This window comes from Mobula birostris, chromosome 1 (assembly GCF_030028105.1).
Source record: "Mobula birostris isolate sMobBir1 chromosome 1, sMobBir1.hap1, whole genome shotgun sequence".
Lineage (NCBI taxonomy): Eukaryota > Metazoa > Chordata > Chondrichthyes > Myliobatiformes > Myliobatidae > Mobula > Mobula birostris.
The window spans coordinates 56,207,398-56,495,755 of record NC_092370.1 but is presented as its reverse complement, the minus strand read 5'-3'; the positions used below and the strand labels follow the sequence as shown (position 1 = coordinate 56,495,755).

The 288,358-nt window shown below is 41.8% G+C and overlaps 1 protein-coding gene and 1 long non-coding RNA gene across 10 annotated transcripts; one reads left to right on the top strand and one right to left on the bottom strand.

Moving 5' to 3' along the window:
• Window positions 1-84,507: 84,507 nt before the first annotated feature.
• On the bottom strand, window positions 84,508-101,460 carry LOC140196396 (uncharacterized). 2 transcript variants are annotated; one of them, XR_011885696.1, is made up of 5 exons: window positions 101,430-101,460; window positions 99,486-99,724; window positions 93,523-93,720; window positions 89,480-89,822; window positions 84,508-87,866 (listed from the first exon to the last, which is right to left on the bottom strand). It is a non-coding gene; the product is annotated as an uncharacterized lncRNA (long non-coding RNA). The 2 variants fall into 2 exon arrangements; XR_011885697.1 differs by lacking the exon at window positions 93,523-93,720.
• A 976-nt stretch (window positions 101,461-102,436) lies between these two features.
• Window positions 102,437-272,783, top strand: LOC140196367 (protein EFR3 homolog A-like). 8 transcript variants are annotated; one of them, XM_072255473.1, is made up of 26 exons: window positions 102,437-102,807; window positions 103,469-103,550; window positions 112,367-112,675; window positions 128,379-128,516; window positions 137,609-137,685; window positions 147,181-147,308; window positions 161,869-162,019; window positions 175,064-175,185; window positions 185,984-186,133; window positions 190,748-190,885; window positions 203,796-203,874; window positions 205,125-205,260; window positions 210,688-210,837; window positions 227,801-227,909; window positions 232,244-232,295; window positions 235,457-235,629; window positions 236,491-236,566; window positions 238,810-238,971; window positions 241,013-241,144; window positions 242,585-242,646; window positions 254,778-254,905; window positions 264,421-264,509; window positions 267,622-267,670; window positions 268,733-268,836; window positions 269,384-269,433; window positions 269,916-272,783. In XM_072255473.1, exons 4-26 carry the CDS (start codon window positions 128,426-128,428, stop codon window positions 270,022-270,024), a joined length of 2,517 nt encoding a protein of 838 aa, XP_072111574.1. In that variant the 5' UTR covers window positions 102,437-102,807; window positions 103,469-103,550; window positions 112,367-112,675; window positions 128,379-128,425; the 3' UTR covers window positions 270,025-272,783. The 8 variants fall into 8 exon arrangements, 7 of the variants coding, with proteins under 7 accessions (XP_072111574.1, XP_072111563.1, XP_072111553.1 ...); XM_072255462.1 differs by lacking the exon at window positions 112,367-112,675 and having other exon boundaries at window positions 102,437-102,752; XM_072255452.1 differs by lacking the exon at window positions 112,367-112,675.
• Window positions 272,784-288,358: the final 15,575 nt, after the last annotated feature.

The window sequence follows — 288,358 nt, the reverse complement described above, 5'->3', positions numbered from 1 at the left end:
GTAACAAACTTCTATGAGGTGCAAAATATATTGACTGGTGCATCACAGGCTGAGAAGGAAACACCAATGCCTTTGAATGGAAAATCCTACAAAAAGTAATGGATAGGGCCCACTCCATCATGGGTAAAGCCCTCCACACCATTGAGCACATCAACGCGACATGTTGTTGCAGGAAAGCAGCATCCATCTTCAGGGACCCCCACCATCCAGAACATGCTCTCATCTTTCTGCTGTCATTAGGAAGAAGGTACAGAAGCCTCAGGACCACATCACCAGGTTCAGGAACAACAATTACCCTCAACCATCAGGCTCTTGAACCAAAGGGTATAACAGCACTCAACTTAACATGCTCCATTATTGAAAAGTTCCCATAACCTATGGATTCATGTTATTGATATTTCTTGCATATTTATTATTATTTATTATTATTTCTTCTTTATGTATTTGCTCAGTTTGTTGACTTTTGCACACTGGCTAAATGCTCAAGTTGGTGCGGTCATTCAATCATTCTCCTCTATTTATTATTCTATGGATTTATTGAGTATGCCTGCAAGAAAATGAATCTCAGGAGTGTATCTGGTGGCATGTGTACTTTGATAATAAATTTACTTTCAATTTTCACCTTTGAATGGAGGTAGACAAAAGAAAGTGAATTATAGGCTAGTTAGCCTGATCTCAGTAGTCAGAGGAGATTGGAGTCAATTGTTAAGGATGTGGTTTCAGGGTATATGGAAGCACATGGCAAAATAGTCCGATCTAAGCATGGTTTCCTTAAGAGAAAATCTTGCTTGACAAATCTGTTGAAATTCTTTGAAGCAGGATAGACTGAATAGAATTGGTGGATGTTGTGTACTTGAATTTTCAGACGGCCTTTGACAAGGTGCCACACATGAGGCTGCTTAACAACAGAAATTTTACGAGCATAGATACAGAATGAGCTGATTGGCAGCAGGAATAAATGAAGCCTTTTCTGATTGACTGCTGGTGTTCCACAGGGGTCAATATTACGACATCTTTTTACATCATACGTGAATGATTTGGAAGATGGAATTGATGGTTTTGTGGCCAAGTTTGCAGATGATATGAAGATAGGTAGAGGGGCTAGTAATTTTGAGGCAACAGGGTGGCTGCAGAAGGACTTAGACAGATTAGAAGAGTGGACAAAGAAATGGAAGATGGAATACAGTGTTGAGAACTGCATGGTCATGCACTTCGGAAGAAGGAACAAAAGCATAGATTATTTTCTAAATGGAGGTGAAATTCAAAAATCCAAGGTGCAAAACGACTTGGGAATTCTTGTGCAGGATTCCTTAAAGAATAACTTGCAGGTTGCGTCAGTGGTGAGGAAGGAAAATGCAATGTTAGCATTCATCTCGAAAGGACTAGAATATAAAAACAAGGATGTAATACTGAAGCTTTATAAGGCATTTGTGAGGCCTCACTTGGATTATTGTGAGCATTTCTGTGCCCTTTATCAAAGAAAGGTTGTGCTGATATTGGAGAGAGTTCAAAGGAGATTCACCGAAATGATTCCCAGAATAGAAAGCTTATCATATGAGGAGAGTTTGATGGCTCTGGGCCTGTACGCACTGGAATGAGGGACGATCTCATTGAAACCTATTGAATATTGAAAGGCCTAGATATAGTGGCTGTGGAGATGATGTTTTCAATAGTGGGAGAGTCTAGGACTAGAGGGCACAACCTCAGAATAGAGGGATGTCCATTTAGACATGAGATGTAGAGCAATTTCTTTAGCCAGGAGGTGGTGAACCTTGGGAATTCATTGCCATATGCAGCTGTGGAGGCCAGGTCACTGTGTATATTTAAGGCAGAGGTTGACAGATTCTTAATAAGTCAGAGCATGAAAGTTTATGGGGAGAAGGCAGAAGAATGGTGTTGACGGGGAAGTGGATTTGCTGGAGCAGACTCAATGAGCTGAATGGCAGAATTCTGCTCCTATGTCTAATGGTCTTATGGTCTGAATATGTGGTTACTGATGGCCCAACCAACCGGAAACCACTTTACATGCAACTGAAAACCATGAATGTGATCTTTCTGGTCTGTAGAATCAGATAGTGAGTGTTGAAAGATAAACAGAAGAGTACACTATGTTGTCCTATGACTGGAAGCTTTCAGAAGCTGCCCTACAGGTGACCTCTGCCCATTTTTGATCCTATGAAGTAGAACGTAATTCACTATATTAATCTCTCCAATTTTAAATACAGTCCAAAATGACAACACTATTGAAGTGCAAATTCCAATACAGTTAAGTTTCAAATCATTAGCATAGAGAGTTTTAATCCATGATTAACACACAATAGCACATTATTGAAACCACTAACATAATTACAGCACAATGATTTGAGTGAAATCTTTCTGAAGGAATTAAATCAAACAAAATACTTGAGAATATAATGTCCTTATGCCTGTACATCCAAACTACCACAATAAAAGGGATTTAAAGCTTTCTAAACTTTCAATGCACTTACGCAAGAAATTTAATATTGAAGAGGCAAAGGTAAAAACTTAAAATAATAAGCTAAATGAATAAAAATAAATGTAACTCTCACTTCCTTGCCAAATTAATTAGATAATTAAATCAACTGTCTACTCCATTATGGCTATTAATATTTTACTGACCAGATATTTGGGGAAAAACACAATATGATGTTATAGATCTGTTGTCACTGCAAACCACACTACAAAACCAGCATAATCCTATGTATGCCATGCTTTGAGGATATAGGACATTGTACATGGAATGTAAATTGGAATTCTGTTTGGATCAATAGGTTAAGTTAATCTGATTTTCATTACCTTACACCTCCTTTGGTAGAGACGTATCTCCCCCTGCCACCCCAATCTGGTGTAGAGATGGTAAATCTGTCTGGTCTAACTGTCTAAATCCATGTAAGGCAAAAATAGGTGAAGTTATTCAAAGTTCAAAGTACATTCGATATCAAAATATGTATACTTTATATATTCTTACAGGCAGCACAAATCACAGAAACCAAATAGAACTCATTAAAACAAAAAAAGATTGTAGAACACCCAATGTACAAGCAGAAAAGAAAATCATGCAAAGTAAACAAATAGCTTTCGGAGCTGAATTCCAAGAAGATTAATTGGTAATCACTGCAGCCGATTCAGAAGCCCATTATTTGCTGGTCACAGTGCAGACAAGAAAACCTTGCAGAGCAGTGAGTTGAAATTCAGTGCAGACATGAGTAAACCTTGCGGAGCAGCGAGCTAAACTGGCCCATCCCTCACATTTGACCCCAACATCCCTGGCATTTTCAATCTGGCCCAGTGCTTAAATCGTCCAAACCTTGGGTGGTTCCTTGATCTCAGACTGGGACCTTGGTCGTGTTGCTTTGATACAGTCTCGGACCCAAGTCCCACCTTTCCAATTCGGCTCAACACTTAAACCGATCCAACTTTGGTTCTCTTGTCACTTTTGAGCCCAAGCTCTGCCGTAACTCTGCCTCACCTTGAGTCTGATACATCAAATTGCTTCCAAGTCCACTCCAGCAGTGACTATATATTTGCTCCTCCCCTGCCCTCCAGCCTAGACACTGCCGCCTTCGAGTCTTCAGTTCACACCGCAAGAATGCCAGATCATACAGGTGGTTGAAAAGGTCAACTCATACAAGAAAATTACAGGCTATTGCTTGCAGTGATTGTTTACCAGAAAAAATATGAGTAATAAAATATTTAGTTGTTTTCTTTGTTTTATTTGTTACCAGCAAGTAGACCCTAACCTTCACTATTGCCAAATTAAATCTCATGTCACCTCTGTAAGTTACTGGCTGAAGGATAAATGTTAAGTTGGATAAGAGTTTCTTAGAAAATAAACAATCATTAAGCTCATTCTTATAACCTATTGAATGTCTTTCTTCTTTATGTGTTACAAGAAAAAATAGATTCGCTAATAATAATTTTACAATACACCCATTGAAGATATTTGGGAACTGAGGAGTAGGGGACAAGAAATCATAATATGATAGTGTTGGCCATGGTGGATTAAAATATTGAAGAAAATGTCAAACTTGAATGAGTCAACAGTGGAAGTAGGCGGATCAATTGTCTTTGTTCCTGTTACGTGCTTGGAGATGGAGACTACCATTTTCTGGAACTGTTTTACATCCTCTATTTTGTGTGTTAGTTGCTTGGCTTGATCAGTGCTTTAAAGAAGACACAATGATGCTTCAGGTAATCTGCTGGACTAGAAATCATTTTTGAATAAGAAGTTATTTGTAAGATGTTCTTTGGTGGGGTCGAGACAGAAACGTTCACGCTGTGACCCTGTTAATCCGAAAGGAGACCAATCCTGACATTACGCGCCAGACCAAGTGATCCAGTGGGTGGTAAAAGGATAAACCCTCGGCCCACTGGAAATCATGAAAATCGTTAGCCACAACATCGGAGGCTTCAGCCACTGTAAAGCAGAAATCCTGGCAAATTTGAAACTGGACATCTTGTGCATACAAGAAACTCATGGGCTGAACAACCAACCCTATGTGCTAGGAATGCACTTGGCTATTGACACCCTTAGCCAAACTTATGGAAGTGCAATCTTTATTAAAGCTAAGTCTATAGCAATGAGCACAGCAAACATCCAAGCTGGCTCAATGGAACTTCTGAAAGTTAAAACAAAACACATAAATATCATCTCGGTCTACAAAACCCCTAATGAACCATTCATGTGGCCACCTAACCTAGATCTCCAGGACAAAATGTATCTCATTATTGGTGACTTTAATAGCCATAGCACCAACTGGGGATATTGGAGATTACAATGCAAATGGGGAAGAAGTTGTATCATGGGCTCTAAACAACAGCCTTGAGCTAGTATATGAGTCAAAGAACACCCCTACCTTCACAAGTGTCAGATGGAGAAGAGGATACAACCCAGACCTTGCCTTTGTTACCTCGGCAAGCTCCAACCTCTTCACATGAACAGTCCTCCAACATATACCCAAATCCCAACACTGTCCAGCCCAAGTAGAATTCCTTCCAGTTCTGAGACCTGTACCTTCAAAGTACCTACCAAGATTTAACCTGAGAAAAGTGAATTGGACATCCTTCGCAGAATCCCTTGATCAACTTATCGATACCATACCACCAGAACCTGATCGTTATGATGAATTTGTCCAACTAATCTGGAAAGTAGTGCAGCAGAACATACCTAGAGGCTGCAGAACCAAATCTATTCAGGGATTGACTACTGATATCAAGCAAAGTTATGATGAGTATGTCAACTTATACGACCAAGACACATTTGGTCAAGACACAATTGAAATGGGAGAGTCAGTTCTGTCCCTACTAAGCCAAGAGAGATAACAGTGTTGGCAGGAACTTATAGAAAACACAGACGTGACCAAGAGCAATAAGAAGGCATGGGCAACTGTTCGGAAACTCAACTCAGACAATAGACCACCACAGAGAATTGCTGCCATAACACCCAGTCAGGTTGCCCACCAACTAACACTAAATGGTCAACCAAATAACAAGGAATGGAGGCAAAAGAAAAATCAACATCAGGAGATGGAGTCAGCTCTCTCAAACAAGAATAACAACTTCCCACGTCTCACCCTAGAAGAATTAAAGGATGAAGTATCACAGCTAAAATCCAATAAACCTGCTGGCATAGATGGGATTCTTAATGAATTCCTAAACAACGTGGACCTAAAGCACTCCACTGACTTCTGTCCCTTTTTAACTTTTGCCTAAGATCATTAAAAATACTTAAAAAGTGGACAAGAGCCAAAGTTGTTGCTCTCCTAAAACCCAGTAAAGACCCCCAACATTCCTAAGAATTACAGACTGATTTCCTTGCTCTGCACCCACTATAAACTCTACGAGAGACTCATACTGGAAAGAATATCCCCCATAGTCAAAGATCTTCCAACAACAGACCAAGCCGGGTTCAGGCCAGGCCGCTCTTGCTGTGGTCAAGTCCTGAACTTAACCCAGTATATTGAGGATGGCTTTGAAATGCAACAAATTACAGGGGAAGTATTCATTGACTTAACAGCAGCATATGACACTGTGAATCACAGAGGCCTTCTTCTGAAATTATCTAAAATGTTAAAGAATGAAACCACAGTCAATGTAATAAGAAGCTTCCTAGAAAATCACAGATTTTATGTGGAAATGAATGGAGTTAAGAGTAGGTGGCGTCCACAAAAGAACGGACTTCCACAGGGATCAGTCCTGGCACCTCTGCTATTTAATGTTTACGCAAATGACCAACCAACCTTCCCTAACACAAGCAGGTTTATCTATGCAGATGACCTATGCATAACAACACAAGCTAACTCCTTACAAGAAGTTGAAGTACGACTTACAGCAGTCCTTGAAACAATGAAGCAGTATTATGAAAAATGATCTCTGAACCCAAATCCATCAAAAACTCAAGTGTGTGCATTCCACCTGAGGAATCGAGAAGCAGCTTGGAAACTCAAGATCTTCTGGTGTGGGAAGGAGCTCGAACACAATCCAACTCCAATTTACCTTGGCATGACACTGGATAGGATGTTCTCATTTGCCACCCACATCCAAAAATTCAGAGGGAAAGTTGGCTCTCGCAATTCTCTCGACAAAATTGGCAGGCATGAAATGGGGAGCTAATGCTCACACACTTAGATCAACTGCCCTAGCACTCTGCTATGCACCTGCAGAATACTGTGCACCTGTGTGGGGCAGATCAGCCCATGCGAAGAAAATAGACTCGTTGCTCAACGAAGCCTGCCGAATAATCACGGGCACACCTCTGGGAACAAACAGAAGCCAGAACCCCATCAAACAATACAGTGCAAGACCCCACAGAAATGTTACCAGACGGGGCACTGCTTGACAGACGGAAGTGGTGCACTCTCAACAGAGTGAGAGCGGGAGTTTGTAGGACGGGAGACAATATGGTGAAGTGGGGTTTAAAGACCAGCGAATCCTGTGAGTGTGGCGAAAGGATGCAGAACGTGAAGACATTCTGCGCAACTGCCCACTCTCACCTGATTTAGCTGACACTGACCTGCTCAACATCAACCAAACAACACTAGAGTGGCTGGCTGTCTGGTGTGACGAGCTATGATGATGATGTTCTTTGGTTGGATATAACTTGCAGGTTTTTGACTGTTGGAGTCAATATCTGCTTTGCATGAATCAAACTCATTGCTGATTGAGAATAAAGAGCCATGAATTACCCATTGTCACTTGCTGGGAAGAGGGCATTAATGGATGCTGGCCTGGAGCAGAGCCAGTAAAAAGGTGTTAAAGGTTCAGATACATGACATGGACTGCATTTGAATTAATAAGCAATGAATATAAAAGTAGGCACTTCGATTGTGCTCTCAGTAATAATTCCGGAGAATCACCATCGCGAAGCAGGGCCCCCCAGGCCAGGGGCTGGGAGAAGAAAGAGATCCCCTATTTTGGTGTTATGAATTGGACAAGTTGTCTGAGGGAGTATTGGTACGGAGTAAACACTATAATTCATGGTTTAATTTGTTGGCCCGGGGTCAACATAGTTCCATTGTTGTTTGTGCAGAGACAATAATGTGTGAGCTTCAATAAATTACTAGTTGCCTAGTGAATTTCCCAACCTAGTTCCATTGATGAATGGTCAACAGTAGAATTCATCCTGCAATTTGAGAAGGAGAAGCTAAAGTCAATTGTAACAGTATTACAGTGGATTAAAGGGAATTATATAGGCGTGAGAGAGGAGCAGGGCAAAATTGATTAGAAAAGAACACCTGCAAGGATGACGGCAGGGCAGCAAATGGCTAGAATTTCTGGGAGCAATTTGGAAGGTGCAGAATATATACATCCCAGACAGGAAGAAATATTGTAAAGGCAGGATGATGCAACTGTGACTGACAAGAGAAATCAAAGCCAACATCAGACCCAAAGAGAGAGCATATAATAGAGCAAAAGGTAAAGAATTGAGAAGCTTCTAAAAACCAACAGGAGGCAACTAGAAAAGTCATAAAGAAGGAAAAGATAAAATGCAAAGGTAAGATAGCCAATAATACTAAAGTGGATACCAAAAGTTTCTTCAGATACATAAATTACAAAAGAGAGGCGAGAGTAGATATCAGACCATTGAAAAATGATGCTGGAGAGGTAGTAATGGGGGACAAAGAAATGGCAGATGAACTCAGGGGGCAGAAATGTGTAAAGTTGTAATTACAAGTGTAACGCTCAGCTATATTTGTTCGTATTTATCTCAGGGAAACCCCGTCCGCTGCCCACATTGTCTCCTGGTTATGTCGGTTGCTGTACAACTGCCACCTGATTCAGCTTCAAATATCAATCATCAGCCAGCACACAATGTACGTTTTACCAATTACACTTTATAGATATTACTGCATCTATGAGATTAATAGAAATTCAATACAAAAAGGAATGGAAAAGGCGCCAGACTTATCAAAATTCAATTTCTTTGTGCATATGTTGGAGCTCGGGGACCTCTTCGGGACCACTCTGACCCCGTCAACTCGCAGCTCGCGACCACCCAGAATGATCAACCTGAGCTTTCCCGCACATCCGCCATTCTCACCGTCTCTCCTCCGACTCCCCGCCAAAAGCCCCTGGTTCCCAGCCATATGAGACAGCATATCACCCCAAGAAAGAATAACATGGACACCCATTGGTTCATAATACTCTGCTATCTGTTATAACCCAAGCAAAGTGCTAGCTAGAGACTTTATCAGCATTTAACATAACAAAGAAGCCATTTTAATTACCATACACAATAACATAAAAGAATAAACCCCTTACAAGGGAGAAGGTGCTTGGTAAACTGAAAGGTCTGAAGGTAGATAAGTCACCTGGACCAGATAGAATACTGCCCAGGGTCTGAAAGAGGTGGCTAAAGATATTATGCAGGCATTAGTAATGATTTTTCTAGAATCCACTAGATTCTGGTATGGTTCAGGAGGAATGGAAAATAGGCACTACACACTTCAAGAAGGGAGAGAGGCAGAAGAAAGGAAATTACAGGCCAGTTAGTATGACTCAGTGATTGGGAAGATGTTGGAGTTGATTGTTAAGAATGTGGTTTTAGGGTACTTGATAGAATAGGCCATAGTCGGACTGGTTTTATTAAGGAAAAATCATGCCTGGCAAATTTGTTGGAATTCTTTGAAGAAATAACAAACAGGATAGACAAAAGAGAATCGGTAAATGTAATGTACTTGGATTTTCAGAAGACCTTTGACAAGGAGCCACACGAGGCTGCTTAATAAGTTAGGGGCTCATGATATTACAGGTAAGATACCACCACAGATAAAGCAGTGGCTGATTGGCTTGTGGCAGAGTGGGAATAAAGGGAGCCTTTTCTGGTTGGCTGCCGGTGACTAGTGATGTTGAGACTACTTCCTTTTACATTATATGTCAATTACTTGGATGGTGGGATTAATGACTTCGTCGCCAAGTTTGCAGACAATATGAAGATAGGTAGAGGGGCTGATAGTGTTGAGGAAGCAGGATGTGTGCAGAAGGATTTAGACAGATTAGGAGAATGGGCAAAGGAATGGCAAAGAATTGGAATATAGTGTCTGGACTGTTGCCCCCGTGACTTAACCACAATGCCACCAGAAAGAGGTCAAAAGATTTGAAGTCATAAATGTATTTTAAAACCCAGATTAGAACTTATCATAGAAGTCAGTCAAGTTCAGTGAGTGTGCAGATATGGGGATCCAAGATTTGAATGTGCACAAGTCTATAGTGATAAATAAAATTTGCATGCAGGATAAAAAAAAAGTTGAATTAAGTAATAAAGAAAACAAAGTAAAGTTTCTCGGCAATAGATGTAGTGAGGTAGTGGACTATGTCAAGCAATATAACAGAATGAAAGAATGTATATGCAGTGCAAATTTCAACCAGGAGTTGAACATTAAATTGTAATGCTGAGCAGTCGTGTTCAGCCAAACAAGGATGATAATGGCAAGTGTTAATGAGGTTGCCAGAGAAGATCTGTGCTTGTGAGAGCTTTATATAATGATTTCAGTTCTGATATTTAGGAAAGGATTGCTCTTCATCTGATACAGAATGTCCAACAACTAATCCGATAATTTATAGAAAGTAAAGTACTGCTCACTTCAGTACATCTGTACAAACAGATGATGTCAGACGTCAGACTCAAATCTACTGAAGCTAATAAATTATTTGGATAACAGTTTAAGGTGAGAACACTTTGTCCCTGCATTCCCCTATGAATGTTTAAACTGTTCACTGGAATATTTAAAATTCTGTGCTTGTCTTCTGTTTCAAATTTGCAGCATCTATGATTTTCATCTCTTCACTGATCAAATGCTCCTCAAGTCAATGAAGGTAATTCTGTACGTACACTCAGTGGCCACTTTATTAGGTACAGAAGTGGAAGCCAGTGTAGTCTTCTATTGCTGTAGCCCATCCACTTCAAGGTTTAACATGTTTGCATTAGCGGATTGACAAGAAGCTGAGAGACCTCGGACTTGACCCTGCCTTGTGCAGCTGGATCCTGGACTTCCTGTCAGATCACCGGCAGGTGGTAAGAGTGGGCTCCCTCACTTCCACCCCTCTGACTCTCAACGCAGGAGCCTCTCAGGGCTGTGTACTGAGTCCCCTCCTTTACTCCCTGTATATCCATGTCTGTGTTGCCACCCACAGCTCTAATCTGCTAATTAAATTTGCCGATGACACTACATTGATTGGCCTTATCTAAAACAATAACAAGGTGGCCTTCAGGGAAGAAGTCATCTCTGTGACACAGTGGTGTCAAGAAAACAACCTCTCCCTCAATGTTGCAAAAACAAAGGAGCTGTTTGTGGAATATAGGAGGAATGGAGATGGGCTAACTCCTATTGACATCAATGGAGCTGGGGTTGAGAGAGTAAAGAGCTTCAATTTCATCAGCATTCACATCATCAAGGACCTCACGTGGTCTATACACACAGCTGAGTGGTGAAAAAGGCACAACAGCGCCTCTTTCACCTCAGACGGTTGAGGAAGTTTAGTATAGGCCCCCAAATCCTAAGAACTTTCTACAGGGGCACAATTAAGAGCATCCTGACTGGCTGCATCACTGTCTGGTTCCTCTCTCAATCGCAGGACTCTGCAGAGAATGGTGCAGACAACCCACTGCATCTGTAGTTGTGAACTTCCCATGATTCGGGTGTGATGGGATCCTGAATTATCCTTATGAACTGTGCTTTTAAGAGAGAGGGAGAGTTGTTCAACACAAGCACCTTGTTATTAAGAGAGAGAGAGAGAGAGAGGCGAAGACTGCTCACAGTTTGTTTGAAATTCCTGCAAGGACACTGGCAGCTTCTGAGTTCCTACAGAAAGAGAAGGGAGGAGCTACTTGATGGACAACTGGTGTTCAGCACAACAGTATTTAAACCAGCGTAATTGCTTGTTTCACAGGACACGCAGATGCACAAGGGTGTGGTGAAGTCACTACTATCCTGTTCAGGTGCCCACGAGTGTGGGACTGTGGATCGATTATGAGGTACCAATCTGTGACTATTAGTGCGTGAAAGAGCAACCTTGTGGAGTCTACTAGTGTATCTAACCCTCACCTGGGTTGGTAGACTATCACTCAAAGATGGTGCTCTTAAATTGGTCAAGTTTAGCTAACTTGGAAGTTTCAGAGGACAATGGGAAGATCAATGGCCTCAGCTCACCTGAAGAGCTAAACACCTCTCTCTCTCCATCACTGTTCAACTCAATACCACGAACTGAGTTGAAATTTACCCATCATCGTAAGACTGTATCCATTTACCCCTAGGCTTGAAGAAGCTTGGTTTATTTTCTATTTGTATATATTTATATAAAATCGTTGCTAACCTGTTTGATTTATCTGATTTTATGTTACTGTATTGCTCAGTTACTAATGAATAATATTAGTTAATAGCAATACCAGACTCCAAAGTGTTTTCCATGTCTGCTGGTTCTTTGTTCTTTAACCTGTCACAGGGTACGTGACACAGGACATTTACAAAGGTGTGTAAAAAGGGCCCACAGGATCATTGGGGACCTAAGTCACCCAACCACAATCTATTCCAGCTGCTGCCATCCGGGAAAGGGTACTGCAGCATAAAAGCTAGGACCAACAGGCTACAGGACATCTTCTTCCACCAGGCCATCAGACTGATTAACTCATGCTGATTTGAGTGTATTTCTATGTTATATTGACTGCTCTATTTATTATGAATGATTATAAATTACTATGATTGCACATTGCACATTTAGACAGAGATGTAAAATAAAGATTTTTACTCCTCATGTATGTGAAGGATGTAAAAAATAAAGCCAATTCAATTCAGTTCTGCACAGCTCTGTTGTAATGCTTGGTTATCTCAGTTATTTTCAACTTCCTGTCTCGTTGAACCAGTCTGGCCATTCTCCTCTCATTATCAAGTTGTTTTTGCCCACCGAACAGCCACTCACTGGATGCTTTCTACCTCTCTGTAAACTTTAGAGACTGTAACGTGTGAAAGTCCCAGGAGATCAGCAGTTTCTGAAATGCTCAAACCACCCCAATTGGCACCAACAGTTATTCCATGGTTGCTGTCACATGATTGGCTGATAAGATGTTTGTATTAATGAGCGAATAGATAGGTGTTCCTATTCAAGTGGTATTTTAAACTGAATGCAATGGACAAGATTTATGTGGATTTATATGACTGTTTGCTTAATAATACATTTTTTTTCAAAATAATTACAACCTTGTAATTTTAATGTCTGTTCCTGCTTCAAAAGGCCTTTGTTTTCAAAAAGGAATTTAAAATTAATAAGTCAGTACCTCCACAATTTTTATTCAAGATTCAACGATTGCAAGGGGACACCAGCGGGGATGGTGGCAGAACAGCAAAGGCTAGAGTTCCTGTGAGCAATTTGGAAGGTGTAGGATAGATAGATCTCAAACATGAATTAGGATTCTAAAAGGAGGATGAAGCAACCTTGGGTGACAAGGGAAATCAAAGACAGCATAAAAGTAAAATGAGAGCATAAAATATTACAAAAATTAATGGAAAGCTAGAGGATTGGGAAGCTTTTAAAAACTAAGGTATCTAAAAAAGTAACAAGGAGAGAAAATATGAATAATATATTTAGATAATATAATGTTATACAGTATATAATTTTATATAATATATTATATGAATTGATATAATATACAAATATATATATAATATAAAGCAGAATACCAGAAGTTTTTTTCAGATATATAAAGAGTAAACAAAAAGTGAGAGGCGATATTGGACTACTGAGAAATGATGCTGGAGAGGTAGTAATGGGGCATAAAGAAATGAAGGACAAACTTAATATGTGTTTTGCTCCAGTCTTTAAGACACCAGCAGTGTGCCAAAAATTTAAGAGTGTCAGGGAGCAGAAGTGAGTATAATTGCTATTACTCAGGAGAAGGTGCTTGGGAAACTGAAAAGTCTGTAGGTAGATAAGTCACCTGGACCAGATGAGCTACACCTCGGGGTTCTGAAAGAGGTAGCCGAAGAGAATGTGGAGGCTTTAGTAATGAGCTTTCAAGAATCACTGGATTCTGGATTGGTTCCAGAGGACTGGAAAATTGCAAATGTCTCTCTACTCTTTAAGAAAGTAGGGAGGCAAGACATATGAAATTATAGGCCAGTTGGCATGACTTAAGTGGCTGGTAAGATGTTGGAATCTGTTATTAAGGGTGAAATTTCAAGGTACAAAATAAAATAGACCAAAGTCAGCAGGGTTTCCTCAAGGTAAAATTTTGTTCGTCATACACCCCTACTACCACCAGTTTGGTATTCTACAATATTCCTACATCATCCACTACAAAACTCCTACCTTCATTTGCATTTTGTGTGCCACAGTACCCTAGGAAACATTGAGGTGAGGTGAGGGCCTTCATCGGTCAGCGTTGACCATGGATATTGTGTCCTAGCTGTCTAGATACGCAAGCCTGGGCAGAACGTTAGGGCGAGCAAGCTGCTTCCCGTGTAGCAAGCCTCCCCACCACCCCACCACCCACGCATCTGGTGTACCCAAAGGAATGGCAGAGACTGATACAGTTTGGTACAAACAGCATCACATGAGTTGCCAGTCAACATTGAACTGAATACAGGACTGTCTTAGGGACTCCAGCTCCTGATTTTTCCCTCAGGGTTTACTCCTGAAGCCTTCCCCATGAGTGGGTATAGCTGCAAGGCAGTGGAGGTTTGAGATCAGTGTTTTTCTTCTCTTAGGTGAGCTGCCAACCACAGCTGATAAGCCCCGAAGCGACTGGTTTTAATGTGCCAGTAACCAGCCTTTGCCTGCCAGTAGAAATGGTTCTGTTGGGCTTAGTAGCTAAGCCTCACGTGAAGGCGGGGAGTTGGAATTGGTTGTCGGAGGCTGTTTGAGGCGCGTGACATTGAGGGCATTGAATGGGTAGTGGGAACTTAACCCCATTACAACCTTAAGGAACCAAGGAGACATTGGATTGCACATAATCAGGCACTTGAAGGATCCAATAAAAAGAAGGTAGGTTTAAGCGGAGCAGCTCTTTGGGGAGTGACCATTGTGTGCATGGGCCAATATTTGAGTGGAGAGTTTAGGCTTTGGCTCATTGAGACTTCAACGAGGAGTGGCATAGACTGTGGGTAGATATTTTTCATTATATATTATTTATTTATTTCTTATTGACCATTTAGAGCAGTGGGATGACAGGCAGGATTGTGGAATGCTCCATTTGCGGGATGTGGGAATGCAGGGAGACTTACTGTGTTCTTGATGATTATACCTGCAAGAAATGCATCCAACAGAACTTCTAACAGAGTGTGTTAAGAAACTGGATGAACTCCTGATAATTCAAGTGGGCTGAGATGGGCAGGATGTATAGGGGGTTAGTTACATGCAAGGTACAGGTCACAGGTAACTGAGTCACCATCAGAAGCAGGAACGGTGGTAGGCAGTCAGTGCAGAGTACCCCTGTGCCTGTTCCCTCAACAACAAGTATACTGGCTTGGATACTGCTGGAGGGATATTACTTAGCAGAGAAAAGTCACAGCAGGTCAGCTCTCTGGCACTGAAGCTGGCTCTGTGACTCAGTCACTGGAAAGGAGTGAAAAGAGGTGAACTGTAGTGACAGGGGATTTGTTGGTTAGGTGAACAGAAAGGAGATTCTGTGGATGAGAATGAGAATCGTGGATCATATGCTGCTTCCTGGCTGCTTGGGTCAGGGACATCTTAGATTGAGTCCACAGAATTCTTAAGTGGGGGATGAGCAGCCAGAAGACATGGCCCATGTTGGTACCAATGACATGGGTAGCAGGGGTGATGAGGTCCTGCAAAGTGAGTTCAAGGAGTTTCGTGCTAAACTAAAGGATAGGACCTCCAGGTTTATAATCTCAGGATTGCTACCCATGCCACGTGCTAGTGAGGCCAGAAATCAGAAGATCATACAGTTTAACACATGCAAAGAAGGTGGTGCAGGAGTGATGGATTCAAATGTTTGGATTACTAGGCTCTCTTCCAACAAAGGTGGGACCTGTACACAAGGGTCTGTTTGCACCTGAACTGGAAGGGGACTAATACCCTACCGGGAAGTTTTACTAGTGTTGTCAAGGGGGTTTAAGTGAGAGTTGCAACCTCTTCATCACGAAGGATGATTGCGTTTCTTACTTTAATAGCTAGAAGGTCCATTTTGTTGAATTGGAAAGAGATCAACCCTCCTACAGTATTTCATTGGTTTTCACAAACTATGGTGTGTCTGAATCTGGAGAAAATTAGAAGTACAGTTTATGACCCTTCTATTAAGTTTGAAAAAATTTGGAGGCCATTTATTCAGCATTTTCATTTGATGTAATTTGATCATTTCCAAACTTGTTTTATTTCTCTGTACTGTTGTTGGAGGGGAATGGAATTGTCGACGCTGAGGTTTTCTTCTTTTCCATTTTTAAGTTGTTAGTTTTGCCCAAGTCTTTTAGTTTAGTTTAGTTGTTTTTTTTTTCTTTTGGGATGAGTTTTTTTTTCTCTTTTTCTTTCTTTTTTCTTTTTTTTTTGCTTTATATTATCTGTGATCAGTTCTACATGTATGGGAGTTTTGGTAATTTTCACTATTTGGTTTTGCAATTACTCTTTTTAAATGTAACAATACATCTCATGTTATCTGTATTATTGCTATGTTTTGTTTCTATATTTTGAAATTAATAAAAAGATTGAAAAAGAAAGTGAGAGTTGCAGGGTGATGGGAACCAGAGCTCTGGAACAGATAGTGGAGTAAGAGTGGAGAAAGATGTTGTTAAGCCTACATACAAAATGAGGAATCATTAGGTCGAGCATGCTGGGAACTAATGTTCTGATCTGCATATATTTCAAAGCAAGGAGTATTGTAGGAAAGGCACATGAGCTTATGGCATGGATCAGCATGTGGAATTATGTGGAAGGAAGTCTGAGAATCGGAGCGGGAGTGCGGAGGAAGCCATTTTTGAATTTTTCAGTTTTTTTCCCATCAGTGTTCAGAAGGGCGGGACTGTGCAGGCGCGTGACATCGGGCAGTGAAGCGCGGAAGATTTAAAAGGACAGAAATCCTGCTTCGGGTTTAATTCAAAGAAGGAAGTCTGAGAATCGGAGCGGGAGTGCTGAGGAAGCCATTTTTGAATTTTTCAGTTTTTTTTTCCCATCGGCGTGCAGAGAGGCGGGCCTGCACAGGCGTGTGACATCGGGCAGTGAGGCGCGGAAGATTTAAAAGGAACAGAGCCTTATACAGCGGGCAGCGTAGTTCGCGGGCGGCGGAGTGAGCCGGGAGCAGAGTGAAGGCTTAAGGGCTTCGGCTCAACAGGCTTAGGCGGAAACGGGCGAGGCGAGAAAGGTTTGGTATTCATTTTTTGTTGTTATTTGAGGAGAAAGGTAGTATGAGTGTGAGGGAAGTTTGTTGTTCGCAGTGCCGGATGTGGGAGGTCCTGGAGTCTCCAAGCCTCCCGGACGTCCACATCTCCGCCAGGTGCGCCGAGATGCAGCTCCTAAGGGATCGCGTTAGGGAACTGGAGCTGCAGCTCGATGACCTTCGTCTGGTCAGGGAGAGTGAGGAGTTGATAGAGAGGAGTTACAGGCAGGTGGTCACACCAGGGCCACGGGAGGCAGACAAGTGAGTCATGGTTAGGAGGGGGAAGGGGAAGAGTCAGGTAATAGAGAGTACCCCGGTGGCTGTGCCCATTGACAATAGGTACTCCTGCTTAAGTACTGTTGGGGGGGACAGCTTACCCGGGGGAAGCGACAGTGGCCATGCCTCTGGCACAGAGTCCGGCCCTGTAGCTCAGAAGGGTAGGGAAAGGAAGCGGAGGGCAGTTGTAATAGGGGACTCGATAGTAAGGGGGTCAGATAGGCGATTCTGTGGACGCAGTCCAGAGACCCAAATGGTAGTTTGCCTCCCTGGTGCCAGGGTCCGGGATGTTTCTGATTGTGCCCAAGATATCCTGAAGTGGGAGGGTGAGGTGCCAGAGGTCGTGGTACATATAGGTACCAATGACATAGGGAAGAGGTCCTGAAAGGAGAATATAGGGAGTTAGGAAGGGAGTTTAGAAAAAGGACCGCAAAGGTAGTAATCTCGGGATTACTGCCTGTGCCACACGACAGTGAGAGTAGGAATGAAATGAGGTGGAGGATAAATGCATGGCTGAAGGATTGGAGCAGGGGCAGGAATTCAAGTTTTTGGATCATTGGGACCTCTTTTGGCGCAGGTGTGACCTCTACAAAAAGGACGGGTTACATTTGAATCCTAGGGGGACCAATATCCTGGCGGGGAGATTTGTGAGGGCTACTGAGGTGATTTTAAACTAGAATGGTTGGGGGGTGGGAATCAAATCAAAGAGACTAGGAGAGAGGAGGTTAGTTCACAACAGGGGGATGGGAACAAGTGCAGAGAGACAGAGGGGTGTAAAATGAGGGTAGAAGCAAAAAGTAGTAAGGTGAAGTGTAAAAATGGCAGGCCGGCAAATCCAGGGCAAAAATCAAAAAGGGCCACTTTTCAACATAATTGTATAAGGGCTAAGAGTGTTGTAAAAGCGAGCCTAAAGGCTTTGTGTGTCAATGCAAAGAGCATTCGTAACAAGGTGGATGAATTAAAAGTGCAGATTGTTATTAATGAATATAATATAGTTGGGATCACAGAGACATAGCTCCAGGGTGACCAGGGACGGGAGCTCAACATTCAGGGATATTCAATATTCAGGAGGGATAGACATGAAAGAAAAGGAGGTGGGGTAGCATTGCTGGTTAGAGAGGAGATTAACGCAATAGAAAGGAAGGACATTAGCTGGGAGGATGTGGAATCGATATGGGTAGAGCTGCATAACACTAAGGGGCAGAAAACGCTGGTGGGAGTTGCGTACAGGCCACCTAACAGTAGTAGTGAGGTTGGGAATGGTATTAAGCAGGAAATTAGAAATGTGCGCAATAAAGGAACAGCAGTTATAATGGGTGACTTCAATCTGCATATAGATTGGGTGAACCAAATTGGTAAGGGTGCTGAGGAAGAGGATTAGTTGGAATGTATGCGGGATGGTTTTTTGAACCAACATGTCGAGGAACCAACTAGAGAGCAGGCTATTCTAGACTGGGTTTTGAGCAATGAGGAAGGGTTAATTAGCAATCTTGTCGTGAGAGGCCCCTTGGGTAAGAGTGACCATAATATCATGGAATTCTTCATTAAGATGGAGAGTGACATAGTTAATTCAGAAACAAAGGTTCTGAACTTAAAGAAGGGTAACTTTGAAGGTATGAGATGTGAATTAGCTAAGATAGACTGGCAAATGACACTTAAAGGGTTGACGGTGGATATGCAATGGCAAGCATTTAAAGATCGCATGGATGAACTACAACAAACGTTCACCCAGTTTGGCAAAAGAATAAATCAAGGAAAGTAGTGCACCTGTGGCTGACAAGGGAAATTAGGGATAGTATCAATTCCAAAGAAGAAGCATACAAATTAGCCAGAAAAAGTGGCTCACCTGAGGACTGGGAGAAATTCAGAGTGCTGCAAAGGAGGACAAAGTGCTTAATTAGGAAGGGGAAAAAAGATTATGAGAGAAAACTGGCAGGGAACATAAAAACTGACTGTAAAAGCTTTTACAGATATGTGAAAAGAAAAAGATTGGTTAAGACAAATGTAGGTCCCCTACAGACAGAAACAGGTGAATTGATTATGGGGAGCAAGGACATGGCAGACCAATTGAATAACTACTTTGGTTCTGTCTTCACTAGGGAGGACATAAATAATCTTCCAGAAATAGTAGGGGACAGAGGGTCCAGTGAGATGGAGGAACTGAGGGAAATACATGTTAGTAGGGAAGTGGTGTTAGGTAAATTGAAGGGATTAAAGGCAGATAAATCCCCAGGGCCAGATGGTCTGCATCCCAGAGTGCTTAAGGAAGTAGCCCAAGAAATAGTGGATGCATTAGTGATAATTTTTCAAAACTCTTTAGATTCTGGATTAGTTCCTGAGGATTGGAGGGAGGCTAATGTAACCCAACTTTTTAAAAAAGGAGGAAGAGAGAAACCGGGGAATTATAGACCGGTTAGCCTAACGTTGGTGTTGGGGAAACTGCTAGAGTCGGTTATCAAAGATGTGATAACAGCACATTTGGAAAGCGGTGAAATCATCGGACAAAGTCAGCATGGATTTGTGAAAGGAAAATCATGTCTGACGAATCTCATAGAATTTTTTGAGGATGTAACTAGTTGAGTGGATAGGGGAGAAACAGTGGATGTGGTATATTTGGATTTTCAAAAGGCTTTTGACAAGGTCCCACACAGGAGGTTAGTGTGCAAACTTAAAGCACACGGTATTGGAGGTAAGGTATTGATGTGGATAGAGAATTGGTTGGCAGACAGGAAGCAAAGAGTGGGAATAAATGGGACCTTTTCAGAATGGCAGGCAGTGACTAGTGGGGTACCGCAAGGCTCAGTGCTGGGACCACAGTTGTTTACAATATATGTTAGTAACTTAGATGAGGGAATTAAATGCAGCATCTCCAAGTTTGCGGATAACACGAAGCTGGGCGGCAGTGTTAGTTGTGAGGAGGATGTTAAGAGGATGCAGGGTGACTTGGATAGGTTAGATGAGTGGGCAAATTCATGGCAGATGCAATTTAATGTGGATAAATGTGAAGTTATCCACTTTGGTGGCAGAAATAGGAAAACAGATTATTATCTGAATGGTGGCTGATTAGGAAAAGGGGAGGTGCAACGAGACCTGGGTGTCATTATACACCAGTCATTGAAAGTGTGCATGCAGGTACAGCAGGCGGTGAAAAAGGCGAATGGTATGCTGGCATTCATAGCAAGAGGATTCAAGTACAGGAGCAGGGAGGTACTACTGCAGTTGTACAAGGCCTTGGTGAGACCACACCTGGAGTATTGTGTACAGTTTTGGTCCCCTAATCTGAGGAAAGACATTCTTGCCATAGAGGGAGTACAACGAATGTTCACCAGATTGATTCCTGGGATGGCAGGACTTTCATATGATGAAAGACTGGATTGACTAGGCTTATACTTGTTGGAATTTAGAAGATTGAGGGGGGATCTTATTGAAACATATAAAATCCTAAAGGGATTGGACAGGCTAAATGCAGGAAGATTGTTCCTGATGACGCGAATATCCAGAACGAGGGGTCACAGTTTGAGGATAAAGGGGAAGCCTTTTAGGACCGAGATTAGGAAAAACTTTTTCACACAGAGAGTGGTGAATCTGTGGAATTCTCTGCCACAGGAAACAGTTGAGGCCAGTTCATTGGCTATATTTAAGAGGGAGTTAGATATGGCCCTTGTGGCTAAAGGGATCAGGGGGTATGGGGGGAAGGCTGGTACAGGGTTCTGAGTTGGATGATCAGCCATGATCATACTGAATGGTGGTGCAGGCTCGAAGGGCCGAATGGCCTACTCCTGCACCTATCTTCTATGTTTCTATGACACTGTAGCTATTACAAAGAATTGATTGCAGGAGGGGCAGGACTGGCCTCTCAATGATTCAAAGTTTCATTATTTTAGATGTGATAGAGCAGGAGGGATTAAACGGGAGGTGTGGCATTAACTTTAAAGTGATATTCACTTTCCACATATTGACTTGGACTCAATTATTGTAAAAACATCTAGATGGAAAGTGTTTGTCAAATATGTTCGGAAAGTTTCCTTGATTAGTAAATAGAAGTCCCTCCTAGACAGAGAACAAAACCAGATCTCTTACTAGGGAATGAGGCAGGACAGATGACGGAATTTTGTGCAGGGAAACAGCTTGCATCTGGTGATCATAACGCCATTATAGTTTCAAGGTAAATATGGAAAAAGATAGGTCTGGTCCTTGGGTTGAGTTTCTAAATTGGAGAAAGGCCAATTTTTATGGCTCCAGGAAGGATCTGACAAGTGTGGATTACAAAATGTTGTTTTTTGGCAAAGGTGTATGTTGTAAATGAGAGGCCTTCAGAAGTGAAATTTTGAGTGTACAAAGTTTGTATGTTCCCGTCAGAATAAAAGGCAAGGATAACAGGTTAAGGGAACTTTGGTCTAAATGTAAAAAAGGGGGTGCATAGCAGGTTTAGGCAGCTAGGAACAAATGAGGTACTTGAGGAGTATAAGAAATGCAAGAGAATACTTAAGAAGGAAATGAAGAGGGCTAATAGAAGGCATAAAGTTCCTCTAGCAGACAAGATCAAGGAGAATCATTAAGGGCCTCTATGACAATTTAAGCACTGGGCCAGATTGAAAAGGTCAGGATTTCAGGGCCTGAGGTGAGGGACGGGCCAGTTTAGCTGCTCTGCTCTGCGTTGAACTAAGGGTCTACGGCCAGACTTTGTTTGTAGACTTCAGTTCTGAATGTTATTTGCTTACTTTTATTGGTTGCATAATTTGTTTTTTTTTTCCTTCTGCATATTGGCTGTTCGAGGATCTTCTTATTTTTTTTAAAATGTGTTCTTTTGGGTTTCTTTATTTGATGGCAGTCAGGAACCGAATCTTAAGGTTGTATAATGTATTTTGAACTTTGAACTTTGAGATACAGTTTATTAAGAGCAAAAAAATAGCAAGGGACAAAATTGGCCTTCTGGAGGATCAGAGTGATAATCTATGCTGGGACCCTAAAAAGAATGGGGATACCTAACTGGATTTTTTAGATTCTTATTTACACAGTAGATGGACACAGAGTTTATAAGTGTGAAGCAATGCATCAGTGAGGTCATGGATCCTATACAGTTTACAGCAGAGGAGGTGTTTGCTACCTTGAGGCAAATTAAGGCAAGGACAAAGTGTTCCTTTGGACCCTGTGGGAGGCAAGTGCAGAAATATCAGGAGTCCTAGCAGAGATATTTAAAACCTCCTTAGCCAGGGGGGAGGTGCCAGAACATTGAAGGACAGCTAATGTTGTTCCATTGTTCAAGAAAGGCTCTATAAATAAGCCAGTATATTATAAGTCGGTGAGTTTGACATCAGTAGTGGGAACGTTATTAGGAAGTGTTCTAAGGGACCAAATATACAAGTATTTGAATAGACAGGCACTGATTAGTAATAATCAACATGGCTTCATGCATGGTAGGTCATGCCTAACCAATCTTCTAGAGGTTTTCGAGGAGGTTACCAAGAAGGTTGATGAATGCAAGGCACTGGATATTGTCTATATGGACTTCAGCAAGGCTTTTGACAAGGTCCTATATGGGAGGTTGGCAAAGAATGTTCAGTCACTTGGCTTTGTGGGAGAAGCCAGAGAATGGTTGCCTCTCTTACAGGAGGACTGTGACTAGTGGAGTGCTGCAGGGATTGGTGCTCGATCGATTTATGTTTATTATCTTTACAATGATTTGGATGATATTGTGATAAACTGGATCAGCAAACTTGTGGGTGACACCAAGATTGAGGGTGTAGTGGTGAGCAAGGAAAACTATCAAAGCCTACAGCGGGATCTGGACTAGCTGGAAAAGTGTCAGATGGAATTTAATGCAGACAAGTGTGAGGTGTTGTACATTGGGAGGACCCAGCAAAGTAGGTCTTACACGGTCAGTGGGAGGGCTCTTAGAAGTGTGGTAGAGCAAAGGGATCTGGGAATGCAGATCCATAATTCCTTGAAAATGATCATAAAGAAAGCTTTTGGCACATTGGCTTTCATAAATCTAAGTACTGAGTACAGGAGTTGGGATGTTATGTTGAAATTTTATAAGATGTTGGTGAGGCCTAATTTGGAGTATTGTGTCCGGTTATGGTCACCTAACTGTAGGAAAGATGTAAATAAGATTGAATGAGTGCAGAGAAAATTTACAAGAATGCAAATGGACAGGGATTGATTAGGGATAGTCAGCAGGGCTTTATGTGTGGAAGGTTGAGTCTTAGAGTTTTTCAAAGATGTTTCCAGGAAAGAATGAAAGGCAGGCAGTGATGTTGTCTACACGGACTTCAGCAAAGCATTTGACAAGTTTGCAAATGGGAGGCTGGTCAGAAAGGTTCAGTCGCTTAGCATTCAAGATTATTTGGATTAGATATTGGCTTTGTGGGAGAAGACAGAGAGTGACAGTAGATGGTTGCCTCTCTGACTGGAGACCTGTCAGCAAGTTTGCAGATGACGTCAAGATTGGGAATGTAGTGGACAGTGAGGAAGTCTATTGAAGCTTGCAGTGGGATCTGGACTAGCTGGAAAAATGGGCTGAAAAATGTCAACTGGAATTTAAAGCAGACAAGTGTGAGGTGTTGTACATTGGGAGGATCAACCAGAGTAGGTCTTACATGGTGGAGCAGTAGGGCACTCAGGTGTGTGGTAGAACAGAAGGTTCTGCGAATACATAACCATAATTTTATTGAAAGTCGTGCCACAGGTAGATAGGATCGTAACGAAAACTTTTGGCACACTGGCCTTAATAAATCAATGTATTGAGTACAAGGGTTGAGGGGTTATGTTGAAATTGTATAAGACATTGGTGAGTTACTAATTTGGAGTATTGTGTCCAGTTTTGGTCACCTAACTACAGGAAAGATGCAAATAAGATTGAAAGAGTACAAGGAAAGTTCACAAATATGTCACTGAGACTAGGACCTGAGTTATAGGGAAAGGTTGAATAGATTAGGACTTTGTTCTGTAGAGCTTAGAAGACTGAGGGGAGATTTGATGGAGGTATACCAAATTGTGAGGGGTATAGATAGATTAAGTGCAAGCAGGCTTTTTTCCACTGAGGTTGGGTGAAAATACAACTAGATGCCATGGGTTAGGGATGAATGGTGAAATGTTTAAAGGGAACTTGAGGGGGATCTTTACACAGAGGAAGATCAGAGTGTGGAATGAACTGCCAGCACAAGTGGTGGATGCGGGTTTGATTTCAACTTTTAAGAGAAATTTGAATAGGTACTGTGCCTGAATGGGAGCAGTATGGAGGGCTGTGGTCTGGGTGCAGGTCAAAGGATCTAGGCAGATTAATGGTTTGGCATGGACTAGATGGGCCAACTGGCCTATTCCTGTGATGTAGTGTCTATGACTCTATGAGTGTTTCTCTCAGTGCATCCATGAACTACCAACCACTTTTGAAAAGTTCCCCTAATTAAGGCACAAAAAAATTGCTAAAATCTATTGCCAGGTGCGACAAAGACCTATAAAGAAAACACAATGCATATGTTTAAATGTATGGTGAATATCTTGGAGGGCTTGCAAGTGCAAGGAGCTGTGACCACTCATCCTGCCCCACTTATATTCCTCCCAGCACTTTACCCTGCAAAGTGCTACACCTGCCCATTCACTTCCTCCCTCACCTCCATTCATGGCCCCAAACTGTCCTTCCAGATGAGGCTTCACTTCACCACCTATGATGTACTGTCCGGTATTTTGCGTTGTGGGTTTGTAACTGGGGGTACATTACACAGCATCCACACAAATGTGATTACCCAGTTTGGCAGGGCCGCAGGCTGACTCCCCTAGACGAACGCGAGCTGGGCGAGCCTGAGGGTTACAATGGTGGGGGCTACATCCGGGATTGATTCCGTTGGATGCTGTGTGATTGCTCTGTTTAAATCAGTGCTGGTATGGATGCTGCTGGGGTACAGCAGTGGTGTGCCTCTGTGGGGTTGCCGGTAATTAATACATGCGTGTTGAGTGGGGTGGATATTCGTTCCCCGGAAAAATTGTTTATTCGATTTTTGAGTATGGTTAAAGCTGTTGGCAAAGTTGAAATCGTAATGCGAAAATGGCAGGCTCAGACCTTGTTTTAGCTCAGACTAGTGCTGACGTAACGGTGGTGGGACTGCCAGTGTCTAGCGGTGCCCCAGGTGAGGCGGGGCCGTGGCCTGTCCATACTGTCAGGGAGAGGGAGAATGGAGCCCAGCAGTTAAGAATGCACCAGATGGCCAAGGGCGCCCAGCCCCAAGACATGATTGCTTGGGGTTTCCTGCAGTCCAGTAAAATGCCCCCCCTACCCATTTGTTCAGCTGATCAGAGAGGTGCGGAAGGAGGAGAACATGTTGGGGCCGCGAGAGGGCTCTGTCGGCAGGGTACAGTCCTCAGTAGCAGCCCCTTGTGGTGAATGACCAGGGCCAGCCCAACCTAGGAAATGGCAAAGGAGATGGTGGCAGAGCTGAGAACTGAGATGTTCCGGGTATTAACAGAGGGTGTGGACCCTCCGTATGATAGGACTGGTAGAGAGGGGCGCCGCCCCCTAAGGGGATGGACCACGCAGAGGGCTGCGGGTGGCTGGGGTTCCGCGAGAAGAGGGGCGGCCGGTAGCGTCTTCTATAACTGTGGGAAAGAGGGACACTTCCGGCAGGAATGTGAGAGACAGGAAGCCCCTCGGAGAGAGAGCCCATGGGTATCTAAGCAGGGAAAAGTGTTGGGAAAGTTAGAGGAGACCCAGTGAGAAAACGGCCTGGTGTCTCTGGTGGGAACATGTTCCCAGCAATGTACCAAGGAGCTCACCAAAGCAAAAGACACTATTCCTGAAGGCTTAGTGGGACCACGCTCCAGTGTGTTGCTACGGATAGAGGGAATATACGCTAAAGCCATACTCAACACTGAGTCGCACGTCACGTTACTGTACCATTCGTTTTACAACCGGTATCAAGCATTTACCCTTGACTCCATTCAGTGCACTGGAGATCAGGATGGAGTGGACTGGGATCTGAGGGTCCAAAGGTCGGTAACGTTCAGAGGAGACCGATGGTGAATGACTACTGAGTGAGCTCCAACATGACTTTGACTTGACTTTGGGCTCTTTTTTTGTTTATTTTCATTACTAATGTGGAGGCATTAGCAATGATCTTTCAAAAGTTGATAGATTCTGGCATGGTTCCGGAGTACTGGAAGATTGCAAGTGTCACTCCGCTATTTAAGAAGGGGGCAAGGAAGCAAAAAGGAAATTATAGACCGGTTAGCTTGACATCGGTGGTTGGGAAGTTGTTGGAGTCGATTGTCAAGGATGAGGTTACAGAGTACCTGGAGGCATATGACAAGATAGGCAGAACTCCCCATGGATTCCTTAAAGGAAAATCCTGCCTGACAAACCTATTACAATTTTTTGAGGAAACAGTAGGCTAGACAAGGGAGATGCAGTGGATGTTGTATATTTGGATTTTCAGAAGGCCTTTGACAAGGTGCCACACATGAGGCTACTTAACCAGATAAGAGCCCATGGAATTACGGAAAAGTTACATATGTGGATACAGCGTTGACTGATTGGCAGGAAAAAGAGAGTGGGAATAAAGGGATCCTATTCTGGTTGGCTGCCGGTTACCAGTGGTTTTCCACAGGGGTCCGTGTTGGGGCCACTTCTTTTTATATTGTACATCAACGATTTGGATTATGGAATAGATGGCTTTGTGGCTAAGTTTGCTGATGATACAAAGATAGGTGGAGAGGTCGGTAGTGCTGAGGAAACAGAGAGTCTGCAGAGAGACTTGAATAGATTGGAAGAATGGGCAAAGAAGTGGCAAATGAAATACAATGTTGGAAAGTGTATGGTTATGCACTTTGGCAGACTATTAGTTAAATGGGGAAAGAATTCAAAGTTCTGAGATGCAACGGGACTTGGGAGTCCTCATACAGGATACCCTTAAGGTTAACCTCCAGGTTGAGTCATTGGTGAAGAAGGCGAATGCAATGTTGGCATTCATTTTTAGAGGAATAGAGTATAGGAGCAGGGATGTGATGTTGAGGCTCTATAAGGCGCTGGTGAGACCTCACTTGGAGTACTGTGGACAGTTTTGGTCTCCTTACTTAAGAAAGGATGTGCTGACGTTGGAAAGGGTACAGAGAAGATTCACTAGAATGATTCCGGGAATGAGAGGGTTAACATATGAGGAACATTTGCCCACTCTTGGACTGTATTCCTTGGAGTTTAGAAGAATGAGGGGAGACCTCATAGAAACATTTTGAATGTTGAAAGGCATGGACAGAGTGGATGTGGCAAAGTTGTTTCCCATGATGGGGGAGTCTAGTACGAGAGGGCATGACTTAAGGATTGAAGGGTGCCCATTCAGAAAAGAAATGCAAAGAAATTTTTTTAGTCAGAGGGTGGTGAATCTATGGAATTTGTTGCCACGAGCAGCAGTGGAGGCCAAGTCATTGAGTGTATTTAAGGCAGAGATTGATAGGTATCTGAGTAGCCAGGGCATCAAAGGTTATGGTGAGAAGGCAGGGGAGTGGGACTAAATGGGAGAATGGATCAGCTCATGATAAAATGGCAAAGCAGACTCGATGGGCTGAATGGCCTACTTCTGCTCCTTTGTCTTATGGTCTAATCCTATATTCAGATTAAGATTCATAAAGTCTATCATTTAATTGCATATGGTGTACTGTCTGATATTTTGCATTGTGGGTTTGTAACTGGGGGTACATTACACAGCATCCACACAAACGTGATTACCCAGTCTGGCGGGGCCGCAAGCTGAATCCCCTAGACAAACGTGAGCTGGGTGAGCCTGAGGATCACATATTTATTTCGGAAAGGAAACAGGGACATGACTAGCAATTGCTGGTCAGCTCAACTGCAGATATAAAGATTTCATTTGCAATAACCATGAACAAGTGAACGAGCATTTGGAAACATGCACACTAATATAAAAGAGAAAGCACAGCTTTATTACAAGGAGATTATATTTGTAAACTCCGTTACACAAACTTAATTGAATACTTTAGAGGTTACAGACATTTGACAAAGTCCTATTTAATTGCCTATAGCAAACCCATGCTTCCTCTTAGAGATATTCATTATGTTTGAAATTATTGGCAATGATATTGAAATATTTCTGGTTCTGTACCTATCACCTTTTTTCATGCTAATAGTTGCAAGCTGAAATCTGTGAAACATTATGTAGTGAAGAGGATGGTGTAGACCAGGAAAAGCAATTAACCCTGAATCACGGTGAGTCATTCACTGGAGAATACTTGAGACTCAAGTACAAGTCAGGAGCTTATAGAATGCCAGGATATGTGCAACTTTAACATTATTCAACAAGCTTAAATCATTTTGTACCAAGCAACCCAATTAATAAGCAGTCAATCTTGAACATTCACTTTCTCTAACACTGGGATATCACTATGCCTGTGCCCTCTACAAGATCCATTGCATCAGTATGCAAAGGCCTCTGTAACTACATATTCCAAACTCCTGATGTGCACTGCTTGGGTGTAGGGAAGCAAACGTATGGGAACTCCAGTTCCCAAGAACACCTCCAATGCATACACCATCCTAGGTTATGTATATTAATATTAGCATAAGACCATAAGACATAGGAGCAGAATGAGGGCATTCAGCTCATTGAGTCTGCGCGCCATTTCATCATGGCAGATTTCTTATCCCTCTCAATCCCATTCTGCTGCCTTCTCCCATAACCTTTGTTGCCCTAACTAACTAAGAACCTATCAAACTCCACTGTAATATATGCAATCACTTGTCCTTCACAGCTGTGGCAATAAATTCTACAGATTTTCCACCCTTAACTAAAGTTCCTCTTCATCTCCGTTCTAAAAGAATTTCCCTCTATTCTGAGGCTGTGCTCGCTGGTCATGCACTCCCCCACTATAGGCAATATCCTCTTCACATCCACATGATTTAGGCATTTCAGTAGTCGACAGGTTTTGTGCAATTCCAACCCCCACCCACCACCCAGCACCATTCTTCAAAATTCCAATGTGTACAGGCCCAGAGCCCTCAAACACTTCTCATATGTTAACATTCTCTAGACACTAGAACCAGACACTAGAATACTACAGCACAGTACAGACTGTTCAGCCCTTGATGTTGTGCTGACCCATATATTTCTTAAAAAAGTGTACTAAACCCACACTATCCCATAACCCTCTATTTTTCTTTCATCCGTGTGCCTGTCCAAGGGACTCTTAAATACCACTAATGTTTTAGCCTCCACCACCATCCCTGGCAAGTCATCTCAGGCACCCACAAGCCTCTGTGTAAAAAACTTACCCCTGATGTCTCCCCTAACCTTCCCTCCCTTAACTTTGTACAATGCCATCTGGTGTTTGCTATTCATGCCCTAGGAAACAGGTAGTGGCTATCCACCCTATCTATGCCTCTCAAAATCTTGTAGACCTCTATCAAGTCCCTTCTCATCCTTCTACGCTCCAAAAAGAAAAGTCCCAACTCAGCTAACCTTGCCTCATAAGACTTGTTTTCCAATCCAGGCAACATCCTGGTAAATCTCCTCTGCATCCTCTCCATAGCTTCCACATCATTCCTATAATGAGGTGACCAGTACTGAACACAATATTCTAAGTGTGGTCTCACCAGAGATTTGTTGATTGTCATTCCCATAATCATTCTCATGAACCTCATCTGAACCCTTCAAATGCCAGCATATATTTTTGTAGATAAGGGGCCCAAAACAGCTCACAATACTCAGAGTGTTGTCTGACCAATGCCTTATAAAGCCTCAGCATTACATCCATGCTTGTATATTCTAATCCTCTTGAAATAAATGGTAGCTATACATTAGCCTTCCTTAACACACTGAACTTAACCTTCAGGGAATCCTGCATGAGGACTCAAACATTCCTTGGCACCAGTGTTAATTAAATTCTGTACAGTAATGGATGAATGTCTAAACAGCTCAAAATGACAATTTATCTCTTTCTGAGCTTGCACCATATCTGTACAAGGTAAATACTACAGGCCAGGGGTCCCCAACCTTTTTTGCACTGCGGAACGGTTTCATATTGACAACATTCTTGCGGAGCAGCTGACCCGCGGGGTGGGGGGGGGGTTGGGTTGCCAACGGACAAGAGAAGCAGTCAAATACGTTGTGTTTACCCCAAGAAAGACTACATGAAGCCTTGCGCGGGCACCAGTGCGCATGCGTTTACCTGTTGATTTTTTTCTACAAACCGTTTTTGGCGATTCTGTTCAGGGGGGAGGGGGGAGGGGGGTTAATCACGACCAGAATATAGGTGATAAGTGGCTAATACAGTCAATTTTGTTTCTAAAAGGGTTTATCTAACGAATTTAATATTAAACACACAGCGCATATTTTCCTTGCATGAATATAGTGATAAGTCAATTTTCAGGGGAGGACAGGGGAGCTTGAAGTAAGTATTGAACGAACTTCCAGTAGAAGTGTTAGAGGCAGGTTCGTTATTATCATTTAAAGAAAAATTGGATAGGTATATGGACAGGAAAGGAATGGAGGGTTATGGCTGAGTGCAGGTCGGTGGGACTAGGTGAGAGTAGCGTTCGGCATGGACTAGAAGGGCAGAGGTCGCCTGTTTCCGTGCTGTAATTGTTATATGGTTATATAAGTCAATAGCATCATAACATTTTAAGTAACGTTTGGATATTAAACACACAGCACATATTTTCCCCGTATGAACATATAAGATCATTGTAACGCACCAATATCACAGAATCATTGGGAGCCCTGGGATGAATACTTGTTTTCCTGCAACAAGACGGTCCTATTGAGGGGTGGTGGGAGACAGCGGTACTCGAAGGGGGTTCCTTATGTCCAGTCTATTCCGCAATTTAGTTTTCGTTGCATTCATTGCAGAGATATGTTGGAAATGGAAGCAATGTTTTCAGTGCTTTCATGGCTATCTCAGGATATTTAGCCTTGACTTTGATCCAGAATGCTGGCAGAGATGTTATGTCAAACATACTTTTCAGCCTGCCGTCATTTGCAAGCTCGAGGAGTTGATCTCCTTCCCGCGCTGACACGGATGATGCGCGGGAATGACCTCGCATGAGTTCAAGCTCAACAGTGCATGACAGGAAATGAGGAAAGGTGCAGCTGACTCATATCGCCAAATCATATCATTTTCTCGTGGCCCAGTAGCACATGCTTTGCGGCCCGGTGGTTGGGGACTGCTGCTATAGGCCTGTTAATGTTTAATGTTTGTTGGTAGCAACTGGATTCTTTCTTAGTCTCATGCACCATTAGCATAAAAATATCTGTTAACGTCTAAATATCTGTTGGTCAAGTTGAAAACTAGGTTGATGGATTATTTCTTAGTGCCTGTCAAATTAGCTTGAAGGATTCTTTTTAGGATTTGGGCTTATCACCTATATGTAATATTAATGTTCTTTTATCACTAAAGGAATGTTAAGTCCAAAACATTGGTGGACTAATGGATAAGAAGTGACTATTAAAGTCTCTAATTGATTTATATGGGTATGCTAAACATCGTGTTAATAAATACATGTGTTGTTTGAATTTAAAAAATCAGGTTGAGTTAATGACATGAGAACAACTGATCAAAGAGTTTGCCTGCCCCTGTATGTCTCTCTATGCTTGTGGAACTCTTATTTACTGTGGTACCTTCCCTGGGCTCTTTGGACTTTAGTCATGGACCAGCTATTGTGATCGGTGCCTGGGACTGAGGGGCAGTTTCGTGAAAGAGTCAGAATTCAGAAATCCCCCAACAACAGTGACAATCAAGTGCTGACAAAGAATCCTGAGCACAGAGATCTTTGTAACGTCCTCCGAGACGGAGGGAGAATGATGGACCCAATCAAATAGATGCAGTTAATTATAGGGAATGACTACGACCAAGAGCTAGGATAAAAGGCTCTTAATGTCCAATGTGTTGGTGCGGGAGAGCGTTTTCCAGCATTAAAAGTTTATGAATCCACCAAGCAGAGTTGAAGTGCTATTCCATCCTAGTGGATGAAGATGAGATTACTTCACCAAGCACAGATGATGTGGTCTTTTCAACCACTGAGTCACAAGCCACAGCGATTCGCTCTGGAGAGAGTCATCATACTCCAGGTCAGACAAGAGATAACCCAGGTCAGGTTTCAGACCACAGTACCCAGGTAGATCCATCGCATAATGGCGGCGGTGAGGAGGTAGAGAAGAAGAGGAAGGTCAAGTGGCCAGCAATGGCAGATGAGAAGGCTTGGAGTGGGTTTGATGAGGATATTAGTATGATGTTGGAGAACACTCTCATGGGAAAGAGAAAGTTGGAGGTGATGGGCGATATGATTTACGATGTTGGAAAGTACCAGTTTGGCTTGGCTGAGTTGAAGAAAACAAAGCCTACACAGACACCAAGCAGGCGCCAGAAGGAGATTAGTAGGTAGAGGAGAGAGCTTAGATCGTTGAGACAGAGATGGAAGGAAGCAAGTGTGGGTGACAAGCCAGGGCTTGCTGATCTCCAGGAGCATTTTCAATTAAAGTTAGCATCACTCCGTTGTGCAGAGTCACAACGTAAAAAGGGAAAGAAGAGAGAGAGAAGGCAAGATAGTCGTTCTTTGGGAATCCTCACCAGTTCACAAAGAAACTGTTTGAACAAAGTAAGAGCAGGCAGCTTAGCATCTTTCAACAAGAACTTGAGGATCACCTGGCAAGCACTTACACTGACGAACAGTGGGAAGCTCCTTTGATTGACATTTCAGGGCTTGTGAAGCCTACCGAGCCAGGAGTGAAGTTCGATCTGTCAGAACCCAAGCTGGCAGAAGTCGAACGGTTAATCAGAAAGGCAAGATCAGGCTCAGTGCCAGGACCTAATGGAGTGCCGTATAAGGTGTCCAATAAGTGTGAAGAGCTGAGGAAATACTTGTGGAGATTGTTAAAGGTGGTGTGGAGACAAGGTGTTGTTCCTTTGTCATGGAGTGAGGCTGAAGGAGTATACACCCCGAAGGAAGAGAATTCTACTACATTGAATTGGTAAAACAACATTGTGTGCTGGCTGATGATTGATGTTTGAAGCCGAATCAGGTGGCTTTGGTAAAGCAACCGACGTAACCAGGAGACAAGGTGGGCAGCGGACGGGGTTTCCCCTGGATAAATACAAGCCAATATAGCTGAGCATTACATATCATTTGTGAAAGAAGGCTCCAAGTCAAGGGTGTACAGCGCAGGCCCACGATCAAGCATACTTTCTTCAGCCAGTGATTGGTGCATCAAGGCCGACCAGGATGGGAAAGGCAGTTTCCCGGAGCAAGTAGCTTTTACAACATTGCATCCAGATATAATCGTATGGTCTGACACCAGTAGAGAAGCGGTTATTGGTGAACTCACAGTCCCCTGGGAAGACAACATCGATGAAGCCCATGAGCGCAAGTTAACCAAGTATGCAGAGTTGAGATCAGAGTGCAGAGACAGAGGGTGGAAGGTCTCATGCTATCCATTCAAAGTAGGCTGCCGTGGGTTTATTGCGTTCACTTTCCAGAAGTGGCTGCGTGACCTTGGCTTCACTAGAAGAGAGATCAAGTCAACCAGCAGGGCTGCAGCTGAGGCAGCAGAGAAAGGATCAGCATGGGTGTGGACCAAGTACATCCAGAGGGGCAGATAGTCAGACAGTCATCTCTTGCAAACCCTTCAGTAGTTGCATAGACACTTGAAGAGCAGACTATCTGTTGGATGGAAGCGATAGAGGCAGATGCCAAGTTTTTAAGCTCACCAGTGGGAGGTGGTGCTTTAGCACTGCTGGCCCACCACCTCGAGGGAGTCTTGATCATAAGCGGGCTGAAACTCCTGAAGACAGGTGGCAGACCAATTGATGATCCCACTGGTGATAGCACAGGACAGTTAACATCTTAGTCCACATGTATTTTCAATTTTTGTATGCTTTATTTGTGCTTTCTATTGTTATGATAATAAATTAGGATTAAGTTACTTCGTTATGTGCGTAATTTTATTACCGGGGCACTTGAATTGAATTGACTTTATTTTTTACATCCTTCACATTCATGAGGAGTAAAAATCTTTATGTTACGTCTCCGTCTAAATATGCAATGTGCAAAGTAATTGATAATAATTAATAATAAATAGAACAGTCAATATAATATAGAGTACACTCAGATTAGTGTGAGTTAATCAGTCTGATGGCCTGGTGGAAGAAGCTATCCCGGAGCCTGTTGTTCCTGGCTTTCATACTGTGGTACCGTTTCTCAGATGGTAGCAGCTAGAATAGATTGTGGTTGGGGTGACTCGGGTCCCCAATAATCCTACGGGCTCTTTTTACACACCTGTCCTTGTAAATGTCCTGAATCATGGGAAGTTCACAACTACAGATGTGCTGGGCTGTCCGCACCACTCTCTGCAGAGTCCTGCGATTAAGGGAGGTACAGTTCTCGGAGCAGGCAGTGATACAGCCAGTCAAGATGCTCTCAATTATGCCCCTGTAGAAAGTTCTTAGGATTTGGGGGCCCATACCAAACTTCCTCAACTGTCTGAGGTGAAAGAGGCGCTGTTGTGCCTTTTTCACCACGCAGCTGGTGTGTACAGACCAGGTGAGGCCCTCGGTGATGTGAATGCTGCAGAACTTAAAGCTGTTTACCCTCTCAATTCCAGATCCATCAATGTCAATAGTTGGGTCTGATCGACCCAGCCCATCATAGCATTTCTCATGTGTGAATTTTCTCCAAGATTTAGATAATTGCTTACACTTTTACTCTTTCTACCAAAGTACAGGACTGTAAAATTCCCTGCTCTATGTTCCACCTGCTGTTTCTTTGCCCATTCTCCTAATCAGTCTAACTCCTTCTGCAGACTCCCTGTTTCCTCAACATTACCTTTCACCTATCTAATAACTTTCACAAACTTGGGCACAATTCTGTCATCCATATAACATGAGAAGAAGCGGTCCCAATACCGACCCCTGCAACACCTCACTCATCACCGCCAGCCAAGTGGAAAAGGCCACCTTTATTTCCACACTTTGCCTCCTGCCAGTCACCCAATCTCCTATCCATATTAGTATCTATCCTGTAAAACAATGTGTTGTTTAGCAGCCTTATGTGTGGCACCATGTCAAAGGCCTTTTGAAAATCCAAGTAAACAACATCAACTGACTCTTCTTTGTCTATCCTGTCAGTTATTTCCTGAAAGAATTCCAAGATCTTTTTCAGGCAAGCACTCCCTTAATGAAACACAACACCCAGTCCAGAATTGCTGTTTCCCCAGCGGGCTCAACCACAAACTGCCGAAAAAAACATCTCATGCGTTTTCTATATTTTGCCATTTCAGTTTCTTAAGATGGATAGATAGATATACTTTATTGATCCCGAGGGAAATTGGGTTTCGTTACAGCCGCACCAACCAAGAATAGAGCATAAATATAGTAATACAAAAACCACAAACAATCAAACAACAAAATGCAAACTATGCAGATGGAAATAAGTCCAGGACCAGCCTATTGGCTCAGGGTGTCTGACCCTCCACAAGAGGAACTGCAAAGATTCCACATCTTCTGATAATATCTCACCTCATTTTAAGGAATTTTACCAACAGAACCACACCACCCACTGTACCCACATGTCTGAACTTTAAATACAATAAATATTCTTGGATATTAAGCTCCTAAGTATGACTTTTTTCGGCCATGACTCAGTGATGCCCATTACATCATACCTACCAATTTCTAGCTGTGCTACAATTTCATCTACCTTATTCCATACTGAGTGCATTCAAATGTAGTCTCACTGCATACTATATCTACTTGTATACCATCCTCAGCCCTGCCAAATTAGTTTAGGACTAACTAATTGAAAGGCTCCCCAAGAGCTCTAGCAATTCTGCCTACAAGGATATTGGTCCCCCTCAGGTTCAGGTGTAACTTGTTCTTTTGTTACATGTCATGCATCCCTCAGAAGAGATCGCAACAATCCAGAAATCTGAAACCCAGCCTCCTCCACTAATTCCTCAGCCGAAATTCATCTGCCACATTATCCTTTTCTTACCCACAGACAACAATCCAGAGATTTCTACTCTTCAGATTCTGTCTTTCAGCTTTGTCCTTAATGCCTTATATTCTCTCTTCAAGACCTCCTCCCTTTTCCTACCCATATCATTGATACCAATATGTACCATGACTTCCAGGTGTTTACCCTCCCCCTTGTAAATGCACTAGACATAGATCAAAACATTTGTGACCCTGGCATCTGGGAGGCAACATACCATCCGGGTGTCTCTTTCACATGCAGAGAATCTGCCGTCTGTCCCTTTAACTCTGGAATCCCCTAACACTGCTTCATCCTTTTCTCACCCCTTCCTTTGATGGAATGAAGGGATAGGTAAATAGGGGGAAAAACAGAGGACAATGATTAACTTATAATCAATCACCTTGTAAGTGCCTTAGCTTACTGCTTTGGACAAGTTTGGACAAGTCAGAAAGAAGCTTTACCGAGCAACCGGTGACGTACTAGTCATTGTTCTCTAAAGATAGGCAAAGGATCAAATAAGGAATTATCTGATCTTGCAGAAGCAGCTCAGGGTATAGCTAAACATGGGAGGGACGAGGTAATGGATAGAATGTTCTGGAGAAAAGGTGAAGGGTCTGAATGAGGAACTGATGGGCTAGCTTTGGCTTAAAATAATTATAACTAACTGACCAATGATTATCTTACATCTAATTGTATCTTAGCATGTAATTGAAATGATTCTAATATTGTCTAAACTTGTAATCGTAAGATTTCCTACTACCTGATCAATGTTATAAATTGTGGAGAACTGTGTAACTCGAGGGCAGTCTCCAGACTAGCTCCTTTGGGAGATCAGTCTGTGACTTCCCCCACAGCATGCTATGAGTAGAGAATAAAGGTTTGAAAAGAATTACGTTTGTCAGTGTATTTGTGGTACAATTGCTATTGTATCGAGCCCGATCGAGTACGACACCTTTCTAAGCCACTGAGCCAAAGTCAGTGCCAGAGACCCATTCACTGTAACTTCCTCTGGTAACCTCTACCCCCTCCCAACAGTACCCGGTGGTATACTTATTGTTGAGGGAAATAGTCACAGGTGTACTCTGCACAGGCTGCCTATTCCCTTTTCCTCTCCTGACAGTCACCCAGATTCATGTTTCCTTCAGCTAAGGAGGTACTACTTCCTCTAATGTGTATTTTCATGATTTTCTGTTTTGACATTGGAAGGCTGACCATTACTTTCTCAAGAGCAATCAGAGACTAGAGTGATTAAAATACCCAGCATGTTTGTACACTTCACCAATGGTAGAGTAAGCCATACCGCATGAATATTTATATACAATTATATTTCAATTATAATTGCTTAGAGGCGAAAGAGTAATAAGATTATTATTAGTCGTATTTTTATTCAGCTAAATTGAACTTACACTAAACACAAACTTTTTTTTTTCCTGAGACAATGTTCTTTGAAGTACATTCCATGAAGGTAGATGTTATGTACCCCTAGGGTTCATATTTTCTGTGGACTGTCAATTTACAACGCCAGAAGAATGAAACTAACTTTTGGACATTGCTTGAGGGGGAGGGGGAGGGGGAAGGTTATTGGTCATTTGATGGACAATCAATGTTATGGTTTCTCTGCAGTTTGCTTCGAATATACAAGGACATGCAGACACACACAGTTAGAGTCAAGATGGATTCGGTCAATGGAAGACACCAGTGAGCTGGTCATTGGTTTAAACTTTCAGTAGCCCAAAAGGGGTGAGTTGAGATAGATCCAGAGTAGTGATAAATGACTCTCACAAGTTTTCTGCAAGTAGAACAAGTTTGTAGGAAGAGAAGAGAGGAGAGATAGGTTTGAAACAGAAGAAACCTAGTAACAAAGAGATCACTGTTTGGACTCTCTCTCTAAGTAGCCTGTGAGAGTGAGTTTGTTTCCATTCGACTACAAAAGTGTGATTGTCGCTTACCACAGGGGTGAGTTCTCTGGTGAAGGGAAAACCTTTGTGAATATGATGTGTGTATTTACCCTTTATCTGGGTGTGGTAGTTCACTGAAGAAAGGTACCCCGTGGCAAATCACTGTTGGAGTTATTTCGTATGTTGTGGAACTGGATAAGTGGCTATCACGTTGTATGTTTGGGGTAACCTTGTGGAACCTACCGGTGTGTCGACCCTTGCCTATGTGGTGGTTCCCTTGAAGAGGGGCCCCTTTGTGATAAGCTACTGTTGGTGATAATCCATACATGGATTCTGTTTGAGTATCTTGTGGCTACCACTTTGAGATGTCCCGTAGCTGAATTCGGGTGTGGTACCACTTGTGTTGAAATGATATTAGTTGAAGATCACTATCGATGATATTTCGTGTGTGGAGTGGAACTACTTCGGAGATAAAACCTGCTACTATTGTTATCCTGTATTGCTGTCATGGAATCTGTGGAATATCGACTTAATTGCCTTCACACAACATTCACCTTTGGATTACAAACATCTCACATTAATTAACCAGTGCATCTGAATTGAACTTTTCTTACCTACCATCGTAAGACTGTATCACTTACCACCCAAGTTTGAAGAAGTTTGGGTTTTACACTTACACACTTAAACTCTGCTAACCTGACTTACCTAGTTTTATATTACTGTATTGCATATTTACTAATAAAGTAGTGTTAGTTAACAGCAAAACAGACTCCAAGTGTGTTCCATTTCTGCTGGTTCTTTAACCCGTTACAGGGTACGTAACATAGACATATAAGCTTAAGTCTGAAGCATATTGCTTATTTCCCATGCAATCAAGAGGAAAATGAAGACTATAAGCTAGTCTCCATACTGTTGGAAGTAATTTCCATTTATGTCCAAACAATTTCTTTATAGCAGCTAGGTGTTTAAACATTCTTAGCATCTTAGTCAACAATGGAAGGGTAAGAAGGATCTACAGTATCTCTCAAGAACTCATGCTTAGCAACTTAATTGATTTACAAATACCCAAAAAAGAAAACTGTTTTTAGATTAGCATTATTATGATGAATTCATGCAAAGTCTTCTATCAGATGGTGTCATGGAAACAAATGATGAGTTGTATAAAACAGTGAGACAAACCTACAAAAAAAGTATTACATTGAATAGGGGGTTATTCACTGCAGCTATATATTTTCAGAATCATACACTCAATAATTCTGTGAATTTTTTTGGTAATTATAGAGACGCAGCTGCCTACAGAAAATTCTGTTACCAATTTATAAGATAAAAGTAATATAGAAATCCTCTATCAGCTACTCCCTCCAACTCCCATCCACCTTATTGTGGAGCCTTTGTCATACTCATAGTCGTAGTCATACTTTATTGATCTCGAGGGAAATTGGGTTTCGTTACAGTTGAACCAACCAAGAATAGAGTAAGATATAGCAATATAAAACCATAAATAATTAAATAATAATATGTAAATTATGCCAGGAAATAAGTCCAGGACCAGCCTATTGGCTCAGGGTGTCTGACCCTCCAAGGGAGGAGTTGTAAAGTTTGATGGCCACAGGCAGGAATGACTTCCTATGACGCTCGGTGTTGCATCTCGGTGGAATGAGTCTCTGGCTGAATGTACTCCTGTGCCCAACCAGTACATTATGTAGTGGATGGGAGACATTGTCCAAGATGGCATGCAACTTGGACAGCATCCTCTTTTCAGACACCACCGTCAAAGAGTCCAGTTCCATTCCCACAACATCACTGGCCTTACGAATGAGTTTGTTGATTCTGTTGGTGTCTGCTACCCTCAGTCTGCTGCCCCAGCACACAACAGCAAACATGATAGCACTGGCCACCACAGACTCGTAGAACATCCTCAGAATTGTTAGACAGATGTTAAAGGACCTCATTCTCCTCAGGAAATAGAGACGGCTCTGACCCTGTCACAATGGGTGCTGGGAACGGACCCAAATGCGAGACACAGACACTGAAGTACAAGGAACAGGACTTGATTAGAGTAGGGACATGACAGGTTTCAGACGAGGAGCAGGAGCAAGAATGCACACTTGGGCTAGGGAAAGCAGGACCAGGACTTGGAACCATGGACTAGGAGACAAGGGTTGGACTCCGAGCCCGAGACTGGACAAGGACCCAGAACCTGGGTCTTGCCTCAGGCTCGGACCCCAAACAAGGCAAGGACATGACATGGTTTCAGGACAGGACATGACCGGGGTCTAGAGGCCTGAGCTTGGCTGGAGGCTAGGGTCTAGAGTCTTGAGACTTGGTTTGAGGCTGGGGTCTAGGGTCTTGAGGCTTGGCTTGAGGCTGGGGTCTAGGGTCTTGAGGCTTGGCTTGAGGCTGGGGTCTAGGGTCTTGAGGCTTGGCTTGAGGCTGGGGTCTAGGGTCTTGAGGCTTGGCTTGAGGCTGGGGTCTAGGGTCTTGAGGCTTGGCTTGAGGCTGGGGTCTAGGGTCTTGAGCTTGACTTGGGATCCTCAAGGCTTGGGGTCTTGGGTCTTCAGCTTGGCTGAGGGATCTTCGAGGCTTGGGGTCTTGGGTCTTGAGCTTGGCTTGGGATCCTCGAGGCTTAGGGTTGGGTCTTGAGCTTGGCTTGGGATCCTCGAGGCTTGGGGTCTTGGGTCTTGAGCTTGGCTTGGGATCCTTGAAGCTTGGGTTCTTGGAGCTTGGCTTGGGATTCTCAAGGCTTCGGTTCTTGGAGCTTGGCTTGGGTCTTGGATCTTGAGCTTGGCTTGGGATCCTCGAGGCTTGGGGTCTTGGGTCTTGAGCTTGGCTGAAGGATCTTCGAGGCTTGGGTTCTTGGAGCTTGGCTGCAGGATCTTCATCTTGAAATGCGGAGGCTGATAACTCAGAGGCTGGAGCTGAGAGACAGACTGGGAACTGAACATCAACATAGAGCCGGGACTTATCCTTTGACAAGCCAGGACTCAACTTCATCTCCACACCAAGGTGGGACAGGTCTCTCCATCAGGTAATGGCAGAACGGCCAGACTTACCCAACAGAGGCAAGGACACGAGAAGACAGGTCTCCTCGCAGGGCAATGGCAAGACGGCCTGACTTACCCCACAGAGGCGAGGACAAGACAAGACAAGACATGACCCCCGGCAGGGCAACGGCAAGACGGCTTGACTTACCCCACGGAGGTGAAGACAAGAGACAAACACCAAAGAACAACAGACAGTTCTATCTCTGCTCCGGGGTAGCTCCAAGTCTGAGTTCAGCCAGCAACCTCGGCTGGTTACAGAAACAGCCGAATCCCTACCTAGCTTGGAGTGGCTGGCAGCCACTAAGCTGGCCCAGGAAACAGCCGAATCCATACCGCAAAGACTACTCCAACAAGTGGCAACAAGGGTCCATGAAGCAGTGGTCCTCCAACCAGACCTAGAGATCACAAATGGTTTCATCAGCAGGTTGCTCCAAGGTGGGACTGACAAGACAAAACCAGCAGCCCACACTCAATCCCAAGGCTACTTATATTGCAAGCCCAAAGATTGGAATCAGGTGCCAATGATTAACTGAAACAAGGGACAGCTGGAAGACCCCAAGTCCTGAGTCCACGGACCAGACCATGAACCAGAATGTGGACTTCACGGACCGGACCATGACAGACCCTTCTTGTAGACAGTCTCAGTGTTCTTTGACCAGTCCAGTTTATTCTCAATTCGTATCCCCAGGTATTTGTAATCCTCCACCATGTCCACAGTGACTCCCTGGATGGAAACAGGGGTCACCGGTACCTTAGCTCTCCTCAGGTCCACCACCAGCTCCTTAGTCTTTTTCACATTAAGCTGCAGATAATTCTGCTCACACTATGTGACGAAGTTTCCTACCGTAGCCCTGTACTCAGCTTCATCTCCCTTGCTGATGCATCCAACTATGGCAGAGTCATCTGAAAACTTCTGAAGATGGCAAGACTCTGTGCAGTAGTTGAAGTCCGAGGTGTAAATGGTTAAGAGAAAGGGAGACAAGACAGTCCCCTGTGGAGCCCCAGTGCCGCTGATCACTCTGTCTGACACACAGTGTTGCAAGCACTGCTCTACATGCTTAGACACTGAAATGGCATTACAATACAGTGGATTCTGATTAATTGGGACACATTGGGACTTATATATTTTGGCCCAATGAAGCAGCTGTCCTATTTGCTAAAATTTCATGCAAATAGTTAAAATTTATATTAAAAAAACTACCATTTAACTAAGTAACAAGTTAAGTATTTAAATGAAATATAGATCAAATTAGAACACTTTTAATACTACTACAGTACTTTAAACTGTATATTAATTCCTAATAGTTATTGACGGAGCAATTCCTCCAGTGTACGCTGTTGTGCACTTTTTATTGACTTTAAATGGGACAATATCAGTGCAGACACTTAATGTAGATAATGGATTGCATTTTTATCTCCAAATCTTCTTTTTCATTGTAACATTCAAGATAATTGTTGATACCTTTGGATTCCTTATAGTTCCTAACTTGCTGAAGGAGTGAAATCATTTCAATTTCACTCCCAGCCATTTCTTGCATCTGTAAACCTGAATGCTTGAAACCACAGTGAACAAAACGGTTCTGAATTGTCTTACTGCTTACTTGCCAACTATCAGTGACCAAATTCCTTGTCTTTGAGCACAAACACATGGAATTGGTGCTATTTAAAATCTGCTCGTTCTAAACACGTGTCTATTGGGACACAAGTGCTTGTGACTGACACTAGTTAGAAACTACTCAGCAACAGACTCCAGGCATAGTGTCCCAAATAAACAAAGGGAATCATGGCTATTTTCTCAATTTGTTTTTTGCTCTCTCAGAGTTGTTCCAAGTAAGTGGCTGCCCAATTAACCGGAATCCATTGCATTTCAAATTGTGTATGTTATGCCAAAATTTGCAAATGAGCCTTTTTTACACACTGATGTAATTATAAGTCTTAAAATCTTTCAATGTATTACCTCGAGATACATCACTTTCCAACATTGGCTTCTCATTATTCATATGCTTGCTTATTCATTAACTATAAAGTCTTTTATTTCAGTAACGCAAAGAATTCAACCCAATGTAAAATACAAAGTTGATTTTCTGGTAAGAAACAAACCCCTATTGCAATAAAATAAAGTGCAGAAAATACACATGCGTAAATATTTTTAAAAATGAGTTAATGGTCCTGAGGTGATGTTCTGCCACAATTGCTTCTGTGAATCTCATTTTTTAATTTTTGTCAGTTTACTGATGATATTTTAGTGACATATAACATAAATATAGTGAACTATAAATGACAGTAGATTTGTGTTAGACAAGCATCTGATAAACGCTAATTTCTTGTAATATGTTTTCATAAACGTATGAAAATTTCAACATAGAAGGCGAGCACTCAGTCAACGTCTCCACCCAGTTATTTTGGTTCTTTCCTATTTCTTATCATTGAATATTTTATTCCATTTAAACTAAAGCCAGAAAAAAAGTATGTGAGGTAGAAAAGAAATAGAGTGTAATACTGACAAAGTGAGATGATATAAGAAGTGAAGATTATCATGTGGAGTTGGACCAAAGCAATAAATTGGTTATATTCAGTATATAAGGTAATGGACATACTACAAAAGGAAAAAAAACAATACCAGATATAATATTATAGTTCCAGAAAGAGTGCTGAGTGCAGGAAGAATTTTAAAATTTTATAAGATATTTGTATAAAAACCATTGTAAGGAATGTAATGATGTTAACAGTTCTAGATAATTTCATCTGTTAGGTGACAATTCAGTATATTTTTGTGTTCAGTATACAAGAGAATTTGATGAACAATTCCCATAAAATATTGAAAAGTGCTTCCACAGCATCACCATCCCAGATGCTCAGAACTTCCAGCACAATCGGAGCCATTTGGTTACTAGGCTGGAGATTTAAAGCATGCTGCTAATCTAGCCTGACAGAAGCAGCATAGGTCTGGATTCATTGCTTGTTTTGCATCACACTTGATGGCACTCAAGTCAAATCTTGAGGAATTTGAAAGGCTATCTGATTTGAACCTGTCAGTTGCCCACTATGTCAGATCAAATAAAATCAAACCTGAACTGGTTTTTGCTGTATGATAACAAGTTCATTTTGCAAGTAGTTGACCCTATTGTGACAGAGTCATGGCTGTAGGCAATTGGACCTAATTGTTCATATTTGAAAAATAATCCCATTGAAGAGTGGGGTAACAAAGGCAAATTGAACCCTTCTAAATTATGGAAGGATTTACAAAAATTTGAAAAAAACTACTAGTCTAATTGCTCTGCCAATTAGTTTTACACTTCATACAAGTTATAAGGATGAAAACAAGAAGTTTTTTTTTCCGTTTACATAACCACTACAGCTGAGTGGAGAACTTGAATCTGTCACAAGAATGAAGAGGTAACTTCTCCCCTCCCCTCAGCACCAGACGTGACATTGTTCATTCCAGACATATAGGTAGCTTTGAAATGCAGAAACGATGTGAAGGTCCTCGCTCTCTCTCACAATTTCATCTCACAACCATCATGTTAACACCATGTGATTTAGAGGACAGTGATGAAGCAGGAGATGTGACAAAATTGGACTGGAGTGTGCTGCAGCCATCTCTATCAAGTTTGCACTTTCCCTTTCTCTTTCCTTCCATCTGGTGTGTCCTCACTTCTTGACAGGCAAAAGACGGTGGGGATGATTCTCATAATGGAACAGTACACCACGAAAGATATTGCAGCCATTCAGCTGGATATTCCAAACTAAACAGTACAATTAACAGTGCTTTATGGTATCAGTGGACTGTTTCTTTTGATTTCTCAAAGCAGCTGAAACTCACTTTATGTCATAGCCACATACAAACTCTTTCATCAGTGGATAGCCTTTCACACTCAATTAAATCCATTACTTTACGGTGTCATTGAATACAACAGGCACACTGGATTCCAGCATTGTGGTTGCTTCCTTAGTGCTAAACACTCTCCTCCATCGGATTCCTTCTTCAGCCCTTAACCTTTTCCATGTATTACCTCCCAGCTTCCTACTTCATCCCCCATCCTCCACTCACCTAGCTTCACTATCACCTTCTAGTTTGTACTCCTTCCCCTTCTCCAACTTCTTAATCTGGCTTCTTCCCCCTTTCCTTCCAATCCCGATTAAGGGACTCGGCCCAAAACGCCAACTGTTTATTAATTGTTGTAGATGCTGCCTGACCTGCAGAGTTTCTCCAGCACTTTGCAACATGTTCCCCTTGATGTAGCAGCTGGATAATTTCACCAGGTTAAGGTAAAGTTGACATCATAATGCTCACACAACACAATCCACATGCCTGCAGCATGAGCAACCCTTTGAATCAGAGAAATACTCCAGTCTTGTTCCAACCACATCTCTCTCAGAGAGAGAAAATGAAAGATTCTCTGCTTTTCAACAAGCTGAGAAACTCCCAAGTTGAAACTGAAGCTACACTTCCCTGAAAGTGACATCATAACATGGCAGAGTGGTGAAGGAAATATTTGACGTGCAGGTCTTCATCAGTCAGAGCATTGAGAATCAATGACTGGATGTCATGTTGCAGTTTCACAAAATGATGCTGAGGCCACATTTGGAATATTGTGTTCAGTTTTTATCACCCTGCTGTAGGATTGATGCCATTAAGATCATAAGACATAGAAACGGAAATAGGCCATTTGGCCTACCAAGTTTGCTCCACCATTTGATCCTGGCTGATCCATTTCCCTCTCAACCCCATTCCCCTACTTTCTCCCTTTAACCTTTCATGCACTGACTTATCAAGAGTCTATCAACCTCTGCCTTAACTATACCCAACGATCTGGCCTCCACAGCCAATTGTGGCAACAAATTCCACAGACTCACCACCCTCTGTCTAAAGAAATTCCTCCTCATCTGTGTTCTAAATGATCATCCCCCTGTTCTGAGTCAGTGTCCTCTGTTCCCAGATTCCCCCACTGTAGCAAACATTCCCTCCACATTCACTCTATCTAGGTCTCTCAACATTCAATAAGTTTCAATGAGATCCCTCCTCATTCTTCTGAATTCTATTGATTATAGGCGCAGAGCCATCAAACACTCCTTGTATGATAAGCCTTCCATTCTTAGAATCATTTTCATGAACCTCCTCAGAACCCAGTCCAATGTACATAAATGCTTTTATGATAAGGGGCCCAAAACTGCTCACAATTCTCCAAGTCCAAAACTGCTCACAATTCTCCAAGTGAGACCTCACTAGTGTCTTATGAAACCTCAACATAACATCCTTGCTCATAGATTTTAGTCCTCGGAAATGAATACAAACATCGCATTTACCTTCCTCACCACTGACTCAACCTGCAAGTTAACCTTTAGGGAACCCAGGTCTCCCAGGTCCCTTTACACCACAGATTTTTGAATTTTCTCCCGATTTAGAAAATAGTCTGTGCTTTTATTCCTTCTACCAAAGTGCATGACTGTACATGTCCCAACGCTGTCTTCCATCTGTCGCTTCTTCGCCCATTCTCCTAATCTGTCTAAGTCCTGCAGCGTCCCCGCTTCCTCAACACCACCTATTTTCCTATTGTCTTCAAACTTGGCAACAAAGCCATCAATTCTGTTATACAAGTCATTAACATACAACGTAAAAAGAAGCAGTCTCAACACCAACCCCTGCAGAATACCACTAGTCACCAGCAGCCAATCATAAGAGACTCCCTTTATTCCCACACTTTGCCTCCTTCCAAACAGCTAATGCTCCATCCATTCTAGTATCTTTCCTGTAATACCATGGGCTCTTATCTTGATAAGCAGCCTCATGTCTGGCACCTTGTCAAAGGCTTTCCAAAAATCCAAGTGCACAATATCCACCAATTCTCCTTTGTCTATCGTGCTTGTTATTTCTTCAAAGAAATCCAACAGATTTGTCAGACAAGATTTTCCCTTAAAAACACCATGCTGACTTTGGCCTATTTTACCACGTGCCTCCAAGTATCTCGAAACCACATCCTTAGCAATTGACTTCAACATCTTCCCAAACACTAAGGTCAGGCTAACAGATCTATAATTTCCTTTTTTCTGCCTCCCTCCCTTCTTGAAGAGTGGAGTGACATTTGCAATTTTGCAGTCCTTTAGAACCCTGCCATTATCTAGTGATTCTTATAAGATCTTAACCAATGCTCACATAATTTTTCAGCTACTTCTTTCAGAACCTTCGGGTACAGTTTATCTGGTTCTGGTGATTTATCTAACTTCAGTCCTTTCAGCTTTTCAGGCATCTTCTCCTTAGTTATTGCACTCACTTCTGCCCTCAACACTTTCGAACTTTTTGCATACTACTAGTGACTTCCACAGTGATGAATAATGCAAGACACATATTCAGTTCATCCACCATTTCCTTGTCCCTCCATTACTCCTTCTCCAGCATCATTTTCCAGTGGTCCCATATCAACTCTCCCCTCTCTTTTATATATCTAAATAAACTTCTGGTATCCTCTTTGACATTATTGGCTATCTTACCTTCATATTTCATCTTTTTCTTCCTTATGACTTTTTTTAGTTGGTTCTGCTGGTTTAGATTAGATAGATTATGAGGACACACAGTCCCCTTTTATTGTCATTTAGTAATGCATGCATTAAGAAATGATACAATGTTCCTCCAGAATGATATCACAGAAACACAAGACAAACCATGACTAAAAAAACTGACAAAAACCACATAATTATAACGTATAGTTTCAACAGTGCAAAGCAATACCGTAATTTGATAAAGAACAGACCATAGGCACAGTAAAAAAAAAGTCTCAAAGTCTCTCAAAAGTCCCATCATCTCACGCAGAAGGTAGAAGGGTGAAACTTTCCCTGCCATGAGCTTCCAGCGCCACAAACTTGCCAATGCAACACCGTGGAAGCACCCGACCACAGCCGATTCTTGAGTCCATCCAAAAACTTTGAGCTTCCGACCAGCCCTCCGACAGTGAGCACCCTCTCTGCCATGCACTTCGACCCCGGCCCCAGCAACAGGCAATAGGCAAAGCTGAGGATTTGGGGCCTTCCCCTCCGGAGATTCTCGATCGCACAGTAGCAGCGGCAGTAAAGCAGGCATTTCAAAAATTTCTCTAGATGTTCCTCCATGCTTCTCACATCTGTCTCCATCAAATCAGGATTGTGCATGGCCCCTACTTAACAAATACGATATCATTTTGGAGCACCCGTGCGTGCTGCGTCGGGCCGCCATCTTCTCCTCCCCTCCACTTAAAGGCTTCCCAATCCTCTATGATCCCACTAACTTTTGCTACATTATATGCCCTCACTTTTGCTTTTATCCTGTCTTTGATTTCCCTTGTCAGCCTCCTTTGTCTCCTCCTCTCTTTAGAATATTTCTACATCTTGGGATATATCTATACTGTACCTTCCAAATTTCTCCCAGAAACACCAGCTGTTCTGCCATTATCCTTGCAAGTGTCCCCTTCCAATCAATTTTAGCCATTTCCCCTTTCATGCCTTTGTAAATCCCTATACTCCATTGAAATATTGATACATCCGATTTTAGTTCTCATTCTGAAATTGCAGGGTGAATTCTATCATATTATGATCACCGACTCCTCAGGGTTCTTTTACCTTAAGCTCCTTAATCAGATCTGGTTCATTACACTACACCCAATCCGGAATAGCTGATCTCTTTGTGAGCTCAACCACAAGCTTCTCTAAAAAGTTATCTTGTAGGCATTCAACAAATTCTCTCTCTCAGGATCCAAAATCAGCACCAACATGATTTTCCCAATATACCTGCACATTGAAATCCCCCATGACCATCACAATATTGCCCATTTGACATGCATTTTCTATTGTAACTTGTAGCCCACACCCTGCCTATCGTTTGGAGACTTAATATATAACTCCCATAAGGGTCTTTTTACCCTTGCAGTAAGAAGGTGAAAAGAATATAGAATAGATTTATGCAGATGTTTCCAAAATTCATGATTTATAGAGAGTAATTGAACATGTTGGGACTTCATTCAGGGAAGCGTAGGAGAATGAGGGGTGATCTTATAAAGGTAAGAAAGTAATGAGGGGCATAGACCGGGTAAATATACTCAGTCTTTTCCCCAGGGTTTGGGAATCAAGAACTAGACGGCATAGGATTAGGGTGAAAAAGAGGTGTCTCCATTTCACAGCAAGAGGGGAGACATAACAAACAACTCTTTGGTTTACGATGTTAAAAGTCCGTTGCATTGCTTTTTCCAAGTTCTGTGCCCAGAGATCTCAGGTCTCTGGTCACACAACCTTAGATCTTCCATCTCCCATGACGCACCAATCTCCTGCCTGGACACTGACCTCCGATACTCCCGTCTCTAGAGCGACAAAATCTTGAACACCTGAAGGCGAGCGAAGCTCTTAGGCTGCACCCTTGGCATGCCAAACAACAGCCAGTCATGAAACTCCGAGAACGGGTCCCATTCCCGCAAAGAACCACAGTCAACATGCAACTCCAGATCAGGGTCTTCAAAAGAACCCTGAAAGGGAAAAAAGAGATATTAAAGATGGAAATAGATCTGTTTCCAAAGATGCAAGCAAAGAAGTTGGCGTTAGGCACCATTGTCTCCTCCTTAGCTCCTTCTCCAAAATGAGGCAACGTATAATTTAAGCTGTGGATTTGCAAACTCCTGCCTTTTACCAAGAAGCAGAAGTTAAAATTACCTTTACCCACTTGTTTTTCATTTGTGGAGTTGCGTCCAGTATTGTGCACTATATGTGTCAGAATTTCATTTGGAACCAGGTCTCATACAGGATAACATTTCTTTGACCAATGACAAGATTGCAGCAGTTGCTGAATTGTTCCTGGTGTCATCCACTCATTGTGCCAAAGTAAAATGGTACCAAAAGTTTGATAAGTTTTAACTGAAGGTGAAAACTTCACTCAACGCATAACCTTCTTTATTTTAGCTTTCTGGTTAAGGTGCTGTAAGATTTTCAGCAGAAAGAGCTAAAGGTAAAGCATTCAGGTGGCACCTAACACAAACTGCACAAACCCACCATTTTGTCAGTTCTATATACAGACTGTCTACTTCACTCCACCTTCTTAGCAGTTTAAGGAGATTTGCTATGTCACCAAAGATGACATAGATGTACAGTGAAGAGCATTCGACAGGTTGCATTGTAGCCTGGTATGGACTGCAATGCACACAATCCTGAGATTTCAGCAGAGGGTTGTCGACTCTACCTGCTCATCATAGGCACAACCTTCCCCAGTATCAAAGGCATCTTCACTAAGGACCTTCACCATCCAGGACATGCCCTCTTCTCATTACTACCATTAAAGAGGAGGTACATAAGTCTGAAGATCCACACTCAACAATTCAGAATCAGTTTCTACCCCTCTACAATTAGGATTCTGAATGGGCTGTGACTCCATGAATACTACCTTATCATTTCATTTTTTAAATTATTTATTTTGTAATATATAGTCATTTTATGTTTTTGCACTGTACAGTCACCACAAAGCAACAAATTTCATGTTATACAAGTTAGTCATAATAAACCTATTTCATGTTCAGAATCTGATAACCATGTACGATGAGAACAACTGCATCTTATCTAAAATCATCAGGAGCAAATCTTCTCCAAAGGATAGCATTTCTTCTGGCAGCTTGAATCCTATATTCATGGTTGCTGAAGATACCACAGTCACAGGCCGAATCAAAGGTGATGACAAATGAGCATACAGGAGGTAGACTGAAATTCGGGCTGAGTGGTGCCACAACAACAACCTCTCACTCGATGTCAACAAGACCAAGCAGCTCAAGAGGAGGAAACTAGAGGTCCTTGAGTCCTTGAGCCAGTCCTCATCAGAGGATCAGAGGTGGAGTGGCTCAGCATCTTTAAATTCCTCAGTGTTATCATTTCAGAGGCCCTATCCTAGGCATAGAACATGTGCAATTACAAAGAAAGCACAGCAGGACCTCTGCTTCCTTAGGAATTTGCAAAGATTCAGCATGACTTCTAAAACTTTGACAATCTTCTACAGATGTAAGGGAAGAGTATATTGACTGGTTGCATCAATGCCCTTGAAAGAAAATATCCTGGATGGTGAAGGTCATTAGCGATAGTTGGGAAAAATCCAATAAGAAGTGACAGAAGTAGCCCAGTCCATCATGGGTAAAACCTTCTCACCATTGAGAACAACTACAGGAAAACAACATTGTTGCAGGAATGCAGCATCCATCATCATAGACCCCCACCAGCCAGGTCATGCTCCCTTCTCACTGCTACAATCAGGAAGAAGGCACAGGAGCATCAGGACTCACACCACCAGTTCAGGAACAGTTAGTACCCCTCAACCATCAGGCTCTTGAACCAAAAGTGATAACTTCACTTGACCATCACTGAAATACCAAACTAACAACCTATGGACTCACTTTCAAGGACACTTCATCTCATGTTCTTAACATTTATTGCTTATTTATTAATTATTACTATTTCTTTTTGTATTTGCACAGTTGATGTCTTTGGCACACTGATTAAACACTCAGTTGGTGTGGTGTTTCATTGATTCTATTATGGTTATTATTCTATTATGGATTTGTTGAGTATGCCCACAAGAAGACGAACCTCAGTGCTGTATATGGTGACATATATGTACTTTGATAATAAATTTACTTTGAACTTTGACCTTTAAAGTTGTGCTCACCACTCCAATCACTGCTTACACTATTTAACCTCTTCATCATTCCTTGTGCAAACTGTGACACAAATATGTGAGGATCTTCCTTCTGTTTTCCATTAATATCAATATTGATAGTTTATAAGGGTGATTTAATGACACACTCGTTGAAGTTTTGTCTTGATCTCAAATATGTCAAATCCTTTCACTCCCAACTAACCTCTAGCATTTAAGTCTTTGGCCCATGTTTCAACCAAGGCTGCAATGAAATCCAGAACCAGGTTGTCTACATAGAAGGATAAGGCACCAAGAACATTCCCATCATTAAGGAAGGGAATATTTTTCCTGGAGGAGGAGGAGTAGTAGTAGTATTCCTCTTTTTCTTCATTTCTCCTTTCCCTTCTCCTTCTTCCCATCACCCCTACTGTGGCATTAGGTGCCAATACATCCTTTGGCTCCCAGGGATGAGGTCATTGGATCATCTGTTGTCATTTTTGTATCTCTGGGTTTAATGAGATGGAGTTGCTAGTCCCAGGGTATCTTCCTTGTAATACATTGTAATTGCCCACCTGATTAGAAGTTGCAAAGCTTCAAGTTGAACCTTATTTTCATGTAAGCCTGCCGTAGACCTCAGATATCTTTCTGCACTCCTCATTGAACGTTGGTTGATTCCTTGGCTTAATGGTAACAACAGAGTGAGGGTAACATCAAACATGAAGTTATAAATTGCAGACAACAGGAATTCTGCAGATGCTGGAAATTCAAGCAACACACATCAAAGTTGCTGGTGAATGCAGCAGGCCAGGCAGCATCTCTAGGAAGAGGTACAGTCGACGTTTCAGGGCGAGACCCTTCGTCAGGACTAACTGAAGGAAGAGTTAGTAAGAGATTTGAAAGTTGGAGGGGGAGGGGGAGGGGGAGATACAAAATGATAGGAGAAGACAGGAGGGGGAGGGATGGAGCCAAGAGCTGGACTGGTGATTGGCAAAGTGGATATGAGAGGATCATGGGACAGGAGGTCCGGGGAGAAAGATGGGGGGGGGGGAACCCAGACGATGGGCAAGGGGTATAGTCAGAGGGACAGAGGGAGAAAAAGGAGAGTGAGAGAAAGAATGTGTGTATAAAAATAAATAACGGATAGGGTACGAGGGGGAGGTGGGGCATTAGCGGAAGTTAGAGAAGTCGATGTTCATGCCATCAGGTTGGAGGCTACCCAGATGGAACATAAGGTGTGGTTCCTCCAACCTGAGTGTGGCTTTATCTTTACAGTAGAGGAGGCCGTGGATAGACATGTCAGAATGGGAATGGAATGTGGAATTAAAATGTGTGGCCACTGGGAGATCCTGCTTTCTGATATGTCTATCCACGGCCTCCTCTACTGTAAAGATGAAGCCACACTCAGGTTGGTGGAACAACACCTTATATTCCGTCTGGGTAGCCTCCAACCTGATGGCATGAACATCGACTTCTCTAACTTCCGCTAATGCCCCACCTCCCCCTTGTATCCCATCCGTTATTTATTTTTATACACACATTCTTTCTCTTACTCTCCTTTTTCACCCTCTGACTATACCCCTTGCCCATCCTCTGGTTTCCCCCCCCACCTTGTCTTTCTCCCTGGACCTCCTGTCCCATGATCCTCTCATATCCCTTTTGCCTATCACCTGTCCAGCTCTTGGCTCCATCCCTCCCCCTCCTGTCTTCTCCTATCATTTTGGATCTCCCCCTCCCCTCCAACTTTCAAATCCCTTACTCACTCTTCCTTCAGTTAGTCCTGACGAAGGGTCTCGGCCTGAAACGTTGACTGTACCTCTTCCTAGAGATGCTGCCTGGCCTGCTGCGTTCACCAGCAACTTTGATGTGTATTGTTATAAGTTGCAGTACTGTGCACTTCTGCTGGTGCTGCTGATCCACAGCACCTCATGGAAGCCCAGTTCTGAGTTGCCACATCAGCTTTGAGTGTGTCCTACTTAACACAATTGTAGTGCTGCACAACCAATGAAGGGTGAGCTTAGTATGTAAATAGGATCTTGTCTCCACAAAGACACTGCTGCTGTGGACGGATGCATCTGGCACAGGTTAGTGAGAATGTGGTCAGGGAGGTTAGCCCTCATGTTGGTAGTCTCTCCCTACTTGCTGCAGATCTAATTATTAATATCTCAGCTAGTTCAGTCATTTAAGATGCAATGGACACTCAAATGAAGCATTTTTTTTTACATTTGATTCTTGCAGTACTTTTTCAAAGTGTTGCACATTGATTTATAAGCTGAAAGAGGACAGTTTTTCTTAAGCTGGAGGATGCTTCTTTATCCATAATTGGTCTCATGATTGGAAATTTCAAGGAGTGAAGCTAAAGTTAAGTATTCTAATGCCTAAAAAGAAAATCCCTCTACCGTATATCCCGCATGACCTCTGAGTTTTGACCTGCAAGCAGATGAAATGGCTGACAGGCCTGCAGCATGATTCAATATAGAATTAAACCTTACTTCAGTTATGAGAATCATTTGGGAATGTCCAAACTAATCACTGCTCGCTGAAAGTTTATTGAAAGTTTTTGAGCTGAAGCATTAACTGCTCTCCTCAACTCTGGTAATATATGACCTGCTTTATTTTCCAGCAGTTTCTGATTTATTTTATTTTATCATTTTTCACCTCTACCTTGGAATGTCATAAAGCAATTGAAAATGTTGGAGCCTGTGGAGGGACCTTTACGTATATTTAAGACACAGGCTGATACATTCTTGGTTGTTCACAGCATGAAGGGATACAGGGAGAAGGCAGTAGACTGGGGCTGAGAGGGGAATTGGATCAGCCATAAAGAAATAGAGGAGCAGACTCAATGAGCCAAATGGCCTAATTCTGCTACTATATCTTATGGTCTTATAATATAAAAGTATGAAAGGCATCGATAGAGTGGATAGATAATCAGAGTTTTTATCTCTGAGTGAAAATATCAAATGCTAGATGGATTGGTTTTAAGGAGAGAGGGATAACGTTTAAAGGTGATGTGCAAGGCAAAAACTTACACAGAAGTGGTAAGTAGTTGCAGCAGGTATAACAGCAATGTTTAAGAGATATTTAGACTGGCATGAGCAGGGAATGGAAGGATGTGGACCACATGCAGATGATGGGATTTGTTTAAATCAGCATCGTGGTCATACAAAAGGTCTGTCCTGGTGCTGCACTGTTCTCTGTTCAATGTTTTAATGTAACACACATGTAATGTCAGAAGTTATCACGTCTGCCAATACTTATGGAAAATTTAGTAAGGAGTTCATTGTTAAGTAAAAATCTTTAACTGCAGAATGCACCCAGGATTACTAGCTATCAATGGAATGCCAGCCATGGTGTTGCTGTGATGGTGTTAGGGAGTATTCTGGAATTATGTCAATAAAGTAGGTATTAATTCAAGCAAGAACCAGTCTTCAGTTCTTAATGCAAATTGTAAATTGAAAGCAGTATATTGAAGTTGAAAGCACAGCTTTGCAAATAATACTGTCTGGAGCATAGGCTGGCTCACTAACTATGAGATATGATTTACAAAAGGGTGGTCATTCACATTCACATATGCATCAGCCAAATGTTAAGACAATGAGGTTATATTAATTGGCATGTATCAATCCAGGCAACTATAGGTTTAAGTAATTTGCAACATTATAAACAATTCAAGGAAGCTTGCAGACCAGCCTGATACTGTCATTTCACACATCAAATAGCTGAGCTATCAGTAATTGAGAGACTTGGGTACTCAAAGAATCATCTATAGATCCTGAGCATCTGGCTCGACCTCAAAAGTTTTTTAGAAAATCTGTGTCAATTAGTTTGTCCTGGCAAAGGTATCTGGACATTTGAAAGGCACTGCAGATATACAATTCAAAGGAAGTATTGTCAACTCAATGTATTGAGGTGAACAACGTCATTGTAGTTATTGAAACTGTATTGAATCACCTACTATTACTTTTGATATACCTTTGAGTTTGCGGGTTCTGCAGAGATAGGCTCCAAGTTTGTTTGTTGTGGTGAATAAAGTCTTTCATATCCACAACTTCTCTAGTTTCTCCAATGACTTCATCACAGTCATAACAGTGGGATAGCTGCCTTTACCAAGTGACAGAAAAGAAGATGTGACAAACAGCAACAAAAAGATAAACACAATGATGGTGTCATAGTGGGGGGGAGGTGGTGCTGGAAATGGACCCAAATGGGAGACACAGACACTGAAGTACAAGGAACAGGACTAGGTTAGTCAAGAAAGCAAGGGAAGTGGGGAAGAAAGGACACTGGACATGACACAGGCCCTGGAAGAGACAAGGATACAGAGCCTGGGCTACGACTTGACTAGGATAGCGGAACCAGGACATGGAACTTGAAGCTAGGAGCCTGGGCTGAGACTCTGAGCCACAGACTGGATAAGGGCCCAGAACCTGGGTCTTGACTTGGGCTCGGACCCCGGAACTAGGCGAGGACATGACACGGCTACAGGACGAGGAGTGGCAACAGGACTGGACGTGAGACTTCTGGACAGGACAAGGGAATCCCAGCACAGGACAAGGGAACCCCAGGACCGGGCTGGGCAGGGTACTCTTTGGCTGGGCGAAGCACATGGACAAGACGAGAACACAAAGCCGTGGCTTGGACAGGACAAGGTTCTTGAACGTGGCTAGGACTGGACGAGACCCCAAAGCCTTGACTTGATCAAGGGAGAGACAGGAACGCACAGCCTCAGTCGGGGGAGAGACAGGAACACAGAGCCTGGATCCCTCCTTGGAAACAGGACGTAGAGCCGGGACTCATTACACAGAATGCAGAATATGTCAAGATGGCTCCCAACACAAGGTAGCGGCAGATGGCCAGACCTACCTAGCGAAGGCATGGATACAGACAGTTCCCAACACTAGGTAGCTGCAAACAGCCAGACCTACCTAGCGAAGGCATGAATACGGACAGTTTTCAACACTAGGTAGCGACAAACAGCCGGACCTACCTAGCGAAGGTGTGGACACAGAGACGTGTCAAAACATCAATAGACAGTTCCTTATCTTGCTCCAGTGATGGAACTTAACAGCGGTGCAGGCAAGAGTTGCAGGCAAGAGTTACAGGCGAGGCGAGGCTTCAGCCAAGGCAACAGAAGGGATTCAGACAGGGGGTATAGACAGGAACAATCCAGCAGCCAGAGGCTGAATCCTGAAGGTATTTTATGAAGCCAGCCCAAACAAGAATCAGCTGCCTCAACAGAAACTGGGGAAAACTGGAAAACCTGGAATAAGGAACTTGGACCGGACCGTGAACCGGAATGTGGATTTCGCGGACCAGACCATGACAGATGGTTGCAATAATTTAACAGTGTACTTAACCTATCCAATATATCAGTGTTTAATTATATAACCGAGCCTCTCCCAAGAAACCAAGCCTGTGTTTTCATAGCATGTCTGTCACTTTATACTCCTTAACATGACATATTTTACAACAGTCCAACCATGGCTGAAAACTAGTTGGACATTTTTTTACAATATGAACACCACACCCATTTAAGCTTTAAATCCATACCTTAAGGGAGTAGGAAACTTCCTGGAGGCTTGTAAGTCTGTAAACAGGGTACAAGCCCGTAATCAACTCCATTGCTTTTGTCTGATTGAGGCGACAGGCAAGGTTGAAGTTGACGAAGATGAGAGGAGGATGTGCAGGTGTTCAGAGCCATATGCCTGTGTTTGATCAGACTTCCTCTCCTTCTCACTAGCTGCTGTTGGAGGAAAGTGCCAGAGTCTTGGGGTCAAGGATTGATTGGTGAGGCTGTGTTCCTGGATCTGAGTTACTCATTTTTATTGCTGTTTTTGAGTGGTTTGATCGTTGTGGACTGGGACACTTCAGTGAAGAATGCCTTGCTCTGCAGCCTGCAGTGGGCTCTCAGTGTGATGCTGATCTGAACTAAATACATCCTGGTTTTGATGTATGATATTCTATGCATTGTCTGCTTGTTTTTAGCCATTTTCACAATTTGTTCTTTTTGGGTGGTTGATGGTCTCTTGAACCGGTTCCATGGTGTTTCTTTGTTTTGTGGTTTTCTGCAGCAGGATGAATATCAGAGTTGTATTCTGTATAAGTACTTTGAATCTCACAAGATACCCGAGGAATGCAAGATTGCTTGAACTGATGAAAACCACTCGCTCTTTGTGGTGCAGTTCTCTGCACCATGTTCATGTTGGCTGCTGAGATCTTGATAAAGAGCATGCACCATGAATTTTATGGACAATCTCCACTGGGTGAAACAGGCATGAAGTAATTGCACATTGTGATCCTGGACTATTTTCTGGTCCTATCCTGTTTAGCTGCTATAGTCTGCAAGATGGGTGGCAGAGTGGAGATACCTTTCTACCAACGGAGGTGTAAGGCGCTCCTTTCTTCCGCTAGCCTGCAGGTCACCCTTAGCCAAGGTGTAGCACCTGCATGGTCCTCTGATCAGGGTCACATGAAGCCACATGAGCAAGTGGTGGATGGTCGTATGAGCAGCTGGTGCATATCACCATTCCCGGTTATGCAACCACTGATGTCAGGCAGACAATCTTTGAAGAGTATTGATAATGGCTGGGGTCATCCGTCTTGTAAGGACATTACCCTGAAGAAGGCGATGGCAAACAATTTCTGTGGAAGTATTTGCCAAGAACAATCATGGTCATAGAACATGGTCACCCACATGGCAAGGTATTGTTGGCTGAGATTCTGGGGTATTCAAGCAAATAAAAGATTTTTAAAAAAATTAAAGCAGTGTACTACAATGAACACTAACAGCAGGTATCCACACTGAGATTCTAAGTATATAACAAAATATATAAACCTATAAATTACAACTGCCAATTGTAACCATATTGGTATTGGAGTGACATTCTTCTATTGGTATTTTTCATCAAAGAGTTAAAGTTGCTTATATTTAATGCTTTGATGGTACCACTAAATCGTCAAAACAAAATTATTTAATGAAATAAACCATTAACACTGAATAGAATATCTGTTATTGGTCAGAAATACATTCAAACAATTTTGTTTAAAATAAAAGCTTTAAGGCATTGAAATTTGGTCAAGTGATGCCAATTCATAAATGTGTTATTTTTCATTTATAATATTACCTCCATATATTTGATCTGGATTTTATCCTCTCACACTTCTGCAATGTCAAACTCTCCAAATGATATTAGCATTAAGGTATTTCCCAGGATCCTTCATTAGCAACATTTTCAATCCTGTTGGCTTGAAAAATGACAGTTGTTGTTCACTCACAGTACAACCAGCTTTTACTAAGGCTGCTTGCAAAGAAAGAGTGCTATTTATAGGACCAATTGCATGCAACCTTCATTCTTCCATTCAGTAATCTGACAGCTAACTCTGAAGGCTGAGTCTTTCTCGCATCTTGAAGTGATTTTCTACAAGAAAAGCAGCTTACATGCAGATCTCTGGACCTCTTGATGGATGACATGACAACTCAAGCATCAAAGATTATTTAGGCTCTTCCTCAGATTCATTTGCAAGGACCATATTGCAGGAGGTAGAGTGGGGCTCATTAGCTTGAACCTTATTCACCCATGAATATAAAACAGTAAAAGCTGGATCTACTCAGCAACACAAGAACAGACTTGCTGACCTTTCATCCTTTCATCAGAACCAGGAAAAGTAAGAGATCAGATGAGTTCAAATAGTAGAGCTAAGGTAGAAGCAGAAAAACCAAGACCATAAGACATAGGAAACATCCTACTCCACATCCAATCTATCTAAACCTTGCAAAATTACAAAGGTTTCAATGAGATTCCCTTTCATTCTTCTAAACTCCAGTGAGCACAATCACAGAGCCATCAAATGCTCCTCATATGTTAACCCATTCATTCCCAGAATCATTCTCATGAATCTCCTATGGACCATCTCCAATAACAACATATCTTTTCTTAGATAAGCGGCCTAAAGTTGCTCACAATATTCCAAGTGAATGCTGACCTATATCTTATAAAGCCTCAGCATCACATCCTTGCTCTTATATTCAAGTCCTCATGAAATGAATGCTAACATTGCATTTGCCTTTCTTACCACAAACTCAACCTACAAGTTAACTTTTAGGGAATCCTCCATAAGGACCTGCACCTCTGATTTTTGAATTTTCTCCCCATTTAAAAATGGTTTATGACTTTATTCCTTCTACGAAAGTGTATGAACATCCGCTTCACTACACTATATTTCATCTGCCACTTCTTTGTCCGTTCTCTCAATCTATCCAAGATCTTCAGTAGACTTCCTGTTTCCACAACAATACATGCCCCACTACCTATCTTTGTATTGTCTGCAAACTTGGCCACAAAACCATCAATTCCTTCTAATATAGAAAGAAGAAGCCCCAATATTGACTCCTGCAGAAAGCCACTAATCATCAGCAACCAACAAGAATGGACTCCCTTTATTCTGACTCTCTGTCTCCTGCCCAGCAGCCAATCTTCTATCCATGCTGGTATCTTTCCTGTAATACCATCGACTCTTATCCTGTTAAGCAGCCTCATGGGTGAGAACTTGTCAAAGGCCCTCTGAAAACCCAAGTAAACAGCAACCACTGGCTCTCCTTTGTCTACCTGCCTGTGGATTTCTCAAAGAATTCCAACAGATTTGTCAGGCAAGATTGCCCCTTAAGGACAATATGCTGGTAATAGCCTACTTTATCATGTGTCACCAAATACCCTAAAACCTCATCCTTAATAATGGACTTCAATATTATTAAGTTAGGCTGACTGGTGTATAATTTCCTTTCTTCTGCCTCCCTCCCTTCTTAAAGAGTGGAGTGACATTTGCAATTTTACAGTCCTCTGGAATCATTCCAGCATTTAGTGATTCATGAAAAATTGTTACTAATGCCTCCATAGTCCCTTCAGGGTTCTTTCAGAACCCTAGAGTGTCATTCATCTGGTCCAGGGACTTATCTACCTTCAAATCTATCAGTTTTCCTAGCACCTTCTCCTTTGTATTAGCAACTGCACTCAATTCTTCCCCTGACACCCTTGGATTTCTGCCATATAGCTAGTGTCTTCCACAGTGAAGACTAATGCAAAATACTTATTAAGTTCTTCTGCCATTTCTTTGTTTCCCATTATCACCTCTCCAGCATTATTTTCCAATGGGTCAATATCCATTCTTGATCCCTTTTATGCTTTATATAGCTGAGCAGTCTTTTGGTACTATTTGTTTCATTGATATTATTGATTCGTATACCTTCATATTTAATCTTTTCTCTCTTTGTGATTTTTTAATTGCTTCTATTGGTTTGAAAAAGCTACCCAACCCTCTAACTTCCCATTATTTCTTGCTATATTATATGTCCTCTCTTTTCCTCTTATGGTGTTTTTGACTTCTTTTGTCAGCCATGGTTGTCTCATCCTCCATTCAGAATACTACTTCAGAATACTTCTTTGGAATGTATCTATCCTTCACCTTCCAAATTGCCCCAGGAATCCCAGCCATTGTTGTTCTGCTGTCATCTAGCTAGTTTCCCCTCCCAATCAACTTTGGCCAGCTCCTCTTTCTTGCACCTCTGATTCTTTTTACTCCACTTTAATACATTTGATACTCCACTTTAATACATTTGACTTCATCTTCTCCCACTCAAACTATAGGGTGAATTCTATCATATTATGATCACTGTCTTTTAAGGGTTCCTTTACCTCAAGCTTCCTAATCAAATTTGGGTCATTACATGACACCCAATCCAGCATTGCCTTTCCCCTAGTGGACTCAACCACAAGCTGCATTAAAAAGCCATCTCGTAAGCATTCTATAAACTCCCTTTTGGGATCCAGCACCAACCTTATTGTCCCAATCTACCTGTATTTTGAAATCCCCCATGACTATTGAAAGTTCACCCTTGTTATTATATAGGCATCAGTTAGTCTCATGAGACCATGGATTTGCACCTTGGAAGATTTCCAGGGTGCAGGCCTGGGCAAGGTTGTATGGAAGACCAGCAGTTGTCCATGCTGCAAGTCTCCCCTCTCCACGCCACCAGTGTTGTCCTAGGGAAGGGCATTAGGACCCATACAGCTTGGCACCGGTGTCGTTGCAGAGCAATGTGTGGTTAAGTGCCTTGCTCAAGGACACAACACGCAGCCTCAGCCAAAGGGCGAACTAGCGACCCTCAGATCACTAGATGAACACCTTAACCACTTGGCCACGTGCCAGCACACCATTATTATCTGCCTTCTTTATGTCCCATTTAAGTCTATACCCCCCAACCTGGCTACTTTTTGGGGTCTCCCATTAGGTCCTTTTTACCCTTGCAATTTCTTAACTCTACCAAGAAGGAGTCTATATCTCCCTATCCTATGTCACCTCTTTCTAGAAATTGATTTAATTTTTTACCAACAGAGCTACCCCACCCCCTTCAGCCTACCTGCCTGTCTTTTCAATGCAAGGTGTATCTTTGGATGTTAAGTTCCCAACTATGACCTTCTTTCAGCCACAATTCAGTGATGCCCAAACATCATATATGCCACACAATCAACAACTCTCTTAGCCTTCCTAATTTTGTTTTTTAAACTCCTCTTACAATTTTTAATATACCTCTTGGCATCATTAGAACATCATAGTAACCTATGCAAGCTCACTTTCAAATTGCTCAAAGACACAGTAAGACAGCAGTATTCAAAATGGGCAATTTCATAACGAAGTATGTATTATACCAGCAATACAAATAAATGCTGGTAGAACGCAGCAGGACAGGCAGCAGGATGTGAGATCAGGCAGGAAGTGGTCAGCCTGTGTAGCAGTTGATGAAGCAGAGTCTAGATTGAAGCACAAGGAGACTGTTGGGGCTATCCAGCTAGGCTGCCAGGGACTTGGATGGACAACTCACAAGTGGTGGTCATCTTCTACAGGTAAGGAGCGCCGTGAGTTTGTAACACAAGAAATACGAGAGGTAGAAAATGAGAAGAGATTAACTAAAACAGCTGGCCTGGCCAAACAAGGGGCTTGGACCCGGTGGGAAAGTGTTGAACAATGACATCTATCTTGGAATGTTCTGTGGCAGATGGAACCGCTCCACATTTCTTTTCTATGCAGAGCAGCGTACGATCTGCTCCCAACACATGCCAACCTCAGCACCTGCTATGAAGATAAGACAGACAGGTGTGCTGCTTGTGGCGAGAAGGGAACACTTCAACATATCTTGAATGCATGCAGAGTCAATCTTTCCAGCGACATGTACACCTGGAGACATAACAACGTTCTCAAAGTTTCTCCAGCCAATGATTGGTGTGTCAAGGCTGACCTGGACGGGAAAGGCAGTTTCCCAGAGCAAATAGCTTTCACAACATTGTGTCCAGATATAATCGTATGGTCTGACACCAGTAGAGAAGTAGTTATTGGTGAACTCACAGTCCCGTGGGCAGACAACATCGATGAAACCCATGGGCACAAGTTAACCAAGTATGCTGAATTAAGATCAGAGTGCAGAGCCAGAGGGTGGAGGGTCTCATGCTATTCATCTGAAGTAGGCTGCCGTGGGTTTATTGCATTCACTCTCCAGAAGTGGCTGCGTGACCTTGGCTTCACTAGAAGAGAGATCAAGTCAATCAGCAGGGCTGTAGCTGAGGCAGCAGAGAAAGGATCAGCATGGGTGTGGACCAAATATGTCCAGAGGGGCAGATAGTCAGACAGTGTATACACATCTTGCAAACCCTTCAGTAGTTGCAAAGACACCTGAAGAGCAGACTATCTGTTGGATGGAAGCGATCAACAACTCTGATAGAGGCAGATGCCAAGTTTTTAAGCTCACCAGTGGAAGGTGGTGCTCTAGTACTGCTGGCCCACCACCTTGAGGGAGTCTTGATCATAAGTGGCCGAAACTCCTGAAGACAGGTGGCAGATCAACTGACGATCTGACTGGTGATAGCACAGGACAGTTAACAAATTAGTCCACGTATATTCTGTAACTCGTAACTCTACCAGCAACACAACAAAGTGCTGGTAGAACGCAGCAGGACAGGCAGCATATATAGGAAGAAGTACAGGCGACGTTTCGGGCGGAAATTCTTCATCAGGACTAACTGAAAGAAGAGATATTAAGAGATTTGAAAGTGGGAGGAGGAGGGGGAGATCCAAAATGATAGGAGAAGACAGGAAGGGCAGGGATGAAGCTAAGAGCTGGAAAGATGATTGGCAAAAGGGATACAAGGCTGGAGAAGGGAGAGGATCATAGGATGGGAGGCTGGGGGAGAAAGAAAGGGAGAGGGGAGCACTAGAGGAAGATGGAGAGAAGGCAAGGAGTTATTGTGAGAGGAACAGAGAGAAAAAAAGGTAAATAAATAGATAGATAAATAAGGGATGGTGTAAGAAGGGGAGGAGGTGCATTAACAGAAGTTAGAGAAGTCAATGTTCATGCCATCAGGTTGGAGGCTACCCAGATGGAATATAAGGTGTTGTTCCTCCAACCTGAGTGTGGCTTCATCTTGACAGCAGAGAAGGCCGTGGATAGACATATCAGAATGGGAATGGGACGTGGAATTAAAATGTTTGGCCACTGGGAGATCCTGCTTTCTCTGGTGGACAGAGCATAGATGTTCAACGAAACGATCTCCCAGTCTGCATCGGGTCTCACCAATATATAAAAGGCCGCACCAGGAGCACCGGACACTGTTGTGTACATAAATCTATTGATGCTTCTGGACACATCTTCAGTGATGTTCCTGGAATCATCGGGTGTTTCGGGTCTTTCAACATCATACAACCTCCTCCAGGTGACCCATCCGGGGCTGATCAGACCCCTGCTTGTGTCCAGATGGCTAACCACTTATGACTCCATGGCTCCCCTCTTTTGAGCCACAACCATCTTGAGGCCCTCTCTGCTGCATCGGTGGTACTGCGGATGGCTCTCCTCTTCCTCTCTCCCTCAATGCTCAAAATGCTGAAGGCCCTAACTAAAGAACGGGCTATGAATCCCCTACGACCAACCTCCACTGGGAGACACCTTACTCTCCATCCAGCCTGCTGACAGTTGCTGACCAGTCCTGCGTACTTGGAGAGCTTCCTTTCAAAGGCCTCCTCCAAGCTATCTTCCCATGGGACTGTCAGCTCCAGCAGTACCACTTGCTTAGTAGACTCAGACACTAGGACAATGTCTGGTCGCAGGGTGGTGGCTGCAATATGGTTGGGGAACTTCAGCTGCCCTTCGAGGTCCACCAATAGCTGCCAGTCCCTTGCAGAGGTCAGAATGCCTGCAGATGTTCTTTTGGCAGGTATTGGCTGCTCCCCAGCTCTGACAAAGGCAATGGTCTGCTGGGAGGGTCGGGACCGCTTCGCCCACTCAACTCCTGCGCTGACGGCTTCAGCGATGGTCTTCAGGACCTGATCATGCCTCCACCTGTACCGTCCCTCACCAAGTGCCCTTGCACAGCCACTGAGGATGTGCTCCAGAGTTCCTCGTTTGGAGCAAAGTGGGCACGCAGATGACTCTGCCTTGCCCCATGTGTGCAGGTTTGATGGGCTTGGAAGCACATTATACACTGCCTGGATGAGAAATTGGATGCGGTGTGGTTCGGCTTTCCAAAGATCAGCCCAGGGCACTTTTCTCTCAACCGCATTCTCCCATCTTGTCCAAGCTCCCTGTTGCTTCATTCCCACCGTCTTGCAGGCTCTCATCTCCTCCATTACTGCTCTCACCTCCTCCTGAACTAGACAACGCCTTTCCTTCCCTCTGGTGTCCATTTGGGGAGTTGGAAAGGATCCTAGCCCAGCTCGGCCTCCTGTGACCACTCCCACCAGCCTCCTGTGATGCAGCCTTGCCTCTGCTTCCTGAACAGCTTCCTCTGCCCTCCACTTCCTGCCAGTACTTACTTGGATCCCTGCTCTAGCCACCTTCGGGTCACTTGAGTCCCTATACTGTAGCACTTCTCTGGCTCTTGTTACCTTGAATTCTTCCTCCAAGGATTTGAAGGGCAGTTGCAGTTTGTTGTGGTGTCCATAGAGTGCGATGCTGCTCAGGCTCTTTGGCAGCCCCAGCCATCTCCTGAGGTGGTTGCTAACCCTCCTCTCTAAGGTTTCGACTGTCAAAATCGGAACTGCATAGACGAGGAGGGGCCACAGGATTCTGGGAAGAATGCCATGCTGATACACCCAGGCTTTAAACTTCCCAGGTAGGCCAGACTTGTCCACAGATTTCAGCCAGCCATCCAACTCCGTGCAGGTTGCCTGAATGGATGTTGTGTCCCTTAAAGAGCTGTCAAAAACTTTGCCTAAGCTCTTTACTGGCTTTTCTGTGATGGTTGGGATGGCTGTGCCTGCGATGCTGAACTGGAGCTTGTTCTCCACCTTCCCTTTCCTCAGCACCATCGATCTTGATTTGGTATATAGGAACTGGATGTCCATAGTGAAAATAAGGCAGTGGGGGCCAGGGAACTTAAAAGCATTGAACAATTCAGAGCGTGAGAAGTGTCATGAACATAGGTGGGAAGGGATTGAACAAGGGGAGATAAAACAGTGTCGAAGTATGCAGAAATGAGTTCGGTGGGACAGAAGCAAGCTGAGACAATGGGTCTACCTGGACAGGCAGGTTTGTGGATCTTGGGTAGGAGGTAGAAATGGAAAGTGTGCAGTGTGGGAACTATGAGGTTGGTGGCAGTGGATGGGAGATCCCCAGAGCTGATAAGGTTGATGATGGTGTGGGAGACAATTTCCAGTACTTAGCTTCATCCCTCCCCCTCCTATCTTCTCGTATCATTTTGGATCTCCCCCTACCCCTCCCACTTTCAAATTTCTTACTATCTCTTCTTTTAGTTAGTCCTAACGAAGAGCCTCAGCCCCAAATGTCGACTGTACCTCTTCCTATAGATGCTGCCTGGCCTGCTGTGTTCTACCAGTATTTTGTGTGTGTTGCTTGAATTTCTAGCAACTGCAGATTTTCTCATGTCTGCATATGTATTATACCACTATGTTTATGAGAGTAGGAGATTTATTAGCTGAAATTAACAATGCACAGTCTACAAAACTCAAAAAGGATCTGTTTATATGTCAGACACAGCTACCCCATCCATTTACTGCATGCTTCAAACTGATTTGGACCATGAATAATCCTCTGACTACTGCAATTATCCTCAAGGCACAGACTGAAGATTATTTTATTTAAAAAGAAACCAGTACATGAGTCTATAATAAATCTTTACGCCTTCATTACTTTAGATGACCTTTTGAAAAGATATCAATAAATTCACAAGTTTTTGAAAATTATTAGCCTTTTCTGTTACCATTTTCAAGACACTCAGAAGTGAAAGAATGGCAAGTTACATACACTGTGCATTAAGACAGTCATTATAAGCAAGAATGACTATCTTTGCTCTGGATTTTGTATGCAAGTCATGAGATCATCAGAGGATTAGAGTATTGTTATGCACAAATTATCAAGGAAGGGGTGTGAGCCTATTACAAACCATGATATGAAAGCAGAAACTAAGGGCATGAAGAAATATTATTGCCCAAAATTGGATCCCATTGTCTGTTGTTTTCTGAGTGCAATGTGATCGGAGATCGATGACACCTGGAGTATGTTGTGCTGACAGTCACCCCCAAGTGAAATTGTGCCAATTATGAAATTGCACCTGACAATTTCTGGTCGGTCCATAATATCATACAATGACATCAATCACAGGTAACATACTTTGAAAATCTCCCAAGATAAATTGGAGCTTTCAGATTCAGAAAAGTTGAAACTAACAAATAAAACAAAAAGTACAACTCAAGAATGTTAATACTTAGACAGAAAAACTTACAGGGCAATGATAAAACTCCAAATAGCACAGTGCAGTTCTTTAAGAACCTAACTATAGAAGAACTCTTTAAGAAATGGCCTTCTGGCCTCATTAGGAGGAAGGCTCACCTCCATACTGTTTAGATTCTGTGCTAAATCTAAGTATCTTGCTTCTTATTCATGGCTGTTCGTGTCTCTAAGGATGAAATAAACCACATTACATACATGGAGATTTCTGGGGGTAATATCCATTGGGGGACAGTTAGACATGAGGTGTATATTGAGTGAGACAGAGAGTGTATGTATCTCAGTCTCTGTCTCTATCTATAATCCTTTGAGATTGGAACCCTCACTGCTAGCATCTGCACACTTTTCAGATCAGAAGCTGGCCAAACCAATGGAGTCTTTTGCACTCACCGAAATGGTGACATTTCAACCACCTCTTACCTTGCAGCACCACTGAGAACAAAGAATCTCCCAGCCATTGCATCAGCAGGCAGTCTCCACCAGCAGAAATCCAAACCCCACCGAGACTTTTAGCTGACTTGAACTGCAAACACTAGAAGGTTCACTGAAATCCCAGGAGGGAATGAGATATCTGACTCAAAGAGGGACTCAGGAGTGGGGTGAACAAGAGCATAACAATACTAGAAGTCTTGATAAAGGAGTGAGCACCAATTCTAGGTGAAGAGGGTATGTATACCAGTAATAGCACAGTTCTGTACCAGAACTCTCAGACTCTGTGCTAGAGTTCATGATCATCATTTGCCCTTCAAAGTTTACCTGTGGGCAGTTATGTGTTGATGGGTTTCAGAACCTTGGCATAATTGAAAAGGTCTTAACAAAAACAGCTGAATTCTATTTAGAGAATAATATGATCAGGTGAAAATATGATATTTTCAAGACCAACACAAATTTACAAATCTTAGAGTGGTTCTGAAGCAATGCTATTCAGACAGAGTTATGCAAGGAAATAAAATGTTGTACAGAATTACAGTATACAAACATACAAAAATACAATTAGGAACATAAGTTGGCCATCAGGCCCCTCAAAAGTCCTCCATTTAATATGATAACTTCAACTCTGCATTCTTATTGGCAGTAATATTACATAGCTCAAAAATATTTAGAAACTACTTTCAATGCCCTTTAGGAAAGAGAGCTCCAAAGATTTAAATTCTTTGAAAGAAAAATCTATTTTGTCATAGATTTAATTGGGAAACCTTTTATTTTTAAACTGTAGCCCTAGTTCGAGATTCTCCCCTTAGGATCTTATACTGTATCTTTCAATCAATTCTGAATGCTTCTATAGATATCCAAAGAGCCACTCAATTAAAATCAAATTAGATACTAAAATAATCACAGAATTATCTACTTACTTATTTATCAAATTAAATGTTGCAGTGAGACAGCATTATACACTCATATCTAGTAAATTAGACACCCAATATGCCACTTAATTGCTTATACAGGACAAATGCAGGACTCAACTTGAGAAAGCTGTTTCCTGGAGGATATGCATTTAAAGCTGGCAACATGAGCCAAGCACACAAATGAGGGCATAGAATAGAATTCATTGCGATTCATTGAAGGCATGGAACAGAATTCATTGGTAGATTGTAAAATTATATTGGGGAAACAATGTTACTTATGCTTTGCCAAGTGGTGCACATTTTGACCGTTACTTTTGAGTCAGAAGCCGGACGAGACACGTAGACTCAGACTTTTTTCTCTGGCGTTGCTCCGTTGTATCCAGGTTCTCCCTTCTGGCATATATTTTCTTCATCTGCACTTCAAAGTCTCCTTTCATGAATCTCAGTGATGAGAACTGCTGCAGTAGCTAACACTGTTGCACACTCGATTAAAGACATTTTTGTGATCTTTTTGCAGGTTCCAATTTGAGGTTGATGCTAACAATGAAGACATTAATTTATTTGAAACTGGAGTGAGAAGCTAAGGAAAGCATCAGACTCAGATATGCATTGCTTAGGAAGGATTCCAGCAGCTAAAGGCAAAAATACTCAGAAACATTTGTTAAAAAATTTAGACATCGGGATCAGAAATGTTAATGCGGTTGTCTATGAGCTGCCGGTGGAAGTTTTGGATTTAGATACAAAGATACAATTATGCTATTTGAAAGGCATATGGACAAGTACTTGGATAGGAAAGGCACAGATGGACATGAGCCTATTGGGGGAAATGAGATTAGCATACATAGGTATCACAGCATAGACAAGATGGGACATAAAGAGCCCGCTTCTCTGTTCATATGATTCTATCCGCATGGTCCCCAGCACATGGATAACATGAGAATAGCTTCTATTGTTAATTCAGTCATGAATTATTTTGAGTCATTAAACTTTTCGTCACAATAAACTAACCTAAGGACAATCAACATTAATCCAGACAATAAAGTCCCTTAAAATCACATGGTATTTATCCATCATAAGGATCATATGAGCTTCACTCCGATGACAGGCTCTGACTTACTTTCCCGCACCTCCTTGCATGTACAACCTGTCAGTTTGCTTCTGTCTGCTTATCCTCCTCAAGTCTGATCCAGTGACGTCTCACGGAGGCTTTTGATTCTGTCTTTCAACTTACTGGAAGCACAGTTTGGACTTCCATTAATCAGAGCCATCAGAAAAAAAGAAGCTGCAGAAAGGTCACATTCACATTCCTTGAAGTATGCAGCGTGTGAAATTTCTTCCCATCAGTCTCAGGGTGTTTCATTTCTGCCAAACTGATCCTGTAAAAGTGGCTCCAAGTGTGACATTTCTACTGCATGTGGTCCTTACCCATTGGCTACAGCTATTGCTGTATGATGTGCCTATGTTTTGGCAGCCTTAGGACATCAAAGACAAGAAACATTCTTTACCTGTCTCCCAGATGGTGCACACAATTGTAATTTACAAAATTCCATTTAAAAATATGAAAATTATAAATTTAATACTGTTTAGTATGATTGAAAATATTCTAAAATGGACTTTAAAACAAGAAGAGAAACTGCTTCACTTTCAGAAAAATCTAAAGCAAATTATCAGCAAACACAATGTGGAATTATGTGTGTGTGTATATATATATATATATATATATATTTAAATGTGATGTAATTTTTAATAAATATTTGAAATCGAGAATGCAATATGATCCATAACTCTCTTCATGTTGGAAGCATGGCTTATTTTAGCATCCAATCATGAATGTGGGATGAAACATTATTAAAATATATTCAATTTATTTGATGCAGTAGATCTTTCTTTATGTTCCTAGTGTCTTACTGAACAATGTCAAACAATTACATTCCTGGGGGTTAACTAAAATTCACAAGTCAGAGGAAACTTTGGACAGTAAATTGTGCTGCTCTTCAGAAACTAACTTGATGCAAGCTCCACTTTTCCCTGCTCCAGTTATCTAAGAATTAGTTTTATCCCAGGACTGTGAGTTTACTGCTCAGCACCTGACCCTTATTGCTTGGAACATGTGCTTGGAGGCAGAGGATTTGGGCAAGGTTCTAACTGAGTACTTTGCATCAGTACTCATCAAGTAGAAGGACATGAAGGAGAGTGAGATCAGTGTCCAGCATGCCATTTGATATAAAGACAGAGGTAATGTTCAGTTTCTTCAAGTGTGAGTTGTTGGACTTTGGGAGATCTTGGGGTAAACAGAACGTATTTGACGGTTATTCTTGTCTGTTGGCAACCATACCCGCACCCCCCCACCACCACCACCGGTCGGCCGGTCCACAAGAATATTGTCAATAATAAACCGGTCCGCGGTGCAAAAAAGGTTGGGTGCCCCTGCATTATAGGAAGCGTGTGCAGGCTTTAACGAGGGTGCAGAAAAGGTTTACCAGGATAATTCTGCATTAGAGGGCCAATGTTATAAGGAAAGCATGGACAAACTTGGGTTGTTTTCTGTGGAGCGGCAAAGGCTGAGAGAAGATCTGATTAAAGTTTATAAAATTATGAAAAGCATAGATATAGCAGTTAACCAATGTCATCTTCCTAGGGTGGAGATAATACCAAAGGATATGCATTAAAGGTGAGAGGAGGTGTGCAGGGCAAGTTTTTTTTTCACATAGAGAGTGTGCTGCCAGGGTAAGTAATGGAAGCAGATATCATAGAGATGCTTAAAAGGCCCTTATAAAGACTCATGAATATGCATCTTACAGGCAAAAGGTTGATCTCTTTTGCTGAGCAGGTATTCAGCTATGTAAGACTAAGAAGACATTTTAGCGGGAATTTTGATTTCTGAAAAAAAACCAGTGCAAGCACTAAATGCACATTGATCCATTAATCCAGCATGCTCAGAAATTTGGTAGCGCTTCACGTATTATTGTTATTGAACATGTTATATCGACTATTACCCCAATGCACTTTAATTCAGTTTTAAACAGAAGTATTTATATTTCCCAGTAAACAGAGAGTACAAAACAAAACCAGATGTGTTTAAAGGGAATGCAGAAACTGAGGCTTCAATGTGTGAAATAGGTGCTGCTTGTCAGTGAGTATGGGGACCAAAGCTCTGGCATGTCAGAGGAAGTGCAGTAAAAATTCTTAGTGAGCTTGATGTCGAATAGTTGGGATTTTGGAATACTGACAGCAGATTAGTGAACTTTCTCCGGAACAGTTTTTTTTTGTAGACTTTCTTTCACAGCAAGTGCACAAGGACTCTCAGCATAATTACCAGTGTGCATTGCTACTTGCATAAGAAATATGCACTGCTTTGCATACCTCATTTTAGAGCTTAAAACACTACAGTGTTGACAAATCAGACACAGGTGATTTAGAATATCTTGCTAATTATATCTTACATTTATTTATACACAGACCACTAAAACTCTGAAACGTATAGACATAGAACATTTATAATACAGTACAGACCCTTTGGCCCACAATGTTGTGCTAACCTTTTAATCTATTTCAAGAGCAAATTAATTACATATAGAATTTGATAGCTCTCCATTTATCAGATTCCTTACAACTATTAATGTGTGTCTGTTTATTTCTGATAAAAGTGGAATGTTTAAAACAATGAGCCCATCTAATTTAATTTTGATCAAAGTTTGAATTCTTCAGCCATTTCTTTTCAAAAATAAATTGTAGCACCAGTGACAGCTTCAAGGGCATAAGGATGATGGAGCATTAATGGTCCCGATTTCTTAAGTAAAAATCATGGTGCCAATACAGAAGTAATTTTCATTTGGTCAGTGCTAAAACTTCACTCACATTTTACAAGATTGAGACTATTCTAAAAATTACAAAATTGGAGCTCTCATGGAGATAAAAGTATCATGAGGGTGCTGTCAAAAATATGACAGACCTATATTGCTTTCTAATCTTTCTAAGTCCGCTGGAGGTAATCAAAATATGGTTACAGTCGAAACGCTGTAAAATACTGATTATAGATAAGTTCACAATAATGAAACAGTCTGTCATGGGTTGCAGCTACAAACCAGACTCATGAATTTGTTGTATTTTTTCATTTGATAAGATACATGCTTTCTGAATTTTAATGTTAAGACTTATATTTTCTAAATATCTGTACTAAAGCCTGATGCAAACATACAATTTATTCCATATGTGGTTGATGATATGACAACACATCTATGTTAACTGGCAAACAAATCAATTAATTCTGTCACCATCTGTGTTATGGATAAACTATAGCGGAAATATACATACTCCCAATACCAATTTTCTTTGTTTCAACAATTACAGCAAAATGGTGCTGCATTAGAAATGAATGTGTATGATCATTTCTATTGTACTTATACGATACAAGCAAGAATCAATAAGATCATTAAAGCTCATGTTTCAGTATTTCTACTGGCAAGGGCATTCTATGAGGAATTATTTCTGATGAGAAAATCAAAATATTATATATCAAAATTCAAAGTAAATTTATAATCAAAGCATATATTTGCTACAGCAAAAAAGAGCTTTGACCAGCAACCAATATGTGTTTGGGATTGATTGACAAAAGCAAATCAAAGGAAGGCAGGGGCAAGCGCAGCAGCCGTTGTTTGAGTGGACATAGTCATATTGGTGATCTTGAGGCTTCAGTCAGAGAAGGCAAAGGAAAGAAAAGCTTAAGGTTATTTTTTTCCCTTCCCTTCTTTATAATAAGACCATAAGTCAAAGGAACAGAAGTGGACCATTCGGCCTATCAAGTCTGCTCCACTATTTTATCATGAGCTGATCCATTTTCCCTTTTAGTCCCACTCCCCCTTCTCACCATAACCTTTGATGCCCTGGTTACTCAGATACCTATCAATCTCTGCCTTAAATACACCCAATGACTTGGCCTCCACTGCTGCCTGTGACAACAACAACAACCATAGATTCATCACCCTCTGGCTAAAAATTTTTTTTCACATCTCTGTTCTGAATGGGCACCCTTCAATCCTTAAGTCATGCCCTCTTGTACTAGACTCCCCCATCATGGGAAACAACTTTGCCACATCCACTCTGTCCATGCCTTTCAATATTTGAAATGTTTCTCTGAGGTCCCCCCTCATTCTTCTAAACTCCAAGGAATACAGACCAAGAGCGGACAAACATTCCTCATATGTTAACCTGCTAGTGTCCCTTTCCAGTCAACTTTGGCCAGTTCCTCTCATGCCAGTATAATTTCCTTTACTCCATTGAAATACGGACACATCAGATTTTGGCTTCTCTTTCTCAAATTTCACAGTGAACTCAATCATGTTATGACCACTGCCTCCTAAGGCTTCCTTCACCTCAATCTCTCTAATCACCTCCAGTTCATTACACAATACCCAATCCAGTACAGCCGATCCCCTAGTGGGCTCAACAACAAGCTGTTCTGAAAAGCCATCTCGTAGATATTCTGCAAATTCTCCCTCTTGAGATCCAGTGCTGACCTGATTTTCCCATCCACTCGCATGTTAAAATCCCCTACAATTATCATAACACTGCCCTTCTGACAAGCCTTTTCTATTTCCTGTCTGTCCGGGCCAATTCTCCAAGGGCAAAAAAGAGTTGGTTCCTCGCTCACACCTCTTCCCGTTACCACCTAAGCCTGTTGAGCCAAAGCCCTACACTGCTACCACTCACTCCGCTGCCCGCTCCAACCGCTGCCCGCTGTACAAGGTGGTCTCCTTTTTAAACTCGCCGCACTGTCCTGTCTACGTCACACACCTGCGCAGTCTCCTCCTTCTTGCACTTGAAGAAGTTTTTTAAAAAACTGCCTTCCTTCAGAATTCAGCTCTCATGCTGCTCTTCTCGTCCCAATCCAAAAACAGCCGTTGGAAATCCCCTTCCTTTTAATCTGCTCAGCTAGGGCAGTAGAGATGCTGGGCAGCATAGCTGAATGCTCTTCTTGCAGGATATGTGAAGACAGGGAGACCTTCAGTGCCCCTGACAACTACAGCTGCAATAAGTGCTCCCAGCTGCAGCTTCTAATAATCTGCATGAAGGAGTTGGAGCTGGAACTGGATGTGCTCTGGATCATTCGGAGGCTGAGGGAGTGATAGAGAGGTAGTCATACCCAAGGAGCAGGACACAGGAAATTGGGTGACATTCAGGAAGGGGAAAGGAGTTAAGAAGCCAGTGCAGAGTACCCCTGTGGCCATCCCCCACAACAACAGCTATATCTCTTTGGATACTGTCAGGTGGGGTGGGGGGGTTGACCTAATGGCCTCTGTGCTCAGAAGGGAAGTGGAGAGAAGAGGCAAGCGGTGGTGATCGGGGATTTGGTGTAGGGGGAAGGGCATCAGATGCTTGGATGATTGGGTTCTCCCAGAGAAGGTGGGACCTGTACAGAAGGGATCGTTTGCACCTGAACTGGAGGGGGACAAATATCTTAACAGAAAGGTTTCTTACTGCTGCATGGTGGGGTTTAAACTAGAGTTGCAGGGGGATGGGAACCAGAGTGCCAGTACAGTTAGTAGAGAGGTTGTGGAGGCAGCAGTTGGTAAGGCCTCAGACAAGGTTAGGAATCAAAAGGTTGAGCATGGTGTGACTAGTGTCCTGAGCTGCGTATAGAAGTATCACAGGAAAGGCGGACGATAATGCTGAAGACAAGGAAGCTGGTTTACAAAAGGAAGCAATGCGTAGTGAGTAGAAACTGTTGATCAGGCAAAATTGCGGTCAACGGGATGAATTGCTACATAAAAGGTGGACAAAATCGAAAAGGGTGATGAATACAGGACTGAAGGTGTTGTATGGAATAAGATAGATGAACTTGCAGCACAGTGGCAGATTGGCACGTATGATGTTGTAGACATCACTGAATCATGGCTAAAAGAAGATTATAGCTGGGAGCTTAATGCCCAAGGATACACGTTGTATCAAAAGGACAGGCAGGAAGGCATAGGGGTTGGTGTTGCTCTGTTAGTAAAAAATGAAATCAGGTCATTAGAAAGAAGTGTCATAGGGTTGGAAGGTGTTGAATCATTGTGGTTACAGCTAAGGAACTACAAGGGTAAAAAAGACACTGATCAGAGTTTGCTTACAGACCCCAAACAGTAGTAAGAATGCGGTCTGCAAATTACAATGGGAGAAAGAAAATGCATGCCGAAAGGGCAATGTTACAATAGTCATGGGGGATTACATGTAGATTGGGAAAATTAGGTTGGTGCTGGATTCCAGGAGAGGGAAATTCTAGAGTGCCTACGAGATGGCTTTTTAGAACAGCTTGGCACTGAGCCCACCAGAGGATCAGCTATTCTGGATTGGGCATTGTGCAGTGAAAGAGAATTGCTTAAAGAGCTTAAGGTAAAAGAACCCTCAGGGGAGAGTGATCATAATATGATTGAATTCGCCCTGAAATTTCAGAAGGAGAAGCCAAAGAGAGATGTATCAGTATTGCAGTGGAGTAAAGAGAATTACCGACACGAGAGAGGAGTTGGCCAGAAGTGATTGGAAGAGAACACTGGCAGGGATGATGGCAGGGCAGCAATGGATGGAATTTCTGGAAGCAAATCAGAAGGCACAGAATCTATACATCCCAAAGAGGAAGTAGTTTTTGAAGGAAATGATGACACAACCATGCTAACAAGAGAAGTCAAAGCCAACATAAGAGCCAAAGAGAGGACATTTAATAGACCAAAAATTAGTGGGCGTTAGAATATTGGAAAGCTTTTAAATACCAACAGAAGGCAACTAAAAAGTCATTAAGATGGTAAAGATGGAATATGAAAGTAAAATAGCCAATAATATTAAAGAGGATACCAAAGGATTCTTCAGATACATAAAGTGTAAAGAATGTAGATTGGACCATTGGAAAACAATACTGGAGAGGTAGTAGTGGGGGACAAGAAAATGGCGGACAAACTGAATAAAAATTTTGCATCAGTCTTCACTATGGAAGACACAAGCAGTATGGTGGAAGGTGTCAGCGGGCAGGAAGTGTGTGAAGTTACCATAACTATGGAGAAGGTTCCTGGGGAACTGAAAGGTCTGAAGGTAGATGTCACCTGGACCAGACGGTGTACACCTCAGAGTTCTGAAAGAAGTGGCTGAAGTGATCAGGAAGGCATTAGTAATGATCTTTCAAGAATCATTAGATTTTGGAATGGTTCTAGAAGACTGGAAAATTGGAAATGTCACTCCATTCTTCAAGAAGGGAGAGAGGCAGAAGAAAGGAAACTATAGGCCAGTGAGTCTGACCTGAGGATGGGAAGATGTTGAAGTCCATTATAAAGCATGAGGTCTTAAGGTACTTGGAGGCACATGACAAAACAGGCCTTTGTCAAGGGAAAATCTTGCCTGACGAATCTGTTGGAATTAGTTGATGTTGCATAATGGATTTTCAGAAGGCCTTTGACAAAGTGCCACACTTGAGGCTGCTTAACAAGCTATGAGCCCATGGTATTACAGGAAAGATTCTAGCATTGATAAAGCAGTGGCAAATTGGCAGGAGGCAAAGATTGAGAATAAAGGAAGCCTTTTCTGATTGGCTGCCAGTGACTTGTGGTGTTCCACAGAGGTCTCTGTTGGGACCAATTCATTTTACACTGTACGTCAATGATTTAGATGATGGAATTGATGGCTTTGTTACAAAGTTTGCAGACGATATGAAGATAGATGGAGGGGCAGGTAGCTTTAAGGAAGTAGAGAAGCTTTATAAAGCATTGGCGAGGCCTCATCTGGAGTATTGTGTGCAGTTTTGGGCCCCTTTTCTTAGAAGGATATGCTGAAGGTGGAGAGGGTTCAAATGAGGTTCATGAAAAATGATTCCAGGATTGAAGGGCTTGTCGTATGAACAGCATTTTGGGGCTATGTGTCTGTATTCACTCAAATTGAGAAGGATTATGGGTGACCTCATCGAAACCTATCGAGTGGTGAAAGGCTTTGATAAAATGGATGTGGAGAGAAAGGTTTCTACGGTGGGAGAGTCTACGACCAGAGGGGACAACCTCAGATTAGAGGGGTGTCCTTATAGAATAGAGATGAGGAGGAATTTCTTCATGCAGAGAGTGGTGAATCTGTGCCACAGGCAGCTGTGGAGGCCAAGTCTATGTTTAAGACAGAGGTTGATTGATTCTTGATTGGTTCAGGGCATGAAAGGATATGGGGAGAAGGCAGGAGATTGGGGCTGAGGGGGAAATTGAATCAGCCATGATGAAATGGTAGAGCAGACTTAATGGGCCAAATGGCCTAAAACTGATCCTATATCTTATGGTCTTATATATGTCACCATATACCATCCTGAGATTCATTTTCTTGCAGACAATCACAGTAACTACAAGAAACTCAATAGAATTGATGGAAGACTGCACCCAGCAGGGTGAGCAAGCAACCAATGTCCTAAAAGTACAACAAATTGTGCAAATACAAAATGAAAGAGAATAATAAATAAATAAATAAGAAAGAAAGAAAAAAATATCGCAAATATGAGATGCGGAATCTTTGAAAGTGATTCCATAGGTTGTGGCAACAGTTCACCGAATGGGCAAGTGGACCTGAGTGAAGTTACCCCTGTTGATTCAATAGCCTGATCACTGAGGGGTAATAACTATTCCTGAACCTGGCAGTACGGGTCTTGAAGCTCCTGTACCTTCTTCCTGTGTATATGTATGCTAACAAAATATCAAATTATGTAGATACCTGCTTTAATTCAAAAAAAGGTCAAGAAAGGAAAATGTGCCTTTTATTAATATTATTTTCGTGAACAAATTTAATAATTTATAGGAATTTACTCATTGGGTATATTTTCTTCAAGTTTTGATAAATTCTTTGTTAATTTTAATGCTTAATAAAACTCTCTACATATTAAATTCTAAACACATTTTTCTATGTACACTCTTTTGTGCTTTACACACTGAAATCCAGAAATCTCCAACAATACACATACTTTATCAAGATGTAGCATACATAATTTTTTTTCATTTCAACATTGATAATGCTTCTCAAGATGAAATGAAAATAATACGCTGTTGCAGTAAATGTCTCGTGCGAGGCAGGGACTGGTCCGTGTAAGGAGTATTGCAGCCCCTTCCACTTGTTCCCATTTAGCTGATGACATCATGGTAGGGTTTATATCTAGCACACGGTAAGCATGTGGTCTTTTCTGCTCTCGGGTCACCATGGACTAGGTAGACAAGGTGCCGTGGATATGGCAGACAGTGGGGTTGTGCTGCAGTGCAAGGGGCCCAGGTGCACACTCTTGGTAAGTATTTGTCCTTGTATGCCTAGTTAATATCTGTTTTTCCCTTCCACTTCAGGCACTCAGTTTAGATAAGTATCTGCAACCAAGTTTGGCTTGAAGGGTTTGCGGAATGTGAAGTGTCTGTTTTGTTTTGTAAATAAACCATTAACTTTACTGGTAGTGAGTGTCTTCTGTTCTCACTCAGCAAACTGGCAAACCTGATTTCCCACAACACATGCACATGAAAATTTCTCTGTAAAAGTAAATACCATTCATGCCTTACCTGTAAAACCAGAAGTCCCCATGTTTCATGAACTGCCACCTGAGTATGGAAACATTCAATCACCTGCTACTCAGCAAGTTGGGTGATTATGTTATATTACTGGATGGTTAAAATTCATGTTCTATGAGGAATCATCAAATTACATCCAGAAAAAAACTTTCTGCATGTAGAGGATGAATATGTTGTATTTAAAACTGGACTTCATGTAGGACTGACCTGCAATAATTTAATGTGATGTATAAATAATACATTCAAACAAAGAAAGCCTCAAACTTTTCAGAGTGTCCAGGGGTTTGGCACAGGGAGAATGGATTACGGAAATGGAAGACAAGAATTTGATCAATATTGGCCCGAGGGCTATATGGAAACAAATACAATAATCAATGGATGAATGACATCAACATTGCTTTCATCCCCTTTGCTTTCTTAGTTTGCAGGATCAAGCATAATGAGTTATAGATTTTAACAAAGCAGACATAATAACTGGAAATTGTCTTTTAGAGTCATAGAAACAGGCCTTTCAGCACATCTAGTCTGTGTCCAAATACTTATCTGCCTAGTGTCATCGATCCGCACCTAGAACCCTCCCTTTCTATCCATGTACCTATCCAAATTTCTCTTAAATTTTGAAATCAAAACCCTCATTCACCACTTGCACTGGTGGCTTGTTCCACAATCTCACTACCCTCCGAGTGAAGTTCCCCCTCATGTTCTCCTTAAACATCTCACCTTTCACCCTTAACCCAAGACCTCTGGTTGTAGCCCCACCCAATCTCAGTAGAAAAAGACTGCTTGCATTTACCCTATCTATACTCCTAACTCTCAATCTTTTATGTTCTAGGGAATAAATTCTTAACCTATTCAACCTTTCCCTATAACTCAGATCCTCAAGTCCTGCCAACATTCTTGTAAATTTTCTCTGCACTCATTCAATCTTATTTACATCTTTCCTACAGGTAGTTGACCATAACTGGACACAATACTCCAAATTAGGCCTTACCAACATCTTATAAAATGTCAACATAATATCCCAACTCCTGTACTCAATACTTAGATTTACGAAGGCCAATATGCCAAGCTTTCTTTATGATCATATCAACCTGTGACGCCATTTTCAAGGAACTATGGATCTGCATTCCCAGATCCCTTTGCTCTACCACACTTCTAAGAGCCCTCCCACTCACCATGTAAGACCTACATTGATGGGTCCTCCCAATGTACAACATCTCACACTTGTCTGCATTAAATTCCGTTGACATTTTTTCAACCTATTTTTCCATCTAGTCCAGATCCCACTGTAGGCTTTGATAGTCTTCCTTGCTCACCACTACACCCTCAATCTTGGTGTCACCCCACAAATTTGCTGATCCAATTTACCACAATATCATCCAAATCATTGATAGTGATGATAAACATTAATGGACCCACCTGCGGCACTCCACTAGTTAGAGGCCTCCAGTCAGAGAGGCAACCATCTACTAACACTCTCTGGCTTCTCTCACAAAGCCTATGTCTAATCCAATTTACTACTTCGTCTTGAATGCCAAGTGACTGAACCATCTTGACCAACATTCCATGAAGGACCTTGTCTAAGGTCATGCTAAAGTCCATGTAGACAACATCCACTGCCCTGCCTTCATCATCTTTCATCTCTCCTTCAAAAAGCTCTGTAAAAAGAGTTAGACATGATTTACCATGCACAAAGCCATGTTGATTGTCCCAAATTATGCATTTTTTTATTAACACACAGCATGGAGTTGGTCCTACCAGCCCTTCAAGCTTCAATCCCCCAATTTAACCCTAGCCTAACCATGAGGGAATTTACAATTTTAGTGACAAAGTAACCTACTAACTGGTGCGTCTTTTGAATGTACGAGGAAACCGGAACACCGGGAGGGAACCCAAGTGGAAACAGTGAGAATGTATAAACTCCTCACAGGCAGTGGCAGGAGACCCTGCCTATCCAAATACTTACATATCCACTCCCTTAGAGTACCTTCCAACAACCTTCCCAGTACTGATTTCAGGCTTACTATCCTATAATTTACAGAGTTATTCTTAGAGCATTTCTGAAACGACAGAACATTAGCTATCCTCTAATACTCTGACAGCTCAAACGCGGCTAAGGATATTTTAAACACCTCTGCAAAGGTCCCTGCAGTTTCTGTACTGGCTTCCCACGGGGTCTGAAGGAACACCTTATCTGGCCCTGAAGAATTATTCACCCTAATTTGCCACAAAGCAGCAAAAACCACCTCCGCCGTAATCTGGATACAGTCCATTACCTCACTGCTGCATTGCCTCACATCCATAGACTCCATATCCATCTTCCAGGTAAACACAGATACAAAAAAATCCATTTAAGATCTCCCATATCTATCTCGGTTCCATATATTGGTTACAGCTCTGGCCTTCCAAAAGATCAATTTTGTCCCTTGTTATCATTTTGTTCTTAATATATCTGTAGAAGCCCTCAGGGTTTTTCTTCACTTTGTCTGCTGGAGCAACCTCATGACTTCTTTTAACCCTCCTAATTTACTGCTGAGTGTTCTCTTGCATTTCTTATACTCCTGAAGTACCTCATTTGTTCTTACCTACCTGTAGCTGCTATGCATCTCCATTTTCTTTACCAGGGCCTCAACCAGTTATTCCTGCTGTTTATTCTGAAGGGAAGATACAGATTCTATAGTCTTAAAATTTCACATTTGAAGGCCTCCCACTTACCAAATACACTTTTGCCAGAAAACATCCAGTTCCAATCCACACTTGCCAGATCCATTCTCACACCATCAAAACTGGCCTTTTTCCAATTTAGAATCGTATCCCAGGGGCCAGACCTATTCTTTCCCATAATTGCCTTGAAACTAATGGCATTACCATCACTAGATGCAAAGTGTTTCCCTAGATAAACCCCTGTCAGCTGGCCTGTCTCATTCCCGAAAGGGAAATCTAGTATCACACTCTCTCTGGTTGGGACTTTTATGTACTGAAACTGTCCAGAGCACAGTTAACAAAATCTTTCCCACCCAGACTTATTACTGTATAAGATCCACAGTCAATACATGGAAAGTTAAAAACATCTACTACTAGAACCTTACGTTTTTTGCAAAAAGGTGCAATCTCTCTGCAGATTTGCTCTTCTAAGTCTGCCGACTGTTGGGTAGTCTATAATGTAACTCCATTAACATGATCATATCTTTCTGATTCCTCAGTTCTAACCATAAAGAAGCACTAGACGAGCTCTCCTGTCTGCCATGACATTTTCCCTGAGTAGTAAGGACATCCCTCCTGCTATGTCATGATAAAAACAATGGACCCCTGAACATTGAGCTGGCAATCCTGCCCCTTCTGCAACTAAGATTTCCTAATGGCTACAACATCATACAACATCATAATTCCAGGTGTTGGTCCATGCCCTTTCCTACAAATACTCCTTGCATTGAAATATACGCAGCTCATCTTTCCTATAAATCCAGTTCAGAGCTTAATTTCCACCATGTTCGACCTTTCCATTCCTGACTTTGTACGTAGGCTTAAGAACAACTTTCTCCACAACCATTCCACTACCTGTTCTGCTTTGGTTCCCATCCCCCTGCAATTTTAGTTTAACCCCCACCCATCCTGTGCAGCACTAGCAAACCCTTCCACTCCAGATCAGGTGCAAACTGTCCCTTCTGTACACATTCCACATTCCCTGGAATAGAGCCCAAAAGTCTAAAAATCTGAAATCTCCCTCCTGCATCATCCCCTTAGCCACATGTTAAACTGCATTGGCTGATCACTCTCCCACTTAAGAATGCTGAGGACTCGATCTGAGATGTCCCTGACCCTGGCCCCTGGGAGGCAATGTACCATCTGGGAGTCTCGTTCTCATCAGGGGCACAGTAGCGTAGTTGTTAGCACAACACTTTACTGTGCAGGCGACCAGGTTCAATTCCCAGCATTGCCTGTAAGGAGTTTGCATATTCTCCCTGTGACTGGTTGGGTTTCCTCCGGGTGCTCCAAAGACGTACCAATTGGTAGGCTAACTGGTTATTGTAAATTGTCTTGTGATTAAGTCGGGGGCCGGAAGGACCTACTACATGCTGAATCCTTTCTTTGGCATCCGTTAGTCTCATGAGACCATGGATTTGCGCCTTGGAAGGTTTCCAGGGCGCAGACCTGGGCAAGGTTGTATGGAAGACCAGCAGTTGCCCATGCTGCAAGTCTCCCCTCTCCACGCCACCGATGCTGTCCAAGGGAAGGGCATTAGGACCCATACAGCTTGGCACCGGTGTCATTGCAGAGCAATGTGTGGTTAAGTGTCTTGCTCAAGGACACACATGCTGCCTCAGCCAAGGCTCGAACTAGCGACCTTCAGTTCACTAGACGAACGCCTTAACCACTTGGCCACGTGCCAACACAACGCGCTGAATCCCAATAAATTTAAAAAACCCTCCTTTCTTTTCCTCTAACCAAAGAATCTCCTATCACTGCAGCCTGCCTCTCCTCCCCACTTCTGAGCCTCAGAGCCAGAGACCTAACCACTGAGACTTTCCTCTGCTTGGTCATCCCTCCAACAATGTCCAAAGCAGTATAATTACTGTTGATGGGAACAACCGCAGGGGTACACTGCACCAGCTGCCTAACCCCTTTCCCCCTTCCTGACGGTCATGCAGTAACCTATGTCCTGCAGTTTGGGTCAACTACCTCCCTGTATGTTCTGTCTATCAACCCCTCAACTTCCCGAATGATCTTGAGTTCATCCAGTTCCTGTTCAAACTCCTTAATATGCTCTGGTAGAAATTGCAGCTGGATGCATTTCTTGCAGGGGTTGTAGTCAGAGGCTAGAGGTCTCCCTACCTTCCCACATCCCACAAGAGGAGCATTCCACTATCCAGCCTGGCATCCCCACTGCTCTAAATGTGCAAAAAGAAAGAAAGAAAGAATAGATAATGATTTTTTTAAATCTACCTATGGCCTACCCATCTCCTAAGCCCCAATGTCCCATAGCCTCAACTCCCCACTGTAACACTGGCTCACTCACACAGTAGCCACTCTCAGAATGTCTGCTTCACTTAAACCTAACTTTTTATCAACCCATGCCAACTGCTTAATTATGCACAATCTAATGTCTCGTTGGGAACTGTGGTGCACTGAATGACCCAACTACGCTACCCCCCCCCCTTTCTTTTAAACGCCCTCTCCCTCTATGCAATCTGATGTCTTCTCAGGAACTGTGGCATGCAAAATATGCCGACAGCCACCATCTGCTTCTTTTAAACTCCCTCTCCCTTGATGAAATCAACGTCTGCATGGGGACTACGGTGCACAAAAAACTTCATAAAACAGCATTAGCTCTCTTCCAATCCTCCATCACCTCACATGTGGCTATGTATGTTTTAAGTATCTCTGTTAGGGCCACTGCAATTTCTGCACTAGGCTTCCACAGGGTCTGAGGGAACACTTCGTCAGGCCCTGGGGAGTTACCACTTTAATTTACCTCAAGGCAGCAAACACTTCTTCCTCTGTAATCCGTATAGGATTCACGACTTCACTGCTGCAATGTTTCACATCTATTGATTCTGCGTCCAGCTCCTGAGTAAATACAGATGCAAAAAGATCTCCCCCATCTCTTTTTGGTTCCATTCATGGATTACCACCCTGATTTTCCAGAGGACCAATGTTGTCCCTTGCTATCCTTTTGTTCTTAATATTTCTGTAGAATCCTTAAGTTACTCCTTCACCTTGTATGCTATAAACAACCACATGTGCAGATTTAGCCACCCAAATTTCCTTCCGAAGTGCTCCCTTCCATTTCTTATACTCCTCAAGTACCTCATTTCTTCCTGCCTGCCTATATCTGCTATACACTTTCTTCTCTTTCTTAAGAAGGGCTTCAATATCTCTCAAAAACCATGGCTTCCTATACCTATGTTTCTTGCATTTTATTCTGACAAGAACATACAAATTCTGTACCTTTGCAAGACGAAAAGTAGGTTTGCATGTCTAAAGTCTTCATCCTGTGCACTAAATGACCTGTATTTTTCCTTCTCATTTAAACCTCTCAGTAAAATGGTATTTTTTAACCAGGTTTTTAGTGACTGATCCTTGTGTTATTTTACATTGATCCCTGTGGCTCTGTGACAAAGCATTTATGCAGGTCTTTGGAAAATTGTTTTCAATAAAATATATTCGTTAATGTCAATTCTTTTGGATGTGTGAGCTAACTGGATAAGCATCTTTCAATGCAATGGTATCAGTAGAAGACTTAGTATTTCTTTTGAACCTACAGAAAGTGATGAGAACTCTGGCTACTCTGCATCTGTGATTGACAGTAATAACCACTTATTTAACAATAATCTGAAAATACTCCTTTACTTAAGGAGAGTAACAGAATCAGAATCACGTTTAATGTCATTGACATATGTAGCTAGGATGCCTAAGACTTTTGCACAGAACGTGGAGCAGAGACCAAGTTTGTAAATCTGGCGGAAGCAAAGGATGTTGGGAATGACAAGGGTGGAGCACTATGGGAGGGGTGTGGAGCAGGTGGCAGAGAAGGAGTGTCAGGGTAGGGGTGTGGCACAGGTGCAGACACACCCAGCCTAGAGACACGAGCAACACACACAAAATGCTGGAGTCTTCAGGCTCCTCTACCTCCTCCTTGATGGTAGCAACGAGAAGAGGGCATGTCCTGAGCGATGAGCGATCCTTACTGACTGAATGCCACCTTTTTGAGGTATCACCATTTGAAGATATCCTTGATGTTGGGGAGGCTGGTGCCCATGAAGGAGCTGGTTGAGGTTGCAGCTCTTGCAGCTTTTTCTGATCCTGTGCAGTGACCCCTCCATACCACAAGGTGATGCAACCAGTTCTGTATGATACATTTGTAGAAATTTGTGAGATTCTTACATACCAAATCTCTTTAATCACAATATAGTCACTGTCATCCCTCCTTTGTAATTGCATCTTCAGAAATGTTCTAAAACTTTAAACTGTTCACTCTTTCCACTGCTGACCCCTTGTTGAGGACTGGTGTGTGTTCCCTCAACTTCCCTTTCCTCGTCCACAATCAATTCCTTTGTCGTAGTGATGCAGAGTGCAAGATTGCTGTTTCAACACCTTCAACCAGATGATCCATCTCTCTCTCTCTCTCTCTACTCATCACCCTCTGAAATTGAGCCAACAACAGTTGTGTCATCAGCAAATTTATAGATGGCATTTGAACTGTGTCTAACCTCAGAGCCATGGATACAGAGAGTAGAGCAGTGGGCTAAACATGCTTTCTTGAGGAGAACTAGTGTTGATTTTTAGTGAGGTGGATATGTTAAGTCTGATCTGTTCAGACTATGGTCTCCCAGTGAGGAAGTTAAAGATCCAGTTGCAGAGGGAGGTAGAGAGGCCCAGGTTTTGGAGCTTGTTGATTCGAACCGAGGGTACGATGGTATTGAACTCTGAGCTGTAATGAATAAACAACAACCTGATGTAGGTATTGCTATTGTTAAGGTGATTCAAGGTTGAGTGAAGAGCCAGTGAGATTGGCCATGGTCAACCTCTCAAAGCGCTTCATCACAGCAGATGTGAGTGCAACTGGGTCATACCCATTGAGGCAGCTCACCCTGATCTTCTTGGGCACTGGTATGATTGTTGCCCTTTTGAAACAGGTGGGAAATTCAGACTGCAGCAGTAAGAAATTGAAGATGGCCTTGCACACTTCTGCTAGTTAGTTGGCACAGATGTTCAGTGCCCTACCAGGTACACCATCAGGGCGTGATGCCTTGCAAGAGTTCACCCTCCTGAAAGAGGTTCTGTTGAAGGCCTCCAAGATAGAGATCACAGGACTACCAATGCTGCAAGGATTCGCACGGGTGTGGTTTTATTCTTCCTTTCAAAGCATGTGTAAAAGGCGTTGAGCTCATCTGGGAGTGAAGCATCACAACCATTCGTGATATCAGGTTTCACCTTATAGGAAGTAATGGCCTGCAAACCCTGTCAGAGGTGACATGCATCTGATTCCATCTCTAAGTTCAATAGGAATTATTTTCTTACTCTTAAAATAGCCTTCTGAATGTCATACCTGGACTTCTTGTATAGCTCTGGATCAGTGTTCTTGAATGCCACAGATCTAGTCCTCAGCAGACTGTGAATCCCTGATTCATCAACGTTTGGGTATGTCCAGTAGGTTCTGAAAGGTACACACTCATCCATGCAGATCTTGATTAAGTCAGTGAACTCTATGGCATACTTATTTGGATTCGAAGATGAATCCCTAAGTATCATCCAGTCCACCAACTCAAAGCTGTCCTCTAAGTGCTCCTCCACCTTGCTTGACCATACTTACTTGGTCCTCACCACTGGTGCTGTGGTCTTTTGTCTCCGCCTGCTCGTCGGGAGTAGAAGTACAGCCAGGAGAATGGAATTTACAAAGTGAGGGAGTGAGAGGGCATGGTAAGTGTCCTTGATGACTGTGTAACAGTGGTCAACTGTGTTTGCTCCTCTGGTTCCAGGGGTGATATGTTAGTGGTAGTTGTTCAGAGACTTCTTCAAGTTGGCCTGGTTGAAATTCCCTGCAATGATAGGAAAGGCATCAGGGTGCGCAGTTTTATAACTGTTGATCACGGTGCTTAGTTCCTCCAGTGCCTGCCTAATGTCGGCCAGAGGTGGAATGTACATTGCTGCAAGGATGAGGGTGAAAACTTCCTCAGCAGGTAAAATAGAGAACACATGACTGCTAGGTGTTCCAGTTTGGCCTCTTGCTATATTATAACAAGGCCCTACTCAGGCTTAAGGAATAGTAGGTTCAATAGCTACATTTAATGTCAGAGAAAGGTATACAACATACATCCTGAAGTTCATTTTCTTCACAGACATTGACAAAAACAGAGGAGTGCCCCAAAGAATGAATGACAGTTAAATGTTAGAACCCCAAAGCCCCTCCAACCTCCCCTCCCACGAACAAGCAGCAGCAATGCAATGAGAAGCCACCCACCCCCACCAGCAAAAAAGCATCAGCACCCTCCACCAAACATTCAAGCGTGCAGCAAAGCATTAACAAAGACACAGACTTGCAGTACCTGAAAAACCACTTGTTCACCCAGTAATTTGACATAACACAGTCTCTTTGTAAATATAGAAAACCCACAGCACAATACAGGCCCTTTGGCCCACAGTGCTGTATTGAACATGTACTTATTTTAGAAATTACCTAGGGTTACCCAAGCTCCATGTACCTATCCAAAAGTCTCTTAAAAGACCCTATCGTATCTGCCTCCACCACCATTGCTGGCAGCCCATTCCAGGCACTCACCGCTCTGCATAAAAAACTTACCCCTGATATCTCCTCTATACCTATTTCCAAACAACTTAAAACTGTGTCCTTTCATGCTAGCCATTTCAGCCCTGGGAAAAATCCTCTGACTATCCACATGATTAATGCCCCTCATCTTATACACTTCTTTCAGGTCACATCTCATCCTCCGTCGCTCCAAGGAGAAAAGGCCAAGTTCACTCAACCTATTATCATCAGGCGTGATCCCCAATCCAGGCAACATCCTTGTAAATCTCCTCTGCACCCTTTCTATAGTTTCCACATCCTTTCTGTAGTGAGGTAACCAGAATTGAGGACAGTACTCCAAGTGGGGTCTGACCAGGGTCCTATATAACTGTAATATTACCTCTCGGCTCTTGAACTCAATTCCACGATTGATGAAGGCCAATGCACCGTATGCCTTCTTAACCACAGAGTCAACCTATGCAGCAGCTTTGAGGGTCCTATGGATTCAGACCCCAAGATTCCTCTGATCCTCCACACTGCCAAGAGTCTTACTGTTAATACTATATTCTGCCATCATATTTGACCTACCAAAATCAACCACCTCACACTTATCTGGGTGGAACTCCAACTGCCACTTCTCAGCCCAGTTTTGCATCCTATCAATGTCTTGCTGTAAACTCTGACAGCCCTCCACACTATCCACAACACCCCCAACCTTTGTGTCATCAGCAAATTTATTAACCCATCCCTCCGCTTCCTCATCCAGGTCATTTATAAAAATCATGAAGAGAAAGGGGTCCCAGCACAGTTCCCTGAGGCACACCACTGGTACTGACCTCCTTGTAGAATAAGGGAAAAAGACATGTCCCTGTTTCGCAGTGAGAGGGGACATAAAAAATAACTCACTGATTTACGAAGTTAAAAGTCTGTTGCATCCCATTTTTATTAGCTCTGTATCCAGAGTCGGCAGCAAAAAGGCACAGGTCTCCGGACACACAACCGCTGGCTGCTAACCCACTGCTCCTGATGTTACATGTTCTCCCGCGACACCTCAGTCAGGGGCATCGGCCTAGAATCAGCATGTCCTCAGAGCCACCAACACCTGGAACCCTGAAGGTACGCTCATCTTCCAGGCTGCGTCCTTGGGATATCAAAAAGCGGCCGGTTGTGAGGCCCTGAGAGCGGGTCCCATTCCCGCAAAGAACCAAAATCAGAGTGTAGCAGTGTCTTCGAAAGAACCCCCCACACCCTGAAAAGGGAAAAAAAAAGAAACGTCAAAGATAGAAATAAAGCTGTTTCCGACAATTCAAGAAAAGGAGTCACCATTTAGCACCATCTTGACTTCATCCCGCCTCCAGCCTTAACTTCTGTCAGGACTTGTTGCAGTTATCCAGTGTTAATATCAAATTTTCCAAATTTAGATAATTCTCTTTCTCAGTCTATATTGAAACTGGAAATTTCTGCTTAAGCTCATCCTTCAGAGACATTGGTTCAGTTTCTCTCTGTCTATTAGTTCTGTCTGACTAGTTGAACATGATCTCCAGTCCTGTTATTAGCAGAAGATAACACTGACAAAAAAGCAAAATCATTCATGCAATATGAGTCCAGCCAGCGCAGATAAAATTCCCATTGTTTCCCACTTTATTAAGCCTCCCTTATATCATAGCCAGCCATATGCTGACTTCACATCAAATTACACTTAACTCATCAAAAGAATTTGGTTCACATATTCATGTTTACACTGAGTTTGCAATGAAATCTGGATGTGAGTGGTCTGGATGGAACCCAAACTGAACATCAGTGAGCCACAGTGTGATTAAGCCACACAGAGCCTATAGCAGGGAGCCAAAAAAGAACTTTATTCAAAACAGCAGATCTTTTAGAGAATCTGTTTCCCCTCTTCTCTGACACTCAAGAGTACATTGATACTTTCTACTTTTAAAGACAAAGACAATAAGCGATTAACTACACCTCAAATGGCTATAATAACCTGCTATAACACCTTGACTGTTTATAGCTAACTTTTGTAGTATTACATATCCACATGGCAGAACCAGACAGTTGGCTGGTCAGAGGAGATCCGAGCACAAAATACCAGATAATGAAAGAGTACCTCTTTTGTCACCGTGTTGAAGGATAACTCTCTGAATATACTAACAACCAGAATATTAAGTCCTGAACTGTGTATTAAATAGAACATTGAACATAGAATAGTACAGCACAGTACAGGGCCTTCAGTCCACAATGTTGTGCCGACCCTCAAAACCTGCCTCTCATATAAGCCCCCACCTTAAATTCCTCCATATACCTGTCTAGTAGTCTCTTAAACTTCACTAGTGTATCTGCCTCCACCACTGACTCAGGCAGTGCATTCCACGCACAAACCGCTCTCTGAGTAAAAAACCTTCCTCTAATATCCCCCTTGAACGTTCCACCCCTTACCTTAAAGCCATGTCCTCTTGTATTGAGCAGTGGTGCCCTGGGGAAGAGGCGTTGGCTATCCACTCTATCTATTCCTCTTATTATCTTGTACACCTCTATCATGTCTCCTCTCATCCTCCTTCTCTCCAAAGAGTAAAGCCCTAGCTCCCTTAATCTCTGATCATAATGCATTCTCTCTAAACCAGGCAGCATCCTGGTAAATCTTCTCTGTACCCTTTCCAATGCTTCCACATCCTTCCTATAGTGAGGCGACCAGAATTGGACACAGTACTCCAAGTGTGGCCTAACCAGATTTTTATAGAGCTGCATCATTACATCACCACTCTTAAACTCTATCCCTCGACTTATGAAAGCTTACACCCTATAAGCTTTCTTAACTACCCTATCCACCTGTGAGGCAACTTTCAGGGATCTGTGGACATGTACCCCCAGATCCCTCTGCTCCTCCACACTACCAAGTATCCTGCCATTTACTTTGTACTCTGCCTTGGAGTTTGTCCTTCCAAAGTGCACCACCTCACACTTCTCCGGGTTGAACTCCATCTTCCACTTCTCAGCCCACTTCTGCATCCTATCAATGTCTCTCTGCAATCTTTGACAATCCTCTACACTATCTACAACACCACCAACCTTTGTGTCGTCTGCAAACTTGCCAACCCACCCTTCTACCCCCACATCCAGGTCGTTAATAAAAATCACGAAAAGTAAAGGTCCCAGAACAGATCTTTGTGGGACACCACTAGTCACAATCCTCCAATCTGAATGTACCCCCTCCACCACCACCCTCTGCCTTCTGCAGGCAAGCCAATTCTGAATCCACCTGGCCAAACTTCCCTGGATCTCATGCCTTTTGAATTTCTGAATAAGCCTACCGTGTGGAGCCTTGTTAAATGCCTTACTAAAATCCATATAGATCACATCCACTGCACTACCCTCATCTACATGCCTGGTCACTTCCTCAAAGAACTCTATCAGGCTTGTTAGACACGATCTGCCCTTCACAAAGCCATGCTGACTGTCCCTGATCAGACCATGATTCTCTAAATGCCCAGAGATCCTCTCTAAGAATCTTTTCCAACAGCTTTCCCACCACAGACGTAAGGCTCACTGGTCTATAATTACCCAGACTATCCCTACTACCTGTTTTGAACAAGGGAACAACATTTGCCTCCCTCCAATCCTCCTTTACCATTCCCGTGGTCAACGAGGACATAAAGATCCTAGCCAGAGGCTCAGCAATCTCTTCCCTCGCCTCATGGAGCAGCCTGGGGAATATTCCATCAGGCCCTGGGGACTTATCCGTCCTAATGTATCTTAACAAGTCCAACACCTCCTCTCCCTTAATATCAACATGCTCCAGAACATCAACCTCACTCATATTGTCCTCACCATCATCAAGTTCCCTCTCATTGGTGAATACCGAAGAGAAGTATTCATTGAGGACCTCGCTTACTTCCACAGCCTCCAGGCACATCCTCCCACCTTTACCTCTAATTGGTCCTACCTTCACTCCTGTCATCCTTTTTTTCTTCACATAATTACATGGCAGGGATATTGGAATTGGAATTAGACCATAAAACAAAGGAGCAGAATTAGTCCATTCGGTCCATTGAGCCTGTTCTATCATGGCTGACTTATTACCCCTCTCAACCTCCATTCTTCTGCCTTCTCCCAATAACCTTTGATGCCTTGACTAATTGAGAACCTATCAAAATCTGCTTCAAATATACTCAATGGCAATGGATTTCAGAGGTCCACCACCCTCTGGCTAAAGAAATGCCAAAGGACTTTCTAAAGGAATTGTTTTACTATTGTTACGTGTACTGAGATACAGTGAAAAGCTTGTCTTGCGTGCTCTTCATTCAGATCAACTCATTACATAATGCTTTGGGGTAGAACGAGGTTAATCAAAAACAGAATGCAGAATAAAGTGTAAGAGCCACACAGAAAGTACAGTGTAAGTCAACAATAAGGTGCAAGATCATAACAAGATAGATTGTGAGGTCATTAATCTATTCTATCATCCTTGGAAGCTACTCAATAGTATTTTAATAGTGACAGAGAAGCTGTCCTGGAGCCTAGTGTCATGTAAATACCAGAGATGGCTATTTAATTCCTTTCTTGATCTTATCAAGAGGGTTAGCAGTGAGAACCAATTAATACAACCATTCATATATTATCTTGCAATAGTTACAATGGTACAAACTCAAAATGCCTCACACCCAACATTGGTTTCAATAGCCATGAAGTATCAATGCAACTTAAATTGCAAACAATTTTTTTGGAACAATGATTTTCATATTAATTCTTGCTTATATGTGCTTCATATAATTTTGTAAGTCCAGAATAATCTTCAACTAGTTACTCCATTTAGTACATGCCACTTCCTAGCAATGTTGAGGACAACATCCACTTCTTGGAGAAGTAAAAGTTGAGCTTTGTGTTTTAATTGGTAAAGGATTCTGAAAACAGGACCATTGCACAGATAGGAATGACGAGCTCCTTACTGAGGTACACTGCCACCTCTTGAGGATCTCCTGATGGTGAGGAAGGTTATGCCTGTGATGGAGCTGGCTGAGTCCATAACTCTCCATTATGTTTCCTTGTTCATCTATAGATATGTGTAAGCATCTTTGGTGACATAATGGATCTCTTCAAATTCCTAACAAAGTAGAGATGTGGTGTGTCCTTTTTCATGATTGCATCTAAAATTCAAAGTTAAAAGTAAATTTGTTAATAAAATACATATATGTCACTGTATACAACCCTGAGATTTATTTTCTTGTGGACATACTCAATAGATCCATAATAGAACGATAATCATAATATAACCAATGAAAGGCTGCATCTGAGCGTTCAACCAGTGGCAAAGCCAAAGACTGTGAAAATACAAATATAAGTAAATAATTATGATAAATAAGCAATAAATATTGAGACCATGAGATGAAGAGTCCTTGAAAGTTAGTCCATTGGTTGAGAGAGCATTTCAGTGATGAGGCAAGTGAAGTTGAGTGAAGTTATCCCCTTCGGTTCAAGAGCCTGATGGTTGAGGGGTAATAACTGTTCCTGAGCCTGGTGGTGTGAATCCTGAGGCTCCTGTACCTTTTTTCTGAGAGCAGCAGTAAGAAGAAAACACGTTCTGGACAGTGGGGAGTCCCTGATGATGGATGCCGTCTTCCTGCGACAATGCTCAATGTAGGTGTGCTCACTGGTGGAGCAGGCTTTACCTTTGATGGACAGGGGCATATCCATTACTTTTTGGAGGATTTTCCTTTCAAGGGCACTGGTGTTTCCATACCAGACTGTGCAGCCAGTCAATATCTATACATCTATACAAGTTCGTCAAAGCTTTAGAAGTCTTGCCGAATCTTCACAAACTCCTCTGGAAATCCACTTAACTACTATGCCGTACTGTGTTACTATTCCTCAGAAATAATAACACCAAGGATTTGAAAGTTACTGACCCTTTCCACCTCTGATCCTCCAATGAGGACTGTCTTATGGACCTCTAGTTTCCTCCTCCTTAAGTCAATAATCAGCTCCTTGGTCTTGCTGACATTGAGTACAAGGTTGTTGTTCCGGCACCACTCATCCAGATTTTCAATCTTCCTCCAATATGCTGATTCATCACCACCTTTGATTAGGTCTACGACATGGGTGTCATCAGCAAACTTGAATATGGCATTAGAGCTGTGCTTAGCCACACTGTCATAAGTGTAAAGCAAGTAGATTAGGGGGCTAAGCACACAGCCTTCTGGTGCATCTGTGCTGATGGAAATCACGGAGGAGGTGTTGTTTCCCATTGGAACTGACTGAGGTCTGCAAGTGAGGAAATCGAAGATCCAATTGCACAAGGAGATATTGAGGCTAAGGTCTTGAAGCTTACTGATTAGTTGTGAGGAGAACGTCTTCAATGTGATAGGCCCAGGATAGAACCTCTGAGATATTGACAGCCAGGAACTTGAAGCTGTTTACCCTTTCCATCACTGATCCCTCAATGAGGACCTGTGTTTATTCACCCAACTTCCCTTTCCTGAAGTCCACAATCAATTCCTTGGTCTTGCTGACATTGAATGCAATATTTTTGATGAGACACCTCTCAACCAGCCAATCTGTCTCACTTCTGTATGACTCCTCATCACTGTCTGAGATTCTACCAACAACAGCAGACTCATCAGTGAACTTATAAATACCATTTGAACTGTGCTTAGCCACACAATCATAAGTGTAGAGATGGTAAAGCAGTGAGTTTGAGGTACGCTTATTTTGCTTGTTAACAAGGAGGAGGATGTTATTGCTGGGCCACTCTGACTGGTCTCCCAAAAACAATCTTGTTGTAGAGAGAGATACAGTGACCAAGGAACTGAGGCTTGGTAATTAGTTCTAAGTGGATGATAGTGTTGAGTGCCAAGCTGTAATCAATGAAGAGCAGTCCAGTGTACATTTTACAGTTGGCTAGGTGCTTCAAGGCAGAGTGGAGAGCTAGCAAGATTGAATCTGCTTGTAACCTTGCTTTGGAGGCAAGCATATTGCAGAGGTCCAAGTCCTTGCTTAGGCAGAAGTTAATTTCAGACATAATCAATGATTTGAAGCAATTTATTATGGTAAACGAGTGCCACCTGGCAATAGTTGTTGAGGTTACTCTCCTGGCTCTTCTTTGGCACTAGTTTTATTGCTTCATTTTGAAGCCAGTAAGAAATCTTAGACTGCAGCAGTGAAGGTTGAAGATGTTATCAAACACTTCCACCAGTTACCAGGACGGGTTTTCAGTATTCATCCGGGCGTGCCGTTAGGATCCAACTCCTTGCAAGAGTTCATTCCCATGAAGGATGTTCTGATATCAGCCTCTAGGACAGAGATCACAGGGTCACCAGATACCGTGGGGATTCACACAGGTATATGTGGAAGTGTGGAAGTGCGGAAGTGGCTGTGAGTGGCAACTCTGCATGCAGCTCCAATGAGAATCTTCAAGTATTCCTGTTTAGGACTACTACAGCTGAAACCCACAGTTACAGCCATGGATAATTCACTAAGCAACATCATTTTAAGGTGATTAAACAATCTATCGATCCTCAAAATCTACAAACCGCAGATGGCAGACTTAGGTCGTGAATGCAGTCTCCCTTTTAAAAAAATGGAAGTGGGGTAGGCACACTGGGGTACAAGTATGATTAAAACACAGAGGCCTTCAAACTCCACTTCCAACCATCCGGCTGATGAATGTAGAGTCTCCGAAAAATAAAACTGAAAACTTCAGAGAAAGTTTACAGTGTAGAGGGACATCAGGGATTGCTGTGTACTTTGCATCATTGAAACATGGTTAATCTTCGTCATTTTGGACATAGTACTGCAGCCTAATGACTTCACCATTCTCTGCAAAGACAGGTCAGTTCAGTCCTCTAAAGACAGAGCAGGGGGAGTATGCTTCATGATTAACTCATCATGGTGAATAGACATATTGGTTTGGTCTCAGTCCTGCTCAGCTGATCTGGAACACCTAGTGGTCATAACCCAGCGTTTAGGCAGAGACTAAAGGCCGCAGCACCAGTGGTGAGGACGAATTTGACACAACTTGATCAATGTGGCAGAATTTCAATTGGTATCTACAGGAGTGACATAGGTCAGCTGGTTGGATGGTGCCACAACAACAACTTTGCACACGACATCAGCAAGACCAAGGATTTGATTGTGGAAGGATAAATTGAGGGAACACATACCAGTCCTCATCCAGGCATCAGCAGTGGTAAGGGTAAGTAGTTTTAAGTTCCTGCGTGTCAACATCTCTGAAGATCTATCCTGGGACCAACATATTGATGCAATTATAAAGAAGGATCAACAGTGGCTACATTTCATTAGGGGTTTGAGGAGATTTGGTATGTCACCAAAGACACTAGAAACTTTCTGCAGATATATCGTGGAGAGCATTCTAACTGGTTGCAGCACTATCTTCTACGGAAGGGGCCACTGCACAGGATCAGAAAAAGCTGCAGGAAGTTGCAAACTCAGCCAGCTCCATCATGGGCACCAGACTCTCCAGCATCGAGGGCATCTTGAAAAGGATGCCTCAGAAAGGCAGCATCTATTGTGAAGGACCCCCTTCACCCAGGACATGCTCCCTTCTCATTAGTACCATCAAGGAGGTGGTACAGGAGCCTGAAGAGGTACACTTGTACATGTGACATTTCAGGAGCAGCTTCTTCCCCTCCGCCATCAGATTTCTAAATGGACTATGAATCCATGTATACCACCTCACTATTTTTGCCCTCTTTTTGCACTACTTTCTTAATTTATATATAGATATGTATACACTTTACATAGCGTTTTATTATGTATTGCACTGTACTACTGCCGCAAATCAACAAATCTCACGACATACTGTATGCCAGTGATATTAAGCCCAATTCTGATTCACATAGAGGTCAGTCAGAATGGACACAAGTTGGAGAATTAAGGTAGCAGAGGAAACAGGAAATTTAAAAGTTACCCAGTAGACAGGACTCAGGTACTCTGCATTGTCATCATCCTATCTACATTTGGTATCTCCAATATGCAGGGACACCACATAATGAATGCTAAACTCAGTGCAGTAGACTTGACAAAGTGCCAGAGAATCACTGTTTCACCTGAGAAGAGGTGAAAGGGCAGGTGTTGCACCTCCTGTGGTTGAATGCCTGAAGATGAGGGGTGGTTGATAAGGACAGTGGAGTGGACTAAAGCATTGCAAGGTGTATGATCTCTTCAAAGCACAAACGAGGGAGGGGAATAGTGGTGGAATCATTTTGGAGTTGGAAGAACTAAGTGGAACAGTATAGTCTGCTGAATGCAGAGGATAGCGCAATGAGAGCAGAGGACCAGGAAACTCCATACTTGATCTTTCTTAGAGAACAAAGATGAAACATAGTCAAGGACTCCATTCACAATGGTGGAATGGAATCCATGGTTTAGGAAGAAGGAAGACATTTCAGAGATCATTATGAGGAAGGTCTCATCATCTTATTATCAGTGCTGGAGGTAGGAGAATGGGACAGAATTTTTACTGGAGGCAGACGATAGTTTGACAGTGTGTTTGAAGAACCATCTGACAGGATCCACTATCTCCTTTCTTCCAGGGTTTCAAAATCATTCGTGTACATCTCAAACAAAAGAAAATCTGCAGATGCTGGAAATCAAAGCAAAACGCCGAAGGAACTCACCAGCCAGGCAGCATCTATGGAAAAGGGTAAACAGTCGAGTAAAGAGCTGGGAAGTCGACTGGTGAAAGAGATAAAGGGCTGGAGAAGGGAGAATCTGATAGGAAAGGACAAAAGACTGTGGAAGGGGTAGGAGCACCAGAGGGAGGTGGTGGGCAGGTAAGGAGATCAGGTGAGAGAGGGAAATAGGAATAGGGAATGGTGAAGGGGGGGGAGGCAATTATTGGAAGTTTGACAAATCGATGTTCATGCCATTGGATTGGAGGCTACCCAGACAGAATACAAGCTATTGCTCCTTCAACTTGAGTGGGGCCTCATTGTCGCAGTAGAGGAGGCCATGGAGTGACATGTCAGAATAGGAATGGGAAGTAGAATTGTAATAGGTGGCCACTGGGACATCCTTCAGCCCTCATTTCTTTCACCAATTGACTTCCCAGCTCTTTACTTCACCTACCCACACTCCCGGTTTCACCTATCACATACTACCCCCCCCAAGTTTCACCTATCACATACTACCCCACCTCCCGGTTTCACCTATCACATACTACCCCCCACTCTCCCGGTTTCACCTGTCACATATTACTCCACCTCCCCCCCCCCCCCCCCAGTTTCATCTATTACACACTACCATCCCCCCCAACTGGGTTTCACCTATCACATACTACCCCTCCTCCCGGTTTCACCTATCACATACTACCCCCCCCCAGTTTCACCTATCACATACTAACCCCCTCCCAGTTTCACCTATCACATACTACCCCCCCCAACTTTCACCTATCACATATTACCCCCCCTCCCGGTTTCACCTATCACATACTACCCCCCTCCCGGTTTCACCTATCACATACTACCCCTCCTCCCGGTTTCACCTATCACATACTACCCCTCCTCCCAGTTTCACCTATCACATGCTACCCCCCCTCCCGGTTTCACCTATCACATACTACCCCTCCTCTCGGTTTCACCTATCACATACTACACCCCCGTCCCAGTTTCACCTATCACATACTACCACCCCCCCAAGTTTCACCTATCACATACTACCCTCCCCCCCAATTTTCACCTATCACATACTACCCCCCCCCCCACCAAGTTTCACCTATCACATACTATCCCATCTCCCGGTTTCGCCTATCACATACTACCCCCGTTCCCCGTTTCACCTATCACATACTACGGCGGTCCCCAACCACCAGGCCGCGGACCGGTACCAGGCCACAAAGCATGCGCTACCGGGCTGCGAGGAAACGATATGATTTGGCAATAGGAGTCAGCTGCACCTTTCCTCTTTGCTTGTCACGCCCACTGTTGAGCCATTACGCATGCGAGGTCATTACCCGCGCGTCATCCATGTCAACGCGGGAAGAAGATCAACTCCTCGAGCTTGCAAATGACGGCGGGCTGAAAAGTATGTTTGACATAACATCTCTGCCGGCATTCTGGATCTCAAAGTCAAGGCTGAATATCCTGAGATAGCCACGAAAGCACTGAAAACGTTGCTTCCATTTCCAACATATCTCTGCAATGAATGAATGGAACGAAAACCAAATTGCGTAATAGACTGGACATAAGGAACCCCGTTCGAGTATTGCTGTCTCCCATAACCCCTCGATGGGACCATCTTGTTCCAGGGAAACAAGCATTCAGCCCAGGGCTCCCACTGATTCAGCGATATTGGTGTGTTGCAATGAGTTTATATGTTCATACGGGGAAAATATGTGCTGTGTGTTTAATATCCAAATGTTACTTAAAATGTTATGATGCTATTGGTAAATGCTAGTTGGTAAATTGGATTAGACATTGGCTCAATGGAAGAAGCCAGAGACTGGTAGTAGAGAATTGCTTCTCTGAGTGGAGGCCTGTGACTAGTGGTGTGCCACAGGGATCAGCGCTGGGTCCATTGTTATTTGTCATCTATATCAATGATCTGGATGATAATGTGGTAAATTAGATCAGCAAGTTTGCTGATGATACAAAGATTGGAGGTGTAGTAGACAGTGAGGAAGGTTTTCAGAGCCTGCAGAGGGACTTGGACCAGCTGGAAAAATGGGCTAAAAAATGGCAGATGGAGTTTAATACTGACAAGTGTGAGGTATTGCACGTTGGAAGGACAAACCAACGTAGAACATACAGGGTTAATAGTAAGGCACTGAGGAGTGCAGTGGAACAGAGGGATCTGGGAATACAGATACAAAATTCCCTAAAAGTGGCGTCACAGGTAGATAGGGTCGTAAAGAGAGCTTTTGGTACATTGGCCTTTATTAATCAAAGTATTGAGTATAGGAGCTGGAATGTTATGATGAGGTTGTATAAGGCATTGGTGAGGCCGAATCTGGAGTATTGTGTTCAGTTTTGGTCACCAAATTACAGGAAGGATATAAATAAGGTTGAAAGAGTGCAGAGAAGGTTTACAAGGATGTTGCAGGGACTTGAGAAACTCAGTTACAGAGAAAGGTTGAATAGGTTGGGACTTTATTCCCTGGAACGTAGAAGAATGAGGGGAAATTTGATAGAGGTATATAAAATTATGATGGGTATAGATAGAGTGAATGCAAGCAGGCTTTTTCCACTGATGCAAGGGGAGAAAAAAAACAGAGGACATGGGTTTAGGGTGAGGGGGGAAATTTTAAAGGGAACATTAGGGGGGGCTTCTTCACGCAGAGAGTGGTGGGAGTATGGAATGAGCTGCCAGACCAGGTGGTAAATGCGGGTTTTTTTTTAATATTTAAGAATAAATTGGACAGATACATGGATGGGAGGTGTATGGAGGGATATGGTCCCTGTGCAGGTCAGTAGGACTAGGCAGAAAATGGTTTGGCACAGCCAAGAAGGGCCAAAAGGCCTGTTTCTGTGCTGTAGTTTCTATGGTTTCTATTGGCTTACTTATATAACCATATAACAATTACAGCACGGAAACAGGCCATCTCTGCCCTTCTAGTCCGTGCCAAACGCTACTCTCACCTAGTCCCACCGATCTGCACTCAGCCCATAACCCTCCATTCCTTTTCTGTCCGTATACCTATCCAATTTTCCTTTAAATAATATCGAACCTGCCTCTACCACTTCTACTGGAAGTTCGTTCAACACTTACTTCAAGCTCCCGTCCTTCCCTGATAATTGACTTATCGTTGTATTCATGCGAGGAAAATATGCGCTGTGCGTTTAATATTAAACTCGTTAGATAAACCCTTTTAGAAACGAGATTGAGTGTATTAGGCACTTACCACCTATATTCTGGTCGTGATTAACGTCCCCCCCCCCCCCAACAGAATCACCAAAATCAGTTCGCAGAAAACATACGCACGTACACGCATACGCAAAGCACACATGCGCACTGGTGCCCTCTCAAGGATTCATGGTCATTGTAGTCTCTCTGTGTAAACAGCGTATTGGCTCTTCTCTTGTCCGTTGGCAACCCTACCCCCCCCCCCCCCCCCCCCCGTCAATATGAAACCGGTCCGCAGTACAAAAAAGGTTGGGGACCCCTGACATACTACCCCCCCCTCCCAGTTTCACCTATCACATACTACCCCCCTCCCAGTTTCACCTATCACATACTACCCCCCCTCCCGGTTTCACCTATCACATGCTACCCCCCTCCCGGTTTCACCTATCACATACTACCCCCCCTCCCAGTTTCACCTATCACATACTACCCCCCTCCCAGTTTCACCTATCACATGCTACCCCCCTCCCGGTTTCACCTATCACATACTACCCCCCCCTCCCGGTTTCACCTATCACATACTACCCTCCCTCCCGGTTTCACCTATCACATACTACCACCCCCCCGCCTTCCTGGTTTCACCTACCACATACTACCTCCCACCCCCCATTTCACCTATCACATACTACCTCACCTTCCAGTTTCACCTATCACATACTACCTTGCACTTCTTCCTCCCCTCACCTATCACATACTACCTTGCACTTCTTCCTCCCCCTCTCCCACCATCTTACTCTGACCTCTCATCTCTTTTTCCAGACCTAATGAAGGGTTTCAGCCCAAAGTGTTGGCTGTTTACACTTTCCTATCTACGCTGACTGTCCTGCTGAGTTCCTCCAGCATTTTGTGTGTATTACGATTCACCTGGCTGGCCGGTGGATTAGGGTGTACTCTGTATTACGATTCACCTGGCTGACTGGTGGATAAGGGTGTACTCTGTATTAGGATACAGACATTTCTACAAGGGCAAGATGAAAAGACTTGGTTTAAGCAAATGGAACATGCTGGGACAGCACCGCTGATCCTTCACACCAAACCTTTGAGCTTCTGAAACTTTAAAAAAAGGGAAAACAATTTAGCAAAAGGCCCCAAACCCTCCAGATGAAGGATCTCGGCCCGAAACGTCGACTCTTTATTTCTTTCCATAGATGCTGCCTGACCTGCTGAGTTTTGCTGACGTTACTCTGGATTTCCAGCAGCTACAGTTTCATGTTTCCAAAACACTCCTTCTTGCTTTGCCCCGCCCATCTGTGACGCTGACAGGAACTTCCCTGTTGATTGCCGGAAGTATTTTCCCCATCAGTCCGAAATCCGCAGCAAGGTATTTTAAAGGGATTAGAAAGATGAAGATTAATAAAACGGCGAGGTTTCAGGAGGTAAAAGGAACGGACGAAAGGGGATGGGCGGCGGCGGTTGCGTGAACAACGAAAATCCGGTTCCTAGATGAGGTTCAGGGTGACATAGCGTCTCCGGGTTTCAGGCCCCGGTAATGGGGCAGCTGGTTTTCACCGCTGATGGGTCAGAGGGTTGTCTGCCTTACTGACCACCCCGCACTCCAACCGTCTGTGCCATTGATGTGGCGGGAGGGGTGTGTTCTGCATTACGGACTCCTACTTAGCTGGGTGGGGCAGGGGGGTTATTCCTATTACTCGCAGGAGTTGTCTACAATGTCTCTGGCGAGAAACGCCAGTGTTGATGCAATTGCCCCTTCTATCCTTGGAGGAAAAGCACTTGTGCCCGCTAACTGAGGCTTGCGGTCACTGAGGGGGATGAAAGCCGAGGCTTGCAGTCACTGAGGGGGATGAAAGCCGAAGCTTGCGGTCACTGAGGGGGATGAAAGCCGAGGCTTGCAGTCACTGAGGGGGATGAAAGCCGAAGCTTGCGGTCACTGAGGGGGATGAAAGCCGAAGCTTGCGGTCACTGAGGGGGATGAAAGCCGAAGCTTGCGGTCACTGAGGGGGATGAAAACTGGGCAAGAGTTGAATTGGTTTGTGTACGATGCTAGTCCTGATCATGTTTGACTCCTTTATGTTGCAGGTGTTGAAATGATTTATTAGGTACATCGAGTAAGTCTAGTTCGATAGGATTATATGATTGTCGAGACCCAGGATGCCAGCAGGTAAAGACTGGAGTAACCTATGCAAGAGAAAAAAATATTTATACACTTCTCCATAGTCTCTTGTGAAACTTTATTTGTGAGTGATAAATGGTTGGTCTGTGATGCTTTAGTAGAAAGACACTTTGCAAGCCAGGCTTGCAATCTTCTGTTATCTTATGAACTGTGCTAATCCTGTTGAAAGTTAATAAGTGTTTTTAAAAAAAATATAGTTTGTAATATTTGCTTTTAAGTAGATGAGAGAATTTGTTGTTGCTCCTTTCCTGTATAAGTTGATGTGGCTGGTTAACTTTATTCAAGATTGTTGGGAGAAAAGTGGGTTTTGTAGAATCAGATTCAGCAAAATGTTTAGTTTTTATTTGTGATAGCATTCTTTGATTTTTAAAAAATGTGCTATTATTGTAAGTATTTTTGTGACTGTTTTAAACTTATCTTTAAAATAGTCACTTGTAGTTTAAGTTATATGAAATGAAGTTGCTTTGTATTGTACATGTAAAGATATGATAAGGAGTAGCAGCCTGGTAGATATTTCATAAGTAGAAGTTTATATGTTGTTGTTTTTAAAAGTGATATGCCCCTCTTACCATGTTTGTCATAACTTAATATTTTAAAATGGTTTAAACTTACCTTGACATACTACTAGGACATATTAGTTGTGTAAATATGTAGGGACATGAGAAAGCAGATGCTGTAATCAGAAACAAACAAAAAAAACTGCCAGAGGAACTGCATCTGTGGAAGCAGAGAGACTGCAGGAGTTTTGTGTTGAGACGATTTACAGATTCAAAGATTCAAAAGATTCAAAGATTCAAAAAATTCAAAGATTCAAAAAACTTTATTGTCATTCTAATTTTGCAGGGCAGAATGAGACAGCGTTTCCCAGGAGCAGTGCAATCATAACATAACAAACGCAGCACTAAATAATAAACATAACAATAAATAGTAAAACACAACAGCCACATGTCAGTTAAAATCAAGTTATAAGTGCCCAGTGCAAGTTAAAAGTGTCCAAAGCAGAGTCAGGTAGAGCAGCTGTTTAGCAGTCTGACTGCCTGTGGGAGGAAGCTGTTCAGTAGCCTTGTGGTTTTAGTTTTGATGCTCCTGTAACATTTGTCTGCTAGCAGAAGAAGATGCTGCCTGACCTGAGTTTCTCCAGCTAGTTGTTTCTTTTATATGAGTTTGACATTTTCTGTTATTTGATACTATAGTCATGTATATGATGCTAATACTTCCACCACCCTCTTCTCATTATTACCATCAGGAAGGAGGTACAGGTGCCAGAAGGTGCACACACAGGAGTTCAGGAACAGCTTCTTCCCCTCTGCCATCTGATTTCTAAATGGACTTTGAACCCAGAACACTACCTCAATACTTTTTTTACGTTTTCTGTTTTTGCACTACTTATTTTAACTATTTAAGATGCAGAGTTACAATTACTGTAATTCCTTTTTTTCCATACTTTATCATATTGCATTGTACTGCCACAAATTTAACAATATGTCAGTGGTATTAAACCGGATTCTGATTCAGAGCATTTTCAAAATTAGTTACAATAGTATGTTTGGTGCTTAACCTAAAATTTAATCTAGGATAAAATAACCAGCCTGTATAAATTTTGTAGGATTTATTACTATGCAATCAAAGAATACACTTCAAAAAGATAATTCTTGCTTCAAAGGAAAAATAACTTTCAATTATTTTAGGATTCTGGTTGTTCTGTAATTGTCTTCTTGCTTTATTTTGGCCTGATTAATTTAGAATGTGATTTAGTTTTATGAATTGATGTTTCATTACAAATTTTAAAGCAAATGTGTTCATTTTTCAGGATGTGGGCATTCCTGAGTAGTTATTATCCATCAAGAAGGCAGAAAGCTACCTTCTTTTGAAGGTGTTACAAAAATGTTCTTGGGTGGGAAGATCTACGTTTTTGACCCATCAATTATAAAGGAACATTGGGAAGCTGTGCAACATGGAAGGAAGCCTGCAAAATGCTGGTACTCCTGTGCACCTACTGCCTCTGTTCTCCATAATGGAGAAGGCCAAATTAGAGGATAGTGTTGAAATATCCACACAAGTAATTGCTGTGCACTTTGTTGTCCACAACAGTCTCTGGGTTCCAGTGTTGAAGGAATGAAGCTGGTGGATGGGATGGCATTCAAGTGAGCTGGTTTGCCATTTCATTGCCTTCCTTCCTGGTTAATGCCATGCTGATCTAAGCAGGAGGAAAGCATCATGCAATTGGCATGTGAGAAAATGAGTTATTTGCTGCAGTTTACCAAGCTTCTAATCTGATCTTGTAGTCACACTATTTAAATGGTTTTTCAGTTGTTTTTTTTTTAAGAACTTAGTGATGAGAGGAATCTTCTCTGCTTTTATGATGAGAAGGTCATTGCTGAACATGGTTGAGCTAATGACACTGTGCTGAAGAACACCTACATTGATATGCAGATAGTATGATTGTCTTCCATCAACTACATCATTTTCCTTTGTGTGAAAGATGACTCCAACAATTAGTAATAGGCAAATCATTTGTACTAAGCTGCTTGATGTCACATTTCAGCAATTGCTGACAATGTCAAAAGCAGACACTGATTCCCTGAATTTCAGCTCTTTGGTCCACATTGGTCCAAGTTGGTGATTGTATCTGGAACAGAGAGGATGTTGCACAACCCAAATGGGGGCATCGGTGGACATGTTATTGAAAGCACTGTTGATGATACCCTCCATTACTTTGAAGATTAAAAGCAGCCTGGTTAGTTGCCTGCCTTTTTGTTGGCTTTGTGGAACAATCTATGTTCCGTGCTTATTCTGGTATCTGTCCCCCACTTTTCCTTCGCTACATCGACGACTGCATTGGCGCTGCTTCCTGCACGCATGCTGAGCTCGTTGACTTTATTAACTTTGCCTCCAACTTTCACCCTGCCCTCAAGTTTACCTGGTCCATTTCCGACACGGCCCTCCCATTTCTAGATCTTTCTGTCTCTGTCTCTGGAGACAGCTTATCCACTGATGTTTACTATAAGCCTACTGACTCTCACAGCTATCTGGACTATTCCTCTTCTCACCCTGTCTCTTGCAAAAATGCCATCCCCTTCTCACAATTCCTCCGTCTCCACCGCATCTGCTCTCAGGATGAGGCTTTTCATTCCAGGATGAGGGAGATGTCCTCCTTTTTTAAAGAAAGGGGCTTCCCTTCCTCCACTATCAACTCTGCTCTCAAACGCATCTCCCTCATTTCACGCACATCTGCTCTCACTCCATCCTCCCGCCACCCCACTAGGAGTAGGGTTCCCCTGGTCCTCACCTACCACCCCACCAGCCTCCGGGTCCAACATATTATTCTCCGTAATTTCCGCCACCTCCAACGGGATCCCACCACTAAGCACATCTTTCCCTCCCTCTCTCCCCCTCTGCTTTCCGCAAGGATCGCTCCCTACGCGACTTCCTTGTCCATTCGTCCCCCCCATCCCTCCCCACTGATCTCCCTCCTGGCACTTATCCTTGTAAGCGGAACAAGTGCTACACATGCCCTAATACTTCCTCCCTTACCACCATTCAGGGCCTCAGACAGTCCTTCTAGGTGAGGCGACACTTTACTTCTGATTCGGCTGGGGTGATATACTGCGTCCGGTGCTCCCGATGTGGCCTTCTATATATTGGCGAGACCCAACGCAGACTGGGAGACCGCTTTGCTGAACACCTACACTCTGTCCACCAGAGAAAGCAGGATCTCCCAGTGGCCAAACATTTTAATTCGACATCCCATTCCCATTCTGACATGTCTATCCACGGCCTCCTCTACTGTAAAGATGAAGCCACACTCAGGTTGGAGGAACAACACCTTATATTCCGTCTGGGTAGCCTCCAACCTGATGGCATGAACATCGACTTCTCTAACTTCTGCTAATGCCCCACCTCCCCTTCGTACCCCATCCGTTATTTATTTTTATACACACATTCTTTCTCTCACTCTCCTTTTTCTCCCTCTGTCCCTCTGACTATACCCCTTGCCATCCTCTGGGTCCCCCCCCCCCCCCCGTCTTTCTCCCTGGGCCTCCTGTCCCATGATCCTCTCATATCCCCTTTGCCAATCACCTGTCCAGTTCTTGGCTCCATCCTTCCCCCTCCTGTCTTCTCCTATCATTTTGGACCTCCTCCTCCCCCTCCCACTTTCAAATCTCTTACTAACTCTTCCTTCAGTTAGTCCTGACGAAGGGTCTCGGCCTGAAACGTCGACTATACCTCTTCCTAGAGATGCTGCCTGGCCTGCTGCGTTCACCAGCAACTTTGATGTGTGTTGCTTGAATTTCCAGCATCTGCAGAATTCCTGTTGTCTGGTTAGTTGGTAATTAGCTGTGTTCTGACCCTGATTTTTGTGAACAAGCCATTTGTGGATATATATTTCTGAAAGATGCTACTTTTGTGACAATAAGACAGAGCAGAATTAGGCCATTTGGCCCAACAAGTCTGCTCTTCCATTTGACCATGGCCGATCCATTTCCCTCTCAACTCCATTCTGCCATTTCCCTGTAACCTTTTGTGCTCTGACTAATCAAAAATATATCAACTTCCCCCTTAAATACACCCAATGATCTGGCCTCCACAGCTGCTTGTGGCAATAAATTCCACACTCACCACCCTCTGACTAAAGAAATTGCTCCTTATCTCCACTATGAGGTTATGCTTCTGAATTCCAGTGAGTACAGGCCCAGATCCATCAAACACTCCTAATATGATCAGCCTTTCATTCCTGGGATCATTCTTTTGAACCTCCTTGAACTCAGTCCAATGTCAGCACATCCTTTCTTAGATAAGGGGCCCGGAACACTTCAAATGAGGCCTCAACGATGGCCTCTAAAGCATCAGGATTATATCCGTGTTTTTATATTCTATTCCTCTTGAAATTAATACTAACATTGTCTTTACCTTCCTCACTACCAATTCGACCTGCAAATTAACTTTTAGGGAATCTTGCATAAGGGTTCCCAAGTCCCTTTGCACCCCAGAGTTTAGAATTTTCTCTGATCAGTCTACACTATACGTCCCAACCTTGTATTCTGTCTTCCAGCTCTTCACCCATTCTCCTAATCTGTCCAAGTCCTCTGTAACCTCTCTGCTTGCTCAGCACTACCTGCCCCTCCACCCTTCTTTGTATCGTCTGCAAATTTGGTCACAACGCCATCAATTACGTCATGCAAATCATTGACATACAATGTAAAAGATGCGGTCCCAACACCAACCCCTATGCCAATCAGCCAATGCTTTAGCCATGCTAGTATCTTTCCTGTAATACCATGGACTCTGATCTTGCTAAGCAGCCTCATGTGGCACCTTGTCAAAGGCCTTCTATAAATCCAAGTACACAACATCTTGCTTGGTATTTCTGCAAAGAATTCCAATAGATTTTTCAGGCAAGATTTTCCCTTCAGGAAACCATGCTGGCTTTGGCTTATTTATCATCAGACTCCAAGTACCCTGAAGCCTCATACTTAATAATGGATTCCAACAACTTTCCAACCAGGCCAGGCTATCTGGATTATAATTTCCTTTCTTCTGCCTTCCTCCTTGTTTGAAGAGTAGAGTGACATTTGCAATTTTCCAGTCCTCTAGAACCGTGCTAGAATCTATTGATTCTTGAAAGATCATTGCTAATGCCGCCACAATCTCTTCAGCTACCTTTTTTAGAACATTGGGTTGTAGTCCATCTGGTTCAGTTGATGAATCTATCTTCAGATCTTTTACCTTCCCAAGCACCTTTTCCCTGGTAATAGCAACTGCATTCACTTCTGCTCCTGACACTCTTGAACCTCCAGCATACTGCTAGTATCATCCACTGTGAAGACTGATGCAAAATACATTCAGTTCATTTGTCATTTACTTGTCCCCCATTACTACCTCTCCAGCATCATTTTCCAGCAGTCCAAGATCTACTCTCTCCTTTCTTTTACTCTTTATATATCTGGAAAAAAAAACACTAGTGATATCCTGATATTATTGGCTAGCTTACTTTCAGATTTCATCTTTTTCCTCCTTATGGGTTTTTTAGTTCTTTCCTTGCGGTTTTTAAAAGCTTCGCAATCTTCTAACTTTCTACTAATTTTTGCTCTATTATATGACTTGCTTATTTGTTGGCTTTGACTTCCCTTGTAGTCCACAGTTGCATCATCCTACCTTTACAATACTACTGTTTTGCAATGTTTCTATCCTGTGCCTTCCAAATTACACTCAGAAACTCCACCTATTGCTGCTCTGCTGTCATCCCTGCTATTATTCCCTTCCATTCAACTTCGGCCAGCTCCTCTCTCGTGCCTCTGTAATTCCCCTTACTCTACAGTAATTCTGATACATTTGATTTTAGCTTCTCCCTCTCAAATTGCAGGGTGAATTCTGTGATCACTGTCTTCCAAGGGTTCCTTTACCTTAAGCTCCCTAATCAAATCCAGTTCATTACACGACACTCAATCCAGAATAGATGATCCCCTTGTGGGCTCAATCACAAACTGTTCTGAAAAGCCAACTTAGACATTCTACAAATTCTCTCTTGGGATGCAAATCAGCATGAACCCAATTTTCTGAATCTTCCTGCATGTGATAATTAGAAGTCAGGGAATAGATGGATCGTTAATTTGGCACTTAAGGCTGAACATTGTTGCTAACGTTTCAGCTTTGCCTTAGCAAGATGGTGATGCCTTAAAAAGATGGCATCCATCATTAAGGACCAACATTCCCTAGGATGTGTCTAGGGAACACATCCCTAGACACATCCTAGGTTGTACTGTAGCCTGAAGACATACTCAATGTGTTAAAGGACAGCTTTTTCCATTTCGCTGTCAGATTTCTGAACGGACAATGAACCAGTGTATACTACCCCACTATTTTTTGCTATCTTTTTGCACCAATTGCTTAATTTTTTAATTGCATATTGCACTGTTCGGCTGCTGGAAAACAAAAAAATTCACGACCTATGCTAATGGTATTAAATCTGATTTTGAGCCTGTGATTGCTATTCATGTAGATGGGGATGTTCTGGAAGCCATGGTAACCACCACCATTCAAAGCTATGCAAATTCAGGTCAAAATGAATGGTGGTTAGCTTTGATGATCAATAAGATAATCCTCCAGATTTAAAAAAAAGTGAACAGGGTCTCTTGAGAATTTTTTGGAGTGAGATTGTGGGAACAGTTACTTGTAGAGAGTAAGTACCAGATTTTAAGAAGTGAGCGGAGCCTGTGAGAACTTTCTGCAGAGCACTGGATCATTTGGGTTACTAGGCACTTTGAAAGGGCCAATAAAAGTGAGGTTTAAGTAGAGTGGCCACTGTGTAAGTGGGACAGTTCAGTGAGAAACTGAGGCTTTTGTTCAGATGTTTCTACAAGAGAGGTAGAGGCTAGGCTGAAGTTGCTGTTAAGTTTCTCTTTCTTTCTTTGCGCCTAGCTAGAGCAGTGAGAATGGATGATCAGAGATAGCGCCCTGTAAGAATTGCATCGTTACAGACCATGTTAGGGAACTGGAGCTGGATGACTCTTTTAGGAGAAGGGGGAGGTCACAGGGAGGTGGTCGTACATAAGTTGCAGGAGGCAGTTAGTTATTTTAGTGCATGAACTTCAAGAACAAGGCTGATTAACTTGGAGCATAGATCAGAACATGGAGCTGCAACCATTTTGGCAATTACAGAGACTTGGCTGGAACAAGGGCAGGGAGAGCTACTGAAGACTCGGGTTTAGATTCTTCAAAAGGGATAGGGAGGGAGGTAAAAGAGGTGGGAGAGTGGCATTACTGATCATGGATAGTATCGGAACTGCAGAAAGGGGAGGTATGTCCTGGAGGGATTGTCTACTGAATGTGTGAGTGGAATTCCGAAAGAAGAAGGGAGCAATCACTCTTTTCGGACTATTCTATAGACTCCTGGTAGCAACAGAGACATAGAGGAGCAGATAGTGTGGCAGATTTTGTAGAAGTACAAAAATAACAGGGTTGCTGTCATGGTTGACTTTAACTTCCCTAATATTGATCAGTATCTCATTAATGCAAAAGATTTAGATGAGGCAGAATTTGGTAGGTGTGTCCAGGAAGGACTCATAATTCAATATGCAGATGGGCTGACTGGAGGAAAGGTTCTGGGCACTGGATCTGATTCTAGGCAATGAACCTAGTCAGGTGACAGATCTCTTGGTAGGTGAGCATTTTGGAGATGGTGACCACACTCAGTGACTTTTACCATAGCTTTGGACAGAGAGAGAGGAGCAGACAGCATGGGGAAAGTATTTAATTGGGACAGGGGGAATTAGGAGGCAAGTTGGGATCAGATATACCCATGGAAATACACAGCAGAAATGCGGAGGTTGTTCAGGGAGCGTTTGCAGAGAGTTTTGGATAGTTTTGTCTCATTGTGGCAGGGAAACGATGGTAGGGTGAAGAAACTATGGTTTACAAGAGATGTGGAGCATCTAGTCAAGAGGAAGAAAACTTATGTAAGGTTTAGCAAAGAAGACAAGGCTCTAGATTGTTACAAGGTATCCAGGAAGCAGCCTTGGAGTGGACTTGATTCTCTAGATGTTCCTCCGTGCTTCTCATGGCTGTCTCCATCATATCAGAATTGTGCACGGTACCCTATTTAACAAATACGATATTGTTTCACTGGACAGGCTGTGCGCGCTGTGTCGCGCCGCCATCTTAAGAATCCTTTTAAAATTTTGGCCAAACAATACTGATTTTTCTGTTAATGATGAATCTTCTAGCCAACTATAATCATTAAGTTCAATGCATTGTCTACAGTTTTGCGTACTAAATTTGACACACCACCTTCTGCCCATATCCAGACTCTTGTTAAATATGCATTGTCGTTACTGAAGAGATGACACCAGGGAACAAAGCAACTAAAGGAGATGTCCTTGACAATTTGTGAAACTACTTCTGTACTTTGTTCAAACATGATTCGCTACTATTGGAATCTGTGATCTACATTTTGATGGTGTGTTTTTGGGCCGATTGAGCGATCTGACACTTTGCTGTCTCCAAGGGAGCTCAGTGAAGTTTGGAGCAGAGTGCTGGGTCTGGAGCCCACGATCAACTCCTTTTTTCACCAAAGTGGCAAACATGATTGAAATCAACGAGGACAACAGTGGAAGGTGAGCAAGTGTTCAGCTCTGACTGCTGCCTGCGTTTGACCGGTCTCTCTCTTTTTCGAGCCCCACCCCAATTTATTCTGCTGGAGGAAGGTGGCTGGATTTGACTGGTCTCTGTCTTTTTCTCTCGCTCGATTCTGTCAGAGGATGGTGCCAAAATCTTGTTTTAATCGATGCAGCTTGAGAATTGGAGTTTATAGTTCTTATTATCATGTGTTTCTACTTTCTGGTTACTCCCTTTTCTTTTTATTGTTATTTTTGTGTGATTTTGATCAGGGCAGATGAGCTCGGCAGCCTGCAGTCAGTAAATAATACAGCACTAAATTGACCGGAACTGAACGTTCCTAGACTATTTCACTGGTTTGATATTTTATATTCTGTTTTTCGCTTGTTTTGTGTGTTTCTTTTCGGTGCGTTGGGTGTTTATTTCTTTTCTCATAGCTGTTTGTGGGAAGACTAATCTCAGGGTTGTATACTGCATACATACTTTGATATTAAGTGCACTTTGTATCTTTGAATCTATCCCTGCTGACTTGCCTAATTTGGCTCCTGGTCTTTCTAATTTACAAGATGAACAAGTTATTGTGAAGACGTGGTGGTTTTCTTCATGTACACCTTCAGCATGAAGACACTCTTGTCTCTTAAGTTGTATATCAATTAATTTCACTGTGTATTTATTTGAAGCACCTTCTGTCTTTCTTGTCTTCAGCACTGAGCAGGCCGAACACTGGAGTTACTTTGCATATGCCAGAACATAATCTGTTTTAAACTCTTTGGAGCAACACACTCTTTGGATTTCTTTCTTTTTTTCCCCATGTTGGTAAAATCCACATGAGCATGTGGTGTTCTGACTCTTGCAATTTCACATTCAAGTAATGCTTGCTGGACATTTTTAACCACAGTATTACTAATATTGTGGGTTTAAACATTATAATAGGAGTTCTTTCACAAAACTGCAGAAACTGCAACACTGGAACGCAACAAAATATATTCCTGCATTCTCATTGGCTGAGCAATAAATTGCAGTTCAATCTTTAGTAATTTAGTTATCTTCAGCTTTCCCTCCCCAGGGCATCATCCTTTGAACTCTATGAAGTAGTTACTTCAGCTTAGTCTTTCAGTCTGCTCACCTTTCTGAAATTTATTCAGGTCAATGGAAGTGTATGGCTGTTGAAGTTTACATACACGCTTCTATTATAATTTGAACTGTGCTTGACTTAGATTTATTGTGTACACCCAAGCAAATAACAAGATTTGAAATGCTAATTGGAGGATGAAACTTTTTTTGCATTCCTTCATTTAAAGTAGTCTGGTCTCATAAAATGTTACTGATGAAGCAACAATAACATGTATTCATTGGTACAGTGTTTGAATATTGTTCTTATTCGCCAAACATCAAGAGTGAACAAGATGATAGTGTGCGACAAGCTGGTCAACCATTAAGAATGATTTTTAGGTTTTGATGTAATAGGGGAAAAAATACAACATTGCTTTTGGATAGTGTTAAGCTGGGGACTTGTGTAATATTCATATAAAACAGGACCTGAGTAAATCTGCCTCTTTGTGATTTGAAGGTACCAAATCTAAAACACTGAATATTGGAAGTTAGATGGCTGTTCAGAGTTTGCCTACCTATTAGTTTGATACTTGGAACTATTATAATTTTTATCTTTCTTTTAAATCAAATAAAGCTTGTGGTGTGGCAAGTGATACAATATATAATCAAAGTAATTCTACTTCACTAAAAAGTTTCTAAATTAAAATTTTAACTATAGTAAGAATACTAAAGCTACCAAAACATTGCATTACATATCTGCTAATGATCTATTTGGTAACTGAGAATAAACCAGTTGTACTCTTACAAATTTATAAGCATTTAAAATTGGTAATTATGGATTCATTTAGTTTTCACGGTGGCAAATTAATGTGTTCATTATGTACATTACCACAATTTTTATAAAACAGCCTAGAATTTATGGTCAGTGGCAAGTTGCCTGCCAGTTCTCAGTGCTGATCTCCCTGCTGTTTGCCAGAATTGTACGAATCCCCTGATGAGAATGCCAATTATAAAGCCTAAGCAACACAGCCATTTTAATGTCACTCTATTGTACGAGATTTGCTTGTAGGGAAAAGATGTAGGAGAGCTACTGGGAGAAGTTTCAATAGATCTGACGGCTAACAAAGTGAAGCTGCCCAGCATGGAGCACATCAGAAACACTGGTGATTGCAATATTAAGAAATGTTGAAAAACTATTTAAGAATGAATTAAGTTCGTGTTAAAGTTAATGAAAATAATGGCAGAAGATAAAAGATTAGAAGTAGAATTGATGGAATTCTGCTGAAGGCACTTGGCCAGAAATGAAAAATGCATAGACTGCACTTGGTCAGCTATAGTACTTAAATGATCCAGATCGTGGCTGTGGCAAATATCTGAACCATGGATTTTGGAGTAATTCAGGATTGTAAATGAAATTGAGAGCATTTAATTAAGTTAATCTAATAGTTTTTAGTTAAAATGAATTTGGGTAATTTTTGGATTCTTGAGTGTTTTCAATTCTGTTAGGAATATTATTAACACATCCCTTGAAACTGAAGTTTTTCAGATATTTTCAAAACTGCGGCTGCCAAACCCCTGCTTAAGACAAACTTTGATAGTGAGGTCCTAGCTACTACAGACAGATATCAAATCTTCCCTTCCTGGGCAGGATTCTTGAGAAAGCAAGTTTTTACCAACTCCACAAATTTCTGAATGAGAGCAGTATTCTAGAAAAGTGTGTCAGGTTTTCTAGTAAACTGCAGCATGGAGATGGCCATTACCAAAATTGTCAGTGACCTTAGGCTCAGCACAGTCAACAGAATCTCAGTTCTAATTCTTCTAGATCCTAGTGCTGCTTTTGACAAAATCGACTATGGCATTCTCTTAGATTGCTTTGAACTGGGTTGGTCTCTTTGACAGTGCCCTTAATTGGTTTTGTTCATTTTTCTTTGTGTATGTCTTGGAGACCAATTTTCGATGAGATACAATGTACATTTTGGTGTTGCTCAGGGAAGCTGTCTTGGTTCCCTACATTTCTCCTTGTACATACTTCCTATAGGAGACATCATTAGAGAGCACAAACCTGATATCCCAATTATGCAGATGATACACAATTGTAAGGAGAGGTTCATGAAAATGGTTCCAGGGTTGAATAGCTAATCATATGAAGATGGCTGTGGGGCTGTATTCACCAGACTTCAGAAGAATGAGAGGCGACCTCACTGAACCCAGGAGAATGGTGAAAAGCCTTGATTGAGTGGATGTGGAGAAAATGTTTCCTAAGGTGGGAGTCTTAAGACCAGAGGACACAGCCTCAGAATAGAGGGGTGTCCTTTTAGAACAAAGATGAAGAGGGATTTCTTTAGCCAGAAAGTGGTGAATCTGTGGAATTCTTTGCCAAAGGTGGCTGTGGAAGCCATGCCTTTATGTATATTTAAGGCAGAAGTTGGTAGGTTCTTGAATGGTCGAGGCATGAAGGGATACAGGGAGAAGGCAGGAGATTAGGACTGAGAATAAAATTGGATCAGCCATGATGAAATGGTGGAGCAGAATCAATGGGCCAGATGGCCTAATTCTGCTCCTATATCTGTCAGTCTTGTACATTTCAGCTGAGCCTGTCTGCTCTGTCGTCTGGTATGGCTGCAATAAACAATTGGATGAGCAAATTCCCAAAACTAAATGAAATTAAAACTGAAATACTTTTGTTTTGATCCAAAGGGGAAATTTTGAGAGTGCAGAGGTTGTATGTTCCTGTCAGGATTAAAGGCAAATTGAATAGGAATAAGGAACCTTGGTTCTCAAGGGATATTGCAACTCTGATAAAGAAGAAGAGGGAGTTGTATGAAATGTATAGGAAACGGGGTAAATCAGGTGCTTGAGGAGTATAAGAAGTGCAAGAAAATACTTAAGAAAGAAATCAGGAGGGCAAAAAGACGACATGAGGTTGCCTTGGCAGTCAAAGTGAAGGATAATCCAAAGAGCTTTTACAAGTATATTAAGAGCAAAAGGATTGTAAGGGATAAAATTGGTCCTCTTGAAGATCAGAGTGGTCGGCTTTGTGCGGAACCAAAGGAAATGGGGGAGATCTTAAATAGGTTTTTTGCGTCTGTATTTACTAAGGAAGCTGGCATGAAATCTATGGAATTGAGGGAATCAAGTAGTGAGACCATGGAAACTGTACAGATTGAAAAGGAGGAGGTGCTTGCTGTCTTGAGGAAAATTAAAGTAGATAAATCCCCGGGACTTGACAGAGTGTTCCCTCGGACCTTGAAGGAGACAAGTGTTGAAATTGCAGGGGCCCTGGCAGAAATATTTAAAATGTCGCTGTCTACGGGTGAAGTGCCGGAGGATTGGAGAGTGGCTCATGTTGTTCCGTTGTTTAAAAAAGGATCGAAAAGTAATCCAGGAAATTATAGGCCGGTGAGTTTAACGTCAGTAGTAGGTAAGTTATTGGAGAGAGTACTAAGAGACAGAATCTACAAGCATTTGGATAGGCAGGGGCTTATTAGGGAGAGTCAACATGGCTTTGTGCGTGGTAGGTCATGTTTGATCAATCTGTTGGAGTTTTTCGAGGAGGTTACCAGGAAAGTGGATGAAGGGAAGGCAGTGGATATTACATGGACTTCAGTAAGGCCTTTGACAAGGTCCCGCATGGGAGGTTAGTTAGGAAAATTCAGTTGCTAGGTACACATGGAGAGGTGGTAAATTGGATTAGACATTGGCTCGATGGAAGAAGCCAGAGAGTGGTGGTAGAGAATTGCTTCTCTGAGTGGAGGCCTGTGACTAGTGGTGTGCCACAGGGATCAGTGCTGGGTCCATTGTTATTTGTCATCTATATCAATGATCTGGATGATAATGTGGTAAATTGGATCAGCAAGTTTGCTGATGATACAAAGATTGGAGGTGTAGTAGACAGTGAGGAAGGTTTTCAGAGCCTGCAGAGGGACTTGGACCAGCTGGAAAAATGGGCTGAAAAATGGCAGATGGAGTTTAATACTGACAAATGTGAGGTATTGCACGTTGGAAGGACAAACCAACGTAGAACATACAGGGTTAATGGTAAGGCACTGAGGAGTGCAGTAGAACAGAGGGATCCGGGAATACAGATACAAAATTCCCTAAAAGTGTTGTCACAGGTAGATACGGTTGTAAAGACAGCTTTTGGTACATTGGCCTTTATTAATCGAAGTATTGAGTATAAGAGCTGGAATGTTATGATGAGGTTGTATAAGGCATTGGTGAGGCCGAATCTGGAGTATTGTGTTCAGTTTTGGTCACCAGATTACAGGAAGGATATAAATAAGGTTGAAAGAGTGCAGAGAAGGTTTACAAGGATGTTGCTGGGACTTGAGAAACTCAGTTACAGAGAAAGGTTGAATAGGTTAGGACTTTATTCCCTGGGGCATAGAAGAATGAGGGGAGATTTGATAGAGGTATATAAAATTATGATGGGTATAGATAGAGTGAATGCAAGCAGGCTTTTTCTACTGAGGCAAGGGGAGGAAAAAAAAACAGAGGACATGGGTTAAGGGTGAGGGGGGAAAAGTTTAAAGGGAACATTAGGGGGGGGCTTCATACAGAGTGGTGGGAGTATGGAATGAGCTGCCAGACGAGGTGGTAAATGCGGGTTCTTTTTTAACATTTGAGAATAAGTTGGACAGATACATGGATGGGAGGTGTATGGAGGGATACGGTCCGTGTGCAGGTCAGTGGGACTAGGCAGAAAATGGTTCGGTACAGCCAAGAAGGGCCAAAGGACCTGTTACTGTGCTGTAGTTTCCATGGTTCTATGGTTCAAAGCCAGAAGAGAGAAACTTGTTGATTAACTTGGGAACTTGGCTCCCCTTGTAAGATCAGAAGTAACTTGCCTGAGTGTTATCCTTGATTCAGATTTGTACTTTAATTCGCACATTTTAAGCAAAGTGACCAGAGCATCATTTCTACACCTAGAGTAGTATTGCAAAGGTATATATCCACGTCACATAATGATGCTGAAAACCTAATTCATGCCTTTATATCAAAATAGACAAGATTACTGCAATGCACATTTTACTGGCCTTCCAAAGAGCAGTCTATTGACAAACTTCAACTTGCTGCTAGACATTCAGTCAAAAGCAGGATAAGGGAAGATATCATTTCTATACTAGCTACTCTGCAGTAGCCTCCTGCATCTTTTAGAATTTATTTTAAGACTCTCTTCACAAACAAAAGAAAGTTTGGAGACGCTGGAAATCCAAAGCAATGCACACACAATGCTGGAGGAACTCAGCAGGCCAGGCAACATAGACAGATGGAACATTCCAGTCCTGATGAAGGGTCAGCTGGTTTCATATGCTGCCTTAATGGCGAGTGCTTTTATGAAACTACAAATTATGTTTTGTTTGTTTGAAGAAAAAATCTCATCCAGAATAGTGGTTGGCATCCGTCTGTCTTGAAGGACAATAGGTGATGATCATCATCACAAGTCTGGGTGGAAGGTATGGAGATCCTGAGATGCCCAGCCCTCAAGATCCCCCTCTCGACCTTACCAGTGTAGTCCAAAGGAAAGTTTGTGAAGCAGTGTGTTTGGCACCAACTTGGCTGCACAAGCTGCTGGAAGGATGCTCAATGATGCCCAGCCACCTTAGGGGCTCCACTCCAGATCTGCTGTCTGGGTTTACTCCCGTAGCCTTCGTCTCGCCTGAGGCTGCCCACAAGGCAGTGGGGCTATTTACCCATAGTTGGGGATCTGGTTCATGAGCACAAGGGAGTGTCTACACACCAGTGAGCCTGTGTGCTACGTGTGCAGGGGCCAGACCACCTCCCCATCCTCTGTAGTTCAGCTTGAGTCCAAAAGGAGTCCAGTTTCCCGTGTGCCACCAGTGAGGAGGCACTACATGAGGCTTGCGGTTGGAGAGGCTATGTACTGGTAGGGAGAGACTTGCACATTCAGCTCTCCTTTTTGTAAGACTGCTAGCCAATGGTGGAAGCTGAAAGTGGGAGCGGCAAGCACTACCCACCGCACTACCCACCACACTACCACACCAGACAATCACAACAACCATTTTGACACCAGAATACTGCTTGTTGAAATAATGCCTAGAGAACAATGTCCATTTGATTTAATGGAATCTTAATTATTGATTCATCTGAGATCAGTTGTTTTACAATCTCACACTCATCCTTATCAAAGTATAAAAGATACACACTAGCCATAGGCACAGGAGTTGGATGGAGTGAATAAATATGGGAGGTGCTAGTCAAATGGATTAGTTTGACTTGGAATTGTGGAATAACACCTTCTAAAGTAGGTATTACTTTGGGCCTGTACTCACTGGAATTTAAAAGAATGCCGGGTGGGTGGGGATCTCGTTGAAACCTACTGAATGGACTAGGTAGGGTGGATGTGGAGAGGATGTTTCAAATGGTGGGGGTATCGAGAACTAGAGGGCACAGCCTCAAAATTGAGGGGCGACTTTTAAGAACAGAGGTAAGGAGGAATATTTTTAACCAGAGTAGTGAATCTGTGGAATGCTCTGCCAGACTGCAGTGGAGGCCAAGTTGGTGGGTATATTCAGAGTGGAAGTTGAGTTTTCTGATTGGTCAGGGCTTCAAAGGATATGGCGAGAAGGCAGGTGTATGGGGTTGAGAGGGATCTGGGAGCAGCCATTATGAAATGGCGGAGCAGACTCAACAGGCTGAATAGCCTAATTCTGCTCCTATGTCTTGTTTACTTTAGACCACAAGTTTGTTTTATTTGCAAGTGGACTACTGTAGATTGGCTACAAGTCACAGCAAGTTGAAATTCAATTTTAACAAAAAGTGAATATTTCATTATCTTGATAATTGTTAGGAATACTATGCTCCTTTGTACTCAGAGGGTCAGATGATCTTCTGTTTTTGCCATGAACTTTAAATATCTAGAGAATAAAGTGCAAAAGTATTACCAATTTTAGAAAATAGCAAAGGCCTTAAACCAGAACTATTAGGCATTGTGTGGTGGAAGCAAAGTTGTGATGTGTATACTGCTATTACACATGCGCTCACCTAATCCAGGTAACCTTATCTGCTAGTGTTTTTAAACACAAATAATTCATTTGGCTTCTAGTTTTCAGGACACCAACCTGACCTGGAGTTTGTATCTTTGATCTTGGTGTAGTTTCTGTTTCATTTCCTATTTAAAACGTGGCATTATGATGCAAGAAATGAGTTAATTACCCAACAGCTTTGCAGTTTAGTAATTTAAAATAAGCCAAAACTTTCTTCGTGATCCCAACAATAAATCCTTTCTACATACATGATAATGCTTCAACAGTCAAATAACCTTTCCACTTTCTCATCAAAAAAATAAGATAGTGTAAAATTTCTAAGTTGCGTGGTTAAAGTTGTAATTGCTTTACTGCCAGTGGCTAATTGTCTTCAAGTATAGGTCACGTATGTGAAATGACCCATTGGTGCATTTTAAACTCCATGTTAATGGTATAAAAATTATTTTATTTGTAGGGTTCATTGCCAAAAACTGCATTGATTTTTATGATTGGGTTTCAATTTAGATCCTGACCACTTTAGACCAAATTTAAAATGTCTGCTGTAAACAAAAAATTATGGTGCAGTTTGTAAGGTTCAAGAATTATTCACTGTAACTAAAATGTAGCATTTTGCCTATCTAGGGTCTTGACTGAGTTTTCATTTGTTATGACCTTGGGGGAAAAAACAAAGCACTGCAGTCAGTGAAACATCTTGGAAATGTTATCTCTGTGACAGGAAATCTTGAATAGTCTTCCATTTTATGCCACTATCTGGTCTATGTTTTTTTTAAAACAGGTAATTAGAACATTGAACTTCAAAAATTCAGAGAGAAGTCACTAGATTTGTTCTTAGTCTAAAATATATTAGTTATCCAGGTAGGTGGAACTGGTTATATCTGGGCAGGGCCAAAAGTACACAAGGCTGAATTGAACCGCCGTTCCCTCCAATAGCATAGTGGATTGGATAGCACTCAAGCTAAAAGTGTTGTTTCTTATATTTCTATCTGTGTGATTGCTAAAGGGGTTTGGATGGGTGGAGTTTAAAGCAGAGTTGCAGGGGGATGGGAATCAGAGTGCCAGAACAGATAGTGGAATGGTTGTGGAGATGGATGTTGTTAAGACCTCAGATGTCAGGAATCAAAAGGTTGAGCAGGGTGAGACTAATGTTCTGAGTTGTGTATATTTCAATGCAAGAAGTATTGTAGGAGAGGCAAATGTGCTCAGGGCATGGTTCAATACATGGAATTATGATATTGTAGCTATTAGTGAGTCTTGCTTGCAGGAGGGGCAGGACTGTGGTTTAACATTCTGGGGTTTAGTTGTTTCAGATGCAACAGAGCAGGAAGGATTCAAGGGGGAGGATTGGCGCTAATAGAGTCAGAGAAAATATCACTGTAGTGCTCGGTCATGATGGGCTGGAGCACACATCCAATGAGGCTTTATGGATAGAACTGAGGAATGCGAAAGGAATAACCACATTAATGGGGCTATATTATAGACCATCCAACAGTCCGCAGGATTTAGAGGAACAAATTTGTGGACAGATCGCAGACTGATGCAAGAAACAGAAGGTTGTGAGAGCAAGTTTTTTTTAAACTTTCCACATATTGACTGGGACTCCTATTCTGTAAAAGGACTAGGTGGGAAAACACATGAAAACCTGCAGATGCTGGAAATCTAGGCAACACACACAAAATGCTGGAGGAACTCAGCAGACCAGGCAGCATCTTTAGAAAAAAGTAAACATTTGATGTTTCGGGACTGGAAAAAAATGATGAGAAGTCAGAGTAAGGGGGGGGGGGGGAGGAAGAGAAGAAATACAAGCTGGTAGGTGAAACCTGAGGTGGGGGGGAAGAGGATGAGTGAAGTAAAGAGTTGGGAAATTGATGGGTGAAAGAGATAAATGGTTGGAGAAGGGGGAATCTGATGGGAGAGGATAGAAGACAATGGAAGAAAGGGAAGGGAGAGGAGAACCAGAGGGAGGGGATGGACAGGTAAGGAGATAAAGTGAGGGGGAAACAGGAATGGGGATTCAAGGAGAAGAGCCCAGTGAGTGGTAGGGCATTGAAGAGTGCAGTAGAACAAAGGGATCTGAAATTACAGGTAGATAATTCATTGAAAGTGGTGTCACAGGTAGATTGGGTTGTAAAGAAAGCTTTAGGTGCATTGGCCTTCATTACTGTTGAGTACAGGAGGAGGAAAGTTATGCTTAAGTTGTACAAGATGTTTGTGAGTCCCAATTTGGAGTATTGTGTGCAGTTTTGGTCACCTACCTACAGGAAAGATGTAAATAGTATTGAAAGAGAACAGAAAATTTACAAGGACATTGCTGGGACTGAAGGACATGAGTTACAAGAGGAGATTGAATAGGTTAAGACTATATTCTTCAGAATGTAGAAGATTGAGGGGAGATTTGATAGTGGTATACAAAATTTATGAGGGATATAGGGTAAAAGCAAGCAGGCTTTTTCTACTGAAGTTGGGTGAGACTACAACTAAAGATCATAGGTTGAGAGTGAAATGAAAAGTTTGAGTAACATACAAGGAAACTTCTTCACTCAGAAGATGGTGAATGTGTGGAATGAGCTGCCAGCACGAGTGGTGGTTGCAAGCTCTATTTCAGTGTTTAAGTGAAGTTTGGATAGGTACATGGATAGGGGTGTATGAAGGGCTATGGTCTGGGTGCAGGTTGAATGAACTAGGCGGGTTAAATGGTTTGGCATGGACTAAATGGGCCGAGGGTCTATGCTGTAGTTTTCTAAGACTATTGGCCTGTCTTAGCTTTGTTTTTCACTTCTCTTAGGAGATAGAGTGGAACATGTTACATAATAAAGTTGAAGGTATGATAAACGAGATACTGCTGACGCTGGAACTCTTGAGCAACACATGCAAAATGCTGGAGAAACACAAAGTCAGGCAGCGTTTGTGGAGGTTAATAAACAGTTGATGTTTTGGGCCAGAAACCTTCATCAAGACAGAAAAGGAACTGGGCAGAAGGCAGAGAAAGGTGGGGTGAGGGGAACAAGTACAAGCTGGCAGGTGATGAGAGAGACCAGGTAAGAGGAATGGAGGGTAGCTGAAGGGTTGAAGTAAGATGCTGGGAGATGATATGGAAAGAAGTGAAGTGCTGAAGAAGGAATCTCACAAGAAGATAGTAGACTATGGAAGAAAGGGAAGGTGGGGTGGGGAGGGGTGGGGGTAACCAGAGGAAACTGATAAGTGAGGAGAGAAGGGGAAAGTGTAGCCAGAATGGGGAATGGAAAAAAGGAGGAAGGATAAGTGATTATTGAAAGTTAGAAAAATTACTGTATATGCCATCAGTTTGCGGGCAACCCAGATGGCTTATGAGGTGATGTTCCTCCAAGCTGAGTTTGGCCTCATTGTGTTCAAAGAGGCCATGGGAAGACATGTCAGAGTGGGAATGGGAAGTCAAGTTCTATTGAAATGAAATAGCAGGTATGACAACTCCATTGGGCAGTCTGAATGGGGCTGAAATTGTTGATCACAATTTGATTGTTCATCAGTATTTGTAATGTGATGTTTTGTAATTAGGCCAGCAACCCCCCCCCCCCCCCCGCCCCAGTATAGCAATGGCAAACACCCAGAGGAAAGTTTAGAGACATAGAACTAATGTTTTTTTAAAAAAGTGGAGTGTGCCTGGAGCACACAGTCAGGGGTAATAGTAGCGGCTGATACAATAGGGACATTTAAAAAGCTCTTAGGCACAGGGATATTATATAAAAAAAAAAGGGAAGATTATGGGTTGTGTAGGATGGAAAGGCAAGATTTATCACGGAGTAGGTTTGTATAGGTCAGCACAACCACATCGATGAAGTGCTGTAATGTTCCAAATTCTATATCCTAACCCGAGGCATGTGAAGCATTTTGAGATTGAAAATAATATCAAAAGTAATGACTTTCAAATGAACATTGGTATTTTGAAACATGGGTTAGATGCCAAATATTTGACATACTGTTGTAATAGACATCAAGATGATAAAGGAAGGAGACTTTGTTTCAGTGACTTCCTAAAATATTACTGAAATTGGAAGTGCAATCATCTTAGCTGGCAGTCTTCTTCAAGTGTATACACCTTGTTGCATTTGAATCCTGTTGATTTTAAATTATTTATCAATTACATTTTCAACTGGGTCTTAGAAAATGTACTTAATTTGAAATCAGATTAAGATCATAAAACCATAAGATACAGGATCAGAATTAAGCCATTTGGCCCTTTGAATCTGCTCTGCTATTTTATCATGGCTGATCGATTTTCCCTCCCAGCCCCAATCTCCTGCCTTCTCCCTGTATCCTTTCATGTCCTGACTAATCAAGAATCTACCAACTTCTACCGTAAATATACCCAATGATTTGGCCTCCACAGCTGCCTGTGGCAAATACTTCCACAGACTCACCACTCTCTGGCCAAAGAAATTTCTCCTCCTCTCCGTTCTAAAAGAACAGCCCTCTATTCTGAGACTCTGTTCTATTGTTTTAAAACATTGAATCACAGTGGATTTAGTTTGGCTTTTCTGAGACTGATCAACAGGAAAGACTTTTGTGAAAACAAATTTCTACAAACTAGTCTAAATTTATTACAATTATTAAACATACTTGCATGATTACTCACCCCATTCAAGTTGGTGTTTAGTAGATGTACCTTTGGCAGCAGTTACAGCCTTGAATCTTTATGGATAGGTCACTATCAGCTTTACACATCAGGACACTGCAATTTTTCCTCCAATCTTTGTTACAAAACTGCTGAGCTCTGTAGGATTGCATGGGGATCATGAGTGAACAGCTCTTTTCAACACCAGCCACAAATTCTCAATTGGATTGAGGTTTGGACTCTGACTTGGCCACTCCAGGACATTAACTTCATTTTTACTGAGCCATTTCTGTGTAGCTTTGGCTTTATGCTTGAGGTCATTGTCCTGCTGGAAAACAAATCTACTCTAAAGTCACAGTTCTCTTGCAGACTGCTTCATGTTTTCCTCCAGGATTTCCCTGTATTTCACTGCATTTATTTTACCCTCTACCTTCACAAGCCTTCTAGAGCTTGCTGCAGTGAAGTATCCCCACAACATGATGCAGCCACCAGCATGCTTCACAGTAGGGATGGTGTGTTTTTATGATGTGCAGTGTTTGACTTGTGCCAAATATAGCATGTAATCTGATGGCCAATCTGGATACTACTTCCAGCTGACTTCATGGTCTCCCACATGCCTGCTGGCAAAGTCTAGCCAACATTTCCTGTAAGTCTTTTCAATTGGGGCTTTCTCTTTGCCACTTTCCCATAGCTGCAACTAGTGAAGCAATTGGGCAACAGTTGTATGCACAGTCTCTTCCATCTCAACCACTGAAGCTTGTAACTCCTCCAGATTTGTCATAGGTCTCTTGGTGGCTTTCCTCACTAGTCCCCTTCTTGTACAGTCACTCAGTTTTTGAGGACAGCCTGCTCTGCACGGAATTACACCTTTTATGCTACATTCAATTGAAACACCTTGACTGCACACAGATGATCTCTATTTAACTAATTGTGTGACTTCTAAAACCAATTGGCCGCATCAGTGATGCATTGGTGTATCATGCTAAAGGATATGAACACTTGTGCAATCAATTATTTTGTGTTTATATTTGTAGTTAATTTAGATCACTTTGTAGAGATCTGTTTTCACATTGACACAAAAGAGTCTTTTTCTGTTGATCAGTGTCAAAAAAGACAAATTAAATTCACTGTGATTTAATTTTTTAAAACAATAAAACATGAAAACTTCCAAGGGTGTTGAATACTTTTTATAGGCACAGTAAATCATTAATTATCAAATCATATTTTCTAACATTGTTTATATTTTGGATTTCTAATAGCAGAATTGATAAGGGTTAGCCATTTCATATGGTGTATTGGGCTTTCAGAAGATTTTTAATTATTAAGCAAAATTGAAGTGTACAGAATTGAGGATAAAATACTGACATAGATTAAGAAATGAATTATTGGCAGGGATAGAACAAACAGATCCTTTTTGGGTTGGGAGGCTATGACTATGGGGGAGTGGTGGCGTTGGTGCTGTTGCCCATCTGCTTATTTTTTTATATCAAAAAAAGTAAGTAGATCAAGAGTAATATACCCGAATATGATATAAAGCTAAGTGGTATTGTGTGCTGTGAGGAGGAGGGGTTATAGACAGGTTCAGTGAAATGATAGGAATATGGCAGACGGAGCTATTCACTTTGTTCCACACTTCCTGCAGGCTGTTGTTTTCTGGCAGTCGGAAGATCTCATTGAAACACACAGAATTTTAACAGGGCATGAGAAGGTGGGTGTGAGGTATCTCAAAATGAGTGTAATTCTTTCAACAGAAGTTGTTTGTCATCCAGGAGAAGTTGACAAGAAATTACTTCTTTCAGAGGGTAGCAATTGTTTGTATTGATGCTGGTGAAAATGAGGAAAGGCTCTTAGAAGTTGTTTTGAGTGAGCACATGGAAAATGAATCAGTGCACAGTTGATTTGACATCAGTGGCTGAAAACACCAGTGGATTTCCTAGTGGAATGTCATGTACCAAATGTTTGAGGAACTTGGCAAGTCAGGCAGCATCTATGGAGGGAAATTTATCATTCCACCTTTTATGCTCTACTTGCCAGTAAAATGCTTGCTGGGACCATTTTTTTTAAACTCTTGTCCAGGATGCAGGCTTGCTTGCATATTAAGTTCCCTTTGGTTTAACCATCTTATGTCTGATGTAGTGGACCACAATAGGCACTGTTGCCTTTTCATGCCACCGTTGCTCTCTACACCACGATCATCTAGGCACACAAGCAGGTTGAATATTACATTTATTGTTCTACTTTTTAAAAAAAAGTACTTCCATTAAGATTTGTGAGGAATTGCTATAGCTGTTGCATTGATTTGAGCCAATTTCTTCCTGATAAAATGTTTAGGCTTGGAGTGATCGAATTTTGTGACACAGCCATGAATCTGCACTTACTAACTGTTGCCATGCTTTTCAGGTCTTTTACTGGTCTAACTTTATGGAGCTGAATGTTACTATTTCATGTATCCCGGACAGATGTCGAATTATAAATGCAGAACATTGGTGTAAAGCGCAGTTAGCATGTTTGCTCATCTTTACTGGAAGCATTGTGTTGCTCCCTAATCATTATTCATGCTGTGCAGTCTACTTCTTTTAAACCTTAATTGTACTAGAGGAGATTGTTGCCATCTATTTTGTTTCTGCAGAGGTTGTGAAACAGCAAATAGTTTATGATTTGGGGTAATAACATTACTGGTATTTCATTTCCAAGGTGGCTGAGGCTACAAGATTTTTAAGACTAGTCAATCCAAATTCTGTTAAATTGGAAAACAAAACTCCACCATTTGGAGTTCACTGAATGGCAAGATACTTTTTTCATTAAAGTAACAGTTCGTTTCATTCTGGACTATATGATTTGTATCATTTTGGTACTGAGAGTTCTTTTTACATCAAAGCTAATTATTATAACTTTTTAAGGCCATATATTCACAGTTTTGGCATCCTGTTTGTGTAGCCAATGGCCATCCTTGATGCTAATTAGTAAGTAGTCTATCCGATATCAAGTCGTCTAGTGTTACTGTAAATGGAATTCAAAGATCACATGTCTGATTATGGGTATACAATTCTGTAGGTGCAGTGAAATCTAAGTCTTAAGTCTGAAGCTACAGAGTGTACAGGATGCGAAGGTATATTCAGGTACCAAGAACTGAACCTGAACAAGTCTACAGGTTTAACACTGGGTGGGAACCAAGACCCTTGCTGTCATGTGGTAAGTTAGAATAAAGCACGTTATATGTTTATGCTTTTGTCTGGACGATTGTAATGTATTTTTCTAGGAGGTAAATAAGTTTTGTATCTGCAAAGTACATACTATTAACACCTAATCAGTTCATTATATTTTATAGGGTTTCTTATGATGTTGGAAAAAAAAGTTGCATTTTTACAGTTCAAAAGTTTTTTAGTGCTCTCTCAACCAGCGTGTTGATCTCCAGGTTCAGAAACTCCAGAAAAATGACATGAGTTGTTCAACTTGTTCCTTCTAAGTTCATTGATATATTGCCTGAGAATCCATTCAAATTGCAAAAAAGTTTCAGTAGATATTGAATGAAACAAAAATCTTGCATTTATTATTTACATAGCAATTTCAGCTCCGAAACAATTCCTTTGAGTCAGCCAGTCCATATCCAGACATGCTCCATAGAACCTCCTTCGTTTTTCTTCATCTACTTTACATCAGTACTATTGCCTGCTTCTCATGATTGAGTCCCATTGTTTGGTTTAGAGGTTTCTCCTGCATTTCTCTTAATTGGTAAGTATATTCATGGCTCCTGGTCCTGATCTCTTCTGCAGGAGGAAGTCTTTGGTTTTGCGTGCTGAATTCTATATAACTTTCAAGGTCTTCAGTCAAGTAATTCCAGTCTTTGATTGGAGATGGGAGCTCTAGCATATTCAGTTTCTGATAGGATTAATGTTGCGCTTCTGGTATTATGCTATTTGTTTTTGTTTCTTCTCTAAAAACTTGCACTTCAGAACTGTGAGTGTTGCATTTCCAAAGATCTACGTTTTCAACATCTCTTTTCATTGTAGGAATCCCAACTGCTTTGTTTCTTTTTAGGTTACTTAATGGCCTGCATTGCTCATTATGCTGATGTCTATACCTTAGGACCTCACCTAGTTAAATAATTTGCTTGTAGTTCCTGATTCATTCTATCTACATCTGTTGGCTCAACTTCTTGAACTGAAGGTCTTTTGCCAGTTGTGCATATAGATCACAAAGTTTTGAGTAGTGTTCTATTTTGCATCCTTCTGTGTGTGATATACAAATTTTGAAGTTGTATCTTCGATTCAGTGTTAAATCATAAGTAAATGGTGAAGAGTAGTGATCTCATGACTAGTTCACATGGAGTGGCCCTTGTTACTTTGTATCCTTTTAGTAGCACTTAACCATTTGTATTTCTGTTTTGTAGCCATGTTGCTATTCATTCTGGTATTTTTTTCTGACTCCAGACTAGCTGAGCATTTACATATCATGAGTTTAATGATATCTAAATATATTGCTTTACTAGATTAACTTTGTCCATTGTTCACTTTCTATGAAAGAATTCAATGAGTGGACAACCATGATCTGCATTTGGTACTCAATTAGTTCAGTTTTAAAGGACATCTTGTATTTATTCATCCTCTGTCTATATGCATGGTGTTTGAGTATGTTCTTTTGCTTTGGCTTCAGTGTCATGCTTAGTTTTGTCATCTATGGTATTTCCTTGCTGATTGGTTTGTTCTAGACCTTTAGTGGAATTTATTTCCCTTGGATATTCCTGGCTATTTTTTAAATGTTTCCTCTATTTTTTCAGTTTCTTTAAATAATATGTTGGATTTTCTATTAGTTTTCTTATCAAATAGGTACAGGGATTAATTACCAGTGGCAGAAGGCAAGGTGCTCTTTGATATCTGATGCCTGTTCTTAAAGTTCTGTTATCTGCAGTGCAGGAAAAACGAGTTATATACATTTTATATCAATATGACCATGCAATAAATCACTGATTTGTTTATGCAATGTTATGTCTTGCCACATTTTGTATTATTATAGAAATATTCTTTTGCCTATTTTATTACTAGTCTATCTAATGTACAAATTGCATCTCCTGAAACTTATGTAAACCTATTCACAATTCTGTTGGGCTCCTATTAATATATTTCTATTAAATAGATTTTTGTGTTAATTTAAGAACATAAGAACTTAAGAAATAGGAGCAGGAGTAGGCCATTTCGCCCGTCAAGCCTGCTCCACCAGTCAATAAGATCATGGCTGATTGACCTTGGACTCATCTCCACCTAACTGCCTTTTCCCCATAACCTTTAATTCCCCTACAATGTAAAAATTTATCCAACCTTGTTTTAAATATATTGCTGAGGTTGCCTCCACTGCTTCATTGGACAGAGAATTCCACAAATTCACTGTCCTCTGGGAAAAGCAGTTCCTCCTCATCTCCATCCCAAATCTACTCCCCCAAATCTTGAGGCTATGTCCCTTCATTATAGTCTCACCTATCAATGGAAACAACTTTCTTGCCTCTTAGCGCCTTCATAATCTTGAATATTTTTTGTAAGATCTCCTCTCATTCTTCTGAATTCCAGCGAGTACAGTCCTAAGTGACTCAATCTCTCCTCATAGTCTAAACCCTCATCTCTGGGTTCAACCTGTTGAACTTCCTCTGCACCGCCTTCAAAGCCAGTATATCCTTCCTCAGTAAGGAGACCAGAACTGCATGCAGTACTCCAGATGCAACCTCACCAGTACTCTGTACAGTTGCAGCAAATCCTCCTGTTCTTTAATTCAATCCCTCTAGCTATGAAGGCCAACATTTCATTTGCCTTGATAGCCTGCTGCACCAACAAACCAACCTTTTGTGGTTCATGCACAAGCACTCTCAAGTTCCTCTGCACAGCAACATGCTGCAATTTTTACCATTTAAATAATAATCTGCTCTTCCATTTTTTTCCTTCTCCATCTGCCAAACCCTTTCCACTCACTGAACCTAACTATATCTGTCTGCAGACTCTCCGTATCTTCTGCACAATTTGCTTTCCCTCTCAATTTAGTGTCATCAGCAAACTTAGATACGCTACACTTGGTCCCCTCTTCCATATCCTTAATGTGTATCATGAATCACTCACCATTGATTGCCAAACAGAGTAACACCCATGTATCCCCAACTCTCTGCTTTCTATTATTTAACCAATCCTTACCCATGCTAGTACATCACCCCCAACTCGATGCATCCTTAGTCATTTATGTGATGCCTTATCAATTGCCTTCTGGAAATCCAAGTAAATAACGTCCATCTGTTCCCCTCTATCCACTGTGCTCATTATATCCTCAAAGAACTGCAGTAAGTTTGTCAAACAGGACCTGCCTTTGCTGAATCCATGCTGTATCTGCATGGTGGATGGAGTTCTTTCCAGATGCCTCACTATTTCTTTAATGATAGCTTCAAGCATTTTCTCAACTCCAGATGTTAAACTAACTGGCCTATAGTTACCTGCTTTTTGACTACATCTTTTTTTGAACAGTGGTGTGGAATCCGCTGTCTTCCAATCCGCCGGGACCTGGCCAGAGTTTCAGTACCCTGAGATGCATTCCATCAGGACCAGGGGACTTGTCTATCTTCAAGCCCACAACTTTGCTCAGCACTACCTCTTTAATGGTACCTATTGTATATATTGAAGCCCTCACCTCCCATGGCATCCATAACATCTCTCTTTGGCATGTTAGATGTGTCCTCCACTGTGAGGACCGACACAAAATAGTCATTCAAAGCCTCTGCCATTTCCCCATTACCCAATATCAATTTCCCTTCTCGTCCTCCAAGAGACCTATGTTCACTTTAGCCACTCTTTTCTGCTTTATATTATTATAAAAAAAACTTTTACTATCTGTTTTATATTTTGTGCTTGTTTATTTTCTTAATCTCGTTCCCTTTGTATTTTTGCTCGCTTACTGATTTTTTTTGTTGCTTTTTAAAGTTTTCCCAATCGTCCAGTTTCCCATTAGTCTTGGTGACTTTGTATGCACGAGCTTTTAGTTTGATGCCACCTTTTATTTCCTTAGTTATCCAAGGCTGGCTCTCCCAACCCTTACTGTCCTAACTTTTAACTGGAATATACTTTTGTTGAGCGCCTGAAAAATCTCTTTGAAAGTCTTCTACTGTTCCTCAGCCATCCCACCATATAGCATGTATTCCCAGTCTACGCTAGTCAAATCCTCCCTCATCCCATTGTGGTCTCCATTGTTTAGTCAAAGCACACTGGTTTTAGATCCTCCATTTGTATGTGACTGATTTACCTAAATAACATTAAATTAATAAAATAGACCAAACCTGGCATGGTTTCCGTAAGGGAAGATCTTACCTGGCAAATCTGTTGAAGTTCTTTAAGGAAAAGATGAGCAGAAAGCAAAGAGTAGGAATAAGGGGGGCATGATTCTCTTTGGCTGCTGGTGACGAGTGATGTTCTGCAGAGGTTGCTGTTGGGACCGCTTCCTTTTATGTTGTATGTCAATGATTTGGATGACAGAGTTGAGGCTTTGTGGCCAGGTTTCTGGATGATACAGAATAGGTGGAGGTACTGGTAGTGCTGAAGAAGCAGAGAGGCTGCAGGAGGACTTAAGACAGATAGTGAAGAATGGGCAAAGAAAAGGCAGATGGAATACAGTGTTGTGAGTGTAAGATCATGCACTTTGGTAGAAGGAGCAAAAACGTAGATTATTTTCTAAACTGAGAGAAGACTAAAAATTTCGGTCAAGGGGACTTGAGTTCTTGTGCAGGATTCCCCAAATGTTAACTTGCAGGTTGAGAGGACGAGAATATAAAAGCAAGGATGTAATGTTGGTGCTTTATAAGGGACTGGTGGGGCCTCAGTTGGAGGATTTTGAGCAGTTTTGGGCCCCTTATCTGAAGACGTTGGGGAGGGTTCAGAGAAGGTTCACAAGAATGTTTCCAGGAATGAAAGTGTTATTGTATGAGGAGGGTTTGATGGCTCTGGGCCTGTATTCACTGGAATTTAGAAGAATTGGGGGGAGTCGGGGGTGGGGTGGAATCTCATTGAAACCTATCAAATGTTGAAAGGCCTAGATGGAGTGGATGTTTAGAGGATGTTTTCTATAGGAGGTGAGTCTAGGTCCCCACAACAAGTTGCACAGCCTCCGAATAGAGGTACATCTATTTAGAATGGAGATGAGGTGGAATTTTTTTAGCCAGAGGATAGTGAATCTGTGGAATATATTGCCACTTATGGATAGGTCATTGGGTGTTTTATGGCAAAGGTTGGTAGTTTCTTGATTAGTCAGGATGTGAAATATTACTGGGAGAAGGCAGGAGAATTGGGGTGAGAGCGAAAATGGATCAGCCATGATGAAATGACAAAGCAGACTTAATGAGCTGAATGACTTAATTCTGCTCCCATGTTTTAGAGTCTTTTTTGACCTCATAACATTTTGAAAATGGTGTTCAGTCACTTAGGACAATATTTTCAGCCAGATCAGAAATTCTTCATGCTGCTGAGTGGATCTCTAAATGCAAAAAAAGTGTTCTTACCAATATTCTCCCTCTATTTCTCTTTATTAAATTCAGTGTTATGTTATGGTAAATGTAGAAGAGCATAGCTGGCAAGGAAAAGAATTGTCAAAGCATTTGTGACACCTTTTGTGAAGGGTGATAGAATTCTACTTCCTAATTGTCCCTGCCATGTTTCTACAATGCTCAAAAATCTTCACCAAGATTTAGGGAACCAGGATGAAAATACAGATGGAAGAATTCATTAAGATCATGACTAATCTGAAGTACATTTTCCTGTCAAAAACCCATAGAATTGTTGTGTCATTCTGCAGAAATATGTTAATTCATTACATGAAATTCGATAACTCAAGGCAAATCATTTTTTTTCAGTCTTTCTTTGCTTGCTTGTTATTTCTTTTTACATAAAATGCTATATTTAAGGCTAGCTTTGTTGGGACTATTAGATTCTATGTCAGTATTGAAACCTGAGGTACTACCAAGACAACCCTGGGCAGCAACAGCTGCAAAAGCTTGAATTTCGTGATTGTTTGCAATTCAAAACTTTAGTCTCTTAGCAGTAATTTGGGCATTGTCTGTGACAACTTCATTTCTCATCATGAGGATTCAGTTGCACAGATTGTGGCATTAATTGTGATTATTGCACAATGCTAGTCTTAAAAGTATAAAAAATATGTTCTTGTAATTAAAGTAGTATTAAGTTTTTTGCTTCAATACGATATGAGTTCAGAGACAACTGAAAATGATAAATGATACTTCTCCCTCAGTGTTCAGATCTGATTTCCTGACGAGTGGAATTGAGCAATATAATTAAGACTAAATTTTTGATGATTACAGGGAAACCTTTTTTTAACCATTCATAAAATGCTAAGTGTTTTTACTATCTGAAAGCAAGAGCTGGCATGGAAGAGAATATAATCTGGAAACATTTTATTTTCAATTGTGGATGGGCCCTGTTTTGCTCAAAATATAAAGCAACTGTTGATGTTTTTATTTTGGTCTTGAATTGGTTAATTTTAATCTAAGTTTTTTTTAAAATATACAATTGAATTACCAGTGCCCGGTTGTCATGACTACAGTATTGACAACTTTTGGATTTTTTTAACCTGGAATGGCTTCAGGCCTAGAATGTTGCCCAATTATGTAATGTTATTAACTTTTCTAAAATTATCCTTCAAATTATCAAAGTACATCTATCTATCTATCTAGATATCTTTCTTCACAGCTTTCTTTCTGATTTGTCAGTTATAGTTATCACTTTACCTCTGATGGAAGGTGAAAAACTGAGTGTCAGAGATGTTTATTGGACCATGGTGTAAAAATTACAGTTTGACCCAGGAATATCATCAGCAGGCTGTGCTAATTCACAGTAAATGGGCCAAATAAATGCGATTATCACAAGTGATTTTTAACACAATTTCAATTTGTCATTTTGTTCCAGTTTGCTACCCAGATCTAAGTTTAGCTTCTCTCAATGTTTTGAATTGGTAAAAATAATGTGACCCTAGATATTGGATTAGAATAGAAAGCACTTGCCCTTTCTGAAAGTATAAATCACATGATGTACATCCATTTCTGGTGGATGACGTGGCCATTGTCAACAACATTATATAATGCACTTCCTGTCGTCATTCACCCTTCTGTTGTCGTTTCTCTGCCATATTTCTCCCAAGTAGTCATGTTATAACAACTGAAGTTGCATCTACAGCTTGTAATCCTCCACCTTCATCGTTCACTCACTGTTAAAACTTGGAAGTTGAACACCATGTGATTTAATGGGTCACCCAGACTTGCCACAGGAATTAGTTAAAATTCCACATTTTGAATAAAGTGGATTCTGGTGAATTGAGACTGATCAGATCTAGTATATTTTGGCCCAATTAACCAAAGTTTGATTGAAATAGTTGAAAAGGTTTTTTGTTAAAAAGACAAGCTAATTGACAAATTGTGTATTTAAAGAAATACAGAACAAATTAGAACACGACCAATGGTACTACAGTACTATAAAATTATGTATTGGTTCCTGATAGTTATTAACGGAGGAATTCAATACAATGAACAAAATCAGTGCAGACACTTATTGCAGATAATGCATTGTCTTCATATAATGCTTTCAATGGTTACATCCTGATCTTTATTTTCATTGCAACATTCAAGATCATTTATTGATACCTTAATTCTTCGTAGCTCCTAACTTGATATTGCAGCGAGATTTTCACTACCGGATGTTTTTTTAGCATTTCCAAGCCTGAATGCTTGAAAGTGCAGTGAGCAAAATAGTTCTGAATTGTCTTGTTGCTTATTTTTCATCAGCTTTCAGTGATAAAAATCACTAATTTTTTTAAGCACAAACACACACTGGCACTATTTAAATACTGTTTGCTTTAAGAATGGTGTAGCGTCTATCGACCATTATGCGCGTAACTGACGCTAGTTAGAACCTGTTCAGCAAGTCTCGTGCCCCAGTTAAGCCTCATAGTGTCACAAATAAACAGAGAATCCCAATTATTTTCTTGATTTGTTTTTGTTCTGTAAGAGTTGTACCAAATAAGATTAACCAATGGCCCAATTAAATGGAATCCACTGAGCTTGTATTATACTCCATAATCCCTTTTCTCTCAAAGGGCAAAGAATACCATCCTGTGTTGTTGCTTTCCACGTATCCCTCCATCTCATCAAGCCAGTGAACCTCCTGTGAACCTTTTGCAAGGTTTTTGCATTGATGCTTCTTACAACACAGAAGGATGTCATTTGGCACACGGGATGCATGTCCACTCGGCATTGAGTAATCCAAGAGTCCTATTGTCCCTTTTGTATTCCTGTAATTCTCTCTCGCTCTCTCTCGCGCTTGCTCTCTCACTCGCACCCTTTGATATTTTTTGCCTTTTATCTACACCAGGAGAGAATAATAGGAGCAAATTAACCACCCAGGGCAGCTTTATGATGTGGGGGGAAATGGTGAACCTTCATGGTGAATTTTTCAAATTATTTACCATTATTGGAGATGCTAAAATGCGTTGAATATAAACAAATAGTGGGATGAATGTTCCAATGTGCATGCACAAATCTGAAAACCTGCATATCATTGAGAGCATTTGAAAGGCACTACACTTGCCCTACTTTACTTTCTAGAATTAGATCCATCGAACTTGTTGAGCTAGAAACAAGTAATTAATAAAGCTTACCTTTTAAACATTTTTTTGTGAATCTTGCGCTCCATTTTCTTTGTGCTGTATACCCTCTGCTGTCCCAAGTGTATGTTAAGGTAATAGACGTCCACCATTACTGCTGTTTTTTAACAGTCTCTTGAGATTTTCCCACAGTTTTTTTTATCCTCTGTTTCATCCAATATATTGAACACCCAGCATGTAATGACCCCCTTGCAAAGCTATAGTAAGTACTTAAAATATTTAAAACTAGTCTGTAGAGCTGTAACAATATCTACACAATTGCTATGACTGGTCTCTATTCCTTTTAATTTGTTTTCTGTCCTGACTATGTTGTAGTTCCTACCCGTGTTTGCAGTTAGTGTCTTCTATAGTCCCTTTTTCAAAACCTATATTACAGCTGTAACTTGCCATACTTCTTCACTAATTCCCTTATTAGCCCACATGCAAACCATGATGCTGCTGTGATCTTCTCCAGTTAATTCCTGCTCTATTCTTTTGATGCAGTTATTCTACTTTCCTTGCTGCTTGAATTGTGTGCACCTGGTATTGCTACTGCTGTTGGTGATCCACCCTCACCAGTTTGTTTAAAGCTTGTTTATTTTTATGTCTTTCTGCAGGAGTATGTGGCTGCTGTGGCGCATTGCGCCCAAGATACAAACGCCTGGTAGATAACATTTTCCCTGAAGATCCAAAAGTAAGTCAATCTTTACTTGCTGAATTTTTTTTCAATCAAAAATGCTTAACCTAATCACAACTTTCTGGAATGGTTCTGGAGGACTGAAAAATTGCAAGTGGCACTCCATTCTTGACTGGCTGTATCACAGCTTGGGGTATGGAAATACCAATGCTCTTGAACAGAAGATCCTACAAAAAGTAGTGGATATGGCCCTGTCCTTCACCATTGAGCACATCTACATGGAGTGTTTTATCACAGGAAATCAGCATCCATCATCAAGGACCTCCACCGCTAATTTCCCGTCCACATTACTGAACTGTTCCCACGATCTACAGACTTATTTTCAAGGACTCTTCACCTCATGTCCTCAATACTTACTGTTTGTTGGTTTATTTATTGATCATTATTATTTTTTTTTTCTTTTCATATTTGCAGTTTGTTGTTTTTTGTACACTGGTTGCCATATTACTGTGTCTTTCATTGATTCTGTTATGGTTATTGGATTTATTGAATATGCCTGCAAAAAAAATTCAATGCTGTACAGTATATGGTGACAAGTATGTACTTTGATAATTTGAAGGGAGGGAGGCAGAAGAAAGGAAATTATAGTTTGGGAAAATGTTAGTGTCCATTATTAAGGGTGAGGTTTTGGGGAACTTGGAGGCACATGGTAACATAGGCCAAAGTCAGTATGGTCTCCTTTAAGGGTAACCGTTACCTGACAAATCTGTTGGAATTCTTTGAGGAGATAACAGGGAAGATAGACAAACAGTGGATGTTGTTTACTTGGATTTTCAGAAGATCTTTGACAAGGTGCAACTGCTTAACAAGATAAGAGCCCATGGTATTACAGGAAAAATCCTAACATTTAGAAGATTGGCTGACTGATAGGAGGCAAAGAGTGGGAATGAAGGGGCCCTTTTCGTTTGGCTACAGGTGACTAGTGGTGTTTCGCAGGGAGTGGTGTTGGGACGGCTTCTTTTCATGTTATATGTGAATGATTTGGATGCTGGAATTGATAGCTTTGTGGCCAAGTTTGCAGAAGTTACAAAAATAGGTGGAGGAGCAGCTAGTGTTGAGGAAGCAGGAAGTCTGCAGAAGGACTTGACAGATTGGGAGAATAGGAAAAGAAATGGCAGATGGAATATAGTGTCAGGAAGTTTATGGTCATATACTTTAGTAGAAGGAATAAAAGTGTAGGTTGTTTTCTGAAGGGAGCGATCACTCAGACATCAGACATGCAAAGGGACTTGGGAGCCCTGGTGCAGGATTTCCTAAAAGTTATCTTGCAGGTCGAGTCTGGTAAGGAAGACAAATACAATGTTAGTATTCATTGTGAGGAGACTAGAATATGGTATTGGTCAGACCACATGGACTGTTGTGAGCAGTTTTGGGCTCTTTCTCTTAGAAAAGACATGTTGGCCTTGGTGAGGTTCCAGAGGAGGTTCATGAGAATGATTCTGGGAATAAAAGGGTTAACATGTGAGGAAAGTTTGATGGCTCTGGGCCTGAATTCGCTAGAGTTTAGAAGAATGAGTGGGGATCTCATTGAAAACTCTCAAATATTGAAAGGTCTGGACAGAGGATGCTGTCTAAGTTGCATGCCATCTTGGTCAATGTCTCCCATCCACTACGTAATGTACTGGGTGGGCACAGGAGTACATTCAGCCAGAGACTCATTCCTCCAAGATGCAGCACAGAGCGTCATAGGATGTCATGCCTGCCTGTGGCCATCAAACTTTACAACTCCTCCCTTGGAGGGTCAGACACCCTGTGCCGATAGGCTGGTCCTGGACTTATTTCATAATTTACTGGCATAATTTACATATTACCATTTAACTATTTATGGTTCTATGACTATTTATTATTTATGGTGCAACTGTAACGAAAACCAATTTCCCCCTGGGATCAATAAAGTATGACTATGACTACTATGTTTCCTACAGTGGGTGAGTCTAAGACCAGAGGGCACAGCCTTAGACTAGAGGGACTTTAATTTAGAACAGAGAAGAGGAAGAACTTCTTTAGCTAGAGGGTAGAGAATCTGTAGAATTCATTGCTGCAGGTGGCTGTGGGGGCCAGGTCATTTAAATTGGAGGTTTATAGGTTCTTGATTTATCAGTGTGTCAAAGGTTTCAGGGAGAATGGGTTGAGAAGGACAATAAATCAGTCATTATGGAATGGTGGAGCAGACTAAACAGGTCAAATGGCCTAAATCTGCTTCTATTTCTTATGGTTTAATCCAAAAGACATATAATGTAAATTAGTAAACTAACCAAATTCTGTCCATTTTTTACTTCGCTGGGACTAATTTAATAACTGATATACTAGAAAAAATTGTTCATATAATCATTGTAGGAAACTTGTGCGAATTGTCCAGTGGTCCAATCTAACTTAACCTAAGTATTGTAGATTATTAGCCATAGATTACATCTATTAATGCTTCAGATTATCAGTGCCAAAGTAAAATTTATTATCCGAGTATATACACGTCACTACATACAATCCTGAGATCCTTTCCTGTGGGCATACTTAGCAAATCAATAGAATAGTAACTGTAAATAAGATCAATAGACAACAAACTTTGCAAATGCCGATATAAATAAATATCAATAAATAAGGAGCATGAAATAACAAGTAAGAGTTCTTAAATGAGTATTGTTATCCCCTTTTGTTCAAGAGCCTGATGATTGAGGGGTAGTAACTGTTTCTGGACCAGGTGCTGTGAATCCTGAGGCATTTGGACTTTCTACCTGACGGCAGCAGTGAGAAAAGAGCATGGGCCTGGGTGGTGAGGATCTTTGATAATGGATGCTTCTTTCCTATGGTGATGTTTCATGTTGATGTGCTCAGTGGTTGAGTGGGTTTTACCCGTAATGTACTGGGCCAAATCCACTACCTTTTTGTATGATACTTATGCTCAAAGGCACTGGTGTTCCCCTACCAGACAGTAATGCAGCCAGTCAACACAGTTTCCACCACACATCTATAGAAGTTTGCTGAAGTTTTTGATGACATGCCAAATCTCCCCAGACTCCTGAGGAAGTAGAGGCAATGTTGTGCTTTCTTTACAATTATATTTATATGATAGGGCCAGTACACACCCAGGAATTTAAAGTAACTGGGCCTCTCCACCTCTGATCCTCCGATGATCATGGACCTCTGGTTTCCCTGTTCTGAAGTCTACAATCTGTTTCTTGATCTTGTCGACATTGAGTGAGAGGTTGTTGTTGGTACACCACTCAGTCAAATTTTCAATCTCTCTCCTGTATGTGATTCATCGCCACCTTTGATACAGCCCACAACAGGTCGATGGTGTTGGAGCTGTGCTTGGCCACAGAGTCATAAGTGTAAAGCAAGTAGAGCAGGGGGTACACATCCTTGCTATGCTGCTGGACATTGTGGAGGAGATGATTTTGCCTACTGGGGCTGACTAAGGTCTACAAGTGAGGAAATCCAGGATCCAGTTGCATACAGGGATATTGAGGACCAAGTCTTGGAGTTTACTGATTAGTTTTGAGGGGATGATGGTGTTAAATGCTGAGCTGTAATCGATAAAGAGCATCCTGATGTATGTATCCTTACTGTCCAGATGTTAGAGGGTTATGTACAGAACCAACGAGATAGCAACAGGTCTATAGCAGATGCTTTGGTAGGTGAATTAGAGTGGATCCAACATGCCACTCAGACAGGAGTGATATACTTCAACAGCAGCCTCTCAAAACACTTCATCATTGTGGATAACACACACAAAAAGTGCTGGTGAACGCAGCAGGCCAGGCAGCATTATAGGGAGAGGTACAGTCGACGTTTCCACCAGCATTTTGTGTATGTTGCTTGAATTTCCAGCATCTGCAGATTTCCTCGTGATCATTGTGGATACAAGCGCAACTGGGTGATAGTCATGTAGACAGGTTACCACACTGTTTTTGGACACCGGTACGACTGAAGCCTAATTGAAGCAGGTGGGTACCACACACTGCCAGAGTGAGAGATTGAAGATATCAGCCAGTTGGCCAACACAGGTCTTCAGTACTCGGCCAGGTACTCTGCCCAGACTGGATGCTTTCCGTGGATTCACTCTCTTGAAGGCAGTGCACATAACATCTTCAGTTACTGAGACCAAAGGATTATTGGAAGACATGGGGGTGTGTGACGGTTCCTCCCCATTCTGGTGGTCAAAGCAAGCTTAGAAGGCATTACACTGATCTGGAAGTGAAGCTGTGCTGACCCCTATGTTGCAAGATTTAACTTAATAGGAGGTTATGGCATTCAAATCCTGCCACAGCTGTCAAGCATCCCTCATTGATTCCAGTTTAGTCCGAATCTCCAGTATGTCCATGAGATGGCTTTCCGGAGATCATACCTGTAGCACTTGTAGCCTTCTTGGTCTCTAGACTTGAATGCCTCCGATCTGGCTCTCAGCAGATTCCGGACTTCGTTGTTCATCCTGGGCTTCTGATTAGGGAAAACCCTGAAATGTTAGTCAATGATATTTTAACATTTTTGGAGCAGTAGGGGTGAACTTTGCCTTCAGATGTAGGAAAATGCCTCTCCATCTCCAGGATTAGTGAGAGAAATTACAATAGTGGGAAAATAAATACAATCTGTGAATACACAACAGAAAATAATAACCTTTGCAGCACACTTAAAATGCTGGAGGAACTCAACAGGTCAGGCAGCATCTATGGATAAAAATACAGTTGACATTTCGGGACAGAGCCCTTTGCAGGTCCTGCATTTTGTGTGTGTTGCTTAGATTTCCAGCTTCTGCAGATTTTCTCTTGTTAACAATGACCTCTATTATACTTGTCAAAATGTTTGAAATAGTTCATTGTACTGATTGAAATTGCCCTTCAATGTTGCTTCATGATTGGTATCAATCTTGTGAGTTATTTCAATGGAAATAATACTGTTCATTACTGGTTCTTACTAACTGGATTGTTAGATGTTGTTAAAATTTGCTATTTGAAGGAAATCTTGTTTATCACTTCAATTACATAGTTATTGCAGGATGAAGTTGGTATCCCGATGTACAATCATTCTGCTCATTTAATGGCTTTCCACTTCAGCCATTTTGCTGAATGATCTAATTGAGCGCTGAATGTCCAAAGAGCATTGTAGGGCTAAGAGAATTAGGATCACAGTCAGGTTTGTTATCACTAACATATGTCTTGAAATTTGGTGTTTTGTGGGAACAGTACAGTGCAAGACGTAAACATTTACTATAAAATTACAAGAACAAATAGTGCAGAAGAGGAATAGTGAGGTAGTATTCATGGTCCATTCAGAAATCTGATGGCAGAGGGGGGTCATTGTGGGTCGTTAGGTTCCTGTAACTCCTCGCCAACGTTAGCAATGAAAAGAAGGTGTGTCCCAGATGGTGTGGGGTCTTGGTAATGGATGTTGCCGGTTTGAGGCTCTGCCATTTATAGATAGCGTCGGAGGTGGGCGGGTTGTGTCCATGATGGAGCTGTCTGAGTCTACAGTTGTCTACAGCCTTCTGCACATTGGAGCCTCTATACCAGGCAGTGAGGCAACCAATCAGAATGCTCTCCACTGTATATCTGCAGAGATTTGCTTGGGTCTTTGTTGACATACCAAGTTTCCTCAAACTCCTAATGAAGTATAACTGCTGGTGTACTGCCTTCATCATTGTATCAATGTGCTATTCAAAGGGCAGAATAGATTGATGGAGAATGCATTCCAAATACCGGTCAGAAACTGGGTAATGAAGGATACCATACAATATAAATTCCAGCAGAGATCCTGTGTCGGGTAGTTGAAGGCATCTGTTTCTTTAAAATACCTTATGGTGGTAGCTGTATCAATTGCTGGGGAAATGCATTCTATGTATCAAACATTGAGGGAGAATTAGAAATATGCTAAATAATGCTGTCATGTCAGTGCCTACTCTACAACGAAGACTTGTGTTTCAAACAAGTAAGACCATAAGAAGACAAAGGAGCAGAAGTAGGCCATTCGGCCCATCGAGTCTGCTCCGCCATTTTATCATGAGCTGATCCATTTTATCCTATTTAGTCCCACTGCCCTGCCTTCTCACCATAACCTTTGATGCCCTGGCTACTCAGATACCTATCAATCTCTGCCTTAAATACGCCCAATGACTTGGCCTCCACTGCTGCCCGTGGCAACAATTCCATAGATTCACCACCCTCTGACTAAAAAAATTTCTTCGCATTTCTGTTCTGAAAGGGCGCCCTTCAATCCTGAAGTCATGCCCTCTCGTACTAGACTCCCCCATCATGGGAAACAACTTTGCTACATCCACTCTGTCCATGCCTTTCAACATTCGAAATGTTTCTGAGGTCTCCCCTCATTCTTCTAAACTCCAAGGAATACAGTCCAAGAGCGGACAAACGTTCCTCATATGTTAACCCTCTCATTCCCGGAATCATTCTAGTGAATCTTCTCTGTACCCTCTCCAACATCAGCACATCCTTTCTTAAATAAGGAGACCAACACTGCCCACAGTACTCCAAGTGAGGTCTCACCAGCACCTTATAGAGCCTCAACATCACATCCCTGCTCCTATACTCTATTCCTCTAGAAATGAATGCCAACATTGCATTCGCCGCCTTCACTACTGACTCAACCTGGAGGTTAACTTTAAGGGAATCCTGTACGAGGACTCCCAAGTCCCGTTGCATCTCAGAACTTTGAATTCTTTCCCCATTTAAATAATAGTCTGCCCGTTTATTTCTTCTGCCAAAGTGCATAACCATACACTTTCCAACATTGTACTTCATTTACCACTTCTCTGCCCATTCTTCCAATCTATCCAAGTCTCTCTGCAGACTCTCCGTTTCCTCAGCACTACCGGCCCCTCCACCTATCTTTGTATCGTCAGCAAACTTAGCCACAAAGCCATCTATTCCATAATCCAAATCGTTGATGTACAATGTTAAAAGAAGCGGCCCCAACACTGATCCCTGTGGAACACCACTGGTAATCGACAGCCAACCAGAATAGGATCCCTTTATTCCTACTCTCTGTTTCCTGCCAATCAGCCAACGCTCTATCCACGTATGTAACTTTCCTGTAATTCCATGGGCTCTTATCTTGTTAAGTAGCCTCATGTGTGGCACCTTGTCAAAGGCCTTCTGAAAATCCAAATATACAACATCCACTGCATCTCCTTTGTCTAGCCTACTGGTAATTTCCTCAAAAAATTGTAATAGGTTTGTCAGGCAGGATTTTCCTTTAAGGAATCCATGCTGAGTTCTGCCTATCTTGTCATATGTCTCCAGGTACTCTGTAACCTCATCCTTGACAATCGACTCCAACAACTTCCCAACCACCAACGTCAAGCTAACAGGTCTATAATTTCCTTTTTGCTTCCTTGCTCCCTTCTTAAATAGCGGAGTGACATTTGCAATCTTCCAGTCTTCCGGAACCATGCCAGAATCTATCGACTTTTGAAAGATCATCGCTAATGCCTCCGCAATCTCCACAGCTACTTCCTTCAGAAAACGAGGGTGCATTCCATCTGGTCCAGGAGGTTTATCGACCTTTAGCCTATTCAGCTTCCTGAGTACTTTCTCTGTCGTAATTGTGACTGCGCACACTTCTCTTCCCTGCCACCCTTGAGTGCCCGGTATCCTGCTGTCTTCCTCAGTGAAGACTGATGCAAAATACAGTTCCTCTGCCATCTCCTCATCTCCCATTACAATTTCTCCAGTATCATTTTCTATTGGTCCTATATCTACTCTCACCTGTCTTTTACTCTTTATATACTTGAAAAAGCTTTTAGTATCCTCTTTGATATTATTTGCTAGTTTCCTTTCATAGTTAATCTTTTCTCTCTTAATGACCTTCTTGGTTTCCTTTTGTAAGGTTTTAAAAATTTCACAATCCTCTGTCTTCCCACTAATTTTTGCTTCCTTGTATGCCCCCTCCTTTGCTTTAACTTTGGCTTTGACTTCTCTTGTCAACCACGGTTGCATCCTTTTTCCACTCGAAAATTTCTTCTTTTTTGGAATATACCTGTCTTGCACATTCCTCATTTCTCGCATAAACTCCAGCTACTGCTGCTCTGCCATCTTTCCCGCCAGTGTCTCTTTCCAGTCAACTTTGGCCAGTTCCTCTCTCATGCCACTGTAATTTCCTTTACTCCACTGAAATACCGACACATCAGATTTCGGCTTCTCTTTTTCTAATTTCACAGTGAACTCAATCATGTTATGATCACTGCCTCCTAAGGGTACTGTATCTATTCTTCAATTTTTTTATTTGACTTAGTGAAAACTGGCAAATGAGTTGTATTTGAAATAGACTGCCAATTGAATTGATTTCTATTAAATGAGTTGGATTATTGAACCTTTCTATTGTTGATAGTTGATTCTAAATCAATTCAAGTTGAAGTTTATTGTTATCTGACTGTGCGTATATACAACCAAATGAAACCACGTTCCTCTGATCCACGGTGTACCCACAATATATATCACACACAGTACAGAAAGTAAAATATTATACTATAAATAAGTTAATAAAATATTCAAAATGTATGTAGTAAAGCACAGCATAGGTAAACAGTACAGTAAACAGCTCGCTGTCCTATTGATGAGAGCATGGTGGTGACAGGGTATTCATTAGTCTCACAGCCTGAGGGAAGAAGCTGTTACCCAGTCTGGCAATTCTAGTCCTGATGCTCCTGCACCTCCTATCTGTCTGTAGTGGATCAAAGAGACTGTGGGATGGATGCTAGGCAGAAACAATTGCCCCTTAAAAAGAAAGTGGTGGAATGGAAGTGTACATACCAAGAGGTAAATGAATATAAACATTGTTTGTTTGGAGAGCTGTTCTTTGAACAATATGGCTTCTAAGCAGATTTTTTTTTGCCATTTATGAATGTGTTACAGATCAAGGAGTATAATACCACCTAATGGTCAAAATTGTAAATACGGCTAGAATGCATGGAGAGCAAAAATACTGTTGCCTATACCATGAATATAAATCTATAGATGGGGCTTTATTCTTAAATATTATTGTGTTATGTATGCCTTTTATATTTGAGATTCAAGGAAATAAGATTAATGAATAGATTAAACCATGCCACTGAGTGAATCATTGCAGATTTTGAGTACAAAGGTGTCTTTGCTTTCTCCCCAGAGGAAAAGCATTTGTTTTTTTGAATTTTAAAACTGAATCCTTGCTTTTATAAAATAAATAAATCTAGTGGTGCGAGATATTTTGTCTTTCTGTTTTTGTAACAAAGATTTTATAATGCAGAGCATGAATTGTACATGAATTCATGAATTTGTAATGTACAACATTTGATGCTTGAACATTTGGTTGAAGTATGTTGTTGATTAGGAAGAGTAGAAGTTATGTCCGGGAAGGCTGGCTGGGAGCACCAATGCTATATGATTATTATCCTGACAAGTACATGATTTAGTTTCAGTAATAATATATGGGGAGGAAAAATTCAATGCATAACAGCATTGTAAGGGGAAAGAATGCTTCTTAACTTACTCAATACTTTCTAACTAGGATGGTCTTGTGAAGGCTGACATGGAGAAGTTGACGTTTTATGCAGTTTCAGCACCAGACAAATTGGATCGAATCGGAAAGTACCTTGCAGAAAGGCTCAGTCGGGATGTTATCAGGCATAGATACGGGTAAGTAACTATTAATATTTTAAAACTGCATTGTCACTTATTTGAATGTGTTACTTACTTAAAAAGTGATTCAAGTGACATTGGGACTTAAATTACCTTGACAATTCCAAGACCAAATGGATCATGAGCTTTTTGATTTTGGTCACATCACACCTTGTATGTGTAGATAAAGATGGCATGGGTGTTGACCTATTAGGAACAGCAGGCAGATAATCCTGGAGTACTCCATAATCCATATTGCCCATTAAGAGATTTTGCCTTTTCCAGTTAGAATTATAGTACGGCACCACGATTGGCTCAACTCCATGGAAGGAACAGAAGAAGAGTGTGAAGACAATAGTGAGGGGTATAGATAGACATTTCTTTGGCTGTGGAAATGATTCCAATGTGGTATGTTGTTGTCTTGTTGCCAGCATATATGCAAAGCAGCCTGAAGGGGGAGGGTGATGATGCAGAAGTAATGGTACTGATATAGGAGTGATGAGGTCCTGTGAGAGATTTTGGGGAGATGAGAGGTTTAAAGAAAACACTGGCAAATTTTTAGAGGTTTTGAGAGCGTACTTATTGCCACATGGCAGTTAAGATCGGAAATCACAAATTAAATTGTGGTTGGAGAGATGAAGCAGGAGGGTGGACCTATAGACACTGGAATCTCTACTGGGGCAGGTAGTTCAAAGTAAATTTAATATCAAACTGCACGTAAATCACCATATACTACCCTGAGATTCATTTTCTTGTGGGCATTTGTAATTCGTTTGCTCATCGTGCAGTGAGTCTATGTCATCCATGATTTGTAGAGGCTGGAGTGGTCTGTGGGTATGCAGATGGCTAGAGAGGCAAATCCACGCTTAGTTCTTTGACAGTGGCGACAAAAGATGGTAGCCACGTTGGGTTGGGGTATGCTGGAATGAGTTTCCTGGCCAATCTATGCCTCTCTGCTGGAGTTGTCCTTTCTGCCTTGTGTCATTGCATCCTTATGGAGGAAGGAGTGCCACTCGACCTGATCCATGGCAATATGTTCCCATATGTCTCGGCTGATGCCAAAGGCTTTTAATGAAGTTTTTAGGATATCTTCATAGCATTTCATTTGGCCTTTACAGGAACGCTTTTATTTATGTAGTTCACAGTAAGGCAATTTCTTAAGCAGCCAATTGTCCGGCATGTGCCCTCTTCACACTGTTACCATCGGGAAGGAGGCACAGAAGCCTGAAGGCACACACTCAGCGATTCAGGAACAGTTTCTTCCCCTCTGCCATCTGATTCCTAAATGGACATTGAACCCATAAACACAACCTCGATACTTTTTTTTTCTGTTATTTTTGCACTAATTATTTTAATTTAAGCAAGCACATGCACACGCGCTTTAATTCAGCTTTTTCCCTATATTCAATGTAACTGGGACTGCATCAGGATGGTATAGATGCTGGGCAGGCCCACATTATAAGTTTCTCAGTGTCAAGGATTCTATCTTGTCACTTAATTTTCATACCGTCTTGAAATGGTTCGGTTTCTTGGCATGTTGTTGGTACACTGTCCATGATTCGCAGGCATAAAGCAGAATGGGAAGCACCACGGCCCTATGCACCTACAGCTTCATCTGTAGACTTGTGCCACTTTGTTTGAGACATTGATACTATTGTTTCTTATTATACCAATGATAAATCACATACAACTGAAATGGGCAAACAACCGAAGTACAAAAGGCAACAAACTAGAAATTAAAAAAAGGAAAGAAAAAATAAATAAGCAATTAATATCAACCATATGAGTTATTGAGTCTTTAAAAGTGAGTTCATAGGTTGTGGAATCAGTTCAATGTTGAGGTGAGTGAGGTTGAATTAAGTTATCTCCTCTGATTCAAGAGTCCAATGGTTGAGGGGTAATAACTGTTCCTGAACCTGCTGGTGTGGGATGTGATGGTCCTGTACCACTTCCCTGATGGCAGTATCAAGAAGAAATCATGGACTGGATGGTAAGGTCCTTGATGATGGATGCTGCTTTCCTGTAAAAGTGCTCTATGTAGATGTGCTTAATGGTGGGACAAAGCCACTTGAAAAATTGGAAACATCACTCCACTCTTCAAGAAGAGAAAAAGGCAGAAGAAAGAAAGCTGTAGGCCAGTTGGTCTGAACTCTAGTTGGGAAGATGCTGGAATCAATTGTTAAGGATGTGGTTATGGGATACTTGGAGGCACATGATAAAATAGGCCTAGTTAGCATGGTTTCCTCAAGGGAAAAGCTTGCTTGACAAACCTGTTGAAATTCTTTAAAGAAATAACAAGTAGGATAGACGAAAGAGAGTCGCTTGATGTTGTGTATTTGGTTTTTCAGAAGGCCTTTGACAAGGTGCCATACATGAGGCTGCTTAATGAGCTACAAGCCCTTGGTATTGCAGGAAAGATTCCAGCATGGATAAAGCAGTGGCTGATCGGCAGGGGGCAAAGATTGGGAATAAAGGGATCCAATCACAAACGAGAAAATTTGCAGATGCTGGAAATCCAAGCAACATACAAAATGTAAGAGGAACTTAGCAGGCCAGGTAGCATCTAGGAAAAGAGAACAGTCAGGCCAAACCGCTTCCTTTTGTCTTGTATGTCAATTGGCTTGTCATATGAAGAGCATTTGATGGCTCTGGGCTTGTGTTCACTGGAATTCAGAAAGATGAAGGCTGACCTCATTGAAACCTACTAAGTTGTGAAAGACCTTGATAGTGGATATAGAGAGGATGTTTCCTATGGTGGGAGGATCTAAGACCAGAGGACACAGACTCAGAATAGAGGGCCTTCTTTTTGGAATGGAGAAGAGGAGGAATTTCTTTAGCCAGAGTGGTGAATCTGTGGAGTTCTTTGCCATAGGCAGCTGTGAAGGATAAGTCTATCTAAGGCAAGGTTAATGAGCCAAATGGTCTGATTCTGCTCCTATATCTTATACTCTTCTGATCCTGTATCCGCTACTTTTTGTAGGCTTTTCTGTTCAAGGGCATTGGTGTTCCCATACCAGGCTGTGATGCAACTAGTCAGTATACTCTCCAAGCTTGTCAAAGTTTTAAATGACATGCAAATCTGTGTAAACTTCTAAGAAGGCAGAGGCACTGCTGCGCCTTCTTTGTAATGACAGTACAAAGTACCTTGTCGTGCACTAAAAGGGACTAATATTCTCAGAGCAAGGTTTGGGGAATGTTTAAACTAGCTTAGTAGGGAAGCAAAACCTTAGAGTGTCAAGATAGACAGAAGAACAGCTAGAATTGCAAGTTAGGTTGGTCCTGACTAGACTGAACTCCTGCCTCAGCAAGGACCTGGACCTGTTGCAATTTGCCGATCACCACAATAGGCCAATGGCAGATGCGATCTCAATGGCTCTCCACGTGGCTTTAGACCACCTGGACAACACAAGCACCTATGTCAGGATGCTGCTCATCGGTTATAGCGCAGCATTTAATACCATCATTCCCACAATCCTGATAGAGAAATTACAGAATTTGGGCCTCTATACCTCCCTCTGCAATTGGATCCTTGACTTCCTAACCAGAAGACCACAGTCTGTGTGGATCTCCTCCTCGCTGATGATCAGCACTCGTGCACCTCGGGGGTATGTGCTTAGCCCACTGCTCTACTCTCTATATACCCATGACTGTATGGCTAGGCATAGCTCAAATACCATCTGTAAATTTGCTGACGATACGACTATTGTTGGTAGAATCTCAGGTGGTGACAAGGGAGAGTACAGGAGTGAGATATGCCAATCATGGAGTGGTGCTGCAGCAACAACCTGGCACTCAACGTCAGTGAGATGAAAGAGCTGATTGTGGACTTCAGGAAGGGTTAGATGAAGGAACACATACCAATCCTCATAGAGGGATAAGAAGTGGAGAGAGTGAGCAGCTTCAAGTTCCTTGGTGTTAAGATCTCTGAGGAGCTAACCTGGTCCCAACATATCGATGCAGTTATATAAAAGGCAAGGCAGCAGCTATACTTTATTAGGAGTTTGAAGAGATTTGGTATGTCAACAAATACACAAAAACTTCTGTAGATGTACCATGGAGAGCATTCTGACAGGCTGTATCACTGTCTGGTGCGTGGGGGGGCTACTGCACAGGAACGAAAGAAGCTGCAGAGGGTTGGAAATTTAGTCAGCTCCATCTTGCGTACTAGCCTACAAAGTACCCAGAACATCTTCAAGGAGTGGTGTCTCAGAAAGGCACCATCCATTATTAAGGACCTCCAGCACCCAGGGCATGCCCTTTTCTCACTGTTGCCATCAGGTAGGAGGTACAGAATCCTGAAGGCACACACTCAGCGATTCAGGAACAGCGTCTTCCCCTCTGATACCCAATGCCTAAATGGACATTAGGACACTACCTCACTTTTTTTTAATATATAGTATTTCTGTTTTTTGCACTATTTTTAATCTATTCAGTATATGTATACTGTATAGAATACACTGAATAAGCTTTACTTTATTATTATTTTATTTTTTTCTTCTATGTCATGTATTGCATTGAACTGCTGCTAAGTTAACACATTTCACATCACATGCCGGTGATAATAAACCTGATTCTGATTCTGATTTTGAATGTAACAAAGGTAATGGCAAATATTGAACAATAAGACTATATTTAGAGGTGCTTTATCTAAATGCAAACTGCACCTGCAACAATTAATGCTGCGAATAGTGTTAAATGGATAGGAGCTAATTACCTGCAAAATGAAAGGATCTTGGGCTTTATTGTAGAGTATCAAAAAGGAACTTGGTTTGGTATGTCAAAATATAGAATTAGTTTGCAGCAGGCATACTGCTGGGAGGTGACTAAATACCTCCAATTTAGTAGTGGTGGTGTTAATGAGGAAAATGAAGGTGCATGTAACATGAATGATTCTGCTTTAATCTATGAATGGACAGACTAACTCCAATTAGTATTGACAATGTCGAGGATAAATACCTGGATTGTGTATGAGATGGATTTCCATTCGTTATGTTGAGAAATTGACAAGGGACCAGGTTAGTTGAGATTTTTGCAGATCAGAAATGACACCTCCTCACTGATGATCAACACTTGCGCACCTCAAGGATGTGCTTAGCCCACTACAGTACTCTCTCCATACCCATGATTGTGTGGCTAGGCATACCCCAAATACCACCTGGAAATTTGCCAACAGCACAACTATTGTTGGCAGAATTTCAGATGGTGACGAGGAGGCGTACAGGGGAGAGATAGATTAGCTGCTTGAGTGAGTGGTGTTACAGCAACAATCTTGCACTCAATTTCAGTAAGACCAAAAAATTGATTGTGGATTTTTGGAAGGGAGAGTCGAGGGAGCACATACCAGTCCTCATTGAGGCATCAGATGTGGAAAGGTTGAACAGTTTCAAGTTCCTGGGTGTCAACTTCTGAGGATCTATCCTGGATCCAACATATTGATGCAATTATAAAGAAGGCAGCGACTATATTTCACTAGAAGTTTGAGTGGAATTGGTATGTCACCTTAGACTGACTCACAAATTTCTACATATGCACCATGGAGAATATTCTGAATGTTTGCATCACTGCCTGGTATGGAGGGGCTACTGCAAAGAATCGGAAAAAGCTGGAGGAAGTTGTAGACTCAGTCAGCCAGCTTCACTATGGGCACGAGCCTCTCCAGCATCCAGGACACCTTCATAAGCCGATGCCTCAAAAAGACAGCATCCATCATTAAGGACCCCTATCACCCAGAACATGCTGCCTTTTCATTACTACCATCCAGGAGGAGGCACAGGAGCCTAAAGCCACACACTCAATGTTTCAGGAACAGCTGCTTCTCCTCTGCCATCAGATTACTGAGTGGATAATCAACCCATGTACACCTCCTCAGTATTTTTCCCCTCTTTTTGGATTACTTAATTTTCTTTTTTATATATACTTATTGCAATTTATAGTTATTATTATGTATTGCAATGTACTGCTGCCACAGAGCAACAAATTTCATGACATATGTCAGTGATATTAAACCTGATTATGATTCTATTACAAGAAAAAGTTAATGAGTAATCTTGTTGCAGAGCATTCCATAGGAATGAGTAACAATAATATGGTAGAATTTTGTATTAAGTTGAAAGTGATTTAATTTGCTTAAATTGAATTCACCTGCGAAAGTGGGAGAGACAGGTTGTCTGTGGTATATTGAGAATTGGCTTTAAAAAGTATATGTCAATGGCTAGCATTTTAAAGTAAAACATTGTTTGCAACAAATATACATTTGATTAGGAATAGTCAGCATGCCTTTGTCAAAGGCATGTCGTGCCTTACGAGCCTGATTGAATTTCTTGAGGATGTGACTAAACACCTTCATGAAGGTAGAGCCATAGATGTGTATGTGGATTTCAGCAAGGCATTTGATAAGGTACCCCATGCCAGGCTTATTGAGAAAGTAAGGAGGCATGGGATCCATGGGGACTTTGCTTTGTGGATCCAGAATTGGCTTGCCCACTGAAGGCAAAGAGTGGTTGTAGACGGGTCATATTCTGCATGGAGGTTGGTGACCAGTGGTGTGCCTCAGGGATCTGTTCTGGGACCACTTTCCCTTTTGTGATTTTTATAAATAACCAGAATGGGGAAGTGAGGGATGGGTTAATAAATTTGCTGATGACACAAAGGTTGGGGGTGTTGTTGATAGTGTGGAGGGCTGTCAGAGGTTACAGCGGGACAACAATAGGATGCAAAATTGGGCTGAGAAGTGGCAGATGGAGTTCAACCCAGGTAAGTGTGAGGTGGTTCATTTTGGTAGGTCAAATATAGTATTAATGATAACACTCTTGGCAGAGTGGAGAATCAGAGGAATCTTGTGGTCCGAGTCCATAGGACACTCGAAGCTGCTGCACAGGTTGACTGTGTCGCAAAGAAGGCATACCGTGTATTGGCCTTCATCAACCGTGGGACTGAGTTTAAGAGCTGAGAGGTAATGTTATAGCTATATAGGACCCTGATCAGACCCCACTTGGAGTATTGTGCTCAGTTCTGGTCACCTCACTACAGGAAGGATGTGGAAACCATAGAAAGGGTGCAGAGGAGATTAACAAGGATGTTGTCTGGATTGGGGAGCATGCCTTATGAGAAAAGGTTGAGTGAACTTGGCCTTTTCTCCTTGGAGCGGTGGAGGATGAGAGGTGACCTGATAGAGATGCATAAGATGATGAGAGGCATTGATCATATGGATAGTCAGAGGCTTTTTCCCAGGGCTGAAATAGCTAACACGAGAGGGCACAGTTTTAAGGTGCTTGGAGGTAGGTACAGAGGAGATGTCAGGGGTAAGTTTTTTATGCAGAGAGTGGTGAGTGCGTGGAATGGGCTGCCAGCGACGGTGGTGGAGGCAGAAACGATAGAGTCTTTGAAGTGATTCCTGGATAGGTACATGGAGCTTAGAGAAATAGAGGGCTATGGGTAACCCTAGGTAATTTCTAAAGTGAGTACATGTTCGACACAGCATTGTGTGCCAAAGGGCCTGTATTATGCTATAGCTTTTTCTATGTTTCTATGTTTTATGTCATAATGGCACAAGTGACCTTTTTATTGGGAAAACAAATTACAATGAGTAAAATGGTATGCAGCATTAAAAAATATTTGGAGGGATATAAAAAGAAAAGGTAGCAGGAGCAAATGTCAGTCCTTTACAGAGTGGAGCATTTATAGTTGTGTATAAGAAAATAGCAGAGGAATTATGCAAATATGTGAGCCTCCTATAGTGAAGGTAGCCAAAACAAGCATAGAAATAACGGGGAACCAAGGTTTCTATGTAAATAAGGAAATAAAGGAGTATTACTAGAAAGAAGTATGAGCCTGCAAACTGAATTTATCAATATCCCAGAGTTTCGAAAGATGAGGTTGTGGAATTTGTGGAAGTTTTAAATATTATATTGTGGCGACCCACTTTCTGGCACACACGAACCGGCTCACAACAGCGCGTGCAGGCAGAGGGCTGGCCCCAGAAAGGGCGCCAGGTCATCTTCACCAGCAGGGGGAAAATCCCGCGCGCGGAAAGGGTCTGGGAATAGGCATTCCCTACGGTAGTCCCGCCCAGGGAGGGCGGGAACGGGAAGGCTTTAAACCAGGCCGCGAAGTTTGAATAAATCTCTTTCATCGCAACTCTAACTCACCGACTCCGTGTGGTTATTCTAGCGCTGTGTGTAGCACACCGCTACAATTGGTGACCCTGACGGCCCAAACGATATTTGGACCAGAGATGACCGACGCTGCATCTGTTCACGCAGTTTCGTTAAAACTGCCACGCTTCTGGACGAAGCGACCCCATTTATGGTTCGAACAAGCAGAAGCACAATTCCGCATTCGGCAGATAACCTCGGAGTCCACTCGCTACTACTACGTGCTGAGCTCCCTCGACCAGGAGACAGCTGCACAAGTTGAGGAGTTTATACAGTCGCCCCCGGAGGACGGCAAATACACAGCATTCAAAGCCCTGCTCATAAGGACTTTCAGACTCTCACGGCGCGAACGAGCACGCCGCTTAATGCACCTGGATGGTTTGGGAGACAGGCCGCCGTCAGCGTTAATGAACGAGATGCTGGCCCTGGCTGAAGGACACAAACCCTGCCTCATGTTTGAGCAGGCGTTCCTAGAGCAACTGCCCGAGGACATATGCCTGCTGCTGTCCGATACAGATTTCAGCAACCCCCGGGAGGTGGCGGCCCGGGCAGATGTGCTGTGGAATGCCAGGAGAGAGAGAGGGGTGCCCGTCGCACAGATCACCAAGCCGCGTGCCCAACGACAGACCAGACCAGGCCCGGCAGCAGAGCCTACAAAACCCGGCGACGGGAGTGAGGAGCCCAACGAACAATGGTGCTTCTACCACCAGCGGTGGGGCACAGAAGCCCGCCGCTGCAGACCACCCTGCAAATTCCTGGGAAACGCCAGGGCCAGCCGCCGCTGATGGCTACGGCGGCTGGCCATCAGGACAGCCTCCTGTACGTCTGGGACAAGCAGTCGGGACGCCGCTTTTTGGTCGACACCAGAGCAGAGATCAGCGTCTTACCTCCAACGAGTTATGATACCTGCAACAGAGAACCCAGACCCACCCTGAGGGCCGCAAATGGCAGCACAATACGAACCTACGGCACCCGCACAGTATGGTTACAGTTCAGCTCCAGCCGGTTCACGTGGGACTTCACACTGGCCGCCATGGCCCAACCACTCCTGGGGGCGGATTTTCTACGAGCCCACAGCCTGCTGGTCGACCTGCAAGGGAAGCGATTAGTCCACGCCAGGACTTTTCAAACGTTCTCCCTGGGTGAAGCACAGTTGCCAGCCCCACACCTGGACTCCATCACGCTGTCCGATGACGAATTCACCAGGGTCCTGGCGGATTTCTCATCAGTACTGACACCGCAGTTCACGGCAGCCATGCCCAGACATGGAGTACAGCACCACATCCCGACCCAGGGACCACCCCTCCACGCCCGTGCTCGAAGGCTTCCCCCGGACGAGCTCCAACTGGCGAAGGAGGAGTTCAAGAAGATGGAAGAATTGGGGATCATACGACGGTCCAACAGCCCATGGGCCTCCCCCCTTCACGTGGTGCCCAAGGCAACGGGGGGCTGGAGACCATGCAGTGACTACCACAGGCTGAACGAGGCTACAACGCCAGACTGCTACCCTGTGCCGCACATTCAAGACTTCGCAGCAAACCTACACGGCGCAAGGATCTTTTCCAAGGTAGACCTCGTCCGGGGATACCATCAAATCCCTGTACATCCGGACGACATCCCCAAAACAGCACTTATCACCCCGCTCGGACTTTTCGAACTCCTCCGAATGCAGTTTGGTTTAAAGAATGCCGCACAGACTTTCCAGCGGCTAATGGACGCGGTGGGACGCGACCTGGACTTTGCATTCATCTATTTGGACGACATCCTCATAGCAAGCAGTAGTCGGCAGGAGTATCTGACCCACCTCCGCCAGCTCTACTCCTGCCTGAGCGAATTCGGCCTTACAATCAACCCAGCCAAATGCCAGTTCGGACTCGACACCATCGACTTCCTGGGCCACAGGATTACTAAAGACGGGGCAACCCCGCTGCCCGCCAAGGTAGACGCGGTCCGCAACTTTCCCCGACCCAACACAATCAAAGACCTGCAGGAATTCGTGGGTATGGTGAATTTCTACCACTGTTTCCTCCCCTCAGCAGCCCGAACCACGCGCCCCCGTTCACTCTAATGTCGGGTAAGGGCAAGGACATTACCTGGGACGAAGAGGCCGCAACCGCTTTCGGTAAAACCAAAGAGGCCTTGGCAAACGCTGCGATGCTAGTGCACCACAGAACGGACGTTCCTACTGCCCTCACGGTGGACGCATCCAACACAGCAATCGGTGGAGTGCTGGAACAACTCATCGAGGGTCGCTGGCAACCCCTGGCGTTCTTCAGCAAACACCTACGACCACCCAAACTCAAATACAGTGCTTTCGACCGGGAGCTATTGGCAGTATGCCTGGCAATCCAGCATTTCAGTTACTTCTTAGAAGGTAGGCACTTCACCGCGTTCAACGACCACAAACCGCTTACCTTTGCGTTCATGAAGGCGTCCGACCCCTGGTCGTCCCGCCAGCAGCGACATCTGTCCTACATCTCCGAGTACACGACGGACATCTGGCATGTCTCTGGAAAGGACAACGTCGTGGCGGACGCACTTTCCAGACCTACCATACAGGCCCTGTCCCAGGGGGTGGACTATGCAGCGCTGGCAGAGGCACAGCAGGCAGACGCTGAGATCCCCAGTTACAGGACTGCAGTCTCCGGTTTGCAGCTCCAAGACCTCCCCGTAGGCCCAGGTGAGAGGACCCTACTGTGTGACGTAGCTACCAGCCAACCCCGCTCCGTCGTCCCAGCAGCCTGGCGCCGGCAGGTTTTCGAATCCATTCACAACTTAGCACACCCCTCCATCAGGACAACCGTCCAGCTGGTCTCCAACAGGTTCGTGTGGCATGGACTGCGTAAACAGGTCAGTGAATGGGCCAAAACGTGCATGCAGTGCCAAACGGCCAAGGTGCAGCGGCATACCAAGGCTCCGCCGCAGCAGTTTGAACCCACCCGCCGGAGGTTCGACCACATCCATGTGGATATCGTGGGGCCCCTGCCAGTGTCGCGAGGAGTGCGGTACCTCCTAACTGTGATAGACCGGTTCACCAGATGGCCAGAGGCAGTCCCGCTCACCGACACCACCTCCGAATCCTGCGCCCGAGCACTGATTGCAACGTGGGTAGCCCGCTTCGGGGTACCAGCCCACATTACCTCCGACAGGGGTGCCCAGTTCACCTCCAGCCTGCGGTCGGCTATGGCCAACCTTTTAGGATCGCAGCTACACCACACAACTGCTTACCACCCACAGTCGAACGGACTAGTGGAGCGTTTCCACCGTCACCTGAAGTCGGCTCTCATGGCCCGCCTGGAGGGGCCTAACTGGGTGGACGAGCTTCCCTGGGTCCTGCTCGGAATCCGCACGGCGCCCAAAGAGGATCTGCACACCTCGTCGGCCGAATTGGTGTACGGCGCACGCCTGGTAGTCCCAGGAGAGTTCATACCAGCCCCAAGGGGGCAAGAGGAAGAACCCACAGCAGTCCTGGACAGACTACGGGACAGGCTGGGTAACCTGGCCCCCATCCCCACTTCACAGCACGGACAGAGCCCGACCTGCGTACCCAAAGACCTGCAGAACTGTAAGCTTCTTTTTGTACGACGAGGCGGCCACTGGGCACCGCTACAGCGGCCCTACGAGGGGCCGTTTAAGGTGATCGGGAACAACGGGTCCACGTTCGTGCTGGACATTGGGGGGAGAGAGGAGGTTTTCATGGTGGACCGACTCAAACCGGCCCATGTGGACTTGGCGCAGCCGGTCCAGGCTCAGGCACCGCGGCGCAGGGGCAGACCTCCCAAACAGAGGCCAATCCAGACTGTGGACATTGGGGGAGGTATCGCTGGTTCTGCCGGGGGGTGGGGTGGGTTATGTGGCAACCCACTTTCTGGCACACACGAACCGGCTCACAACAGCGCGTGCAGGCAGAGGACCGGCCCCAGAAAGGGCGCCAGGCCATCTTCACCAGCAGGGGGAAAATCTCGCGCGCGGAAAGGGTCTGGGAATAGGCATTCTCCACGGTAGTCCCGCCCAGGAAGGGCGGGAACGGGAAGGCTTTGAAGCAGGCCGCAAAGTTTGAATAAATCTCTTTCATCGCAACTCTAACTCACCGACTCCGTGTGGTTATTCTAGCGCTGTGTGTAGCACACCGCTACAATATTTTAAAATTATGGTTCTGGGATAGTTTCAGTAAATCGGAGGCAAAGTGACCCCACTATTTAGGAAAAGGAGAAGAGCTGGAGAACTAGTTACCTGCTTGCCTTATATCAGTGGCAGTACAAATACTGCATTTTATCATGAAGAAGATCATGTCAAGGTCAAGGCATTTGGAAAATAATAGCATGGGTTTGTGAAAGTGAAATCATATTTGTGTGACCTTTTGGCATTCTTTGAGGATGTTCCTAGTAGAGTGGATGAAGGAGCACACGTTGATGTGATACTTTGACCTTCAATAGACCAAAGAGGTAGTGACAACAATGTAATAGAATTCCAGATGCAGCTTGCATTGAAAACCACTTCACCATATCGACATTCTTCAACTTAAGGGAAGTTATAACAGAATGGAGGAATTGTCTAAGGCGGACTGGGAGGAATGATGGCAGATAGGCAGATATTCCACAACCCTCAGCAGGAATTCATTACATGGGAAACAGCACAATCTGTGATTAACAGAAGGTCAAGGATAATACAAAATGGAGAAAGTGAGGAATACAAAGTGGCAAATGCTGGTGGTAGGCCAAAGGGCAGGGAAGTCTAGATCCAGCAGTGAAAGACTAAAGAAATCAAGAAGGGAGACAATTGATCTTGAGAGAAAACTTGCACGTAATTATTAAAACATACAGTCAGAGTAGATATAAGGTGGCTAAGTTTGCTGTGTTCTTTAATCATTTATAAAATCTAAATGTAATCATACTTGGTCAATATGTTGAATCCTCTGAATTTTTGACCCTGAAGGAGTGTGGAGATTTGGTTATTACATTCAAAACTAATGAATTTATTTCTGAATATGAGAATTAAGGGTTAAGGGGCTAGAACTAGATATTGAGATAGAATATCAGCCATGATCTTGTTGAATGATGAGCAAAAAAAAGGGACTCATTGGCCAATCAATTTTTGATATTTTTTAAACTATTAACAGACTAAAGCATATTTTCTGAGTTGTGACTGTGTGGAGAGCGTATGGAGGGAGAAATGGTGGAAGGGTATTTAAATTTAAGGGATACTGTAACTGAAGATGCTCAGTAGGTTAGGTGGCATCTGTGGAAAGAAAAACACTTAACATTAATGTTTTACATTTGGGATCCTTCATTAGAGTACTTCCATTTCAGAGCATGATTTAAGAACAAATACCATTGAAAACACCCCACTTGTTTGCAACATCATTCTGCTCTTTCTCCCCCTTTTCTTGCACTTTAAAAATTCTGACTTGAATAAATTGTTGCTAACGCTAAGTCCACAGCTTGTCTTTGTGTAAATTCTCTTCAGTTATTTACTAAAAACCTAGTTAAATTATTAATATTAAAATACCACAGTCATAAAATCTTAAACGCAGCATCATGAATCTACTATTCTACACCATTCTCTATAAAGACATAAACTAATCACTCTTGTACCAATAACTGTATTGCTTGAAATTGCACCTTTTTCCCTGAAAAATTAATTCTCTATTTCATTAAGCACATTATTTGATCTACTGAATTTCTTGTCATTGTTAGAATCTTTGTGTATTCTTGTTTCCTTAACGTAGAATTTAAATCTACATGGATACTTCTGTGGGATCATTTTGTAGCAGTGTTCTTTAAAATATGATTAAGATTTTTATGTTTGTTTATCTCCTCTTCCTTGCTTGCCCAATCCCAATATATACCTTGGACCACATACTTTACGAATATTGTGCTGTAATTTGGTATCTACTTATTATGAAAATGTTGCTGTGTAATGACGTCCAAGCATTCATTGTTCTCTATTTCTGGAATTTGGATCCATTGAAGCTAAATACATATTTTGCTTCTTTTCATGTTCACCTCTTTTTTTCCTTGTCCCTTCATCATTTTTATCATTTAATCTTTCCTTTTTTTGTATCCTAAATCTTTCCTCATTTTCTCCTGCCTCTGTACTTACAAAACTTGTAAGTAAAATAACACTGTCTTCATCAACAGATGCTGCCTGAACTGAACATTTATATTTTTTCTTTTCATTATATACAGTATATTTCCCTTGTGATTTCTTGAAAAATAAGCCTTCATTAAAATGTTGAATAAATATGAATTTAATATTTATTTTTGTGCATTGTCTGATTAAGCAGTCCATTTTTTATTAGTTTATTTGTATTCTTTCAAATCCGAAAGTTGGATGTTAAGAACTACAGAATATTTGGAAAGGATGAGGGAAAGAGGGGGGAGAAGTGATTGTTGCTTTAGTTGATCATTCCTTTTTTGTGCCAGGTATGTTTTCATTGCGATGGAGGCATTGGACCAGTTGTTGATGGCTTGTCATTCCCAAAGCATTAATCTGTTTGTTGAAAGCTTTCTTCAAATGGTAGCCAAGCTACTGGAGTCAGGAGAGCCTGAGCTACAAATTCTTGGCTCCAATTCGGTAAGTAAGATGGCCAAGCTTCTTAATTTAAATGGGATAGTTCCCATGCATTTTAGCTTGAATCTTTCTTGGTTCTGATATATCTACTGCACTGCTATTCAGGATGAAGCAGAAGTCACAATTTTAAAATGTGTGCAGATTTCTTAGTGTTTGTGTAACGTGTATTTGTGGAGCATATGCAATATAAAAACCAAGAAATAATCCCACTTGAGCCTGCTCAACCGTTCAAAATGATCACAGCTAATCATCCAATATTCAGTTCCTGGTATATATTTAATTGCAGGTATTCACAATATCAGACATGTATTAGAATGGATTGAAAACGGTCTCAGAATTGGAATAAATATGTTCCTTTCAGACTGGAGGGTGGTAACTAGCAGAGTACCACAGGGATCAGTTTTTATCCCACAATTGTTCGTTATTTGTATCAGTAGTCTGGAGGAAAATATAAATAATTTTGCCAATGATACTCAAATGAGTGGAAGGACACATTGTGAGAACGGGCAATGCATTTCTGTGACAGGATACAGATATCTCTGAGAATGAGAAGGAGAATGGCAAATGGAATTTAATGTGGGGAAATGTGAGCTTGTGTACTTTAGAAGGTGTTCAAAAAGCAAATTGTATATAAGGGAAGGGACTGAGTAAAGTATAGAACCATCAAGGTGTTATAGTGCATGAATTGCAAACAGCTAGCAGGCATGTCAGTGTAGTTAAGAAGGCAAATGACATTTTGGTTTTCATTGGGAGCTTAAAAATAAGGAGGTTTTGTAGTTTCTAACTTCCTTTTGTGAACGTGAATTAACTTTTACAAATCATATTGACCATTGTTCCTAACTTCTGACCATTTAGAAAATAGACTGATCTATCCATCTAAGAGTAGATAATCTTTCATTTATCCCCATACAGCTTCATCAGCGAGTGTTGTACCCAGTCATTTAATCCAGTATCCCATTGCAACTTAATTTCCATCTACACAACTTGCTGTGTGTCTAACATAACATTATCAGCAGATTTAATTATAAGGTTCCCTATGTTTTGATCAAAGGCGGTTATAAATATAGCGAAAACCCAATGCTCCAGTGTAGTTTCCAAGGAGATATCATTCTGCTAGTTGGAGCACACACCTCTTAATCTTTCCTTCCTCTATACCAAAGCTCATCTTTACTCTTTTGCTTGCATTTCCTTTAATTTTTGTCTCTTTGTTCTTATGAAAGTTCACTTTTTTTATCTTTTGAACATCAGTAAAAGACGTTTTTAAAGTGATGTTTTTTTTGGTACAGAGGTTTTTTGGGTAGATTAGTAACTTCTGATACCTTAAGGTGATAAGAACCAATTTTTAAATGATCTCGCTAAAACATATGGTAAAAGAGAAAAGTAAATTGAGTATTCACTTACTAAACAGATCTTCTAGTCAGAGTAATATGGGAGTGCTGTGATTATACCATAGAAATGGATTCCATATATATTCTCACACTCTAGGGCATTCATTTAAGTATTTGTAGCAAATATTATTATAGTTAAACAGCGTAGGGACTTTGGCCCAACACTTCAATGCAACAACATATCTCTCTAACCCTTTCCTATGCATGTAGCTGTCTAAATGTCTTTTAAAACATTGTAATCATCTTTACCACTGGCAATTATTTCCATATACCTTCCACTCTGTGAAAACCTTTCCGCTGTCACATTAAACCAGTGCCCTATGGTTTTATACTTCTGTGCCCTGGAGAATAAGATGGTGATAATTCTCCTTATCTAGGCACATCATGCTTTCATAAGGCCACCCTTCAACTTCCTATACTCTGGTGGAATAGCCACAATCTACCCTTTTAATTCAAGCCATCTGATCCAGAAAAATCCTTCTGAATCTTTTCTGCACCTTTTTTTTGATTTAATGTCCTTCCTTCTATAGCTGGGCAACCAGAATAATACACAATATCCAAGTATAGTCTCATCAACTTCTTGTACAGCTCTTTTACTCAGTGCCCTGATGCATGAAGGCAAGGATGCCAAACCCTTTCACCACCTTGTCTGTGTGTCATAACTTTCAAGGGACAATGAACTTGTATCCCTAAGCATCTGTAGTCTACAACACTCTCCAGGACCTTGCCATTTACTGCGCAAGCCCTGCCTTCAACTAACTTCCCAAAATACAACACTGCACTTGTTCAAGATTGCAACTGCCATTCCTTGGCTTATTTTCTGAGTTGATTTACATTGAGTTGTATTTTTTGATAACCATCTTGACTCTCCACAATGCACCTGAGTATGGTGACATCTGCAAACTTACTAACCATGCTCCTTACATCATGTTAGATTTGTTAATGAAGATTGTTGACAATAGGGCATCCAGCACTGATTACTATCGCACACCACTGGCATAGGCCTCAAATCTAGGGGAGAAAAAACAATTCTCTCATTTCTACACAAAGCCAATTTTGTGCACAGTTGACTTGCTCACCTTGTATCCCATGTGTTTTAATCTTTAAGATGGCCCTTGCAATTTATTTCCCTGGCTTCCCACAATTTCCTTGGGTACATTCGGGCTGGTTTTGGGTAATTATTCACCTTAATATACTTTTAGGACCGTCTTTATCTCCTCTTTAGTGAAGGTACAAGACGCTTGAATCTACAGCAATGAATTATCTGCTGGAAGAACTCAGTAAAACAAGCAGCGTCTGTAGGAGGGAAATAATTGTCAATGTTTCAGGTCTAAATTCTGCATCAGGAGTGAAAACGGAAAGGTGAGATGGCCAGTGTGAGGATAAAGTGAGTAGTGAGAACGGAGTCCAAAGAGATTAGTGGACTGAAGATGACAGGCAGGTTGTGACAAGCAGTGGAGGTGAGCAGGGTGGAATTGGGAGACATTGACAAAGGGAAGCAGGCAGAGAATGAAAAAAATACAGATGAAGTGAGGTGCAAGGAGATGGCTGCTGAAAGGAGGCTACCAGCGTAACAATGGGAACAATTAGGGTGAGGCGAATGGCAGTCGGAATCAGAACCAGATGGGGTGGGTAGGGGAATCTGGGGGTGAATGGAACCAGAGGGAAGTGGATGACAGAGGTATATCGGAAGATGGGGGGGCGGGGTATAGGGGATTGAAATGGCATGCAGCTTGGAGTTTTGGATGGCCATTACAGGTTGAGCCTAGTCTGTACATGGTCTCACTGATGCAGATGAGAGCTCCCCTACTCTTTCCCACCTCCCCCCACCCCTTCTGGTTCTAGTTCCAACTGCCATTTCACCCTGTGTCCACATTGTCCACCCCCCCCACCAAATTCTCACCTCCTTTACGTATCAGAATCCAGCGCTGATCTCTTGCGTTCTTGCTATTCTCCCATTGCCTGCCTCCATCTATCATTCACTGGCTGCTATCTCCCAGCTTCACTGTGCTCACCTCCCTATCTTGCATGACCTGCCTGTCATCCTGCACCTTTCCCCAGTCCACCAATTGCCTTGGACTCCTTTCTCACTCTCCTTTTCTCCTTATGCTGGCCATCTCACCTCTCCACTCTCAATCCTCTTGCAGATGTTTGACCTAAATGGACAATTTCTTTCCTCCCACAGGTGGATTCGCCCAGCAGACTGTTCCTCTAGCAATGTAGGTCAAGCTGCTTTAGTTTTGTTAAAATAAAAGTCATTCTTTAGGTTGAGAGCTTCTTCATTGTTAACAGTATTGAAGATTTAACATTGTTACATCAGCTTGTAATTAAATTTGGGGTACTGGTATATTTCATTATATCATAGAAATTTTGTGGCACATTGTGACTATATTAATTCACATTTTTTTTTCTTGTAACACATTCTCTCTCGTTTGCCTGTCAATTCTGTCTTAAATCTTCTACAAACTGCTGTACTATGGTGTTGTTTCAGCAGCCAGGTCACCTTTAAACTGTAACTACATTAGAATGCAGTGTGAAATCAGAGTGTGGGGGGGGTAGGGGGAAGCCCATGCAATTTCAAGCAGGATGCAGAGCTACCAGATCAGCGCCGGTGACCTATTTTCAATCCTGAACTTCGTGCAACCTCTGTAGAGTTTGTACACTTTCCTGTGACTGTATGGATTTCCTCCTGGTACCTCAAAAGTGTATGTGTTGGTACTTAAGTTGGCCACTAGGTTGCTATAAATGGGTGTTTTATATGCAGTTCTGACTTGGTGGGCTGAATTGCCTGTTTTCATGCTGAACAACTGAATATGCAAACTGCATACAAATAGCATTAAGGTCAGGACTCTGCTTACTCCACCATGCTGTGAAACACCTGGATTTCCTGCCTGTCCCCAACAAAGTGAATGTATAATACCTTGATTTCCTTTGCCCAGAAGAGCAATGTTGACTTTGCACTAACACTCCATTAACCTAAGTTAGTGATTTTCATGTTGTTACTAATGTATTGTGCATGCTTTAGAAATGTTCTAAAATTGCCGGGAATACTGACTGTCCAAAGGGGAAGACACCCTTCCTATTTTTTTAAGCTTTTTCTGCCATATTAGTGTTTGACAGCAATGGTAGAAGCTTTGGAAATAGGATGGTACTTTGAATTTCTTGGAATATTTTCAAACTCTGCCATTATGTCTATCATGATGGAGTTTCAACCAAAAGTCTGAACCTCTCAACTCTACTGATAATTGATGTAAATATATGGAAAGCCTTGTCCACTTTTCAGAACAATCCTTATATGTTAGCAATATGTATTTGTCACTGATTCATTGGTGAAATCTCTCTCAAAATCTTAATACTGTATTTGAGAAAACAAATCTAATAACTGTTCTAGTTCATTAATAAAAAATATTTAATATGAAATATTTAGTATACTTGAAAGGTATCGTGAGGTTTATAAAATAAACGGACTTACATGGTGATGCTTTATGTAGCTGGTGTACTACTTAAGCAGCTCTTGATTTGCAATGCTCCTGCTAATTGTTTGAATCATTTTATTGAATTGTGCCACTGACTCTTTGTTCAAAATGTAACTTTGTTTTATTGACCCATCTATTTTTCAAGTCAGTGCTCTATTTTGGGATAATTGAGCAGGAATTTTATGTTGGAGTAAATGAACATAGTGAGCAAACTAAATTCTCATAGTTCAGTATGTACAGGGATCCTGAATTTCCAGCATCTACAGATTTCCTTGTGTCTTGATTTTTTTTTCCTCATGTTTTGATTTTGTTTCCTCTATTAGACAAGCTTCAAGTCTGTCAGTGAAGTTGCAAGGATCTAAGCCAATTATTTCTACCTACATGTGAATAACAAGCCTGCTCCAAGTCTCAGGCTCTGGTAGCAGTTATTTAATTTCAGTCATCAACATAAAAGAGATATTGGATAGTCAGAAAATGTTGATTATTAGCTCTCCACTGATGTGGCCCAGTTTTTGTGCAGATTGAGATGTCATTCTAAAGTTGATTGCAACAACCAGTGAAGAATTCGGAACAAATTGTATCCCTTCAAATAAAATGTTAATAGAGCCATTCTGTGTTCTACAACACAGAAACAAGTCCTTCGGCCCACCTAGTCAGTGCTGAGTCATTAATCTGCCTGGTCCCTTTGACCTGCACATAGTCTATAGCCCTATATACCCCTCCCATCCATGTATCTATCCATATTTCTTTAATGTTGAAACTGAACCCACATCCACCACTTGCACTGGCCGTTCATTCCATACTCTCGCCACCCTCTGAGTTAAGAAGTTCCCCCTCATGTTCCCCTTAAACACTTTACCTTTCACCCATGACCCATGACCTTTAGTTGCAGTCTCATCTAATCTCAGTGGAAAAAGCCTGTCTGCATTTACCCTGTCTATACCCCTCATAATTTTGTATACCTCTATCAAATCTCCCCTCAATCTTCTACATTTTAGGGAATAAAGTGCTAAGCTATTCAATCTTTCTTTATCGCTCAGGTCCTCGAAAGTCCCAGCAACATTCTTATAAATTTTCTCTGCACATTTTCAATCTTGTTTATATCTTTCTTGTAGGTAGGTGACAAAAACTGTACATAATACTCCAAATTAGGCCTTACTAATGTCTTATACAATTTCAGTATAACATCCCATCTCCTGTACTCAATACATTGATTTATGATGGCCAATGTGCCAAAAGCTTTCTTTATCCTTCTTTGTATCTGTGACATCACCTTCAAGAAATGATAGATCTGTATTCCCAGATCCCTTTGTTCTACTGCTTACCGTGTGGACCCTGGCTGATCCTTCCAAAGTACAACTCCTCACACTTGTCTGCATTAAATCCCTTCTGCCATTTCTCAGTCCATTTTTCCAGCTGGTTGAGATCCTGCTACAAATTTTGATAGTCTTCCTCGCTGTCTACTACACCCCCATTACCACTCTCCCGCTAAGCCAATGTCTCATCCAGTTTACTACCTCATCTGGAATGCCAATGACTGAACCTTCTTGACCAAACTCCCATGTGGGGCTTTGTCAAAGTCCATGCAGCCAACATCCACTGCCTTGCCTTCATCAATTTTTCTGGTAATTACTTCAAAAAATTCTATAACATTGGTTAGACATGACTTACCACGTGCGAAGTCATTCTGACTGTCCCTAATTGGTCTCTGTCTATCCAAATACTTGTATATCCAATCCCTTAGAATATCTTCCAATAACACTAATTCAGGCTCACTGACCTATAGTTTCCTGGCTCAATTTTAGAACCTTTCTTAAACAATGGGACGGCATTAGCTATCCTCCAATACTCCAGCACCTCACCTGTGTTTAGGGATGTTTTAAATATCTCTGTAAGGGCCCCTTCAATTTCTGCACTTACCTCCCACAGAGTCCAAGGGAACACCTTGTCAATCCCTGGGAATTTATCCATCTTAATTTGCCTCAAGAAAAATAACACCTCCTCCTCCATAATCTGTATAGGGTGGATGACCCCAATGATGTGAGGCAATGCAGCATGGTCTGTCCATCTCCCGAGTTAATACAGATGCAAAAAATCCATTTAAGATCCCCCCCCCCCCCATCTCTTTTGGCTTCCTGCATACATTACCACTCAGATCTTCCAGAGGACCAGTTTTGTCCTTCGCTCTACTTTTGTCCTTAATATATCTGTAGAAGCCCTTGGGATTTTCCTTCACCTTGTCTGCTAGAGCAACCTCATGTCTTCTTTTAGTTCTCCTGATTTCCTTAAGTGGTCTCTTGCATTTTTAATAGTCCTCAAGTACCTCATTTGTTCCAGCCTGCTTATACCTGCTGTGCGCCTTTTTTTTAAACCAGAGCCTCAATATATCTCGAAAACCAAGGTTCTCTAAACTTGTTATCCTTGCCTTTTATTCTGACGGGAACATACAAACTCTGTACTCTCAAAATTTCGCTCCCACTTACCAAGTACACCTTTGCCAAAAGACAATCTGTCCCAATCCACACTTGTCAAATCCTTCCTGATGCCATCAAAAGTGGCCTTTCTCCAAGTTAGAATTTTAACCCGAGGATCTGACCTATTAGACCATAAGACAAAGGAGCCATTCGGCCCATCGAGTCTGCTCCGCCATTTTATCATGAGCTGATCCATTTTATCCTATTTAGTCCCACTGCCCCGCCTTCTCACCATAACCTTTGTTGCCCTGGCTACTCAGATACCTATCAATCTCTGCCTTAAATACACCCAATGACTTGGCCTCCACTGCTGCCCGTGGCAACAAATTCCATAGATTCACCACCCTCTGACTAAAAAAATTTCTTCACATTTCTGTTCTGAAAGGGTGCCTTTCAATCCTGAAGTCATGCCCTCTCGTACTAGACTCCCCCATCATGGGAAACAACTTTGCCACATCCACTCTGTTCATGCCTTTTAACATTCGAAATGTTTCTATGAGGTCTCCCCTCATTCTTCTAACCTCCAAGGAATACAGTCCAAGAGCGGACAAACGTTCCTCATATGTTAACCCTCTCATTCCCAGAATCATTCTAGTGAATCCTCTCTGTACCCTATTCTTTTCCATAATTACCTTGAAACTGATGGCCTTACGATCATTAGATGCAAAGTGATTCCCCAACACAAATTTCTGTCACCTGTCCTTTTCCATTCACTTATGGAACATCACACTCTCTCTAGTTGGGACTACTATGTACTGATTAAGGAAATTTTCGTGAACACATTTGCAAAACTGTTTTCTATCCAGCTGTTTTACAGTATGGGAGTCCCAATCAATATGTGGCAAGTTAAAATCACCCACTATTACAGCCTATGTTTCTTGCAACAGTCTGCGATCTTTCAACAGATTTGTTCCTCTAAATCTCGTGGACTGTCGCATTGTCTATAATATGCCATTAACCAATCTTATTCCTCAGTACTGCCCATAAAGCCTCACAAGACGAGCTTTCCAGTCTGTATGGGCTGAGCACCACTGTGACTTTTTCCCTGACTAGTGTTGCCACCCTTCCCCCTTTAATCCCTCACACTCTATCATGTCAAAAACAACAGAACTCTGGAAGATTGAGCTGGCAGTCCTGCCCCCTCCTACAACTAATTCTCACTAATGCCTACAATGTCATAATTCCACTTGCTGATCCATGCACTAAGCTGTCCTTCTTTCCTACAATACTGTTTGCCCTGAAATATATGTAGCTCAGAAAATTGGTCCCACCGTGCTTGGCCTTTTGATTCCTGAGTTTGTATGTAGGCTTAATAGCATCTTTCTCCACAGCTCCTCTATTATCTGTTCTGGCACTCTAGTTCACATCTCCACACAACTTTGGGTTAAACACCGCCCCCCCCAACTCCCGTGCAACACTACCAAATGTTCCTGCAGAGATCTTGGTCTGCCTCCAGTTCAGATAGAAACCATCCTTTCTGTACACATCCCACCTTTCCTGGAAGAGTGTCCAGTGATCCGAAAATCTGAAGCTCCCTTCTTGCACCATCTACTTAGCCTTGTGTTCAACTGTATGATCTTCCTAGTTCTGTCCTAACTGGCACGTGGCACAGGTAGCAATCCTGAAATCACTACCCTGGAGGTCTGTCCTATATCATTACATGTAACTCCCTGAACTCACTTTGCAGGACCTCATTTCTTCCGGCTGCTCACCCTCCCACCAAAGAATGCTGTGGACTTGATTCGAGATGTCCCTGACCCTGCACCCAGGAGGCAACATACCATCTGGGGATCTCATTCTCTTCCACAAAATCGCCTTCTGTTACCCTAACAAACAAATAATCTATCACCACAGTTTGCCTCATTATCCTCCTTCCTTTCTGAAACACAGAGCCCAACTCTGTGCCAGAGACCTGACTGCTGTGATTTTCCTCTGCTAGGTTATTGCTGTCCCTTCCCAAATGTATCTAAAGCTGTTTCAGAGAGGTACGGCCACAGAGGTACTCTGCACTGGTTGCCTATCAACTCTTATCCCTTCCTGATGGTCACCTGGTTTCCTGTGACCTGTACCTTGGGTGTAACTACCTCCCTATATGTCTTCTCTATCAACCCCTCAGCCTCTTGAATGATCTGGAATTCATCTAGTTCCACTTCCAGCTCCTTAACATGGTCTAATAGAAGCTGCAGCTGGATGCACTTCTTGCAGAGCTAGTTGTCAGGGACACTGGAGGCCTCCCTGCCTTCCCACATCATGTAAGAGGAGCATTTCACTATAATGTCTGACATCCTCATTGTGCAAAAAGAAAGGAAGAAAGAATAAATAATGATTTAAAAAAAAATCTACTTGTGGCCTCTGCCATTCCTAAGCCTCGATGTCCTAAAGCATCAATTCCCCACTCTAATGCTAGTTTACTCACACAATAGCTGCTCCATCTAAACCTAACTTTGTTATATTGACCCTTGCCAAGTGCATAATTATTCACAATCCAATCTCTCCTCAGGAACTGTGGCGTGCAAAAAATGCCAACTGCCCCAACTTGCTTCTTTTAAATTCTCTCCTTCAATGCTATCTGATATCTCCAGAGTATCTGTGATGCACAAAAACTTCATAAAACAGCTCTTTGTTTTTGCAGAGTTACTTTTCAACAATTATAAAGTTTATGTTACTATTTAGAAAGAAAAAAATGGGTGCATTTTAGCTGGAGATTTGTTTGATAATCATCAAAAATATTTACCATTATTCATAATATACATGTTCTGCACAATTATGGTAAAAGTAGAGTGTAGAACCATACAGTCCCTTCAACCCACAAGGTGTGCAACCTTTTAATCTACAAGATCAATCTATCTAACACATCCTTCCCACATAGCCCTCTATTTTTCTTTCACTTATGCGTCCATTGAAGAATCCTCTTCTAGCTCCCTAATGTAGATGCCTGTGTCACATTCCCTGCTAGTGCATTCTGTGCACTTACCACTCTGTGTTTTTAAAATAAACCTACCTCGATATCCCTGTAATGCTTTCCTCCAATCACTGTAAACTTACTCCCACTCGTATCAGCCATTTCTCCAATCAGTGTGAACTTACTCCCACTAGTATTAGCCATTTCTGCTCTGGGTAAAAGCGCTCATACTGTGTTCACTGGAGCAATGGAGGCTTAGGGCATGGGTAACATAGTCAATTTTTCCTGGATGAAGGTTTTGGGTGCTGAAGGACGTGGCTTTACAATGTATGTTTTAAAATAAAATGTGGGCTCCATTGAGTGCTGGATGCCTGGAATGTGCTTCCGGGGTGGTGGTGAAAGCAGACAGGATACGGTACTTAAGAGGCATGAACACAGGCATGTGAGCCGCTGAGGATGGAGAAATTGGGATCATATGAAGGCAGATGGGTTGACTTTAATTTGCCATCACAGGTAGCACAGACATGGTGGTCCAAAGGGTGTGTTTCTGTGCTGTATTCTCTGATGGCTGCAGTCCTTGGGTCAGGGAATCTAAATGTACGTGGGTGCAGGTTTAAGGTGAGAGGGGAGAGATCTGAAGGTGTGGTGAATATGTGTAGGAGCTGCCAGAGAGATGGGGTACAATTACAGCATTTAAAATGCATTTGGTCAGGTACATGGATAGAAACCATTTAGGGGGATACGGGCTAAATGCAGTCAAATGGGACTAGCCCAGATAGGCGCCTTAGCTAGCATGGACAGGTTAGGCTAGAGGGCCTGTTTCCGTGCTACGATTCAATGGCCTTGCTCTGTGAGGAAGTGAGGAGACAGCAGGGAAACCATGGGTTTGAATCCTGGAGTGGGTGGGGATTGCAACACTCTGGACCCTGACCTCTAGCACTCACCTGTACCTGTGTACCTGTAACAGATGGTGCGCTTCTGCAGAGCCAAGCTGGGTCATCCCTGGTGACATTTCCACCCCGCCACCTGGTCTGCACTTGCCTGAAACCTCAGGAGTCAGGCCTCTGCTTGGGTTGGCGATGGTGTGGTGAGAGGGACTCCCTCCAGTCATCACTTGGCTCTGTTCCTGCCTGCCCAACTCCGTGGTCCCAGCATTGTGCAACTTCCTACGCACTTTGATCCATGGGCGATGGGAGCAGGTGTGGGGTGTCGAGAGCAAACAGATGTGTCCTGGGTGGAGGGTGGCAGCTGGGACATCCTTGCCTCTCAGAAACCTGTTTGCCACTCCAGCATGACCCCTACCTTTCACCTGAGACCACTTTCCAACAGCAGCTGTCAGTTCCTCAGCACAGGGGCTCATTGTGTTAGTCAAGTTACACAGGTAATGAAAATACATGTTCAGCTCAGGAATGAAACATCTAACATGTAGGCTAGAATGTAGTTCTAATATGTATTATACACAAAATGCTGGAGGAACTCAGCAGGCCGGGCAACACCTATGGAAAAACTTTTTTCCATGGATGCCGCCTGGCCTGCTGAGTTTCTCCAGCATTTTGTGTGTGTTGTTCGGATTTCCAGCATTTGCAGATTTTCTTTTCTTTGTTCTCTTCTTTGTAAATATGCATTATGCCAGGTTTGGAAACTGCAAATAATACCTGATGAATGATCTCAGCCCAAAATATTGACTGTTTATTGTTTTCCATAGATGCTGCCTGGCCTGCTGAGTTCCTTCAGCATTTTGTGTGTTGCTTAGATTTCCAGCATCTGCAAATTTCCTCTTGCTTGTGATTGAACTAATATCTGGGCCAGATTGTGTTTATGGTTATTGCCAGTTTCATGGAGAAATACCAGTCAGCTGCAGTGCATTGTTGAAAACATTCTTTGATTGTATACTGCAATATTTATTCTTTAGTATGGTTGTGCACCAAAGGGCTGGATGGTTCTGATCAGTGGAGGCATTTAGAAATAGTGAAAAGGCCTTCTGAAGATCTAAATTCATCAGCAAACTTTTAGATTATTTTGGAGCAATGGGGCACAGGTTAGAAAGAGCAGTTGATGGTTCCCAATTTTATGGCTGAGTAGAGTTAAGGTTTTTTTACTTTGGATCATACATTTTATCAACAAAGGACATTCACGATTCCTGTTCCTTGTGCTGTCTCTCTTTTATAATGTTTTCTGAACTTTCCATATAACATCTAGCCTTTTCAAATCTTTTGAAATGATGTAGATTACTTAGATAATCAGTCAGTCAGTCAGTGGGTGCCATTCCGAATGCGGGGTTGGCGGCTATGCACCTCCATCTTCTTCAATCTTGCGACAGCACCAAGTACAGCCTCTCCTCCAGTTTGTTCTTGCTGGCAGCCTTGGCGCTGCCCACCGCCGCCCCCTTCGAACTCGAGCCCAAGGCCGCGTCGACCTCCAGCCACGGCTGCTTCTTCGAGCTCGACCCTTCCTTAGGCGGAGACCTTGGGCAGGTCCAGGCACATGGTGCAGCACCCAAGTTCATCGTGTCTCTTCTAACTAAGTGCATAGCATACGATTCGTAGATACGTGGTGAGGCTTTAATCTCTTCCACGGAAGATGGCTGTTGGTTCACAAGGAGCTCATCCGCCCTTCGTCAGGTCTTGTTTTTTTTAGTCCTGCTGGGTGTCCTCACACCCTCCTCACCAGACTAAGTCCTGTGGGCGACTCCCCTCACCAGACTTAGATAATCAATTGTGCCCTAAAATGCTAGGGCAGAGAATTGCATCTTAACAATCTGTGTTTATGTCTATCCTAGTATTAATCTTGCATACTATTTACCCTAGTTTGTCAAGTTTGCAAACATCGAGGAAGACACTGCTTCATACCATCGACGCTATGATTTCTTCGTGTCTCGATTCAGTGCAATGTGCCATTCCTATCATGATGATCTGGATACCAGGACTAAGTGAGTACAAAAGGCTATTCCTGATTGTTTTAGAATCCTTTAATTCATGTTCAGATATTATCCAGCATTGCATGTTGTTTTTTTTTTACAGAGGGTACAGTAAAATTTCCAAAAAGAATTTTTCCTCGTACTTTACAGATGGCATTCTGCATCAATTAAATCTTGATCTGATTAATGCAGACAGGTTTTCACACAACTCTTTCACACAACTGACAGCAAGAGCTGCAGATCCCAGTTTTTAAAAATAAAACCCCTTAAAACATGAAATTTCTGTGATGAATAAGGGTGCTAATTTAAACCCTGGAAAATGTGCTAATTATTGCAGGAAAGTATTCAGATGACGCAAGTTGTGTTTCAGTAGCACTGTTTCTATTTTTGTTCAGCTCAGTACCTTCTAACATGTAAAGTCTGTTCTCTGGTTTTGTGTTTAATTTGCAAGTTGACAGTCAGAGACTTGCAAAAGCAATCTTCTTCTGCATTAGAACCTAATGATTTTCAGCATCTGTTTTTCTTCGGAATGTGTACATAATTATTTAACTTTTGGATGTATAGAAGTATATTAAAACTACTTTTAATCTTTGGTTTGGCCTTTAGAGAGTCACAGACAATACTGGCTACAAACTGAATTCTAGGATTTGGGATTCTTCCCTACATATCTTTGTTGACTGTAATTGCAGCCTATAGTTATGGTGATAAGTAATTTATTAAATTTCTCACTGTAGGGGCTGGGGATAGAAGCAGTGCCAGCAGAACAATGCAATTTGTTTTTATTTTGTGTCTGCTATTCAAATTTCATTAAGACATTTTGCTGTATTCTGACCATCTACATATGCTTGTTTCCTTTCCGTTAAATTCTGGATTATAACCATATAACATATAACCATATAACAATTACAGCACGGAAACAGGCCATCTCGGCCTTTCCAGTCCGTGCCGAACGCTTACTCTCACCTAGTCCCACCTACCTGCACTCAGCCCATAACCCTCCATTCCTTTCCTGTCCATATACCTATCCAATTTTTTTTTTTTTTTTTAATTACAAAATCAAACCTGCCTCTACCACTTCTGCTGGAAGCTCATCCCACACAGCTACCACTCTCTGAGTAAAGAAGTTCCCCCTCGTGTTACCCCTAAATTTTTGCCCCTTAACTCTCAACTCATGTCCTCTTGCTTGAATCTCCCCTACTCTCAATGGAAAAAGCCTATCCACATCAACTCTATCTATCCCCCTCATAATTTTAAATACCTCTATCGTCCCCCCTCAACCTTCTACGCTCCAAAGAATAAAGACCTAACTTATTCAACCTTTCTCTGTAACTTCGGTGCTGGAACCCAGGTAACATTCTAGTAAATCTTCTCTGTACTCTCCCTATTTTGTTGACATCTTTCCTATAATTCGGTGACCAGAACTGTACACATAATACTCCAAATTTGGCCGTACCAATGCCTTGTATAATTTTAGCATTACATCCCAACTCCTATACTCAATGCTCTGATTTTTAAAGGCCAGCATACCAAAAGCTTTCTTCACTACCCTATCCATATGAGATTCCACCTTCAGGGAACCAGGCACCATTATTCCTAGTTCACTCTGTTCTACTGCATTCCTCAATACCCTACCATTTACCATGTATGTCCTATTTGGTTACTCCTACCAAAATGTAGCACCTCACACTTATCAGCATTAAACTCCATCTGCCATCTTTCAGCCCACTCTTCTAACTGGCCTAAATCTCTCTGCAAGCTTTGAAAACCTACTTCATTATCCACAGCGCCACCTATCTTCGTATCATCTGCATACTTACTCATCCAATTTACCACCCCATCATCCAGATCATTAATGTATATGACAAACAACATTGGACCCAGTACAGATTCCTAAGGCACACCACGAGTCACTGGCCTCCAACCTGACAAGCAGTTATCCACCACTACTCTCTGGCATCTCCATCTCCCATCCAGCCACTGTTGAATGCATTTCACTACTTCAATATTAATACCTAACGATTGAACCTTCCTAACTAACCTTCCGTGTGAAACCTTGTCGAAGGCCTTACTGAGTCCATATAGACAACATCCACCACTTTACCCTTGTCAATTTTCCTAGTACCCTCTTCAAAAAATTCAATAAGATTTGTTAAACATAACCTTCCACGCACAAATCCATGTTGACTGTTCATAATCAGTCCCTGTCTATTCAGATAATCATATATACCATCTCTAAGAATACTTTCCATTAACTTACCCACCACTGACGTCAAATTATTTCAAACATTTTGTCAGCTTTTGAATATTTTAGGTTTTTCCATTACATGCTCTAGATTTTCAACCTCATTTTTAGTTAAGAAATTACTGATTGCATACAGGTCTGAAAATTTAGATGTCTTGTGAAGTGAAATGAGGCAGATTTTATTTTGTTTACCTAAGTTAATGGAGATCCGGTTCTTTCCCCTGTAGGCCCTGTGGCACTGAGTCAATTGAAGTTAAGATTGAGACTTCTGTTTGGTTACTGAAAAAAGGCAAATAAAGCTGAAGCACAAGTCTCAAACAAGAGAAAATCTGCAGATGCTGGAAATCCAAGCAACACACACAAAATATGCTGGAGGAGCTCAGGAGGCCAGACAACATCTATGGGGAAAATAGTGCAGTCGACATTTCAGGCCAAGACCCTTTGGCGGGACTGGAGAGAAAAAAAGATTAGGAGTAGATTTGAAAGGTGGGGGAGGGGAGAGTGAAACACAAGGTGATCGGTGAAACCAGAAGGGGGAGGGATGAAGTAAAGAGCTGGAAAGTTGACTGGTGAAAGAGATACAGGGCTGGAGAAGGGGGAGTCCAACAGGAGAGAACAGAAGGCCATGGAAGAAAGAAAAATGGGGAAGAGCACCAGAGGGAGGCAGTGGGCAGACAAGGAGATAATGTGAGAGGGGGGAAAAGGGGGATGGGGAATGGTGAAGGAGGGGGTTGGTGCATTACCAGAATCTGGAGAAATTGATGTTCATGCCATCAGGTTGGAGGCTACCTAGACAGAATATAATGTGTTGTTCCTCCAACCTGTGTGTGGCCTCATCATGACAGAGGAGGCCATGGATTGACAAATCAGAATGGGACGTGGAATTGAAATGGGTGGCCACTGGGAGATCCCGATTCTTCTGACGGACAGAGCGCAGGTGCTCGACGAAGCTGTCTGCCAATCTATGTCAGTCTCACCAATATACAGGAGGTCACACTGGGAGCACCAGACACAGTATGTGACCTCAACAGACTCAAAGATGACATGTTGCCTCACCTAGAAGGACTGTTTGGAGCCCTGAATGGCAGTGTAGGAGGTGTATTCCGCTTGCAAGGATAAGTGCCAGGAGGGAGATCAGTGAGGAGGGACGAATGGGCAAGGGAGTTGCCTAGGGAGCAGAAAGTTGGTTTGGGGGGGGCCTGGTGATGGAAAGATGTCCTTAGTGGTGGGATCCCATTGGAGCTAAAGGAAGTTCCGGAGAATTATGTGCTACACGCGGAGGCTGGTGGGGTGGTAGGTGAGGACAAGAGGAACCCTATCCCTGGTAGGGTGACGAGGGGATGGCATAAGAGCAGGCATGTATGAAATGGGAGAGATGCAGTTGAGGGCAGCGTTGGTGGTGGAGGAAGGGAAGCAACTTTCTTTGAAAAAGGAGGACATGTCTTTCAATCTAGAATGGAAAGCCTCATCCTGAGAACAGATGAAATGGAGGAATTGAGAGAAGGGGATGGTGTTTTTACAAATCTGCTCTGATTTACCTAAGTGGCGAAATACTGATGAGGTTAATTGTCTACTTTGGTTCCCTTATGTTTATTATTTTGTTACTATTAGTTAAAAATCTTTGTTTCCATTATTTGAGTAATTAACTTAGATTCATTGTGCAAATCTACCCAAGCTACTACCACGCATCTGCAATGTTTGATTTCCTCTTGATGGAAACTTGCTCAGAAATGTATGCATGATGCAGGGCAAATCTGACTTGGCAAAATGCTTCCATATTGGACATTTTCCTCCTTAAGCAACCAGATGTCAAACAATACTTACTAATGACCTATTCTCTAGTGCTTTTTTGTAGGTTCTTTGAGGACTTTTTGGTTCCTGACTGTTATAACCTTCATCTAAATCTGGAGAGAGCTTATTTTGGGGTTATTTAATCAATAATGTGCCCTCTATTATTAAATGGTGGAATGCTTGCTGGTGGTTTACACTCATATTTTTAACTTTTAACCCCTTGATGAGTACTGTTACATACTTAAAATATTCATTGCCTATGGTACAAACCCGCCAGAGTTTGCTAGGTGACATGGGCACCAAATCCTTGGCTTCTACATTATCTGGCATTCCTTAGGAAATTTGAACATTTATTTCTCATATAACTTGGTGTGGTGGTGAAATTGTTAACAGCTTGCATTCTAGAAACTCTGAAGAATGCAGAAGAAAAATTTTACGAGATTGCATTGCAGAATTTTCTGCTGCCACAAGTTTCGTTTAATCACATTTATTCAGCTGATAAAGTCATGGTTGGTTAATGAAAAGTACTTAAATTAGTCAACCTTTGCTGAATTTGCTTAATTTGTCAATCCTAGTCTGCTTAATTATCAAACTTTACTTCAAATGCCACATCGATTGAAAACTAAATTAGCCTGAAAGCAATCTTGTTTACAAAGATTTGTAGTATGTTTGATAAGTAATGGCAATCTGCATTTCTGATCCTGAATTTGACCAACTATTTATGCTGTCATTTTCTTTATGTATTTGAATATTTGCATGAAATTAAAAGGGGTAAAATGAATGTAATTTAAAAATATAGGTGATTCTACATCAATGAAATGGGGAAGTGCCTTTCTGATACACTGACCAGAAGAAAACATTATGGTTTAGTGGTTATGAATGCAGCTCTGCAATGTGATGTGGGACCTGGAGAATAAGATTATGTACTTGTGAAATCATTATCACTCTTTCTAATTATAATGAACCCGTGTGCCACTGAAGCTAGGATTCTGCAGCAAAATGAGTGGATTTCATGTGTGCAGTGGTCTTTCCACTCGAAACTTTCCCAACAGAATTCTTTTGCGAACCTCATTCCACCACCTGCTTGTTAGTCCAGGTCACTTGGCAAAAGCGCTGCAGCAAAGCAGAAAGGAATTGGTGGTTCCTTTCCAAGCAGAGAAGAAACTTGATGGAATACCTGGAAATTTATGTTCTTTTTAAAGTAACACTTCTCAAACGTTTTAAGGGGGAAGTAAAGAAAAGCTGCAATATCCATTGCCTGCACAAAAACTTGACGGTCACTGCTGGGTGATTGTATGCAATTGTTGAGAAACTCTAATAAAACATATTTATTCTTTGAACAATGGACCCTTTCTTCTGAGAGGAGAGCAGCTCTTCAGACAACCAGCCTATCACAATAATATTGAAGCACTATATGAAACAAGATGGGAGAAAGTTCCATCTCTGAGCTGGACAGTCAATAACTTCTGTAAAGATGAAGCACTTGATGAAGTCAAGTCAGTAGAATTCACTTGTAATCGGGCCAGGTTTTTCCTAAAAACAACTTGATTTCCTGTTGGCCTGAATAACTAACTCCCTGAAGCCCCTCAATTCCTCAAGGCATTTTATCATGGTTAGTGCTTATGCAGCAGCATGACCACAGCAGTAGAAAGTAATCCTCTGAACTGCACCTCAAACTCAAGCCAGCACCTGCAGGTGATGAACTCGCCCTGGTGGGGTGTTTCATAATTGAGTTTGGTAAGAGGTGGCAGTAAAGTGGAACAGTAATGGAACAATTTAGAATGAATGAGCAGCAATGTCCATCGCTAATAAATGCAATGGATGTAAAACAGACGTATTTGCACTTCGTACAAATTTTGGAACATGATTAACCACTGCCAGCCAGACATTGCGAGTAGCAGAATTAACAGAGCCATGAGTAGTGCAGATTTTTGGACAGGCCAAAGACTGGTATAAGTGATGTACTGTCTCCCCAAAGCACAACCCTCCTCCCTCCCTCACCTCTACAAGCTCAGCACCATAGATTTAAGCATAATAAAGATCAAGCACATTGGTATCAATATCATTTAGTACAAGTCACTATTGACTTGTCAGTTGTGACCTAACATTGGATTTGGTTCAGAGATATAGCCATTAATATAACTAAATTAGTGCTGGGGCAACACTAATTGTATCAGAATTGATTTGAAACATAGAAAACCTAGAGCCCAATGCAGGCCCTTCAGCCCATAATGCTGTGCCGAACATGTACTTACTGTAGAAATTATCTAGGGTTACTCATAACCCTCTATTTTTCTGAGCTCCATGTACCTACCCAGTGTAGAATACACCTGCTGGTGCTACTTGGACACGTTTTCAGTGATGTACCCGGGGTCATAGGGTGTTTCGGGTCTTTAATCATCAGACACCCTTGCCCGGTCGACCCAGCTGGGGTGATCAGCCCCCGACTTGTGTCCAACTGGCACACTAATCCACGGACCCCCCCCCCCCCGGATCCACAGCCACCGCGAGGCCTTTTCAGCAGCCTCTAGAATATTCTTGTGAACATTCCACTTTAATTCTAATGAAATACTACAAAACTCTTTGAATCACTTTCACGAGAATTATCCAAATTTCTGTCTCACTTGTTATCTTTTTATAATCCCTTAACATTTGTTCAATTGACACGTAACATAATTGAGCACCCTTCCTATTTCTTATCTATACTCTTACACTTGGCTTCTCAAGGTTTCATTTATTCCTTCTCAATACTGTGGACATTAGTTACCTTAATGATTTTGTGATCCTCATCTGTGAGTGTCATTTTAAAGGTCCATTCCATTAATAGTTTAAGACAAGAAACATGATGATTCTAATTTTTTAAAGCAAACAGCCAAGTTTCTGTTGTTCAGGCATTTATTGTGTTTAGAATATTTGGTGATGGTATATATTTGTGCATTCTTTATTTCTAAAATAATACATTGTGTCCTTTGTTTACTTGACTACTCCACTGCGGTGTAGTTACAACTACAGAAAAATCTCATAATCTTGGTGCTGCTTGACCTGTTCTGGTGCTAGCCTAGTATATTTTACTGGCTTTTGAAGGTTACCCCTATTAATACCCAAACACGTTTAATGTTTTTATATGTTACACAACAGTATATTTTCACCAGTAGAATGGGAAATACATCAGCATTCCTGGGCTCTGGCTGCAAGCCTAGCCACTGTCCTGACCTCTGCCTGGACCCCCAGCTCACATTGTGGACTAACCAGTGCATCCGATGCCAAACAATCAAGCTTTCTAAATAATCTAACGCTGGATTTAAATTTTTTTTATTGCCTTGGTCATTTATATTTTTGATTTAAAATGATTCTTTAATTATGCAGACTACTATCACAATAACTTGTAAATGTAATTTTTTTAATACAACATGTGACTTTTTAATATATTATTGTGTTCAGATTATTATGGAAGCTCCTCTGAATTAAGATTTATTAAAGAGTGCAATTAAATTAGTTGGTTAAAGGATAGGAAATTCTATAATATTTGAGCATGTTATATCAGATTGAAGATTAGTAAACAGCCAGGGATCAGTGTTTGACCCAGGGTAGCACGATACTATTGCAGAGTCGGAGTTTGGAGTTTGATTCCGACATCGTCTACAAGGAGTCTGTACGTTCTTACCCTAGATTGTGTGGGTTTTCTCCAGGTGCTACGGTTTCCTCCCACAGTCCAAAAGATGTACTGGTTAGTAGAATAATTAATTTTTGAAATTGTCCCTTGATTAAGCTAGGTTTAAAGCAGGATTTGCTGAGCAGCGCAGCTCAAAGAGCTGGAAAGGCCTATGTGGTGCTGTATCTTAATCAATCAATCAATAAATAGCATAAGATATAAGAGCAGGAGTAGGTCATCTGGCCCATCAAGCTAGCTCCACCATTCAATAAGATCAGGGCTGATTTGGCTGTGTACTCAGCTCCACCAATTTTTCCCCTCAATAACCCTTAATACTCCTGCTATGCCGAAATCTATCTGTATCTTAAATATATTTAGTGCCTGCCTTGTTTTGTTCTGCTTTCTTTTTATCTATATCAAACAATTGATTATAAACTTGGCGGGAAAAGCCTAAAATTTCAATATGCAGACCATAAGACCGTAAGGTATAGAAGCAAAATTAGGCCATTTGGCCCATTGAGTCTGCTCCTCCATTTTAACATAGCTGATCCATTTCCCTCACAGCTCCAATTGCCTGCCTTCTCCCCGTATCCCTTCATGTCCTGACTAATCAAGAATCTATCAACCACTGCTTTAAATATACCCAATGACTTGGCCTCCATAGCCAACTGTGGCAGTGGACTTCACAGATTCACCACCCTCTGGCTAAACAAATTCCTCTTAAATGAACAGGCCCTGAGTACAGGCGCAGAGCCATCAAATGCTCTTCATATGATAAGCATTTCAATCCTGGAATCATTTCCTTTGAATCGTCTCCAAAGTTAGCACATCCTTTCTTAGATAAGGCGCCTAAAACTCTTCATAATATTCCAAGTGATAAATCCTCAACATTATATCCTTGCTTTTATATTCTTGTCCTTTTGAAATGAATGCTAACATTTGCCTTCCTCACCAATGACTCAACCTGCAAATTAACCTTTTGGGGAGTCCTGTGTGAGTCTTCTAGGTCCGAATGTAGCCTCTATGCTTCCTCAAATCTACCTGCCCCTCCACCTATCTTCATGTCGTCTGCAAACTTGGCCACAAAGCCTTCGATTTTGTCATCCAAATCATAGACACATAACATTGAAAAGAAGCAACAGATTGTGAGAATGGGCAAATAAGTGGCAGATGGAATACAGTGTCATGAAATGTATGTTCATACACTTTGGTAGAAGAAACAAAAGCATAGACTATCTTCTAAATGGTGAGAAAAGTCAATAATCTGAGGAATGAAGAGACTTGGGAGTCCCATCAAATCTGTTGGAATTCCTTGAGATTCATTTTCTTGCAGGTGTTCTCAGTAAAGCCAAGAACTATAATAGAATCAATGAAAGACCACACCCAACAGGGCGGACAAACAACCAATGTGCAAAAGGCGACAAGCTGTGCAAATGCAAAAGAAAAATAAATAAATATCGAGAACATGAGATGAAGAATCCTTGAAAGTGAGTCCACAGGTTGTGGGAAGAGGTCAGTGATGGAACAAGAGAAGTTGATTGAAGTCATCCTCACTGATTCAAGAGTGTGATGGCTGAGGGGTTATAACTTGGGATTCCTCATGCAGGATTCCCTGAAGGTTAACTTGCAGGTTGAGTTTGTGCTGAGGAAGGCAAAAGCAATGTTAGCATTCATTTCGAGAGGACTAGAATATAAAAGCAAGGATATAATGCTGAGGCTTTGTAAGGCACTGGTGAAACTCACTTGGAGTATTGTGAGCAGTTTTAGGCTACTTATCTAAGAAGGGATGCGCTGACATTGGAGAGGGTTCAGAGGAGGTTCAGGAGAGTGATTCTGGGAATGAAAGGCTTATCATATGAGGAGCGTTAGTTTCTGGAATTTAGAAGAATGAATGGGGATTTCATTGAATGTTGAAAGACTGAGAAAGAGTAAATATGGAGATGATATTTCCTATACTGGGGGAGTCTAGAACTAGGGGGCACAGCCTCAGGATAGGGTGCATCCTTTAGAGTGGAGATTAGAAGGAATTTCTTTAGCCAGAGAGTGGCGAATCTCTGTAATTCACTGCCACAGGTGGCTGTGGAGTCCATGTTGGGGTTTATTTATTACTGAGGTTGATAGGTTCTTGATTTGTCAGGACAAAAAAGATTACAGGGAGAAGGCAGGAGAATGGGGTTGAGAGGGAGAGGTGAATCAGCCACGATGAAATTGCAGAGCAGGCTCAATGGGCTGAATGGGCTAATTCTGCTCCTGTCAATTGTGGAATGCAAAGCAAATTGATCGATAATGCAAATGACAGTACCAAAACTTAATGCAAAATGATGTGACTTTTTTGTGAGTAAATTGGTAATGCACCTAATAGTTTTAAAGGGGGTAGAAAAACACTTTTGCTTCAAGGCATCTGTTAAACTAGGAGATTTATGATTTGGTCTAACAAACTATGGTATCTTAGGTTTTATAATTACAGAATATAAAAGAAGCAATGGCAAACCTTTACCTGTCTTTGTTAGCATCCTGTTAGAATATTCTGTCCAATCTTGCACATTCTTCTGTAGCGATCCAAGCAGCAGAGGTAAAGGGTTAAGAGATTTGCTAAAGTGAATGTGAAATAAATTATGTTCACGAAGGGAGATGTAGTGAAAGCTTTTAATAAGTATAGTTGTTAGGATATGTTGCATCTATCAAAGAAGTTGTAAAAAAAAAACTCTGGAATTCATAATTTTCCTCAAATAGAGCTCTTGGGATGTGGCAATAGAAGTAATTGAGACCAAATGATTGCACTGATATTATAGCTTTTTATGTACTTACAAAAGTTTCCAGTGGTCAAAACGCATTGGCTCATTTAAATAACCATATTACATAGTACGTGTAGAAGAGAATGATATGAATTATTAAAAATATATTTTTAACTTGGTAGTTGCTAATTCTTACTACCTGTACTGTTCAAAACAGAAGTTGTAAGAAAAACATGAATAAAATGGTCAAAAATGTGAATGAGTTTGGTTCTGCCTTATGAATATGAATTTGAAGTTGCATTTTGAAGTCATGATCTGTATAAACTTTGCTACAGACTTGAAGGGTAAAATGGATGATCATTGTAACGATTAAATTTGTTTTGTTGACAGGATCAGGATTGCAGGCATAAAAGGTATTCAAGGTGTCGTACGGAAAACGGTGAATGATGAGCTCCAAACTATAATCTGGGAACCTCAGCACATGGATAAGATTGTTCCTTCACTACTTTTCAACATGCAAACAACAGAGGAACTTGACAGGTTAGGAAGCAACAAGAAGGGAATTGAACCGTGTTATGAAAATCTTTGAGGTATGGTAGTTTGTAGTTGCTGTTTCCTTCGCAAAGTGGAAGCAGGTTTAGTTTATAATTATTGCCTTTTGATGTTGTTACATACTAGGGTGGTTAGTGAGATGTAGCCTTCAGCTTTCTTTGATGTTTAGAATTGTAGACTCTGTCTCTCTGAGAAATCTCCAGAACATATTATTCCATTAAAATTGGTGATTTTATAGGTTTTTGGTCCTTGCCAAAAACCTCTCTTATGCCTCTTAGTATAATGGGATAATCAAGCAGAAGGGCCCTATTGTGGTTGATCTTGCAGCGTACAACACTTCCATAGTAGAATGGCCATGCTCCAGCACTACTTCAGCTGTGTTTTGTGGTTCTGTCCACTCTTCTCACTGTGGAAATCCATTAGCTACATAAACCAATCAACAAAGTGCTGGAGGAACTCAGCAGGTCCGGCAGCATCTATGGAAATGAATAAACAGACACTTCTTCAGGATTGGAAAGGAAGGGGGAGGATGCCAGAATAAAAAGGCATGGGAAGGTGAAGGAGGACAGCTAGAAGGTAATAGGTGAAGCTAGGTTGGTAGGGAAGGTAAAAGGCTGGAGTGGAAGGACATCTTGTATTCCATTTGGGTAGCCCCCAACCTGATGACATGAATATTGATTTCTGCTGCTGGTTTAAAAAAATTCTTTCCCCTCCCCTCCTCTTCTATTCTTCACTCTGGTCTCTTACTCCTTGTCTGCCTATCACCTCCCCCTGAGTCCCTCCTCTTTCTTTCTTCTATCATCTGGTCTCCTCTCCTAATCAGATTACTTCTTCTCCAGCCCTTTATCTTTTCTACCCACCTGGCTTCACCATCACCTTCTAGCTATTCTCCTTCTCCCTCCCCCCCCCCACCTTTTTATTCTGGCATCTTCCCCCTTCCATTCTAGTCCCGAAGAAGGGTCTAGGCCCAAAACGCCAGCTTCAGCATTTCTTGTGTTTCTAGGCAAACCTTGGCTAACATCACCAGTATCAAGTCTCTAATTATTCATTGTTAATTATGATGGACTGACCGAATTAATGCACACCCAATCTGACTCCAAAGCAGTCATTCTTCAAGCTAAATAACAGCAAGAGACTGCCAAGTGGACAGAGGAAACCTTTAAGAACTATTCAAGCATGTTTGAAGAAGTCTTATCATTCCCATTGACACTTGGGAATCCCTAGACAAACTTGCTTTTTTTTTTAAAAAAAAGGAATACTTAGGATGGCATTGTGAATCTCCTCTTTTGGGTTCAGTGGGTTTATTGCCAAAAATTAATTTGCTTCATAGTATCCATTATTGACAAAAGTTTTCCATTCCAATTGTCCTTTAAATACTTTCAATCCTGTTGCGCTGCAATTGGAATTGCTGCTTGTCAAAAGTTCAGGCCTTTATATATTAGTCCAGTGCTGGTTACTATCATTTAACATCATTTTACAAAATATGCAGGTATTCCAAAAAGTGTTTCAATTTATTTATACAAACAAGAAAGCACAGTTAGAAAATGTTAGCTGAGGATATGTGAAAAGTTAAAGGACAATGTTTCAGTCCAATGAATGTAAAGTATGCCTTCCAACATGTGTAGCTGTTAGTGAATAATATTGCCAGTGGGAATAATCATGAGCACTACTTGAGATTTTTCTTCTAGAAATTGAGAATATCTGTGCCTTTATTACAAGTGAAGAAAGTGTGTGTCCAAAGGTTATATTTTTAAAAAAGCTAAAAATTATACATAGCAATGTGCTGACCGTTGAAAGTTCATTATCAATTACTATTTAGTGAGGTTATTTTAAGCTTTAAAATACCATATTCATTTTGATTTTGAATTAATTTGCTTCAATACCAGGAGTGGCTGTATTTGCCATTTGGTTTTTATGTTAATGATTCTATAGGTCATTTAATTTTACAATAGCTTTCAGTTATTGAGAATATTTTTAATACTGTAGAAATTAAGTAGCTGGAATTAGACAGCCCAAGCAATATGATACTATTAATTGCTTTCCAGGAGTGAAATCTACAGGGAATTAATCATGTGATTTAATTGGACATGTTTTGCATTAAGCGCTATATAAGATTGTCTTGTAATATCAGGAATACTCAACATGTTTTTTTAATCAGTTCTCAATAGGCAAGGTTATACCATTTGAAAGATGCGTCTATTTTTGTTCTGCAACTTTCACAAATTATTACTGCATGGTTAACTCAGCAAATAGATTTATTTTTAGAGAAGTGGTAATGCAAGTTTGAGTAGGAATGCTGCTTATACAGGCAAATAGCCTCAAATTGGGCATGGATTTCTATGTTATCATTTAAAGTCTTTTGTATCTTTACCATTCACTGGAAGGCAGCTTTTAAAATGAAAGGTTTAACAGGTTTCAACAATCTGCTATCCTCCAAAAAGAAGATTAGTTAACTCTTGATCTTCCATATCAAATTTTACAAAAGTTCTGTGTGGAGATAAATAGTCAATGATGTAACCCTCATATAAAATAGAGTTTAGGACTGGACACAGCAATAGGCCCTATCAATGTAAACTGTAGTTGCAGCCACTCTGTAAATGTTGTTGCCGTTCCTCTTTACACAGCTGATTTCTAGAAAACTTTGTTAGTGATTTTTGTTAAAAGTCTCCACTCTTGCTTACTGGGCTCAGTTTACCTGATCTTGCCATGGTCACAACATATTTTATTGGATTTGCTAACAGCTAGTCTGAGAGTCTATGTTAGGGTCATCAGTCTAAATGGCCTGCCTTTAGCATGAGCTCCAGTTTCCAGATCTGAAATGTGCAGTTCTTCCTTTTTAGTAAACCTTGTATTTGGTATTGAGCAAATGAATTTTGATATCTGTTAACTATTAATTAGTCTGTAAATTAATATTTTATGGAAAAACTATTTCCTAGCTGGTAGCATAATGATAGGAGTGTTACCCTCAACCAAACTTTAGCAACACACACAAAATGCTGGAGGAACTCAGCAAGCCAGGCAGCATCTATGGAAAAGACCACAGTCAACGCTTTGGACTGAGACCCAACCAAATTTTTATCTTTCACGTGAGATTTGCAATTATTGTACAACAGTTACTTGGGGTCTTTGTGCTGCTGTTACAACTGACCTTGGGATGTGCTCCAGAATTGAGCATTAAATATAGCAAAATAAACCATGTAGGAAAACTGCAACATTGTTGTTGAAGTCAAAATGCATCAGGACATAACTACACATATAATGTGTTTTTAATTGTGTCCTGAAGTATATGAGCTGATACATCAATAACAATATGCAACTTGTGCTCAAATCTTGTCACCTTTCCAGAAAAAATGCTGCTCTTTGATATTGAGTGAAGAGAAATGAATGCTCGTCATATTTTAGCCGTATGAACCCTTGCCGTTTTTTAGCTTTTGTATGTTCTGTTCCAATGAACTGGTAATCGTACCCTCTTGATATTTTCGAACTTTAATTCAAATTGCTTTATAGGATCGTCTCCACTTGCCCCCTTCAAATGTGTTGTGGCTATTTATGATATTTGTGGAAGAGAATTACATATATTCTGGAGGGGCTAGAAGTGAGCCTATCTTGGCCATTAAATTATTTTCTAAATTGGCAATATTGTGCTTGTGTTTACCGTCAAACAGGTGTCAGGAATGCTGGGTAACATACATAAGAACATAAGAAGTAGAAGCAGGAGTAGGCCATTTGTCCCACCGAGCCTGCTCCGCTATTCATTAAGATCATGTTTGATCATGCTGTCCAGTTTTCCAAGGTTTATTTTGCAGAGTTACATTGGGTGTAAAACCACCTGAGATAATTGTAAAGTAAAAGGAGTAGTAGTGGAAGTTCTTATTATAGGGTAAAGTTTATACTCATTAAGATTTGTTTTTCTTTGTGTTATTTTCTATTTGGAATTGCACACATTGTTCAAGTAAAGATTAAACCTCTTTGTTCAGGCATAAAATAAAAAGTGCTAAGAAAGCTTGTTATTAAGCAGTAAGGTAACTGGGGGAAAGTAATGTTTCCTTTAATTTTAACACCTGTCAAAGTATTGAATGCCCAATATTTTGACAGGTGTTGTAGGAACAAACCGTTAAATCTGATTGCTGCACGTTAAAATTGCAATTTCTTTATTCTGCTTTGCAAATTTGAGAATATGGGTGGAGCGCAACTCTTGTGCTTCCGGATACACACCAGAATAACAGACCAGGCAAAAGACTGGACAGATACTGAAATTGTAGTTTCATTTTGATGGCCTTTATTTTTGATCATTGGCTAGTAGAAGGTCATGCGTTTGTGTTTGCAAAGCTGGTACTGACCAGATATGGGTCCACTTTGTTGGCAGTGAACAAAACTGCTAATGGTTCAACTACATTTACTTTTTTGATGCAATGTTCACACCTAGGAGGGTATGTTCCTTGTTGGTATGTTGCATTGGATTTTAAATTCTCTGACCTGTACAAGTAAAATTAATTTTTGCTTCACTGATTTTATCCGGTTCAAAATTACAAAAAATATTATTAAGCATACGTATAACCATAATTTAAGATATATATTTAACATTCTGCTTTCATTTTTCAGCAGGAGCAACCATCCATCAATATCACGAACTGCTGATAAAGATGAGAACCCTGCTACTCTAGCAGAGAGTTGCTTCCGGGAATTGCTGGGTCGAGCAGCTTATGGTAACATGAACAATGCCATCAGACCTGTACTAGTGTAAGTTGTATAGTGCTTCTTCCAAGACCTCATAAGACAGTAGAGAGTAAAACTTCAAACTGCTTTCATTTGAAAGTCAGTTCAGATTGAACAATATGTTAATTGAAATATGGAGTGGGGCATTAGCGAAGGATTGAGATGCAGGTGTATTGTAAGGTTTGCTCAGTAAAAGGGAAGGAGGAAAATTGTGAAGCATCTTTATGTGGTAGGTGGTGTTAATTAGGTCTCTCTTAACGAGAGAAATAGAAAAGTAAGCAGAGGTTTTGGTCAAGTTAGACCATCTTCATATCAGGCGGTTGCAGCACAAGGGAAGAAAGAGCTAATTCAAATAAAACCTACCGTAAATAAATGTAACATGAGTTTTACTGAGGCTGTATGAATGTTGGCAGGCCGAGGCTGGTTAACACTTCTGGGAAGTCCAGCAGCAACACGTGCTTGAGATGTAACTGCCATGTGTAGTATATTTTTGGGCATTAATATAAAATTTCTACTTTTAAAAGATAATCCTTTTGTTCCAGAGTTACTGTATTTGCTCTGGAATTTGGTAAGTGTGTTATAACTTGCAATCAGAGAGTAAATTCTGTTATTCCATGATCCTTTTAGGTTTTTGGCCATAAAATTGAATAAAACATGTGCTTGTGCGTACCTACGTGTGTCCATTGGACTTCACCCTCTTGGTGCATAATAGGGCATAAGTACTCAGTAATTTTTTTCCTGAGAGTGGACAAAGAATCAGAACCACAGCACAGAAATGGGCCCTTTCAGCCAACGTCTACTGTGTCAACCATGATGCCTATCTATGCTAATACAGGTTGTCTGCAACACATTAGGCCTGTATTTCCCTGGAACCTTTCCAATCTAACTACCTGTACCTGTCCATATTCCTTTTAAACAATATGGTTCTATCTGCTTCTACCATGTCCTCTCATTGCTCACCCTCTGGATTGTGAGTGAGTGTGGTGAATGAGCCACTTACCTGTCAAATCTTCTTTCATTTCTAGACTCCCTGCCCTGCAAGATGGTTCTGACTGTCTGCCCTATTCAAGAACTTCGTTTATTTTATAAGCTTCTGTGTTCCATTGAGAATAAACCAAACCTATCCAAAGTCTCCTTATAATTCTGGTGCTCCATTGCTGGCAACATCCTGATGAATCTATTCTCCATAATTCTTGCTTTCTGTCACATCCTTTCTACAACATGACCAACATTCATACTCAGAACCTCCGCGTATAAAGCCCGGCATACGAATTTTTTTTCACCTCCCTATCACCTTGTGATACCATTTTCAGGAAGCTATGAGCTTGCACCCCTGGGTCTGTCTGCATCAATGCCCATAATGTCCTTGCCATTTACAGTATCTGTCCTACCACAATTTGCCCTCCCAAAGTGTGTTGTACTTGAATGGCTAAAACACCATTTGCTCCTGCTCTGTCTGACCTTCCTGTTGCATCCTTGGACAGTCTTCATTGCCGTCCACAACTCCAATATTTAATGTCATTTGCAAGCTTTCTATTCAGACCATCTACATTCTCATTGACAATTACAAACAACAAAGGTTCCAGCACCAATCCTTGTAGTTTCCAGTCAGATTTTGAATTAGGGTTTAGAATTGTTACTTGAATTTTCCTTGTAGTTTAACACACCTGTGCTTGCTTATATTTTTATATAATCATCCATATACATACATGTAATTGTTCAGTGAATGTTCCAGTAATTACGGTATAGTTGCATCCATATTCTTCCAGAAGCCTAGTTTTCTATAGCCACGTGAATCTGACTATAGGTTAATTGTTATCACCAGAATTTTATCTCTCGTCTGAGTATGAGATGAACACGACTGCTTTATCCTTTGTTCTGTCAGCTCCTTTTTCTTTATTCATTACCACAACATTTAATAAAATTGCTTAGCTATAAATTTTATGCCCCAATCTTGACTTCCAAACATCCTTTAGATCACAACACAGGTCATCCACCTCTGCCCTTTGCTTCCAATCACCCAACCAATTTTGGATCCATTTTGCCAACGAGTCACAAATCCCTATTATCTTCTGGACCAGAACACTTCCCATAGCAGCTAGAACAACAAAAAAGACTGACATGAAGATGAAGGAAAACATTAAGATAAAAAGCATTCCCCCCTCCCCCCCGCCCCCATATATATGAACACTTCCAGTGCAATAGGCTGGCCCACTTGATACCTGAGCCATGAGAGGTTTTGGTCCACTCCAAGGACTGGGCTGATGAAGAGGATAGTAATTGCAGCATGAAGTTTAGAATTGAGTTGCACAGAGTTGTTGTGATTAATGAAAGGAGCAGCACAGAGTCATTTTCCTATAATCCTGACTGCTTAAAACCGAAGCTGGCAAATGCTGTATGCAACATATGGTACAGTGATGACCCTTTAATTGCCGTATTATCCCTTTGCTTAATAAGGAAACCTTGGTTGATAGGTTAAGAAAAGAAAACCTGTCTTTCAGGTATAGGAAGCAAATTGGGGTCTTTGGGGGATACAAGGAATGTAGGAGTACAAAGAAACACAAAGGTTTGTAGAAAACCTACAGCACAATACAGGCCTTTGGCCCACAATGCCATGAGGAACATGTACATACTTTAGCAATGACCTAGGGTTACCCATAGCCCTCTATTTTTCTAAGCTCCATGTACCTATCCAGGAGTCTCTTAAAATACCCTATCATATCCGCCTCCACCGCCATCGCCAGCAGCCCATTCCACGCACTCACCACTCTCTGCATTTTAAAAAAAAACAACGGCAACTTACCCCTGACATCTCCTCTGTACCGAGTTCCAAGCATCTTAAAACTGTGCCCTCTCATGCTAGCCATTTCAACCCTGGGAAAAAGCCTCTGACTATCCACACGATCAATGCCTGTCATCATCTTGTATACCTCTATCAGGTCACCTCTCATCCTGTACTGCTCCAAGGAGAAAAGGCCGAGTTCACTCAACCTATTCTCATAAGGCATGCTCCCCAATCCAGGCAACATCCGTGGAAATCTCCTCTGCACTCTTTCTATAGTCTCCACATCCTTCCTGTAATGAAGTGACCAAAACTGAGCACAAAAGTCCAAGTGGGGTCTGACGAGAGTCCTATGTAGCTGTATCATTACCTCTCGGCTCTTAAACTCAGTCCCATGGTTGATGAAGGCCAATACGCCGTATGCCTTTTTAATCACAGAGTCGACCTGTGCAGCAGCTTTGAGTGTCCAATGGACTGGGACCTGAAGATCCCTCTGATCCTACACACTGCCAAGAGTCTTACCATTAATACTATATTCTGCTATCATATTTGACCTACCAAGATGAACCACCTCACACTTATCTGGGTTGCAGTCCATCTGCCAGTTCTGAGCCCAATTTTGCATCCTATCAATGTCTTGCTGTAACCTCTGACAGCCCTCCACACTATCCACAATACCCCCAACATTTGTGTCATCAGCAAATTTACTAACCCCACCCCTCCACTTCCTTATCCAGGTCATTTATTAAAATTACAAAGAGAAGGGGTCCCAGAGCAGATCCCTGAAGCACACCACTGGTCATTTGACCTCCATGCAGAATATAACCCATCTACAACCACTCTTTGCCTTCAGTGGGCAAGCCAATTCTGGATCCACAAAGCATTATCCCCTTGGATCCCATGCCTCCTTACATTCTCAATAAGCCTGACATGGGGTACCTTATCAAATGCCTTGCTGAAATCCATATACACTACATGTGCTGCTCTACCTCCATCAACGTGTTTAGTCACATCCTCAAAAAATTCAGGCTCATAAGGCACAACCTGCCTTTGACAAAACCATGCTGACTATTCCTAATCATATTATACTTCTCCAAATGTTCAGGATCTTTTTCATCAACCTAGCAACCACTGAAGTAAGGCTCACTGCTCTATAATTTCCTGGGCTATCTGTACTCCCTTTCTTGAATAAGGGAACTCGCCAATCCTCCGGAACCTCTCCCGTCCCCATTGATGATACAAAGATCATTGGCAGAGGTTCAGCAATTTCCTCTCTCACCTCCCACAGTAGTCTGAGGTATATCTCATCCAGTCCCGGAGACTTATCCAACTTGATGCTTTCCAAAAGCTTCAGCACATCCTCTTAATATCTATATTTTCTAGCTTTTCAATCTGTAAGTCATCCCTACAATCGCCAAGATCCTTTTCCATAGTGAATACTGAAGTAAAGAACTCACTAAGTACCTCTGCTATCTCCTCCAGTTCCATACACAATTTTCCACTATCATACTTGATTGGTCTTATTCACTCACGCCTTATCCTCTTGCTCTTCACATACTTGCAGAATGTCTTGGGGTTTTCTTTAATCCTGCTCGCCAAGGCCTTCTCATGGCCTTTTCTGGCTCTCCTAATTTCATTCTTAAACTCCTTCCTGCTAGCCTTATAATCCTCTGGATTTCTATCATTACCTAGTTCTTTGAACCTTTCATTAGCTTTTCTTCTTGACTAGATTTTCAACAGCCTTTGTACACCACAGTTCCTGTACCCTACCATCCTTCCTGTCTCATCGGAACGTACCTATGCAGAGCGACACGCAAATATCCCCTGAACTTTTGCCACACTTCTGCCATATATTTTCCTGAGAACATCTGTTCCCAATTTATACTTCCAAGTTTCTGCCTGATAGCTTCATATTTCCGCATACTCCAATTAAACACTTTCTTAACTTGTCTGTTCCTATCCCTCTCCAGTGCTATGGTAGAGGAGATAGAATTGTGATCATTATCTCCAAAATGCTCTCCCACTGAGAGACCTGACACCTGACCATTTCCCAATACCAGATCTAGTACAGCCTCTCCTCTTGTGGGCTTATCTACATATTGTGTCCCTAAACCTTCCTGAACACACCCGACAAACTCCACCCCATCTAAACCCCTTGCACTAGGGAGATGCCAATCAATATTTACTACATGAGAAAGAAATTTAGGGCAAAAGAGAGCCAATAGATATCCCTGGCAGATCAGATAAAGAATCATCCTGAAAGATTCTCCAAGTATATTAAGACTAAAAGGATGGCTGTGGAGAATGTAGCCCTTTATGGATCAATGTGGAGTCACTGGAAATGGCGAGGTCTAAATGAATTCTTGTCTGTGATGAAGAACACAAAAGCAGATGAATTCTGGGGGATGTGCAATGATGGTTTGAAGCATGCCAGTATTATGATGGAAGAGATGTTGAAGATCTTGAAACTTGAAGGTAGATAAACCTCTGGATCTTGATCATATGGATCCTGGGATATTATGAGAAACAAGGGAGGTAGTCACTGGGGCCCTGTTAGAGAGTTTTGTATCTGAGTTAGAGAAAAGGTACCACAAAGCTGAAGGTTAGCTAATGGGTCCTTGTTTAAGTAATTAAGGAACTACAAGCTGGTGAGTCTTGCTTTATTGGTAGGAAAGTTCTGAGAAGGGATCTGGTGAGGCAGAATTTATTTGCATTAGGGAAAGCAAGAACAGATTGGTGATAGATAAGACAGCATGTAAAATCGCAGCTCAAATTTAAGCAAGAAACGAGATGGTTCATGAATTCAAAAGGTCATGAATTTAGTAAGACCTGTAACAAAATCCCACACAATTGGCTTGCCTGGAAGATTAGATCATGGAATCCAAGGTAACGTAGCCAAGTTTAGTTTAGAGATGGGAGGCAGTGTGGTAGTGGTGGGTTCTTTTATTCTTAATGATTTCTAACATATTTAGCAAATTTGAAGATGACACTAAAATTGCTGGTGTCGCTGGCAGTGAAGGAGATTGAGGTTAAAACAAGATGTAGATCAACTGGGAGTGTGGGCAAGGGAATGGCAGATGGAATTTAGGTTAAACAGGTGTGGTGTGATGCATTTTGGGAAGTTAAGCCAGAGCAGAATGCACTTTGGGAATTTGAACTAAAGCAGGATATAGACAGTGAATGGCAGGGCCTTGGGGATTGGTGTTGGGATGCAAGGACATGCTTCCCTGAAAGTGACAATACAGGTAAGTAGGTACACAGAATGTGAAAGTGATTTATGGCATGATTGCCTTTATTGGCCAAGGCATGGAATACAAGAGTTGGGATATTATGTTACAATTATATAAAATGTGGAGTTCTAGTCACTGCACTATAGGAAAGCTGTGATCAACCATATAACAATTACAGCATGGAAACAGGCCATCTCGGCACTTCTAGTCCGTGCCGAACTCTTACTCCCACCTAGTCCCACCAACCTGCACTAGGCCCATAACCCTCCATTCCTTTCCTGTCCATATATCTATCCAATTTAACTTTAAGCGACAACATCGAACCTGCCTCAACCACTTCTGCTGGAAGTTCGTTCCACACAGCTACCACTCTCTGAGAAAAGAAATTTCCCTTCATGTTACCCCTAAACTTCTGCCCTTTAACTCTCAACTCATGTCCTCTTGTTTGAATCTCCCCCATTCTCAATGGAAAATGCCTATCCACGTCAACTCTATCAATCCCCTTCATAATTTTAAACACCTTTATCAAGTCCCCCCCTCAACCTTCTACGCTCCAAAGAATAAAGGTCTAACTTGTTCAACCTTTCTCTGTAACTTAGGAGATGAAACCCAGGCAACATTTTAGTAATTCTTCTCTGTACTCTCTCAATTTTATTGACATCTTTCCTATAATTCAGTGACCAGAACTGTATGCAATACTCCAAATTTGGCCTTACCAAGGCCTTATACAATTTCAACGTTACATCCCAACTCCTATACTCTATGCTCTGATTAATAAAGGCCAGCATACCAAAAGCTTTCTTCACCACCCCATCCACATGAGATTCCACCTTCAAGGAACTATGCACCATTATTCCTAGATCCCTCTGTTCTACAGCATTCTTCAATGCCCTACCATTTACCATGTATGTCCTGTTTTGATTAGTCCTACCAAAATGTAGCACCTCACACTTATCAGCATTAAACTCCATCTGCCATCTTTCAGCCCACTCTTCTAACTGGCCTAAATCTCTCTGCAAGCTTTGAAAGCCTACTTCATTATCCACAATGCCACCTATCTTAGTATCACCTGCATACTTACTAATCTAATTTACCACCCCATCATCCAGATCATTAATATATATGACAAACAACATTGGACCCAGTACAGATCCCTGAGGCACACCGCTACACACTGTCCTCCAATCTGACGCACAGTTATCCACCACTACTCTCTGGTGTCTCCCATCCAGCCACTGCTGAATAAGCTAGGGAGGGTACAGAAAATATTGACGAGGGTAGTATCTGGGTAGGAGGGCTTGAGTTGTTAGGATAGAGTGGAGAGGCTGGGTCTGCTTTCCATGGAACAAAGAAGACTGCAAGGTGATTACAGTAAGTCCCCGGGTTAAGAACGTCCGACTTACGGACAACTCGTCCTTACGAACGGACTGCCATAAAACCTGTTATAAATTTTGAGTTAAGTACAATGGTTCGTAATAAGGAACACACACACTACTTTGTGACGCTCATGAAAACATTGCATGGCTTCAGTGGTTGGTTGGCTCGGGGAAGGAGAATGCCATCCGCCATTTAAGTCGGATCACGTTGCCGTTAACCTGTGTTGAGTGTGTAACTTTGTATTTGGCTTAAATTAATACACACAGATTCTGTCTGTCTCTCTCTCCAGTACAGTACCATATGTAGTTACTTTTATTATTACTGTATTATGTTTAAGATGTTTTAGTGTATTTGGAAGTGTTTTGTAAGTGTTTTATATGCATAGAAAGGTAAAATATATACTATATACTAAGACAAACATTTGACTAACTGACGCTAAATAAGAACCGTATGTACCTGTTCCGACTTACCTACTATCTCGACTTAAAGACAGACTTAAGAACGGATCTCGTTCGTAACCTGGGGACTGCCTGTATCAAAGAGGAATTTAAAATTGAGAAGCATAGATCGATAGCCTGTCTGCTTTCTGTGATAGTGGTGTCTAAAGCTAGAGCATATACTACTAAGGTAATAAGGAAGTGCTTTAAAGGGATCTGAGAGCTCAACTTTGTACATTAATTAGTATCTGGAATGAGCTGAGGAGATAGTTGCGGTAGCAATATTAAAACATTTAATATATCTGGACAGGTACTTAAATAAGCAAAACGTAGAGTAGTACGAAATTAATACAGGTAATGCCCTTACACTTCCTCCCTTACCACCATTCAGGGCCCCAAACAGTCCTTCCAGGTGAGGCAGCACTTCACCGGTGAGTCGACTGGGGTGATATACTGCGTTCGGTGCTCCCGATGTGGCCTTTTATATATTGGTGAAACCCGACGCAGACTGGGAGACCGCTTTGCTGAACATCTACGCTCTGTCTGCCAGAGAAAGTAGGATCTCCCAGTGGCCACACATTTTAATTCCACATCCCATTCCCATTCTGACATGTCCATCCATGGCCTCCTCTACTGTAAAGATGAAGCCACACTCAGGTTGGAGGAACAACACCTTATATTCCGTCTGGGTAGCCTCCAACCTGATGGCATGAACATCGACTTCTCTAACTTCCGCTAAGGCCCCACCTCCCCCCCCCCCCCATATCCCATCTGTTACTCATTTTTATGCACACATTCTTTCTCTCTCTCTCCTTTTTCTCCCTCTGTCCCTCTGAATATACCTCTTGCCCATCCTCTGGGTCCCCCCCCCCCTTGTCTTTCTTCCCAGACCTCCTGTCCCATGATCCTCTCGTACCCCCTTTTGCCAATCACCTGTCCAGCTCTTGGCTCTATCCCTCCCCCTCCTGTCTTCTCCTATCATTTTGGATCTCCCCCTCCCCCTCCAACTTTCAAATCCCTTACTCACTCTTCCTTCAGTTAGTCCTGACGAAGGGTCTCGGCCTGAAACGTCAACTGCATCCCTTCCTAGAGATGCTGCCTGGCCTGCTGCGTTCACCAGCAACTTTGATGTGTGTTGCTTGAATTTCCAGCATCTGCAGAATTCCTGTTGTTTGCAAATAAATATGTTTTGTTGTTTCTTAACTTTGCTCACAATGATCCCAACCCTCATTATTATAGATAGGCATGATGGTCAGCATAGACAGAGTGGGCCAAAGGGCCTGTTTCTAAGATATTTTGACTCTATTGATATCTCCAGTTCATTTGTCCAGCTGGTGAGATTTTTCTTTCTCTCTCATGGGACTATTTAATGCACCTTTCTCTAACTGCAAAAGGATCAGATTTTCTTTAAACTTCATTAGCTGATTTGAAAGTAGCAACCAATTAAAAAAAGAACAATGAACAGACAGATGACATTTAACTTATCCCACAGCTTGCACAAACCTTTAACAAGGTAACCAGAACCGGAGCTTTAATCTGCAAGATGTTTGTTCACGTCAAAGAAAAAGCAGATGAAAGGGTTGTAGTAATATACTTTGCATTACCTATTACAATCCCAGTAGTGCTGTGAAGTGCTAATTTCGTAATTTAAAAATTGCAGTGTATGTAATGAAAATATTCTTGCTATAATGTACATAATTCAAAAACTTGGTGTTTTGGTTAATTTGTGACAGCACACGATTTTTCATTCAGTTTTTAAATTGTAAAATTATACAATATTTGCACACCTAATCGCTGTCATACTTTGGAAACTAGTTATTACAATATATACTATATAATATTTTTGAATATTTTTCTTCAGACAGACTGTAAGGTATGGATGTGTTTGATCTTTAAAAAAAATACTCTGTAGTTCCTTGAAAAACATCAGTTTACATCTGATGAAACAGCAAAGCTGAACCTTTTATTTTTCTGTTATGCTGGTATCTCTGTACAGATTTTCCTATTGGATTAGTCAAACTGCAGCACAGAAATGAGCTCTATGTTCATCTAGTCTGAGTTTAACTATTAATCTGACTCGTCCCGTTGATCTGCACCGGGACCATAGCCCTTCGTACCACTTCATACACATACCTATCAAAATTTCTCTTTAATGTTGAAATTGAACCCACATTTACCACTTCCACTGGCAGCTCGTTCCACACTCTTACCACCTTCTGAATGAAGAAATACCCTCTCATGTTCCCCTTAAACATTTCATCTTTCACCTTTAGCCCAAGACCTTAGTTCTAGTCTCACCCGACCTCAGTGAAAAAGCCTGCTTGTTTTACCCGATCTATACCTCTCATAACTTTGTATACCTCTATCAAATCTCTTCTCAATCTTCTACATTCCCAGGAATACAATTCTAACCTACTTAACCTTTCTCCAGAACTCAACTCCTCAAGTCCTGGCAAAATCCTGGTAAATATTCTCTGCACTCTTTCATCTTATTGACATCTTTCCAACAGGTAGGAAACCAAAACTGCACACAATACTTCAAATTGGGCCTCACCAGCACCTTGTACAATTCAGGATCCTGAATATTGCTTCAAGAGGTTCTACAAAACCTTTCTGAAGCCCACTTCTCCATGTGAAAGATTAATCTGAATTTCCTTAAATTGTGTGAATAACAATGTTAGTGCCAAGTTGCACCTCAAATTTAGACAGAGCATGTTTCATTTTTTGTTCAACTATTCTCCATAGCTGTACACCCCTTTCTTTTGAATTCAACTGTCTGACAATAATTAGGCCTTTTCATGATTGTTACCTTCCTAATGTTTTAACTTGTGTGTTTTAAACATTTTGACTGTTCTTGATCCTTTGTTTAAATCGTGGTATCTTTTAAAAGGTATTTGATGAGCTACTCGGTAATAGCCTTGTTAGAACAATTGATGCTTATAAGGAGGCTTTGTTACTCAGCTCAGTTTTGCCTTGAAACTTGAGGACAAAGAATTAAAACTTAAGGCAGTGAAATGTGAGAAAAGTGTTAATGAAATTCAGATGGTATTCCCTTTTCTCAATTCCTTCATCGCTGCTGCATCAGTTCCCAGGCTGATGCTCTCCTTTCCAGGACATCTTCAATGAATGGGGTTTAGCTTCCTCCACCATTGAAACTAGCCTTTTCTCTTCCATTTCCTGGACATCTGCACTCACCCCATCTTCCCGCTGCCTGAACAGAGATAGAATTCCTCTTGATCTTGCCTACCACCCCATCTCCGCATCCAAAATATCACTCTCCGCAACTTCTGCCATCTTCAATGGGATCCTACCACCAAGCACATCTTTACCTCCCACCCTCCGCTTTCCTCAGGGACTGCTCCCTCTGTGATTCCCTTGTCCGTTCATCCCTCCCCACGAGTCTCCCTCCTGGCACATATCCCTACAAGTGATAGAAATGCCTATTCATGTCCCTTACCTCCATTCAGGGCCTCAAACAGTCCTACCAGGTGAGGCAGCACTTCACCTGTGAATATGTTAGGGTCATCTATTATATCCAATGCTCCCCATTCATTCTCCTTTACATTGGTGAGACCCAAAGTAAATTGGGGGACCGCTTTTCCGAGCACCTCCATTCTATCTGCCAAAAGCGGGATTTCCCATTTCAGTTCCCATCCCTATTCCCAGTCCATAATCACCTCTTTTGCCACAATGAGGCCACTCTCAGGGTGGAGGAACGACACCTCTTATTCTGTCTAGGTGGCCTCCAATCTAAAGGCATGAACATCTATTTCTTCTTATGGTAATTTTTAACCCCCTCTTCCCACTTCTTCTATTCCCCACTCTGACTTCTTACCTCTTCTCCTCACCTACCTGTCACTTCCCGCTGGTGCCCCCCCCCTTCCTTTTCTCCCATGGTCAACTCTCCTCTCCTATCAGACTCCTTCTCCTGCCCTTGCCTTTCCATCCCACCTGGCTTCACCTATGACCTTCTAACTTGTCCTCCTTCCCTTCGTCCCTCCCCCCATGAAGTCTTCCCCTTCCTTTCCTGTCCTGAAGAAGGGTCTCGGCCTGAAACATTGACTGTTTATTCAATTTCCTTAAATGCCGCCTGACCTGCTGAGTTCCTCCAGCATTTTCTGTGTGCATTGCTCTTGATTTCCAGCACCTGCGGAATCTCTTGCGTTCTCTACAGTTCTATTCTTCCTATTTAATGATTTCTTGTCTAGAAATTCTACCCTGTTCAGTAACACGAGATATGCCATAACATTTCTAAAGACCATGTTTTAATGTAATAAGAAAACATGAAAAACTGTCTGCTGAGTCCTGCTTTGTCTTGTCCACTTATGGGCGACATTGTAGCATAGTGGTTAGCACGATGTTATGCATTCCAGATTTCAATTCTGGTGCTGTTCTGTAAAGAGTGTCTGTACATCCTCCCTGTGGAATGCACGAGTTTTCTCTGGGTCCTCGTGTTTCCTCCCATACCAAGTAGTTTAATTGATCATTGCAACTGGTCTTGTGGTTAGGATAGGGTTAAATCAAGGTTGTTAAGGGCTGCTGATTGGTGTGACTCGAAGGGCTGAAAGCCTATTCCATGCTCTGTCTCTAAATAAAACAAATGTATTGTTTGGTCATTAAGCAAATCTTCTGTTTAAAACGTCTCACTTTAGTAGCCTAGCCTCCATCTGCGAAGGCTGAGATTTGGAATTCCCTTTCTAAACCTAATCCACTCCTCTTACCTCCAATACTCATGAAACTTCGTCATGGTTTTGGAAATTCACTTCATTGTCAGAATTTTCCTGTGAGATAGCATGGTGTATTTTACCATGTTAGAAATATCACACAAATAATAATTGGTGAATACTCTTTCATCAACATTCAAGAAATATTCGGTCAAAATCGGTATTTTTTAAGTGAAACTTTGTGTACTTTCCTCCCTTCAAAATAACTTGGCTAATAATAAATGTAATGTAGAAATACTGATTTTGATATAAATCATCCAAACAGAAAATTGGTCTTCAGGGTTTTACTTGTTCACTCTGCTGACTGCTTGCATTATAAATTTGCTATGATTAATAATTTCTGGAATGTATTTTAATTATACTTTTTTATTCTTGTATTAATAGGCATTTAGACAACCATCACCTCTGGGACCCAAATGCATTTGCTGTTTCCTGCTTTAAAATTACAATGTATTCCATACAGGTTAGTGTGTAATATTTTGCAAAGCAATTTTTGTTATTTCTGAAAGCCATTTTACTGCTTTTCCTACCTCTCCTTAAGTCCATTATGGATTGAATAAAAATATTGAAAAGTCTAATTTAATTGCTATGAGTCCAGTGGCAATATTCTGCACATTTGGAGCACATGGAAATTTAAAAAAAACTGCCGATGCTAAAAATCCAGAATAAAAACAAAATGCTAAAACATTCAGCGGGTTAGTCAAAGTCTGTAGAAAGAGAAAGAGTTAACAATTCAGCTCAAAGATCCTTCTGCTGAGCTAGGCAAAACAGGAAAACATATCATTTCCTATATCATTTGCAGAGAGGTGGGTGAGACAAAGTAAATTTGAGTTGTGGGGATGAAGGTGATCTGGCTAATAGGTTCATGAAGGAAGATAGGGAATCTTGAACAAAGGACCAGGAACACAATAAAATGAGGCATTTGGTGCATAATAATATCAAGGAACGTAAGATTTCCTTATATCATTTCCAATCCAGCCTTTCTGTCCATCGCCTCCTGCTTTGTTACTACAGGGGCCGATGTGAGCTTGAGGAACAGTACCTTATTTTCCATCTAGCCACCTAGTGGCTCCTGGCTTAATACTAAATTTTTCAACTTGTGACTCCCTATCAGAATTGGCAAGCCTGTCGATGATACTTGCTCAGTTCTTACTAGCACAAATTGATCTGCCTGGCTTGTTGTACAGCCCTACATTTCACAACTTTACATTCCTTTGTTTGCTTTTACCCTTCAGCTCCTTTGATTTCATTGCTTGTATGTTTTTGTTCAGATTCTCTAACTTATTAACCCATTGAAGCAGCTGACCTTGTTTACAGCTCAATCCTAACTGTAACTTCTCAGGCAGTCATTTAGTGTTATTCATCCCTTTCCATCCTTAAAATAACTGTTTTCTCTTTTTGCTGGTTCTCACAAAGAGTCGTTAACCAGAAACATTTCACATATGTTGTCTGATCTGCTGGATGTTTCCAGCATCTTGTTTTATTTGAAGCAAGTGGGCTTCATTTTTGTTGGGCCTTTTTATAATAGCATTTTATCCATTTCATCCACGATGAGGTCGAGTGAAATAATGTGTGTAATGTGCATGGAAACTTAACGTTTTCTGCTTAGTTTCATTTTAAAGCTCTCTTCCTTGCCTTGCATAGAAGTTGTTCTCTAATGTCTCAATTGCATGTGCTCTTGGTGTACTCGTTACAATATAGCTAATGTTACAGGCTCAGCATTCTCATCATGTGATTCAGCAAATTCTTCGACACCTGGACACTCACAACAAGGATTCTGCAAGGGTCCGAGCTGGCATTGTACAAGTCCTTTTAGAGACTGTTACTATCGCAGCAAAAGGTTCTGTTGGTAAGTAGCGCTAACAGTTGGAGGGATAGCGAGTAAATGCTGATTACATGTTCATTTATTTGCTGTGTATGCAAGAGTAATAGTAAGCTATAAACTTACTGATTCTCTCTTCAGTCTGCCACCACTACCTCGATGATGGTTTTTCTGAGTTCTAGAGTGTTTGTGTACATCTGCATCATTCTTTTGTATCTGGTGTTTATTCTGGAATGTAGTTTGTTCCACATTTTCAATGAATCATGGATTCAAGATTATTATCAGCTTCTCTAACATAAACTGGCACCACCTTATTGTAAGGGGTTTAGATGGGGCTGAATTTGTTAAGTGTATCCAGAAAAATTTCTTCTATCAGTGTGTGGACTGTCCATTGAGATGAGGGGCCTAATGTTGGATAATGAGCCTGACCAACTGACTGATCATTTCGTGGGTGAACATACAGGGAACAGTGACCCACAACTCCTCATCTTTCAGGATAGCTATAGATAAGGATATGAGGGCATTAGGCAGTAGCTAAGAAGTGTTAATTGGGAACATTTCTTTCTCTGGCATGTCCATATCAGACATGTGGAGGGTGCTTAATGATCAAGTGTATGAGTACAGGAAAGATATCCTCCTTTTAGAAGGAAGGATGGGGATGGAAAGATGAGAGAACTTTGGATGTCCAGAAAGATGATGAATTTAGTCAAAAAGATAAAGGAAAAGTATGTAAACCTTCAGAAATCAGGTCAAATGAAGTACATGAGTATAACAAAGTACAAAAAGAACTAAAGGAGGCAATTAGGAAAGCCAGGAGGGGTCTTGGAAAGTCCTTGGCAAGTTGGAATAAGATGAATCCCAAGGCACTCTGTACATATATAGGGAGTAAAAGGATAACTAGGGAGAGAGTTTGACCACTTAATGGTGAAGAGGGCTTCTACAAAAAAGGATCTTGGCAATTGTAGGGATGACTTTCAGCAGACTGAAAAGCTTGAGCATGTAGATATTAAGGAGGATGTTGTGCTGGAGCTTTAGGAGAGCATCAAGTTGGATAAGTCACCGGGACCAGAAGAGATGTACCTCAGGCTACTGTGGGAGGTGAGGGAGGAGATTGCTGAGCCGCTAGTGATGATCTTTGCGTCATCAATGGGGACAGGAGAGGTTCCGGAGGATTGGAGGATTGCGGATGTTGTTCCCTTATTCAAGAAAGGGCGTAGAGATAGCCCAGGAAATTATAGACCAGTGAGTCTTGCTTCAGTGGTTGGTAAGTTAATGGAGAAGATCCTGAAAGCAGGATTTATGAATATTTGGAGAGGCATAATATGATTAGGAATAGTCAGCATGGCTTTGTCAAAGGCAGATCGTGCCTGACAAGCCTGATTGAATTTTTTGAGGATGTGACGAAACACATTGATGAAAGTAGAGCAGTAGATGCAGTGTATATGGATTTCAGCAAGGCACTTGATAAGGTACCACATGCAAGACTTATTGAGAAAGTAAGGAGGCATGGGATCCAAGGGGGCATTGCTTTGTGGATCCAGAACTGGCTTGCACACAGAAGGCAAAGAGTGGTTGTAGATGGGTCATATTCTGCATGGAGGTTGGTGACCAGTGATGTGCCTCAGGAATCTGTTCTGGGACCCCCTAGTCTTTGTGAATTTTATAAAAGACCTGGATGAGGAAGTGGAGGGATGATTAGTAAATTTGTGATGACAGAAAGGCTGGGGGTGTTGTGGATAGTGTGGAGGGCTGTCAGAGGTTTCAGTCGGACATTGATAGGATGCAAAACTGGGCTGAGAAGTGGCAGATGGAGTTCAACTCAGATAAGTGTGAAGTGGTTCATTTTGGTAGGTCAAATATGATGGCAGAATATAGTATTAATGGTAAGACTCTTGGCAGTGTGTAGGATCAGAGGGATCTTGAGGTCCGAGTCCAAAGGACACTCAAAGATGCTGCACAGGTTGACTCTGTGGTTCAGAAGGCATACAGTGCGTTGGCCTTCATCACTCAGGATTGAGATTAAAAGCTAAGAGGTAATGTTGCAGCTATATAGAACCCTGGTCAGACCCCACTTGGAGCACTGTGCTCAGTTCTGGTTGCCTCACTAAAGGAAGGATGTGGAAACCATAGAAAAGGTGCAGAAGAGACTTACAAGGATGTTGCTTGGTTTGGGGAGCATTCCTTGTGAGATTTGGTTGAGTAAACTCAGCCTTTTCTCCTTGGAGCGACGGATGATGAGAGGTGACTTGATAGAGGTATACAAGATGATGTCAGGCATTGATCGTGTGGATAGTCAGAGAGTTTTTCCCAGAGCTGAAATGGCTGGCATGAGAAGGCATAGTTTTAACATGCTTGGAAGCAGGTACAGAGGAGATGTCAGGGGTAAGTTTTGTATACAGAGAGTGGTGAGTGCATGGATGGGCTGCCAGTGACGGTGGTGGAGGTGGAAACAATAGGGTTTTTTAAGAGACTCTTGGATAGGTACATGGAGTTTAGAAAAATTGAGGGCTATGGGTAACCCGAGGTAAATTCTAAGGTGAGGACATGTTGGCACAGTCTGTATTGTGCTGTAGGTTTTCTATGTTTTTATTTGCTTGGATGCAGAGAATGTGAGTGAGGTATTTGAAGTGCATTGCTTTAGTATTTACCAAGGAAAAGGATATGGAGGACCAGGAGATCAGTGCTGAGTGTATAAATACATTAGGGTGTTTAGAGGTCAAGGAGGAGGAAGTATTGGGGCTCCTAAGGAACGTTAAGGTGGGTAAGTCCCCAGGGCCTGATGGGATTTACCCCATGTTATTGGAGGATGCAAGAGATGAGTTTGCTAGATCCTTGACTAGTATCTTTATGTCCTCTTTCACCACGGGCGAGGGCCCAGAGGACTGGGGAGTGGCTAATGTACCTCTATTTAAGAAGGGAACAAGGGAAAAACCTAGGAACTATAGACTGGTGAAACTCATGTTAGTTGTAGAGAAATTGGAGGAGAAGATTCTTAGGGACAGGATACATGAGCATTTGGAAACCCACGGCGTAATTTGGGAAAGTCAGCATGGCTTTGTATGGGGTAAGTCATGTCTTACCAACTTGATTGAGTTTTTTGACAAGGTGACGAGAGAGATTGGTGAGGGCAGGACAGTGGATGTTGTCTACATCGCTTTTAGTAACCAGAAGATTAAGATGCATGGGGTCTGCGGCGAATTGGTTGTTTGGATGAAGAACCGGTTTGCACATAGAAGACAGAGGGTAGTGATTGAAGAGACGTATTCGAGCTGGAGGTCTGTAATTAGTGGACTTCCATGGGTATTTGTGTTGGCACTTCTGCTGTTTATAATGTACATAAATGACCTGGATGAAAATGTAAGTGGGTGGGTTAGTTAATTTAAGAATGACACCAAGATTGGTGGAGTTGTGGATAGTCTAGAAGACTGGTAAAGAATACAGTTGAAAATATGGGCTGAGGAATGGCAGATGGAGTTTAACCCCAATAAATATAAGGTGTTGCACCTTGATAGGGCAAATGCAAGGAGAAACTACTCTGCTGAAGGCAAAGTAGCTGTTGATGAACAGAGAGATATTGGGATCCAAATTCATTGCTTCTTGAAGGTAGCTACACAAGTCAATAAGGTGATTAGGAAGGCTTATGGAATACTTGCTTTTATTAGTCGAGGCATTGAGTGCAAAAGTCAGGAGGTTATGTTGCAACTTTATAAAACTCACTGAGGCCATTTCTGGGGTATTGCATACAGTTCTGGTTGCCCTATTATAGGAATGATGCCAAGGCTTTGAAGAAAGTGCAGAAGAGTTTCACCAGCATGCTACCTGTTTTAAAGGGCATGTGCTATCATGACAGCCTGGATGAGCTAGGCTTGTTTTCCCTGGAGCGTCAGAGGCTGAGGGGAGATCTGATAGAGGTTTACAAAATTATGAGGGGCATAGACAGAGTGAACAGAAAGTATCTGTTTCCCAGGGTAGAAATGTCTAATACCAGAGGGCATGCTTTGAAGGTAAGAGGGGGTAGGTTCAAGGGGTAAGTTTTTTACTCATTGTCGTGGTTGCCTGGAATGCACTGCCTGATATCGTAGTAGGGGCAAATACATTAAATGGCCAGTTCCTGTGCTGTATGTTCTAAGAGCATGGAACTGGACCTTCTTGGCCCACAACTTGCATGCTCAGCACAATCCCATTTGACTGCTTAGATAGGAAAGGTATAAGAGGGATATAGGTGTAAGTGAGGATTCCTGAGGAGACTGAGGTCCTTTAACATCTGTCGGACGATGCTGAGGATGTTCTACGAGTCTGTGGTGGCCAGTGCTATCATGATTGCTGTTGTGTGCTGGGGCAGCAGGCTGAGGGTAGCAGACACCAACAGGATCAACAAACTCATTCGTAAGGCCAGTGATGTTGTGGGGATGGAACTGGACTCTCTGACGGTGGTGTCTGAAAAGAGGATGCTGTCCAAGTTGCGTGCCATCTTGGACAATGCCTCCCATCCACTACATAATGTACTAGTTGGGCACAGGAGTACCTTCAGCCGGAGTCTCATTCCACCGAGATGCAACACAGAGCGTCATAGGAAGTCATTCCTGCCTGTGGCCATCAAACTTTACAACTCCTCCCTTGGAGGATCAGACACCCTGAACCAATAGGCTGGTCCTGGACTTATTTCCTGGCATAATTTACATATTACTATTTAACTATTTATGGTTTTATTACTATTTATTATTTATGCTGCAACTGTAACGAAAACCAGTTTCCCCCGGGATCAATAAAGTATGACTATGACTGAGTAAACTTAGTTTAGAAGTGAGCAGACTAGCTCAGTTTTGGAGTAGGCCTAATGCTGTTTATACGCTGCCAGTTGTTCTTGCCCCGCATGACAGTTTCTTCAGTGATCTGATTATTGTCTTTTGCTTCGGCTCAAGGCTATGTAGGAACTTCAGTATTAAAGATAGTGCTTAAAATCGTAACTATTAAGACACATGCACATTTTAAAACATCTAGAACATTTAATCTTCAATTGAATAGTAAGATTTAATACTTTTCTACTAGCAGTCTTTATTTCCTTCCCCTTACTTGAAGGTTAGTGGAGCTAGTAAATCTGGTGGATTCCAAGGGACCAATGGGAAAAGTCTATGGAACTAGAACGGAAGTCCCACAGCCAAATATATTGCTGATCTAGGTGGACTATATGACCCATTTGTTTTCTTTTCCCCCCTTGCGGGATTTCTTTAGATTATTTCTAACAGAAGAAGTAAGAATGTATTTGTGGATTATTCTTATTAAAATTGCTTACAACTTTTGTAGCGTGCTATATGCTTAATTGCTGTATGTCTAATTCAGACTGTGCTTGATCACTTTTATTTAGACATGCCTTTCATTTGTATTTTCTTTTAGAAATGTTATACAGTTAATAACTTGGAGAGTACTAACCATAAAGTTGTTTTCCCATGTCAGGTCCAACTGTTTTAGAGGTGTTTAACACATTGCTGAAACATTTGCGCCTCAGTGTTGATTTTGAGTTGTCAAATCAGGATGCATCTACTGGTGCTTTATCAACAAGCAATGATGAGAAGGTAGTTCAGGATGCAATTATCCAAACGATTGGTGAGTACATATTTTAGCAATGTGAAATTGTGTGTTATTTACAGATGACACTAATTCTCCATAGATGTTAATGGTGTAAATTGAAATGGAAAATATTTAGCATGAAATCCATTTTGTGTGGTGAACTTGTACAAAACCTCCTGAGCCTTCAGTAGGTGTGAAGCTGTGTGTAATTTACCAGTTTTATTGATTAGTTAAGCTCCATGTTGTAGCACCAAGCATAATTTATGGGCCAGAACATGTGTGAAATGCTAGGGCTCGAGTGGGTAAATGTCAGCAGCCAGGCTGCGCGCAAAAGATGCAGAAGTCCCACAGTTGTTCACCGAGCTGCATGATGATTTCCCAGCTGCATTTATGCATAGACGTTCATAATTGTGCAGCATTTGTACTGGGGAATCTTCCCACTCTATGTACTTCTGCTTGGACTGTGCTAACGTCTAGGATCCTACTGATCTCAAATAGGACAGCTATAAGGAAGAACATTAAAAGTAAAATGTTCAGGTTTTTTAGATGTTTTAATAGTTTAAGTTCTGTTTTGGAATGTTTCTGAATGCTGAAGACATTTAAAAGGCAAGAAACAGTTGACAGTGTAGCTTTGACAGTTGTCATAGTTTCCAGTTATCTTGCAGACTGAGCTTGGTTTGATTGTCACCTTATCAGCAATTAAATGATCAAAGTTCTGTCATATAAGCTTTGCGGTTTTGGATCCTGAGGTAGCTTAGAGTAAGTTCAGCCTTTGGTTTTCAAATCAGGTGTGGAATCCTGCTGTTGCTCAGTGGTTCGTGGAGCTGGTGTCCTATAATCAGGAACTTTGGGACTATATATTTTGCTTGAGAGGAGAAGAATTTCCTTGGTATATAGGGTTAAGTTTATGTTGGGTACTGAAGACTTGCATTATAGTGTTTTGAAAAAAAATCTGTCACCATAGTAACTGTTTCCATTCAAATATCATCATTATTTATGAACCAGCTCTTGCATTTTTTCCTCTAGCTAGTAATGATATTGATATGAGATCACAAGAAAAGATGAGCCTGCATCATTTGATTTGTGAGTTCTTACTGCTAGCTGTGAATGAAATTATTGGGAGGTTGGCAGCTTTTGATGTTGATGCAGTTGATGTTATGGGGTTAACTGAACATCCGTTAATCTTGCGAGACCATGGATCTGTGCCTGGAAAGTCTTCATTCTCCAGGGCACAGGCCTGGGCAAGGTTGTATGGAAGACCAGCAGCTGCCCATGCTGCAAGTCTCCCCTCTGCACTACACCAATGTTGTCCAAGGGAAGGGCATTAGGACTCACAGCTTGGCACCAGTGTCGTCGCAGAGCAATGTGTGATTAAGTACCTTGCTCAAGGACACAACACATTCCCTCGGCTGGGGCTCAAACTCATGATCTTCAGGTAGCTAGTCCAATGCCTTAACCACATGCCACATGCCCACATGTTAACTGAACATGATTCAAATTTATTACATATTGCTGGTGTTGCTTTGGTAATTAGGCCTTAGTTTCCTGTTTCTAATATTGGTGGACTTAGGAGTACGATGTGAAACTGGACCAAACTATCATTGCCTGCGGTTTTCTTTCTGTTAAAAGTTCAAAGTAAATTTATTATTGATGTACAAGTGATGTCACCATACACAATCCTGAGACTCCTTTTATTGTGGGCATTCACAGTAATCACAAGAAACACAGTAGAAAGAATGAAAGTACATCCCCGACAGGGCAGGCAACAACTGATGTTAAAAAATAACAAGCTGTGTGCAAATATAAAAGAAAGAAAAGTAAATACATAGGCAGTAAATATCAAGAACGTGAGGTGACGAGACCTTGAAAGTGAATCCAGTTCATTAATGGGGTGAGTGAAGCTATTCCCTCTGGTTTGACAGCCTGATGGTTGAGGGGTAATAACTGTTCCTGAACCTGGTGATGTGGCTCTTGAGGCCTGTGTTCCACCTTCCTGATGGCAGCAGTGAGAAGAGAGCATGGCCTGTATGGTGGATGCTGCTTTCCTGCGACAGCCCAGTGTAGATGTGCTCAGTGGTGGAGAGGGCTTTACCCGTGATGGACTGGAGACTAATGATAAAACAAGTCAAAGTCAGAATAGTTTCTATGAAGGGAAATCTTGCCTGAAAAATCTGTTAGAGTTCTTCGAGGAAGTGGATGTCATTTACTTGGATTTTCAGAATGCATTTGATAAGGTGCCACACATGCTACTCAACGAGATGAAATCTTATGGCATTACAGGAAAGATACTGGCATGGATAGTGGAATGGCTGACAGGCAGGGGGCAGTGAGTGGGATTAAAAGGGACCTTTTCTGGTTGGCCACTCATGACTAGTGGTGTTCCTCTGGGATCAGCACATTGGGACCGCTGCTTTTCACATTATAGAGTTATAGAATAGTACAGCACAGTACAGGCCATTCGGCCCACAATGTTGTGCGAACCCTCAAACCCTGCCTCCCATATAAGCCCCCACCTTAGATTCCTCCATATACCTGTCTAGTAGTTTCTGAAACTTCACCAGTGTATCTGCCTCTACCACTGACTCAGGCAGTGCATTCCACGCACCAACCACCCTCTGAGTAAAAAACCTTCCTCTAATATCCCCCTTGAACTTCCCACCCCTTACCTTAAAGCCATGTCCTCTTGTATTGAGCAGTGGTGCCCGAGGGAAGAGGCGCTGGCTATCCACTCTATCTATTCCTCTTATTTTGTACACCTCTTCTCTCCAAAGAGTAAAACCCTAGCTCCCTTAATCTCTGATCATAATGCATACTTTCTAACCCAGGCAGCATCCTGGTAAATCTCTTTTGTACCCTTTCCAATGCTTCCACATCCTTCCTATAGTGAGATGACCAGAACTGGACACAGTACTCCAAGTGTGGCCTAACCAGAGTTTTATAGAGCTGAATCATTACATCGCGACTCTTAAACTCTATCACTCGACTTATGAAAGCTAACACCCCATAAGCTTTCTTAATTACCCTATCCACCTGTGAGGCAACTTTCAGGGATCTGTGGACATGTACCCCGAGATCCCTCTGCTCCTCCACACTACCAAGTATCCAGCCATTTATTTGTACTCTGCCTTGGAGTTTGTCCTTCCAAAGTGTACCACCTCACACTTCTCCGGGTTGAACTCCATCTGCCACTTCTCAGCCCACTTCTGCATCCTATCAATGTCTCTCTGCAATCTTCGACAATCCTCTACACTATCTATAACACCACCAACCTTTGTGTCGTCTGCAAACTTGCCAACCCACCCTCCTACCCCCACATCCAGGTTGTTAATAAAAATCACGAAAAGTAGAGGTCCCAGAACAGATCCTTGTGGGACACCACTAGTCACAATCTTCCAATCTGAATGTACTCCCTCCACCACCACGCTCTGCCTTCTGCAGGCAAGCCAATTCTGAATCCACCTGGCCAAACTTCCCTGGATCTCATGCCTTTTGACTTTCTGAATAAGCCTACTGTGTTGAACCTTGTCAAATGCCTTACTAAAATCCATATAGATCACATCCACTGCACTACCCTCATCTATATGCCTGGTCACCTCTACAAAGAACTCTATCAGGCTTGTTAGACACAATCTGCCCTTCACAAAGCCATGCTGACTGTCCCTGATCAGACCATGATTCTCTAAATGCCTATATATCCTATCTCTAAGAATCTTTTCCAACAGCTTTCCCACCACAGACGTAAGGCTCACTGGTCAAAAATTACGCGGACTATCCCTACTACCTTTTTTGAACAAGGGGAACAACATTTGCCTCCCTCCAATCCTCCGGTACCATTTCCGTGGACAAAGAGGACATAAAGATCCTAGCCAGAGGCTCAGCAATCTCTTATCTCGCCTCGTGGAGCAGCCTGGGGAATATTCCGTCAGGCCCCGGGGACTTATCTGTCCTAATGTATTTTAACAATTCCAACACCACCTCTCCCTTAATATCAACATGCTTCAGAACATCAACCTCACTCATATTGTCCTCACCATCATCAAGTTCCCTCTCATTGGTGAATACCAAAGAGAAGTATTCATTGAGGACCTCGCTCACTTCCACAGCCTCCAGGCACATCTTCCCACCTTTATCTCTAATCGGTCCTACCTTCACTCCTGTCATCCTTTTTTTCTTCACATAATTGAAGAATGCCTTGGGGTTCCTTTACCCTACTCGCCAAGGCCTTCTCATGCCCCCTTCTTGCTCCTGTCAGCCCCTTCTTAAGCTCCTTTCTTGCTTCCCTATATTCCTCAATAGACCCATCTGATCCTTGCTTCCTAAACCTCATGTATGCTGCCTTCTTCCACCTGACTAGATCTTCCACCTCACTTGTCACCCATGGTTCCTTCACCCTACCATTCTTTATCTTCCTCACCGGGACAAATTTATCCCTTACATCCCGCAAGAGATCTTAAACATCGACCACATGTCCATAGTACATTTCCCTGCAAAAATATCATCCCAATTCACACCCGCAAGTTCTAGCCTTATAGCCTCATAATTTGCCTTTCCCCAGTTAAAAATTTTCCTGTCCTCTTTGATTCTGTCCTTTTCCATGATAATGCTAAAGGCCAGGGAGCGGTGGTCACTGTCCCCCAGATGCTCACCCACTGAGAGATCTGTGACCTGACCTGGTTCATTACCCAGTACTAGATCTAGTATGGCATTCCCCCTAGCCACATACTGTGACAGGAATCCGTCCTGGACACACTTAACAAACTCTGCTCCATCTAAACCCTTGGAACTAATCAGGTGCCAATCAATATTAGGGAAGTTAAAGTCACCCATGATAACAACCCTGTTATTTTTGCACCTTTCCAAAATCTGCCTCCCAATCTGCTCCTCTGTATCTCTGCTGCTACCAGGGGGCCTATAGAATACCCCCAGTAGAGTAACTGCTCCCTTCCTGTTCCTGACTTCCACCCATATTGACTCAAAAGAGGATCCTGCTACATTACCCACCCTTTCTGTAGCTGTAATAGTATCCCTGACCAGGAATGCCACCCCTCCTCCCCTTTTTCCGCCCTCTCTATCCCTTTTAAAGCACTGAAATCCAGGAATATTGAGAATCCATTCCTGCCCTGGTGCCAACCAAGTCTCCGTAATGGCCACTACATCATAATTCCATGTATGTGTCCAAGCTCTCAGTTCATCACCTTTGTTCCTGATGCTTCTTGCATTGAGGTACACACATTTCAGCCCTTCTACCTTACTGTCTTTGCACCATTTATTCTGCTTCTCTTTCCTCCAAGCCTCTCTGTATGTTAGATCTGGCTTTACTCCATGCACTTCTTTCACTGCTCTATCGCTCTGGGTCCCATCCCCCTCGCAAATTAATTTAAACCCTGCCGAACCATGCTAGCAAACCTACCTGCAAGGACATTGTTTGTCAATAATTTAGATAGAGAAATTGAAGGCTTTGTGGCAAAGTTTGAGGATGATATGAAGATAGGTTGGGGGGTAGGTAGTGCTGTGGAAGCAATGCAGTTGTAGCAGGACTTAGACAAATTGGAAGAATAGGCAAAAAAGTGGCAGATGGAACACAGTGTTGGAAATTGTATGATGCATTTTGGTAAAAGGAACAATAGTTTGGACTATTACCTAAAATGGGGAGAAGGTTCGAACATCAGAGGTGCAGAGAGATTTGGGAGTCTTCATGTAACACTCTCAGAAGATTAATTTACAAGTTGAGTCTGTGGTAAAGTGGTAAAGAAGGCAAATGCAGTGTTGGCATTTACTTCAAGGGGAGTAGAATATAAAAGCAAGAAAATAATGCTGAGCCATTATAAGGCACTAGTCAGGCCACACTTAGAGCATTGCCAACAGTTTTGGGCTTCATATCTCAAAGTCCAGAGGAAGTTCACGATGATTCCAGGAATGAAGGGGTTAACATATGGGGAACATTTGGCAGCTTTGGGCCTGCACTCACTGGAATTTAGGAGAATGTGTGGAGATCTCATTGAAACCTCCCAAATGTTGAAAGGACTAGATAGAGAGGATGTGGAGAGGATGTTTCCTATGGTAGGGGCATTCAGAACTGAGGGGAAACTATTTAGAACAGAGGTAAGCAGGAACGTTTTTAGCCAGAGAGTAGTTAATCTGTGGAATGCTCTGCCACAAACTACAGTGGAGGCCTAACAAATAACATGCCCTGTTGGTTGAACCTGTCCTCTGTGAACAACCCATAGAAACCATAGAAACTATAGACACTACAGCACAGAAACAGGCCTTTTGGCCCTTCTTGGCTGTGCCGAACCATTTTCTGCCTAGTCCCACTGACCTGCACACGGACCATATCCCTCCATACACCTCCCATCCATGTATCTGTCCAATTTATTCTTAAATGTTAAAAAAGAACCCGCATTTACCACCTCGTCTGGCAGCTCATTCCATACTCCCACCACTCTCTGTGTGAAGAAGCCCCCCCCTAATGTTCCCTTTAAACTTTTCCCCCCTCGCCCTTAACCCATGTCCTCTGGTTTTTTTCTCCCCTTGCCTCAGTGGAAAAAGCCTGCTTGCATTCACTCTATCTATACCCATCATAATTTTATCAAATCTCTATCAAATCTCCCCTCATTCTTCTACGCTCCAGGGAATAAAGTCCTAACCTATTCAACCTTTCTCTGTAACTGAGTTTCTCAAGTCCCGGCAACATCCTTGTAAACCTTCTCTGCACTCTTTCAACCTTATTTATATCCTTCCTGTAATTTGGTGACCAAAACTGAACACAATACTCCAGATTCGGCCTCACCAATGCCTTATACAACCTCATCATAACATTCCAGCTCTTATACTCAATACTTTGATTAATAAAGGCCAATGTACCAAAAGCTCTCTTTACGACCTTATCTACCTGTGACGCCACTTTTAGGGAATTTTGTATCTGTATTCCCAGATCCCTCTGTTCCACTGCACTCCTCAGTGCCTTACCATTAACCCTGTATGTTCTACATTGGTTTGTCCTTCCAACGTACAATACCTCACACTTTATTAAACTCCTTCTGCCATTTTTCAGCCCATTTTTCCAGCTGGTCCAAGTCCCTCTGCAGGCTCTGAAAACCTTCCTCACTGTCTACTACACCTCCAATCTTTGTATCATCAGCAAATTTGCTGATCCAATTTCCACATTATCATCCAGATCATTGATATAGATGACAAATAACAATGGACCCAGCACTGATCCCTGTGGCACACCACTAGTCACAGGCCTCCACCCGGAGAAGCAATTCTCTACTACCCCTCTTTGGCTTCTTCCATTGAGCAAATGTCTAATCCAATTTACCACCTCTCCATGTATACCTAGCGACTGGATTTTCCTAACTAACCTCCCATGCGGGACCTTGTCAAAGGTCTTACTGAAGTCCATGTAGACAACTGCCTTCCCTTCATCCACTTTCCTGGTAACCTCCTCGGAAAACTCCAATAGAGTTGTCAAACATGACCTACCATGCACAAAGCCATGTTGACTCTCCCTAATAAGTCCCTGTCTATCCAAATGCTTGTAAGTTCTGTCTCTTAGTACTCCCTCCAATAACTTACCTACTACCGACGTTAAACTTACTGGCGTATAATTTCCCAGATTACTTTTCGATCCTTTTTTAAACAACGGAACAACATGAGCCACTCTCCAATCCTCCGGCACCTCACCTGTAGACAGCGACATTTTAAATATTTCTGCCAGGGCCCCCGCAATTTCAACACTAGTCTCCTTCAAGGTCCGAGGGAACACCCTGTCAGGTCCTGGGGATTTATCCACTTTAATTTTCCTCAAGACAGCAAGGTCCTCCTCCTTTTCGATCTGTACAGTTTCCATGATCTCACTACTTGTTTCCCTTAATTCCATAGACTTCATGCCAGTTTCCTTAGTAAATACAGACGGAAAAAACCTATTTAAGATCTCCCCCATTTCCTTTGGTTCCGCACATAGCCGACCACTCTGATCTTCACCAATTTTATCCCTTACAATCCTTTTGCTCTTAATATACCTGTAAAAGCTCTTTGGATTACCCTTCACTTTGACTGCCAAGGCAACCTCATGTCTTTTAGCCCTCCTGATTTCTTTCTTAAGTATTTTCTTGCACTTCTTATACTCCTCAAGCACCTTATTTACTCCCTGCTTCCTATTCATGTCATACAACTACCTCTTCTTCTTTATCAGAGTTGCAATATCCCTTGAGAACCAAGGTTCCTTATTCCTATTCACTTTGCCTTTAATCCTGACAGGAAACATACAAATTCTGCACTCTCAAAATTTCTCCTTTGAAGTCTTCCCACCTACCAATCACATCCTTGCCAGAGAACAACCTGTCCCAATCCATGCTTTTTTAGATCCTTTCTCATTTCTTCAAATTTGGCCTTCTTCCAGTTAAGAACCTCAACCCTAGGCCCAGATCTATCCTTGTCCATGATCAAGTTGAAACTAATGGTGTTATGATCACTGGAACCAAAGCGCTCCCCTACACAGACTTCTGTCACTTGTCCTAACTCGTTTCCTAACAGGAGATCCAATATTGCATCCCCTCTAGTTGGTCCCTCTATATATTGATTTAGAAAACTTTCCTGAACACATTTTACAAACTCTAAACCATCTAGACCCCTAACAGTATGGGAGTCCCAATCAATATATGGAAAATTAAAATCCCCTACCACCACAATTTTATGTTTCCTACAGTTGCCTGCTATCTCTCTGCGGATTTGCTCTTCCAATTCTCATTGACTATTGGGTGGTCTGTAATACAATCCCACTAATGTGGCCATACCTTTCCTGTTTCTCAGCTCCGCCCATAAGGACCCTTTTCAGTTGGTTTATCAATGTCCTTCCTTCATAATGTTGGAAATGGGTATGTTCACTGATGAATGGATAACATTGAATTCCATTAGCAACTCCTCAGCAAATGACTGCATGGAGCAAGACCTAGAGAACATTCATTAATAAGCATCAATTAACAAGGACATGGCAGATAATTTGTATTAGGAAGAAGATGAAGAGCTTTGTGTCATGGTATCATGACAGCAACCTTTCCCTCGATGATTACAGAAGAACTGGTTGTTGACTTCAGAAAGGGTGGTGGTGCATATGCTCCTGACTACATCAATGGTGTTGTTGAATTGAGAGCTTCAATTACCGACTGTAGGTGTGAACATCACCGGTAGCCTGTCCTGGTCCAAATATGTTGATGTCATAGCCAAGAAAGCTCACCCACACCTTTACTTCAAGAGGATAAACACATTTGGCATATTCCCATCAATCCTAATCAATATTTTATCGACGTACCATAGAAAACAGTCTGTCCAGATGCATAACATGGTAACTGGCATAGCTCAGTACATCTTCTCGTCCAAGGACTCTGATTATGCTGGCTGCTTTACTGAGGCAGTGAGCAGTATAGACAAAGTCCCCATCCACCCTGGACATTGTCTCTGCTCCCCTCCCTTTGGGCAGAAGATAGAGAAGCGTGAAAGCACATACAGTCAGGCTGAAGAACAGCTTCTGCCTCACTGTTGTCATACTGCTGAATGGACCTCTTGTGGGATAATATGGACTCTTGGCCTCATAATTTACCTTGTTATGATATTGCACTGTTCGTTTATCTGCACTGCTCTTTTTCTGTAGCTTTTACACTTTATTCTGTCATTCTTTTACCTTGTGTTGGCTTAATGCGCTGTGTAATGATTTGATCTGTATCAACAGTATGCAAGATGAGGTTTTCACAGCACCTTGGTACTTTGCAGAATGATTGTAGCTCTTGGCCCTCAATTATTTACAGCCATTAATAATGACTTGAAGGGAGTGGAGTGTAAAATATCTACATTTACTGATGGATAATGGATTTAATCTAGGAAAGTGTGAAGTAATGCACTTTGCTAGGAGGAATCAAAAGGCAGATGGCAATCACAATGGAAAAGTATGCAAATGATCACAGCAAATCAGAGTGTGCTTGTGCCTGAAATACAAAGTTATAAAGGTGTAGCAAATCGTTTAAAAGGCAAATGGCATAGTAAGAGGTTGAAGAAGCCTGATCTGTATTCTTGCCCAGTTCAGTAGAATCAGAGGTGATGTTGTTAAGACATTTAAAAGGCAGGGTAGGTGTGAAAATATTTCCACTAATGGGAGCGATTCAAGTGAGGGGCATTGTTGGAAGGCAAGCAATCATTTAAAACTGCATTGTGTGGGAATTCCTTCACACAATAGTTGTGAATTTCTGAGATTCTTTGTTCTGGGGTTGCGGAGAGTTGTCATGCCACAAAAGTGCCCAACAACAACTATCTGTAAGAAAGAAATCTAGTCACCTGTTCTTGACATTCAATGGCATAATAATTGTAAAATTACCCACCATCACTGTCCTGGAATGTCACCATTAACCAGAAATTCAATTGCATAAATTTCACAGGCACAGGAGCAGACTAGAGACCATTGCATGATTTACAAGGTACAGTTTAGGAATGTGTTTGAATACTCTTCAGTTACATAGAGAAGTGCAATACCAGCAACACTCAAGAAGCTTGATGCATCCAGATGTTGCACACTTGGACACAAAAGGGACTTCTAGGCATGCAGAAGTTTAAAATAACGTCTTTATTTTCCTTTCTGGAAATACAGGAACACAAGCGCATCGGCTTACCATCACTCAGAACATGCTGGAGGAATTCAGCAGGTCGGCTTACCATGCATGCTGTGGGGCCATCTCCACCTACTCCATCACGTGCGCATTCCCGTGCCCCCCAGGACCCCTCAGCTGCCCTCAGCTTTGCCCCTTGTCACCATCAACCAACCCACTAAAATATTACCGTTGCTAGTGCAACTGAACATTAATCAAATTGTGAATGAACAAAATAACAAACCAAAGCAATAAAAATAATATGAACATAATATAAGAAAATTAGGGGGGTATCCAGTGTCCATTAATATGCTCCGCATTACTGTGGGTCCCACACAGAACAAAGCAGTCTGCTCGACTGGCATCATTCACTGTATCACTATTGCACAGTAGCTGCTGTATGAACCTTCTCCAGAGCTACACCACTGTTACTCACCCAGGCACTATCCAATTCTGTGATCTCTACCATAAGCACCTGCAGATTCCCCTTAAAGTCGTTTATTGGCCACATAGCATCAATTTCATCATCTGGAGTATTAACATATAACATGAATGTTAGTGGATCCAACACCAGCCCCTGTGAAGCACCACTGGTCACCAGCAGCCAAACAAGAAAAGGCCCCTTTATTCCCACTGTTCCTCTTCAGCCCAGGCTAGTACCTTTCCTGTACTACCATGGTCTCTTATCCTGTTTAACAGCTTCATGTGCGGCACCGTCTTAAAGACCTTCTGAAAATCCATGTTTGGGAGTGAAAGGGTTAATGTATGAGGGGCGGTTGATGGTCCTGGGCCTATATTCTCCGGAGTTTAGACAAATGAGGGAGCTGAAAGGTAATGTTACAGCTATCTAAGACCTCGACCAGACTCCACTTTAAGTACTGTGCTCAGTTCTGGTCACCTCACTACAGGAAGGATGTGGAAACTATAGAAATGGTGCAAAGGAGATTTACAAGGATGTTGCCTGGATTGGCGAGCATGCCTTATGAAAACAGGTTGAGTGAACTTGGCTTTTTCTCCTTGAAGTGACAGAGGATGAAAGGTGACCTGAGAGAGGTGTATAAGATGATGAGAGGCATTGATCGTGTGGATGGTCAGAGGCTTTTTCCCAGGGCTGAAATAGCTAACATGAGAGGGCACAGTTTTAAGGTGCTTGGAAGTAGGTACAGAGGGGACGTCAGGGGTAAGTTTTTTACGCAGAGGGTGGTGAGTGCGTGGAATGGGCTGCCGTGGACTGTGGTGGAGGCAGATGCAATAGGGTCTTTTAAGAGACTCCTGGATAGGTACACGGAGCTTAGAAAAATAGAGGGCTATGGGTAACCCTGGGTAATTTCTAAAGTAAGTACATGTTCGGCACAGCGTTGTAGGCTGAAGGGCCTGTATTTTGCTATAGATTTTCTGTTTCTAAATCAAGGTGAAAACCACTGGATATTGAAATAGAGTGTTCATGGAGAGGATGTTTCCCATAGTCTCCCGCTGGAGAGTCTGGAACCAGTAGGCACAGCCTTAGAGTAGATGGATATTCCCATTACAGCAGAGATGATGAGAAATTCTTTGAGGAAATAACAAGCACAGTAGACAAAGGAGAATCAGTAAATGTTGTGTACTTGGGTTTTCAGAAGGCCTTTGGCAATGTGCCACATATGAGGTTGCTTAACAAGTTAAAAGCCCATGGTATTATAGGAAAGATACCAACATGGATGGAGGATTGGGTGATGAGCAGGAGGCAAAGTGTGGGAATAAAGGGGACCTTTTCTGATTGGCTGCTGGTGACTAGTGGGGTTCCATGGGGGTCAGTATTGGGGCTGCTTCTTTGTACATTATATGTCAATGATTTGGATGACAGAATTGATGGCTTTGTGACCAAGTTTGTGGATGATATGAAGATAGGTAGAGGGGGCCAGCTAGTGTTTAGGAAGCGGGGAGGCAGTAGAAGGACTTGGACAGATTAGGAGAAGGGTCAAAATGGGAAATGGAATATAGTGTCGGTAAGTGTATGGTCATGCACTTTGTAGAATGAATAAAAGCATAACGATTTCTAAATGGGGAGAAAATTCAGAAATCCAAACTGCAAAGGGACTTGGGAGACCTCGTGCAGGATTCTCTAAAGGTTAACTTGAAGGTTGAGTCAGTGGTGAGGAAGGCAAATGCGATGTTGGCATTCATTTTGAGAGGGCTAGAATATAAGATCAAGGCTGTAATACTGAGACTTCATAAGGCACTGGTGAGTCTTCACTTGGAGTATTGTGAGCAGTTTTGGGCTGCTTACTTAAGAAAGGATGTACTGACATTGAGAGGGTTTGGAGGAGATATACCAAAATGATTCTGGGAATGAAAGGCTTATCATATGAGGAGAGTTTGATGACTCTGGCTTGTACTCACTGGAATTTATAAGAATGAGAGGGGTTCTCATTGAAACCTATCGAATGATGAAAGGCGTAGATAGAGTGGATACGGAGAGGAGGTTTCCTATAGTGGAGGAGACTAAGATCCGAGGGCACAGCCTCTGAATAGAGGGACGCCCACTTAGAAAGGAGATGAAGAGGAATTTCTTCAGCTAAAGAGTGGTGTATTTGTGGAATTCGTTACCACATGCAGCTGTGGAGGCCAAGTCATTGGGTGTGTTTAAGGCGGAGGTTGATAGGTTCTTGATTAGCTAAGGTTTGAGAGGGAAATGGATCAGCCTTGATGAAATGGCAGAGCAGATTCGATGGGCCGAATTCAGCTCCTAAATCTTACGTTTTAAATTTCTTTTGCCACAGGGTGGTGGATCTGTAGAAGCTAATGCCACAGATGGTTGTAGAGATCAAGTTATTTTGTATATTTAAAGCAGAAGTTAATGGACTCTTATTGAGTTAAGTGTGTCAAAGGTTACAGGAAGAAGGCAGGACGATGGGGTTGAGGATGAAAGCAAATCAGCAATGATTGAATAGCAGTATAGAGTCCATGAGCTGAATGGCCTAATTCTGTTCTCAAGCCTTTTCATCTTGTGATCCTAAGTGGTACACAATATAACTTGGTAGAAGCAGGACTCAGTGGAACAACGAGCTTGAAATGAAGATGTCATTACAAGAAACTAAAAATAAATTATGAAGCAGCATATCTGACAACTTCTTAATTTTGGTTATAAATGGCACATCCTGTTGTAGTGGGATATATACAGTGGCATGCAAAAGTTTGGGCACCCCGGTCAAAATTTCTGTTACTGTGAATAGTTAAGTGAGTAGAAGATGAACTGATCTCCAAAAGTCATAAAGTGTATATTTTTGTTGTGTACAATTTTAGAGTGGAAAAAAAGGAAAGGAACATCATGCAAAAGTTTGGGCACCCCAAGAGATTTGAGCTCTCAGATAACTTTACCAAGGTCTCAGACCTTAATTAGCTTGTTAGGGCTATGGCTTCACAGTCGTCACAGTCACCATTAGGAAAGGCCAGGTGATGCAAATTTCAAAGCTTTATAACTTTCCTGACTCCTCAAACCTTGTCATGAAACCAAATCAGCAGTCATGGGCTCCTCTAAGCAGCTGCGGAGCACTCTGAAAATTAAAATGATGCCAACAAAGCAGGAGAAGGCTATAAGAAGATAGCAAAGCATTTTCAGGGAGCCGTTTTCTCAGTTCATAATGTAATTAAGAAATAGCAGTCAGTAGGAATGGTGGAGGTCAAGTTGAGGTCTGGAATACCAAGAAAGCTTTCTGAGAGAACTGCTCGTAGGATTGCTAGAAAGGCAAATGCAAAAGGCCTTCAGGAAGATTTAGCAGACTCTGGAGTGGTGGTGCACTTTTCTACTGTGCAGCAACACCTGCACAAATATGACCTTAATGGAAGAGTCATCAGAAGAAAACCTTTCTTGCATTCTCACCACAAAATTCAGCGTCAGAAGTTTGCAAAGGAACATCTAAACAAGCCTGATGAATTTTGGAAACAAGTCCTGTGGACTGATGAAGTTAAAATAGAAATTTCTGGCTGCAATGAGCAAAGGTATGTTTAGAGAAAAAAAGGTGCAGAATTTCATGAAAAGAACACCTCTCCAACTGTTAAGCAGGGGGGTGGATCGATCATGCTTTGGGCTTGTGTTGCAGCCGGTGGCACGGTGAACATTTCACTGGTAGAGGGAAGAATGAATTTAATTAAATACCAACAAATTCTGGAAGCAAACATCACACCATCTATAAAAAGAAAATAAAAAGCTGAAGATGAAAAGAGGATGGCATCTACAACAGGATAATGATCCTAAACACACCTTAAAATCCACAATGGACTACCTCAAGAGGCACAAGCTGAAGGTTTTGCCATGGCCCTCACAGTCCCCCGACCTAAACATCATTGAAAATCTGTGGATAGACCTCAAAAGAGCAGTGCATGCAAGGCGGCCTGTGAATCTCACAGAACTAGAAGCCTTTTGCAAGGAAGAATGGGCAAAAATCCCCCAAACAAGAATTGAAGACTCTTAGCTGGCTACAGAAAGTGTTTACAAGCTCTGTTACTTGTCAAAGGGGGTGTTATTAAGTACTGACCATGCAGGGTGCTCAAACTTTTGCTTCTGGCCCTATTCCTTTTTTGTTATTTTGAAACTATAAAAGATGGAAATAAAAAAGTAATCTTGCTTAAAATATTAAAGAAATGTGTCATCTTTAACTTTATGCCTTTTGGAAATCAGTTCATCTTTTACCCGCTTAGCTATTCACAGTATCAGAAATTTTGACTGGGGTGCCCAAACTTTTGCATACCACTGTACATAAATAAACAATAATTTAATTACAAATTTTGGGCCAAGGTAACATGGTTTTAGGCAATAGTTGATTAGTGGCTTAGCAAAGATATTTTTGTTCTTGCTCTGACATGTTTTGGTATAAGATAGTGAACTAGATTCATAGTTCTGCTCAGAGAAATGGGCCTTTTAGCCCAACTTTTCCATGTCATCCTGAGCTTGGTACCATTTGTCTACATTTGGCTGGGATCACTCTATACCTTTCCTATCTATATCCCTGACTAAATGTATTTTAAGCTTTATAATTGAAACTGTCTTTACCATTTACCCGGCAGCTTGTTCCACACGCCCACCACCCCCTGTGTGGGGTGGAAAAAGTTGCCCCCCTCAATTTCCCTTTAAATATTTCCCCTCTTACCTTAAACCTACTCCCCCTCGTTTTAGCAACACGCATAAAAGTTGCTGGTGAACGCAGCAGGCCAGGCAGCATCTCTAGGAAGAGGTGCAGTTGACGTTTCAGGCCGAGACCCTTCGTCCTGAAACATCGACTGCACCTCTTCCTAGAGATGCTGCGTTCACCAGCAACTTTTATGTGTGTTGCTTGAATTTCCGGCATCTGCAGAATTCCTGTTGTTTGCCCCCTCGTTTTAGACTCTTTTTCCTTGGCGAAAACAAACTGTTTATCAGCAGGTAATAAAGATGCACTTTGCATTTTTTACTGATTTTTTTTAAAAACGATATTGTTAGATATCAAACCATATTAATAATGGTCCGTGATTCAGTGTCTCACTGCATTTTTGTATTAGCTTTTAAAATTTAAATCTTATCATAAGTAACAGCTTAGTAGAAACTTGGCCCTCCTCTGTGCGACACGATTGCTTCTTAATTTCTGATTCAGTTGTTCCATCAGCTGTAAAGGCTGATCGCTAACAAAGTTCAGTTAATCCACCACGTTAGTGGTCTGATTTGCATATACATGAGTATATGTGGAGGAGAGCATCTCTGCAAGATTACTTCATTATACAACCTGCAGTGAGGGTAGTTGGTCCGATCTTAAGTATAATTATCTCAAGCTGTTATCCTTTATCCTGCAATCTGCAGACCATTTATCCAGAAATTACATGGTTGAACAGCCAAAGCTACATGTGTACAGTGATGTTTGTGCAGAACCTTAAATTTTGGGCAATATATTTTAACATTTGCCTTGCAACTAATAGAACATGATTCTGGTATAGCATAAAAAGCATAGATTTATAGAAATTGCATGAGGAGGGTGGGTGTTGAGATGTTTAAAGTTTCTCTTATTCTTGCTCCAAGACTAATTGCTGTTCTGTCCAAAAATACTTAAGCTGTTCTTAGTAGGAGAATACTGGGCCCTCAGAACTGTTAATAATTAAGAAGGGAGTCAGTGTAGTGTCTCCAAGTTTAACTATAACAGGCTAAGTAGAAAAGTAAGTTGAGAGAGGTGAGGACTGTCTGCAAAATTATATCAATTTAAGTAGGTCAAATATACAGTAAATATAGAAAATGTTAAGTCTTGTTTAGACTTATGTTAGTCTTTTGATGTGTGAGAATTTTATTACAAAATTTTGTCATTGTGTATTAAAAATTTAACTCATCGTAAAAATGGCTGAACTTGTCAACTTTATTTTAGGCTCTTTTGGGAGCAATCTTCCAGATTATCAAAGATCTGAAATAATTATGTTTATTATGGGAAAGGTGCCCACCTTTGATGCTGGAGCCCTGGAGTCGAGCTACTCTGGGTAAGTTGTGATTCAGACTTGTGCTTTCTCATTAATAGGTACTGTCATGTGTTACCTTCTGGTTTAGATCAGATATTAAAATATTGTTATCTAGTTGGTTTGAGCTTTGGGCACTTTAGCCACTGCAATCAAATATACCACTAACAGCAAGGTTCATAATGATGGGAAATGTACTGAAGACACTGCACATCCATGCTGTCATATCCATTATGGATCAATACCTCAAAGTGAAATGACTTAATATTGTCCTATCCTTAAAAAATCTTTCTTATTTTGATACTATTTTAACTCCTGCTCCTTTGTTCAGTTTATTTCTTCTCATTTCACTATTCCTTTCAGTACCTCTGTGTCTGCCAAGTTTAACTCTCCATACCATGAACTGGTGAATCCCCCTTCAAGGGCTTTGGTCCCAGCTTTGATGTCCAATATACCTGGCCAGTGCCGGTGCTATGTTCCTTTGAGCTAGCCTAATACTGCAGGTACTAGGCGTTCTCAGGATTGCTGCCAGTGCTACGTGATAGTGATGGTAAGAATTGGAGGAGATGACAGTTGACTGTATGGCTGAGGAGTTGGTTCAGGGGGCAAGGTTTTAGATTTTTGGATCTTTGGGATTTCTTCTAGGGAAGGTGGGACTTGTAGAGATTGGATGGGTTGCACTTGAACACGAGTGGGAGCAATATCCTTGCAGGTAGGTTTGCTAGCATGGTTCAGGAAGGTTTAAACTAATTTGCGAGGGGGATGGGATCCGGAGCAATAGAGCAGTGAAAGAAGTGCATGGACTAAAGCCAGATCTAACATATAGAGAGGCTTTGAAGAAAGAGAAGCAGAATAAAGTGTGTAAAGGTAGGAAGGTAGAAGGGCTAAAGTGCGTGTAGTTCAATGCAAGAAGCATCAGGAACAAAGGTGATGAACTGAGAGCTTAGATACATACATGGAATTATGATGTAGTGGCCATTACAGAGACTTGGCTGGCATCAGGGCAGGAGTGGATTCTCAATATTCCTGGATTTCAGTGCTTTAAAAGGGATAGGGGTGGGGGAAGGGGAGGATGGATGGCATTACTGGTCAGGGATACTATTACAGCTACAGAAAGGGTGGGTAATATAGCAGGATCCTCTTTTGAGTCAGTATGGGTGGAAGTCAGGAACAGGAAGGGAGCAGTTACTCTATTGGGAGTATTCTATAGGCCCCCTTGTAGCAGCAGAGATACAGAGGAGCAGATTGGGAGGCAGATTTTGGAAAGGTACAAAAATAACAGGATTGTTATCATGGGTGACTTTAACTTCCCTAATATTGATTGGCACCTGATTAGTTCCAAGGGTTTGGACGGGGCAGACTTTGTTACGTGTGTCCAGGACGGATTCCTGTCACAGTATGTTGACAGGCCGACTAGGGGGAATGCTATACTAGATCTAGTATTAGGTAACGAACCGGGTCAGGTCACAGATGTCTCAGTGGGTGAGCATCTGGGGACAGTGACCACCGCTCCCTGGCCTTCAGCATTATCATGGAAGAGGATAGAATGAGAGAGGACAGGAAAATTTTTAATTGGGGAAGGGCAAATTATGAGACTATAAAGCCAGAACTTGCGGGTGTGAATAGGGATGATGCTTTTGCAAGGAAATGTACTATGGACATGTGGTCGATGTTTAGAAATCTCTTGCAGGATGTAAGGGATAAATTTGTCCCGGTGAGGAAGATAAAGAATGGTAGGGTGAAGGAACCATGGGTGACAAGTGAGGTAGAAAATCTAGCCAGGTGGAAGAAGGCAGTGTACATGAGGTTTAGGAAGCAAGGATCAGATGGGTCTATTGAGGAATATAGGGTAGCAAGAAAGGAGCTAAAGAAGGGGCTGAGAAAAACAAGAAGGGGGCATGAGAAGGCCTTGGCGAGTAGGGTAAAGGAAAACCCAAAGGCATTCTTCAATTATGTGAAGAAAGAAAGAATGACAGGAGTGAAGGTAGGACCGATTAGAGATGAAGGTGGGAAGATGTGCCTGGAGGCTGTGGAAGTGAGCAAGGTCCTCAATGAATACGTTTCTTCGGTATTCACCATTGAGAGGGAACTTGATGACGGTGAAGACGATATGAGTGAGGTTAATGTTCTGGAGCATGTTGATATTAAGGGAGAGGAGGTGTTGGAGTTATTAAAATACATTAGGACCGGAGGATTGGAGGGAGGCAAATGTTGTCCCCTTGTTCAAAAAAGGTGGTAGGGATAGTCTGGGTAATTATAGACCAGTGAACCTTACGTCTGTGGTGGGAAAGCTGTTGGAAAAGATTGTTGGAGATAGGATCTATGGGCACTTAGGGAATCATGGTCTGATCAAGGACAGTCAGATGGCTTTGTGAAGGGCAGATCGTGTCTAACAAGCCTGATAGAGTTCTTTGAGGAGGTGACCAGGCACATAGATAAGGGTAGTGCAGTGGATGTGATCCGTATGGATTTTAGTAAGGCATTTGACAAGGTTTCACATGGTAGGCTTATTCAGAAAGTCAGAAGGCATGGGATCCAGGGAAGTTTGGCCAGGTGGATTCAGAATTGGCTTGCCTGCAGAAGGCAGAGGGTCGTGGTGGAGGGACTACATTCAGATTGGAGGATTGTGACTAGTGGTGTCCCATAAGGATTTTTTCTGGGACCTCTACTTTTCGTGATTTTTATTAACGACCTGGATGTGGGGGTAGAAGGGTGGGTTGGCAAGTTTGCAGACGACACAAAGCTTGGTGGTGTTGTAGATAGTGTAGAGGATTGTCAAAGATTGCAGAGAGACATTGATAGGTTGCAGAATTGGGCTGAGAAGTGGCAGATGGAGTTCAACCCAAAGAAGTGTGAGGTGGTACACTTTGGAAGGACAAACTCCAAGACAGAGTACAAAGTAAATGGCAGGATGCTTAGTAGTGTGAAGGAGCAGATTGATCTCGGGATGCATGTCCACAGATCCCTAAAAGTTGCCTCACAGGTAGATAGGGTAGTTAAGAAAGCTTATGGGGTGTTAGCTTTCAAAGTCAAGGGATAGAGTTTAAGAGTCGCGAGGTAATGATGCAGCTCTATAAAACTCTGGTTAGGCCACACTTGGAGTACTGTGTCCAATTCTGGTCCCTCACTATAGGAAGGATGTGGAAGGATTGGAAAGGGTACAGAGGAGATTTACCAGGATGCTGCCTGGTTTAGAGAGTATGCATTATGATCAGAGATTAAGAGAGCTAGGGCTTTGCTTTTTGGAGAGAAGGAGGCTGAGAGGAGACATGATATAGGTATACAAGATAATAAGAGGAATAGATAGAGTGGATAGCCAGCGTCTCTTCCCCAGGGCACCACTGCTCTATACAAGGGGACATGGCTTTAAGGTAAGGGGTGGGAAGTTCCACGGGGATATTAGAGGGTCTTTTACTCAGGGTGGTTGGTGCGTGGAGTATACTGCCTGAGTCAGTGGTGGAGGCAGATACACTAGTGAAATTTAAGAGACTGCTAGACGGTATATGGAGGAATTTAAGGTGGGGGGTTATATGGGAGGCAGTGTTTGAGGGTCGGCACAACAATGTGGGCCGAAGGACCTGCACTGTGCTGTACTATTCTATGTTCTGTGTATTGAAGGTTCTCTCTGCTGCACTATTTGTTTAGCTGAACATTTATCTCTGAGTTTCTACAATTTCTTTTCTTGCTGGCATGAAACATGGCCAGTAATGAGGAGTTGACCAGCTTTTGAAGCTCTACTTCTTAATATCTTTCCTAACTCTGGTTTTAAAAAAAAAGATCTTTTCAACTTTTTTTCTAATCATGACTTAGTTACAGCCTCTGGGTTTTTTAATTTCCACTTCTGATGAGGGATCTTTGACCCAAAATGTTTATTCTGTTTCTTTTTCCACAGATAGTGCCCAATTTGCTGAATGTTCCTGGCTTTTTTTTAATACTAATTTCCTCTTCATCTGTTTAAATTTTTATTCATTGACAATTAATTGCTGTAGCACTATATTAGACTGTGAAGTAACATTAATTGGCATACTTGTATTTGAAATTGTTTTTTTTTTTCAGTTGAAATAAATACACTTTAAATCACAATTTAATTATTTAATTTAATGTTTAAAATTTGGCTTCTGGGTCATGGTTAAATTAAGGTCAAAATTATATTTTCATGACAAAGACTTGACATTTCATGCTGAGATGTCGACTCTTTATTCCTTTTCATAAATGTTGTATGAACTGCGTTGTTCCTCCAGCAGTTTGTGTGTGTTGTTCTGCATTTCCAAAATCTGCAGAATCTCTTGTCTTTATGATATTTTCAGATCTCAAGATAATGAGGTCTATTTTAATTTGCAAGTCTGAATTGTTTATAGGGACCGTGGAACAAGAACAATCCAGGTCAAGCTACTACGATCATTACTTATGGTAAGATTTAAAAGAAAAAGTGTAAATGGGATTATTTAAATGGAACTTAGTCTTCTGATGAAATATTTCTATGGAGTAGTCCATATAAACACCATAGCTATATGCAGCTTCGGAATCCTTCATCAGAACTGGAAAAAATGAGATGATACTGTTTTTTAAGCGGGGAAGGGTTGGAGAACGCAATGGAATGTCTGAGAACGGATAGAAGCCAGGTTATGAAGGTAACAACTTAAAAACTGGCAGTTGGAGATAAAAAGACAATTGAGATGGAGGAGTGCAGGAAAGTCTGTGGCCTGAGGAAGGAAAACATGAGATTTATCTGAAATTGTAAACTTCAGCTTTAAGTTCTGAAAGCTGTAATATCCTGGCAAACGCATTGCAAAACAAAAATGCCCTATTAAACATTGTTGGACCATTGTTGAAGGCTGAAAATAGAGGGTAGAATGGAAATATGGTAGAGGATAAAAATTACAAAGACTGAAAAGTTAATGTCACAGTTCTGCACTTAATAGAGGTTTCCCGCAAAAAATCATCTACACTGTATATTTTTCAATGAAATAGAAACCATATTGTGAGCAGCAAATGCAATGTGCAAGTTTGTAAATAGTGAAACTGAATTATACATCATATAAAAGGACCCTTTGATTCCTTGAATGATGGATAGAGAAGAGGTAAAAGGGCAGATAAATCCATTTCCCAAGACTGAATGGGAAAGTGCTATGAAAAGGTGAGATATTGCTAGAGATGATGGTGGATTTTGATTTGTGAAGGGAATATTCTTATCAAAAAGGAAAGATGTGACTGGTGACAGAATCCTGTTGGAAATTATAAAAGGATCCAAAATGAATGTGGAGAAAAGATGAGGACAGTAAATTCTTTCCTTTGTCTGGATCTGTGGGGAGAGGGTCAGCATAGAAATAAGGTTAATGGAGAAGGTGTGATTGAAAGCCTGTAACTATGGCGAGAGAACCACAATTAAGGCACTGGTATGAAAAATCTCAGCATTAAAGAAGATACAATGGATGTGGTGCGTAGAAGACCAAGAAGGTGTAGTTGAAACAGTTGTGGTAGTCAGATGGTTTTTTAATGGATATTGGTAGCTAACCTATCTGCTGAGATGGACATTTATATATTAAAAAAAAGGAAAGGAAGGAAAGGGATTTGCCTGTATGGTCTATGTAAACAAGACACAAGCCCAGAAATTGACGGCAAAGATAATGAAGTTTTTATTAATTCTTTTCAAGCTTAGGAAGCAGTATCAATACAACCATCAATGTACCAGAAAGAGTTGAGGGAAGAGAATCAAATCAAACAAAGAGGCAGACTTAGCTTGAGCCCCCGTAAGTTCATAGTTACACTTTTTTTTCATAGAAAATGAGTATATTTGTGTAAGGGGTTGTTCAATGAATATGTTCAGCTAGCTAAGGGAGAGTGGAGGCGAAAGGAGACTGAATTTTGTTCAAAGAAGAGGCAAAAGGTTTTCAGAGCTTTATGTGGGATGGTGGGAAAGAAGGATTGAACATCCATTGTGAAGGTGAGTCAACTGGGACCAGGAAACTGAAAACTGTTAAGGTTACTGGAATACAAATTGGAATGAATTAGACAAAGGTTAAAAGATAGAGTCCTGGAAGGGAAAGAAGTTCTGTGAATCAAGAACATGATATGGAACATCATCTTAAGTGAGTATAGATTAACTATATATAACATCAGGGGTCCCCAACCTTTATTGCAGCAGGGACTGGTTTATTATTCACAATATTCTTGCGGACCGGCCGACGGGGGGTGTGGGGGGGGGGGTAAGGTTGCCAACAGACAGGAGTAGCAGTCAAAATCGTTGTGTTTACCTCGAGAAGGACTACAATGACCATGAAGCCTTGCGCTGGCACGAGTGCGCATGCGTGTACGTGCCGATTTTTTTTCTACAGATCGTTTTTGGCCATTCTGTTTGGGGGGGGGCGGTAATCATGACTGGAATATAGGTGATAAGTGGCTAATACACTCAATTTCATTTCTAAAAGGGTTTCTCTAACGAATTTAATATTAAACACACGGTGCATATTTTCCTCACATGAATATAGTGATAAGTCAATTATCAGGGGAGGACAGGGGAGCTTGAAGTAAGTGTTGAACGAACTTCCAGTAGAAGTGATAGAGGCAGGTTCGATATTATCATTCAAAGAAAAACTTAATAGCTATATGGACAGGAAAGGAATAGAGGGTTCTGGGCTGAGTGCAGGTCGGTGGGACTAGGTGAGAGTAGCGTTCGGCACGGACTAGAAGGGCCGATATTTCCGTGCTGTAATTGTTAAAATGGTTATACAAGTCACTTATAGGTCAATAGCATCATAACATTTTAAGTAACGTTTGGATATTAAACACACAGCACATATTTTCCCCGTATGAACATATAGAATCATTGCAACAGACCAACATCGCTGAATCAGTGGGAGCCCTGGGCTTGTTCCCTGCACATAATGGTCCGATCGAGGGGTGATGGGAGACAGCGAACCTCGAAGGGGGTTCCTTATGCCCAGTCTATTCTGCAGTTTAGTTTTCGTTGCATTCATTGCAGAGATATGTTGGAAATGGAAGCAACGTTTTCAGTGCTTTCGTGGCTAACTCAGGATATTCAGCCTTGACTTTGATTCAGAAAGCCGGCAGAGATGTTATGTCAAACATACTTTTCAGCCTGCCGTCATTTGCAAGCTCGAGGAGTTGATCTTCTTCCCGCACTGACATGGATGAGGCGTGCATAATGACCTCGCGTTTGTTCAAGTTCAACAGTGGGCGTGGCGGGGAATGAGGAAAGGTGCAGCTGATTCATATCGCTAAATCATATCATTTCCTTGCGGCCTGGTGGTTGGGGACCACTGTATAACATTACTGGAAAAAGGTCAAAAAGAAAATTTGGCTTTTTTTTGTGGAAATCTGGTGCTATTTTGTACTGCTGATTTTATTTTACATAAAATACTCTTTAGAATGTACAAGTACAGAAATTAAATAGTTTAGTGGCAGATAAGCATAAGAGACTGACAGTTAATTTTGGTAAGTATGTACCTGCAGTAAGTTTCACAAAATAAGTAAACAGAATATAAAATGAGACTTTTTTGTCCATAAGCCTGAGAGGTAATTAAATTGTTTACTATTTTTAACTAATACAGGTAACTTCAGGATACAAGGCCAAAAGTATAGCAGCTGCACTTCCTTCTCCATTTTTAGAGCCAATATTATCAGTTTCTTTAATGGAAGACAGTGAGCTGAGATTACTTGTCCTGTGTATTCTACATAGTCTTATTGATCGTCATGAGAACAAAGCAAAGTTCAAAGAAATGAGGTAAAATCAGTTTGTTGGAATATTATTACAGATCTGTGTCTAATTTCATACATTTGAATGTAGGATTCTGGATTCATGTTGGTTTGAAATTTCTGGCAAAGTAAATTAAGTTGGGTCAAAATCTGAATTAAATTGTGTTGTGTTTTTGAGAGTGGACTGTCATGGAAGTTTATCTCCCGTCTACTCTGTCCTGGTGCGGAGTTTTGACCTAAAGTGTTGCCAATTCCTTTCCCCCGCAGATGCTGCTCAGACCGCTGAGTTACTCCAGCAGGTTGTTTGTTCTAGATTCCAGCATTTACAGTCTGTTGTTTCTCTCTTGCTGTAAAATATTCTTGGATGAATTAAATGGGAAATGCATGGTGGTTTAACAAAAAAAAGTGAAGGTGTGACATTGTATATGAAATATGAATTGTCCAGCAGACAGTAGTGGTGCTGGGTTACCAACCTATAGACATAAGCAGCATCAAATCAGTTTATGTAGTTTAGCAAGATTATTAGAACTAGTGTTGTGAGTAATCTTACAGTATAATGTTGAATAGCAATATTGTATAGGTTGAAAATAACTTGAGTTGCACATCCTTGAACTATTATTCCATTTATATTTTGAAAATCCTGCTTTGTCTAGTAGTTAAGTTTCCTTTAAAGGCTGCATGCATGAAATATATTGATGGAAACTATTTATATCAGGTTGTCACTTATGAGTTTAATGGTCAAATACAACTATAATTGAAATGGTAAAGTAATGTAAAGGTTATTTCAAAACTGTTCATTTAAGATCCAGCATATTATTGAACTGTCATTTGTATTTGCTTTAGTGTCCTGTTAAGTTATTCACTAATATTTCCGTTCTTTTCTAATCAGAATCATCCCAGATGTTTCAGCACTGAAGATAAAAAGAGACAAGAACTCAAAGCAAGACATAAGTTTCATGAAAAAAGTAATTGATATAATTATGTATTTCATTTAGCTTGTAATGAACAGCTAATTCAAAACGTTGAAAAATGTCACAGGCATTAGTTAGGCTTTTGAGTTAATGTACTGGTGTATTCTTGTAGTTCCTCAAACTTAAGACAATTTCTCAGGCTGATATTCTAAATTTAAAAGTTCTAAGAAAATCCTGAAATTGTTCAAGAATTACTTCTTTCCTTGTTTGATTCTGTGGACATTGGCTCTATGGTTCATGACCCTATATTTGCTCTCCTGCACTTTCATATGAGTCTTTCAAATTTTGTATATGGGCTAGAAATCAGTGAATGAATCTCCTTCCACCATCAGCATATTAATCTGTTTCTGATTTCCCTCTTGTTTCGACTTCTTTCCCTGCCAACTTACCCACGTATCTCTATCAGTACACCTGTTCTCACATCATCTATTCCATGTGGTTACAAGTTATATATTCTTTGCTGACTTTATTAGTGACTTCCTTGGCCCTCAGTTTGGACTTCTCAATAAAGTGGGACCTTTTTTTTCATCCCAACCTGTGAGCCCCTTTGCCCTTTTCTGATTAAAGGCCTTAATCAGGTCCTTTTTTCCAGAGGCTGCTATAGAATTTGGTCCAGCAATTGGTTTCCGAATCATTCTATTTCATTCTTTTATTTCAATTTTCAGAATTTCAGTGATTCTTTATACAGTCTTATTGTATAGGCTGCCTGAAGTTTTAAACACTTCGTATCAAAATGTGTTCTCTTTACGAGTAACCTTTAGTCAAAAAACAAAACTTAACCAAATTTTCTCAGCCAGTCAGATAGAACTGAATAGCTGAGGTCCATAATCTTTTTGTTAATGGGCTTTAATGTAAGTTTTGTGAAAACTCAGTTGCTTCAGAGTCTTTTCACTTAATTGTTGACAAACTCTTCATTTTAACCAATTAGTCTTTTGCAGTACAACATAAACAAGTATGAAGCCTGGTTTTACGTTATTGGCAGGTACTGAAGATACCAAGCTCATGTACTTGACCTTAATGGAAACCATGGTAATTTGGACCAGTGGAATAGATGAGAATAGAAGGATTGCACCCATAATGTTATATTCTATGTTGTTGTACAATACCACACATTAATGTCAATAGAGTTCAAAATGCTCTTAAGCATCTGCACTTAATAGAATAGAAAAATCTACATTCTCTTCCTTTGCTGTCTAACTTGTAATATATTGATTGGATTCTGCTGTCTGGGCATCTTTTAATGGTGAATGTCATGAAGACCCCTCCTTGCCCCATTTTAATTTTAGCTGAATGTTAGGCTTTTGTGAGTATAATTACAAAGCCGACTCTAGAGTAAATGAGTATAATCATTTTATGATAAAGCAATGTTATGATTCAACATAATGGGAACTTTACATAATAATCCTTAGCACATTTCCTGACACTAAGTTGACTTTGATAAGCTAAAGATATTAAGAGCTTGATATCGTTTTGTGGTAGTTGTTTTACAAAATATATTGCATTCACTGTGGATTTTAAAACAAAATCCTGTAGTTTTATTATTTTCAGCCAACTCTCTCACAGATGATTTAACAAAACATCTAAATTGCTAATTGTTTCAATAGTGCAGTTGGTAATAGTTCTATTGTTAGATTGTTCAAGGTAATGAACAGTTTGTTTCTACTAAAAATGTAATTTCATTTGAGAAATTGCAATGTAACAGAAGAAAGCAGGAAAACTGAACATTATTGCAGGAATTTTCAGCAATAGAATTTTTGATGGCTTCTGGGAGATTACTGGAATGAAGTTGGTGCAACCAACAGATCTTGTTGGAATCATCAGCTCTAAACCACATAGGTCAGTGTGCTGTCCTTTATACAGTGAAAAATTGATGATGACGAGGTAACATTAGGGAAATTTGACAGCTCAGTGGTTGTGGAGGAATCAGTAAAGGTTTGAAATGTAAGGATATTGGTGCTGAATCTGCCTCGGTTTCTGGGAGTGAAGTTGCTTCCAGTGCAAACAAAAACCTTGTGTACAGAACAGATTGCAGTCAATAATTTTGTTACAAAGAAATTGCTTCTCATCACTGATTATCAAAAAATGTCTTTTGAATAATGAATTTCAAAGACCAGAGCAGTACGCTTTGTAATAATGTTGGGCAGTTACTATAATGGTCATGTGCATTTACTGATGTGCATCAGTCATTAACAATTTTCTGATCATAACCTGCAATTTAATCTCATTCCATTTTTCAGCAAGGACAGCAGTTATACAGACACATTTATGTGGGATGCAAAGAAGATGATAATGAACAGAAAAACTTTGAATCCCTATTCATTGCTCTCGTACTTATTACAGTAGAACTGGCCAATGATGAAGTGATTGTGGACTTGATTCGTCTTGCTCTAGCTATTCAGGTACAGTTCACAAATATGTTTAAATCTATAGTTTAGTATTGAAAATGATAAATGATTGAAAATGGAGGAGGAGAAGATGGTGGCGCGGCAGTAGCGCGCGCGGCCACTTCGGTGGTGATGTCTGTTATCTGTCAAGTAGGGGACCGTGCACAATTCTGATTTGATGGAGACAGAAGTGAGAGCACGGAGGAACATCTGGAAAACTTCTGAAATGCCCGCTTCACTGCCGCTGCTACTGTGTGGTAACCGGAATCTCCGGAGCAGAAGGCCCCGAAATCCTCGGCTTTGCGTGTTTTCAGCAGCCGGGCGAGGTCGAAGGCGCATGGGAGGCTGTATCGGAGAGGCTGGTCGGAAGCTCGAAGTTTTCGGACGGATGGACTCAGTATCGGCTGTGGTCGGCTACTTCCAAGGCATCGGCAAGTTGACGGTGCCTGGAGGTTTATGGCAGGGAGTTTCTCCCTTTTGCCGCCTGCTATCGGGGACTCAGGAGTCAATTGACTCGGGGACTTTTGAGACTTTATTTACCTTGCCCATGGTTTGTTCTTCATCAAATTATGGTATTGCTTTGCACTGCTGTAACTATATATAATTATGTGGTTCTGTTAGTGTTAGTCTTTGGTTTGTCCTGTTTTCTGTGCTATCACTCCGGAGAAACATTGCATCATTTCTTAATGCATGTATGCATTTCTAAATGACAATAAAAAGAGGACTGAGTGCTCTCATAATCTAAAATATTTTATAATTAACAACTGTATGTTAAATTAGTGCAAATGATTGTATTAATCAAAATTGTTGTATGGAAGGAATTGACTAGGATGTAATATCTAAAACATAAGTATTGTTAATTGCAAGCTTTTAGTTTATCATTTTAAATGTGTCAGTTGATACACTAGGCTCAGAATTCTGCATAGGACTTAGTTGTTATTCCATTTGCAAATTATGCTCAATATCGCAGTTCTTTCCCACAGTAAATTATGTACATTAGCTAATGCAGTGGATCAAAATGTTATCATCAAAAGCTATTTCAATAATTGAAAACAATTGTTTCTAAAAAAAAAATCCACGTGGAGCCTTTTATTTGTTACACTGCTGTATTATAACTTTTATATTTGATCTGTAGAAAATTGTGCATTATTAATGTGGTTAGGTCTTTAAAATTTATGAATGAAGCTTGAGACAGAAACATAAGAACTTAAAGAAATAACGGTGGTATGCCATATAGCTTTTTGAAATACCTTCACTATTTCAATAAGGTTGAAAGCCTAATTTGGTCTTGTGTGTATTCAGCGATTCAGCACCTCCATAGTTCCTTGGCTCTGAATACCAAAGGCTCATCATCTTCCTCATCTTCATCTTAAAAGAGCAATCATTATTGTGAAACCTTGCCTCTTTCTTCCAGAATCCAACCACTCCATCCACCCACCAACACCCCTAACCCCTATCAATTTAAACACCCACTTAGATACTGAGGCCTTGATCTACTTTAATGATTAGGATATGGTCAGCACCTGCATAATTTTTTTGAACTAGCAGAAAAATCAACCGAAACTCAATTTGGACTGGAATTAAAAATGCTTAAATTTCCTTGACATTTTATATCACAATTGATTGAAAATAACTAAAGAAAACTCACAACCTTGTATCTCGGTAGTGATTTTATTGTTTTGCAAAACAACTTAAAAATGTGTTGAATGACATGGATGATGATTACATAATCTACTGTTATTTGGAAAAGCAAAATCCATGTCCTCATTAATTATTTCTAAACATCTTGTCCTTTGCATAATTTCCTAATATATAAAACTTCCATTAGCTCCAATACATCAGGGAGTTCAATTTGGTCATGAAAATCTCCATCATTCGGTTGTGACATTGAAGACACACTTCTCAGATTGAAATTCAACAACGTATTATCCTATATTAGGAGTGAAATGTTAACACTGATCTTGTTTCTAGCTTGGACAAGATTACAGCTTTCAGAAACATATTTATGAAATATATTATTGTTCTTGTCTGTAATTTTTCAAATTGTCGCTAATAGGATTTGGCAGTGACTAATGAAGATAATTTGCCCACGTACAACCGTTGTGCCATTCTAGCTCTTGTGGCTGCATACTTGAACTTCCTAAGTCAGATGATTGCAGTACCAGCTTTTTGTCAGCATGTAAATAAGGTTGGTAGTTTAGTTTTTGAGACTTTCTTGAATTATCTAAGGAACTTGTGCTGGATAAGTTTCCAGAGGATTATGCAATGCACTGATCAGCCATTAGTTACATTGGATGGAAGTATTTTTAAAATAATATATTTTATTGTTGAGCATTGCAGCCAAATGCTTTAGTAAATACTGCCCAATGTACTCTTTCAGTGCTAAAGGTACTTAGTAAGTAATGTCAATGTGAATGATGGTGAAAATATAACATTCCTTGCCCAGTGGGTAAAGCATGGGAAGTAGTTAACAAAATGCAGCTAGGGTTTAAATTCCTTCCTAAGAATTGGTCCTGTCTAGCCTGAGCTGAGATGAGCTTTCAGACCACATTTGTGCCATTACTAAAACTACCTTTTCTCATCACCTCCTTTACCTTGTGTAATTCCAACCCTGCATCTCTTAAATCTCACTCACATAGCAATTTTTAAACTCTAGACTGATTAGTCCAACTTGCACTCAGCTTTTCTCTTTCATTTTACTCTCTATAAATCTTGAACTCTTTACAAAACCACCTATCTGTCTCTTCTTATGCCATTATCCATTTGCTCTTCACTGTATTGTTTTACTGACTTGCCTTCTTCCCTGGCTAAGTTATTAGTTGATTTTAAGGTTTTAACATGTGCTTTCAAATCTCTTCTTGATCCTAACCCTCTATCTGTATAATCTCTTCCATCACTGTATCTGTTTGATTTATTTGCATTCGTTTTAATTCTAGCTACTGGAAAAGTAACTGCTTCATCTTGGCAGGCACTTCAGTAACCAAAGCTCAGAACTCATATTCCCTTCCTAAATCCTTCCACCTCTCATTCCAACTTTATGATGCTAATTATGTCAATCAATGTTGACCAGACAATAGGATTTAGATATCTACTCAGCTTTCTCCTTAACCTGTCAACCTTTAGTTGTTAATGCTCCTGTGAAGTACATTTGCATAGTTATTCAAAATATGCTATATTTTTGAACCTAATAGTTTAAAATTAAATTGACCCAAGATTTTGTAAAATTTACTTTGCTATTCCTCTTCAACCGAGTAAAAGCTATAAACTGGAATATGCTGTAGATCTCTAATTTTGTCCATGAAAGGTGAAAGCTGTTGAGTTCTGAGCTTGGATAACTAGGCAACATTCTTGTATCCATTATCAGGTCTTCAGCTCCCAAAGTTAAGTTCACCAGTTACCTTTGGACTGTACAGTGTCCAGTGGAAGATAGTCCACTAAGACACGGGGTAATGAATACAGTTTCAGCAAGAATGGGAGCTTTACTGAATAGATATCCATATTTGCATGGTATGGAAGCATGGGGGAGGGGTTAAACTGTAGAAACAAAAATCCAAAGATGTAGAATAAGCGATGTATGTATCGAATCATCTTACTTAACTACTGTATGACTTCTGACTTCCTTTTTAAGGTGATTGAAATACGAAGCAAAGAAGCACCTTATCTTCTGCCTGAAAACCTCTCCAGAGAAAAGTATGTGCAAGTACAGTAGATGTTGCTTGAAAATTAATTTCTGTTTATTTTTATGTAAGGGAAATGACTGTGGTATAGCAAATCTGAACCATTTACATTGGTAATTCAATTTCTCAAAAATAAGTTCATAAGTAGAGAATCTCGTGAAAAAGACAAGGGTCTGGGCCCGAAACGTCGACTGTACCCCTTCCTGTAGATGCTGCTTGGCCTGCTGCTTTCACCAGCAATTTTTACGTGTGCTGCGGAGAAAAATTATTCCTTGTTCTCAGTTCAAATGTTTCAAAGGAACATTTAATATCAGAGAAATGTATACAATATGCGAGGGGTGATTGATAAATTTGTCTGGATCTACAACCTAATTTGCTTACGGCAATTTTTGGGTTTATCCCATCGGAAGTAGGAAATATTCCTTTTTCCACTCAACGTATGGTAGCCTTTTCAACCTTTCTGGTTAGGCGAGCCATTTTATTGAAGTAGAAGGATTCTAATCCACCTACGGTCTTTTATTGGCTCTCCTCCATTATGTCCTGTTTAAGTTTAGAGAAAATAAGAAGTCGGACATTTGATACATCCTTTAAATTTGAGCAAATTTGGCGACCTTTTATCCAATATTTTCATTTAGTTTGATTTATTACTCTTTCAGTCATTTTTTTCAGTCTTAGATTTGATCAGAAAGCCTTTTTCTTTTTTTTAGTCGTATCCTCAAAATGGACGGCCCAGTCTCTTTTTTTTTCGTTTTTTTTATATAGTGTTGGGGTTTTTTTTCTCTTCACTTAAAACCCAATGTTTTTTCTTTTCTCTTCATAAACTGATAAGAGGAGAATTGCTGTTTTCATTTTTTATTATATATTTTATACTAGTTTTACATTATCTATGATTTTGACAATGTCTATCTTAGTTTCAGTTTGATTTGTTACTGATATATATATTTGAGATAATTCTCCTGTTGATTGTATTTATGCTGCTTTTAAATGAATAAAAAGATTAATAAAGAAAGAAAGATAAGTTTGTGGCCTAAGGTAGAAGGAGTCAATGTTAGAAAACCTAGCATATTTATTTTTCAGCGTAGTCCCCTCCTACTTGTACACACTTAGTCCAGCAGTCGTGGAGCATACGGATCCTTTCTTTGTTGAAGTGGTCCACAGCAGGGGTGATTGATAAATCCGTGGCCTAAGGTAGAAGGAGGTGAGTTATACAGCTCTCGTTACATGCATGTGCAGTTCAACTCTGAGTGAAAATGCAGAAAGTTTGAAGTTTCTCCTCATCTCCTTCTACTTTAGGCCACTAACTTATTAATCACCCCTGCTTAGGACCACATTCTGGAGGTCCAAGATGCCGACTTCTACAATGAAGGGATCTGTATGCTCCACGACCACTGGACTGAGTGTGTAAATGTAGGTAAAATAAGTGTGCTAGGTTTTCTAAAATTGACTGCTCCTGCCTTAGGCCACAAACTTATCCATCACCCCGCATACACTCTGAAATTCTTTTTCTTCACCACCATCCACGAAAACAGAGGAGTGCCCCAAAGAATGAATGATAGTTAAATGTTAGAATCCCAAAGCCCCCCCACCCGCTCCTCCCCCTCCCACGCAGAAGCAGCAGCAAAGCAACGATCCCTCCTCCCCAACAAGCAAAATAAACATCGGCACCCCCCAGCCAGCATGCAAGCGTTGTAGCAAAGCATCAGTAAAGACACAGACTTGTAATACCCCAAAGACTACTCATTCACCCGGTAATTCGACATACCACAGTCAGTCTGTCTCTGTCTCTGTCTCTGTCTCTGTCTGTCTCTCTCTCTTCCCCCCTCTCCCTCTCTCTTCCCCCCTCTCCCTCTCTCTTCCCCCCTCTCCCTCTCTCTTCCCCCCTCTCCCTCTCTCTTCCCCCCTCTCCCTCTCTCTTCCCCTCTCCCTCTCTCTTCCCCCCTCTCCCTCTCTCTTCCCCCCTCTCCCTCTCTCTTCCCCCCTCTCCCTCTCTCTTCCCCCCTCTCCCTCTCTCTTCCCCCCTCTCCCTCTCTCTTCCCCCCTCTCCCTCTCTCTTCCCCCCTCTCCCTCTCTCTTCCCCCCTCTCCCTCTCTCTTCCCCCCTCTCCCTCTCTCTTCCCCCCTCTCCCTCTCTCTTCCCCCCTCTCCTCTCTCTTCCCCCCTCTCCCTCTCTCTTCCCCCCTCTCCCTCTCTCTTCCCCCCTCTCCCTCTCTCTTCCCCCCTCTCCCTCTCTCTTCCCCCTCTCCCTCTCTCTTCCCCCCTCTCCCTCTCTCTTCCCCCCTCTCCCTCTCTCTTCCCCCCTCTCCCTCTCTCTTCCCCCCTCTCCCTCTCTCTTCCCCCCTCTCCCTCTCTCTTCCCCCCTCTCCCTCTCTCTTCCCCCCTCTCCCTCTCTCTTCCCCCCTCTCCCTCTCTCTTCCCCCCTCTCCCTCTCTCTTCCCCCCTCTCCCTCTCTCTCCCCCTCTCCTCTCTCTTCCCCCCTCTCCCTCTCTCTTCCCCCCTCTCCCTCTCTTCCCCCTCTCCCTCTCTTCCCCCCTCTCCCTCTCTCTCCCCCTCTCCTCTCCTCCCCCTCTCCCTCTCTCTTCCCCCCTCTCCCTCTCTCTTCCCCCCTCTCCCTCTCTCTCCCCCTCTCCCTCTCTCTTCCCCCTCTCCCTCTCTCTTCCCCCCTCTCCCTCTCTCTTCCCCCCTCTCCCTCTCTCTTCCCCCTCTCCCTCTCTCTCCCCCTCTCCCTCTCTCTTCCCCCCTCTCCCTCTCTCTTCCCCCTCTCCCTCTCTCTTCCCCCTCTCCCTCTCTCTTCCCCCCTCTCCCTCTCTCTCCCCCCTCTCCCTCTCTCTTCCCCCTCTCCCTCTCTCTTCCCCCTCTCCCTCTCTCTTCCCCCTCTCCCTCTCTCTTCCCCCCTCTCCTCTCTCTTCCTCCCCTCTCCTCTCTCTTCCCCCCTCTCCTCTCTCTTCCCCCTCTCCCTCTCTCTTCCCCCCTCTCCCTCTCTCTTCCCCCCTCTCCTCTCTCTTCCCCCTCTCCCTCTCTCTTCCCCCCTCTCCCTCTCTCTTCCCCCCTCTCCCTCTCTCTTCCCCTCTCCTCTCTCTCCCCCCTCTCCCTCTCTCTTCCCCCCTCTCCCTCTCTCTTCCCCCCTCTCCCTCTCTCTTCCCCCCTCTCCCTCTCTCTCCCCCCTCTCCCTCTCTCTTCCCCCTCTCCCTCTCTCTTCCCCCCTCTCCTCTCTCTTCCCCCCTCTCCCTCTCTCTTCCCCCCCTCTCCTCTCTCTTCCCCCTCTCCTCTCTCTCCCCCTCCCTCTCTCTTCCCCTCTCCTCTCTCTTCCCCCCTCTCCCTCTCTTCCCCCCTCTCCCTCTCTCTTCCCCCCTCTCCCTCTCTCTTCCCCCTCTCCCTCTCTCTCCCCCCTCTCCCTCTCTCTTCCCCCCTCTCCCTCTCTCTTCCCCCCTCTCCTCTCTCTTCCCCCCTCTCCCTCTCTCTTCCCCCTCTCCTCTCTCTTCCCCCTCTCCCTCTCTCTTCCCCCTCTCCCTCTCTCTTCCCCTCTCCCTCTCTCTTCCCCCTCTCCCTCTCTCTCCCCCTCTCCCTCTCTCTTCCCCCCTCTCCCTCTCTCTTCCCCCCTCTCCTCTCTCTTCCCCCTCTCCCTCTCTCTTCCCATCTCCCTCTCTCTTCCCCTCTCCCTCTCTCTTCCCCTCTCCCTCTCTCTTCCCCCCTCTCCCTCTCTCTTCCCCCCTCTCCTCTCTCTTCCCCCTCTCCCTCTCTCTTCCCCCCTCTCCCTCTCTCTTCCCCCCTCTCCCTCTCTCTTCCCCCCTCTCCCTCTCTCTTCCCCCCTCTCCCTCTCTCTTCCCCTCTCCCTCTCTCTTCCCCCTCTCCCTCTCTCTTCCCCCTCTCCCTCTCTCTTCCCCCCTCTCCCTCTCTCTTCCCCCCTCTCCCTCTCTCTTCCCCCCTCTCCCTCTCTCTTCCCCCCTCTCCCTCTCTCTTCCCCCCTCTCCCTCTCTCTTCCCCCCTCTCCCTCTCTCTTCCCCCCTCTCCCTCTCTCTTCCCCCCTCTCCCTCTCTCTTCCCCCCTCTCCCTCTCTCTTCCCCCCTCTCCCTCTCTCTTCCCCCTCTCCCTCTCTCTTCCCCCTCTCCCTCTCTCTTCCCCCCTCTCCCTCTCTCTTCCCCCCTCTCCCTCTCTCTTCCCCCCTCTCCCTCTCTCTTCCCCCCTCTCCCTCTCTCTTCCCCCCTCTCCCTCTCTCTTCCCCCCTCTCCCTCTCTCTTCCCCCCTCTCCCTCTCTCTTCCCCTCTCCCTCTCTCTTCCCCCCTCTCCCTCTCTCTTCCCCCCTCTCCCTCTCTCTTCCCCCCTCTCCCTCTCTCTTCCCCCTCTCCCTCTCTCTTCCCCCCTCTCCCTCTCTCTTCCCCCCTCTCCCTCTCTCTTCCCCCCTCTCCCTCTCTCTTCCCCCCTCTCCCTCTCTCTTCCCCCCTCCCTCTCTCTTCCCCCTCTCCCTCTCTCTTCCCCCCTCTCCCTCTCTCTTCCCCCCTCTCCCTCTCTCTTCCCCCCCTCTCCCTCTCTCTTCCCCCCCTCTCCCTCTCTCTTCCCCCCCTCTCCGCCTCTCTTCCCCCCCTCTCTTCCCCCCCTCCCTCAATAAGGGAAAAAGAGGTGTCTCCATTTCACAGTGAGAGGGGAGAAATGACTAACAGCTTGCTGATTTACAATGCTAAAAGTCTGTTGTGTTACTTTTTCTAAGCTTTTGGATAAATGTCTTGAAAAACACCAAACAGCATTAAAATAGACAGAAATGTTTATAGGGACAATCAATCAGATCTTGTCTCAATTATGAGCTCTGTGTTAGCATCCATGCCATGGAAATGAAAATGAAATTAAAGCAATGGATGTGCTTGAATGGCCCACACAGATATGTTGTATTTGAGGATTGTAATGCCTCCATGCACCAACAGACACATCACCAGGGAGGTAAAGAGAAACTTAAGACCAATTTGTAGATGAAAATAATTCTGTATATTTCTCCTGAAACCAATAAAGTTATATTCATAGAAAAGTATGGCACTGAGATAGGCTCTGTTGCCTACCCATCCATGCCAACTTTTGTAATCATCTATTCTGATCATATTTGTCCATGTTAAGTCTCTAGTCTTCTGTGTCTTCATAGTCAATTGTCTCAAGGCATTTTAAATGTTGTGATTGTATCTACCTCCTCCACCACTTCGGGCTGTGCATTCCAGATACCAGCTACTCTCTGTGTGGTAAAACCTTTCCTCTTTGATTTGGTCTGAACCTCTACCCTCTTACCTTAAGCCTATTACCTCTTGTCTTAGACATTTCTGCCACCACCATGGAAAAGAAAATAAATTACTGTTTGTTCAGAATTTTCATAATCATATTTACTTCTATCAGTTTCTAATCATTATCTCAATATGACAACTGTACTACATAGACTTGTTTTCTGATCATGTTATTGCTTGTATAGTTTTTCATATTTTGTTCTTTTTGTCAATGATTCTGTGCCTGCGATACTGCTGCAAATAAGGCTGTCATTGTACCTGTGCATTCATGTCCTTGTACATATGACAGTAAATTTGCCTTCACTTCAGGGAAAAACAAGCCCAGCCTTTCCAACTCTCCCTGTAGGTAAAGCCCTCCAATCTGCGTTGTGAGTCCTGACAAAGGGTCTCGGCCTGAAATGTCAACTGCACCTTTTCCTAGAGATGCTGCCTGGCCTGCTGCGTTCACCAGCAACTTTGATGTGTGTTGCTTGAATTTCCAGCATCTGCAGAATTCCTGTTGTTTGTGAAACCCTCTGCTCTTTCTCCAGCACAATCTCATCCAAACTAGAACTGCACATGACACAAACACAAGAGATTCTTCAGATGCCAGAATTCCAGAGTAACACACACAAAATTCTTGAGGAACTCAGCAGGTCAGGCAGCATCTATGGAGATGAATAAAGAGCTGATCTTTCAGGCCAAGACCCTTCATTGAGACTGAAGGATTGCATGTTTTTTGAGTATGTTACATGACACAAGTTCTTGGTTCGGATGTAATTAGAGTAACGTTGTAGAGTAACATTCGAACTCTGTAATTGGTATCCTGGCCAATGGACACAAACATGCCATATGTTTTTTTTTAACCACCTGTATTCATCTGTGTTGCCACTTTAAAGGAAAATATTCCAAGAGATTACTGACTGCAAGAGCTACAAAGCACATAACCTACCTTATGAGCACAGCAATTTCTGCCTGAGCTGAGAATTTTTCCCATTTCCTTTTGAACGTTTGCAGTTAATGTACTTTTATTGCAAGAGCTAACATTTTCTAAAGATCATTTACTTGTATCTCACATAATTGTACCTTAAAATTATGGAAACCTACAGCACAGACACTTTTTTGGTCCACCTCATCCAATGGGCCACATTGTGTATCTACAGTCCCCTTGTTTGCTCATGTTAGACCCATATGCCTGCATATTATACCTTTCCTATGAAGAAGAAAGCCTTTAACTCCGAGTGGAGTCATCGGGACGCCGTCATGATGGCTTTTGTTTTAGCAGACTTTCCTATTTTTACGAGGCCGAGTTGCTAGCTCGATGCTCAACCCAGCACGGGTGGAAAGCATGCATGGGAGCTGGCTGGATTCAAACTCGGGTGCCTTCACTCTGAAGTCCAGCATTGATGCCACTACGCCATCAGCTGGCACCTTTCCTATCCATTTTATGCCAAATTGCTGAAATCTTATCTAATTGCATTTCTTATTTCATATTGCATGATTTTTCATAATTTGTGATCTATGTAACTGAACACTATATAATGGATGCATTTTGAGTTCCTCAATAATGTATCCAAGTTTATATACAATTGGAGTACAATGCCTCATCTCTACCACTCATTCTAGTAGTAGTTTTGAATTTTTTTCAGAGCTTCTCCACTGCTTTCTGAGGCATGTCCAAAGTTAATACTTGTTTATTATGGAAGCTCGGTCAGCCAGTCAATGCCATATCTGACATCACTTTAGGATTATCCTTGGGCTGCCTCTTCCTATTAAGTGCGATAGGCTGAATCTGATCAACTTAGTGTCATGCTTGATACTTAACTGAGCTCTCAGGCTATTTTCCATTTTAAGAGCAACTTGTTTCCATCCCAGTAAATTAGCCTACCTCTTATTTTTGGTTCAGAATGCTGTTGTTTGCTTCAATTCACAAAATAATCTGCAGATGCTGGGGTCAAAGCAACACTCACAACATGCTGGAGGAACTCAGCAGGTCGGGCAGCATCCGTGGAAAAGATCGGTCGACGTTGAAGGGTTCCGGCCCGAAACATCGACCGATCTTTTCTACAGATGCTGCCCAACCTGCTGAGTTCCTCCAGCGTGTTGTGAGTGTTGTTTGCTTCAATTGTTTGCACTTGTATTTTTCTTTCTTTCTCTTGCACATCAATTGCTAATCTTTTATTTTTATTTTTATTCTTTTTTTTAGTTGAGTTCTTTCGGGTTTCTTGCTTTGTGGCTACCTGTGAACAAGCAAATCTCAAAGTTGTATAATTTATACATTATTTGATACTAATGTACTTGAATCTTTGCCCTTATTTCAGTCCATTTGCTGTTGAAATTCTCATACATACCATAAGATGTAAGAGCAGAATTAGGCCATCTGGCCCATCGAGTCTGTTCCGCCATTCAATCATGGCTGATCATTTTTTTTCCTCCTCCTCAACTCCAGTTCCCAGCCTTCTCCTGTAACTTTGATGCCATGTCCAATCAGGAACCTATCAACCTCTGCCTTAAGTACACCCAACAACCTGGCCTCCACAGTTGCATGTGGTAACAAATTCCACAAATTCAACATCCTTTGGCTAAAGAAATTTCTCTCCATCTCTGTTTGAAAGGGCACCTCTCTATCCTAAGGCTGTGCCCTCTTGTCCTAGACCTTCCCACCATGGAAAACATCATTTCCACCTTCACTTCTTCTAGAATTTATTTTAAAATGTCTTTCAGGCTGGTCTGTCTTGCATACACAACTAACCAGCTAATTCAAATCTCTCATCTGTATATTAATTCCAATTTACATATTTCTTCTGATCTTGCTGATATACTTCATTATTCATCCCTGTTTCACCATGTTATGACTATTCTTGTACAAAAAGCACTGAACAAGTCAAGTAATACTAATGTTTTGTGAAATACCTTTCACTAGAAATTAAAGGATATAGACATAATAATAACTTTAAGATGCAGAAAAAGGGTAGAAGGGAAAGCAAAAGTGAAAAGTAGAATGCCTCTCACAAGGTCAAAGCCAAGAGATTTTTACTATATTACTCCGGTTACTTAAATGAGGTTTTCAAGTTCTATCTCAGAAACCTAAACTTGCTCAAAACTTTCCACTTTGTCTTACTCTTCTCCTTATCCTCCACTCTGTCATTGTGAACTCCCAACAGACTGCAACCGGCTCTGAACTCCAATTCTAGCTCTTTATGCGTTCCTGCTTTTATTGGTTTGCATTGGCAGCTTTAGTTTCAGTTGCCCTGCCAGTTGTTTAATATGAAAAAATGTAGTGCTTTGACGGTCAGACCATGGAGGAACCATCGTGCACCCCCACATCTCCAGATGATCCTTTGATCTTAGTATCTGAGGCTGATGTGGGATGCCTTCAGGAGAGTGAAACCACAGAAAGCATCCAGACCTGACAGGGTACCTGCCCACATACTAAAGACCTGGGCTGATCAACTGGCTGGTGTGTTCACTGATATCTTTAACCTCACGCTTTGGTAGTGTGAGGTACCCACCTGCTTCAAGCAAGCTTCAATTACACCAGTGTCCAAGAGGAGCGTGGTGGCCTGCCCCAATGACTATTGCCCATTTGTACTTGCATTCACAGTGATGAAGTGTTTTGAGAGGCTAGTGATGAAATGTATCTGCTCCCGCCTGAGTGGAATTTGGATCTGCTCCAATTTACTTATCAGAGCAATGTGTCCACAGCAGAAGCCATCTCATTGGCTCCTCACTCAATCCTGGGACATTTGGACAGCAAAGATTTATACATCAGAATGTTCTTTATCGACTACTGCTCAGCATTCAATGCCATCAACTCCTCAGAACTGATCAATAAGCTCCAAGACCTTGATTTCACTACCCCCTTGTGCAATTGGATAATGACTTTCCTAACTTGTAGATCCTAGTCAATTTGGATTGGCAAAAACATCTCCTCCACAGTCTCTATCAGCCCAGATGCACCCTGCTTAGCCCCTGCTTTCCTTACTTTATACCTATGACTGTATGGATAAGTGTAGCTCCAGTGCTATATTCAAGTTTGCTGATGATACCACTGTTGCGTGCCAAATCAAAGATGGTGATGAATCAGCATACAGGAGGCAGATTGAAAATTTGGTTGAGTGGTGTCTTAACAACCTCTCACTCAATACCAGCAAGATCAAGGAACTGAATGCAGACTGCAGGAGAGGGAAACTAGAGATCCATGAACCAGACCTGATCAGGGGATCAGAAGTGGAGAGGGTCAGCAACTCAGAGTTCCTCAGTGTTATCACTTCAGAGGATCTGTCCTGGACCCAGCACATAAGTGCGACTGCGAAGAAAGCATGGCAGCACCTGTACTTAAGAGTCTGTGGATATTCAGTATGACATCTGAAACTTTGACAAACTTCTATAGATGTGTAATAAAGAGCATATTGATTAGCTGCATCATAGCCTGCTATGGAAACACCAATGTCTTTGAATAGAATATCCTACAAAAGCTAGTGGATTTGGTTCAGTATATCACGAGTAAAGCCCTCCCAACCATTGAAACTTTGCTGTTGGAAAGCAGCTTATCTATCATTAGAGATCCCCACCACCCAGGCCATGTTTTCTTCTTGCTGCTGCTGTCAGCTAGAAGGTAAATGTGCCTCAGGACTCGCACCACGAGGTTCAAGAACAGTTGCTGCCCCTGAACCATCAGGCTCTTGAATACACTCACTAGTCTCATCTTTGAGATGTTCCCACGACCAATGATTTTCACATTTAGGACTCTTTATCTCATTTTCTCATGTTCTTATTATTTATTGGTATTTATTTATATTTGCATTTTCACAGTTTGTTGTCTTCTGCACTCTGGCTGATCTTTTATTGATTCTGTTATAGTTACTAGTCTGTAGATTTGCTGAGTATGCCACAGAGAAATGAGTCTCAAGAGTTTTATATGGTGACTTGTGTATTTTGATAAAATCTGCTTTGAACTTTGTATTTCACTTTGAACTTTTGTTCGGGCTGGTTGCAATTTCTCTAGCTTGTTAAATTGCATTGTGCACCGTCAGATAAGTTGTGTGTCAATGTGGTCAATGGAGATAATGGGCTTTAATTAGTTCCTTGAAATATTTTTTATGTTGACACCTTTGAGGGAAATGTGATTCTTGGATTTTGTTTTTTTTAGTTGATTACCTTGTTCATTTCAAAAATGTTCACTGCTGTAGATTTCATGAAGTTCTAGATTCATCTGCCTTTTAATTTATATGAATTTAAATTTTTGGTGCATTTTGATCAAAAGCAAACAACCCAGTTGACCGTGTAACTCCATGCAAAATTAAAATTTAATTTAAATGTCAGTAGCAGTTAGTCTGACAGTATCATTACTTAAATAACATGCGAGTACTGATTATTGTAATTCATTTCAGTGGGGAAGAATGAGGTTGCCATCTTGCAATTTGCCATCGTGGGATCTATTTTTATCGACTGGGATTAAGTTCATGAATTATTTTGTATAGATTGCTTTTTAACTATACCAACAGCAATTAATTTATTGTACTCTAGACACTGCTTAATCTTTCAGCCAAACTTATTTGAACTCCTCATGAATATTTGCTGTTGTTCATTCAGCTGTTCAATCTTTTTTAAGATGATCAATTTTGATATTGTTTCTGCAAATTGGCAATAGACAAGGACCATGGCCCAAGGTGTGGAGTTGGTGGAAGTGTGTCAAACTGAGACATTTATCCAGGCTACACTTGGGTATCTGACTTGTTTACTAACACAGAGAACATTAAGGATCCATGCCGTCTTGTCTTAATTTGCTGTATAATTATAAAGTTATCATTTCTGGGCTCCAAGTACTGTGGATCTGGCACCAACTGTATACTTTGCCTCCCAATTCCAGATCATTTAATCTTCAAACCAAATGCAGATGTAGTACAACCTAATCCTAAACTTGAACCTGCAATCGTTATAGAAATATCACTCATGAACTCTGAAGGTTTTCCCAGTGATTCAGGAAGATATTTTGTAGTCTAGTTTCCAATCACTGCAAAACATTGGATTAAACTAGACTGGTTGACATCTGACTTGCCTGCCAAAACAAAGTCTGTGTTAGACCTTAATACTAATACATCTGACCTCCTGTTCCTCTGTTGGACTTGCCATTATCCAGCAATGAAGCTTTAGGAGTCTGAGCAGAAGGACCATATCAGACCTCTCAAATTCACATTGAATGAGATTGTCAACTGTTTGGAAAAAGTGACTTTTTGTTTACATTGTTTTGATGTTTTTAGTTATTTGTTCATGTTTGAAGGTTCTAATCTAAGTTTTTAATTAAATCTACTGGCATAGCTTTTGAGTATCTATTTTTCTGAAGCACTTCTAAGACCTTTCAAGGGAAAAATCTGTCAATGTCAGAGCATTCTGAGGTTATCGAGTTGATGGTATTCTCCCTGAGCTCTATGCGCTGTCTGGAGCCTATTCTACTTTACTATAACATCTCTAAGGAGAGTGTTTGCCAAGGTTCAGTGTTTGTAGTCAGATTGTTCAGACTTGTGCATTTTGGAAAATGTAACTCCAGATAAACTCTGCACACAATGCATCCAGTAAGTAGGCCAACTTTAGCATGATGTTATCTACCTTGAGGCATTAATTTCATTGCTGTTCACAGGATTTTTACTGCATCTAAAGATGCTGTCATTAAAATGCTCAGACTCATTTTAAAATGATTAACTATACGCAAAGCATTTGGGATGCAAGTAGGTGATTTTTAAATAGCTGTTTCCATTGCACATTTATTGCATGATTCAGATTTCATGACTTGAAATTATGTAACACTGAATTTCAATAAAAATTCAATATTTAAAAAAAAACAAAATTGTATTACTGGTTTCACATATTCAGAGAATTTGTATAATCTTGTGTTTTCTGTCGTATAGATTGCCCAAGTCCTTAGAGATGCAAGACAAAAGCTGTCTTTTCTTGCAAAACAGGATTGCAGATGCACTTGCTGGCAGTGGCTACAGTGTGGACAGACTGTCTGTACCTTATGTACCCCAACAAACAGGTATTACAATCTGTGTTAACGGTAATAACAGTCAAAAAATGCATGATTGTATTGACTTATTTCAAGAAGATTTGCTGGAGTTTCTAAAACAAAATTATAAAAATGTTCTCTTAATTTAGGCAAATCTGGTCCTGAATAATTTATTTTGACAATCTCTCAGTCTTACAGGAGGTGTGTTCCACTGCCTTAACTATCATCCTCCCTTATGTCATTGAGTCATAAAACACTACAGTACAGAAAAAGGCCCTTCAGCTCATCTAGTCTGTGTCAAGCCTCTAATCTGTCTTTGACCAAAGTCCTCCATACCCCTCCCATCCATGTACCTATCCAGATTTTTCTTAAATGTTGAAATCAACCTTGCATCCACTACTTTTGCTGCCTTCCACACTCCCACCACCCTCTGAGTGGAGAAGTTCCCTCTTATGTTCCTCTTAATCATTTCACCTTTCACCCTTATCCTATGACCACTAGATGTAAGCTCATCCAACCTCCGTGGAAAAAGCCTGCTTGCATTTACCCTACGTATACCCCTCATAATCTTGTATACTTCCATCAAATCTCCTCTGAGTCTTCTAGGTTCCGATGAATAAGATCCTAACTTAATCAGTCTTTCCCTATAACTCAGGTTCTCAATTCCTGGGAACATCTACAGTCTTTCAATCTTACTTATGCTACATCTTTCCTGCTGGTGTGTCCAGTTTTGGTCACTCAATACTCCAAATTAGACCTCATCGTCTTATACAATTTCACCATAACATCCCAACTCATGTAGTCAACATATTGATTTATGAAGGCCAATGTGCAAAAATTGCCCAGGCCTGCGCCCTGGAGAGTGAGGACTTTCCAGGTGCGGATCCATGGTCTTGCAAGACTAACGGATGCCTTTAATGTGCAGAAAGCTTCTTTAAGGATCCTATCTTCCTTTTTATTCACAGTTATTTTGTAAATAACACTATTCTGTGCATTTCTGGTGCGATGCTAACTGCATTTTATTGGCTTTGTATCTACTCGGCACAATGACAATAAAGTTGAATCTAATCTAATCTAAAATCTATCTACATGTGCCATTTTCAAGGAATTACGGATCTGTATGCCTAGTTCCCTCGATACTACCATGCCACTCAATGCCCTACCACTCACTGTGGAAGACCTACCCTAGATGGTCAAATCAAGTCAAGTTTATTGTCATTTAACTATATACATGTTTAAAACATACGAACCATGTAATATATATAGAAATGAGATTTTTTAAAACTAGATTACAGTAGTACACATAACATACAATAACTTATGAAGGCAAGGATAAAATCTGCAGATGAATCACACATAAGTAACAAATTAAAGTGTATTAATATTAAATAGTGTAGGGTATGGAACAGATTAACCAGTGACACTTCAAATATGATGCGGCCGGGAGTTCAGAAATCTAATCGCCTGGGGGAAGAAACTGTTTCTCATCCTGGCCATTCTTGCTTTTATGCATCGTAGTCTCCTGCCTGATGGTAGAAAGCCTGAGGATGCTGAATGGATGGGTGGGATCCTTAATATTACCAAGGCCCCTGTGTACGCAACACTACTGATAAATGACACCAGTGGATGGTAGGGAGACCCTTATGATCCTCCCAGCTGTTCTTGCAGTCCTTTGTAGGGATGTCAGGCCTGATACTCAACCACTCCCATATCAGATGGGGATGCAGCTTGTCAGGATACTCTCAGTGGTGCTCTTGTCAAACTTGTTAAGATGTGAGGGTTGGCAGCCTTGTTTGCCTCAGTCTTCTTAGGAAGTGGAGGTGCCGCAGTGCCACCTTGTTTAGGGAGATGATATTAAGGGACTAGGTGAGGTCATCTGTGATGTGAACTTCCAGGAACTTGGTACATTAACACTCTCTGTGGAGGAGCCATGTATTTGCAGAGAGGGATGGTTCATCTGCACCTTCTAGAAGTCCACAATAATCTCCTTTGTCTTCTCAACATTCAGACTTAGGTTGTTCTTCTCACACCAATCCACCGGCCACTCCACTTCCTCTCTATGTTCTATCCCATCATTGTTCTTGATGAGGCCAACCACTGTTGTGTCACCTGCAAACTTAATGATGCAGTTTGAGCCGGAATCTGTGACACAGTCATGCATCAGCAGTATGAACAGCACTGGGCTGAGCACACAGCCTTGGGGTGCGCCTGTGCTCAGTGTAATGGAACGAGAGACGTTACTGCCTATAAGGACTGACTGTGGCCTTACTGTTCAGAAGTCCAGTATCCAATTGCAGAGGTAGGTGTTGAGACCCAAAAAGGACAATTTCCCCACCAGCTTCTGGAGTATGATGGTGTTGAATGTCAAACTGATGTCATATGAGACCCATCTTCCACGTGGGACAGGACAGAGTGGAGGGCAGAGGCTATTGCATCATCAGTGGATCAATTTGAGTGATAAGCAAACTGGAACAGGTCAAGTGTAGCAGAAAGAAAGGCTTTAATGTGCTCCATGACTAGTCGCTCATGTTAATGCCACCAGACAATAGTCATTTAGGCAGGTTACTGTCGCCTTCTTTGGCACTGGAATGATGGTTGCTGCCTTGAAAACGCAGAAGCTCTCCTCGGAGCCAAGTGGGCAAACAGCCATCACATCGCTGCTACTGGTAACCATGTACTCCAGTACAACATGTTCACGGTTGAGTGGTCGGCGACTAAACCGGCTCCCCCACTGGACTCAGTCTGGCGAGGAGGGTGTGAGGACACCCAGCAGGACTAAAAAACAAGACCTGACAAAGGGCGGATGAGCTCCTTGTGAACCAACGGTCATTTTCCGTGGAAGAGATTAAAGCCTCACCACATATCTCCCTCTTACGAATCGTATGCTATGCACTTAGTTAGAAGAGACGTGCATTGTGCAGATGAATCTGGGCGCCTTGCGAGCGATGCTGCTGTACATAGTCACAAGGAAGAAGATAACGACCTTGGAAATTGTAGGCCTGTTGGGAATGAAGGCGGCACACCAAATCCGAAAGGACGTGTGGCACTGGCTAAAGATAGACTGAAAACTAGGGGAAGTATCTTATGGATAGGGACATGGAATGTTCGAACAATGTATCAAGTAGGGAAGCTTGATAATGCAGTTTTTGAGATATCTCGAATGAAGCTGGATATTATGGGAGTAAGCAAAGTCCATTGGACAGAGGCTGGAACAGTTGACAAGAATGATTTTGTGTTGATATACTCTGGAGGAGAGAGCCATGCCAATGGCGTTGGAATTATTATGAAGAAGAAAATCTACAATGCAATGGATGGGTTTTGGCCCATATCTGATAAGAGTCATAATGGTAAAAAGGGAAGCCTTTCGATGTTACGATAGTCCAAGTGTATGCACCAACAGGTGAGCATGAGGATGAAGAGGTGGAACGGTTTTATGAGGACGTGGAATCTGCTTTTAAAAAAATGCAAAGAGCTCTGATGTACTTTTTGTTAATGTACTTTTTGGGAGATCTGAATGCTAAAGTAGCCAATGTGAAATACAAGGATATCATTGGTCAGTATGGCTTAGATGAGAGAACTGAAAGGGGGGAAGATTTATACAATTTTGTGAACAGTGTGAGCTGATGGTAGCAAACACATGGTTCAAATTACCCAAGTGAAAATTATACACTTGGAAGAAGCCTGGGGATACTGGAAGGAGACAAACTGACTATATTGTAGTGAGCAAACGCTTCAGGAGAAGTATTAGGATGGCCAAGACTTATCCAGGTGCCGATATAGGCTCGGATCACAACCTGGCGGTTGTTAGCATGAAGATTACACTAAAGACAAAGATTAAGGCTGCAACCAAGATAGCCAGGCTGGATATGGACTTACTGAAGAAGAGCAAGTATAGTGAAAGATTTTCTGCAGTGGTACAAAATAGGTTTAAGGGACTGAGAGCAGACACCAGATAACATGTGGTCAAACCTGAAGGACTGTATGCAAATAGCAGTTTCCCCAAAAGATGGCGTGTAGCTAAACAAGCCTGGATGACGGATCACATTCTGAAGCTCATGGAAGAGAGAAGGAAGCACAAGGAGGACACATCTAAGTACAAGGAATTGGACCAGCAAATAAGAGCAGAATGTGCAAAAGCTAAAGATCAATGGTTTATCAAACGGTGTGAAAAGATAGATACCATGGGCATGTTGCGTCATTCAAGGAATATGCACAGGGAGATTGCAGAGATGACCAACAGGAGCAAGAAACAATCGAGGACTGGCATTATTCAAGACAAGGACGGGAACGTACTCTTTGAGAATGACAAGGTGGAAAGTAGATGGATGGAATATATTAGGGAATTGTACTACGATACTAGAAATGATCAAGTGAGTGAGAAGAACACGGAAAGTCCGGAAATTTTGGTAGAGGAAGTAAGAGCAGCCATTGGAAGTTTAAAAACTGGTAAAGCTTGTGGTGTAGATGGTATTACAGCCGAAATGTTGAAATGCCTTGGTGACTCGGAGGTTGAGGAGATCACGAGGCTTTGCAATACAATCTACTCAACAGGAAAGTGGCCAACAGATTTTGTGATGTCAGAGTTTGTCATGATCCCAAAGAAAAGTAAGAGCACGAAATGTTCAGACTTTAGAACTGTAAGTCTTATAAGTCATGCCTCCAAGATCTTGTTATTAATACTCCTAAGCAGAATAAAAAGGACAGTTCTTAATGAAATTAATGAGTGCCAGAGCAGATTTATACCAGGTGAGGGTACTCGTGAAGGGATTTTCAATTTGCGAATGATTGTGGAACGAGGTCTAGAAAAAAAAAAGACATTTACATGTTTATTCTTTATTTCACTTTTAATGTATATCTGTGAACATGTAATGCTACTGCGACATTGTGGTATTCTTCAGGATTAATAAGAATCTATCTAAAATTCTGCACTCTCAAAATTTCACTTTTGAAGACCTCTTACTTACTAAGTACACCTTTGCCAGAAAACAGCCTGTCCCGATCCACACTTGCCAGATCCTTTCTGATACCATCAAAATTGACCTTTCTCCAATTTAGAATCTCAACCCAAGGACCAGACTTTTCCACAATTACCTTGAATCACTAGATTCAAAGTGCCCCCCTACAAAAACTTCTGTCACCTGCCCTGTCTCATTCCCTAATAGGAGATCTAGTATTGCACACTCTCTCATTGAGACTTCTATGTACTGATTAACGATGCTTTCCTGAACGCATTTAACAAACTCTTTCCCATCCAGTCCTTTTACAGTATGGGAGTCTCAGTCAATATGTGGAAATTTTGAAATCACCTACTATAACAACCTTGTTTCTTGCAACCACCTGCGATCTCTCTACAATGTTGCTCCTCTAAATCCTGTGGACTGGTGGATGGTTTATAATATACCTTTCTTATCCCTCAGTTCTACCCATATAGTCTCACTAGAGAAGCTCTCCAGTCTATCCTGGCTGAGCACTGAACTCTGACTAGTAATGTCACCCCTCTTCCTTTAATCTCTCCCACTCTATCATGTCTAAAACAAAGGAATCCGGGAACAGTGAGCTGCCAGTCCTGCCCCTCCTGCAACCAAGTCTCACTAATGGCAACAATGTTGTAATTCTATGCGTTAATCTGAGCTCATCTGCCTTTTCTACAATACTTCTTCCATTGAATTATATGCAGCTCAGAACATTAGTCCCACCATACTCAACCTTTTATTCCTGACTTTTTACGTAGGCTTAGCAACATCTTTCTCCACAACTGCTCCACTATCTGGCACTCTTGTGCCCACCCCCTGCAAATCTAGTGTAAAACTCGCTGTACAGCACTAACAAAGCTTCCCACTATGATATTAGTCCCCGTCAAATTCAAGTGCAAACAATCTCTTCTGTACAGGTCCCTCCTTCCCTGGAAGAACATCTGAAGCACTCCCTCTTGTGCCAACTCCTTAGCCACGTTTTAAACAACATGACCTTCCTATTTGTGGCCTCACTAGCACATGGCACAGGTATTAACACTGAGAACACAACCCTGGAGGTCCTGTCCTTTAACTTAGCACCTAACTCCTTGAACTCACTTTGCAGGGCCTTGTCACCCACTCTACCCACTGCCATTGGTACCTTCTGGCTGCTCAGCCTCCCACTTAAAAATGCTGTGGAATCTATCCAAAATATCCCTGACCCAGGCACCCAGGAAGCAGCAAACATCCGAAAACTTATTCTCATCCACAAAACCTCCTTTCTGTCCCTCTAATCAACAAATCCCCTATCACTACAACTCACCACCTATCCCCACTTCACTCCTGAGATACGGAACCAGATTCGGTGCTGGAGACCTAACTGCTGTGTCCTTCCTCTCATAGGTCATTCCCCAACAGCAATATCCAAAACAGTGTACCTGATGTTGACTGGAACAGCCACAGGGGTGCTCTGCACTTGTTGCCTATCCCCTTTCCCCCTCCTGAAGGTCATCTTTTCACATTGTACGTGAATGGTTTGGTGATGGAACTGATGGCTTTGTGGAGGCTCAGGTATTGCTGACCAGGCAGTGAGTCTGCAGAAGGCCTGAAACAGATTTGGAGAATGGGCAAAGAAGTGGCAGATGGAATACCGTGTAGGGAAGTACATGGTAATAAACTTTGGTAGAAGGAATAAAGGTATAAACTATTTTCTAAACAGAAGAAGATTCAAAAATCAGGGGTATGAAGGGACTTGGGATTCCTTGTGCAGGATTCCTTACCAGTTAAATTGCAGGTTGAGTTGATGGTAACGGAGACAAATGCAATGTAAGCATTTATTTCAAGAGGACTAGAATTTAAGAGCAAGTATGTATTGCTGAGGCATTATAAGATGTTAGTAGTATAGCACTTAGATTATCGTGAGCAGTTTTAAAGGTTCATTTCATTATCAAAGTATACAACTCTGAAATTCTTCAATTCTCTGGGTAGCCATGAAATCAAGAAAAAAAAGAAAGGCAGCCTGATCATCAACCCCAAATCCCCCCTCCCCGCAAAGAAAAATGAACAAAAACAGAACAGGCACATCAAATCCCCCTCCCTGCACAAAAAATAATGAGAAGATTGGGCAAAAAAACACAAAATATAAAAACAATAAGACGCAATAAAAGATTTTATTGTCCCAAGTCCACATCCAAAATGCAGAAAAAATCTGGGCAACTCTCCCTGCAGTGGCAGGCTGTTCCCTCTCTGGTAGCATAGCTGATACTCACCCTCTGCACTTGTGTCAATGGCTGGTCGCTTGAGTCAGTGAAATGGAGCCAAGCATTGACGTACGCTCCACCCTGCAGCAAGCCTGCTATGAGGTTCGCGCAAGCTGCCTCTGCCTCTCGCAATCCTCTCAGAAACTGCAGGGCGCTGGAACACCCAAACGATCTCCAAATTTCCGCACTTGCATTGATGTTTCTGTTGCCATCACTGCTTTAATTGGCGAACGATGAAAGCTATAATCGGTGAAATGGGGTCAAACGTTGGCTTATGCAGTCTTCTCGCCACTGAGGTTCACTCATGTTGCCTCTGCCTCTGGAATCTTGGTAACTGCAGAGTGGTGAAGCACCCAAACAATCTCCAAACAGCAAAACACAGGCTGCAACAGTTCTAGAATCACATCCAAGACGAGAATCAAACGTAAAAGACATAACAGAAGTGAAAAAGATGTTTCCATGATCTAACCAGAAGAAGTCAACCAAAGGAACGTGGTACGCAGGCACCATCGTGACAGAACTTGGATGAGTTTTGGGCCCCTTATCTAAGAAAAGATGTGCTGTTATTGGAGTGTGTCAAGAGGTTCAGGAGAATGATTCCGGGAGTGAATGGGTTAATGTAAGAGGAGCTTTTGATGGCTCTGGGCCTGTACTCACTGGAGTTTAGAAGAATAAGGGGGTGATCTCATTGAAACCTATTGAATATTGAAAAGCCAAGATAGTGGATTTGGAGAGAACGTTTCCTATATTGGGTGAGTCTAGGATCAGAGGGCACACCCCTAGAATAGAGGGACGTCCATTTAGAACAGAGATGAGGAGGAATTTATTTAGCCAGAGGCTGGTGAATCTGTGAAATTCATTGCCATTGAGTATATTTAAAGTGGAGGTTGATAGGTTCTTGATTAGTAATGGCATCAAAGATTACGGGGGCGAGGACAGGAGATTGGGGTCGAGAGGGATAATAAAACAGCCATGTTGCTAATTCTGCTTGCATGTCTTATGATCTTAAACTCTCTTGCCTTCCACCTTAGAGCTTTTTTCACTCCATTTTCTCTGCAATATTAAAGTCTGTTTATCTACAGCTGTTCCTAACTCTGATGAAAGATAATTACATTGAAACACTAACTCTGTTTTGCTCTCCTCAGATGTTGTGCGACTCAGAGCGTTTTAGTAGTTTCTGTTTTAGTTTGCCTTTCATCCTCATCTAGGATTTGAACAGATTTATTTCTTGAGCATTTGTTTGATCTGTGAGTTTGTTATAATGGTTTATCACTATCTCCATATTTAAAAAAAATCTCAATGATCATGTGTGCTGGTTCTTCATAATATTTATTTAGTTGCATTAATATGTCCACTAAACACTATCTATCTCCCAAGTTTTAAGTATGACAATCAAATCACCTGAAAGAACTTTGTTTTCTGGACTAAAATGTCCCAGATAATTGAGTGCTTTTATTTTGGATATTAAATTAATGGCTTTCATCTGAAGTACTTTTAGCTTTATATTGCCCACAATATCAAAGAAATGAAAAGTTAACGCAGTTATTTAGCTGTAACCTTATTGAACATTTAAAGCTTAATAATGCTTCCACTACTGTTCCCTCCAAGCCACATGGGTGCATGGCCATGCAGTAACTGAAATGTTCCCACGCACATAGCCTCTGCCACACAACTGGAATTTTCTTTTATATAATGTTTTATTAAAGTTTTCAGGCCATGTAAAACTTCCCTGCTCAGAGTAATGGTTGGTTCCCGCAGCTGTAAAAAACAATAGAGGGAACATTGGCTTTAACAGAAGGAATATCCTACCAATAATGTTAATATCTGAACTGCCACATTGTTAAACTTTTCTTGCTAATCACAGTGAGCAGAGATATTACCACATGTCTTCCGTACATTTTCAACAAACTACACCTTCAAGTACGAATTAGTGTGGCAAGCTTCACCACTATCCACTTTTGGTAACTTGATACTATTGAATGCTTAAATGTTTGAGAATAGATATTTTTTGTGATTAGTATTGATAAAACGTTAAAGGATAGGTGGCTGGTGTATATAACTCTTTTGTGAGAAATATAGTTATTCTGTCTAATGTTTTTATCAGTTTCCAAATGCAGTTTTAAATGAATGGTAATAATGGGTTTTGAATCTTGAATAAATCTGAGAAAGCGTGCGATACTACATTATTCATAGAAGAATAAATTGTTGTACATTTGGATCCTAAAATACTTTACAACATGTCTATAAGTTTTGTTCAATTGTTCATAAATGCCTAATTGCATTTCATAAGTTAAAAGAACATTTACTTACATTGCATATAAATGTTTTTTAGATGAAGATAGACTGTCCAGAAGAAAAAGCATTGTTGACACAGTGTCAATCCAAGTTGACCTCCTTGATGTCAATGTTCCGCAGGACAAGGTAAACAAACCCTTTTCCATTATTCTTGACTTTCTGCTACTTCTGTAGTTTTAAGACAGAAATCTCTTCTTTATGTAAAGTAAATGCTTGTCGACTAAATATAATTTTTCTCACCATTTTTCACCAAACCACTTTCTCACCCAATTCCCAACTATATAACTTTCATCTTAAAATCGAATTACTTTGATTTCTTTGGAACTATATTTTGGGACCTTTGCTTAAAGGATCTCCGGTGTAGGAAGATGAGATTTGTTTGTTTATCTGTCTGTCTGTCTGGTTGTTTATTTATTTATTTATTGACATGCAGTGCGGAGTAGCCCCTCTAGCCCTTCAAGCCATGCCACCCAGCAATCCCCGAATTTATTCCTAGCCTAATCACAGGACAATTTACAAAGACCAATTAACATACCAACTGGTACATCTTTGGAATGGGGAGAAAACTAGAACACCTGGAGGAAACCCATGTGGTCACAGAGAAAATGTATAATGTTAAAACATTGAATAGTACAGCACACTACAGGCCCTTCGGCCTACAATGTTGTGCCAACTCTTAAACCCTGCCTCCCATATAACCCTCCACCTTAAATTCCTCAATATACCTGTCTAGAAGTCTCTTAAATTCCACTAGTGTATCTGCCTCCACCACTGACTCAGGCAGTGCATTCCACGCACCAACCACTCTCTGAGTGAAAAACCTTCCTCTAATATCCCCCTTCAACTTCCCATCCCTTACCTTAAGGCCATGTCCTCTTGTATTGAGCAGTGGTGCCCTGGGGAAGAGGTGCTGGCTGTCCACTCTATCTATTCCTCTTAATATCTTGTATATCTTGAGACATGAGAGGATCATGTCTCCTCTCATCCTCCTCCTCTCCAGAGAGTAAAGCCCTAGCTCCCTTAATCTCTGATCAATAATGCATACTCTCTAAACCAGGCAGCATCCTGGTAAATCTCCTCTGTACCCTTTCCAATGCTTCCACATCCTTCCTGTAGTGAGGTGACCAGAACTGGACACAGTACTCCAAGTGCGTTCTTACAGGCAGCAGCAGGAATTGAACCCATGTTGGCAGTACTGAAAAGTGTTGTGCTAACCACTATGCTACCATGCCGTACATTTCCTCCTGTTAAAGCCAAAGCTCCCCCCTTGCAAAATCACTCAAGCTGTGCCAGGTTAGTTGGGAAGCAATGGTAGACAGCAATCTTGAGGAATTTCCAGAGATGTTTGATCAGGTTAAGGTCAGGACTCTGGGCCACTCAAGGACATCAATTTCCTTTGTTTGAAGCTACTCCATGGTTGCTTTGGCAGTGTGCTTTGGATTGTTGTTTTGCTGAAAGATGAACTTCCTCTCCAGTTTAAGGTTTCTAGCAGAGGCTAGCAGGTTTTAATTCAGGATCTCTCTGTATTTAGCAGCATTCATCTTCCTATTAAGCCTGAAAAGCAGTCCCTGCTGCTGAAAAGCATCCCCATAGTATGAGGCTACCTTCTCCATACTTTACAGTAGGGATGGTGTTACCTGACAGATGCGCTGTATTAGATTTACGCCACATGGACCACATAATATTGAGGCCAAAAAGTTCCACTTCAGTAACATCTGGTCACAAGATCTTCCACATTTAAACAGTACCTTCCAATTGATGCTTTGCAAAGACTTCACGGCCAAGGATAAGCTGTTTGTTTTTAGCCAGGGCTTCTTCCTTGCCACTCTTTCATAAATACCCTTTGTGCAAGGCCTTAGAGATTGTGGAGCTATGAGCTTCATCTCCACTGGCAGCCTCTTAATTGTACAACCTACTCAGGATGACTGTTGTGTTACAGTAGCCTCTCTTACAAGTGCCATTCTTCTCTGGCAACTAAGAGGAATGGCCTGACCTAGATAGTGTAGCTGTGATTTCAATTTTTACATCTTTTTCAAAATGAAATGCACTGAGCTCCGAGGTATGTTCAGTGCCTTGTAATGGTTTTGTATCCTTTCCCAAATTTGTGCTTCACTCTTATCATTTCCCTGACTTGCCTTGAATGCACTTTTGTCTTCGTTTTGGTTTGGTCTGCTGAAAATCTACCATACTGTTTGACCTTATGAAGAGAGAAGGTATTTCTTCAGGTGATCCTCCAATTTTCTATATCAACATATTGGGTAAGGTAATATACAGTATTACACCTGAGGAAAGTTAGCACAGTAGTTACAAGAGGAATGGATACTTTTTGACCTCAATTTTGTTTTTTAATTTTTAGTAAATTGTAGACAGGTTTTGGAATTTTCTTTTGGTTTGACATGGCACACAATGTTTTGCAGATTATCTCAAAAAAATCCTACTTCAATATGTTTTAAATTTAGATAATGTGACAGTAAAATGTGAAAATAGTTGTGAGGCTGAATAGACATTATGCTCATGAATGCTTATGAATTCACTCGTCTGTGTTGATGCCTGGCTGAAATAACTGCATTTTTGGAAAAGCTGGCTTATAAATTTATCATCAATGATAAATCACAGAATCGCAAAGTTCACAGTATGAAAGAGCAACATTTAACTCCATCAGATCTGTCCCCTTAAAATCCTATAACTGAGTTGGTCTCTACTTTCCCCTTCTCACTTTGGCAAGGCATCTTGTTGCTAATGGCTGACTGTTTTGTAATTCATTCTGTCATTGGTTTGCTTGCCTACCACCTTCATTCTGTGTCTCCTGAGAATGGTCAGTTTCTCTACCTACTGTTTATACCCTTGATGATTTTTCAAGCCTGTATCAACTCCTTTGTAAGAGAGAATCAACCCTGCTTTCCTAGTTGATGACGAGAGGTGGGGAGCTTTCATTTGCAACTTTCAAAGGAAACTTTTTAAATGACGGTCTCTGGAAAGAAAGGATGTGAAAGGAAAGAATGAGCACAAATGTGTTGTAGATTTGTGTGGTTTCCTCCAATAAGTCAACTATATAAGAATAAGATTGGTGTAATTCCATACTGTTACCATTCTGTGAATCTCAGTCTCTCCACAAAACTAAAGATGCTCATCCTAGAATTGAGTGGATAAACTACTTCTACAGATCCTCAGTGGCCTTTGCACCACTTTAAGGAATGATGCATGATTTGATTCAAGTACTTTATTTTATTTTCTACAGGCAAAGATAGTTGAAGAAATCACCTTTGAAACATTAAAGAAAGCTATTGGTATGTCTAATATAAATATTATATATAGGCATCCGTTAGTCTCATGAGACCATGGATTTGCGCCTTGAAAGGTTTCCAAGGCGCAGGCCTGGGCAAGGTTGTATGGAAGACTGGCAGTTGCTCATGCTGCAAGTGTCTCCTCTCCACACCACCGATGTTGTCCAAGGGACAAGGACTAGGACCGCTACAGCTTGGCACCGGTGTCATCGCAGGGCAATGTGTGGTTAAGTGCCTTGCTCAAGGACACAACACGCTGCCTCAGCTGAGGCTCGAACTAGTGACCTTCAGATCACTAGACCAACGCCTTAACCACTTGGCCACGCGCCAACGTAATGTTATGTAAATAACAGCAGATCATAGTATAATGTGACAGACCTAGAGTGGACAAATTACTAATAAAAGGGGAAATCTTTGATCTGCACAAAATTTGATTCCGGATTCTCCATAAAACATTGTTTCTTTAATCTTTTAATGTTATTTCTCTCTGTCGATTAACAGATTGCACAGTTATTAACACCTCCCATCCAATCTTCATTTTATAAGTGCTTTAAAGAAAAGTTATCATTTTGTAAAAGCCTTGCCTTTTAGCCGTTCTTGGAAATAATCCATAACATGCTATAATATTCTTTTACTAATTTGTTTCATAGTTTTTTCATATTTTCCTGACCATCTTGATTTCTGAATTGAGGGCTACAGGGGCAAACAAAATGCATGTGTCTTTAATTCTGGAAGAAATCAGTATTTAAAATAAACTCGTGTAATCCAAGTCCACATTTGTTTGAATTATTTTACAACCTGGTTCTGGAGAGAATTTGACCTGGGTGTATAAGTAAAGGCAAATTTTGGATTGTTCATAGGTTTGTGATACAATGTTGATCAGGTTCTAGTATACTGTTCATAGATTAAATGTAGCAAAAAGTTGTTCTAATATTAGTGAGTCATTTTGGATAACTTGTGACTGAATTTCACTGTGTATGTCAATGCAATGAATCTGAATTAAACTAAGAAATTGAAATGTTATAATACACTTCCCTGGCTTAATTCATCCTTTCTATAAATCAGATAGTCAAAATCTTGAAGAACAAGAAAGAGAGAAGCGACGTCAAATAATTGAGAAGTTTCAGAAAGCACCATTTGAGGAGATTGCAGCCCAGTGTGAATCCAAGGTTAGTCAAACTTCTAATACCGTGCAAACACGGCATGTAATGCTAATAAAAGCAAATTTGTTTTGTTGCATTTCATTTAGTAGTGTATTTCATATGCCTCATCAATGTTCTGTTTATTGCATTCTCCTTCCAACTGAAAACATTATTTTCTTTGAGTGAGCAGCCTAGTGGCTATTGTGAGAGATTTCCTTTTTTTCAAGCTACTGATCTATAGCTGCATGCACATTGTAGAAGGGGATTATGTTCATTTTGGGGTCCACTGAAAATGGAATATTTCAATACATTTTAATTAATGTGAACTTGAAAGATGATGTATATTTTTAAATGGTTTTCTATGAATAAGAACCAAAATTGTCTTTGTCATGATATTCAACATTATTGCTATAGCTTTTTATAAAAGGAGGAAAAGATATCTGGGAAAACTCCAGTTACAGGACTGGTCTTAAAGCTTGACTCTTTCAAAAGCTATTGTAACTTTATACAAAACTTACTAAGCTTTTGTCACTAGTTTACTTCCCACAATAAGTCCTATTTATGTCTCTTTCAGTCAAACTTTCTTCATGACAGGCTTGCAGAGATATTTGAATTGACAATAAGGTGAGTACTTGTGTATGAGTAAAAGTGTTTAAGTATATTTATTTTGTTTTGGCCAACTAATATATAATGAAGTTTAAAAATAAGTGGATTTCCAGTTATTACTAAGCAATTAGAGATTGCTAACTTGCACATGGGATTACTTTGTTATTAGTTTCTGATTTTACCAAAAGTGAAGAATCTTTATCAAATTGTCCTTTCAAATACCAATGTGTGATAACCTCTTAACTAACATTTCATCACATTACTACAGTTGCACTGCTGAGTAGAATTCTTCCTGGGCATGATGTGGACATCTTCCATACTTGATCTGATTTTTTTTATTTAAATACAGCTTTATTAAATGGAAATAATAACTATTCTTTGAAAATATTTTGCCTTTGTAGCACAGTAACGGATGTGTATGCATTGAGTTCTGAATGTTTGAAAATGACTTTTTTCAAAGTGGGAAGTAAGTCAATAATCTGATGTAGAATTTTCTCTAGCAGACCGCCTCCAAGTCCATCGGGATCTATGAGTGTGACAGCCGGACATGTTCAGTATCATTCCATCCCAGTATATGAAATGAAGTTTCCAGACCTTTGTGTTTATTAGTTGCTGCTTCTGTTTGAGATGCCTCCATTGATTTATATCTTGTGAAATATTTTCACTGAATCTCTCAATAAATTAGGTGAACAATCAGTTATTTATTAGGGCTTGCTGGCCTGGTGATCATTGTGATGCACTCTATTATGTGTAAATGTACAAGTATCAGGTAGTGTAAGTGTGTATTTAAAAACTTGCTATTTTCTTGAGCAAAATACTTTGTTTTACCCTGCAAGAGGTCCACATTCACAACTGTGAAAGTGCCACCAGCACATTTATGCATGACTTTTATATTAAAATATGGACTTCATCAAAAAATTGAGATAACTATGTTATTCATCATTTACCATATTTGTTAACAACTTTTAAATGAATTTCTGTCATTTTTGTTCAGTAGCATTCCAAACTTGTAAAGATGTAACAAAACATTTACTTGTTAACAATTTTCATTTCTAATGTATTCTCCAAACCATCCATATTGAGTGATTTGGATTAGTTTTATTCACATTTGGTACCTAGAATTCCACTTACAGTGGCATGCAAAAGTTTGGGCACCCCAGTCAGAATTTCTGTTACTGTGAATAGCGAAGCGAGTAAAAGATGAACTGATTTCCAAAAGGCATAAAATTAAAGACGACACATTTCTTTAATATTTTAAGCAAGAAATCTTTTTTATTTCCATCTTTTACAGTTTCAAAATAACAAAAATGGAAAAGGGTCTGAAGCAAAAGTTTGGGCACCCTGCATGGCTGTACTTAGTAACACCCCCTTTGTCAGGTATCACAGCTTGTAAACACTATCTGTAGCCAGCTAAGAGTCTTTCAATTCTTGTTTGGGGGATTTTCACCCATTCTTCCTTGCAAAAGGCTTCTAGTTCTGTGAGGTTCTTGGGCCGTCTTGCATGCAATGCTCTTCTGAGGCCTATCCACAGATTCTCAATGATGTTTAGGCCAGGGGTCTGTGAGGGCCATGGCAAAACCTTCAGCTTGTGCCGCTTGAGGTAGTCCATTGTGGATTTTGAGGTGTGTTTAGGATCATCATCCTGTTGTAGACGCCATCCTCTTTTCACCTTCAGCTTTTTTACAGGCAGTGTGATGTTTGCTTCCAGAATTTGCTGGTATTTAATTGAATTCGTTCTTCCCTCTAGCAGTAAATGTTCCCCGTGCCACTGGCTGCAACACAAGTCCAAAGCATGATCGATCCACCCTCATGCTTAACAGTTGGAGAGGGGTTCTTTTCATGAAATTCTGCACCCTTTTTTCTCCAAACATACCTTTGCTCATTGCGGCCAAAGAGTTCTATTTTGACTTCATCAGTCCACAGGACTTGTTTCCAAAATGCATCTGGCTTGTATAGATGTTCCTTTGAACCTTTTGAATAGAATTTTTTTGTTGTTTTGGAACTGTAAAAGATGGAAATAAAAGTTTTCTTGCATAAAATATTAAAGGAATGTGTCATCTTTAACTTTATGCCTTTTGGAAATCAGTTCATCTTTTACTCACTTAGCTATTCACAGTTACAGAAGACCAGGGTTGTCCAAACTTTTGCATGCCACTGTATGTAAACCGGGGGATCCAAACTGCTTAATGCTCTCCACTACATTGCTTTTTTTGCCTCTGCATCCCTCCCCAGTCTTAGTCTCCACAGTGAGTAAATGCTGTTTTTGTTTAGGAAGTAAAACAACTTGAGTACAAATTTGTTAATGCATAATCTCTTATTTAGAATCTGGACTTGGCCAGTGTTTTTACTATCATTTTGAAACTCAACATTTTTTAATTTGTTTCAGTGCTTTTAAGTAATTCTGGAGGGTGCGACATGAAATCTTTAAACTGGTCCAGTGCATAGATAAATCTGAGATGGTGAGGTTAAAAGTCTATATGTAATACATAGTTTTTTGTATTAGCTTATACATTTAAGATGTGTAAATGAAGATTTACAAGGAATACTAGATGAATCAATTGCTAGTTTTTTTGGAGGTTTTGTGAAAGCTCAGCGATCAGCCACATTTGAAGTATCAATTTTGGGAGTGGCAGGGTTATGTTATTTTATAATAGTGTTGAAATTCATTCCTTTGCTATTCCAATCAAGTTATTACAATTAAACGATGCTTTTTGTCTTGTTTAATTTTGGTTACATTTGTTTTCAGTTTGAAACTCCATATACTTTTAGAAATAATAGGCAAGTTGCTACCTGTTTTGGTCTTCTACATTTAGAATTCTGATAACTGTACAATGTGAGAAAAGGCTGCATTGGACAACTCTCTCGATTGGGAATTTTTTTTTTATTAACCAAATAAATGGCAAACCTAAAACATTTCAATGCTGAAACTAGACTTGATTGATACTGTGAGCAATAGTAATTTTGTATTGGTTGAAGTCATATACTTGCATTAAATGAATGTTGTGACTTTTCTTAGCATTTTTGAAAATACCATTTGTTCTTGAGCAAGTTGTTTTTAATAGTATCAGTGGATTGTTCGTGAATTTGTGACATATGACCAGAGGTGATTTTGTTTATAAAGGCTTATGGACAACATTTCTTCAATTTTAGACTGCTTTCATGCATGTGCTGAAACCAAGATCATGTGGGATGATGTATTGTGCAATCCTAGTCATGTGTTATGTCTTCAGATAATGCTTTACACTTTGAATGTATTTGTTCATTTTTAAAGCATAGACTTCTATGACTTCAAATTTTATCAACCTTCAGAAATGTTATAAACCTAATGGGATGTGAAATGTTGCACAATTAAAAGGACAAAACAAATAGTATTGTTGTATCTTGTTTTTTTATTATGGAGATGGATTTCACGATGCATGATTGACATTCAGACAACTCACATTATGAAATTATGCAGTGACGTGTGAAAATTGCAAAACAATTGCCTGACCAGTGTTTAAATATTAAGCATGAGAATGACATGACATGTTATCGGTCTTAATTATACTTGTTATATAGTAGCTTTTCAGATCTCTGAATTTTATGTAAGATTTTTGACATAATGCACTGCTGTGTTCTTCCTCATGGTAATTTGCATGCCTTGAACCTATCTCAGTGCAAAAGGTCACAAATGGAGCTTAACTGTTTGCTTCTGCACTGTGTCACATGTATGTGAAAACAGACTTGGCCAGAGTAGAAGAAAATAAAGGTGGATGCATAGAAACTGTTTTTGCCATGAACCAAAGTTCAAAGTATGTATCTATATTCTACTAAAACTCTCATGCTGTGACTGTGACCTCCAATTAGCGCAAACGGTACATTACAGCGGCACCTTTTTGGCTAAATCGAATTAAAATGCACTAACTTACAGAATGCAGGCAAAGTTCAAAGTTTATATTTCATATAAAATTGCTCATTCGCCAAAATCAACAGGCTCGCTTTGACCCGAGGGACAATCCGCCATCATGGAAATCGGGACGCAACAGCCCGACGCATGCGCACAGCCAGCCTCAGCAGCGACACCTACCGGAGCAAAAGGGCAGGGCAGCTCTATTTCAAGGGGTCACATTCTGCTAATCACCATCACTATGTGCAGGATTGGGACAGATCTAACTGCCACCCATCAATAAGAGATAATTAAATCTTATTGTAATGATGTACTTAGAGGCACCCATAAAACCTTTTGCTGCAGTCAAAGGGCATCGGTGACCATATCACGCCCATTTAGGAGAGCGCCAACCACATCAAGAGTAATCAGCATCCTTTGGTGTTACTGCTTCGTATCTTCTATCCAGCATTAGGGTAAAAAAAAATTGGTCAGCCTAATTATGCCATGTGGAAAGGAAAGGGGGACATTATGGTCAAGAGATGACGCCAAACATCATCGGGAAGTGGCAAGGAGAGGGAGAGAACAAGAATCAGATGAGGCCAGGGCCGCACGACTCCAGGATCAAAGATGAGAGAAGAAGAGACAGGAGGAGAGGCATGCACATCTCCAGGATCAGAGACAAACAACAAACAGCAGAAGAGATGAAGACACGGGGGATGGAAGGACTGCACGTCTCCAGAATGACAACGAGAGGCACAAGGGTGGCAGATAAACCAGAAATGATGCCATCAAAAGTGTCCTTCGTTAAACGAGGAGCAGCTATATTTGCTTTGCTACGTGTCGTCCTTTATAAATAAACTGAGGTTTTCTACTTCAGTTTCCAAGGCAAAGCAATACCAATAGCGTTCAGGAAAATTTAATGTACATTCTGGTCACATCAGACTGCACTACCCTTCTCTCAAAGGGTGCCCCAACGGGTCACCCTGTTGTCTAGTACTAAATCCCAAGGGTTTCTACTTTTATATAAATAGCAAAAGGATAGTGAGGGATAAAATTGGTCCCTTAGAGAATCAGAGTGGAGGGCTATGTGTGGAGCCAAAAGAGATGGGGGAGATTCTTAACAATTTCTTTTCTTCCGTATTCACTAAGGAGAAGGATATTGAATTGTGTAAGATAAGGGAAACTGGTAGGGAAGGTATGGAAACTATGATGATTAAAGTAGTAGTAGCGCTGGTGCTTTTAAGGAATATAAAAGTGGATAAGGCTCCGGGTCCTGACAGGATATGCCCTAGGACATTGAGGGAAGTTAGTGTGGAAATAGCAGGGGCTCTGACAGAAATATTTCAAATGTCATTAGAAACGGGGATGGTGCCGGAGGATTGGCGTATTGCTCATGTTGTTCCATTGTTTAGAAAGGATTCTAAGAGTAAACCTGGCAATTATCGGCCTGTGAGTTTAACGTCAGTGGTGGGTAAATTGATGGAACATATTCTTTGAGATGGTGTGTATAATTATCTGGATAGACGCGGTCTGATTAGGAACAGTCAACATGGATTTGTGCGTGGAAGGTCATGTTTGACAAATCTTTTTGAATTTTTTGAAGCGGTTACTAGGAATGTTGATGGTAAAGCGGTGGATGTTGTCTATATGGACTTCAGTAAGGCCTTTGACAAGGTCCCACACAGAAGGTTGGTTAGGAAGGTTCAATCGTTAGGTATTAATATTGAAGTAGTAAAATGGATTCAGCAGTGGCTGGATGGGAGATGCCAGAGAGTAGTGGTGGAAAACTGTTTGTCAGATTGGAGGCCAGTGACTAGTGGTGTACCTCAGGGATCTGTACTGGGTCCAATGTTGCTTGTCATATACATTAATGATCTGGATGATGGGGTGGTAAATTGGATTAGTAAGTATGCAGATGATACTAAGATGGGTGGCGTTGTGGATAATGAAGTAGGTTTTCAAAGCTTGCAGAGAGATTTAGGCCAGTTAGGAGAGTGGGCTGAAAGATGGCAGATGGAGTTTAATGCTGATAAATGTGAGGTGCTACACTTTGGTAGGAGTAATCAAAATAGGACATACATGGTAAATGGTAGGGCATTGAAGAATGCAGGAGAACAGAGGAATCTACAAACATTTGTAGGAATAATGGTGCATAGTTCCCTGAAGGTGGGATCTCATGTGGATAGGGTGGTGAAGAAAGCTATTGGTATGCTGGCCTTTATAAATCAGAGCATTGAGAATAGGAGTTGGGATGTAATGTTGAAATTGTATAAGGCATTGGTGAGGCCAAATTTGGAGTAGTGTGTACAATTCTGGTCACCAAATTATAGGAAAGATGTCAACAAAATAGAGAGAGTACAGAGAAGATTTACTAGAATGTTACCTGGGTTTCATCACCTAAGTTACAGAGAAAGGTTGAACAAGTTGGGTCTTTATTCTTTGGAACATATTAGGTTGAGGGGGGACTTGATAGAGGTACTTAAGATTACGAGAAGGATAGGTAGAGTTGACGTGGATAGGCTTTTTCCATTGAGAGTGGGGGAGATTCAAACAAGAGGACATGAGTTGAGGGTTAAAGGGCAAAAGTTTAGGGGTGACATGAGGGAGAACTTCTTCACTCAGAGAGTGGTGGCTGGCTGTGTGGAACAAGCTTCCAGCAGAAGTGGTTGAGGCAGGTTCAATGCTGTCGTTTAAAGTTAAACTGGACAGCTATATGGACAGGAGGGTTATGGGCTGAGTGCAGGGTGGTGGGTCTAGGTGAGAGTAAGAGTTCGGCACGGACTAGAAGGGCCAAGATGGCCTGTTTCCATGTTGTAATTGTTATATGGTTATATACAACCTTGAGATTCTTCTCACAGGCAGCCACAAAACAAACGCAATAGAACTTTTTTTTTAAATAAGCACCCAATGTGCAGAAACAACAAATCGTGCAAACAATAAAAGTAAGCAAACGACATTCAGAACTGAAGTTCATGAAAGTGAGTCCACAGCCACGAAACCAATCACAGCTGATCCAGGAGCCTATTCGTTGCAGGCCCCAGCCTCAGTTCAGCACAGGGACAAGTAAACCTTGTGGAACAGCGAGCTGAACACTGGCCTGTTCCTCACCTCTGTCCCCAACACCCTGATATTTTCAATCTGGCCCAGCACTTAAATTAGCCAAACCTCAGGTCGTTCCTTGTTCTCGGACCCAGCGCCTGCTGCTTCCACACATTCTCAGGCTCAATGCTTAAATCAGCGAAACAGCGAGTTGTTTCTTGATCACGGGCCCTGCCTCCTCGACTCTGCTGCACCTTGGTTCTGGTACTTTGAATCGTTTCCAAGTCAGCACAAGCAATGGCCAAACATTGACTCATTCCCTGCGTCTGGGCCTGGGCTTGGCTGCATAGATTTGGTTCCTGCACACCACACTGCAACCGTCCTGCGCCTTCAAGACTTCAGTTCACACCACAAAAATGCCAGGCCATACAAGCAGTTTAAAACCTCAACTCCGAAAGGGAAGTTGCAGGCTATTGATTGAAGCGATCGTTTGAGAAAAAGTGTGAGTAATAAAATGGCTGCATTTGCTGCCAGCAAGTCATCACTGCGCTTCACTAGCACCATTTTAAACCACAATCAAATCATTATTCCTAGTCTCCAATTTCTGTTTATCAATCAATCCTTTATCCACACTGGTATATTATCCCCAACTGCTACTTTGATTAATAACTTATTAAAGCCCTCTGAAAATATATCCATTAGTTCCACTCATCCATTTCTGTTCTGCCAGTTACAGCCTACTTACGGTACACTACACAGGAGAAAGACTATTGCTCTAAAGTGACCAAGCTAATGTACAATTGAGAATAAAATCATAGAACATCGAAGACTGTGGCACAGTGCAGATCATTCAGGTCAATCATAGAAAAGTACAGCACTAAAATAGCTCCTTCAGTCAATCTATTCTGGGCAGAATCGGTTAGACTGCCTAATGCCATTGGCCTGCAACTGAACCAAAGCCATCTACCCTCTACCATCTGAGTAGCTATCCAAACTTCTCTTAAACGTTGAAATCTATCTTGCATGCACCACTTATCCTGCAGTTTGTTCTATATTCTCACAATCTGTTGTGTTACCCTTAATTTTCTTGCCTTTCACCCTTAACCCATGACCTCTAGTTTTAGTCCCACCCAACCTCAGTGGAAGAAGCCTGCTTGCATTTGCCCTATCTATATCTCTCATAATAATGTATACCTCTGCCAAATCTCCCCACTGTTTGCTACTTTCCAAGGAATTAATCCAAACCTCTTCAATCTTCCCTTATAACTGAGATCCTCCAGTCCAACAACATGCTGTAATTTCTCACTGTACTCTTTCAACCTTTTTACATCTTTCGTGCAGGTAGGTGACCAAAAGTGCACACAATACTCCAAATTAGACCTCACCAATGTACTACTTCAACATAACATCCCATCTCCTGTACTCAGTAGCTTGATTTATGAAAGCCAATGTACTAAAAGCTTTTCTTTTTGTTACCCTATCAACCTGCGCCACCACTTTCAATGCATTATGGACCTGTATTCCCAGATTACTTTGTTCTACCACACTCTTGAGTGCCCTACTGTTCACTGTGTAAGACTTACCCTAGTTGGCTTTATCAAAGTGCAAAACCTCGCACTTGTCTGCATTAAATTCAATCTGCCATTTTTCCAGTTGGTCTAGATCCCACTGTAAGCTTTGATAGTCTTTCTCACAGCCCACTGCACCCCCAGTCTTGGTGTCATCCACAAATTTGCTGATCTAGTTAACCACATTTATCATCAAGATCATTGATATAAATGACAAACAACAATGGACTCAGCACTGATCTCTTCGGCATACGACTAGTGACAGGCCTCCAGTCAGAAAGGCAATCATCTATTACCACTCTCTGGCTTCTTCCAGAAAGCCAAAGTCTGATCTAATTTCCTACCTCAATTTGAATGCCAAGCAACTGAACCCTTCCCAACCAACCAACCTTGTCAAATGTCTTTCTAAAGTCCATGTAGACAACTTCCAATCTCTTGCCTTCATCAATTTTCTTGGTAACTTCCTCAAAAAACTCCATAAGACTGCATAGGCATGAACTACCATGCACAAATCCATGCTGACTATCCCTAATCAGTCCTTGTCTATCCAAATACTTGTATATCTGGTCCCTTAGACTACTTTCCAATAACTTTCCCATTACTGTTGTCAGGTTCAGCGGCATATAATTTCCTTGGTTTATTAGATACATAGAAACAGAAAACCTACAGCACAATACAGGCCCTTTGGCCCACAAAACTGTACCAAACATGTCCTTAGAAATTACCTAGGGTTACCCATAGCCCTCTATTTTTCTAAGCTCCATGTACCTATACGGGAGTCTCTTAAAAGACCATAAAGTTTCTGCCTCTACCACCATTGCCAGCAGCTCATTCCACGCTCTCAGCATTATCTGCGTAAAAAAACTTACCCCTGACATCTCCTCTGTACCAACCTCCAAGCACCTGAAAAGTGCCCTCTCATGCTAACCACTTCAGCCCCGGGAAGAAGCCTCTGACTATGATCAATACCTCTCATCATCTTGTACAGCTCTATCAGATCACCTCTCATCTTCCGTTGCTCCAAGGTGACAAGGCCAAGTTCACTTAACCTATTCTCATAAGGTATTCTCCCCAAACCAGGCAACATCCTTGTACGTCTCCTCTGCACCCTTTCTATGGTTTCCACATCCTTCCTGTGGTGAGGCGATCAGCACTGAGCACAGTATTCCAAGTGGGATCTGACCAGGGTCCTATATAGCTGCAACATTACCTCTCGGCTCTTAAACTCAGTCCCATGATTGATGAAGGCCAATCTTAACCACAGAATCAACCTGTGCTGTAGCTTTTGAGTGTCCAATGGACTTGGACCCCAAGATCCATCTGATCCTCCACACTGCCAAGAGTCTTCCATTAATGCTATATTCTGCCATCATATTTGACCTCCCAAAATGAGCCACCTCATCTGGGTTGAACTCCATCTGCCACTTCTCAGCCCAGTTTTGCATCCTATCAATGTCCCGCTGTAACCTCTGACAGCCCTCCAAACTATCCACAACACCCCCACCCTTTGTTTCATCAGCCTCCCACAGTAGCCTGGAGTACATCTTGTCTGATCCCAGTGTCTTATCCAACTTGATGCTTTCCAAAACCTCCAGTACATCCTCTTCCTTAATATCTACATACTCAAGCTTTTCAGTCCACTGTAAGTCATCCCTACAATTGCCAAGATCCTTCTCCATAGTGAATACTGAAGCAAAGTACTCATTAAGTACCTCTGCTGTCTCCTTCGGTTCCATACACACTTTTCCATTGTCACACTTAATTGGTCCTATTCTCTCATGTCTTATCCTCTTGTTCTTCACATACTTGTAGAATGCCTTGGGGTTTTCTTTAATCCTCCTCGCCAAGGCTTTCTCATGGCCCCTTCTGGCTCTCCTAATTTCATTCTTAAACTCCTTCCTGCTAGCCTTATAATCTTCTAGATCTCTATCATTACCTAGTTTTTTGAACCTTTCATAAGCTCTTCTTTTTTTCTTGACTAGATTTACAACAGCCTTTGTACACCATGGTTCCTGTAACCTACTATCCTTTCCCTGTCTCATTGGAACGTACCTATGCAGAACGCCACTCAAATATTCCCTGAACATTTGCCACATTTCTTCCATAGATTTCCCTGAAAACATCTATTTCCAATATATGCTTCCAAGTTCCTGACTGATAGCCTCATATTTCCCCTTACTCCAATTAAATACTTTCCTAACTTGTCTGTTCCTATCCCTCTCCAATGCTATGGTAATTTTTAGAGCCTTTCTTAAACAGTGGAGCAGCATTAGCTATCCTCCGACCTTCTGATACCTCACCTGTCACTAGGGATGAGTTAACATCTCTGCTAGGTCTGCTGCAATTTCTGCACTTGCCTCCCACAGGGTCCAATGGAGCACCCTGTCAGGCCCTGGGGATTTATTCACCCTAATTCACCTTGACAGCAAACACCTCCTCTTCTCTAATCTGTGTAAGGTCTATGATCCCACTGCTGCTTTTCCTTACTATTCTGAGTCTTTCTCCCGCGTAAATACAGATGTAAAAAGAAACTCCACTTAAGATCTCCTCTTTTGTCTCTATGCATAGGTTACCATTCTGATCTTCCAGAGAACCAATTATGTCCCTTGCAATCCTTTGCTCTTAACAATCCTTTTCTACTAGGAACTCCATGCCTCCTTTTAGCCATCCTGATTTTTTCCTTAAGTGTTCTCTAGCATATCTTATACTCCATAAGTACCTCATCTGTTCCCACCAGTCTATACCTCCTTTGTGCATCCTTTTCTTTTTCTTAACCAAGGCCTCAATGACTCTTGAAAACCAAGTTTCCCTACTCCTGTTTCCTTTATATTTTTATTCTGACCGGCACATACAAGCTTGTACTCTCAAAATTTCACTTCTGAAGTTCTTCAACTTACCAAGTACACATTTGCCAGAAAACAGCCTGTCCCAATCCACACTTGCCAGATCCTTTCTGATACCATCAAAATTGGCCTTCCTCAAATTTAGAATCTCGACCCATGGACCAGACCTACCCTTTTCCATATTTACTTTGAAACTAATGGCATTATGATTATTACATGGTAAGTGTTCCCATACAGAAACTTGTGTCAACTGCCCTCTTTTGTTCCTAATACGAAGCTATGTATCACACCCTCTCTCACTGGGTCTTCTATGTATGATATGCCAACCTTTTAACCGACTCTGCCATCCATCCTTCCTACATAATCTTTCATTTTTCTATCATCCATGTGCAACCTAAGTTTCTTAAACACCCTTATTGTATCTACCTCTACCAACACCCCTGGCTACTCCCTGTATAAAAGAACTTATTTCTGACTGTTCCCCTATATTCTCCAATCGCCTTAAAAATAATGCCCCCAGTCCTTTAATGCAAAATATAAACGCTGTAATGGAGGACTAAGTCTTTGTCACCTGAATAACTGTTTCCAAGGAAATTGATCATTAGTTGATCTTTGAGGACAAACGATACCTCTTAAGTCTGAGAGAATAACGTGTAACTTTGCTTAGTCAACTAACAATATACACAGAAGAAAAGGGAAGAGTTGAGGAATTGTACAGCATAGTAATGGAACCTGTGGTCCAACTGTGATGCTTATCTGCACTAATCCCATTTCCCTGTATTTAACCCATATCTCCCTTCCTTTTCTGTGGTTATACCTGCTCTTACCACCTCCATCAGCTTGATTCATATATGCAGCCCCCTTCAAGGGAAAACCTTGCCTCAAAACTTTGGTCAGGCCACACTGGTGCAGTTCTGGTTGCTACATTATGGAAGGATGTGGGGGATTTGGAAAGGTACTGAAGTGGTTTACCAGATGTTGTCTGGTTTTGATGGTATTAGTTATCGGGAGACATCAGATAAAGTTATTTTCTCTGGAGCAAAGGAACCTGACACAAGTATATACAGAACTGTGCAAAAGACTTAGGCACATATACACAGCTAGGGTGCCTAGGACTTTTGCACAGTACTGTATTTGTCAATATGGAGCAGGGAGCCAGTTTGTAAATCTGGCTGGAGCAGTGGATGTTGGGAATGGAGAGAGCACAGCACCGTGGGAGCGTTGTGATGCAGGTGACAAAGGAGGAGTGCCAGGAGCAAGGGAGTGGTATGGGTGCAGACACACCCAGCTCTAAGACATCAGGCAAGATCATTTTATTCCAACTAATTGGTTTATTGATCATTGCAGAATGCCTTTCCAGAGCTTCCCGCTCCCTCCCCTCTCCCCTTTCCCAACCATGATTCCCCTCTCCCTGCCCCCTTGCCACTATCAGTCCACAATCCGAATTAGATTTATCATCACTCAGATATATCATGAAATTTGATTTTTTGCATCAGAAGTACAGAGCGATACGTAAAATCACTACAATATTGTGTGAAATTCATAGGCACCCTAGCTATAGGTTATATGTGCTTAAGGCATTTTCACAGAGATTTCTGCATGAGATTATGAGATGTATAAATAGAGTAGGTAGTCAAACATTTTATCCCAGTGTGGAAACATCAAATACCAAAGGGTATAGTTTTAAAGTAAGAGGGGGGATATTTACATGGAGTGTGTGCTCCTTTTTACATGAGCAGTGCTGAGAATGCAGTGCCAGGGCAGCTGGTGGGAGCGGACAGGCAATGTCTGAGGCATTCAGACAGCCAACGGACTGTTAGCAAGTGGAGGGCTATATCCCATGTACAAGCAAATGGGATTATTTTAATTTGGCATCATGATTTGACAGACATGGGGTACCAAAGAGTTTGTTCCTTACTGTACTAGTCTATATTATAATTAGACGAATGAGTATTTCAATCTAATTAATGATTGATTTGCATTTGCCAGTCTCTAAAATATGCTCTAGAAGCAGAAAGAGTGGGAGGGACAAAGGAAAGGGAAACAGAAGACAATGCATTCACTAGTCTGTTCCTTACCATGATTGTTTCAAGATATGAAGGTCTATTTCCAAATCTATGTCATTTTAAAAAAAGCAGACCCTAGTTTGACAAATCATTCCAGAAATTGCAACTCTGGGAGGAAGGAAGCCATGAATCATCTCAGTTCTCAAATTTTCCAATCCCAGATCTCAGAAATATAGGACACTGATCTGGCTTTTCCAGCCCAGTGATTTCCATCATCTATAGAAGAAAAAGTGTATTAAAGAATCCTTTGTTAGTGAAGCACACTTGAGTTATGGAACGGATGCACATCCAGGATTGTTTTTACATTCCATTGGTATCAATTAGCCCAGGTATGAGAGAATTAATTTACCAGGCTATTAAATTCATTGAATAAGTACTTGGTCATGTTGGCTCATTACAAGCTGCCTGATAAATGGCACAATTGTAGCTGGAAATGTATGAAGAATGTTTTTACTGTATAATCTGTGTTGTTACATCTTGGTCCATGTAGCAAACTTTAAACCAGCTTTGCATACAATGTACACAGAGCAACTGGTAACAGTATCATTTGGTCAGTGATTACAGTTAAGATGTAGATTTAGCAGCAAAGTGACCATTTCTTTTCATACCCTTTTTGCCATACTTATGACCTCGGGTCATTCATTCCATTTGACACACCGGTGCTGGCGGCTTCCATTTACATGTCAGGGTGCTTGTTCCTGCGTTCACTGTTACTCTCTGGGATGCCAGATCAAGTTGCATTTTAATGCACAGGGCTTTTGTTCCTGTGCACTTCGATTACACTGGGTCTCCAATTCCCATTGTTTTCCTTAACTCCCGTGTTTCTCGTGCTTCCCTGAAACAGTGGTGTCTCATTTCCTGCATTCCCTTCAGGCTTACTGGAAAACTTATTATACTGCAGTGTAACATCTGAAAAAATTAATTAAAATATTTGAAATTTAATATGAATCCTATCTAATAAATAATGGAGAAAATCTGTTAAACAACTAAGGGGAGAAACAATGCTCAAGGTAATTCCAATTCCCAACACTCACTGAGCTCGCTACTAAAAGCAATAGACAAAGTTGAATTTTTCTGCAGTTAGTTATAAGCAGACGTGCTGAGCCAATGCTACATACCCATAGTCATCCAGTTTTGAAACAGGCCTTTGGTCCCATCGTAACCATACCATCCATCAAGTATCTATTTATACTATTTACATTTAGCAGCGTTAGTAAAAGACTTATGTTCTGTGGCGAGTCAAATACCAGTCTACTTAAACAATGTGAGTAGATCCATAACAGATTTCAATCATCCTGTGGCTGTAAAGATCTTCCTCAGATCACTCTAAATCTCTTATTCCTTTTGTCTCAACCTTTGTTATCTAAAACTAGAGGGATATGCTACAGAGAAAATGCAGGCAATGGGGAGAAACCACAGTGTACAACCCGCTTGCATTGTTCTCATAAGGATGTATGATGGACCAAAAGCCATCACCTCTAGCTGAATCGGTAATAAAAAATGCTGATGAAGAAAGCCTATTGATGTTACATATGCAATAGCACAACCATGTATACCCATCATTCTCCATGTGATTTAACTCACTATTTTCACTTCATATATATTAGTGTCAATTATTCCATAATTAATTCAAGTGGTATGATTTATCAAGATCCAAATCTAACCATGCATGAAATAAACAATATTCTCCACTCATTTAACATAATTTGAATATATTGTAAACTCTTAATACAAGATGATGCTATTGCAAATCAGCCTTAAACATATTTCTCTAAATCGAATTGAATGTCAATCTGGAGCACTATAGAAGGGACAGGATCTTTGGCCCATGGCTCCTGCACCAACCATGTTGCCGATTCAAACTGAACAGCTGCCTGCTTATGGTTCATGTCCCTCATTTCCTGCCCCGTAATGGACCTGGTTAACTGCCTTTCAAGCATTACTACTGTATCTGTTTCCACTGCCTCTTCTGGCAGTCCATTCCAGACACCTACCAACATCTATGTAGGAAAACTTGCCAGGTAACTCTCCTGTAAGCTGTCCAACCTTTCCCTGTGGTTAATACTGTCTAATCTAGGCAGTATCTTCATAAGCCTCTTCTGCATCACCTACTCAAAAACCATACAACCTTCTATAATGAGGCAATCAGAACAGGCACACAGCATCCTAAATGAGACCTAACCAAAGCTTTCTACAGCTGCAACATTGCTTCTGGGCTTTTATGCTCGACACCCTGACTGCTGAAGACAATTAGCTCATATGACTTTTTTTAAACCACACTATCTACTTGTGTTACCAATTTCAGGGAATTATGGACTTGCACCCAAATATCGCTCTGTACATTAGTGCTCCATTCTGCCATTTACTGTGTTCTTCCATCTTAAGTTCTGCTTCCCTCAGGTGCAGCAACTCACTTGTCTGATTTAAATCCCATCTACCACTTCTCTGCCTATATTTCCAATTCATTAACCTCTGCCCACATTTCCAGTTGGATAACCTCTGCCCACAATTCCAACCGGATAACCTCTGCCCACACTTCCAATCGGATAACCTCTGCCCACACTTCCAACCGGATAACCTCTGCCCACACTTCCAACCGGATAACCTCTGCCCACACTTCAAGAGCACCCAAATTAAAGGAAAACTCAAACAGTTAGTTTTTTTTCTATTTTGAATAGCAAGCAAAGTAACTGCTTCCAGAAAGTGGCAATTGATGGATGGTCTCCAAAATTTCAATTTACAACCATTCAAGTAGGTGCAGATTTATCCTGAGGCTTTTAGTAAAAACATTGAATTATATTACATTAAATTCCCTTCCTGAATAGCCAGTAGCACAGTCTCTTTCAGACTTGGAACATTTTAAAGCTAAAGGACATTTGCAGACTGACAAAGGTCAGTCTGAATCACTGGCAGCTTTGGCACACAAGTTTGATTAGAAAGGTCATTTAAAAGAAAACATTTTCTGTCATTGGTGTTTCTACTCCAAATTCAGGAATACTGTGTCTGAACCATCCAGAGCCATGTGAAAATGTTTCAAATTTTGATCCATACTTAAATGCCCCAAGGGTATATAAAGTACAGACAATCTTAAATTAAGTTCAATTGAAGGGGGAGAAAAAACAAGAAGGTTCCATGATGCATGTCAAGTGAACCACTGCCTCTTTTATGATTGTTGAGGTTGAGCTTTCTCCCATTACTGCCTATGCAAGGAATAAAAAATGTAATCAAAGTAGCATCTCCGAGACACAAGAACTGCAAATACTGGTATCTGGAGCAGAGCAACCCAGTCTGTGAATGGAAATGTACAGTTGTGGTCAGCTATAGCCATCCTTTTAGGAACACAGCTACACCACACAACTGCCAACCACCCACAGTCGAACGGACTAGTGGAGCGTTTCCACCGTCACCTGAAGTCCACTCTCATGGCCCGCCTGGAAGGGCCTAACTGGGTGGACGAACTTCCCTGGGTCCTGCTCGGAATCCACATGGCGCCCAAGGAGGATCTGCACACCTCGTTGGCCGAGTTGGTGTACGGCGCACCCCTGGTAGTCCCAGGAGAGTTCATACCAGCCCCAAGGGGGCAAGAGGAAGAACCCGCAGCAGTCCTGGACAGACTACGTGAGAGGCTCGGTAACCTGGCCCCCATACCCACTTCACAGCATGGACAGAGCCCGACCTGCGTACTCAAAGACCTGCAGAACTGTAAGTTTCTTTTTGTACGACGGGGCAGACACCGGGCACCGCCACAGCGGCCCTACGAGGGGCCGTGTAAGGTGATCAGGAACAATAGGTCCATGTTCGTGCTGGATATGAAGAGGAGAGAGGAGGTTTTCACAGTGGACCGACTCAAACCGGCCCATGTGGACTTGGCGCAGCCAGTCCGGGCTCAGGCACCGCGGCGCAGAGGCAGACCTCCCAAACAGAGGCCGATCCAGACTGTGGACATTGGGGGATGTATCACTGGTTCCGGGGTGGGGAGGGGGTTATGTGGCAACCCACTTTCCAGCGCATACGAACTGGCTCACAAAACGGCATGCGCCGGCAGAGAGGCCGGCCCCAAAAAGGGCGCCAGGCCAGCTTCACCAGCAGGGGGAAAATCCCGCACACGGGAAGGGTCTGGGAATATGCATTCCCCACAGCAGTCCCGCCAGGGAGGGCGGGAACGGGAAGGCTTTAAAGGAGGCTGTGAAGTTTTGAATAAATCTCTTTTATCGCAACTCCAACTCACCGACTATGCGTCGTTATTCTAGCGCTGTGTGTAGCACACCGCTACATAGTCAATGTTTCAGGGTGACACTCTCTGGACAAAAGAATATAGGAGTGACAACCTGTATAAAAATGATAGGGCGCAGACAGAGACAGAGGCTGGGGGTGATAAGTGGAGAGTGGCAGACAGAGTCAAGTGCGGGAATGAAAGGTGAGATCAAGCAGAGACCAGGCAACTAATTCTCTGAGAACCTGTACTCTGTCACAGTGGCCATCTGGAGCTTGTGTCTGCTGGCCATTTTAATTCCATTTCCTATTACCATGCCAAACCTCTGCCATGGTTGAGACAAAATGCAAACTAGAAGAGCAGGAATTCATATCCTGCCTGGGTAGTTTGCAACCTAATAGCATGAACATTGAATTATCCATTTTCAGGTAACCAGCTCCCCTGTTGTTCCTTTCTCTCTTCCTCTGATCCAGACAACTCCTCCCACACACACCTTTTTTTCTAAACTCCCTCTCACAGTTTATTTCTTGCCTCCCACCTACTCAATCCACCCATCACCCTCACAATGCTGTCACTGGGTCCCCTAAACCCACCTTCAATGTTCCCATCTACCTGCCATATCTCCCTTATTTTGGTTCCCACATTTTTTAAAAAATCAGATTCCATAAAAATTTTGTGGTCTCCATTTATCACATTCCAACCTCCGTTGCTATCTGCATTCTTCCCTCACCAACTGGACTCCACCTGCAAATCAACTCCTCCTAACCTGAGGCCTACATTCACTTGCCATCTCTTGCCCATATCTCCCTTCTCTCCTTTTTATATTGGCTATTCCCCCTACTCCAGATAAAGGATTTCATCCCAAAACATTGACTGTCCATTTTCCTCCACAGTTGCTGCCTGACCTCCTGAGTGCCTCCAGCAGCTCCTTTCATTGCTCAAGGCAAAATATCATAATGTACAGCACTTTGTGGTAACTATCTACAGATTCACCATTCAGCTGAGGAAGGTTTTCTGAACAGCTTCAATACTTTTAATTTATGAATTTATAATCATACAATGCTCTATTCTGCTATTTTCAAATACTTGCATCCCTTTGATTTTTAAGTTTCACGTTGATCACCTTTAGAAGTAGGAAAATTTAGAAAACAACCATGTTTACACTGGAAGCGTAGGGAGATCAGTGGAGTGAAGGAAGGAAACATGACTGAGTGGAGAGGGAGAGAATAATGTTGACAAGGAGAGGGTGTTGAAGGCTGGATAATGGCTGAAAATCTGCCACTGCACCTGCACCAGCAACTGTAGTCTTTAGTGGTAGCAAATCTGTATGGGAAAAGTGCAAATGG

Bases quoted from the DNA above. Each gene is read 5' to 3' on its own strand.
- LOC140196367 (XM_072255462.1), top strand. From the start codon at position 128,426: ATGCGAAGGTATATTCAGGTACCAAGAACTGAACCTGAACAAGTCTAC. The intron at 232,296-235,456 runs GTAAGATTTAAA...TAACTAATACAG, and splicing joins TACTACGATCATTACTTATG to GTAACTTCAGGATACAAGGC. The intron at 269,434-269,915 runs GTGAGTACTTGT...AATTTTCTCTAG, and splicing joins ATATTTGAATTGACAATAAG to CAGACCGCCTCCAAGTCCAT.